Source organism: Lichenostomus cassidix, chromosome 3 (assembly GCF_008360975.1).
Source record: "Lichenostomus cassidix isolate B80296 chromosome 3, HeHo_3.0, whole genome shotgun sequence".
Lineage (NCBI taxonomy): Eukaryota > Metazoa > Chordata > Aves > Passeriformes > Meliphagidae > Lichenostomus > Lichenostomus cassidix.
Genome location: NC_139483.1, coordinates 77041864 through 77287355, shown reverse-complemented (window position 1 = coordinate 77287355; position 245492 = coordinate 77041864). Strand labels below are relative to the sequence as shown.

General features: G+C 41.8%; 5 protein-coding genes and 1 long non-coding RNA gene across 11 annotated transcripts; 4 read left to right on the top strand and 2 right to left on the bottom strand.

The window, feature by feature from the left end:
- The first annotated feature begins 7322 nt into the window (after positions 1 to 7322).
- CFAP206 (cilia and flagella associated protein 206) lies at positions 7323 to 24790 on the top strand. 2 transcript variants are annotated; one of them, XR_014851016.1, is made up of 13 exons: positions 7323 to 7556; positions 8915 to 8998; positions 9298 to 9388; positions 10479 to 10667; positions 10891 to 11049; positions 11521 to 11729; positions 12471 to 12590; positions 15069 to 15267; positions 16020 to 16157; positions 18096 to 18289; positions 19307 to 19450; positions 21018 to 21268; positions 21841 to 21976. XR_014851016.1 is itself a non-coding variant. In XM_085056374.1 (12 exons), exons 1-12 carry the CDS (start codon positions 7449 to 7451, stop codon positions 22069 to 22071), a joined length of 1866 nt encoding a protein of 621 aa, XP_084912500.1. In that variant the 5' UTR covers positions 7325 to 7448; the 3' UTR covers positions 22072 to 24790. The 2 variants fall into 2 exon arrangements, 1 of the variants encoding a protein (XP_084912500.1); XM_085056374.1 differs by lacking the exon at positions 21018 to 21268 and having other exon boundaries at positions 7325 to 7556; positions 21841 to 24790.
- Positions 24791 to 25019: 229 nt separating this feature from the next.
- Positions 25020 to 41360, top strand: SLC35A1 (solute carrier family 35 member A1). Its single transcript, XM_085056376.1, has 8 exons — positions 25020 to 25180; positions 28281 to 28458; positions 33468 to 33627; positions 33993 to 34145; positions 35470 to 35536; positions 38802 to 38978; positions 39383 to 39517; positions 40807 to 41360. The coding sequence occupies exons 1-8, from the start codon at positions 25090 to 25092 to the stop codon at positions 40935 to 40937; spliced, it is 1092 nt and encodes a 363-aa protein (XP_084912502.1). The 5' UTR covers positions 25020 to 25089; the 3' UTR covers positions 40938 to 41360.
- A 1380-nt stretch (positions 41361 to 42740) lies between these two features.
- Positions 42741 to 72496, bottom strand: RARS2 (arginyl-tRNA synthetase 2, mitochondrial). Its single transcript, XM_085056373.1, has 20 exons — positions 72290 to 72496; positions 71302 to 71375; positions 70583 to 70688; positions 68236 to 68319; positions 66874 to 66971; positions 65698 to 65753; positions 64051 to 64134; positions 60430 to 60506; positions 58740 to 58895; positions 57127 to 57233; positions 56429 to 56524; positions 54520 to 54580; positions 51073 to 51149; positions 49643 to 49767; positions 48298 to 48365; positions 48096 to 48205; positions 47012 to 47107; positions 45172 to 45246; positions 44207 to 44270; positions 42741 to 42888 (listed from the first exon to the last, which is right to left on the bottom strand). The coding sequence occupies exons 1-20, from the start codon at positions 72326 to 72328 to the stop codon at positions 42802 to 42804; spliced, it is 1740 nt and encodes a 579-aa protein (XP_084912499.1). The 5' UTR covers positions 72329 to 72496; the 3' UTR covers positions 42741 to 42801.
- Positions 72497 to 72503: 7 nt separating this feature from the next.
- Positions 72504 to 107419, top strand: ORC3 (origin recognition complex subunit 3). 3 transcript variants are annotated; one of them, XM_085056371.1, is made up of 20 exons: positions 72504 to 72680; positions 75145 to 75199; positions 77057 to 77154; positions 79747 to 79891; positions 81169 to 81273; positions 82027 to 82181; positions 83103 to 83239; positions 84885 to 85044; positions 85876 to 85989; positions 87441 to 87574; positions 88053 to 88116; positions 91067 to 91183; positions 92118 to 92197; positions 95991 to 96124; positions 98509 to 98591; positions 99066 to 99163; positions 100060 to 100201; positions 104449 to 104565; positions 105623 to 105702; positions 106852 to 107419. In XM_085056371.1, exons 1-20 carry the CDS (start codon positions 72657 to 72659, stop codon positions 106955 to 106957), a joined length of 2148 nt encoding a protein of 715 aa, XP_084912497.1. In that variant the 5' UTR covers positions 72504 to 72656; the 3' UTR covers positions 106958 to 107419. The 3 variants fall into 3 exon arrangements, with proteins under 3 accessions (XP_084912497.1, XP_084912496.1, XP_084912498.1); XM_085056370.1 differs by having other exon boundaries at positions 98506 to 98591; XM_085056372.1 differs by lacking the exon at positions 104449 to 104565 and having other exon boundaries at positions 98506 to 98591.
- A 4490-nt stretch (positions 107420 to 111909) lies between these two features.
- Positions 111910 to 129090, bottom strand: AKIRIN2 (akirin 2). 3 transcript variants are annotated; one of them, XM_085056379.1, is made up of 6 exons: positions 128407 to 129090; positions 117504 to 117647; positions 116627 to 116776; positions 113831 to 114024; positions 112906 to 112977; positions 111910 to 112592 (listed from the first exon to the last, which is right to left on the bottom strand). In XM_085056379.1, the coding sequence occupies exons 1-4, from the start codon at positions 128609 to 128611 to the stop codon at positions 113933 to 113935; spliced, it is 591 nt and encodes a 196-aa protein (XP_084912505.1). In that variant the 5' UTR covers positions 128612 to 129090; the 3' UTR covers positions 111910 to 112592; positions 112906 to 112977; positions 113831 to 113932. The 3 variants fall into 3 exon arrangements, with proteins under 3 accessions (XP_084912505.1, XP_084912504.1, XP_084912503.1); XM_085056378.1 differs by lacking the exon at positions 113831 to 114024 and having other exon boundaries at positions 116627 to 116761; positions 128407 to 129089; XM_085056377.1 differs by lacking the exon at positions 113831 to 114024 and having other exon boundaries at positions 128407 to 129085.
- A 35157-nt stretch (positions 129091 to 164247) lies between these two features.
- LOC146440035 (uncharacterized) lies at positions 164248 to 166097 on the top strand. Its single transcript, XR_014851337.1, has 3 exons — positions 164248 to 164344; positions 164854 to 164909; positions 165932 to 166097. It is a non-coding gene; the product is annotated as an uncharacterized LOC146440035 (long non-coding RNA).
- The last annotated feature ends 79395 nt before the right edge of the window (positions 166098 to 245492 follow it).

Sequence of the window (245492 nt, the reverse complement as noted above, 5' to 3'; positions counted from 1 at the left end):
CTCCTCAAGTTATTTTCTATCCAAATATTGGTTTCCATTTCTATTATCAAGATTAGCTGACATGCCAAATTGAAAAAACTATAACAGCTGGCCAGTGCTGAATATCTGAAGAAAAGTCTTAAAATTAATTTCTAAACTAAAAGGTAAGAAAGAAGTGCTAATTCAGCAATAATTCTGGTTTTCTAAAGGTTATTAGGCATCCCATGATGTTAAAACATCGGGTTTTTTCCTGTCTTTAGTGCTGCTTTTGAAGATTGCTACAAACAGGCACAGCTCTCTAAAGAGTTTTCCTGCCAAATATTCAGCACAAATTGACAGGGTCTTACGCCTTAATAGCTGCTTTAGGGGAGAGAGGCTGTATTGGGAATAGAACTGCTTTTGGGCAAAAAACCCCAGAATTTTGGAGAATGGTTGAAATCTGCACATAACTACAAGGGTACCTATTTGGTTCCCAGCTCATTTCTTGACATCAGGAAAACACTGCAGGGAGGCCTCTGGAATACTGTGGATAATAATCCTCTTGCCCTCCCTGTCTGATTCACTGATCATTCCCTTCCTTTCTGATACATGAATTAATAGCATCTTTGTACATCAGTGAGAAGCCTGTACATGGATAAAAGTAAGCAGAATGAAAAGTTTATTTGCAAACTGGAATAACCACATTCTCATTATTACTGCATTTTTTCTTCTCACACTAGTGGAGCCAGAAACAGCAGGATATTTGCTGTAAGTTTTTCTTCTTCATCTATTTATTGGATAGTTGTAGTTCCATAACTTTGGAATAAATTCCTATAGCCTAAACTGAGAAGAAAGTCTTCAGTCCTGCATCTCCTGATGAATCTCACCAGTGTGGGGTGCTGCCCAGCTGTTGATTCTTAGAATTGTTTGGCTCAAGAGAAAAATACTGCACTGTGGATTTTTTATTGTCACGTTTTGTTTGTTTGCTTTTGCTTTTGCATACTGGTGGGGTATTCTATGTGTTGCAATGACTCACCTGAACATTGTACAAGGAGGTGGTTACCTGTAAAAAAATTAATATTTCTGAATTATTGTCAGACCCAGTTACTATCTAGCTAACCCATGAAATAGCAGTATATGGTTCTGGCCAAACTACTGCTCTTTTGAAACACAACTCAGCAGAAATATATGGCAACTATTTAATATACATCAAGTCTATGATAAATCGCAAGTCTAGCTTTGAGCAGATTTTTTTAGAGGGATGATTAATGCAAAAGTCTCTTGATCAGTCTTACTTTTATAAATGCCTTTGACTGAAATGATAATGTAATGTTAATATTGTTTAGGAGCCTTAAGTGGTGATTCGTCTGAATACAGCTGAATAATGCATCTTTTGCAGGAATTTCCAGTTGAGGCACTGATGGTATGTCTGGAATCTCTCCACTCCCTCTGCACAGTGAATGCCAGAGCTCTCAAGGTTTGAAGGACAAATAATTGTGCTCTGCACCCTCTTCTGTAACCTGGCAAATACAGTGCATCTATTGTGCCTGCTAAGGGATCCAGGCTAACAATAGTGCATTTATTAACTGGGTTTCTATGCTTCTGGGTTTTTTTTTCCAGAAATGCTCAAATGAAAGGTAAACTTTTTGTGCCATGTTATCTGAGAGTGGGGTTTTTTTTCTGTTTCTGAGTTAAAAGCCAAACTTGACTTCTTTGTCCAGCAAAATCTTGCTGCCTTGGTGACAGTTTCATCCTGTGGATAACTCTTGTCTACCCTGATCTGAGTTCTCAATACAATGATTAAGTCTAAGGGTCCCTTCTAGGTAGCCTCATATTGTAGTGAAAGTCTGTGGGAATTAGGGGGAGACACAGCACTAGCATACTCAGACATCCCTTCTTTAATGCAGAAAATGATGGAGCTGGGAGAAGTAAGTACAAGAACAGTCTAACATTCCTTTAGCATGTTCCAAAAGGGAAGGTCAGACCCTAAATTACATGTTAAATAATTGCTATAAATGTCATCTAGGATTCCTTTGAATGTGAACCATTAGTCTGCACTGTGCCTCAATGAGTCTGCAGAGGTTACACACCTACCACTTATATAGCTTCCCAGGAGAGTCATGGAAGCTTAAAATAGCACTGCATGCTCTTGTGTGACTCTGTCCTTAAAGCTGAGCTGGTCATCACTGTTGGCCAGCACCACAACTTTGTGCTCCAAGCAAGGCAGCACAAGCACAGAGGTTTCCATTTGTTGATGTACAGGTTTGAGGAGGAAGAAAGAATAAAAATCCTTGCACCAAAACATTCTCAGCTTCAAAAGTCGGCTTTATTGTGAACTAATAGACAAGCTGAAAAAGGTGGCATGGCTTGTTTTTCCTCATAAAATGGATTTCTGACTGTGAGACTTATCTGTGACACTCTGGAAATAAAGCCATATAGATTGAATGTATTTTCCTCTCGAAAGAGACAGCCCTTTGTGAAAACAGGCTTTCCTTGCGCTGCTCTTTTGAAAGAACCAAGCACAATCAAGTGCACTTTAGTTTCTTCATCAACGTGCAAGGTAGTTCCAGGACTCTGAAGAGTACAAAAAAACCCCTGCTTTGTACATCTTACATTTTAACTTCAGAGATGAGGAAAGGGACAATAACTCAGCTTCTGTTTGTATCCTACACTGTCAGCTGTAAATCCCTGCACCTATGTGTATCATCTCTAAAGAGCTTTAACCAATGCCTTGGAATATTTATGGCAGCAGAAGACCTTCAGGCCAAAGGGCTGGTGCTCATTCACCAGTAGGACATCCAGTCAGAGGAGGCCTGATTGCAGAGAGAGGTTAACTGAGATGGACGGTCTCTTTCAGATGGGCCATGTGTGGGAATGTCCGTAGGGTTAGTGATTGCAGAATCCCTTGGTGAATGTGGCCGTGTTCATGGAACTCAGACAGACTCTCACTCAGCCCAGAATCTCCACTGGGCACAGAGCAATGGGTGAAGCTTCAGAAAGCAGTGCTTTTTGTCATTCTGCCTGTTGTATCTTCTGGGGTGCAAGCTCTCAGTTCACCTAATGTGACACAGGCCATGCCCTGAATTAGACTGCTGAGTCATGTAGCTGGTTCTGGGTTGTGTCCTCTGCAGCTCAGTGGTGTAAGAACACCCAGCTGCAACTTTGTCCCCACACTAGCAAAATGAGGGAATGTGCTCAGACTTAGCAACCTGTTAAGTAAATCCCATCTTCTGTATATAGCTGGATGAAGGGGTGACTTCCTAGATGTGATAACCGGTCTAATGTGATACCAAATGCATCCATAGCTGTTACACTTTCCCATTAATAAAGCACTAGGGTGTCAAACTTTACAGAGATTTAAAAACAATTGTGTTGTTTTTAATGACTCTTCAAACTAATACGGAAATTCCTCCTATTGCAATCCAGGAATCTTTTCACTGGCAATGGCTCAGATACGCCGCCAGGGGGAAGAGTTTATCTGTCTTTCAGGTATCAGGCCTCCATTCCTGGAACTGCTTAACACTTGATACTAATTCTAGAAGAGAAATTCGGCTGCTTTGGTTATGAAACCATGTTCGGCAACCTAAAGTCTTCAGTAGGTTACAAATAAGTTAGAGTAATTTTTGTAGTCTAATACAGATTACAAACCTTCCCAGAAACTATGTTTCTCTTTGGAAAAGAAATAATTAGCTCGTCTTCCTTCCTTCCTTCCTTCCTTCCTTCCTTCCTTCCTTCCTTCCTTCCTTCCTTCCTTCCTTCCTTCCTTCCTTCCTTCCTTCCTTCCTTCCTTCCTTCCTTCCTTCCTTCCTTCCTTCTTCCTTCCTTCTTTTCCTTCTTTTCCTTCTTTTCCTTCTTTTCTTTCTCTTCCTTTTCCTTCTTTCCTTCTTTCTTTCTCTTCCTCCCTCCCTCCCTCCCTCCCTCCCTCCCTCTCTTCCTCCTTCTATTCCTGCCTTTCTTTCATAAGAATATTGCTGGCAGTTTGTAACTTTAGGATTTCAGTGCTATCTGAAATACAAGTTAATACTATTGAAATGCTTAAAACAATTAAAAAATTTAAATTCTCAATATGCTAAGCTGAAAGTATATTGTTCTGTCCTTCCATCCTGCAGCCTAAAAGTGTACAGGCAGTTGGACATCTCCGACTGGGATTTATGGATGTGAGCTAGCACTGGTAGCTTTTTAGAAGCTCCATGTAATATTTTTTCAAAATAAATGTAGTAACAGTGTGATACAGTCACTCATATTTATTCCCAATATTTGTTTTTCAAATTAAGTTCTCTTTGGCATATAGGTGTCCTACTGAAAACAGCAAAATTGTATTTTTCTAGAAATGTCAGTTATTTCAATTGAAGTAAGGTATTCTTGTATCTTTTTTTTTCCCCCAGGAAATATTCAAGCAGACTAACATGACTGTGAATATTGGGGCAGGGAGAAATGGGATGTTAAGGTGCGTGGTTTTTTAATTTAAGATCAAGCACACGTTTACAGAGAGAATCTACATAGTCCTTACCTGCTGTGCTTTGGTTTGCACAGTACAGCAGGCTTTGAGCATGAGAATATTATGGGTGAAATTAAGCTTGAAGGGGAGCTCTGGCAGTGCCCCTGATGCACTTCAGCCACAAAGAAAGGACCAGTCACTGGGACCAGATTAAAGCTAGTCTGAAGTGAAATTGCTAAAGTATGTATGTTGTGGCTGTCAGGTCCTCAGCACCAAATGTTTTGCAGAGATTGTGCTAATTGCAGATGTAGACAGAGATACATATTGCAACAGTCTGTAAATCATCTTTTAAAAGTCCTTAAATTGCTACACCAAAATAGCACAAGTTTATAGGCTCTGCATACATACTAAAGACCAGGATAAATCCAACCTGCAGATTCCTGCTCTCTCTGAAAGTATTTATGTACTAAGCCTGTGAATGTGTCAGCAAAAGTCTCTCTGACTGCTATGGGATGGGAACTGACTTTCTGTATCTGCAAAGCTGCAAATTCCACCTCCATCTTTACTGCAGATAGTGTTTGGTTGAACTCTGTAAAACTGTCCCCTTTTAGTTGATAATCTTTTCAGGAGGAAGTGTAACCATTACTGCCTTGAGCACCAGGTTTTATCACTGACTTTTGAAATTTGCTTCTGCAGAGAAAAACTGGTATTAGCACCCTTTCTTTTTTCTTCTAATTCCAAGAACTACATTCTTCTTCTCCCCTTGCTCCTCCCCACCTGCAACTGCAGAAGAGCTGTTCTTGTGTGATTTACCAGGACACTTAGAGGGAAATCTCTGTGACCCTAAGTTCATTAACAGCAACACACTTCTGCTCCAGGAAGAGCCCCAAAAGCTTCTCATCCTGCAATTTGTAGAAAAAGATGTCCTGTAAATTTTTATTCTCTTGATGAAAGCCTTGCTGTAATTACTGAGCTTAAGAGTATTGAATTTTTAAAATGTCAATGCAGAGGACATATTAAGAAGCCCCATTAGCTATGCTACTAGAATGAAACCTGACTTCACAATGTCTGTTGCAGGATTGTTTTGATGCCTGTTCCACAGACCTTCCCAAAGCATTTCCCATGGGTGATGCTGGAACTCTGTGCACTGTACCTTAGTACACACACTGATAACATGGATGTAACCCTGCAGCTACTTGCCAGGTAGCACAGTATCATCTTAGTTTTACTGATAAGAGTGACTTGTCTGAGGTCACAGTGGAAAAAAATTATCATCTTGATCTCATCATGATTCTCAGTGGAGCTCCCTCCGTCTGACAGTGTAAATCAAAGGGAAAAAAACTAAATCAGTGGAAAACTGGTGTAGCTTTTCATCTGTTATCCCTGCATTCCCTGTGCCTTTTGAGCTTATTTGATTGCCTTTCAGGAACATGGCTTTTAAATTTAATTAGCATGCTGTTACTCTTTCCTCTATCTGACATGGAAAAGCTGGAATTAATTGCATATTGACTAGCTGAACCAGTTACAGCAAAGCATTGCATTCATCCAGTGGTGTGCCACTGGTGTGTGCAAGAACTTAGGGCTCACTGGGCTGTTGCTTGCAGGCACTGTAGTACTTGCAGGCACTACACACAGAAGAACTGCCACCTCCAGCAGTGAGCATGACACCTGAAAGCAAAGATGGCTCTCCAGCTCACGTTGCAGAGCAAAGTTGCCTTGTCTGCACTGCCTCTGCCTGCAGCACTTGCTGTGTACCACACACACATTTTGTTTGTACACGTATGTGTAAATATATCTTTGTATTGTACACATTTATAGGTGTGTAGATACATTTATGTGCACCAGGTCTGGCTGGGATGGAGTTAGCTTTCTTATCAGCATCCCCTGTGGTGCTGTGCTTTGGATTTGTTGTGCGCTGTTAACACACAACCTGCTCTGGCTGTGTGCTTCCTTGGCCTGAAGGTTTCCTTTTTCCCACTCTGCCCCCCTCCAGCAGGCCATTCATAGAATGGTTTGTGTTTCAAACCATTCTATGGTTTCAAATTTTTTGTTTTGGTTAAAGATTATCTAGTTCTGACCCCCCGCTGCCATGGGGGTATATATATGGTATGTGTGAGTATCTATGGATCCAGAGAAAGGCCACATAGATGATTTGGGTCTGGAACATCTCTCTTAGGAGGAGAGACTGCAGCAGCTGGGTCTGTTTAGTCTTGAAAAGACTGAGAGGGGATCTCATTAATGCACATAAGCATCTGAGAGATGGGTGGCACCAAGAGGATGGTGTCAGACTCTTTTTACTGGTGCCCAGTGACAGGATAAGGAGCAATGACCATAAACTAAACAACAAGAAATCCCACCTCAACATGAGGATGAGCTTCTTTACACTGAAGGTGGCCGAGCACTGGAACAGGCTGCCTAGGGAGGTCGTGGATATCCCTCTCTGGAGACATTCCAAACCCACTTGGACATGTTTGTGTGTAGCCTGTTCTAGGTGACCCTGCCATGGCAGCAGGGTTGGACTGGGTGATCTCCAGAGGTTCCTTCAAACCCTAGGGATCCTGTGATTCAATGATATTGAGGTACATATCCCTATATATGGTATGTACGTGTCTTTATACATCCATATGTATGTATATTTATGCACTCCTACATACAGCCACAGCCGCAGACATCCACACACACGGTTTGGTCGTGCACGGAGAGGTTCGTGTACACATGCACCTACACTCCTGTGCCTCTACAGCCACGTGTTTGGTGTATATGCAGGCGTGTATGTTTCGCACGCACACTGACCCATATATTCCGCACAAACACGCCTTTCCCTACGCGCTGTGTGTAAATTCACATTCCCGCCTCCCCTCGCCGCTGTCCCGCAGGCCGGGCCGGGCCGCGTCCCCATGGCAACGCCCGGGGCTGGCGCGGCCGCTCCCGCCCTTCGGCCGCGGCCGGGACAAGGGGACAGGGGACCGGGGAGCTTTGGGGCCGGGACAGGGCGGGCCCACAGGGACTCGTAGTGACTGTAACTCCTCTAAGGCGTGTGTGCTTGGCCAGCATGGCCGGCGAGCTGAGCCAAAATGTCATCAAGAGAGTAATCCGCCAAGTCGGCCTGGAGTGCGCTACCCGGGGACAAAGCCTCTCCGAAACCTTGGTGGCCTTCATGGTAAGCGCGGAAAGAAGCCATCAGGGGCTGGCGGAAGCTGAGGCTTTCAGGGGTGACCTGATCTTGGAAATACCTTGTTTTCCAATTGCCTACATTGAGATATTTCAAAGGAATATTCAGCGACATCCGTTATAAGGTCCTTAAAACCTGAAAAAGTATTTTATTTCTCTGAAATCTATGTGAATATAATGCCCCAAGAAGGCAGCAGGTCTTGAGTCCTGGAAAGTCCCCGAGCTTCAACTCAGAGCTCTTTCTCAGTTTTCTTCAGCAGGCAGATAAGCCATTGTTTACTTTCAAAAGTGAGAAAGAGAAGTGTTCCCAAATTTAATAACGTTTCTTCACGCTCTCATAAATGAACATGTGACGCAAATATGAATGTTTATTGCAACAGCTATATTTGTTCTTTGATGTTTACCTCCTAGCTCTGTTGGGATGGATTACTTTCTTTGTTTCCCTGCTCAGACAGGGCCAGGTAGTATAAATGGGCTGAATATTCGGAGGAGTGGGCTTGGATGCCACGTAAATTAAAAATGTAATGGAATCTGTCTCAGTATTGTCCTTGGCAGACAACTATAAGTGCCCTAAAAACATTTTACATTTTGGCATCTCTTAGGAGACACAGTGCTGCTGCAGAATACAGTCTGAACGTGCCTGCAAAGCTGCGGCTGAAGAAAGATGGAGCTAGGTTCCTTTTTTATTGATGATCAGCTCTTGACAAACTTGTACATAAATGTAAATGGTTCACAGCAGTACTCTTAATCTGCTATTTTTTTTTCCCTAAAGGTGATACTATAGCTTTAGAAAACAGATTGAGCTCAAAAGCAGTAGTAATCAATTAAGCAGGAAAATTTTAATGAGTAAAAAGTTTGTACAAGTTGGCTGGTAAGACACCCAGCATGAACACCAATTGCAAACATGCACATATTTTCCTGCATGGAAACTATGAGTTTCATAGTTTCCATAGTTCCATAGGAACACTATGGGTTTTTTATTCAAATGGCAAACATTTATACTGATGCATATAGCACCACATGAGAAGTTTATGAACAACCATGATGGATTTTCAGAAAGTGTTATTTAGGGAAATATTTTTCCAGGTCATTTTTAAAGGAGCTGTATTTAAATGTTTGTATCACAAATAGATTTTTTTTCCTTAATTTGTGCCTGAGAACTGAGATTGGAACTGGTGAGATGTGAAATGAAGTAATTTTATTTCATTCTCAAGGACTGAAATGGATAAAAAAGAATATTTCTTTACAAATACTGAATGCATCTGAGATTTTTCAGAAAATAAAAGGTGAGTTGCAAAGATGGTATTTTGAGATGTAAATTAAAAACTTTCTTTTGGTAATATCTAGGTGAAAGCTGTTGTTTTAGATCCAAGAAATGATTTTAGTATGGATCGTGTCTTCACAGAAAATGATGTACAAAATCTTACCCAGGTAATTCTGACATGATGTTGAGAGTCAGTACTTAGCTAAGACTATAGCATTATTTGCTACCTGTAGCTGTAACTAAGATGACATAAACACTTTTAAAATCTTAGTGCTACTTTATTCTCATGGTTCTATAGCTAAAGACTGGACTATGTTTCTGTAGATAAATCCTTAGAAAAGCTTTATGTGGAGAGAATGGTAATGAGGGGGCTCTACAAGTGTTGTGAAACCTGTAGTAGATCACTGACAGTTCAGATGTTTCCTCAGAGATGAGAAAGAACTCACTTCTCTGACTCTCTTTTTAGCTCTGTGTTACCAGACTGCTTGACACAACAAACCCATCCCTAAACACAATTAAGATGCAAGTTTACTTTGATATGAACTATGCAAACCGAGGTAAATTTCAAATGTGTTTTCTTAGAAGTTGCTGTGTTTAGAATTTAATAATAGTAATTACTGTTAAATGAATGCTGGCAGTAAAGCAAAATAAAAATCCCAGGAGAAATTTGCTGTACAGGAATCCGATGTTTCAGTATGGATATAGTAGGGAACAGTGTACATTAGATTTGAGAGTACACTCTTCTCATGCTGTCCAAGAGATTTACTGATTATAATGTATTAGGTTGCTTGGGGACAATTGCACTTTCTGGTTCAGTGGTTAGCTGCCTTCAGCAAGAAAAGCTTGCACTTGCCCCTGTGTGTCTGAAGGTACTCAGAACTCTGCTCATGTATCTCAAAGAAAACTCAGTGTTTTATTAATATCCCTAATTGAGAGATTTGAGTAATCTTGAACAATCAGTTACAGTTTTAACTGAGTATGTTTTTGTCTCATCAGTAGTAATTTCATATGATCTGAGAATGGGAATGTGAAAATAAAATGAGATGGGGAAAATGCCTCTTCTGTAAATGTAACTTCAGATCTCAAAGGGACAGTGGAGGCTGGCTGGGAAATAGAATACACAGAACAAGAATAGACATGAAAAAAGCATTTCTGGGTGGGGAGATAATGAAAATGTTTTCTTGATAGCATGGATTAAAATCAAAAATTAGTAGCACTGGGAGCTGCTCCTACGTCCTCTGAACTCTATAAGCAGTAATTCCAGCAAGTTTTTGAGATGCTGAGTAGCATTCAAATTTGAGCATGTAAGTTCAGGTGTGTTTGAAATACGAGTGTGTGTGTGTGTGTCTGTGTGTGTGTTAGGTCCTCCTGCAGTCAGAAGACTCTATAGAGCCAAAGACTTGCTGTTTAATTTGACCTGAATAGTTCTCAGGACTCTCTTGACTGATGTTAATCATGCTAATTATATTACTGTTTAATTCTACTGGTTTTAATTTTAACGGTGTGGTACTATGGGCATCTCTTCCACATACCTGCACTTCAGAAACCTCAAGCTGGTGCTCTGACTGTGGAAATGAATTGCACCCTCTGTATAAGCCAAATTTCAAAGAATTTAGATTGCACTTGCTAAGTGTCCTTCTTTCTTAGCTGAATTACTGAGTGAGCAGCGGCGTGTTCTGGAAGGAAAAGTGGCTCCTCTAGTCAGAGCTATCACAGAGAGTAGTCCACGTGCACAAGAAGAAATGGAGAATTTGTATCAAAGGATTGTTACCTATGTACTGCTGAGCTCTGGCCTGGGATCGCCAAGAGATTTTGAGGCTGTCAGGGAGGCAACAGGTCAGTAAACTCCCAGCTGTGAAATTGTGCTTTTCTTTTTGAAAAATAAAATTTCACCTTCTCTTTGTTGATCTTTAGATACAAATGTGGTAAACTGTGGATGCTTACTATCCAAACTGTCCCTGCTCAGCCTTGAAGTGTAAATTTCCCATGGATTTCCTACTTTTGCATTTGTTTAGGAGAGGGTATTTTTGCTTATTTAATCATTTTCTTTTCTTATTAGCTGCCTTGCAGAGTGTATTCTCCCTGACAGAGATGATTACTTTCATTTCACACAGTAAGAAGGACAAAGAACAACAGCTGAAAGATTTTGCCATGCTAGTCACAGGAATTCGTTTGTACAACAAGGAGTGCCAGAAAGGAGGAAGTGGCATTGATGACTGTAAGCAAACAACTCCATTTGAGCTGGGTATTCCCAATTCATTCTTCCTGGCCTTCTTCACTGGAGCTGCTCCAATAACTTCCCATCTCAGGGAGACCTGTTATTGTTATTAGTATTTTACAAGTTGGGAAACTGAGAATTGAGAATTGTGCAGATTGCCTGAAGTGTCTCAGAAAACCCATGTCAGCTGCGACAGAATTGCATCTACTATAAAGCAAGTTTTCTCACATTTCTTGACTTGACTGGGATATTTCCACACCTGTAATTCTAAATATTTGAAACAACCTGACTAGTAAGATAAGGTGGTTGAATCTGGCTCACACTATTTGGAAATGCATGAATATAAGGATAAAATTTGGAAATCAAAATTTTATTGGAAGACCATTTTGTTCAAATATTGCACTTTAACCATTTGATAATGATTTCATTTATTCTGTCTATATGTATCTAATATTTATTCTATGTGAATAGTGCCAGCCATCCTGAATGAAGCCATTCCATCGGCTACACAGACTGTCGATGAATATCTGATTTCCTGCCACCTGCTAGCCTACCGGTACACAGCTCTGCTGGAATCCATGCAGGGAGACCGCTACAGACACTCCCAGCTTTATGCTTTTAAATTAAAAGAAGCACTATTCAATTTCAGACAGTACGAAGCCTTCCTGTGCATCCTTCTGGTGAGATAACATCATGTTATATCCTGTCGATTTTTATTGCAGATGCAATATATTCAAGTTATCAACTTGTACCGGACAGAAATATAAGAAAAATTATTCAGAAATAAATGAAATAAAATAAAATAGATATCTAAATACAGAACCATTTGTTTAGGCTGTTTAGAACCATTTGTTTAGATTGTTTAGGCTGAAAAATACCTTTAAAATCATCAAGTCAATCCATTAGCATATTAACCTGGCACTGCCATGTCTGAGTTCACCATTGAACAGTTGTTTGCATATTGATTCTCTGCCCTAAAAAGCATGAGAGAAAAAAACCTCCTTAATCAGTCTCAGTTTTAGTCTGCAGACACCCCCAAAACATATGGAGTCATCAGTCTCTGAAGAATACATTTTAAGTTAATATTTTATTAATGAAGAGCTTTTCTTTTGTCTTTTGAGAAACTGCAGGGTTTTATTATCTTTCTTGTATAAGGCATTGAAATTTAAAAAAAAATTAATTTTTTTTTCCCTTCATTGGGAAAATATAGAGGATTTTCTATAAAAATTACTAGTTTATTTTGAGTGAAGTGCCAGAACATTTACGGAAAAATGTATTTTTTAAAAAAGTAGAGGAAATTTTGTTCCTTAAAACAGTTGTTCTGAAAATAACCGAATGAAGAGATCCAAGTAAATACTTACTAGTAAATAATAGACTTTTTGAGTGTGATACTTCTTACCTGAAGTGAGTTCTCTTTCCAGTCTGATGTAATTACAAGTGCTCGAGAAGTTGAAAGTTTGAATGTTCAGTTTGAAGCAGCAATGATGATACTGAAAAACACAATGCAGGATAAGACTTCCATAGATTCCAAAGAAGTTTTTGTAAGTATTATGAATGGAAAACCTATTACTTCTTCAGTGGAAAAAATTATTAAAGTATGATACTTTGCTGGTGTGCTTGTTTTTAAATTGTTTATGTTAAGAAAGAGGCTACATTATTTTCTCTCTATTATAATCTGTGATTTTTGAAGGGGCAATTAAAAGATTTTCTCTTAAGGTAAGAAAAAGACAAGGCAAGAAAAAGACAAGGTGCAGAAAGGGAGCAAAGGAATTAAATGGTATTTTACTTTAAGTGTCTTGAGTTACTTGTCACTGTTTGTAGTAGATTTACAGTGATATTTTTCTTTCTTGTGTGTATAAATATTCTTTCCTATTCCTTGCAGAAACTGTAAGAACACAGTGATTGCAGAAAACAGCACATCAGAGTGTGATTCTTTTAAAGTTCCCTCAGATAGCAATCCCTGTAATTACAGTATGAGTCACTGATAAGATTTTTCTAAAGAATTTGTGATGGGGGTGTCAGCCTCTTTCCTCTTCCCAATAGCTTCTAAACCTGTTGGCGTGTTTCAGTCACTTTTGTCAGAGTCCAAAGATCTCAAAATATGTCATTTTCTGCAAGTTTTGTGGGAAAAAAGAGCAAATAGAGGCACACAATTAGAGCCCTACTAAGATCAAGTCTGAAATGGTTTGTGTGCTGTCTGGCCTGTGAGCAGCCACTGAAGGTACCTCTGCAGGGCTGACGTTCTGTACTGTTGCACCCTTGACTGGGAGTTACAGGACATGGGAGGGAGGTGTTGAGGGGAGAGGGAATGAGTGCTGGGAACTACAGGTATTATGAGGGAGGGTGCTTGATGACCCTGTGAAAACCTGGGATTATTATGCTGGCATGGTAAAAAGGAAATGGGAGAGAAATATGTTAGAAACCAGCTTCATTTGATTTGCTTTCCATGTAAGAGCTCATTATTTTGTGTGACTTGATTATCATTCCAATTTCTTGTGGTTAGCTGCTGAACCAGCATGCAGTTTCTACATATGTTAGGTTATTTTTCAACATTCTTAGCTAATTATTATAAAGCAAAATAAGGACTACTGTGGAGGAAAATCATGACCCCCACCTATTCACAGTATTTTTTACACTTCCCATAGGGGCATCCAAGCTGGAAACTCATGGGAACGGCACTTAAACTGAGTGATCCAAGCTTCAGTTTATGTGTGCTTTTGATTTTATAAGCCAGCTGTTCTCATTTGGAGAACATTTTCCCCTCTTGTCCAGCTGCTCAAAGCAGTTTTTCCTCTCCTGTATCTTTGTGGGGCTAAGTGACTGATATACCTTACCCTTTTCCCTAAAAGCTGTCTGTTGTTGTTTGCTGCCTTCCTAGAATTTCTTTTTCACTTCAAGTTGGTTAGTTGTTTTGTCTTCTCTGCTGAAGACAAAATATGTAATACCATTTCAGATCCTATCTGGGTACAGATTTTTCTATTAACACACCATTTAAATAACTTCTTGTCTTTGGCTTGTTGCTGAGAAGCTGGATCCTCTACAAAGGTAGAGAAGCAGGGCATTCTGTCTTTTAAAATGCATAGGATAATGCCTATATTTGTAGTAAACATTTGGTTTAAAAAAACAATACATTTCATTAATATTTTTTGTTTGTTCCACTAAGAATGTTTTTGATCATGCTGCCTTTCCTTTAGTTTCTTTCAGTTTTGTATCCATAACATTTCCACAGCATTAGTAATGCTGATGAATTCCAGAGCTGGCTCTGTTGGCTGCTCTTATGATAATGTTCACATGCATAACATGTGTTGTTAAGTGTACATTTCAGATTGGTTGAATCTCTTCCTGTAAATGCTTTCTGTGTGTTCAGATGTAACAGGGCACATTTTATGTCACTGTCATTGAAATCAGAATTTATACTTAAACCTTATAGGCTGTTTCTTTACGTGCCTACACCTGTATGCCAGCATCACTGCTGGGAAGGGCAGCTTCCAGTTTTGTCCTGAACACTCAGAAGAGGACTGCATCCCTTTCAGTTGACACATATGGAGGGGCTGGGGACTGTGGTACCAAGTCACTCTGGAAGCAGGGCAGACAAAATAACAAAACCTGACAGTCTATACATCTAGGTGTGGGTTTACCTAATTTGGTAATTATTCAGGCATGTTACTTCTGGTCCTTATTCCTGTACACCATATTTTCAGTTATGAAACTTTATTGTCAATAAAGTTCTAAATTCAAAGCATGGTCACAGAGTACATTTATTTGGGAAAAGCTTTGGAGTAAAATATAGAAAAGTACTACTCTTGCCTGTGGGTTGACATGATGGATATACTTACCTTAGGCATATGTGATGGAAGCTCCTCTTACAGTGTCCCTGAGTTCCCCTGGAATTTCTGGTTGCTGAAGGCTTGGAGATCAGCCCTGCTTTGTTCATAGCAGAGATTGTTGTGCACAGCACTTGGGTTGTGCTGCAGGCATAAAACAAATCTGCATTTCTGATAATTTTCTTTATGTTCTAGCCTCTGTTTGTTGAACTTTCTAAGCTTTGGACCAGCTATCAGGATGAAAGACTACTGCTAAGCTTCCTCACAAATATGATTGACAATCTGCAACAATTCTCGGAAATCCAATCACAGCATCTTCCAGAGAGAATGCTAACATCTCTTCTGGAAGGTGTGACCGTGAAAAGTGATGAGGAAAGGATAAAAGAAACCATGGGTATGGAAAGTTAATACTTTTTGGTTTTCCTTAATTGTCCAAGATTTTGTAGTTTGAATTCTCTTTACAAAAGATGCTTTACAGAAGATACTATATATTGATTTTTTAATACTCAGAATTTGCACAGTAAATTAAAATAAGATTTGTAGGGTGTAGATTTACATTTTCATGTGATGTAGCTTGGGATTTTATTTTTACATATAAAATTAAAATATAGCTTCTAGATACAAGTATACCTTACAAAAATGGCAGAATGATCAGAGAATATTTATAATTTTAAAGGTTTTTGAGTGTATTTATGTCTTTTTAAACCTTTCAGAACTTTGGCAACGGAGGGACAGGGGACAAGCAAGATAATTTAACAGGGTTTCAGTTACCAGAAGTGTACAAGCAAGATAATTTAACACGGTTTCAGTTACCAGAAGTGTTTGTTTCCCTAGGAACCAAGTTTTATGCCAGTGATTTTGTAATGCATGAGTGGGTGAAAACAGAATCAAAGAATAAGATATTATCTTCCTGGTTTTGTAGCCTGTTTCCAAAAAAAAACCTGATGCTACTAAGGAAGGTTCCTGCAGGACTGATTTTTCAGTAGGTTCTGTTTCAAGACAGGACTAAAGTTTGGCTTTTGGGATCTTGGCACTGCAGGTCATCCTGTGAGAACCTGAGTAATCTGGTCATCCTAAAATATTCTTATCTTTTAGACATCTGATATTTTAGTATTGAAATCGTTCCTTTGTTTAATCTTTTCTTAGGAACCAGAGTGAATGTTTCTGATTTCAGGAACCAAGAATGGCTTTTTCCAGAGACTGCTGATAATTTTGAACAGTTGCTAATCCAGTACCATGGTTTCTGTGCACATTCAATTGGTGTGAAAGGTCTCACCCTACCAGGTATGCTTTGTACTTAAGACATTTTCCATACTATATATGTACACAAGGACTAGGGGGAATGTAAAGGCATTCTGAATGCATCCTCTTAGGTCAAAGCTGGAATACTGTTTTTCCACATTTGCAATTTTCACCCTTAGATAACTTACGTCCCTTGTTAAAGTATCTTTTTTTTTTTTAATACACAAATAAACTGCCCTTAGTAGAAGGTAGGAGAGCTTGAAGAGCAAGCAGGGGCAGAAACAAGACAGGATAGATTAATGTTTCTTCTTGCTTTATGTGCATCTGTATAACCTTCACTGCAGCTGAATACTGGTTTGTTTACTGTTGTTAATGTGCTATAATGCAGGTATAGGGAAATGGCTGTTCCTTCTGTTTTGTGTATCCGTATGTTGCAAACACAGCCATTCATACCTATATCATATGTATTTTGAAATAGTCACGATGAAGTACTAAAAGCCTTTTCTGAAAAGAATGCAAAAGTGCACATTTGATTAAGTCAGCTAATCATGGGAATTTTTGGTCTCTCTAGGCTCATTTGTCTTGAAAGTCAGCCTTATGTCAGCTACCCCAGTTCATGTTTTCTGTCTCCCTATCTTTATAGAACCAGAAGTCTGGGAAGAAAACATTGCCATTACTCGTCAGTATTAAAGAACAGATATTTTAATGGCAATGTAATTTACTTACGCTTAGTATTGCACATGAGAACATCTGTCCTGAGTTAGACTGAAGGTCTCTCTAGCCCTGTATCTGATTAGTGGACACGGACAGTCATGAACACTTTAAAATTATATGAATTCATGTCTGAATGATCATTCCTTAATTATATCCTTCCTTGTTCTAGCAGTTAGTGGTTATGGGATTTCCTCCGATTAATGTTGAGTCCATAACCTTCTGTTGAATAATCCTTCGTAGAGGTTTTTCATTAATCTAATTGATTTTTTAATCCATCTAGAATTTGTCATGGGATATCCTTATTCTCAAGAGCCCCACAATGGTAATTTTATGTGCTATGAAAAGGTACCTCTTTTTGAGATGGTTTTAAGCTCTGGCTTGATAATTTCAAAAAAGACCTGATAGTCCTTCTATTAGGAAAATTAGTAAATAGTAATTTTATATTTCACAAAATTAATGGTTTTATAACCTCCTATCATATTATTACTTCCTTCTTTTTAATGCTGAGGAGGCTTCTTTCCTTAACCTCTCCTATGAAAGTTATCACAAGCATTTGATCACTCCCTTTTACATGTTCTGTTGTGTTGGAACAAAATGTATTATTACAAATGTAGCCTACAGGTTGTTACAACATTGGTTTTCTCCTCCTGTGCTTGAATACTAATAATTCATTTTTTGACTGAATATTTTCTAGGCACTGTCTATGATGACTCTGGTCTTTCCTGGACAATGACGTCTGAAGCAAAGTCTGCCACTGTCCTTGAACTCAGTATTTGTTTTCCTATATAAGTTATTTGGCCTTTATTGACATTTTGTTTTCTCTGTTAATTTATTGTTTGGCTTTCCAGCTGCTTTATCTGCTTCTTCAGTTAACCTCAGTGTCATGCCCTTTGGTAGAAATGCACTACTGATCCGGAATCAGATATTTGCTGGAGATTGTAGGGGAAGCATTTGAGGGAAGAGACTGCTTTCTTAGGCCTTTGCTATATGTCTTTTATCTGTTGTTTTTCTGAGACATGCACTAAGGCATGCTGGATGTGAACTGATCAAAAGCAGCTTTACTGAGCTAACAAAATTGACTTAGGTGTATTTAATAAAAAGCTTGCTTTCAAGGGTTTATTCTGAATTCATAAGAAGAAGGAAGTGAAACTGACTTTAGCAAAACACAGAATCTTGATTACAATTGTCTTTTGTATTGGATATCATACTGTTCACTATTTTAATTTGTGGGGTTTATTTTGGATTGGCTTTTCTTCTAATTTTTAGGAAATCCTGCTATTGGAATTTTGAAGCACAAGCAGAAATGTTATGTTTTCAGTTCAAAAGAAGCTGCATATATCTTTGCCCAAGATCCAGATAAATTCATTCAATTGAATATAGAGAAAGCAAAAGAATATGCAGAACTAATTCAACTCCTCGAGCTCCGTCATCAGTTTGAATACCTTGTTCCTCATGCACAGGTACACACTGCCCATGCCCCTTGCTGAACAGCTGCTGGGTCACTGGTTAGTCTATCCTTTCTAAAAGAGAACAGATGGATACCCATCTTTAGGAAAGAAGATGCCTATCTGAAGGTCCGTCTTTTCCAGGTCCTTAGAGTGTTGAAGAAATGTTTCTACTTAATGTCATTCTCATGTTATCTCTTCTTAGAAGAATATGTAGATCCAAAGGATTCTGTCAGTGGTAAAAGCTGTTAGTCCATAGCCTAGGCAGGTCTTGTGTCTGATGTTTCTTTTGCTCATTTTTGCAAAAGTAGCTTAATAGAACAGTAAATAAATGCAATGGAAGATAATTCAGATATCGTGTTAACTGGAGCTTTAGCTTAGAAGTCATCCATGTGTGCTGGATGAAAGTGTAGTGATATCTGGGGACAGGAGTTATGGAACATATTACAAAATAAAAGAAGAGTCATCAATAATCAATATGATCGTGCTACTATGTGAAGTTCAAATACCTAATTTGGATTTATAGACAACATTCTCTGTGATCCACAGTGAATTTTATGTCCCTAGGAGTGGAAAGAATGTAGTTTTGAACTGGCCCTTGGTTTGAAACAGTTTGTATTCCAGCTGTAGCAGAGATGGGTGCACTTCTCCCAGTTATGATTTGTGATTTTTCGTCCATTCATAAAGACAAACTGAGATGCCTGCATCATAAAATACTGGTGGTGGTGGGACCCTTTTTTTCCAAAATCCATCGATTAAGCATTCACTAGTGCTTAGGTATGCAGGAGCCTGCAACTCAGCTGTGGCCTCTGCCTCAAGTGTTTTCTGTCAGAAATTAAATCCATCAGATACTTAATGTTTTCTTTTTAGTGGGGGCCTGGGGAACAAAAATGCTGTTGAATGTAAAAATCATTACCCATTTGTGGTTTGCAGGTCTCTCTTTGCTTTTAAAAAGTAGCATATCCATGTACTATTTCTCTGTATTCTTCTCATTAATGCCTTGCTTCGCTTTTATTGTTTCTTTTTATCCAGGCCAGCAATGCAATCCAATGTTCAATGAAACCACCCCCAAAATGTGACACTAGTACTCAAACTGATACTCATATCTTGCCTCCAACTATTGTGAGATCCTATGAATGGAATGAATGGGAACTGAGAAGAAAAGCCATAAAATTGGTTTGTACTGTTATTACCAGATTTTCATTGTTGGATAGCAAAGTTGAGAATAAATTACTCTTAACTTTTGTTCCTTGAAACGTAAATCTAGCCTTTAATTCAAAGACATACAGTTCATTACAATTGGTTCAATATTTTGTTTTCTAGGTGTTTTCTCTCCTTATTTCTAGACTTCTCTCAATTTTTCAGTTTTTTCCCTGTTTTTCAGCAGTGCTTCCACTGCAGTATCTATTAATTTTAAATTTTTCAGTTGCCTTCTTTATGTAATAAGAGTTTGTTATTTAGCATTGAATATTAAAGTTGTTCTACATTTAAATCAATTTAATGGGTTGAAGATAGTACTGTATACGTTCTTTGTAAAAAAAATCCACAGAAAATGTTTGTCATACTACCATGATGATTTTCTGGTGTTTTGGAAATCACAGCCTGTCCACAAAAGATTGACCACATATGTACATAAAAGCTTTTAAATGAACAGCATATATTTCAGATTATTCTTTCTAGGGTTTGCCAGCACATGTAGTTGTCAAGATATAGCACCTGATTTTCACAATTTAGTCAAAATGAACAACTTGTGAGTACAGAGAATATTGCAGTTAGTAATACCAACTGAACACAGAACACTGCAGGGTTCTTTTTTCTTGTGTGAACAGATGCACTCTGGAGGCTTGTGGTCTGCTGGGCAGTGTATTTCCTTTCTGTTCTTCTTTTAGCCATAAAATCTCTAACATTGCAAAAGGAAAGCAAAATTTTGAACTGAGGAGTCTTGCCAGCATTAGCTAGCTTATAAGGGATTCTAAGAAATAGCTGTTACTGAGGCATATAAAGAAGCCAATTAGGTTTACAAGCAGCCTAGCTAAAAGCCTCCTTCCCTTCTGGAAAGGACAAAAGTACATAAATAAACATAAGATGTGGTCAGTAGCTCTTTAGCATAAGCAAAAGTGGATATTTTCCAATATCTGATCATGAAAACCATTCACAAACAGATTTGTGGCTTGTTAGTTTGAAATACTTAGAGGAAGTACTTTAATGTACTAAAGGCGCTTTAGCCTCAGTTGTCCAAATGTGAGATCAGTGAGGTGGAGCCTAAATAAAAAATCCCACATGCATGAAAAAGTGCTTTGACTATGGCAATTTGTAATATGGAGGTGATAAAACATTCAATATCAAAGTGATAAAACAACAGAAATAGTTTATCCAGTGCATCAATGAATTTAATTCTTCAGGGGAGCATCATAGATATTTGTGGGTTTTGTTAGAGGATGAGCTCAGATGCCTTGGGTTTTTTTTTTTGTGGTTCATACTTAGCCAAAAAACTTGTAGTAGTGTGAAATGTTAAACTATTACTTTGTTAGAACACCTATATGCTGTTAGATGTAAAAATTTTAGGTAACATTTGTTTCTCCGTGCAAGCACAATTCCTTGTAATAGCATACATTCAGTTTTCAAGAGGGATAAAATTAGCAGAAAGACAAGACCTCATGCCCACTCTTGTTCTAAATGTCATTAAAACCCTCAGAAAAAAAAAGACTTAATATATTGTCTTTATTTTCTATTTCCATTCCAGCTGAGAGAGATCTCACCAGTGGAGTCTGTAGAATATTTTGGCTTGCCCTGATCCAAACACTGAAATTGGCCAAGTTTATGACTCTCTAGCTTCCCCTGACTCCAGTCTCCACTGACTGGACTGGACTCCAGGGACTTTCTCACTTACGTGGTGGGGTCTGAATCCCAGCACACGAGACTGTATTTTGTGTATTTTGAGGAGAACATGATGTCATAATTTACAGTGTTTTACATCATTACTGACATAGAAGGGTCAGTGGGATAAGGAACTTTTTTTTGTTTCAAGTGCTGGCTTTGTAATATTAACACTTTGTGAGAGCTGGTTTTGTTTTATTTACAGCAATTTCTGTGAATAACCAGCTTTAATCATAAATTACCCTAACTTTTACCTCTTGTCAAGGGGTTAGTGAGCAATATCATGTAAGAAGGCATTTTTCCTCTTTTATCTGATACTTTGTGATACCAACCCTTAACATCACGTTTAGCAAAAATGAGGCAAAGACTGGAAGAACTTACCATGAAAACTTTTTATTCTAACAAAACAAAGGCTTCAGCATTTAACAAAATTAACAAAATGACCGATGGAAAAGATGAAATTATTAAGGGAATCATTTTAGAATTGTGTGGGCTACCTCAAGTGCTGTTCACACATCCTGTTAGTTCAGGACTTAGCAAATCACAGTTGCAACTGTGAATTGACAGGAGGGTAAGATGGGCCACGTTCCAGGTTTGTGAAGCCCACAGATAGACAAACACTCCTAGTATATTCTCGTGCTAAAATTTTCAAACAATGTTGCTTAATCTGATTATTTTTGTGTCTTTAGGCCAATTTGCGCCGCAAGTTAACTCATGCCATGCAGACTGATCTCAGCCATATGAGAAGAGAGACCTTCACCCAAGTGTACTTTACAAAAGAGATTGGCACCCAGACTAAGCGTGACAACTCAAGCAATGTACCCAAACCCCAGATTTACTTGAAAGGTCTCCGAGGAGGATCATCTCCCACTACTCATATGGTCACAGTGGACTTAACAAGACCATTAGATGAAACCTAAGTGAAAATGAGAAACCTGATGACACGCCTTGAAAGTGTGTATAAAAATCCCTGAATATATCTGAATTTAGACACTAAAGATTTTGCTGTGTCTGTTGATTCCAGGAGCAGTTGGTTTGTTTCATTTATCTTACCTGTTGGGGCTGCTGACTGACATTAAGTGGCAGAAGTGATAAGCCTGAAGCACAGATTTTAAATATCAATTTAGAATCAAGATATTCCCAAGGACTTTCACTACTAGCATTTAAATGTGTAGTGTGTTCTGGGATTTTACTGAAGTTTTAATGCAACAATTGCTTGTTGAAACACTGTCTTTAAGTGGAATAAAACTTACCCCAGGAGAGTCACTTGAATGTCACAGCTCCAGCCTTAGAGCAGAATTTACCAAGAAGGTAAAACCAACAAAATGAAACCAGCCTGGGTCCTTGGGCCTGTCCATTTGTGCTGGTGTTAACCCAACCCAATGACTGCAGGCCAAGGCTGGGAGGTTGAGAAGAGGGAATCTATCCTGGATGGTTTTGGCACCCTTTTAGGTCTCTAGCAATTTCTGTAGTTGTTGGATAAACAGTGAGCGCACTACAAACCATAGGAACTTGACTTCAGGGGACCTTTTAGAAAGCTCTGTTTTGCTTGATTTTGAAAAATTAAAGAACAACAGAGAAAAAGTTTTTAGCTTTATGTCATTGTGGCAAATATGTGCCAGGTCTGATCAATGCAACTGCAGATAGTATTTCTGTTTGTGAAAATGCAAATTATTTGAGCTTTAGGATGAAATATCTTCTCAAATGGAAGTAGGGGTACTTTTAAACAGATATTCTTTTCATGGCAGTGAAAAGCTTCACGAGTTATTATCTGCAAAATGTCCAGGTTGTGATAAATACATATGATAATGTTGGCTTTTCGCAAATATTACAATGGATACTATGTGTATTATTTTAATTCTTTTTTTACAAAGGTAGCCTTGCTGTGAAAAATAGCTGTGTAATGATGACTAATGTCTTTCTTTTTGGTGCTAGCTAAGCTTAGACATAGTAGTGAAATAGCTGTTACAGTTTTTGAACTGCCTGCTTGATCTGGGTAACATCCACCGAACGGACCCTGCCACTGACACTCCAACTATCAGGACCTGTCATCTGCAGAAACCACAGTCTGGGAGCGATAACAGAATCGACTACAGAGGACAGCACATGCTCCGAGGAGGCGTATCCAAGGAGGAGCTAGGCTAAGCAGTTCCTGGAACATGCAAACTAGTTTGGAGAAAAGTTCGAATATGCATAATTGTTTGTGAATATGCATTAGGCTGAAGGGTATGTAAAGGGTGTCTCTGTCCATAGGAGGTATGCTTTTTGGCTGAATGCCAAGCACCCAGCACAGTCCTTCTGCTTGTATCTGTCCCCTATTGTCTTTTATTAAACTTTTAAATCCTAACAGGAGAGTGAACCTAGTTTTCACAAGGTGATTGCATAGGGAATGCTAAGGTTTCTAAATCTTGGGGTTTTGTGTGCATTGTGATGCAGTGTGGTTTCCTGGGTCATTGTTAGGCAAGGTTGTGACAATGAAATTTGAAGATTCAAGATGCTGAGTGATTTTTTGTGGCATTGTGCAGGATAGCATTCTCTTTTTCTTTTGTTTCCAAGGTATCTGGTTTCACCTTTTAAAGTTATACAACAGGGATGAATCCCTAAAGCATTATTAAAAAAAAAAAGGAGCATGAGGAGAGCACTAAGAAAGAACTTTGCTGAATGGTTTTCTGACTAGGTGATTTTCTCTGTTGGAAAAATAAACTAATCTGTAGCAGCCAGATGTGCTGCTCCTCCATGTTTTTAAATCATGAGCAGACACCAATGATCAGATTTATTAATTAAAATATCAGTGCAAATACTAGCTGCAGCTTTTTTTCTTTCCAGAGAAAAACACCCTGTTGCTTCTTTATTAAATACTTTTTTCTTGCTGTGATCGCTGTATGTTTTTGATATAATTTGCTTTGAGGCTTTTATGCTACAGTTCTTACCAACTGTTCAAAACAGGCTGTTGGATTTGGCTTTCGCAGATGATAATTAATTGGTGGGAGGGGTTGTGATCAACGTGTGGTTCCAATGGTTGTTGTTGATATTGTTCATTTGTTGAAGGATAATGGGTTTGTTGCAAATGGTTGTATTTTTGGGCACTTGATATTGTGTCAAATTAATACCTTTGTTGTAAGTTAATGACAGTTATAGCTTAGGTTCATAATATATTTTAATGATAGGGAGGATTAGAATGTTCTAGAACACTGGGGAAGTAATCGAAGGAAGAGTTTGAGTGGGATTTTTGCATAAAGGGATAAATGCAAGGAGATGATGGAGTGAAGACCGAGCCCATGGCAAGATCCCAGACAACTGGGAGCGAGCGACAAGCCGATTGAAGGGACTGACACAATCTCCAGCCTGTCACCTCGGACCTCGGGGGAGGGCTTAGGGGAGGTGATAGGGTGGGGTTTGTGGGGAAAAAAATGTAGCGACACAGCTCTCGAGGCTGTCTGGTTACAGGTTATCTGAGCCGTGCCAGCAGTGCACTTCGCTTTGTGTAAGGGCAGACAGCCATTCTAAGCCTCTTACCGTTGTTTGTACTATGAAAATGAGGGAATAAACGCTTTCAAAATGTAAACAGTGAGAGCACCTTTCTCACACCGACAAACTGGTATTTCAAGAATCCATTAAAACATTTTATTTAAAAGTAAACTGATGATTGAAATTTCATTTTATCCTACTTTGTTCTTTTCCACTGGAGGAGGTAGTGCAGTGCTGTGAAATACTGGGGAATATAACTGTAACCTCCATCTCAGTTTTGTGGCAGCAGAACCGTGTGTGTGGCACTGAAATATCCGTGTGTGAGATTTCTCGATGTTTAGTGCCAATGGAGCAGCTCCGAGAAGCGGCGGGCGGAGCCGGATGCTCTCCAGGATCTCCGGGCGGGACGGAGCTCGACTCGATGGTTCGGCGCGGGCGGCGGGGCGCTCTGGGCGGCCGCGCCGCACTCTATGGTGCGATGGGAGGAGCGGCGGGGCACGGCGGGCGGCTCCGGCCCGGCGGTCCTGGCGCCTTCGGCGAGCACCATGTCGCCTCCGAAAGGTGAGGGCGGCGGCGCGGGGTGCCCGGCGGGTCCCGCGGCTCCCGGCGAGAGGCACGGCCGGAGAACGGGAACGATTCCCACCCGCTTCCCCAAAAGGAAACGCGACCCGCGCGCCGACGGCTCCCCCCTGCCTCCCCCGCGCCTGGGGAATGGAACTGTCTTCCTCTCCGGGGGCAGCGGCGCCGGGCGCCACCACCGCGGGAGCGAAGGGGGAAGGGGCTGCGCGGGGCCGCGAGCTCGCTCTGGGGAGGGGCTCTCCCGCCTGCTTCCCGCCCTCCCGCTCTGCTCCCGCTGCTCGGGAGCTTCTCCCCGCAGTGTGGCACCGCTGTTTCCCGGCGTGCGGGCGGCGGGTGCTCCCGGTTCGGGGCTCGCCGGGGCCCCGGGATATCCGCCTTTAGGATCGGCCACAGCCGCGTCTCCCCCGCCGCCAGTTCCCCTCCGGGGGAGTCTGACCGTGGCGCAGCATCTCTGGGGCTCTTCCCGGGGCGCAGGTGGTCAGTGCACAGGGACACCCCCTGCACCCGCTCTCTCGGCGCCGCAGGTGTCCCTGGAAACGCCGCCGGAGCCGGGTGTCTGTTGGAGTGTGCTTAGGTTGGACATTAGGAGGAATTTCTCCGCAGAAAGGAATGGGCTGCCCAGGGAGGTGGTGGAGTCCCCATCCCTGGAGGTGTTTGAGGAGAAACTGGATGTGGCACTTAGTGGCACGGTCTAGTTGACATGGTGGTGTTCGGTCATAGGTCAGGCTCGATGACCCCAGAGATCTTTTCCAACCGAAGTGATTCCGTGATTCTCTGTGATTCTGTGTACAACGAGGCCGCAGCCCCCAGGGTTCCGAAGCCAGAGCCTCGGGCAAGCCAGGAGGGCTCAAAGCCGCCGGGCAGTGGCTGCCAGCCCCTCTGCCGTGTCCCCTTGGAGGGCCTTGCCCAGGGCTCCCAGCTCTGGCAGTGCCTGGCAGGGCCTGGCAGGGAGAGGGGCAGGAGGCTCCCAGCAGTGTGTGCCAGGCGCCCACCGCCCCGGGTAACCTGTCAGGCAGGGACTGTGCTCCCTGTGCCGGGCCTGGCCCAGGGCTGCCTTCCAGGAATCCTGGCGGAGCCCTTCCATGAGCTGTGGAGATGTGTGGGAGGCCCGCACTTGTATCCTGAGGCTTTTGGCCTCTTTTTGCTGGAAATCGTTTCATCCAGGTAGGATTTACTGGGAAAGAAGCAGCTTCGTCCAGCTCTTCTTTTCTTTAGGCTGGTATAAGTTCAGATTTGTCAGCAGAAGTCATGGGTGCCCCAGCTATGCTTTTCTTCTGCTCCTGTGGCTGCTCTGGTACTGATGCAGACAAGTGAGCTAGGCTGAAGAAATATCCAAGTGGAAAATAACTACAAATGTGTTTTTTTACATAATGCTGGAACTATCTAGTCTAGATACTAGATTCATTATGTCTTGCTGCATTTGGTTTACCCAAATTTCCAAACCGTTGCCAAATTGGGGCATTTATTTTTTTTAAACAAGTAGTTAATAAAGGCAAGGATTAAGTTTAGCTTTAGTTTGGTAGTGGATAGACTTAAAATCTTTATGTGTCAAAATATGGTATTAATATAATTTTTGTCAGCACTGAAACATCATTAGAAAATATGTTTTTGCAAAACCAGATGGGGTTAATTATGTTTCCTGGTTGTTTTGCCCTTGGATTCCCTCCCCACAATCCAAATTTAATTTAAAAATGGATTACAGCTTGTAAGTCTCTTCTAAGCATTGTTAGTCCAAAAACTAATTGGCTCTACCTTTTAAAAGTGGTTACTGACGTGAGTAAGATTTTTATCTATAAGGAAGTAGCTAATTTAAATGATTGCAGTGGCAGGAGGTATTAACTGTACCTCGCAGAAATGTTATGCAATTGAAGACATCTCTGGCTTAAAAGAAACATGAACCAAAGCATTGGTTGCACAGGATTCAGCAACTCATATTAAATGAGCAAAGTTATTACAGAACTACTTACCATGTATCTCATTCCCTAATCAGCAGAGGAGTACAAGCTTACACCAATTAAAGCACATTTCTTTAGGATATTCAGAACATGACAGTGGCCCAAAAGGTGCTGCTGAATGACTAACGTCCACCAGAGAGTTGCCAAACATAACAATCTAGCATTGGAAAATGGTTTTGAAGAAGCCACATATTTGCTAATGTCTCATGTTGGATAGTGCCTTTGTGCAGAGAAATCTCATTTGGAGTTGTGTTCTTTTCTCTTTGCTGGTTCAGATGCAGGCTTAGCCATTCCCTGACTTGGGAATGCACTGGAGTGGCCTAATGGGACTCTAAAGCCTTAGAGGAGTGCAGCTGTATGAAAAATTGCCTTGGGCCAGGAGACCTTGGACATATTTGGGCTAACTCCTAAATATTGCATGATACTTCTTGGTCCAGGGCAAAACTGTTGCAAGAATTGCTACTGTTGTAGAGGTATAGCAGTGGAGAAGACAGAAGGGATAATGCAGATGATACACAGTCCTTGCGCGGTGTAATTTACTGGGAGAACTTTAGCCTTAGAGATTCCTGCAGGGAATTTTTCAAGAAAAGCCTTTGTGTGAAGTCCTATCACCATTCTGAGCAAAACCTTCCTCTTTTAGTCATTTAGGTGCCAAATAGGCCCGAAGGAAATGCAGCCTTATTTATTAAGAATTGCTAGACTTCTTTGCTGATACTGAACTTTTCCTCTCTCTTTGCTTTTGCTAGTCTGCCAACACCCTTTGTGTCAGAATTCAGTATTTTACATAAAGAGGATCAGCTGCCATTCCAGAGTGAGGGCCTACTGTCAACTAAAGAGCAGGAAAGCATAGAAAGACTTTTTGATGGTTAGTTTTTTCTAGAACGGAGGATGATTGCAAGGGCAAGAGATCATCTCATTTTCAAACCCTTGGAGTTCCTATACAAGCTTCTTTGAGAAGGCTGTAAAATTTAACCAAAACTTTTTTATGGGAAGTGTTTCCTAACATTGTAATTATTGTCTGCTCACACAGTAGTGTTTGATACAGCCCTCCAGCTGGAGAACACACTGTTTCAGTTCTTAAATTAAAATGAGGGTCAGGCTGAGTTGTCTCCTCTGCTTTGTTTCAGAAAATGTCAGCTTGCTGTTCAAGCTGTACTGCCTCACGGTGATGACCCTGGTTGCTGCGACGTACACGGTGGCATTGCGGTACACCAGGACAGTGCAGACAGAACTCTACTTTTCCACCACGGCTGTGTGCATTGCTGAAGTTATCAAATTGTTCCTGAGCGTGGGCATCCTGGCTAAGTAAGTGTGGGAGTGCTGATCAGTGTTTTGAAAACCAGTCCTTGCTTCTAACCTCAGGTTCTAGGGTGATGAAGTGCAGGTACATTCGAGAGTGTGGCTGGATAATTGTGCTCTGGAAGGGTAATTTTAGAGTGGGTTGGAGCTTGTGAGTCCTCATCAACTGAAACTGCTTTGTATACAGCACAATATTCAGGTGTGTCCTTCCTGCATATTTTCTATTTTTGTATGCTTTGAAATCAGTTCAGAGTGTCAGCATGGATTATTCACGATGTTTTGGGTCTTTGAAATGTTGGTATGAATGAAAGTTGGACTTCAATCATCTGCTGTGAGCCATCATATGCTGAGTTATGTAAAATTCTAATGTTCCTACTAATAAATTTTTTGAAACCATGTTACAGACAGACATTTTGCTGTCTCTATTAATTTGCAAACCAATGCTGAAAGACTGGTAAGAAAATACTAGTTTTTATAATCCCAGACTGCTGCTAAGAACTAGAACTTCAGTCCACATGTGAGCATCTGAAGTAGGGAGGCTGTCAGTCTGTTGTAATTTCTTCCAGCTTCCCTGTGCTACATTCTTCCTGTGAAGAATCTTTGTATTCTGGGCTGTTTCAAAGCCCAGTTCTTGCTGTTGTGGTAGAATTTGTACTTTTAGGGTCTCTGCCTATCTCTTTGTGGCTTTTGGTACATCAGAAGGCTGGCTGTTATGTTATAGAGGATCATGGAGTCACAAGATGTACTTCAGATTTTCATCAGATCTTTTCCTCTAACATACAAATGGCATTTTATTTGCTTTAGAAGTGAGGCAATATTTGAATTTGGTAAGGCAGCTGTGACAAACTGCCTTTTTTTTAACCTTACATTAAATGGAGTGTATTAGAGAAGGCAAGAGTGACCAGTGGAGAATTTCTATTTTTCTTTTTATGCACCCTGGGCTTCTCACTCTGTCAGCACAAAATGCTGGCAGAAATGACTGCTGACACAAGGTTGTGCTGTGGTTCTCACTGTTGTGACCAATGAGGATCCCACTTGCCCTCTGGAGACTGTAGCAGCCCACGTTTCCCAGTAGTGAGGGACCTGTGGGGAGCCTCACCTGTGTGTAATTTGTCAAATCCTGTGCACCTGGGACTCAGGCTGTTTATAGTACGCCAGAGAGGCCTAGTTCAGCAGGGCAAGCAATCCCTTTTGTCAAGGGTCTGTAATATTGTGTTCATTAAATATCTGAATGTTCTTTTTACTTGAAATTATTAAAAATAACTCAGCAGTCTTAGTGTGTTGATGTTTTTAGAACAGCCCTGCACAGCCAGAAGGCTCTGTAGCACATCATCTTCCCTTTGTCAGCAGTCAGCAGAGGATGCTCAGAACAGAAGTGTAGCCAAGGGTGCAAGCACAGGCTGAGCTTTCCTTAGTCTGTTTTCTTGTGTTGACAGATATGATGAATAATCTTTCCTCCTTTATTTTCCTTTTCATATCTATACAGATCTGTGTTTTCTTCACCAAGTCATTTTCTAAGCTGGGAGTCCTCATTTAATATTTCTGTGATGATCATAGTACCCATCCTTACAACATTTCCAGTATTGTTACATCCCTTTTGAAACAGGGTTTGGAGCTGCATGATGTATTCAAGATATGAACATGCCATGGCATTAGGTAGAGGGGTGAAGATGCTTTCTCTCTTGGCCTTAGTTCCTTTCCTAAGGATTCCACTCATTTCTCTGAAGCTGAGCCTTGAGCTTGTGCCATACAAGAGCTACTTGCATCTTTTTGCCAGGTGCCCGTAACTAGGTTAGAGAGGGTTGCTCTATTTAGGGGTTGTCATTTCCTGTGGTTCTTTGTCATTTATTGACAACTGAGCTTTATTTACCTACTAAAATGGGAAGAATCATATTCACTGAGCTGTTTGGAGGTTATAATGTCTATTTGGATCTGGTCAGCTGGTGAGGTTTTTCTCTCCACGGCTGAGAGAGAGATGGACACCAGCAGACACCATTTATTAGGCATCCTCACCTCTGCTTGGTAGGATGTCTGGCATGCTGGTGAGTCCGAAAGTTGCCAACTTCCTAGTGGCCTCCCTTTTTGCATCACTTATGAATATTCTGAGCAGCATTATTTTCAGCATAGCTTCTTGCTGTGTCTTCATTACAACTTCCTTCAGTTTTAAATCCTAACCAATTTGTCTCACCCAAAACAAGGTGCCTTTGTAGTTCAGTAACTGGTCAGTAGATAGAGTATCATCTGTTTTTACTGTACAGCAGGATACATTTGTGTGGGTACCTTTTCCCTTTGAAAGAGACAGCATTGGTAACTGCAGTATACAGGATACTACAGTGCAACTCTTATATTGTTCAGCTGCAGAATTTATTTTCTTACACGTTATTACATGACGCTTTCACTGTTTACTCTCAAGGTGGCTCCTGGAGAGCACATTTAATGGATGAATGCCAAAGAATTGGCTTTCAAAAAGAGAAGCTTATGATAGTTTAAGCTGTGCTAATTGTTAAGTCAACTGTACTCTCAATTTCTCATACTTATTTAAAGTCCTGTTCACCATCTGGTAATAACACTTGCTACATTCTTAGCTGGTACATAACTGCTTAGCAATGGATGAAGAAAAGCAGAGCTGTTTTGCAAACTCTGGTTTTAACTTCAGCCTTTCTAACAAATATGTGTTTCTGTTGCAGATCTGATTGTTTTTAGTATCTCTCACCTCTTCATACCTAGGAATTGGCTTTATGAATGGGATAATGGATTTATGAGAGGGAAAATGGCTTTAAAGGGAAAGAGACTAGCTTTAGATTGGATATTAGGAATAAATTTTTCACTGTGAGAGTGGTGAAGCACTGGAATGGGCTACCCAGAGATGTGGTGGATGACCCATCCCTGGAAGTGTTCAAGACCAGGCTGGATGGGGCATGGAGCAACCTGGTGTAGTGGAAAGTGTCCCTGCCCATGGCAGATGGGCTGGAACAAGGTGGTCTTAGAGTCTCTTCCAACCTAAACCATTCTGCCAAGAAAATTGATTATGTTTTGAAATTCAAATCTAGATCAACATCAAGAAGGCTGAATTCAAGCTAGATAAATTCTTAATTTTCTAATTTGATTCTGCAGTGTACATCTTTGGGCACCTAGTTTTGCATTATCAGCTGTACATGGAGGTTCGCTTTAAATTATTTTCTGGCCATGTACTGGATTCAACTTACAATTAGAGACTCTTGGTAAGTGCATGCTTCAGAAAGCACGTCCAGTGCACAGATTAACTGTTAAATAGTTCATCTTCTTCTCAAAAACTAAAGTGAAGATGGTCATTTTTACACATTTGTTATTCTTTGTTGCTGAAATTTGATTCTAGAAGCCAAAGTAGAGAGAAGCTACTATTGCTGCTGTGACTTGACTTTAAATATGTGGTCAGCTAATTCACTGAGAATGGTCTGGAGCAGAAGCAGGTATAGTTTAAAGATTATTTTCTTGTTTGACAGCCCACCTTAGTATCATTAATAGAAGAAGTGCTAAATATATTTTATTTTCACTTAGACATTTGAGATAGAAGCACTTTAGCCCAGCTCTACTCAGGTATTACCCAATTTTCTTGTACATCTTATCTGCTAGTCCTGGACAGTGTAATAAATACACTGAGAAATGGAATATGCCAAGAAATTTTGCCCATAATATCAATGACTCCTAATATTTTATACATGGTGAGCTGTAGCACAAACTATTCCCCTTTCTTGTATTGCAAGAATTAAGTGCTACTTGTCCATAGATGTTTTTTTGTCATGGTTGTTCCCTGTGGCCAGACAAGTTTGGTTTTTTGTGTGTGCTCTCTGTTATGGAAAAAGACAAAAAGAATCCCTTGCAGCTGCCTGTATAAAGACTGCTCTCCCTACAGGGGGAAAAAGGCAGGAAAAAGGAATATGTGCTTGGTGCCAGGCAGGGAGGAAGGCAAGGAAGGAGAGAAACTTGGATGTAAGGATCATAAGAGACTTAAGTGTATGAATCCTTGGAGACAAAGAGCTGAGGAACCTGGAGTCCAGAGTCAGGGGTTGATCAGGAAAGGAAAGTATGCTGAAACAAGGTGGTTAAAGCTATTTATCCATACCAGTGTGCAACAGGAGCTCAAGGGTAGCTTAATTTAAGAGCAGCACAGTGTGCTAGTTGAGAGGTCTGTGGGAGGGAACAGGAGTGATTTTGGGTGTTGGTATTTGTCAGTGCCAAGCGAGAGAAGATTGAAAGTGGGGACCGTGGGACTTGGGAAGAACTGGGGAGAGGCCTGGAGCAGCAGTGACAAGTAAGCAACAAATGCCAGATGGATGTACAAGTGAAAAGGGAGAACCAGTAATGGAGAGGTCAGCTGTGAAAAGCTGAGTAGCAAACTGCAAAAGGGGGCAGCAGCAAGCAGCAACAGTCTTCCCCATTGCCTGCTCTTTCATACGTTGTAATTGCATGAAAGAGAGGTGTGAAATGCAAGGACAGGGGACAGGGAGCCACCACATGCCCACCAGACCTCTTCACTGGTGTGCTGGTGCTTTTCCAGCATCTCCCACAGCACAGGTGAGAACAGGAACCCATGGCTGAATGAGGAATGAGAGGTGTTCCCAGCCAGGTAAGTAGTGTGCAAGGGTACAATCCATTTTGGCTGTACTGTGAGGCCCAGTTTAAAGGGGATCTGAAAAATCGTGGGCATTTGACATCACACACCAACATTAATACCCAGTAAAAAAGGGGAGAGGTGTGCAACAGCCTTCTTTCCACTGCCTGTATTGACCCACTGCTACACATTAATGCATCTAAGTTCCTGGTTCCAGGATGGCTCTCTTGCCTTCAGGGCTTTCTACTTATTGAAAACCTCACTGTTTTTTTCCAGTTAACCTTTTGTTTCTTTTATGAGCAGAAAGTACATTTGATTGTGGAGAGCAAATTTTCAGCCCTCCCAAAGGATTCATTGATTTGATTTCTGTTTTAAAATACCAGTTTAAGAATGCCCTCAGTTATGCTAATATTTTATTTTGCAGAGAAACTGGAAGTCTGACAAGGTTAATAACATCTTTAAAAGAAAACGTATTTGGAAGTCCTAAAGAATTGCTAAAATTGAGTGTTCCATCTGTGGTGTATGCTCTCCAAAATAATATGGCGTTCGTGGCTCTTAGCAACTTGGATGCAGCAGTCTACCAGGTAATACATGTTTCTGTCAGTAACAGATCTGGAAAGATATTTCTCCTTCCTGGTTCACGAGGCACACATGCCAGGTATCTGCCTGCCTGGCACACAGCACTCTCTTCAGCCTCAGTGTTGAAAGCCAAATTGTGCTTTGTTACATGCAGAGCATACACTCCACTGCAGAGCTCTGGCTTTTTTGAGCTAAGCCACTCACTGCTAGGGTCACTTCAAATTCACTTTGTTGTAGTTGGCAATGGATCTGTAGGAAATGGATGAATATAAAAATGTGTCATTGTGTAGTTGAATATTCTATTTTATTTTTTTGGTTTGGAGGAGTTTATAAACCCCTGTCCTCCACACTGTATTCCCATCTTCTCTAGGTGACATACCAATTAAAGATCCCTTGTACAGCTTTATGTACAGTCCTGATGCTGAACCGTACCCTTAGTAAGTTGCAGTGGTTCTCTGTCTTCATGCTGTGTGGTGGTGTTACTCTTGTTCAGCGGGAGCCTGCTCAGGCTACAAAAGTACAGGTAAGAGTTTATATTTTGCCTTGTCAGATAAAGAATGATCATTGATCATTGACTTTCAAAACATTTATTGTGTACCAGTTCAGGCAGGCTTGTGGTATTGCTCCAGTCTCACTCGCTGGAAACTCAACTGATTGCTACAATTAGTATAAATTGTAGCAATCAGTCGAGTTTAAACTTAAACTTAGTTTAAACTTAAAATTAGTGCAAATTACTGCAGTCATCATAATCAGTCTAATACACCATCCTAGGAGTGTCATAATCAGTCTAATACACCATCCAAGGAGTGTCTGAGTAATAGATTGTTTCCAGCAGTTGGCCTTGGTAACACTGTAATTGTTGGAGCAGGGAACTTGGAAGCAAAGCACTGGGTGGAATTAGGAGTCAAACTCCCGCACAGCGTAGGTATGTCATTTAAACACACCCTTCAGAGGCACTGACCTAATCCCACTCTAGGGAGAAACAAGTGTCTTCTGTTTCTTAGGTCACAGCTGCTGCTCATGTGCATTAGTGGCAAAGGCAGGTCTTGCCTCTGGGAATACTGGCCACAGCCAAGTAGACAGTGCCTGTGAGCACTGCAAGAGTACCCACAGAAAATGAAACACTACAAAGCTACACTGAGCTGAAGGACAGCCCTGGATAAGCAAGTGCATGTTGTGCTGCAGTGAAACGCTAATAATTTTGCAGCTCTGTGTCCTGGTTTTGGCTGGGATAGAATTAAATTTCTTCCTAGTAGCTTCCAATGCTGTGTTTTGGATTTAGTATGAGAACAATGTTGGTAAAACACTCATGTTTCAGTTGTGGCTCAGTAGTGCTTACCCTGAGTCAAGGACTTTTCTGTGTCTCGTGCTCTGCCAGTGAGGAGAGGCACAAGAAACTGTGAGAGAGCATGGCAGCACAGCTGACCTGAACTGGCCAAAGGGACATTCCATACCATAGAATGTTACACCCACTATAGAAAATCAGGAAATTTGGCCAGGAGAGGCTGATTGCTGCTGCAGGATGGGCTAGGTACCTTTCAGCAGGTGGTGAGCAACTGTCTTGTGCATCAGTTGGTTTTCTTGGTTTTACATCTCTCTGTCCTTTTATTACTACTAGAATTATTAGTTAAGTCTTACTTTGATTTAATTATTAAACTGTTCTTATATCAACCCACAAAGTTTACCTTTTGTTTTAGATTCTCCTCCCCACTGTGGGGCTGGGGGAAATGAGCGAGGGGCTCGGTGGTGCTTAGTTGCCAGCTGGAGTTAAACCATGGCACTCTGAATTGATTATTTTAAATTACTGAAGTGTTGTATCCTTTCTAAAATAATGGCTGATGTTGCAGGTGGAGCAGAATCCATTGCTAGGGCTTTCAGCGATTGCTGTGGCTGTATTGTGTTCAGGATTTGCAGGTACAGTATTATTTCTGTATGTGGGTTGCATCTAAAGGACTGGAGAACTCACAGTGTTTCAAACTGAACATTCTGCATTTGTTAACTGTCTTCCTGTATTAGTTTATTCCCTCTCCCCATCATTATTGTCTGCTTTCAGTAATTATGGCAGATTAATGACATGATTACTCCCATTGTCAAGCAAATGGTAGGAGCATGTACCATTGGATGCAACATAGAAGGCTGGTTTGCAAGTGGAAGTGTCTTTCAAATGCTGTGAATAAGACTGTAGGGAGCACCATAATGACTCACTGCATACATTTAATTAATGTGCATCAATTTCATAAAGTTTGCTTTACAGTGAATGGCTCCCCTATGGTGATCACATGAAATCCCTTGCATTTTGTTTACAAGGGGAACTGAGCTTCTCGCTCAGTTCTTGCACCAGCTTAGCCCCGAAATACATATTGCCATAGTTCTGTAGGTGGAAAATCTAACTGGGATGCAGAGGGAGGATAAGGAAGGCAGAAAGGTAGATTAGTAGCAGGAAGCCTGGATAAGCTCAGTGAAGGATTTTTGGTTTTGTTTACTTTTGTTTTGTTCTACAACCAGTGTCTCCCCTCCAGGTAGTTTTTTCTCTGGTTTCTGGAGGACACCAAAACTTTAGGACAAGTGAACTGGTGCTCAGAAATAAGGAAATGTAAATTACTTCTTAATTTGAAATTTGGCTCACAGGGACTTCCCCTGGCTGTAAACTGGATTCTTCCCCCTCCTTCTGTAAAAACCAAGGTACTATCACCCATCTCTAGTACTGCAACATCCTGCAAGAATAATCTTGTGCTGTGCATAGATGTTCATTACTCATGGAAAACATTCTGGTGGGCAGAGGAGGAAAGGAGGAGAGTGTCATTCTTGTTTGGTGTCTTTTTAGTGAAATGGGGACTTGGAAGCAGAAATACTAAATAAAACTGTGTAAAGCTCAGTCAACTTTTCCTGTAAGGTTATGAATTTCCTCATTTTAATAGATGCTCCCTAGCCACAAGACAAAATACAGCCTTCAGAATCTCCTAAAACTCCTGCTTTACCCAATAATGTGAGTCAACAGCTGTGCTTCCAAAGGTCTGCAAATTCAGAGCACTGACAGACTGCTGCAGGCGGCTTGAGACACTTGGGGCTTTCTTCTCCTGAAAAAGGATTGCAGCTTGTGTTTCCCTGCTGACAGCTGAAGCTCTGGGGCAGCTGGGAGGGGCAGTGTATTTCATCTGCAGAGCTCCTCATGCCTGTGGAGCTTTACATGTTGAAAACATAAATCCTGTTCAAATTCCCTTCCTCTTCCTTCCCACGCTCATGTGAAGCAGTTATTTGGCATTAGACCTCCAGTTTCTGGACTGATCATGTTTTACAGTGTGTTTTATTATTCCAGCAAAATCAAAAAAAGTTGTGTCTTTTTGTCACTTAGAAAAGAAGCTTTTTCTTCAAATTGCTGATCCTGTGATAATTTTCAAGTATCTGGGGCCCCAACAATGCTTATAAAAGCACTGGACAAATAATTTATTGGCAGATCCTTTGTGACTTAAAACAGTTCTGAAGAGTAATTTCTCCTAAGCAGCCCCTGTTCTTTCCTTCATCTTGCATTGTGGAGTGACTTTTATGTGTATTCACAAATCCAGAAGCATAGTTTTATTGATTTGCCTACTGTTTTCTCAGTTCATAAAATTTACAAGTGGGGTTCATACTCAAGCCAAATTCCTGTTACATTCCTTACACCTAGTTGTGCTCTGTGGGTCCTCTTAGGGCAGAAACTTCAAGATAATTATTGTGGGTTCTTTTAAGGGTAGGAATCATTAACAGTACTAGTTTGTTGTTGTATACACTTCAACAATTTATATTAAAAATGTATATTCTTATGAGATAATATCATATTTCCATGATTTTATAAGTATTTGAACCCTTGAAATATAGATCTGCTTTCTCATTTATTCACCATAAATACTCACTATACTCTTTTAAAATATAAATTACATTTTTCATTAATGAAAGAGTAACAAGATCTTCCTTGAAGCTAACTTAGGGATTTTAGGGGCTTCTAACACACAGGTCTTTGTGGCACTTTTATTGATTCCATATTTTTTATTCTTTTTCTTATCTTTTATGAAGGATCTTAGGTGACATTATTCACCAATAAAATTCTAATCAATAGGGCTCTCACCAGAAGGTCATGGAAGTGGCTGATAGGAGTCCTGAAAACTCCTGTCTCTGTTTTGAAATGTGGAGGAAATTCCAGAGCTTAGCAGAGTCCTGGTGGGTGAGCAATGGTTAAAAAGGGAGGCAGTGATGGCCTTGCCAAATGTTTGCCTTTTAGTCTGACAAACACCTCCCAAGCAGAATAATGAAGAAGTATTTGGGGACTTTCAGTAATGCAAAACATAAAAATTATGCTCTTCAGTGTGGTATTGTGAACTAGAGCTTTAGATTAAAATGAATTCCACTTCCTCAAAACCCACCTGTAGTTTCAATTAGCAGAAAGCCTCGGTTTTGATTTGCTCTTGTAATCCCCTGAAGCTGTGGTTTCAGAAAGAGCTGCTCTATCAAGTGCTCTGTGAGTACAAAGCTCCCAAGGAGTTTCCAGTTTCCATACTGAGGTAATATAGAGCGCCCCTTCCACCCCTACCCTCTGACAAAAATAGGGCTAAAATCAATCAATCTAAAATGAAAATCAACATAAAATGATCTGCATGGAGGCTGTGGATTGAAAAGGTAAAGATAGGAATGGGCAAGGATAAAATGGATTGAGGGACATCTTCCCACTGGGTTAAACCAGATCCCCTTGCTAAACTTGGACTTACTAGCCCTGGACTTGACCAGTGGTTTAGTCTAAAAGTTTTAACAGCACTTAAACTTAACAGCCTAATTTAAACAATTTAACAGAAAATTCTGTAAGACAACAGTAACTTGCTTATAGGCCTAAGTTAGGAATTTGAAGTACTTGAGAAACTGAGGGGAGCATTCATAGCCCATTCGCTATAGCATATTCACACTCACATAGATGTAAAGGAGTTTGTACAGAGCTAAAAATGCTCCTTGAGTTCAGTGAAGTACTGCCATGGGATACCTTTTCATCTTCTCAGTGGGCCAAGGGTTGAGCCTCAGGGAGTGGGGGCTAAGAGGTATCCCACTCAGAGGGAGGTTGTCTGGTTTTAAAATGCAATTAACCATGGTTCATTCTCCCTGAAATGTGTTTGGTTTTCTGTTTGGTTTTTTTTTTTTTTGTTTGTTTTTTTTGCAGGAGTTTATTTTGAAAAGGTGTTAAAGAGTTCAGATACTTCCTTGTGGGTGAGGAACATTCAGCTGTACTTATCTGGGATTGTGGTGAATTTATTTGTTGTGTACATGTCAGACGGAGCCCAAGTTCTTGAGAAAGGGTTTTTCTATGGCTACACATACTACGTCTGGTTTGTCATCTGTAAGTATCTTGTGGTTTTAGTTTTTTGACATTGCTTTTCTTCTTTAACAATGATATGACTGATTGCAGGAAGCTACAAATTCAGTCTGGTGCTCTCCTTCTACTGTGTTTTGAGGGATTCTATTTCAAAATATAATTTTCTTGGAAATTACTCACTTAGTTTAAAATTGTGCTGAAACAGCAGCCTAAATAATTGATTCACAAGTAGATAATCTTTAAATGAGTCATATCTTATTTACTGGATGCCACGTAGACATCCCATTCCTATTCTGCTGAATGATATATTAAATCACTAGTTAGGACAGTGTAGCCCAAACTAAGAGCACACCAGTGGAGTGGAATGCATAATTTCAGAAGTAACCTACTGCACCTGTACTAATGGTAACACCTCACCTGCTTCCCAGTTCTTTCCAGCGTAGGTGGCATCTACACCTCAGTGGTTGTTAAGTACACAGATAACATCATGAAAGGCTTTTCTGCAGCGGCGGCCATTGTTCTCTCTACTGTGGCATCAGTCATCCTCTTTGGCCTCCAGATAAGTAAGTGCCTTTTTGCCTTTGATTTGATGGCTGTGCATGTTTCCTGCCTGCCCAGCCTGCTGTACACAGCTCATATGGAAGCCATCAGTTATGCCCCCTCTCAGTTTTTCTAGTTTTAGCTTCAAGTCTTCTCCAGGATTCCTGTGCACAAAGTGCCTGATGGCTGTGCTTTCAAAGGCATCAGTGGTTTGTTATTTCAGAGGCATCTACTACTTCAAGCAGAAAGGTTCCTTCTGGTTTAAACAGCTTTATTTTCATGCATCAACTTTCTGATGCAGTTTAGTGTGTGATAGCAGCCATTTACCTGGGACTGATAGGTTATTATTTCTTGTTGGGTTTAGTACAGCCAGTGCCAGATTAATTCCTCAGCTATTTCTTCATGTGTAAAGCCCATCCCTGTTGAGTTACACCCAATACTGCATTAACTTTTACCTTCCCCATCTGCTGTGGACACAACCATGTGAGAAAGTCAAAGAGCAGCTGGGGTTGTGACTGACTGATGTGGTGAATATTTTTGAGAGGAAACAGCAGATTGCTCTGGGCTGATCTGCAGTTACAAAGGATTTTCTCCTCGATCAAGTCTGTGTCTGATACTGTGCCCAGGACTCCTGCTCAGTCCTTCACTGTTTAGTTGTGGGTAGTTTCCTACCTTAATCCAAAGACAGTGTGGCAAAATGGTGGGAAAACTAGCTTTTTGATGTAGTATTAGTGAGACAAAACTTAAGGAAAGTTTGCATAAGGAGAAAATAATCAGTGTTTGGCTGAAAAAGAGCACCATAAAGCAAGGGATGAAAAAAAAATTTAAAAAACTTACTTGGGCAGAGTGTTTTCTTGACAGTTGACACAAAGCAAACCTGGACTAATGAGCTTTCTGTGAAAACCTCATTAATAGAGTTGTCCAGTTGCCTTTCCATGTCCAGACATGGAAAGGCAAAAAAAAATGTGTTATCACAGGCTACTTTATTACATCCACTGGCTTTTTATCATTTTTATTGTAATGTAAGCCTGTCCAGATGGCACCTGGAACTGCAGGAGATGCTTCGCTCTTGCTTTTATGACCACCACCACATTCTTGCTGAGGAGACTAATTGTAATGGTGTGGGGATTGTAAACACTCAAGAGTTCCCAGTGGCAGAGTATCAAGCTAAATGCTGTGACTTACCAATAGCTTGCTGTCCTGTTTCATTTTGGGTAACTTCAATACTCTCATTCAGATATGACCAAAACTTACACAGCTTGCTGAAGGTTTCTTCTTATATGTTTATTTAAACTATTTTGTTTCCTTTCAGCTGTTACCTTCTCCCTGGGTGCTCTCCTGGTCTGTATTTCTATTTACCTCTATGGATTACCTCGACAAGACACCACAAAAATCCAGCCCTCAGAGACTATGAGCTCAAAAGAGAGACTTGCTACTGTGTGATGTTGTCCATAAAAATGGACAGATGGACAGAAATAGACTTTAAAAAAAACTGCATTTTCTTTTTCAAAATTAGCCTTAAGCTAGTCATGAATGGTTTAAGTGGGATAGACTAAAAGCAGAAGTTAGTTCTGTTTTACATGTGGCGTTTCCAGTGGCTGCCACTGAGGCTACACTGCAGCTGAGGAGCTGACTGGGTGTTTTACAGAAGGTATTCTTCATTCACATCGACAATGAAGAGTCTCATTTACAAGGAAAAGCCAATGAAGGAACTCATCACTCAACTGTATATAATGTATATAATGAGGGAAATTGGTTCTTTGTGTATTTGATAAATGTCTTGCTCTTTGAGGGCAGAAATGCCTGAAAGCTTCATAAAAAAAACTATTAAAAAAAAGCAACTACTGCCAGCATTTTCTCTTAAAATACTTGGCAATTGCAGTTTGATTAATGACAGGAAAAGTTTCTCTTCTAGGTGATAAGTATGAGATGATGCAACTCTACCAGGAATACCCCTGCTCTGAGCATCACCCGCCTCAGAGTGATTAGAGGTAGCCCCTGCTGTTTGGTTTAAGAAGTCAGTTGAAAGACTCTGAAGTTGTGGATTTCCTTTTACTCTTCAAATGTTTTTTATCCCTGCTGTAGGTGGTAGAGGGATCTTCTATGTGTAACACAGGGGAAAGTTTGTATTTGTTCCTGTACCTCTGGCTTAAGTATGATGAGTCAATGCAAAGTGTCTGACTAGGAGTTTTTTTTCTCTAAACCTCTCTGTGCATACAGTGATGCTTGAAAAGTGATCCTGTAATGGATATTAGCCTTTAATTTATTAGTGCCAACTGTGATTTCAGCCTCCTTCCTCATCTTCTGAGGCCTTCCAGAAATTTCAACTCCTACATTGAGGGAAAACCGACCCTGGTGCATTTGGGTAGCTTGCTGACATTCACAGTGGAATTGAAATGTGACCAAGTTCATACTTTTGGCTACATTCCTTCAAACATGAATTAAGCAGCTGGGTTTTATTTGCAAGTGGGGCATGTTAAACACAGCAGTTACAAAAATACTTAAATTCTCTTCCAGTGGGAGAGGATGTTCCCCTCTGCCTTTCGCTGACTGTTCCATGTATCAGAGCAGCCACCACAGTGCCACTAGTGGGAGTTGAGGCTTCTGTGGTGGAGGGTATTCCAGCCACCTGCAGGACCTCTCAGGTGCTGCTCCACCTCCCTCCAGCAGCGTGAAGCTCAGGGGTGCCAAGCAACACCTGCCACGTCTGTCTGTGTGTACAGTGCTGAGGGAACACTGTGCTTCCTGTTCCAGCTGGCCATCATGTCAGTGGGACAGAGGAAGGGCTGAGGAACAGGGTGTGACAGCTGGTAGTTGGGCTTGGCTAAGGTTTCTGAAGGGGGAATGCAGCACAACACAGGAAAACGTCTCTGCATGGTCTAACTCTGTTACAATAGGTAACTCCTGGAGCCATTGTGCCATTAAGCCTTGGTACACAGTGGCAACTGCAGAAGAGGAGAAGTTTGCTTAGGGCAGCACAGTTAACACCACTTCCTCTACCAAAAGGATGTTATATTTACATGGCAAACACACAGCAGTTCTCTTTTATGGGAAATACCAGGTAGAGTAGTGTCCTAAGTACACTGCTGCCACCAAATGCCTGAAGAAAGTGATTGTGACAGCCTGGCCCCCTGCAAATGGCTGTGCCACACGTGCTCTTCTACAGTTGGTACAATGGAGAACATGTCCCAGCACAGATGGGGTTTCCAGCCTGCAGCAGCAGTGACACACAGGAGTGGATTCATATTATAGTGGAAAAAATCATTTTACTAAGAGGTGTGACATTTACACTTTGCATATGGCCTTGTTACATTCGAGTTACAGGTGTAATGCCAAGAAGTTTCATTCCATTGGCTAGAACTGAGCGTGCAGCTTGGAAGAGACAGAGCCGTGCCTGGAAAACAAGTAAAAAAGTCATTTTAGGGTAGTGCTACAGAATAGGGTGTGGTTTTTGGGACAGCAGTTAGAAGCAGAGTTGAGAACACCATGTGCAGCCTGTCCCTGTGCAGGCTTGTCCCTCGCACTGGGATTCGAACCTACTCATAACCTGAGTACTAGGAAACATGCCAATGCTGCCAGAATTGCACTGTCAAAGGAGGCTGGAGAGGAACGTCCAGCCCAGCCCAGCCCTCAGGGCAGAGCAAGCAGAGCTGCCTAAAGAAGAGCTCAAAATGATTTAAAACCAAAAGTCTTCCATGCACTACAGGGTAGTACAGCCTGAGGATACCGCTGGAATCCCTCCCTTCACTGTGCCTGGGTGACAGGCTGTCAAGCAACTATGGGCTGCTTTGAAAATTTCACTTTCCCTTGTCAATGTCTTGGCTGTTACAAAGCTGATTGTTTTGGAAGGGCTTTATCAACCTAGCTCCAAAAATCAGTTATTGAAAGCTATCACATTGCAAGATATTTAGAAATACTTTTATTTACAGAATAAGGAACTGAAGTTTTCCTTGAAGTTTGATGTAGCTATCTCCAAAGGCACGAATGCCTACAGTATCTAAGCTCAAATACAGACTGCAGCTCCACCAATTCCACTGCATGTTTTTCCGTCATAGCACAGCTCAACACTTAAATGTGATTTCCTACCAAAAATCAAATAGGTAATTCCTTTTGAAATAGATGAAAGAAAATAAGAGAAGCAGTGTGATTAATATATCATTTACTGAGTAGTTAGGGGGTCAAACATTGCCTGGGAGATCAGTAAAAAGAATTTGCATTTATTTGGAATGGCACGTTCACAGTTGTCAGCCTCTGTGCTTTAGCTAGAAAGGCAATACCGACAACTTGGGATATGTAGGTGGCAAAAGGGAGGAGACAGATTCAGTTCTCTCCCAATTCTCTATCTTCCCACATAACCACTAAAGGAAACCATCAAAAAATCAACCAGCAAGTTAAATGCTCAAATGTTTACTCTTAATACATTAAGCAGGAAAGGTGATGAGAAGGTGTTTGACTGCGTCTGGAGCAGCTGTCCTTAGGGAGCATTGTGTTTTGGGAGGATCAAGCAGAGCAGCCCTTTCCAGAACACAGCTGTGAACAGCAATCCCTGCTTTCCCAAAGCAGTGCCGCCCACGGGAGAGCCTGGCTGTTGGCTCCTCTGCCTGCGGGTGCACATTCCCCCAAGTGGTGACACAGCTGGGTGGCAAAGCCCTGATGGATCCTTCCTCGGGGCCTCCCTCCAGGCTCCAGCCACCAACCCCACCGTGCCCTACCTGTGCCACCTCGGGGGTGCTGCCTTTCACAGGGAGGGTTTTGTGTGCCACGGCTGCCAGGTGGCTGGAAGGGAAAACAGGGAAGAATGGTGAGAATGAGCAAGTCGCTTGACAAGAGCAGTGCTGTGGGCTACACAAAGCAGCAGAACTGGAAGAGCCACCCACAACTGCAGCATGCCAGAGGCTGATTTCCAACAGCCTCTTCACCTGGCTAAAGGAGGGTGTGGTTTTCTGTAGCCTGCATGGTGTCAGGGCATGCCATCAACAACTTAATGGTCCTAAAATAACCCCAAAATAATGTCTCTGCTGCACAAATACCCTCCCACTCCCTGCCCCCCATCGCCCAAAAAACCCCCGAACTATCTCAAGAGTGCTCTGGGAAGATCCTTGAGTGCCTACCCTATCATTCCCAAGATGCATGATTCTTTATACAATATTCCTTGTTAAAGCCTTCCCTGGACAAAGGCTCTACAGCTTCCTCCACCAAGCCTACTCCAGCATTTCACGGTGCTGTCCAATGGGAATCAGATATACAGTATGACTTACACTAGTAACAACCTTTGTTCATGGGCTGAGATAGTGGTTAAAAGTGGTTTGGATAAAATCTCCTAGCTGAAATGTTGATATTGAGAGGATGTTATCGGCTCAAATCTGCTCTTTAAGACATCATTAGTCCAGTATGATTTTAAGTTCAGACACTGGGTTACAGCCAAGTGATTCTTTTTTCTTAAAAGCTCTTAGTTTCTGATGGGGCTCCTGGCTCCAGCCTTGATCACTACTATTTATTACATTATTTTCTATCCTACTTTACTTGATATATTTCCTACTTCAGGGAAACTGTCCCACAAATTTGCATCTTCCCACTATTTTTATCCTTCAAAGCAGTGCAGATGTGAGGGCTGCAGAGCTAGCTCAGGAAGACCTGTCCTCACTGGAGACTCTGCCAGTATCAGCAAACACCTTACCTCAGTGTGAGGAGGTAGCTGACAATGTGCTTGGGTTGCAGATCCTGAGAAGATCTATACAGGACCTCGTCATACCTGTGAAGGAAGAAAATGATTGTTTGGTGTTGAAGTGGTACAAAGTGTACTCAGAAGGTTCATCAGACTTGCTTAAGTCAGAACAAGCACACAACCACAGCTGTAGAATTAGCAAAACTGATCTTCTGAAGCAGGTCTAAGCTATGTCATTAGCACACAACTGATTACTCCTTCCTTGTTTACTTATTGTCAAAGGAAATTGCTTCTGCTCCTCTTCATGTGAACACCTCAGAGAGGCAGGCTATAGCAAAGAGAACACAAGAGCTATATTTGCTCCTGGAACATTATGTCTGGTTTTACATCACAACACTAATTGTAAGTTTCTGGGAGCAAAAAATATGTGTTAAATAACCAAGGAAGTCAAAACAGTCCCTTAGAGGACATTGCCTTGAGTAAAAGCAGCTTAAAATTCTAGGTAGCTAAAAGGAATCTTGCAGCATTAGAAAAAGACAAATCCTGGAATACAGAATGGGTTAAGCTGGAAGGGACCACTGTGATCTGGGTGATCTGGTCCACCCTCCCTGCTCAAGCAGGGTCACCCTACAAAACTTACACAATACAGTTGACTTAGTAAGGCAATATTAAACTGGGTAGTACAAGCAGAGTCATCAGATCTATGTTTTTTCATGTGTTTTGCTGTCCTTTTTCACAGCCTGCAAGAAGGTACCAACACCTCCACAGCTGAAGAGATTTCAAATTCAAACTGGGGAGTGAACTTCCTCATCTCTGCTCAGCTCCCAGGCCCATCCCTACCAGCACATCCAAACTGATCTGCCATGGTATCTTCCTCTCCTTAAGACAAGCTGCGGAGTGCACTCTGATAACAATGGCTCCGCAGTCATGTAAGAGTCTGAGTATAAAAAAATCCCAAGAAACAGCTCACATGCTTTCTGTTAAATACCATGGCACTGGATAAATAAGACACTGCTGGTCTTACTGAGCTGGCTGGTCCTGCTGCTGCTCAAGAGAGCATGCGGCAAATGATGGACTGCAGGCAGACCTCTGGAGGCAATTACAGTTAGTGGTAGGGCTCTGCAGCCTACATGTGCAGGTCAAAGGAGCCACCTGGTGCACTGGCATGACTTTTGGAAGTCCTAATTTTAAACAGATGACCCCAGGAAGGTCTTAGTATGGAGTTAGCTTGCTGGCACTGCACAGTGTGCAATGCAGTATATATGAACTCTCACTAGGAATTCTGAAAGCTTCAGTCAGTTTCAACTCCATCACAGGCTGCGCAACATGGACAACTCCCTTGTCTCCATAGTTTAATTACACATCTATGAAATAATGAAAACAGCAACTGCTCAACTTTAAGACTGAATTAATGAAGAACATTACTGCTATTAACAGGTACCAGTTGTGCATGTTCAGTACCTCTGAAGGATGCTGAGCTACTGAACGTGCATGCACATACTCCATTTACTTCACCTCCTCTCTCTTCTCACATGACAAAAACAGAACATGAGGGACCAAGCAAATCTGCAGCTAATATTTATACAGAGCTTAGCACACGTTTGTAAAGACAATAATTAGGAGGCTCATGTACACAGGATGTCCCAAATACTGCTTTTTCCATCATATGGCTTCTAAAGCCACAAAAATGTCAAGTGAGGGCTACTGTTGGAATCCATGTGGCACAACAGACAAGTCATTGCCTCAAACAGCCATTTTTTGATCATGCAGCCTGTGCCCTCTCAACAGGTTAGTGGCATATCCAGATACTTATTTTAAGGGAACTGGTATTTGGAAAAAAAGCTAGACAAACCTGAGAAGATGCTGAAGAACAGAGATGGCATCGGGCTCCTGCAAGCATGCCACGTTAACATCAGTTAGCTCTGCATTCCCATGCATCTCTTCTAAACTAAAATGTGAGCATGGAAAACAAATGTCAGATGAAAACCTCTTAGCAATGCTGAACAAAAGAACCAGTAATTTGTGTTTTTAAGAAAACAGTTCCTTCAGCTCAAGCTGAATGGAACAATGAGACAGCTTATTTCAACCTAAGATTACCAAAAAAAAAAAAAAAAAAAAAAGTGCAGGCCATTCAGTATCAACAGGATTGGAGATATGCATGGACAAAGGTCCAGAAGCAAAAAAGACTAGGAAGGTAGTCAATCCCCCACTAATGGTACTCTGGCACCACCAATACCTACATGATAAAGGACTACAAGGGGAACAGACCAGAGAAAGGGATCAGCCTTGCACATTCTCCCTGAACACCATGTCCTGCTGCCATTGCCTCAGAACATCAGACTGCTATGCACCTTTGGCCTGACCCAGGAAGGAATCTTACATGAAAATAGATACTGAGGTCTGCTCTGGCAGTTCAATAAAGTGGATAAAACTGTCCAAACTGGACTCCTCTAAAACTCTTTAAAAAAATAATTAAACACATCAGGTGTTTGATCGGAGTCAACAGGAAGGGATCTCTTTAATCTCGGCTGTCAACAGTGGGAAATAACAGTATTAAAAATAATCCACTAGTTACTGTGGTAGCTAAAACATCCAAGTTCTGTGATGTAGTATATTTTATGAGTATGGGCATTTTGGTTTTTACATCAGTTTCCTTAGTTCTAGGCTACCATTCCTCACCACTGACACCAACCACAGAGAGGCTGTTTCTACAACTGAGAAAGTAAGTGAACAGTTAGCTCAGTTCCATGGAAATGAGGTAGAAAATTAACTTTAATAGGCCTGCTCTTCTGGAAAGTCTGTCTTTAACTCACACCTCTGCTGAAAAAGTGAACATGTGTCATATTTAAGGAGTTAACGCTACTACTTAGCAAAGCAGTAAGTTAATAAGGTTAAAATTCATGTCAAACCATACTGTGCAGAAATGCTTCTCTTACCTATGGAGTCTGGCATGGGTGTACTGCAAGAACACACCTGTATCTCCCCGGCTTTGGAGAGCTCGATCCCAGCTAAACTGATAATCAGATGACAAAAGGCCTCGGAAGTCCTGGAACAGTAAATTGATGCCACCCAGACATGGCTCTTCATCTCAGCTTCTCACAGACAATGCAAACACCTCGTGAGGCAGTTTGGACTCACCTGAATTATGAGTGCTGCAAGACCAACCTTCTCTGCTGTCTCCACAGGATCTTTTATCTCTTTGGTTGCTGAAGAGAAACAGAAAGAGAAATCATTAAGTCTGCAGTACCATAATGACTCTCTTGCTCAAACTTGGAGATGCCAGTAAAAGAGCAGATCTTCCACAACTGTTAAATAGCAAAGTGGAAATTGTCAGGATGCATGCAACAAGGAGTCTAGGATATAAATCTCTCTTAAAAGCTGAGATACACCTGTTTCACACAGGCTTTTTCCCACTTCCCCTAGTATGTGTAGCACAGATTTTGAGGTGAGAAGGGTTCATTATAACAGGCTATACTGAATTCCTTTTCACAATTCTGAAGCCAATCTCCAAGATCAGGGAAATGCAGATTTTGTTAAAAAACTGATAAAAACCTCCAAGTGATACAAGATGCACAAAGAAAAAAAATGTTGTCCAATGGCTAGTGGAGCATTTGGATGTACATTTAGGGAATACTCACACCATCCACTCTAGGTATCTAAACTGACTATGCTCAGAGAATCTGAACTGAGAATCATAGAATGCTTTGGTTTGGAAGGGACCTTTAAAGATCATCTAGTCCAAACCCCCTGCCACCTGCAGGGACACCACCTCCTCATCCATTTTACATGGAAAATCATCTGTTTTAATAAAACTGAGGAGGCAGAGCAAGGAAGATGCACACTACTTAAACTGATCAGATCAACTGATTCAATCCAGCACCTTACTCCAGAGAGCACAAGAGGGGGCAGCATTTCACTGGAAACTGCTTGAATCCATGCTGCATCAGGAGGAAACAATCCTGGAGCCACAGCCCAAGGGAGCTGCAGGCAACCCTCCCCTTCAGCACAATCTGGGGCAGAGCAGTGACCTCCTGGGTACTCGGGAACAGCCATGAGACTGGCAGGGTGACAAGGCAGTAGTGGCAGGCAAGCCAGGGTCACTCTTGCCAGAGAAAATTGTCAGAGCTATAAATCCTTTGGATGAAATCTGACTGACCCCTGAACTCCAGCCCCAATGCCACTATTGACTAGTTTGTTCTTTCTGAAAAAAGCGATTGCTGTCCCCCAAAGGCAGGTACTTCTTTCCCAGTTCATGATGAAATAGTTTCACTGAATGTTAGAATTTGCAAATCTGCAATCTAGGGGAGTTCACAGAATTGCAAAGAATTATTAACAATGTTTATATTATGGGAAGTACAAAAAGACAGAAAGAGGGCATATCACTGTGATTAGTGAGATGCAGGGAAAAGCGAAGAGTGGAAAAGATGACACAATTTGGTCAACACAGAACAAGAAGAAACTAGTAAGACCTGAAATACCTAACTTTTTGTGGAAGTCATGTTTTGTAACATCCTTGAGCGAACCTCATTTAAAACATCTTCCAGAAAAATTACTTCTCCTCTCCGAGTCTTCATCCCTTGAATTAGACCAAAAGACACATGCTGGCACCTGTGTTGAGAAGCAGCAGGACCAAAACTACATTTCAATAGAGAGAAATGTTTGCAGTGCTTGTTCAGAGCTGGATTCTCTATCAGGAAACAGCAGTAACAGCTGAATAAATAACACTCCAACGTGGGAAGCCTGGTGATACAATCAGTAACTCTCGTTTCAGCAACCAAGCTCCATACTTATTATATAATGGGAAAATTATGATCAGAATTATGATAGCCTGGTCATTTGTGTGCTCTCAGGAACCTCTCTTGCTACTAGCTTTAGTACAGAGGCCTCAATGCAATAATCTGCAACAAATTGAGGAGAGGCAGGATGTAGACAGATCAAATTACTGTGGCAGCAGAGATCTGTTAATATAATTAGAAAAGGAGTCATAATAATTCTATTGTGGCCACATTAAACTAAAAGTATAATTAATCATTGCTAATAATAAAGTATTCATTGCTTCTGCTCATAATAATCCCAGGCATTATTCGTGATAGAGAATGTAAGGTAATTTTAGCACAACTTTAAGCACTGTGAAAGGAGGCAGGTCAGTATTCCTGAAGGCTAAAACCCTATATTTAACCACAAAAGACATGCAGTCTGGCAGAGAGGAATATGATTTAGTCTGCAGATCCATTACTGACCTTTGCTCAGATTGCTAACAAGATTGGTAATTACAATGAATAACAGCAGGGATACACTTCCCTGCAATAGATACTTCAAGCCTGAAGCATGATTCAAACTCAGATTGAGATCTCTGCTAAAAGAAAATACTTCAAGAAGTAATAATTTAGTATGTGACCACACAATATACCAGAAGCTATGCCACAAAGTCTCTTAAAAATTGTTTCCCTTTTTCACATCAAGCAGTTATGAAAAATCTGTTAAATGAAAGACAGGGCCGTTTTTCACAACCTAAACATATGGCAATGACTCCATTCACAAATAAATCAGACCAGCAGGAGAGTGGACACAATGAAAAGGTTGCTATTGAGGACCTGAGGCCCACATTGCACATAATTCTGAGGGTTTGTTTCTCCGTTGGATTAGTATTAGTTGGATCCTACAGGCCATATGTCTGCTTGCACTCTGGAGTTCCTTACTTGCACACCAGCATCATATCTTGTAGCTTAGTTTCATCCAAAATGCCTATGTGATGTATGATACAGCATGGTGCTGGATGGACGCCATCAGGAAATTCTCCTCAAAAGAGCACCCACTGAAATTCCAATGTACATATTATACATTCATGGCGGGGGGGGGGGGGGGACATTAACCAGCAAAACCAGTAAATATTTAGGATTTGTAAGTACATACCTCTTTGCCCAGTCATAACCCATGAGCTCCAGTATTTGGAATAAATGTTGGAAGTGATTACTTTGACTTTTATCTGTCTAAGGAATAGAATTGATGCATATCAGAAAACACAAATCAGATAAGGAGTAGCTTTTAATACACAAACACATAGTACCACAGTGCCAGTAAGTCACTGCAAGCAAAATTAAGACCTAAGAAGACAAGCAAGACTTGAAATTTGTGACAGCTGGAATCTATGGCAATGGGATTTTGAGTCATATTAGCAAAAGAAATCCACCTTTTCAGAAATTATTTCTCTCAGATCATGAAGGCAAAGACATGAAGTGAAAGGCAACCTTGATGTTCTTTAGCTTCCCATGATATGTGAGCTGCTCATCAAACAAAACATCTCAATTTTCACTTCAGAACCTTGCTGCTACATCATCAAACTCCCAGAGTCCTTTGGCTTAGAAACCATACACTTCTTTAAGCTGTCTGCCTCCAGAACCCACCAGTTTCTATTGTCTCCAGTGTGATTTCTACTCCTACATCATAAGGCAGATACATAGTTTAAAAAAAAGGGTACAAATTATCACATTTCATAACAATGATGCATCTTGTGCTCTCATCCATTTTCAGTAACATTCTCCTACGAAGTAGTTTCTGACTGTATGTTATGTCTAACAACAACCTTCATGTGTGTTTCTAGCTACAGCTGCTGCTATGAGGTTCATTTTCCTACCTAGCTGTTTTGACTGCCTCGCTCAGACTCCTTTTTATCCTGCCTTAAAAAACATTGCAGAGATAACCAAATAATCACTATTTCCTCATTTGTTTGATGTTCTGGGACAGGGAGTGACCAGTGCTTATCTTGTGTTCCTTCTCAGCTCTACAACTATCTCAAGTACCTGCCTCCTCTCTCCTAGCTCCTCATAACCTGCTCTGCTCCTGGGAATCACCTCTCTGTGCCAACCCACAAGCAAGGCTGATGAATGGACAGCAGTGGCCAGTGCTTTCAAACAAGGCCTTCCAAGCCCTTTTCCATGCACCTTACATAATGAGGAGTATCTCTGCACAAAGCTAGACCTCTCTCACTAAATGGCTGGCTTTAAGAGAGAAGTCTGCAGTCTGACAGCATGGATTATATTTAATTCTTCATATATAAAAGAATTTTTATCTCCTTTTTGAGTGCAACATTCAATGGAATCTTAGTACCTCTTTAATAATACGTCACACGTTTTAAAATGTTTTGAATATTTTGCTCTTATCACTGCCTTTTTATGAAATAAGTAAGATTTTTTAATATCTAAATTGGGGAATGCACTGATTTCCAGCATTACAACTAGTAACCAACTTAACGTTCTTTTTAAACAAGTTGATCTGATGAAAGTAAGATGATATTACAAAGGAAGACTCAAGAGTCTCTAAATAATTTTCTTGTAACAAGATTAGGATTCTGAAATATATTTGTATTTAATTATTAAAGACTAAAATCATTAGCATTCTCCTTTAAACCCATGAAGTCCTCCTGCCTCTGGTAACACTGAGTAAAGTCCTAACTCAATACAAAGCAGTGCCACAAAAGAGCAGCAAAGCTCAGCAAGGCTAGCAGTTCTCTCATCAGGCTGTCTGTCTCACAAGAGTCTCCTAAGAGTTTGTTTTGCCCTTTTATTGTATGACCCACTTTCTCAGCCCTCAGATAGTCAGAAATTATAAAAATACTAACCATGTCCTCTGGAAACTATTCAAGCTGAGCAAGGCTGAGAGGACAGGACAGGCTAATCTGTCATTTCCACCTTGAATGAGACATTTGCAATAAAGGACACATCAATCACATCACAGTCTGGCTGTGCTGTTTATCTCTTTGAACTTGAAGGAGACCAGGGAGGCCCAGGTAAGGAATTAAACAGTGACTGGAGTTCAGCTACAGCAGCAGTCAGCTCAAGACTATTGCCCCTATGCTTGCTCACTCCGTGAGCTGAGCATTCAAGCTGACATCCTGATTAGTGCAAAGTGGACACACAACTATTCTAACTACTTCTTCTCTTTTGGTCCCTGCTATCTCCTGGTATATAAAACACAAATAATTATCTACCCACATGAACTAGACAGGAAACATTCTGCCCTCTGACATTCACAGCCACACGGCCCTTTGATGCCAATGAACCCACTGTTCTAGCCAGCAGGGGGAGAAAAACTCCTACCAAAACCAAACAATTTTCCCCCAAAATAATCAAAAGGTCCCTGTTCTATGACAACGTGCAGGAATGGCAAGCTATGGGAAACTTCCTGAAGACTGAAGCCAAAACAAGGAATGTGGTTTAACTAGAAGTTGCATTTTAAACTGTGTATTTAATGTTTTGCTTACTGATCTTTCCCCTTTCATCTTATGTGTCATGTTATATTGACTTTTGAAAAAGCTGCACCAGAGAAGGTAAAAGGACATTACCAAACACATCATGACCACACACACATTTTTATCACATGTTACTAATTTTGGACTTCATATAAAAGAACATGGATTTCCTTTTTTTTTCCTTAAACCTGAGAAAAAGATTTAAAAACATCACATGATATCTCCTTGTTAATATGAGACCAAAAAACAGTTTCAGACAAGTGAGGAGATAATCCTGCTATTCATATCCATGAGTGATACTGCTGGAATTGTTAAGAACAAAATAATGAAACCAATAAATATAAAAAGATTCCCTGTCTACTACTGTTTTATTCGGATTGATTAAATAGTACTTTATGTGCAATTTCTACATAATTAAACTAAGGCATTGTTCAAAGCCATAAAATGTACATTTCAGATAAGATATCAGGACTTCAGAGTAGACTTGGATTCATTTTAGACCATCAATTTCTAAATTAACACTTTAAAACCTTTTATAATACCAATGGCTTTTCCTGGTTTGTTTAATTATCAATTACAATACTCATATAGAAAATACAATGTCAAGTAAAAGTTCCTTTTGAATTAATTACAATTAATTTTTATAATGGAGAATAACTCCAGAGCTAATTTTCATAAAATCATAGAAAGGCTTGGGTTGGAATGGACCTTAAAGATCATCTTGTTCCAACCCCTCTGCCATGGGAAAGGACATCTTTCACCAGACCAGGTTGCTCAGAGCACCATTCAACCTGGCCTTGAACCCTTCCAGGGATGGGCATCCAACTGGGTAGTCTTTTCCTGTGCCTTAGCATCCCCACATTGAAGAATTTTTTCCTCATATCTAATCTAAACCTACTCTCAGTTTAAAGCCGTTTTTCAACCATTCTGGGGGTCATGCACTGAAACAGAACCAAGAAACACTGCCACACAGAGACACAGCTGCTGGGCAGTAAGGGCATCTATTTTACTGTCAAAAACACTGTGTGTCAAAGTCATATTGCAAGCCAGAGGCCCCTGGGTTACTGGAGAGAATCAGCACAAAAGTGTGTGCTGAATCTAGAATTACTTACCACATAAATCATGGTATCACAGCTGTGCTTATTCATTCTGTCTATAGCAGCTGCAAGATCTCTGAAAGAGATAATGAGAAACTATTTGGACTTTCACTCAAACATACCTCACTATTTGCCTCTGAGAAAACTAACCTGCTTTTTATGGAGGGGAGAGGACTTCCTGAGCAGCAGGATCCATGTATGCCTTACACATAAAAAGGACATGTATACTTTGCTGATGACACGTTTGAAATGTTTTTTAAACCACTAGCTAAGAAAATTACTGAGGAAACAGTTCTTTGGTGCAGAGTAAGTCTGGTCTCTGTCTGTCTACTGGGACATGAGAGAAACAACCCTTTCCTGGAAAACTAGCCCAGTGTTCAGCATTAAGTTAAATGGTACAAAGCTTATTTTCACACACACACACAGAACAGTGGTGCCAGAGCCTGAAGGGACTGGGCGTAAGTGAAATGAAGTAATAACAACTGGAGTCTGACCATGGGTCACAAGGTGTCTCTGCTGCCAGCAGCTGGAGTGAGGGCACACACATCCCCATATGACTGACAGCAAATATCAAGCTGAATAGCCAAGCAAGGAAGTGAAGTATGCTAGGAAGTCTCCAGGTGTGCCTTCAAAGATGAGGCACCCAGAGGAGTCTGTATTGCTGGCATCAGAGGGTCCAGGCCCAGTGCTGCAGAGACCACAGGGACTGGGAGCTGACTGGGAGACCTGTCTATACATCTGTCATCTGTGTACATCTGTCTCTATGTAGGAGGCAAAAGGGCAGAGCAAGGATTCAGGGCCAGTGGTCACATGTCTGAGCTCAGTTACTGGGGGGATCCAATGTGTCTGAGCCAACAATCTGAGTGGGGCTGTGGGCCTTGGGGGCTCACATGCCCAGCTGCCAGCAACAGGGGAGACCTGGGGATGCAAGGACAGCTAGGGAGCCGACTGAGTATTGAAGCTCAGCTACTTACTGAGGCACAAATACTGTGCATGTAATACATATGTATATTACTTATTAAATAATACATATATCACATACATAATACAAGTATAGATATCACAACATGTATTACATACACATATGTATCTATACACATACAGACATACAAGTCTATTTTTTCACAGTAACACATACTCATCCTAATCAGCCAGAGGGGAACAAAATGCCCCATGTGCTGAGTGGTTTTGGCTCTGTGTGTGGGCCTGCTGAGAACAGGTGCTCAGCCTTACTCCTGGCTGACCTGTTGGCATGGAGCTGTGGTATCTTTGTCTCTATCTGGCTACAGGATTCAGCAGCTCCCTAATGCAGGATTGACTCTAATACCCTTGCCCCAAAAAGCTGCACAGAGTTTACCCTGAGGGCTAGACACTAGATTTATTTATATTCCTGGCACAAAGGAACTGTTAAGGCTCCCGTATTAAAATACCCCAGAGGAATTTTAGGATACTGATGAGATGGCAGGAAAATAGCAATAAAATCAATGTTACAGCGCTGGTGGTCCACTGAGTCAATGAAGACATGGCTGAACAAGCAATTTTTTTCTGCATCACACTATCAATAAACATTGTAAGCAAAGGTCTTTCTAAAACCTTAATTATTTGGCAAATATTTATTTGATCCAGAGATCCCAGCTTTGTTTGCAAAGTTAGTAGCTGGAGAAAGTATTATGATTTATGCAAAGAAAAGATTTACTAACAGATTGATTAAAGGGACGAAAAGTATTTAAAAGCCATGGTTTTTCCAGCCATTTTAATCCCATTGTTGTTATACTGCTTGTTTCACTTACAACTATTTGATGGTGAAGGTATTCCATCCCAGAAATAATGCACTTCAAAATCCATGCTATCAATTATAAATGAGCTCATGTTCAGAAGTTCCCTGGCAAAATAACTGGCAATGAACACAGATGGGCTTACTTGCCTTGTTATATAAAGAGATGTCCCATCACTGCGCATGACGGTGGAAAACGCTGAGAGGTCTTTCTTCTCCGAGAGATCCACAATTCCTGTCCCTTTTCTGTAAGTTGAGGGAAAATACTGATGTCACTGCAAGCTAATACACAGGTAAGTTTATGTAAGACTGAGGTCAGAGCCAAAACAAAGGCCTCTTATCACAAATGCCCCTCACTCTAGACAGTCATTCTTTTTCTGTGAATGACCATCTCCTTTAAGTCTTTTTAAAGACTGTTCCCCTAAGTTACCATTGCTGATGTCAGAGAGCAGCCTGCCCACATTCTGGTGCATTCCATGATTACAGCTTCCATCCCAGTTCAGCCAGGCACCTCTTTCATCAAGGCAAGGATCTCATCTAATTTTGCTCATTAAATGGCACAGGCAGCTACCAAATTAATCAACAGCCTCAAACACCATTAGGAATCAAACACTGTCATTGTACCCAATTTGTCATGGCTAGGCTTCTGTGCTAGTCACAGAAAAGGAAAATGTAATTTTTAGCTGTGACTGCACAAAGCCTGATGATCTTCTTCCAGAACAGCTACCAAAACCAACTAAAGAAAACTCTTCCCCTTAGATTATGTACAAACCTCACTCATCGTATCTTGTTTGAAGTGGAACTGAGATATCAAATAAACTACACCAATAGATTGAATGAATTCATACGTTGTTTTCTGAAGGAGTCCTTTATCTTCCAACATCTTTAGAACTTTCTGGGCCTTCTCTTGGTAAAATGATTCTCCAGAATATTCATCAAAGTGCACTCCTAGACGCTGAAAAGTTCCAAGAATATCAAAGAAGGGTAACATTGTTAAGCTAGAAGCTAATAATTTTTCTTCAAATTCAATCAGATGATAGGTCTGTGTCACAGGTCACATACAGTGCAAAGATTAATTTCATTCCAGGAAATGTCACTTCATTGTTAAAAGGCAAGGATGCTTGGATTTTGATTTAATCGATTTCTGCATTAGAATGAATCTCTTCCTGAGCTGAATATCGTGTTGGGTATAACATTCATGAGAAATCAGGCATAAAGTGGTTAGAGCAATTCATACACAAACTCTGAGGCAGGTCTCTCACTTGCTGTGCTGGAGGTGAAACCAGTGGGCTGCAGAGAAGTTACCTGAACATGAAACCAACCCTATTTTAAAAGGATGCCAAAAGGAATTTAAAAAGGTAAAAGATGCTCAAAAACATTGCTGAGCAGACAGAAATCATCATTACCATGAAGGCTGAGGGTATATGTAGGAGAGACAGGATGACCTTAACTGCCAAACCTAGTCAGTTCATCAGTTCAATACGTTTTAGTTTGAACAAAATTGGGAGAGAAAGACCGAGGTACACCAGTCATCATGCGATCAATGATGGGTGACCTTCAAGATCATGCTGCATACACAATCCAGTACCTATTTATCCTTACAGGCCAGCTTTCCACCAGAATTATCAAGTGTCTCACTCAGGAGAGCTTAACTTAAGAGTTTTTTCTTGGCTCCAGTGATATGTTTCATGGAAGAAGTTAAAGTACAGCCAGGTTATCTTGATTATAAACTCCTGTTTCCCACATTTCTAAGATTAATTTTGTGGTCAGTGGCACAAACGTCCTGTGAAACAGTGGACACTGGCTCCACTTGTGAGATCACAGTGTGCAACAGATGGCTGTACATTAGCTCAAGCCCACTAGCAAGTAACTCCTGCTGCTGCAATTTCTTACACCCAATTTAATATGCAACACATATAGCTCTGCATTATGACATTAGATCAGAAATGTGAAAACACAAGTATCTTCTAATAACATTTATTACATGGAAACTGTGAAATGTGGTGGGTCATTGCTGACTTCAAAGATAAAGCAAAACTGAGCAATATTTATCCAACACTGATTTACCTTGCTGCTTAGCACCACACTGTGAGCTTCAGGACTTCTGAGAAGGGAGAATTAGTCTAAAGGTAATTACCTGGACACCATTAAATAATATGTATCTAGGATGTCAACAACTGAAGTGACAGCCTGGTTGGATGAGAAATCAACTGCTGTGCTTTTTCCAAGCAGAACGGGGCTTTAACTTACTGAGAAAGAGCTCCCCCACAACATTCTGAAGTTTATGGGAAAAGCAATGAATTGATAACATTAGAGCAATCTCTGATCCTAAATGAGGTCACTGCTTGGCAGTCTCCTGGATGAAAAGGTGCTGTGCACTGTCGATTATATTGATGAAGCAATAGAGAAAAGGAGACCCTTTTACCAACAACACAGAAAAAAACATTAGGATGATTTGTACCTTATAAATCCGGATGTATTCCTCAATACTGAGGTCTCTAAACTGCTTCCAAATTGACAATGTCTGCTCATCATGTTCCTCCAGTTTTCTAAAGAAATCCTTAGCCAGCTTTTTTGTGTTTTCATCTTCTGCTGCTTTGTTAATCTGCACATACACCTAAAATATAATGACACTGAAAATGCTGAAGTGGTATAATCCTCTCCTCCAATAAAAACAGTACAAAATGTACAAGAACAAAAAAAAATTATACAAGAACAATACAAGCACGTTTGAAGATGACATTTTTAATGTCAAAATTTTAAAGATGCGTTAAAGCAACACATTTCCCATTTAAAGAATAAATGAATAGCCCAAAGCCCAATAGGAAAATGTGCAGCTTATCTTGGAAGAAGACTAATGCCCTAATTCCTTACTGCTGTCACTGTCACCCTCTTCATAACCTTGAAACAACTGCAGCAGCAAAATATGGAAGAACTAATTTATGCATAAAATGGAACCTATCATGGACTTTTAAGCCACAGACTTGTCTTCAGAGGACCACAAAATTGACATTTACAGCAACTGCACTGCCTAAAATTGACAAAGCAGTTGAAGCAGCAAAATCCTTGATAGACTCAGTATTTTACAAGCTCATGTTCATATGAAAGATTGAGTTCACTCAACAGCAGAAAAAGCACCACTTTGAAACACAGCTCAGGTTTTGATATAGCTAGGGATACAGCTGAACAAACACTTAAAACTGGTAGTAATTGAGAAACTAATTTGGTCTCAAACAACTACTGTTTTAGAATCTTTGGCATCTTGACTGAATACTGTTCTCTACACTTAAAAGTATTTTTTTTAAGGTCACAAAGCTTACATGCTACAGCAACAGATGAATTGTGCAGTAAAGCTTTAAAATACTAAGTATTAAAAATTTAAATTCTAAGAATGGACTGAAATTATACATAAAATTAAGTAATACACAGTGATGCACAACCACAAAAATATGACTGCTTCTTGTTTTCTCCTTAAATCAGTCCTACAGCTCTAAAACACCTCAGTGTTGAGAACCTATCAATTTAAATCCTCAGGGCTCAGGACGAGGGAACAAACAAACAAAATTTACCTGTGTCAAAGAAGCTGGCAAGTTCAGGAACTACCCTGCCACATAAACAATCTGGCTAACGTCATTCAGCTGTTGAGTTATCCAAATACTCAAAAACAGTTTGTTCCTTTGCCAGGAAACATATTTGTAGAGAAGAGCTATCCTGTGACACGCCACCTGAACACCAACATTATCCATATTTCCCACATCCAGCTCCGACGGCGAAGCACAGCTCAGCTTTGTGATAAGAAAACACCTGACAGTGCCACACAAGAACCTTGACTGACAAAGCCCCATTAACATCTGAGATCATTCTTTTAGAGGAATGAGGGCTTGAACACTGGCCATTCAGGAAATCTTGCCTACCTCTTCTCATGGTTATGTGCAGGATCTGTGCAGGTGAGTACATAAAACCCTTATGTGTATTGCATGCATGTTACACCCAGATGGTTGTCACACAAAGAACACTTAGAAGTACCAAAAGATCAACAAAAAGTAAATACTAACTCAGATGGTATTAGGCATACTTGAATGAAGCAAGTCAACAAACAAAATCCTATTAATCCTGGAAAGACAAATCTAGTTGGTCTTCTCTGAACTCACCTCAAAAAGGTGTTGTAAAGGACTGGATTTTAGTTTTTCTTCGCTGCCAAAGGATTGGAAACCAACACCCAATAAGCCTTGAACAACAGTTAAATATATAGTTAGACAACAGACCAGAGTACATTAATAAGTTATTTTTGTAAGTCTTGTCTTAACACTTCAACCAAAGCTTTACATTTTAAACCAATATAATTTGCATTTCTGGACTTGTATAGAAAATTACCTTTTACACAGCAACAAGCTATAAGTGAGAAGCCGCAGAATGGAAACTGTCCAGTATATGCTCAAAACTCCTTGGTTTGCTTCCTCCCTTATTAGTATTATCATTTCAAGAACAGTAAGAACTGGGACACAATGTGGAATTCCTCATACCACTCATGCAATGTTTTCAAGGGAAATTTTTGCTGCCTGCTGAGAATATGCAGCTTTTTTTGAGCATTGAATTTGGCTTCAGGGCTTTCCAAAAGACATCTAAAAGGGCAAGAAATCCAAATCCCAATATTTTTGTCTAAATGAAAAGACTCCTTTAACTCCTTCAGTAATGTAGCAATATTAACCCATCAGTCTCTTAGATTATCTGAAGCTAACTTTAAGGTCAGCTTATTCCTCTGAGCTGGCAAGGACCAGGACTGATGTAGGAACGGATACGCAGGTACCCCTTTGGAAAACTCTCTGCAACTAAACAAATAGCACTGTCTCAAGAACTTCCTTCTTGGAAACACTGAGTGCAGAAGAAACATGGCAGACTTAAAGGAGAACAGGTTAGGTTTCAGGAAATAAAATTAATACCATTCTAATCCTACTGAAAGGGAGTTTAGTTAAGGACATCTTGTTCTATAAGCAATCTGAGCATAGTTTCCTAATGATCTCTTAAGACACTGGTGTACCTAAACATTCCACCATTCAATGTTGACTTCACACTCCAATCTCCAGCACAACTGTCAGTCTTTATTCAACCCAAACACAACCTTCCACATGTTTTCTGTCTTTCCCAAATTATCTCCAGACCTTGTTACAGTCACCAGTTAATGGCAAGATGCAGCACATGCTGAGACTGATTCTGACTTAAAGGTGCTGACTGGTTAGCCAGCAGGCTAAACACGAAATTTAACTTTCTCTCCCAGAGGTCATTACATTGTGCTCAGCTGCCAACTGTCGTAATTCCAAAAGAAATTCATTCTCTTGGAGATATTTTTCTTTGTCAGATCTGGCTAAAGTTGCCCAATGGGCTCAAAATTTATTAGGAGTAGAGTGACAGGAAGACAGATGGACAGATAGTGTGACTCCATAAGCTTTGTTACCTTAAGAAACCTGCCCCAAAACTGCCTAAAGGCTGAGCGTTTCTCTGCTGCGTTTCAGCAAAATATGTTTTCAATTATTACATTTTAAAGCCTCTGACAATAGCAGTTGTAAACACAGCTGACAGATCATTAATTACAGCACTGCTTCTGAGAAAGGACCATTACAATAATACTGCTATGCTCTAATTCTGTGAAGCATGACTATTATTTATTACAATACCTGCCATATATTTAAGCTGAGCCAGCCCAAATAAAGAGGGGAGTACCTATCTTGAAAAACAACCAGCTGGAACTACTAAGTCAAAAGCATGATTCTAAGAGCTGTGTGCTGCACAAATGGCACACGTGTAAATAACAGGAAGCTTTGTATTAAAATGCATAAAATTCCTGATATTCAGACTTCAGAGTCCTATTTAATGTCTTCAAAGGCGGACTGAATGAGGTCAGCTGAGAAGCCTTTTATCCACACAGCATGTCAGTGCTTAACTGTCATTGCCACATTCATTATACAATAGTATAGTGATAAAATTATGTCTAAGGGGCAAAAATAAATGAAACATGCAATGATGAAATTTACTTAATTTTTGGTGAACTCATTCTGTATTCAATTCTTATGAAATAAATTGTAAGTGAAGCAAAACTCTCCTATAAGCTACTATTTCATCAGAAACAAGATCAGGAAAGACAAGCTGCAGGGGAAATAATTTAATAAAGGAAAGAATGTTCTATTACTGCTCTCACAGTCCTAAGAATGTTATACTGTGCTGACTAAAATCCAGGAATTTAGTCCTTCTAGACTAGACTTCTAGAACTGAACATATTTTACTGAACATATTTGTAAGATACACTTACAAATCTGAATATAAAATGGAGTGAAAGTAGGGTATTTATTTTAAATTTTTAACCCAGTTCTGTTCATAATATCAATTCCTTGACATCCCCATGAACAGCAGTATCACTGAAACTGGAGGGGGCAGTATAAGGCCTGGGATAAGCAAAAGTACCACTTAACAGACATTCCATTTTGTGTTTGCCATTTAAACATAAATAAATGGACAGTTTCCAAAGTCTACTGCAAAAGAAGTGGGGATTTTTATAGTTTTCAGATGTACCAGCTTTCAATAATTAGGAAGTGGGCTTGATTGCCTTTATTTAAATGCCTGAAAGTATGCCAAAACCAACTTCTTGGGGGAAATTAGAAGAGGGGAGAATATTGATCAATTTTAAAATGCAAGATTAACAATGGAAGTTAACAAAGTTGTGAATGCTGTGGATGAGTCACAGCTGCCATAATAGAGGGATAGCTACAGAGCCAGCAATGGGACATAAATGATCTCTGGTCAGGGAATAAATATCAAGCCATGCATCGTCAGGCTGCACTTGAGAGGACTTTTCAGTCCCCACTGATCTGATGGACGTTTCAGAAGAGGTAGGGGTGTCTGGTGTGTGCATACAGGACTGATAGTCTTCCAGGAGCTAGTCACTTGCACATCTTCTATCTACACAACTCTCTTTTGCTACATTTTAAGGGGAAACTGAGTGTTTTGGAGAGACTGTAGGGGTATCTCTGAAGATACAAACTCTCCAGGTCCCAATATGCCAAAATGTGGTTGTTGTGGAAATTAATTATGTTCCATGAGAAAAGGAACAACAACAACAAAAAAAAAAAAAAAAAAACCAAAAAAAAAACTCCAAACAAAACAACCAAAGAAACAATATCCAAAACCAAACACAAACAAAAAAAACCCCAAATCCTGAAACTGTATGTGTAATCTGAGAGAAAAACTACTGAGGGGCAGAGGGACAGTCAGGTAAATTTCCTCCTGTCATTCCTTGTACATCAGTACAAGTCATACTGCTGCTGATGAATCAGTCTGGATTTTTTGTTCAGATTTCTTAAGCAAATGAACTATACATTACATGCATGGGAACATGATCTCATTCCTTATAAGCACAGAGTGAATCCAATGGGCCTACAAAAACTGAAGCTGGGAACCTGTCGCTGTTGAGCAGCTAGCAGAGTAATGAATGCATCGGTTCTCAGTGGCAAGAAGGAATGACCTTTATTGTTTTGATTTCATCACATTTATAGAGTTCTCAAAAGTCACCCAGATTGGTCAGTCAGAAGCCTTCCCCCAGGCCTGATTGGCCAGGCCTGCACTGTCCAAGTTCTGGGACACTGTTCCAAAACATCCAAACTTTATCTTTATTTACAAAAACACAAGAAAACTTCCCATGGGAAAAACTGTGCTAGCCACAGGAACCTAGGCCATATTATACATTAGAAAAGGGCACAGAATAAAAAAATATTGAAACATACCAAACTGCATGCCCCAGTCACCAAGGTAGTTTATTCTTACTACTTCATGTCCCAGTGCAACTTTGAGATTTGCTATAAAATTCCCTGGTAATGAAACAAAAATGATATTATTCAGTTGTAGGCAGTCTCTCATCCCTATAGAACAGTTTTCTGGTTTTGCATGAGCTGTATTCAAAATGAAGAGAAAAAGCAGTCAGATAGAATACTCCACAGAAATTGCTAAAATACCTGACAACTGAAAGCAGTAGTAGCAGTAATAGTAAAAAGCAAGCTCCTTTCTGAGCAGGAAAAGATAGGCTGTGCATTTGAAAAGTGCCACGAAGTGTCTCACACAACAGGGATAAAAACATACATAAGTGAATGCACATGCATAAACTGCAAAATGTAAGACTGTGAAAAACCTTTTAAAGTCTTCTTATATTCTCACAAATATGTGGCATTATACATAATTCCATCACAGTCGGGCAACCTCATACCAGGTTAGGCAAGCACTCAAAATTCACAGACTGCTGTTAACTGCGATGTTAAAAGGGGAACATCAAGTCCTGAATCTCTATAGATTCCTGCAGCAGTTCTCAGCTCTGCACTTAAAACATTATGCTCCAAACTTGTCATATCACATAAGGATATCTTGTTCCAGCTGCTATTACAACAAAAACCCTTCATCTCTCTCCTGAGCTTAGTTACAACTTTAGATTTACAAAGAAGAAATACCCACATCCCCTCCTCTATTTTCCTGGGCTTCAATGGTACCTTTTAATTACAGTATTGTTGTAAAGGATGCAGAAAGCTCTGTCTTCTTTTGTTGTTTTAACACCATATTATAGCTTGCAATTACTTTCAATTCCATTCTCTGTAGTTAATTCTCTTATTATGGGACAAACATTGATCTACAGAACTATTTTTGAAAGTGGTTTTTTTTCTGTAACTAAGGATCCAGAAATGGAACATAAAAAAGCCCAAAATACGTAATTTCACTCAACTATCTCTCTCAGCTATCTCTCAATTACAGAGAGGCAATTACTTTATGTAATTAATAACTATACATGATACACTAAATATAACTAAAAATGAATACATTATTAGAGGCACAGATTTTGTAGGATCTTCTGCTATAACCTACCTTTTTTTATTATGAGATCAAGAAATGAGAGAGAAATAAAGTTTTCCATATACCGTTAGAGCACTGCACAAGTAAGTTATTAATTATCCTATTAGAAATTACAGCAACTGTGTCAGTAACACTGGCATAAAGTAATTAGCATATAAAAGCAGACTTTTTGCAGGACAGCCACCAAGACACAACCACCTGAACTGCTCTGCAGACCAGTGCAAATTGAGAATTTAAAATTCAAAGGACTCTCATAACACCTCAATGAAAACTGCCTTGGGTGTCTTTGAAGACCAATTTTAAACTACTTTATTTAATATTCACAGTCGTAAAACTATTACGTGTGACTTAATAAATCTGCCAGCAACGCACCACGTTCTTTTCTTCACTGCATAATGAGCAGAAGGGTTTTAATTAGCAAGTTAGCCTGTCACAGCCACTCACACCAGAGGAGTGAAATGTTAGCAGTGCTCCCTTGTCAAGTGAAGCAGGAAGACAAAGCAGCCCCCTCAGGAGGCAGTGAAATGCACACTCACCTATGATGGTGGAACGCAGATGTCCTATGTGAAACTTCTTGGCAATATTAGGGGAGCTGGAATAGATTTTCACAAATAACGTTTGTTCGGTGTACAAAACTGCCAGACAACCAAGTTAAAAGACTTCAGTTCATGTATCTAGCAGAACTGAAATTAAACTTCCATTTTCAATTTTCCTGTAAGATTCCCTGATAACTTCTGTCTCAGAGAGCAAGTTTTCCTATCCAACCAGCTTTCCTTCCAGTATCAGCTCAAAGTGTTGGAGTTAAACCACCCCACCAACCACCCCAACAACAGCAAAGAAATCTAACCAAAGCCTAGCTGTACTAGTGATAAAGAACTGAAAATATCTTCTCATTTTTTACACATTTTGGACATATGGATCATTCTCCTCATGTCTTTATTAGAGATAAATCTGACACCAGGAGGGAAGACCTTGTATACAAAGATCAGTAACCAAAATCACATCTTGTCCAGCAATGCCCACCCCCACAAAGAAAAACAACAAAAAAACCAACTCTGTACACAATTGTTTGCCCAGATAAAAAAAGAAAGTTCAGCTGTGAAATTTCAACCTCCAAATTAAAGCCAAGTTCTTACTTTCCATGGCTATGGAAGCCTGCAGAGGGAATATTACTCAACAAAAACATTCATACACAAAAAATCTGAGTCAGACACTTTTCATTCCATGAGTAGGTGACTGTCAACAAAATTGCTGGAAAGAACTGGAAAGAAATTTTGGGGGCAGCAATTGAGAAGATTTAGCCAGACAAATACCTGCCTGTTTTAACAAGTCAGGGAAGAAGTTATTAATATGAAAAAAATGGATTAGGGGCTGGAAATTCAGATTTTGTTTCTTGATAATAAAATAAAAAGAAACTTACTTAAAAGTCGGATGCTATTATGCATTAAATGAGAATACTCTTAATGGAGGGAGTTGTCAGGCAAGAACTCCTTAAATATCAAAAACACATTCTGTGAAAAAGCCTCAAATCCCGGAATATAATTTATATTTTACTTGGTGAATATATCAGAGTGTCAAATACACTGAATATAATACTATAAAAATATGGTTTAACTTCACTGGTATCACACTTTACAGCAATGAATATCAGCCAGAAAATATCAATCAGCAGAAAAGGTAATTCTCTCAAAGGACTCCTCACATATGCTTACCTGAACTCAATCACCGCCTTTTCTCTGGGAACTGTAGAAAAAAGTTCACTTTTTACTCCATACTCTGAGCCATCTTTCCACACCTGCTGCAACACAGTCTAAAGCACAAGGAAAATTGAAACAAAAACAAAACACCAAAACACACACAGGAGACTGATCCCACATTTTTTATTCACATTAGCAATTAGATGGCTGGTTTGCCAAGCAAACAAGGTCTCATATGCAGATGAAAATGCCACTAACTTTTGAAAGCTGTATCTGATCCAATAAAAAAATTTAAGAGAAATTGTGGGCAGAGTTTTGGTGAAAATTAAGGCTGAAGTTTGTGAAAACCTTCTATTCTTTTAGTGCCAAAGAAAGCCAACTATTCAGTCCTCATACATCCAAACACCCCTTCTTTCCCACCTGCCAGTCTGTGAGACCACTGTGAATGGTCTGTACGAAAATGTGCCTCATTTGAAAGTCTGGAGATTCTGTAAAATGCCTCAAAATATTCCTCAAGACAGTTTGTGGGAAGAGGAATCCTATGCTGAGCATTATCAGTAATGTGCTCATAGCACCAAGTCAGTCCCTACATAAAGCAAAATGTGTAAGATCACACTGGCCAATGCACTGCAAACCTGATCTATGAAGCTGTATGCACTGGACAAGCTCCCTGAAGGTTAAAGAAGCCTTTAACAAAGTGAAATAAAGTGGAAAACTCACTTCATTCAGTGGAAATTTTTCTTATTTTTCCCACTCAAAAAATCACTTAAATTTTTTTCTGCAACAGCTATGGATTTTTTTAAAGGAGCAGCATCTGTAAAAAAACCCTTTATTTTGTTCTTGTTATGACACCTAAGAAGGCAAGCTAGACACATACACAAAATTTACTTAGAAACTTATTCTCTAATAGCCACTAGGCCAGTTACAAGGTATATGTATATTTCAGTCAGGATATTGAGGAATACATCTTCCCTTTGGGTTTTTTTTTCCCCAGCAAAGAGTGTAATGAAAGATCTGCTATCAAATACTTCTGTTTCAGGTGAAACCAAGAGTATTTATAAGATCAAAACTTTTGAGTTGTACACAGTAAAAACTCAAAGTAGATGCAACCAAGCTTGCCTTTTAAAGCAGAGAGAGAGAGGAAAAAAGAGGAGTTATGATTATCAGTGAATGGTAGATTGTTTCCTCACAAGAAGAAACTTTCTTGAGCCTCATTCCAAATTCTAGGTCCACATAACAAATCAGCAACAGGGATCCCCAGGGAAAACTTGTGAAAGACAGTTTCACATAGAAAATACCTTCCTAAGACAATAGTAGGTATTCTATAGTTTTGAGAAATTTATACTTACTTTGAAGCACTTGAAAGACACTACTCACCTTTGTTAATAATTCCCTGTTTATTGTAAAATTCACTGTTCCTGGACCAGCGCTGATTTCACTCACTACAGAATCACATTTTAGCTAAGAGAATAAAACAAAACAGAAACTCTAAATGAAAACAGGTAAACTAGAAGACTGTAATTCAATCCACTGTAAATATTAATTTAATCCACTGTAAACATTAAATGTTATTTACTGGTTTGAAGCAATCATAAATGGATCATTTCATCCATGCTGTTGGAAAAGGGACAATTTTATTATTTCCCATCCAGGCTTAATAGCTTTGAATGTAACTCAGCTTGAAATGTCACACATATGTTCTACTTCAGACCCTGCCTGTGCACAGCGTGTGTTTTCTTTTGATTGGGAGCAGTAGTTGAACTCTTTGTACAGACAAAAGCTGAGATACATTTGACAACTTACACAGTAGCTGCCAGCACTTAACAAAAAAAGAAAAAAATTAGTGACGACGTTCTGCAGTGCCCAGTGTCACAAAATAAAGATATTAAAGGCCAATTTATTAAAAATTTCATTTACAATTTCCATAAGGCACATGTCTTGAAAATTCTGAACCCATAAGGTGTATTTGGCAAACCAACACCTAATGTCAACACAAGTTAGGGTCTCTTCACAGGCTGAGAGCTTTGGATCTCAACCTGTCAGGTTTGAGAGTTTCTTATTAAACTAGCTGTCTTTCACAGTCAAGAAATTATCTAAAAAAAATGAAATAGAGGGATGGAAAGCATATAAAAAATGACATAATCACCTTATCATTCAGTTAATATCTTTGAGAGAGGCAAACTACACATTCCTACTGAAGCTCATCAGCATGAACAGGAAATTGTAACCCCATGCTCAGTCTCCAGTTTAAAACAGTGACCTAATCAGGAAAAATCATAGCTAACCTTTAAGTTCTTTAATTTTCACAAGCTCAATTCCAATGTTAACTCATAAACTGTATGAAAAAAAACATTTATTGTGTTAACACTGAACTTCCCACCTTACTGTTTTACAAACAGTCCTTTCTACTTATGGGGCAGAGAGAAAACAGAAACACTCACTGGACTTTCTCCATAACATTTGTTCTGATGAGGGTTTTCTACATAATCTGTTATTTGTCATATCAGTATTTATCTCTGAGTGCTCATAGACATGGCCAGTCTAAACAAGTTAAGCTAAATGCTTCTCCTCTATTCACTACCCAACAAAAAACCATTCCTAAGAGATTATGGCTTTTTTTTAACTTTGTCTAGCTAGCATGGTCAGCTCAGCTTGAGAACTTATTGGATGGTCTGTTCTTCTTTACTGTTACAACTGCTCCTCCATGTAAAGTTGTAGGGCTAAATCTCTCAGGATTATTGAATAAGCCACAAACAATAAGGGAGGGAGGCAACTTGCAAATTTCTAAACATTGGGAATAGCAGCTGTTTATAAAATGACACACAAGGAAAAAAACTTGTTAATGTGATGATACAGTCATTGAAACAGATTGAGAGGGAGACTGTTAAATCCTTGGAGGCTTTTAACACCTTATTGGACTTCAAAAGTCCTCAGCAACCTCATCCAAAACCCCTGCACTGGGGAGGCATACAGGAAGAGGTAACTTCCTGAGGTCCTTTCCAACCTCAATTATTTTACGGTTCTAGATAATCTTAAAGTTGTTTCAGAACTTTCAGTTGTGTATCTGTGCATCATCAGTTGTTCTTTCACCTGAGTCAGAGTATTTATCTTTCTACAATGGGTCCAAGATGTGGACAACTTCAACACCTCGGCAGCGAAGAATGACATGAGAAATAGTTTAGCTTCTCAGTAGTATTACAGCTGGTTTTAATTGTCTTTTTTTTTAGTCTTAACACCTCAGCTACTGCCATTTCCCAAGCTAACACACCTAGAAAAACTGCTGTTCCAGGAAAACTCAATTTCAAGCAGTTAAGGATTTGAAAGTTTGGCCTGTTTGTCCCACAGGCTAACTTTATCCATTGCCTTTCTAGAGCTGGGTTTTGCAGTCTTTGGTTATCCAAGCCACCACACACTCAATTTCTTCCTCAAGTGCAGGGCAACAGCACAGACCATGGCACATCCTTTACAGACCCTCCTAACTTCACCAGCACTATTTACCTCAAACTGTTTGAAAACAGCAATTTCACAAGAACCTTAACCAAAGCTGCTTCTCCAATTCCCTGTGAAGATTCCGTGTACAATTACAGTAAGTACAGTCATCAAACTACTTTGACCCAAACAGATGCCTGGAGAAGCAATACTTTTTACCTTATGATACCCCTTACACCTCTAGTCTGTAAGTTCACTATCCCATAAATATATGATGAATGCATTATTAGCATACCCTTTCAGCAAGCTGCTGAGCTTGAAGATGCAAGTCTTGTGCTAAACAATCACTAGAACTGTTTTCTATTACAGAAGCAATAGAGAGCTGGAAATCAGCAACATGCCTGAAAAAAAGAACATAGAAAAATCAGGGAAAAAAAACCCATTGAAATGCTGGCAAGATTTGGCAGATCCAAGCTGACTGCATATGACAAGTCTAATTGCTAAGCATAACTCAGTCACAGAGATCTGAAGGTTCACTATGTTTAGAAAGTTGCTCTAGAAGGCCAAATATCACCTTTGCTCTAATACAATCAGAAAGTAGATATGGTGAGAACACCATCTCAGAATAAACAAAAACTGCGCTCATGAATAAGTAAAATTTACTTGCTAACATTATTGCAACTCTTGAGCAGGACACTGAAAAAATCCCTTCTAACTTCACATTGGCTCTAAGCAGTTTCACATTCAGATCACCAATGTTGAAGCATCTGTCATTCAGGCACTGCCTATAATTTATACAGGCTTTTAAGCAATTATACTTATTTTGAGCTTGCTTGAAAAAAACCAAAGTGATTAAATTAGATTGAACTATCTTCTTATAATTGGATTGGTATATAAGGTTTGGGCTTTTTCTGTATTTTTCCCCCTAAAGTCCTGTTAAGCTTTTGCAATAATAGGCATGACATAAAATAATAAAACATGACCAATATTGTAACATAAAATGCAAACAACTACCGTTTCTTGGAGACGGGAACTGCAGATATGGACTTTATTAAGTTTTCTGGTGGCAAATCCAGAACTTTTGAAAGCTAAATTGAAAATAAAGAACAAACTGGCTTAAGCATAAGGACAAAAATCCAGAGAAAAATACTGTTCCCCATTTAAATACCCACGGGGGATGCACCTTTTATACCTGAAATCAAATTTCAGCCCAGGTAAAAAGCAGCAGACTTCGCAACTATTATGAACAATACAACAATATACAAGCCTAAGAGATGTTAAAGAAGCCTTAGTAAAAAAGGCAAGGCAAATCCCCACAGAGGGTTGATTATTTTCCCCTACGAAGGATCCCATCGAACTCTCGTCTGGACTGAAGCAGTCATGGAATGACAGAATGGGTGGGATTGCTAGGGACCTTAAGGATCATCTCGTTCCACCCCCTTGCCATGTGCAGGGCCACTTTCTACACCAGGCCGGGCTGCTCAGAGCCCCATCCATCCCGGCCGGGAACACTCGCAGGGATGGTCGCTACAGCTGCCGCACTCCATCCCAGTCCCTGCGGGAGCCCTCAGCCCCCCGGGAGCCCTCTCAGCCCCCCGGGAGCCCTCTCAGCCCCCCGGGAGCCCTCTCAGCCCCCGCAGGGAGCCCTCTCAGCCCCCGCAGGGAGCCCTCTCAGCCCCCGCAGGGAGCCCTCAGCCCCCCGGGAGCCCTCTCAGCCCCCGCAGGGAGCCCTCTCAGCCCCTCGGGAGCCCTCTCAGCCCCCGCAGGGAGCCCTCAGCCCCCCGGGAGCCCTCTCAGCCCCCGCAGGGAGCCCTCAGCCCCCCGGGAGTCCTCTCAGCCCCAGGGCGGGGCGGGGCCGGGAAGCGCGCCGAGCCCGCGGCTGCGGGTCGCGCCCACTGTGAGGAGCCCGTGCAGGGGGAACCCGCTGGGAGGGCACGGACGGGACGTCTAGCCCAGGGCGCACTCGCACTCGGCGCCAGCCGCGGGAAGGAGCGGTGCGTACCTGGGAAGCAATGCTCCTCCGGAAGGAACCCGCTGCCATAGCCGCACCGCCCGGCGGAAGCTCCACGGCCGACCCTTACCCCCCCATCCCACCCCGCTGCTTTCCGCCCGCCCAGGGGCGGGCTGGGCCGTACTATTCTCAGGTTACAGGGGGAGGAGGAGGCCAGTGGTTGCCCGGGAACCGGAGGAATCGCACAGCGCAGCTCAGCGCAGAGCAGAGAGGGCTGTACCACTGCACAGGGAAAGGGCGGCGATCAGCGGCGCGGGAACGCGCAGGGAGGCGGGCGGCGCGCCGGGACCGCGCGTGCGCGATTCCTCCTCCTCCTCCTCCTCCTGCTGCTCTCCGGTAGCGGCGGGCGCGGGGCGACATGAGCACGTGTTCCGTGTCCAAGGTGAGGAGCGGGACAGCGGGAGGGCTCAGGGCTCCCCGGCTCCCCAGGGAACAGCGCGGCCCGTGCGGGTGCTGGAGGCGCTGGGCCCGCGGCATCGCCCGCCGCGTCCTGCGCCTGCTCCTCTTCCCGCCTCCTCCCGCCGCTGCCTTTCCCGCCTCCCTGGTGCCCAGCCTCCCCGTTACCCTGTTCCGCTGCCCGCCCCTTCCCGCAGCCTTGCGGCTCTTCATCCGTACCCGGTCTGGCCTTGCCCAAAGCGCTGTTTGTCCTCACCGCAGCCCCACAGAATCACGGAATGTCCTGGGCTGGAATGGATCCACAAGTGCCATCGAGTCCAGCCCTTAACCTTGCACAGGGCAGTCCTGCAGTCAGTCACAGCGAGTGCTGACTGAGCCCGCAGTGTCACCTGTCCTCTGCCCTCCTGGGACAGCAAAAGCCATTCCTGCTTGCAGTAAATCTCACCCAGGACAGAGCTAAGGGTGTTGTGGCTGTAGGTTTTGTCACTTCAGCTGAAGTCTGGTGGCATTACTTGCTGCCACACTCATTGCTTCCCTTCCCCCCAAAACTAATTTAACAAAGAAATAGAAATTAAAGTGCTGCCACCCACACGTAATGTTAAATACCTGTTATTGCCTTGATATTTCCGAATTGAAAGCTTAGGTGTGGGCTGTGGTCAGGGCTGGCAGTAGGGACGATGCATTCATCAGAGCGTCAATGCATAGCGAGACTTAAAATGTTGCATTGAAACATCTAACTTATTCCATCTCTTGCTTGATCATACAGTGAACAGCAGCAGTGGTTCACAGCGTGTGTTTTATCATCACAGGAAGACTCCTGCCCCTTCTATTGTTTTTCACTGAGTTGTGATGTGCAGCTGCATCCTTTGGTGTGGAAGGTGCTGTGCAGGTTATTACTTCCAGGAGTAAACTGCTTCCTAACAAACTTTAAACTTAATCAGAAACAGCTGCATTTCAGTTTTCACAATGGCTATTGTCTGACAGATTGGTAGTCAATCATGTCTCCTCACCTTGCCTCCCACATCTTACATGTAATTCTTCTGTGCAGTTTTATACTCTGATCTCAGCTACATTCAGTGGTGTAGGAAAAACCAGTGCTTGCAAAGCATTCAATAGTATTTTTGTTTGGTTTGATCATGCATACATTCTTCTTTTGTGTATGTGATTTATAGTTACTGTGGCCAATTCCATTCATGCATGCAGCAGCACTAATAAATCTGTAGGATAGCTTTTTGCAGTGGAATTGTTCCAGAATGTTTAGCACCTGTAATGTAGTACAGCTTTTGTCCAGCTGGTTTTAAATGGTCCTTAATATACATGGTAAAATGGAATGTGGCTGGAGGCATCTCCAGTTCATGAGGCTGTTTTTCAGAGAAGGTCAATATAAATGTTGGTGTTTTACTGCAGTTTCTTATTTGCATAAGAAAGGAAATTACATGTCTGAAGTCACTCAACAGACTGGTGACTGATCAAAAGAGAACATACCTCTGATGTTTGATTTTCACATCATCATTCTTACTCTAGTGGCTGAACTATCCTAGGTTGAGTTCAGTAATCCTTGCTGGTATAAGCATCTCCGTTGAGAAAGAGAGGATTGAATCAGTCTGCTTATCTATTTCCAACACTTAGGTGTTTCCTTCCCCCTTGCTTCAGCACAAGAACCCGCAGTGAGAGTTTGGCAGTGCAAGGATTTCTGATCTATAGGAAATCTTTATAACTCTGTGAAAGAGATGAGCTTATACAGAGAGGATGGGGGAAGAAATTTCAGCTTTTCCAGAAAAGAAAAACTTCAAGAATTCAAAGCTTAATATTTGTGGGATGAAATAGGTCTAACTGGGAGATGACTTTTCTCTACAGAAATTCCTTGGAACAGGGGGTTTGATATGAACCCTGTTCAGATCCCAACCATTTATCATTCTGCTTCTAACCAGCTGCTTGTTTTTGAGTTGGGATGCAGTTCACTGTAGCATGTGCATGTCATTTGCTTTTATAAGTGACTTAATAATACTTATTGCATTATTCTGGATTGTGTTTTCCAGTCATCTCAGCCTCTTGCCTTTTGTTTTGTTTTTAACTGAAACTGTACTGAGAAAACAGTACTGATGTGTCCCCAGGGAATAATTTGCTTTTAATTCTAAACCTGTTGGAAGTTTCAAGGCATTTAAAGAATCTGCTGCTTTTCCAGTTGATGGCTGAATTGCAAAACATTGTGGAAAGATGAAAAAATCCCTAACAAGTGTGCTGGGTTACTGTTTCCACTAGTGTTCCAGCTTGAAACTGGAAAATAAAGGGACAATATGTAACTTGATATTCTTAAGAGGATGGCAATTCAGTTCAAATTACTGCTTTAATGGAGCACTGCAATAAAAGGATAATAAAGTGGCCTCAGGAGCCAGTGGGATTGATGCTCATATTGAAGTCTGTTTGGGTTTTTTTTTGCTATTCTCTAGGGCTGCTTTGTTTTTAAACCAAATACCAAGAAGAGAAGATTGTCTGAGAAAACAGGTTAGTGCATTTTAATACATGTTTCTGTGTTTGAGAAGGGTTAATCCTGAAAGGTTCATCACATCTGATTGAGTTCATACGATGAGTTCTGTCATAGCTGCATGAGGTTTTCTCTTGCTCCTTAATTGCTGAAAACTCATTTCTTTGGAGGAATGCAAGCAAATTATTGGCTAGAGTAAATGCTGGGCTTTTTCATCTCCAGCAATCCAGATTGTATAGCCATCTTTGTCTTTGCACCTTTTTTTACAAGAGAACCCCTCACCGTGCTACCGTAAGTTCTTTACTAACTGACAAACAATTCTTCTGAAGAGTCTGAATGAGCCACTTTTAAGCTGTGGGAGTCAGGAGTTACATCCCATCCTTGAGACTCACATTCTGGGTAGTTTGCCTAAGTTTCTTGTGGAAAAGAAGGAAGAGCTATTTGTGGCTTCCGTCCACTGGCATTTGCTATATACATTTCCTCTAGTTGTGTATGCAGATCAGTTGTCGTTTGACTCTTATTAGAACCACAGATAATCCCTCTTGAATAATTGCTGTTTGAGTCTCAGTTGGGAAACTTACTGTTCTTATTCCCAGGTTAAACTACTTTTATCATCTCTAAAGCAGTCAAAAGGTATGACAATTTATATGGAAAAAGTGGAGGGGAAATTAATGAGGCCAGATTTTTGCCATTGCAAGTTATGGCAACAACCAAGGCCTGTGCACTTAAACCACATTGAAATTTTACCCCTTACTGGATATTATGCTTTTGTTTTTGCAAGATTAGAAATGCTTGGATAAACTACTCAGCATGTTGTTCTTGTTAGCAAATGCTTTGAGGCAGAAAAATAAATTTGACTGGACTAGCCCTAAAAGAGAGAGGCAGAGGTGAGCTGGTTTGGCTTTTCACAGCAGTTGGTTAGTGTTCTAAAACAATACTTTAATGTGCATCTGTCCAGTCTGGAAGCCCTGTCCTGTCCAATGTGAAGTTTTAGTTGTGAAACTCCACAGCATCAATAGTTCATAATGCTGTCACACCCCACAAAAGGTCTTCTGAGGACATTTGCACCTATAATTTGTGTTTTGGTGGTGAAAAAAGGATATCATGCCTTGGTATGTTACCAATAATGTGGTGGGTGGATTTTCTTCAACTAAAAGTCTAAGACCTGTGTAATCAGAGTTGGTTATGTATTCTAAGTGGTTTTTCTTAGGTATACAAATGAGGTGATAGGGGAGACAATGAAAATGGAGACAGAGGGATGTCTCTCATTTGTCATTTACAGACCTGTTTTAGGTGGTTTAGTGCTTGTCAGCACTTTGCACTGCGGTGCTGCTGACAGGAGAGATCAGTCCCATCTGCTTCAGTAGTAACCCCACTCTGCACCTGAGCTCCACAGGCACTTCCTACAGTTTGCAAGTTCGTTGGGATAACCTGAGATGGAGGTTAGTGTGAGAGACCACGTTCAGATAATGCTCATTGACTGGCTCTTTTCTAGAGATCAAACCACTGCTGGTTCTCCATTGAATGACAACCAAGTAGACTCACAAAACTTTCTGAAACAAGAGAAAGATGTTTTTTGTTATTGGTGTTTATTATATTTTAAAAAGGCTGTTTGCTCTGATTCAGTCTTTCTTTAGCTTACCTGGGACTTGAGATAGAAGCCTCTTCTTTACCTATTGTTGGCATACTTGTATAATAGATTCTGCTGGTCCCTTGCTTATTCTACCAAATACCAGCAATTAATTAATTGCTTAAGAGAAAGGTAATCTGTCTGAAATATATATATACAGTTGGGTCCTTTGTTTTATTCTTGAAGAAAAAAAAAGTTTCGTTTTCATGAGCTTGTTTGTGCTTTCCTTTACTTTCTGTGTTTCCAGCTCATGATTTCAGAAGCAGAAGCGATGATTCAGAGGACACTGAGTTGCGGTTTGTCACTTGTCAGTCTTTATGGAGCCAGATCAAATCAGAAACAGAGGTGAGTCTTGTGCCTCATACTAAAGTGGTGTTTTGCATTCATAACAATGCTGCTTGCTTCTTCATTTCTGGGGATCTTTTTGACATACTCAAAATGCTTGGCAGTTAGTTAAAGCAATAAGAGGACTAGAAATATTGACTGTCCAGAAAATAAAGTAGTAATAGTAAATCCATCAAGTACCCATTAGTTGTAACCACAGAACTACACACTTTTGATGCTTCAAGCTGCTGCTTCTAAGCTTTTCTTCTTACTAATTGCCTTTTTTATCAACTCTTGGCATACTGCTGTTTTCTGCCTTAAGTTCAGTTAATGCTTGCTAGCCCTCGAAAGATTTAGGCTGGTCTTGACCTCAGCATTCCAGAGTTCATACACAGCAGCCCAAGATTCACAGTGGATTTATGTGAACACAACTGCATGGATGTCAAATACAGAATGACACTGCTGCAAATATGGTCTTTTGAATTAGTGTGGATGGTGTGAATTGAGTTGTCTGCTGGGGGTCAGAGTTAATTTCATACTGAACTGTGGCCTCCTGACTGTTGTGTTTTACATGGCATGCTGTTGTTGTGTCCCTATAGCCAGCTGGCTTGCATTATAGTATGAATAATTGCTTCCATACAGCAGGAGTTTCCTCCTCTATTCAGTGTCATGGATTCTGGGCAAGTATTCCATATTCCTCTGCTTGCTCTTGGGCTCTAGACATTATGAGAATTTTTTTCCCAAAGTTTGTTTTAAGATGTGCAGTACAAGCCAGATGGATGTAGCTTAAAATCTGGATCCTTGGGCTAAGCCCATAAATTCCTCTAATTCTGTTCCTACCCTTGTTTTCTTTTAGGCTGTTAGGAATTTGCCATATACTTTCTTCTGGTCTTACTCCTGCTGATGGAAGACCTCTTATACTGACAGATTGATATAGGCATTTCCTTAGAGTTTGAATTGCCCGAGGGCAGATTACCTGCAGTTATTTCTGCTGTTGCACAGACATTTTCTTCATACTGCTTCTGGAGTATCTGTGATATTTTTCCTACTGAGTTTTGAATCATCATCCTTTTATCCCACTGTTGGCAAACATGGCACTGATGGTGGTTCTTACATGTAAAATAGTGTGATAACTCAGGTTAGAGTCTTTTGACAAGAAAAGACTGATGGATTTCAGGAAAGCTGAGTAAATATGTAATGCTATGGCAGACTGAATTCCACTGTCACAAGTGCACAATGGAAGAAATAATATATAATGCACTCATGCAAAGTAAGAATTGAGGTTCTTGTTAGGTCAGTTGAGCAAAAACAATAGTGATCAGAGGAAGCTCAAGGTCTGATGGATTCTGAAACAGAAGCTCAGGATTGTTACAGGATCACTGGTAATACTGGAGTTGTTACAATGGGGTTACCGTGCTGATGGTGTAAATCCTTATTAAAATGTTATGTTACGATTTCTTCTGAGTTGCATAGAATTTATCAGGTGGGAGTTCAGAGGTCCACAATCAACATCAGAAAGGCCAGAAGAATATTCTTTAATAAGTAGAGGATAAAAAGACTAAAATTACTTTGTGTACAGTTTTATCAGTTGTTTAAGAGAGCAACAGAAGCTCTTCTGTATTATGGAAATGGAGTTTAGGCTATTGAGCAGGCATCACGTGCAATCTCCTGGAGATGTGACCTCTTTAGTAGCCTCTTCAATGCTGCTGGAGATGGCCTTTGCCACTTTGCTTAAACTCAAGTTCACAACTGTGTGTGTCGCTTCTTGTTCCTTATAAATCTTGATGATGATTTTGTTTGGGACAGGAGTTTAATCTTGTTTCTAACATTGTGTTCTAGAGTGTATATTGATTTCCTGAACTTCAGAGTACAGGAGGGATTTTTTGTCTGTTTTAGCAGAAGTCATATCTTGGTTTAGGGACAGATCTTCAAAGGCACACGGATAATAAACGAAATACAGAATGCTGCTGACATATATTTGCCTGTAAAAGTTTCATCTCCTTCTGCTTTCTCTCACCTTTTTATATGTACCTGCTTATACAAATTCTTGAATGAAAATTGTCCTGAAGGTCAAAAGACAGTGTAGCAAACATGACAGTCAAGTGGTTTAGTATTCTTTCCTCTAAAGCTTACTTAATTATTTCCTTTATTTCTATTTTTACTTCTTTCATCCTGTTTTAGATTTGGAGAAATTGAATATTTTTCTCTTATTTAGATCTCTCAGGAAAATGTTTACAGGTGTTTTGTAAGCTGAGAAGGAAGGATAGGAATTTCCATGAACATTGTTCCAGAAATTAATTATATTGTTTTATTCTGCCTGTGTCCCTTAGGTTTTGTCAGTATGTTGGTTTTTTCTCCTTTAAATCCTGTGGTGTGACAACACAGTTAAGCTCATAATTATTGTTGAGGCACTTGACCTGAAGTTCCAAGGTGGGAAATGTCTCTGTTTGCTACATAATGAATAAGTGAGCGTGATTTATAGTTCACAGGAAAACTTAAAGTTTTAGCCTGGAGTTTTAAGGGTTAAAAATTATGCAGGAAGGGAGTGTAAAAGGAAGATACTGTGGTGTTTTCACATTTTTATAGATAAAATATCTCTGTGTATGTTTACAGCAAATACAGGAAGACTTGAATAAGCAGTTGCTTGATAACCTGGTGAGTTTTTTGAATCGGTCTCATTCTGAGTTTCAAGAGAAGACAACAGAATGGACTTGCAGGATGAAGTTCAGAGAAATACCTACTGCAGCTCTTGTCTTAGGTAATTTTTTAAAGGTATTTTTTGTTATGTTCATCTGTTTAAACCTGACAGGTCAAAGAAACTTAAATTGCTGACTCCCAGCAATTACTGTGAGCAATGTCAGCTTCAAACATGTCAACAGAAAAGACTGGTCTGAGAGAAGGAAGCCAGATAAAACCTCTTTTCTCTTTTGTCTATGTGCATAGTAGTCCAGTAAGTCAACATCTTTGTAAAGTAACATCTTAAGTAGCCGGTAGTGATTTGAGGGTTTGTTTTTTTTTTTATTGAAGCACTGGAGATACTTTGATTCTTCCCTGTTTCTGCCACCAGCATGCTTGGTGGTTTGTATGACTTAACCATGGCATTATATAGCTTCTGTATTTCTGATACGTGTTCTTGCAGTGCATCTTTACGTGTAGGAAAGTATTGTCTGTATCTTGGAAAAAGTGCAGAAGGAGAAGAAAATAGTGACGTTCTGAAGGGGTTTTTTTTTTCTTTCCTTCTTCTGTCTTTCAGAGATTTGTAACTATAAATTCTAAACCTGATTCAAGGCAAGTTGATTACATTTTCAGTGGATTATCTCAGGGAAATGAAAATCAGGCCTGTGCTTCAAACTTACCATGTAGGCACTAACAAAGAGTGGAAGGTACTCTACTTTTGTAGGTGTTAAAAAGTGAAAAAGTACTGCTTCAAATATTTCTGGGGAAGAAGCTCTGAATTGCTTTCTGGAGGGGCTTGTTCTTTTTTTCTTTTTGGTTGATTAGCGATGTTAAGGGAAGTAAATACTGAGTTATTGATAGTTAATTCAGACTGAGGTTCACTGTAATTTACAGTAATTTTCCTCTTTACATGAGCCATGTGAGGATCCAGTTATGGATTCTTTGGATTACAGTATTGGATTATGGATTACAGTATTCTTGTTCTAGAGAAGGTGTATTTAATTTGTCTGCAGGCCTGACGTGGCTGTGGATTGCTTCTAAGACATGTTAGAAAACCAGTCCTGCTTCTTGCAGGTTTGCACCCTTGAGAAAACTTTCTTTAAAAAAGCTCCATCAAAGTATATGATGAAGGGTCTTAACAGTGACTCCCTGTTTTTCTTAATCAGGGAGTGTCAACATATCTGTCTAATCTTGTGCTGCTTTTTCATCTTTCCTCACAGCTAATGTGATACTTTTCATTATTTCCTTAAATATTTCAGGTATCTTCTGGTTTTTGTCTAGTATTCAGTTTATTTGTTCAGTCATTGTGCTCATGAGTCATGGGAAAAATGCCCTTAAAATTTTGTCCTTTTTGTCTAGGTGTAAATGTTACAGATCATGATTTGACTTTCAGAGGTGTCTCAGATGTCCTTCAGGATAACATTACTCCTTATATAGCCTTGCTGGAAGCCAAAGATTGCCCAGGTAAATACTGCAATAGTGTTGCTGCTTCTTTTGAACAAGATGTCAATTTACTAGGAGTTCTAGCTTTTGCTCCTAAGTGTAAGAATAATGGACCTAGAGGGATCTTGAAGACTTTCCAAATATTTGTTCAAACATATGTCACCAGATCAGTAATGCCTACTGTATTTTGAGAGGTATCCAGTTCTATTTAAAACTGTGAAGATTGAAATGCTACTTCGCTGTAGCATAAATGTTAAGAAAATGCTGCTTAGTGTATTGCATGTTGATATTGTAGGTTGGTTTTCTTCTTGTTTAATTGGACAGTGTGTGTATGCATTCCACATTTTAAATGCTTACAGTTACATTATTTGGTGAGAGAATGGGTAGAATAAATTGTTCCACCCTCCTTGCTCCTTTTTTTGTCTTTTAAGTAAAAAGATTAAAATAGCTTATGGCAGCATCCTCAGTTCTGTGGATTGGCTGCCTTGCTTAGTTTTAGGTTACTCTTAATAGCATATGGCTGGAGTTCAGGAAAGGTGGAAGACCAACATCTTAACCTCAATTGTTTCTATTTAGGCAAATTGCATTGGCAGCATGGATATCAGCAATGCTTTCAGGAGCATGAGGTGTGCATTCTGGAGAGAGAAGGAGAGCAATTAGAAATGTGGAAAATAATGAGTAATAACTTTAGGGTAGTTTTTTATAGTATGAGACAGAGAAATGTTGCCAAATAAGCAAATGTCTTTACCACATGTCTGAAAATGTTTTGTGAAGGCATAAAAAATCTGATGCAGAAGCTGATGGGGCAGCTGATGAACTGTGATATAGAAGTGGACTCGCTGGAAGATGAGGACTGTGTGCAGGTTTCACAGAATAGAATACGTTGTTCAATGTCTTCTCTTATCAGCTGGTATAAGAGTGTAACAAAGGTATGTTGTTGGTGGTTTTTTTATCCCCAGTTTATGAAAATGCCTGACCTCCAGATGTGTTTAAAATGGAAATTTAATAACTCAACTTTCTGTGAGAAATTGCCAAAGGTTAATTTTTAATGTAATACTACAAAATAACATGATATTGACGTGATTTGAATATAGTATGTGACATGTGGAGTTAGTTACTGATGTATGAATGTGAGAATACTGAAACACAAGTGAAAAGTACTATTTTGTCATATGTTTAATTGGGAATTGGAAGCTTGAAATGTAGTATCAGCTTCATGCCAGATGCTTTTCTCCCAGGAGTGCTGAGATATTTTGTTTATTAAAACAAAACTTTACAGAAGAACAGCCATCCAGGGCAGAGGTACTGTATTAGTGCTAATGAGCTATGATGTCATTTGCAGCCCACACTATGTTGGCAAGCAGTAAGGAAATAACCTTCAAAATGTTTTTGTATATTTGTGTTTGCTAAAGCTATTGAAGTTTTAAGTTTTGTTTCTGTCACGAATACAAGTTACAGTTGATTTTCTGATGACTTAATCAGAGCAGTGTGATAAGCCAAAGTGTACTGAGTACATGCTCTTTTTATTATTGGGTAAATATACAGAAAGTAAGTGATGTCTGTGTACACAACTCAAATCTTCTCCCTCAGTCCAAACAGAACTCCACCAGTTCTGTCTCTCAGAGCTATTCTCGTAACTGTTGGAATGTGTGTTTAAAATCTGTTTATTCGTTGTACTTCATGCTGTGCCAAACAGAAGGAAGAAAAATGGCAGTTCTAGTTGCTAATAATAAATACAGCTGACAAAAAGTCAGTCATGTCACTTTGGAGTACTATAATATCATAGATATGATTCAGTCTCTTTATTTTGCTGGCTTCTGTGTATCAATGTTTAATTAACGGCTTTAAAGAAAACAGATTCTGAAACTCCAAGCAAAAAAAGAAATTCCTCTACTAGACATTGGCACTCTCCTCCAGTTGTAGTCATATTCAAAGACATGGAAAGTTTCACCACAAAAGTTCTTCAGGACTTCATAGTCATCAGCAGGTAATATGACTGGAACTTTAGTTCTTCCACTCCTTTACCCATTTTCTATTTGCAGCTGTTTTGAAATGTAACAGTGAGGCCAGTGGAGTGCTGGAATCAAATACTGGTGCTGCTTCTTTGCAGCAGTGATTGAGCAAAAAACTACTTGCTAGGTGTTAGGGATAAATTACCCCAAAGCTGATGTGGGACTGTGAACCAGAGTGCCTAAGGGCTAGGTTGAGATAAGGGGTGGCTGATTTAATTCTTCACATAATAGTATTTATTGGTACTAGTTGTTACAGAATTTGTGAATGTGAAACTAAATTTTTAAGATGCATGGATCTTTTAAGATTGTTTTCAGAGTATATGTTTGTCTGACTACTGATGTAATGCTGCTTGAAGGTCAGTAGCTTACTAACAGGAGTGCTTATGAAACTTCCCCAGTTGACCAGGATCTGTAATCAGCAGCTGACTACTTCAGGTCCTCCTGTTCTTTAGCCTATCTTCCTTAATATAATCTCAGGCATCTAATAAAAAACTCATGCCATTGTTCTAAAGGAGCATCTTGCACTTAAGTCCCAGGGTGGAGCTACAGTTGTGTTAGAATTGGGGCTGCAGTTGTACAATTAATTCAGCTGCAGTATGTGCACCTGATACTACCTCCAAACAAGGCCTAGGCAATTCATTTGCTACACCAGCAAGAAATTGTATAGCTTTTGTTATTATCTTCATCTCAGTCTTAAACATGTTTAATAATAAAGGTGAAGTGGGTAAATGTGAGAGGTTCTTCTGATTTGTTAAGCACAAGTTGTGATTCCTTTGTAAGATCTTCTAAGGTTATCAACAGTGGACAGTAATATATGAAGTTTATTGGTTTTATGTTTATGTCTTCAGAAACTTATTTTGAGGAGTTAGAGAAACCTGGTAATTGTGGGATAACAATTAAAATCAAAAGTCAGAAGGTTGGCATGATGGAAAAAAAGGGAAGGAATAAATTGACAGTTTTAACCTAGAAGGTATTTAAGATAGCAGAATTTGTATTTCCTTGAAACCATTAAAAATGGAAAATAATTATGAAATTATACTGAAAATGCTGTATTTTGTATAAATTGTATGCTCCCCCCAAGGAATGCACATTCAGTATTGGTTTTCAGTTCTCAAAGCAAATACTAAAAATTATCTGAAGAAGACAGTTAATCTGGAGAAGTCAGATTTTTTTTTTTAAGTGTGATTGGAACATAGGATGTTGGAGATGTTGCATATTTATTAAATGGTGTAAATATTGTGAATTTTCTTGGCTGCTACCTATTTAATGTATCTTCTTTTTTTTTCTCTGTATCTTTGATTAAAACCTATTATAAGATTCAATTCTCTGAGTACAACTTTTTGGGAAGGTAGGATCAGTGTAAGACTCTAACTGAAGTGATGTTTTTTGTGCCACTTTCTGAAGGAATTTAATCTTCTTACCTACTTCAGAGCTTTAAATAGCATCCTTTCTTTTTAATTTTATTCCACACCAAAACACTTTTGATTTACTGGTAACAAAGCTTTTCATTTACCCCTCTCTGCATGTCAGCTCAGTGCTGTAGTAGGAACGTAATGCATTTGTTACACAAGCTTGTGTAATGTAACTATTACTTTTTTCCCCCCTTCCCTCATTATCTAGTCAACATATCCATGAATTACCTCTAGTGCTGATTTTTGGAATCGCTACATCACCAATGATTATCCACAGATTACTTCCTCACTCAGTTTCCTCTCTACTGTGCATAGAGCTTTTCCAGTCCCTTTCCTGTAAAGAGCACCTGTCTACTATAATTGACAAGGTAAGTCCCTTTCTAAATAGCAAGAGGAGAGAGAGAGAGTGTGTATGTGTGTCTGTGTGTGTTTTGAAGTACAGTTTACATGTGTGGCCTTTAAAGGCAGGTTTGTCTTAAGGTTTTGAAAAGCACTTTGTTTCTGAGAGCTGTGGATTTTGAATATTTCTACTTGCAGCTGCAGAGTATTGTAATACCGAGAGCTTCCTTCTCATACTGAGACAGACACACACCTGCTTTCATCTTTCGTTTGCATTGAGTTGTGCAATTACACTTTGACATTCACACCTCTTCTAGCTGTGATTTCAGTTTTACTTTGTTCCAGAAAAAGATAGCTTTGAAACTTAGCTTAAACTTTGAAAAATAAAGTTCAGCCTGAGTTTTGCCACCTGTGAAACATTAGCTGAGTTATCCAAATGTTCAAGCCATATAAATGTTGTTCTGTGGATTCTTGGTAGACTGCTTGGCTCAGGATTTCCAAAATCTGTTACACAAGCTGAAAGTAGTGATATCGCTGTTTATTACAGGAGTCTTTGTTTTGGTTATAATTTTACAAATAAAATACAAAAATAGCAATAAGCAAAACTAACTTAAAATACTAACTTGTATTAGTGAAAGATATTTATGAAAATGTGGTAAAATAGTAAACTTAAAATCAATCTTTGCATGGATATTTTAGTAGAAATATTGTTTAGGAGTTGGCAGTGTATTTAGAATCTCATTTAGTTGAATGCTAACACATACTAAGAGTTGTATCAAATTGTATACGTAAGTATTGCTGATTTGAATTCAGGAGAAAATGTCTGCTATGGCTACTTTTTCTTTTTGTCTCTGTCTTAGCTGCTTCTGACATCACGGTTTCCCTTTAAACTGGGTGAGAAGGTTCTGCAGGTTCTCATCAACATATTCCTGTACCATGATTTTTCTGTCCAGAATTTTATTAAAGGATTTCAGGTAGGCAGTGGTAATAAAAATTCAGATTATGGTTGTGAAAACAAATGGTAATTACTAGGCACTGAAAGGTTTCTTAGGTCCTAATATTGCTGAATTGTAGGAAAAAATATCCTTTGGAAACAGTTTGGATCTCTGGACAGATGGGTGTTTTAAAACCTTGACTGATAAGGGTTTAAGAGCAAACTTGTAGGACAGGTATAAAGAAGCACATAAAAGCTTACTCTGCCACAAACCCCACAATATTTTAGGGTTACATTTAAAAGAGTGACTTGGCTTAGTGGGTAGAAAGAGCTGTATTGTGCTATAGATTAATTTATAGCTTTCTAGCACCCCTGGCGGAGCTCTCCAGTTCTGATCACCCGTACCAGGTCCTTGGACTCTGGTTTGTCTTGGTGTCAATAGGCTGCAGCTGTGTCTCTTCCCCACCTGAACTCTTCTGGCAGTTTCTGCATGCACATTTCCTACCATTTCAGGGAAATAGGAGCTGTGGGATCATTTACTTGGTGCCTCAGAGTAGGTAGTACTTGTGCTCCAAACAGTTGTGTAGCCATTTGGGAGTTGCATTTACCTTCTCTCAAGAAACAAAGTGGAAGAGCTCAGGGTTTCCAAAAAGAGTCCCTACAGAGATCAATAGTTAAATTTTTATTGGTATAATAATAATATTGGTATAATAATATTGGTATAATATTGGTATAATAGATATTATTCATATCTAGATGTATTTCTGTGTCTAGATCTCCTTGTAGCTTTTGTGGATTGCAGATGAGTTCTCTGAATAATTTGTAGTTCATCACCTGGTTTAATGCAGGATTGTGAAATTCTTTCTTTCTTGCCTAGTTTCATGTATGAACCTGCTAGTAAAATATGCCCTTTTAATGTCATCTACATTTAGAATTTCTCCAGTTTTTTTGATATATAGGATTCAATGATTACACGTGGCCAGAAAGAGTATCCTGGCCATAGTAGCTCTTCCTGAAGACAGACCTATGTGGTCTTTCATAGATTTCAACTTGTCTTGTTTGAAAGAGGCATCAAAATTTAATACATCTCCATTGGCCTGACATGCAAGTTTAAGTTTTAGATCTGACAGTGTATGGCTGTGTCCATGTATGTTAAAAGCATTCAAGGATGAAGCAATTTCAGATTTTCTAAGTGATAAATACAAGAGATCCCCACCATGTCATTATATCTGGGTGTGATGTTGCATAAGAGGGAGGAAAAGCTGAGGTACTGACAACAAATAGGACATACAGCAAAGAAGGTGATTATGTATAATCAATGTCCTGTAGTGACTCATGGACTATCTATGAATTGTAATTAATTTTTTTTTAAGGAATACCATTACAACCATTGTAGTATATGCTGTGTAGTAGTAAGAAAGAATTAAAAGGTAGATATAGCAGAGTGTTTAAATTTTATTAACATCCCTAGTTCTTCTTTTTGCTTTTCAGCTCTCTATTGTGGAGCACTTCTATTCCCAGCCTCTAAGTGTACTATGTTGCCAACTGGTAGATGTTAAGGAGAGAGTTAATTCTTTATCACATGATCAGTGTGAAAACATACGGAGACTGCCCTCTTTTAGAAGGTAAAGGTGGAAATACATTTTTTGGACAATTTTATATCGAGTCAGCTTTAAAAAGTACTAAAAGAATCTGTACATGTAATTCTGTGAAAACTAGTGCGTTTGTGCACGTTTCCATAGCAAAAGTAAATTGATCAAACAGAGGACAGTTCTAAATAATTTCAGGAAGCCTTAAGTTAAGAGAGTACAGCTTCTGTGATGTGTAATCATTGAATTTTTTTTTCCCTTCTTTTTAATACAGAAACAAGCTATTATGACAAATAATTGTAAAACACTTTTGAACTTGTTAAGCTGATATGGAGCATAATCTCTAGGGTTTTGGAGTGGCCTTTCAATTTATTGGATTTGACTGTGCTTTTTGAATATTTCCAAAGAAAGATACATATTTCTTACAGCAGCATGAATGTTTTAAAATTTTTTAACCCTAGAATCTGTCTTTAAATTATAATTTTATGTTGTTTTTTTTTTAACTTGCCATAAGGTATGTGGAAATGCAAGAGTCCGGGAAACAGGTCGCACTGCTGACAAATGACACCTTCTTAAAGGTAAAATTTTAAGAATGTCTTTGGAGAACAGAAATAACACGCCAGATATATTACTTCACAGAGCATAATAAAATACAAGACTGAGATGTATAGATGTGTATCACATCTTTAATACAGAAAGCACATACTGTGCTTCATGACCAGTAATGAGAAATTAGGATTGGCAGGTCAGAATTCCAAAACTGTAGGGTTGCCAGGTCTGCCTTTATGCAAAGCTGCACAACTTTCTTACACCAACTTTTAGTTATGTCTAGAAATATAACTGCTTAAAAAGAAGGATACAAGGTTTATTTATGGCCAGGTCTTTTCATGTTTACTCAGACTGACTTTCTTGGAAGGTCAGTTAAGTGTTTGGAGAATGTGTAAGTAATCTTGGAGGTTATTTCATAAGCTCTTAATCCTGTATAGCCTCTGCATAGTTTCTGATTGAACTCGGTAGGGCAGAGTCTGTGTCCCAAGGCACACATTCACACTAGACCTCATAGAGGATTAAAACTAATTTGTTACATGTTTATCTGAAGTTTTGCCAACTGATTGAAGTCAGCCTGTTACTACTGTGAGCTGTTTAGGAATTCACCAGCAAAATCTGTTGGTTATTTTCACCATCTGAGCTGCTTCCAGTAGAATCATTGCTGAAGGTAAAGGGTTTCTCCTGACTCTTCGAGTCTAGGTACCTGTCAGGCAAATGGTGCTTGCCTGGTGTGTGAGGCTTTTTCCAGTGTGAAGAACAATGGTAATAGCTGGAGGGGAGGTTAGGAGCAGGCAAGTTTTCAAGTGCAGTTACAGTAGTCAAAGCATGATTTTACATCATTTTGTGATCCATAATCTTCATTGGCAAAAATAGCTTAAGCTGCTACTGCTCCCTTGTCCTTTATTCACACCTACTTTGAAAGTTGAATACTCAGCTTAAACTTTATATGTTTCCAACCTTACATGTTTAATAATATACCCTTTATTTCACAAGCCTCGTCCTGTAAGTTTGGGAAGGAGGCTGGAATTCTCATGCTTAGGTGCATATGATGCTTCTCACAAATTTTAATTGAACACACTTAATCTCACCTCCACAATAGGGGTAGGACCATTTCTGCTTTGCCAGGCTGGCAGTGTATTCTGCTTGAGAAGTAAAGGTCCTACTGCTGCATTAGTGAGGTGCTGTTTATGCTGATGTCATACTAATCTAGAGTGTCATGCCCAACTTTGCAAACACTTTCAAACTCACTATAGTACTCCTTCATATAAATTTACTGTTTGTGTTTCAGCACCAGGTAAATTTAATCTTCCATCTTAGCTCCTAAACCTCCAGTACACTTTATCAGCTGCATTTATATTCCATGTTGTTGCCACTGTTTTTAATAACTATGGGAAGAGTTTCACCTATTTAAAATAATCATTTTTGAAAGCAGTTTTACATCCTAATCATTAACAAATCTGAAAGTTTTGATGGCAGATTAATTTGAAAGTTAATTTGAAAGAAATGTGGCAATCTATGTGTTTTATCACTATTTATGGAAATAATACTTCATAGTCTTCTAATAACGTTTTCAAACTCTTCTAAAATGGATTGTGCCTTTTCACTTCATTATTTGGCAAACTAGTGCTATTTGTTTATGTTAACTGTATCTGTCTTGAGCTAGGACCAAGATGAGGGAAGTATAGATGTGTTAATAATGCTTGGGGTTTGGGGAAATAAGATTGATTTAGCAGCATTAGAGAGAACTTGTTTTCATTTCTTATCTTATTTTGTGGTGGGGATAATTTTTTTCTTAATGATCCTACTTAGAATTAAAATAAAAACTTGTGAGTGTCTACTCTAAGATTTTGGAAGTTGCCTTAACAGTTTTTATATCAATGACTCTTAGATTTTAGTATATAAAAAGTCTGTGAGGAGAAATATCATTAATTTTTTAAATAATTTAAAACTTTTTTTAACATCAGAAAGCTGTCTGCAGCACTGTCTTTATGACTTTCAGCCTTTGCAGTATGATACCTTTTCTTTCCATTCATCAGTGCTTCCTTATATTGCCTGCAGACAAAGTTTTGCTTTTCTTTCATCTTTGATACCCTTTGTTTCAGTTTAAGTCTAGATAACTTCAGTGGCTTATTTTATTTTTCTCTTTCCATTTGGAGTAGTTTTCTCACAGTTAAGCAAAAGGGCAATAAAATATGTAGAGGTTCCTGTGGTTTTTCCTCTTTATTTTTGATTGAAGACAGGGGAGAGAAGATCTTTTGATTCACAAACTTAAATGGAGGACCCCAAAGCACTGTAGTAAAGTTACCAGAATTTTTGAGTGTGGCTTTCTACAAGTGTTAATATATGCTTCCATGGGAGGTCAGTGATAATTTCTGCCATCCAGAAAATTCAGTAGCAGCCATCAATAATTTCTTTTTCCTAAATGTGATTTTTTTATTTCTGCAGTTCTCAACCCATGAATAAACAAAAATCAAATCAAGAACACATAGGAGCAGCAACTGAATATTGCTTTCTTTTTGTGAACCTGTTCTAAGTGCACATAACTAATAAAAACAGCAGCCACCCACAATATAAGAAACAAATTTTAAAATGCATTTGTATTACAAAAATGAAGGTTTTCAAGTAGAAATAGCTGCATAACTTCTCATTGTCTGCTAAAGGGACAGTGTATACTTTCATTATTGTGAGATGAAATTTCAAATCTAAAGGCCTAAATACAGCTGAAAATGCTAAAATAATAATGCTAATCAATAACAAATCTCTACTGGGATGGAGGAAGAAAGTGAAGATAACAATATGTGAATGTGTGAATGTAGTGAACTGTTGAAATGCACCACTTTTGCTCAGTGGTCTCAATTTAAGATTGGTGATTTAAATCATAGCACACTACAATATCAAAAATTTAGAGTAATTTTAAGTGCTTTATGAGAGGTTTAAATGGATGTCAGAATTACTTAAAAAGTTACTTTATCACTACAGGAAGAAACACAGAAGTTGCTGGAGGACTTACATGTTTACCATGAAAATTATGTTTCAATTCTGAGATGTCTTCATGTTTTCACATCTTCTCTTCCAAAGTATCCTTTGGGCAAGCAGGTGATGTACAGTTTATGTGGATCTGTTGAGATTTTGTTGTTGTTGTTGTGGTTTTTGGTTTGGGTTTGATTTTATTTTGCCTCAAGGTATGACATCTAAATAAATATTTACTCTTCATTTATTAATGTGCTGTTTTTCCCTCTGCTTCTCAAAATGGAGACAGATGCTTTCTTGCTATGGGTGGAGGACAGCAGCATGTGGTTTCTTGTACTGGCATGGATAATACCTTGTCAGTTAACAGGAAGGAGTTTCCAGGAGGAGGCAGATGCCCAGATCAGCAAAAGAATCCACACACTGACTTTCCCACATCTGGGATTACCTGAATGCATTACAGACAATGTATATATACTCTTCTACCACCTATTAGATCACTAGTCAAATTCAGATGAAGAGACTGAGTTTTTAGCAGTCTTCTGTACAGAAAAAAGTAATAGTAGGGGAACAGTGATAATTGCTCTTAGTAGTCCTGTTGCTCTCATGTCATTAAATCCACCTGCTCATGCCAAGCAATTTCTTCCAGTAGAAGAGCAATTATATATTCTGTGCATGTGCACTTGTCTCTCAGTTCTCAATGTATTCCATACTGTTACGAGAATCTGTCACTGACTACAAAAGCAGCATGAACTGTCCCAGTGTTTGAGAACAGAAGGATGTTTTAGCTGGGGCATTTGATTGGAGTTCCTTTCTGTTCACTGCAGTTACCTTCACCTGAATGTTAGTTGTTTGGAACCTGGTGCAGAGCAACAGGCTCCAGTAGTCTCCAGCAGAAGCTTAGTTCTGGAAGATACTAAGTGTGCTCATTTCTTTTGCAATCACTCTGCATCTTTGGAAAACAAGCTCTAAAGGAATTGCATATTGCTTTGAACAGCTTGTTGTAAGATTTCCACATTACTTTGTAAAACACTTTATCCTTTCTTCACCTTCTGCATAACAGATCAGGGAGTTGCACTGTGCGTGTTTGGAAAACCGAGTGTGGGAGACAGAGGAATATGAGTCATCTCTTCAGCTAGCAAGGTGATTTTTTTTTCCCCCCCCATTTTGTTTTTATACCACCATGCACATGGAAAATATCAGTCATCAGTTATTCTGGAACTTAAAACTGAGGATAGTACCTGTTCACAGCTAGTTTTAGGGTTGTTTGCAAGTGTAGTTGACTGCTGTTTTCAGTTTGGTTTTCTACTGATTTCTGTGAAATTCAACCAGGTTCTAATATCTCATATGCCCTGAGTAATTATGCTAAAACCACTGAGATTATTTTGTGTGAAAGGGAACAGGAGTTGGGTTTTGTCTTTTAAAGAATGATTGTGGTATATATTATTGATTAAATTATTAGTTGTAGTTGACTTAAATTTTAATCTGTTCTGAAAATTAGAATCTGTTCCAAATGAATAGTAGCTGAGGCCTTTCTTTATTATTTTACTGCTTTCCTTCTGTTCCTCTTTTTTCTTAGCAGTTTGTACAGGGACTGAGTTAATTTTTTGTGAGTGGGGGACTTTAGGAGAGCCTATATTTGTGTTGTCTGTCAGTGTTTAAAAAGGAAAAGTTGTCAAAGCCGATTTTCTTGATAGAGACCCCTTCAATTGCAGTGTTGCAGCTACAGACTTCTAAATGTGCTTTAAACAGCCCCATGGCAGGTGTTTGTCTCCTGATAGTTGCACTCATTCAAAGGATCCATGGGCTCTGTGGCACAAGGAGCCAGTGCAGCCCTGTTACCATAACTGCCTCTTCCAGACCCCTTGAGCTGGTCAGGTTTTGACAGTAAAACCATGTCACTGGTGGATGTAAATTTCTGGGCTGATTTACACACAAGGAAACACACTCTTCAAACTGTACCTTTGCCATACTGAGTGGTTCTTATGCGTAGCCACTTTCCTGTGTTTTTCACCCTCATCCCTTTGAAAGGATTACATGCTTGACTTGTCATTTCTGCAGTCTTTCCTTTGTGTTCTTTCTCTGACTCTCCTGAATCTTGACAGCACTCAATCACCTCTCAGCTCTTGCCCACAAATGTGTCATTCTGCTTTCCTCTACTGGCTGTAATCTCTTAATAACTCTTGGCCATTTTCCCCTCTACTTTTCTTCTGTGTTTGCTTTTACTCCTTCTAAATTCATCAATCTCTTCTCCTGTCTCAAAGTTGATGCTGCCATCAGATTCTGGCTTGCTCCCCTTTTATTCTTATCTGTTCATCTCCCTCCTGCTGTTCTTTGGGTCCTGACTGTCACTGTGGGACCCTCTGATAGAAATACAGTGATCATGGTAGCTGCTTTCATAGATGATGATTCTGTAATTCTTTTTTTTTTTAAATCCAGAAATTCTGTCATTTTCCTAACAAAACTCCCCCTATACAATTCCTGTAAATACTTGGAATTCTAACTGTGATTATCATTTTTTCATCTTTTAACTTCTGTTTCCCTTTTTACAAATAATTCCTCTTGTCTCTGTTTTTGGGTTTTTTTTTGGTTTTTTTTTTTTTTTACATAGAATCTTGCTGCTCTCTTTTAGAAGGAAATGAAAAAGTGTGGTCTTTACCCTTTTACCCACAATCTTTATTTTTTTTTTTTATCCCTTTTGCTCAGGTTTAAAAGTTACTCACTGTTCCTTAATATCTCTGCCTTCCCAAGAGCCACATCACCTGTTGATATCCTCATGTTCACCCTTCCCCATCCCTTATTCCTTTCCAGTGTTTTTCTGGAATTCATCTTTTCCCTTGTATTTCGAAAATAAAACACAGAGAAGCTTTAGGTCAGGTTATTTCTCATTTTCTAACAAAGTATCTCTCTTGCCTTTCATGAATTATGTTTGAATGTTGGGTTTTAAGTTGCTGAACTGCATTTCTTTTGTGATTGGTTTCTCTACTTCAGCCTTTCCCTGGAGAGGCATTTATCCCTTCTGCTAGAAGTGCTCTCCCCAAATATCTTGTTTCAGGTGGTCAAACTTGAGCACTCTAGAGAGTAGTTACTCTACCTGAGTTTTCCAGAGTCTAAAAGATACCATGGGGTGACAGGGAGAATATGGGAGCTTCAGTTGATTTTGCATTAATTCCATCAGAAGAAAGAGATCCAGAAGACTGGAGAGTGTCTCACTTGACTGATTATTTGGAGCTGACTGGCTGGGACATCTCATCAACCTTTTGCATGGCAAAACTTCAAGGCAGTCTGCCCTATTGTCTTCTGTCTAGATATTGTACTCTGGTTTTTTGTCTGCTAATTATGGATGGCTTTTCATCACATGCTGCTTATCACAGCCCTGCCCTCCTGTGACTGGTCATTTTGGTGCTGACCAACCTGGTATCGTTTCTTCAGGTGATTACCCACTTCAGCATTCAGAAGGAATTTCTGTGGACTTCATTCTAACTGTCTTTCTTCTCTTTCATAAATCCATCAATGATTATTCAGACAAAAGTTATTTACTGCTTTTTGGTAATCTGGGATCTTCCTTTCAGCTTTAAGCCTGACTCTTCACCAGATTAAAATCTTTAAAATCTTAATCCTTCTGATACTTGGCATACCTTGCAGTAATCTCAAGCCTAAAAGGTTGAAAAGGATTCTTTACTGTTTTCTTATATGTGATAACTGTCTCCTTCCCTGTTCTTTGGGCCCTGTAATCCCATTGTTGTAGTAAATAAGTTTTTCTGGAACTTGGTTTCCTTTTGAGTAAGATTACAAAAATGAATTTGTTCTTTCCCATTCACAGATCTCCAGATGTGCTTATCTTCTCTCCATCTTGGGTGTTTAATGGCAGTGTTTTGTCTGGCCTGGTACAAGGCTATCTTGTTTACCCATTATATTATACAAGACAGTTTCAAAGTGTTTTCTAGCCTTTTGTGTGGTCAGAGTCACTGTTTCTGTTAACTCCTGATGCTTTTCTGTACAAAACAAATGTATCTGAAGGCAATACCTGACTTGAAAAAAATCATAATCCTGAAGAAGATAAACGGAAGTTTTAAATTCTAAACTTTATAAGCATTTAGTGTCAATTGCCAGTTAGAAACTAGAGCTCAAATTGCAATTGTCCCTCTAGATATCCACAGAGCCTCCCCAGCCAATTTTGAATTCTTCCTTAAATTTCTTAGTCAGCCTTTAGGTAACATATATGGAAAGGCACTACCTGAGGCACTGACCATCATCATTGCTTTGGTATCTTCTAAATTAAGGTTTTGAGACTAGGCAGTGCTTGGTGACATTTGGGAAAGGTCTTAATAGCTAAATAGTAAGTAAATGCTGGTCTGGAGGTTGGATGAGACGATCTCAAGAGGTCCCTTCCAGCTTGAATGGGACTGGGATTCTAGTGATGGTTAGATTTACAGCAATTAAATACAGAAAACAGCATACAGATTTCATTTGAGAGTCATTCTGAGCCACAGAGAATAATTTTGTGGACATGTTTACATAGTGATTTTTTTTTTCCTATTTCATTTACTGTTCTTGGGAATGAGTTATGAGCCCTACCATAATTGGTTTTTAGGTGCTGGGATTTTTTTTTTTTGGTTTGGTTTCTGACTCACAGTTTCAAAAATTGCAACTCCTGTGTCCAGCAAGTGTTTTTAGATAATCAGAAAAACTACTGTACTGGAAGAAAATGTAAAGGACATCATCATCAAACCAAATTTGTTTGTTTCTTTCTGTTAATGACAGCAGGGGAAAAAAAATGACTTTGCTACAAGATTGGGTGCTTGAAAGCCTGGAGATTTTTTCTTTTAAAAGGAGTTTTTCAATTTTATTTTTTTCAACTTTTTTTCAACTAAGAACATTGAAAGCTATTTCATCATTTTGCATTTCAACTTCAGCCAACAATTGTGTCTTTTAGGATGTTGAATAAGACTGATTTGGTAACCATGCTCCAACAGTGTGTGGAAATTTTGATGTCATCTTCTGGAAAGGAGTTTGATAAGACAATAGAAAAGTTGAAGGAGTTCTTGACCCAGTTTCAGAATCTAGAAGGTGGGTGTGTACAGTCATGTATTCCATTACAAATTATATAAAAGCTGTTTTGTAATCTGACCAATGAGTTTCATTTTCCCTGAGATAGCCTGTCAAGTATTAAACAATCATATTTGCACGATTTAAAAAAAGAAATACATGCACAAAATTAGGAAGTGTTTATATTCTTTACCAGGATGTGGTTGATGTTTTTTATAATACTGAAGGGTGATGTACGATAAGAAATTGGACAGATCAGCAAACATTATCCACTAAATCTCTCATCCATGTATTTTGAGCATTTTAGCAGATGTTGCAGTCGTTAAATCAAACTATTTTTAAAAACAAATAGCAGCAGACTTCTTTATGACATGGTATTTAACCCAAATATATGTAAGGCTCTTTCCCCTGCACGTTCAGAGCTCAGACCCTGAGTGCCAATGGTCAGGGCTCTGCTGACAGGCTGTAACTTGGCAAGCCCATAGGTTTGATTGTTCATGGTAGAGGACATATTTCAAAGGTTAGCAAGGCAAATGAGTAGCAGCATTCTGTCTTTCAGAGGCAGGTTAACAAACGGCTGCATTCTTTCCGAAATATGAGTATGATACATTCCAGCATTCTTCTGGAATAGAAATTTCATTGCTTCCCCTGAATTATGGAGAAGCACTCCCCAGTGATTCGCTTTTGAAGATGAATTGGTTATCATCTGGTCTGGTTTATGCATATTAATTAATCTCATTATCAGTGTGGTTGCTACCCAGCATTTGGTCAAGTAGGCAACAAGCCCCCAAATGCAGTCAGTATTAATTAAAGTAGTCGTGTAACACTGTAGGGTTTACTGAGGGTTGTCTAAAAGAATTGTCTCTTGTCTGTACTATGTATTTTTTAATAGAAGTAGTAAAAGCAGAGCTGTGGTAAAGAAAATAGGTCATCACTTTGAAAAAGCTGTGTATGTCACTGATGGTACCAGCACTGAAGGTTCCTCTGGTTTGGAAAAAAAGAATTAAAGCAAAAGGCTTTTAAGTAGTTGGATTTTTACCTTGAGGAAATAAGGAAGAACAACTCTGGAGATTCAGAACTTGCAGAACTATAAAGCAAAACAGACAGTATTTATTTTCACCTAGGACTCGAAGATGGTTTTAAAGCAGACAAAGTCTGCTGAATCCATGAATGATCTTAGTTTGTTTTCAAAGTGGATTTAAGCTCCAAAGGAAAGTGAGAAGGGGAAGTTAAAATAAGACAATCTGGATGTGAATAGGTTGCTGAGCTAAATAACTTCTTACTTTATATTTATGTGATGGTATTGATCTTTAGTGGGAGTTCTCAGAAGTCTGCCCAAAATGTGATGTACCCAAATCACCCACGGAGCCCTCAGAGTGAAAGGATAATCCAAAATATTATTTTTTTATAACAACAACAAAGTCCATTGTCCTGACTTCCTAATGAACTGAAAAATGTAAAATGATGAAGCTTGGGCAAACGAAGTATGTTCACATTCAGTCTATTTTGAGCTGAAGGATTTGGAAAATAAAAAATCAAAATATATTGGTGTACTAGTGGAAAGGAAGTTTTCTGATTTGAAGTCTTCAATACTCAGACAAATGTCTGCAGGACCCTGGAAGATACCAAATCATTGTATGCAGGTCACCAAAATGCTTTTAAATATCATGATTGTCGCTGCTGATAGAGCTTTACCTGTGATGTGTGGGTGGAATCTCCATCTGCCATCTTAAGTAAGGCAAGAAATCTGAATATCTTTTGTTTTGATTATCACTCATCCTAGCATTGATTGTGCTTTGGGAGGTTTTGCTTCTTTGTTTTTACCTAAAGATTAGTAATAATTGGTGCAATTGATCAACAAACTACATGTCCATGAAGATGAAATTTTGTTATGAATTAATGTGAGAATAAAACTAGGCAATGAAATGCCTTAGCACGCTTCTCTTTGCTGCTCTGGTTGCAGTTTCTGGGTTACCTAGGGAAAACTCATTTCTTACGCAGTATTTTTATGCATGTGAGAAAGGAAAAAAAAATGCAGCATGTGGCTTTTTGAATACTCCAAAAGCATCAGTTGTACCTAGTACTAACCTGTCCAATTTACAAGTGTTGAGAGTGTGACGTAGGATGGCCTAAACTGATGGATGGAATTATAGTGATGTGTAAGGCTTGTGCTGGTCCCTTGCTTGGGGCTGAATTGCTTCTGTGACTTAATCACTGTTGGTAAGCTGCACTGCAGACTCCTTTTTTAACAATCTTTTACCAGATGCAAGACCCAAAAGCTGGCTGTGATTGGGTCTGTGACAATAAGTAACTGCTAAGTACGTCTCAGATTGCTTGGGTTAGGGGGTTTATGTAGGGAAAATGTTTGATACCCCACATATCAAACATTAGTTTTGTTCTAGTAGCAGAAGCTTCCCAAGAACGAGATGTGTCCGTATCGTCACAAAAGGAGCTCCAGAAGAAGACAGACCTTTATCACCTTCAGAAGGTTAGGCCTGTGTAGGCTTTACTGACTGGTTCCTTAAATTAATGTTTTAAAATGTCCATGGTTAGTTCTTCCCAGCTTGCTGGAGCTCTGAGTAAAGGTTGTGTGTGAGTGTCTCATCTTAAAAATGAATGAATAAGTGCCAACTATGTATTTCAGGCCTTCCTGACACATAGAAAATTATAGAAAATATCTATAATAAACCAGGATTTTAAAATGCAAATTAGATGTTTTCTTTTTATTTAACTTGTAATTTAGACATTCTGCCTAACACATATTTCTTTGAATTTCTCGAACTCCTACGGGTTTGAGAACTGAATACATTGGCCTAAATAAAAATAACTGCATGATTACATTTCAGACATCATCAGTGAGAACATGCCAGCAAGAATTAATTATACATGTTAAACATATAGATTGTGTTCTCCAGAGAATATTTGCCTTCCATGTAGTCTTATGCACCACTTTTTTTTAAAGACTTTGTTGGAGTTGAAGGAATCAAGGAGGTCTAAGAAACTGACAAAGTTTGAAATGCTTCGTTTTGAAGTTGTTGACTATATAGACAGTCTTGTAAGGTGAGCTTTCCTGTTTTATATTCCTGCAGTAGTTTGCACGGTAAGTTGCAAATGAAATTTTACTAACATGTTAATCTTGTCAAAATTGTGTCTTGATCCCTGTGGCACACTTTTTTTTGGCCTTTCCTATTCTTTCTTTGAGGGGTCTAAAAATAATAACTAAAAAAAAAACAACCACACCTCTTTTCCAGTAGGTCAGTTGAAATAATTGGGATATGAATTGACCAAATTACTTTGGCTACTGAAACAATGTTGAAGGTGGAGTGGATATAAGTGGCAAAATAAAGTCAAGAGTCTTTAGCCTAATCTTTGCTGATCTGTTCTACTTATGAAACTGTACAGATGTCAAGTGTGATATCCTGTCCATTTTGGGAACTGTTTTGGTGAGCAAGCCGTAGCAGATACAGTTTTGGAGGCAGCTCTGTAGTGGAAAATGTGAAAGGCTTGTGGTGGGGGAAGAGATGAAGGCATTTGTTAATTATAGAGGGTTGGGGGGGAAAGCAGAGAAGCTAACAGAAGTATGACTGTGCCAAGAAAAAAGCTTCAGATAGGAAGACAAAGATGAGCAGAGGCTTATGGTGAGGCCTCAAGATGGATAAGCAAGATCTGTGGAGTACTTGAATGGTGTTAGCACTGTTGCTGCTGCCTTTATTTTTGAATTTCTCAGTGTCCCAGCTAGAGTTCTATGCTAAAGCTATTAGATGTAGAATTCATAGTAACAGACTTCTCTGCTTAGAAGTTTTCTTTCAGTGCTGTTCATCTTGTTTTTCAGAGATTTTTCAGTATTGGTTGGGAAACATGCATTTTTGTAGTCTGACTGCAGCAGATATGTGTTGTTTCCCTTAAGCTGAAGCTCATGTCTCCCCCACTCCCCCCATACCTCCTGTTTTTTCCAGAAAATACCTTGTTCCTGCAGACACCAGGACCCTGCATGAGACTGTGTATTTCAATGCAGCCACTGTTCTTCGAGGGCACTTGAATGCTGCCCCCAGGACTGCCCTGCACACAGCTTTGAATAACCCACACTGGTACCTGAAGGTAAGAAACAAGTGGGCTGTTTGTGGTGCTGGAGTAGTTCCTGAAGTGTGTGAGGCTGGTGTGCAAGGCTGAGTTTTGCTGTTTCATGAAGCTTGGCACATATTCAGCTGTTTTGCAGAGAACTAGCAAGTGCTGATAAGCAACTGGGGACTTTGTTCAAAGAGCTGGGGAATCTGTAGAAATAAAGAAGGTAATTCTGGAAGGAGTTCTGTAGGAGGAATCCATTTTCCAGAGCATGTTTTATCCACGATACTTTCTTTCTTCTGTAGATGTAGCAGAAAAGTAATTTTGCTGTCCACTGTAATTGGGATGACTGTCCATGGGGGAAAAATAGAGTGTTCTGTCACTCTGTCCAAAGACTTTCTTTATAGGGCTGGTGCTCAGTCCTACTCACTGTGTAGATTAGCTGTAAGGTAAAGGCTGTTCAGGTGGAGTGGTAACAATAAAATAGCTTAAGTACAGTGTATTTAAATGAGTCCTTTGTTTTTCTCTGTAAGTTTATTTTAATATTTGTTGTGTATTGATATGCTATGTTTTCTGAGTCCAAGAAAAGTCCAATCAGTCTAACCCTGCCCTTTTCTAGAAGAGAAAAACAGACTGTTTTCAAAACCAGACTGTTTTCCACATCTTTCATAAGTCAAACTGACAGGATGACCAAAATAAAGAAATATAGAGCAGGATTTGGAAAAGGAGTGAACATACATTTCTTCTTGTCCTTGATTATAGATGGTACTTGAAATTGTTCTTTTGCCCTAACATTTTTCTTAAAAAACTGATTATAGTTTTGAAGAAAACATTGGTTGTAGCTGTATCTGAGTAATGTGCTACTTGAGTCAAATCCAACACTTACCAGGAATCATACTTGATAAAGATCAGCCTTTGAAATCCACAACCTGATTTGTATTGGCACTGTCCTCAGTTTGAATGAGGCTTATCAGTTTTGCTGTGGGCAGGAGTTATTACTAAAACCACTTACAGAACTTATTTGTGAAAGCAGTAGTTAGCAAGTTACCATTAAAGAAACCTAATATGAACCTCAGTAATTTCTATTTTTAGAAAACCTGTAAAAATATAGATTAGGACAGCTAAGAAAATCTAACACTGTGATGTGTTTAATAAGTATTCTCTTCTCTTTGATGAGTTGACAGGATTTAAAGCTCTCTGTCATCCTGTACTTTGTACTTGGACATGCTTTAACATATTTCCAATGTTTTCTGAGAAGATTGTGATGTTTTGGCATAGTTTCTAATGGTAGCAGTGGCTGAGTACCTTGCCTAGCATTTTAATCCATGTGAGTCAAATATTTTTAGTCTATGACTTTTGCATGGCTTGTGTTTTTCGGCACTGTGACCAGAGCAAAGTTCTCCAGAACTGTTTCTTCCAGAAACCCAGGACAGAAGAGTGCTTCAGTAGACTACCAGTGAATGATTAATATGTGATGCACTGCTTACAGGAGTCCATTCCAGTTATTTATTTAGTAAGACCTGAACCAAGGGTCATATTTATCGGGGGGGTGGGAGGGGGAAGAATAGAACCCCAAAAAACTGCAGCAAACCCGGTGTATTTTCACTGATCCCTTGAAAATTGAATGAGCTGAAACTTGTTCCTCTATCAGGGAAAGAGGTTTTGGTCCTTGGGATAACAGCATCGATTCCAGGGCAAGGTATGAGTGACTCTTCTGTCTAGCCTTGTGGACAGCATCAGGCAAAAGAAATTGCTCCTCATCAGCAGTGTTCTGTGTTGCTCCCACTCCTATTCTGTCCTTCTGGGAGCAGCACCTCTGTGCTGTACAGATGATTTCACAACTGGTTGCTAGTTCTCAGGCAGCTTTCTGCTTGTCAGCCTTGTCAGAGATTATTTCCTCTTGGGGACCACGGTGTGCTGCAGCCTCAGGAAGCCGAGGTTTCCCCACTGGCAGCTGCAGCTCCCTCTGGCTGCGCTGCAGAGGCTTGGCCCAGTTATCACAAGGGAGCCTGGGTTGTCTCAGGTGCTGGTAGAGACCCCGCAGTGCCCATCAGGAGTATTTTGTTGGGTGTGGCCCAGCTAGATGCTAATTTCTACAGATGAACCTGTTCCAGGGGTGTGCATTCGCTCTGGAAGTTGCATCCTCTCTTGGTTGGGATAAGTGTCCTGACATTAAAATTAGAAAAGCAATGCAAAGTGTCCAGCATTGGCAGGTTGGCACATGGCTGAGTAGTAGGAAACCACAGAGCAGGGTGCAGCAGGAGAGGGGAAAAGAGAAGGGTGTAGTATTATCCTTCTGGGCTGTGGTGAGCCACTAGATCTAGATCAGCCAGAATTGTAACCTCATGTGTGCCAGGTACTAACACAGGAGTATTTGAAACTACTATGGAACACTCCTGAGTTACAGTCTGATAAAATAATGTCTGTATTGTAACATTATGGAGGGTTAGCCATGTTTTTCTGTATTGTTCTGGAAACCATCTTGGAATGAAATGACTGTTAACCTAAGGTCTGCAGCTTTTGTGTTCCATGTAGAAAGTAAATAAACTTGAAAATTGCTAGCTGCTCTGGAAATTGTGAAATGTCTCATAAGTGCCAGAATCCAAACTGGAGCTGAGTCTCACAAATTGCAGGAATTGAGATATGTGAAAGGTAAACTAGAGATTCTTGAACAAAGTTATATTCTTTGCTTGGCCTTCTTTCCTATCTTGAAAAGCATTTTTTAATGAAGGTATCTGTCATTGCTACAGCTTTGTAACTTCCCAGAAGTAGCTTGTATATTTTACTAGCATATGAAAGCATTTTAGAAAGAACTTCTATGACCTGAAAGGAATGATCAGTAGTTGTTTCCATGTTAAGACAGCTGATTTTTTAGAGTTCATGAAACTGAAATGAAATGCTGTAAATTTCTGCAGCTGTACAGAGACTTTTGTCTCTGGCTCATGTGGCTTTTTAACTTCCCAAGCAAATGGTTCAGTGCTGATGACCTGAATCCAAGAGGCTGGAAAGCTGCCCAGCAGACAAGGACCTGGGGGTGCTGGTTGACAGTGGCTGAACAAGAGCCAGTGTGTGCTCAGGTGGTCAAGAAGGCCAATGGCACCTGGCCTGTATTGACAGTAGTGTGGCCAGCAGTGATTGTCCCCCTGTGCTCAGCATTGGTGAGACTGCATCTTCAGTGCTGTGTCCAGTTCTGGGCCCCTCACTGCAGGAAGGACATTGAGGGGCAGGAGTGAGTCCAGAGAAGAGCAGTGGAGCTGGTGAAGGGTCTGGAGTACAAGTTCTGTGAGAAGTGGCTGAGGGAGTTGGGGGTGTTTAACCTGGACACGAGGAGGCTCAGGGGAGACCTTCCCACTCTCTACCACTCCCTGAAAGGAGGGTGTAGCCAGGTGGGGTTAGCCTCTTCTCCCGGGGAATCAGTGACACAACAGGAAGAAATGGCCTTAAGTTGCACCAAGGGAAGTTTAGGTTGGATATTTGGAAAAATTTCTTCCTGGAAAGAAGCAGCATTGGAATAGATGCCCAGGGAAGTTGTGGACTCACCATACCTGGAGAGATTTAAAAGACATGTAGATGTGGCAGTAAAGAACATGGTTTAGTGGTGGCCTTGGCAGTGCTGGGTTAACCACCAGACCCAGATGATTTTAGAGGGCTTTTCCAACCTTAATGATGCTATGAATTTCCTGAATATTGAATACTTGGTAAGAAATTAGACTTTTGCCTTTGTGGATGCTGAGTTTCAAACCAGAGATAAATGAATGTTATATTTCAAAGATGAAACTCTGAGATGAGAGAAGCAATTGTGGTTTTTAGTACATATGACAGATTTATACTAAGTCTTCCTTTCAAGGGGGTAGAGGGAAAAGGATACTTTCCTGTTTTCTACATGGCAGATCATAACTAGTTTCTTCTCCTGAGTCCATAAAACTGAGTATTTCTCTTTCACATGTAAATAGAAGTAGCAAAAAAATTGTATAGAAGCATAATCAGATAATCACTCATTAAGTAGATACTTCATAAGTTTACAAAGTTATAGAAGGAATGCCAGGAGTGAAGTAGCTGTGTTTGGGGTTTGTTGGTTTTTTTTAATGGTATGCTTTCTTATTTTCCTATTTGTTTTTTGTTTGTTTTTTTTTTCTTTGTACCATCAACTTGCCAGCAAACACTAAACATTTGTTTAAAATAACTACCGTCTGAATTACCTGAAATGATGTTTTATCTAGCCCTTAAAATTGCTCAAGATTAAACACTGATCAAAGTTACTGCCTTCAATTTTTTTTCATCAGAATCAAGCTTTGAAATGTGACGGAGGAGGCATTTCTAATAAAGCCCCTGACATATGCATAGTGTATAAGCTTCATTTGGAGTGTGGCAGACTGATTAATCTCGTTGATTGGTTAGAGGTATGTGATGATGCAAATAGTACCTTTACCTGCTTTCACTATTCTGATTTGTCTTTTTGCTGCATGCCTGCTTTTCTTTAGTGTCCCTTTTGACAGCTAAAATCATTGCATACCGTGGTCCACAAGAACTCACAGTAACTCCAATAAGTCTTTCTCTGTTGTGAATAATTTCTTTCCAGCCCTGTTACTCTGTGATGAAACTATTTTGCTTCTGCTTCTGTTTTATGCTCAGCACAGATCAGATTTTGTGCTTAACAAAATTGCCTTTTTTCTGTTTGCTGTTATGTACTCTGACACATTTCTCTGGAAACAGGCAAGTGGGGCTCTTGGAGAGAATGCTTGTGCCAGGGAAGAGCACAGGTCCTTCTAGCTTGATAACCTGTCTCATACTATGGCCAGGAGCAGAGAGTACAGCAAGAGAAAATACATTAATTTGATAGTCTCCCTAGCTAACAATAATATTTTAGTTCTAAAGTTTCCTAAACTTGAATGGTTCTTCTGTATTTTGTAAACCCACCTGGATGTCATTTCCCATATATTTTAGCAACCATATCGTTTGACAAGAAACTCTGTGGCTTAACTAGCTGCAGTTGAGAGGATACTCCTTTTACTTGTTTCAAGTGTGTTGTGTTTGCTGCTGCCGTGTTTGTGTATTGTATATTCCTACCCAGACTCTTGCTGTCCCTCAATTTTATAGATTTCTTCACAGCCAGCTTACCTCTGTCACTTCCCCGGAGTATTTAAACAGTCTCACTTTGAGAGTATTTTTGCAGTTCTGTAGTTTCTCTGAGAATGGGTAAGGACCCAGAACTGTTTGAGATTTAAAATGCAGGCACACGAGTTCACAGAAAGATGTCTCACATTCTGTATTCCTGCCATGGTAATATGTAACCTTGCTTGCTCTTTGATTGCTGCTGAACTGACACGCTTATGAGTGTTCTCATTCCAAGATCTTACTCCCCCTGAGTGATAGCCTTCAGCTCAGAGCTCACTGTTTTGTATGCAGATCTGTCTGTCTATGAACTGGAATAAATCTTTGCTGCTTTTCCCTTTCTAGGCTTTCTCAACTGTGGTGATGGCAGCTGAGGAACCAAATGTAGATGCAGCTTCCTCAGACCAGGTGGATGATGTTATCCAGTATCCTTTCTCATTTTTCTCAAGCTTGACATTGAAATGCTTACAGGATTTATGAACCAGGCGTTTTAAATACAGTTTCATGTGCACTGATTAACTAATCTCAGAAAAATGATTTTAAACAACTTTAATGTACTGCAAATGTCTAAGAAATAGATCACTTGAAATGGTTGAGCTGGGAGTGGTGAGGTCAGAGAGCAGCTTTTGTCTACAGGACCCAGTTGTTTGGGTCTGAAACAGAAACAAAAATCCATGAAACAAGTTGACACAGTTTGACTAAATCATCAAAGAGTTGGTATAGCTGCTGGATAGGGGTAGAGCATTACTGGGGAGCAGATGGTAGGAGGGCTGTGACCTAGAGAGCAGAAGGGGAAATAGAAGCAGTAGTTCATTATGTTCTAGTACCTCAGAGCTGAGATTGAGAACTTATTTTCCATAGGACACCCATTCTGCTTCTTACTTTGTCCTGATCCTAGACTGAGGTCTAAAAAGTATTTGCTAGTTGAGCATTAGAACCAAAACTCATGGCTACAGCAGTAGTGCTGCCACAGAGAAGAAATGAATAGTTGTTCAAAAAAAGGCTTAACTAAAGGAAGGATAATTATATGCTCTAATACCATACCTGGCTTCCCTTCAGTATAAGGCCTTTCCTTTTTTACAAGCTCCACTGTTAATTGTCACAATAAATTAAATTTTCTAACTCAGGAATATAAACCTGTATGTCAGGCAGGCAGCAAGAAAGGCAGAGTGAATAAAAAGTAAGGAGAAGATGGTGCCACAAAGCCTCAAAAATCTCTATAATTATCTACCCTTTTTTTGTCAAGGGACATAAAAGTATAAATTCTTCTGAGATACTACAAAATTAGTGTCTTTGTAGGCTCTGAGCTTCTCTTAGCAGTGCAAAAAGGAACTCTACCTTTGTTGTCAGGTTGTATGCATGTGGCAGGAGTACTGGTTAGATTGAAGGTTTGTGCGATTTGTGGTTCTGTAGGCAACTTGTGCTCTGCCCTTATTTCCAACAATTTTATTGTGCAATACCTTGTGTAATTTGTGCTTACCATGACTTAGATATTTTCCCCTCTTAGAAGAGAACAGTGTCTCTGTCACTGTGTCATAAGAAGTGTGCTTGGTTTCCTTCACTGACATGTCCAGCGCTCGCTTTATTCGAGCTGTGTCTGAACTGGAGCTCCTGGGCTTCATAAAGCCCAGCAAGCAGAAAACTGACCACGTGGCAAGGCTGACATGGGGAGGCTGTTAATGTGCCACCACAGTGCCAATAAACCTTCCCAACACTGCAAGGGCTGTGTTCCCACTAAACTGCTCCTCGCTAACTTTGCATACTGAGTCAAAGTCAGCGGTGTCTGAATGTTGTGAGATACATTCTGAGTGCCTGGGCAGGCATGAATAGAGATGTTGTTTTTTAATGCTCATCTTCCCTGTGTAATGTACTGCTCTATAAATGCTCATGTTCCAAATACTGTATTGTGCCAGTTTCAGTCTTCTTTGATGTGTGGTATTTAACAGTCCACTGATATAAATCAAGCTAGCAAGCCAAAAGGACAACACTGACTGTGTAAGCCACAGAAGTGATGAAGCAGTATTATTAACATCCTTATAAGCTGATAGGATTTGAGTCATTATTGTAAAATGCTTCCTAGATCCTTTAACTAGATTTAAAAATAAATATAACAAATGTGCTAAAGATGACAATGAACTTCCACGTTCAGCCTCTGCTGTGTGTTATTCCAAACTGGTCCCAACTCCCTAAAAACTCTGTGAGAAGTGGACAGAATAAAGAAGATACAAAGTTTTGCTCTCTGATGAGCAAATGTGAATTGTGTAAATCATGCCCTCTTGATTGATGGGTACTAGCTGACTTTTGCTGTTAGGGAAACTTGTGTCAGAACATGGCACTTGTGCAGTCAGGTGGAAGTAGGAAAATCCCTCCCTAAAGTACCTGTTGTAACCTCCCTTTGCCGAGGGTTTGTGCTGTATGCAGGTAAAGGAGACAGCTGTGTGAAAGGATGTGTCGGCTGAGCATGGAAAAGCATGCTCAGCTGATGATCCATCTTCAAAAAGCCTTAGACCAACCTTTTTTCCCTGACTCCTTTGGAGGAGCAAATGTGTTAATGCTGATGTCAGTGTCCTGTGTTTTTCAACCGTGTGAAAAGCCTTAAGAGACCAAAGGGGAAGGTTGCACTGCCCTCCAGACCATTGTCTGCTGTGCTTTGATAAACCCTCCTAAGGGCTGTGAGAGGCACATTGCATGCAGCACTTGGTGTGGGCAGGGACTTCAGGGCAGCCTTAGCACCTAGAAAGGAGTGCAGTTCCGAGGTGTTCAGCCTTTGTCCCTCCCAGACAGCTGCAATGTTGAGTGGTAATTACTTCATTGTAGAGGACTATGTACCTCCAAAAAACTTCAGACATCCTCAGTTGACTGAGAAAAGATTACAGTTCTCTTTCCTTCTGAGGCATTGAAGTGCTGCCTTGTGTTTAGCCATCGCTAGACTCCAGCTGCTCCTACTTAGTTGCACTGGCACTTCAGCCTACTCAAAACTGGACAGGATAGCTGGGAGCTCAGGACAGAATCACTTCATAAACCAGATCTGTACTGGGGAGGGGAAGTCTTACAAGAACCAGTAACTTACCAAGCCGTTTGCGCAGGAATGTATATAACAGATGTCAGGCTTGTTTTAAATACCCTGAGAGGGTAGGAGTCCTGCATTATCCAACTGCAGTAATTGCAGAGTCACAGCAACAGATCCTGCTGTCCTTAAATGAAGGTCTAGTTCTAAATGCTGCCAGGCAGTTGGGGAGGAGGAGCTTATCAGACTCCACTGCCTGAACATTCAACTTGGGAAACAATGACAAAACCTCAAGAGCATGAACTTTTAGGATCTCAGTGGAGCACCTGCAAAAGTTCCAAGACACAGGTGAAAATTTCCTGTTCTTCCCTGGTGACTAACCTCAGGGACCTACCCACTCAGTAGCATATACAGGCAGCTTTACAGCAGCAGAGAAAAAAGGCATTTCAACGGGGGAACGCTGAACAACCCCCATCCTGAACCTCACCCCGTTTATCTTGCAACTACACTTGACAAATGAAAGGGAGCAGTGCCAAATGTGTCTGTGATGTGCAAGAGGACAGGGAGCTAAGTGCTTGCTGTGCAGCTGTCCCCTGCCACCCGCCTCTGCTAACCTCACCCCAGCTAGCTTTACACACCCCCAGAGGGTAAACCATTCAGAAATAAAGAGAAACCAGCCTCAACAGTGTGTGGCCTTTAATCCCCAAATGTGCAGGCAACATAACATTAAAACAGTAAAATTAATAGTTAATGGCTGTTTCTTCCCTTTAACTAATAACATAAATTTGTAAGGTTAAATTCACATTTGCTGTGCTACATACGGTCTCTCAGGATCAAACCTTAAATTCTGTACTTAGTACTTCATCTTCTTCAGCAAGGAGGATAGGAAGGTTGAACAGTTAAAACACAAACTAAACTGGTCATAAATTAAGTTTGCCTTTCTTTCTTCAGAGGCTGGACTTAGCAATCAGTCCTACCTTCCTGGAAAGAGCTTAACATCACTGAATCCAGAACCAACATCAGTAACAACTGAGACACCCTCACATACCTCAGCCGAAATACAGATTTCAACTGGAAAATTAAAGATTAGTTTCTACGACTGTCTGCATAGTAGTAACGTGTTTTGCAGATACTCCAGGAAAACTTTCACTGTCTGCAATGTTCACCTAAAGAAAACAGGACAAAAAAACCCCGAAGTGCCAACGTCTGTAGTGGCTCTGAAACGCTTTAAAAGTGTAAAGCCTCACCTCTAAACTGCAAACTATCACAGGTAGCCACATCTTTCAACAGAACTACTGCCAAAAATCAGGCCTGAATGCAAGTTAACCCTAACTTTCAAACCCTTCTCTGTTGTTACAGATGCTGTTCTTTGACACCTCTTTACACTACTGCACTACTGATTTCAAACAAAAAGTCTGTAATTTTATCTTGAAGCCCACAACAGCAATAAACTATAAGAATAGGCCAGATACCTGTAAAAGCTATCAATTCTCACATTTTTCATCACTGGTTAACAAGAGAATAAACTCTTTACCAGCCTCGATTTTTTTCTCCCCACTGTGTAATCAGAAACCTTAAATCCTTCCCAGTTCCCAACTTGGGAATGAAGGCAGTTCTCACAAAACAGTTTCTGCAGTTCTGTATCTGGTCATACTGCTCAAGAGTACACAAGACTGCTTGAATCTCCTTCCTTTGCAACCTTGAAAAATGCTGAATTTTCCTACAGTTATATGCTCTCATACCTAGACACAAAAATCAGACAGGATGTACATGCTGCTTTCCAAGTACAGAGTAACTGAGAGCTGCTTGGAAAGAAATACACACATCACTACCTTAAAAACAGGTTAACCAAGATCTTTGGTTTCACTCTGTTAAGTTCCAATTAACTGTTCTCAGCTTGCCTGACTTTTGGGTAAGACTGCAGTTACATACCAATTGCAAAAATATTCTCTATGTGACCACCACAAAGTGTAGTGCCAAGAATTGAGTAGTTACTGAATTGTACCCATTTTTACTTGACTCAAAAGCCTTTGAAAAGGCTCTGCAAAGCAGGTTTGTTTTCAAGTACCAGCCAGCTCCTCACAGCACCCCAATTTTCCTAATTTTTTCAACAGCCGTTAAGCTGCCAACCATTTTCCTACTGAAGAGTATGTCACTTGTTAGAACAAGCCTTTCATGTGTGATTCATCACACAAGATACTGGCACTAAGATTAGGAAAAGGAGCCAGTTTAAAGTCCAAGACAGAACAAGCAGCAGGTTAAAAACTGAAAAAATTTAAAGGATGCAACTTTGTTTCCAAAACAGGCACAAATTAAGCATACCACAGCTGTGATGCATCAGCACCCACAGTGCCATGCTTTTCATCTGCCACAAGACTGCTTATTATGCATCAATTTGGAGCAGTGCAGGAGTGGCTGGGTGCTAACATGACATCACTGTTTATTTATAAACCTTAATATCACAAAGGAAAAGATAAGAACACAGGAAACACAGAAGATGTACCAGGATGCTAATATTTGCATGGTGGTCCACCTAGAAACAGTGGTTTTCCCTGCCTGGGCAACTTAATAAAAGGTCAAAGTGAAGAGCAGGAAGGAGAGGGACAGAGGACTCGAAGGCAGACAAAAGAAATTACAGCCCTTGATAGTTTTATCTTCAGTGACAGAAGACCTGAGAGCGGAATCTAGCAGAGATTTCTTATTTCTAGGATTCTGAAAACAAAGTAGAAATAATCCAAATATTTAGGTAAGATAGATTTCAGGAAAGTGAGCGGAATATACTCCGATACTGTGGGCAATGTGTCCAATTCTGAACCTTCAATCTAAGTGAGAGTTCACCAAGTACCAGAGCTCATAACGAGGCCTCTCTGATACCATAAGCATCAGCATGAGCCAATTACCGAGGAAATCTACCAGCTTCAACTAAAACTCCTTAATTTGAAATGGGACAGAGGTCCATCACAAAGCAGACTTCCATTTAACCAGCAGCTGACTAAGTTTCAGAAGACAGCAGTTTATAATCAAAGGATTACTTTGAAACTGCTTCATTGTCCCCAAAGCAGGTAACACAAGTCCTTTAGTAGCAATACTTCTACCCCACAACACACAGATCTGGACTTGCTATGTAGGGACTCTACAGAGACTCAGCAGTGTCCAGACAGAAGCAGCCAGCACTGATACAGCAGTCTGTCAACAGCTGAATGCATCCAACAAGGCCCTCAACCCTGAGCAGACATTACACACCTTCAGCTCCTGCAATACCTATCCTGTTCCAGCTTGCAGTACATGCACCTGCTCTACTCATGAACAGATTTCCTTTATTGTGTCACTGAAATCTGAAGGAAGGCAAGGGCAGCTGCTGTTTGAGTCAGCTGCAGCAAGTTACATCACCAGTTTCATGTCAGTTCTGTACCAAACATGCTTCCACAACAAGAAACAATACAGCCAATCTAAGGAAGATTTCTCTGCCTCTGAACAATGACCTGAGATTTTAATCCACTTCCTTCTCCTTATCTAAAACTCACCCACCCGCTATTGCTAGTGAATAAAGTTTTCATTTAAACACTCAGATTTAAGTTTATTCATACACAACAAAAATTCCACCTGCATATTAAAAACAAACAGATTAGAAGTAAATGTTTTATTCTTCCAACTAAATTCCAGTACTACAAGGGCAGTAAAACAATGATACACTGAAAAATTGCAGCAATAAACATTTGTTAAAGACTGATAGAATAAATAAAAACTACAAAAATGAGAAATCATATAAACCCATTCTTAACCCCCAAAAAAGTCATGGAATACAGAAATGCCCTCCTTCACTATTTCACAGGCAGTACTGTGGGCTATTTGCTTAAAATTGTCCTGGGATTACATTCTAACTTAACTGTGATTACAGCTTTGTTGTAGTGCACAGTTATGAAAACCACACTAACTTCAGTCAGAAGTGTCATTCTACATTTTTATTTACACAACCAGTGAAGGGCAACTTCTAGAACACCAGCTTTAATCCTTTACTTTTTCAAACTTATTAACATAAGAAGCCAAATCGTAATGATACAGCAAATGAGGCCACTGGTATTATTACAGGTAGCAAAGGTCCACATCCAGGTGGTACTGACATCAGGGAGCACTCCAAAACCAGTTGCTGCATAAGAGTGGTTGCCACTGACAAAAGCTTGAAATAACCTGTGTTCACAGGGGGGAAAAATATGGCATTGCTGCAAGTCTTTACTGGGATAGCTTGCAACAATAAAACAGGGTGTATAGGGCAGCCCACATATGCAGAAAGTGTGATTCATGAAACATCTGGAAAGACAAAAAAAACCATGAGTTAATGACAGAGGTAACAAATGTCAGCTCTATGCAAACCTGCTATGGCAGTATCAAAACTAGTTTCAAAACTAAAACCCCAGCATGCTACAGGAAACAGTTCTATATGTTTTAAACACAAGCTGCATTTTCTCTCACACCTTCCTTTCAGCCTCAACATTACATATTATCAATTTTGAGTATTTTTACCTTGGGGCCTAGCAGCTTAACAGCAAACAATGGCGATTTAAATTATTGAATATTTGGTAATTCAATGCTGCTACAGGGACCAGAAGAAATAGATACTCACAACTGGCAGGCTGTTCTCCATATCGTCGCATGATCTGATCATGCGTGAACTTCACAAATGCGTCATATTGTTCTGCAAGGACGAAGCAATAAAAGTATGAATATTCAGTTTAACTCAAGCTGAAAAATACTCAGGGCTAATTTTTATACACAGAAATCATACAAGTTAAACACAACAACTAGTAGTAGTTTTAAGTAATGTTATACAGTTCATAGCTGCCTTTTTTTTTTTTATCCTCCAAAACAATTCAGCAAATGTCCCCTTAAGTAAAAGGCTTTCCCTTACAAAATTCTGTAAATGAGAAAGATGGCAATAAACTCAAAGACAGTTCTGCTGCACATAACAAAGACCTCAATATACCTCACACCTGCTAAGCATCACACACACCGTATTCTGAAGAAATGAAGTGTGCCCATTTTACAGATCCATAATGGGGGCAGAGCAGTTAAGGAAAACATGGCATAAAAGTTAGTGCTAGGGCTGGAAACATAATTTCTCTGCTCCTCTCACTACCATATGTAAGAAAATTTAATGAAATGGAAACACATAAGTACAGGAAAGGGATTTGCTACACAGAAATTCTTTTTTGCTGACTGCCAGAAAATCAAAAGCAAAGAAACTGAAAGGATGAAATGCTAAGTGATTAACATTTGAGTAATTCCAATTACAAAAGTAGCTACTATGGGAGACATATAGTTGACTGTGGGCTGTATGAAAACGGCTACTGTATCATCTGAAATGAAATTTTGATATGAAACATATTTGGCTTTGAACTAAGCACTGTTATTTCCCAGAAAGGTTACTCTTTCTATACACACATACATACAAATACATTCACAATATTTTACTCAGTTTTAATACTGCACTCATCAGCAGGATATCACCTTTCAGAATTAGGAAATTGAACAAGGAGAGTAATATCTACCAGATGCCGCTCCTCTCCATTCCCCTTCCTCCCTTGTGGAAAAATACATGTGCAGCAATGTGGGGTGCTCTGAGAAAAGGGCAAGGTCAAAGAAGGCAATCTTCAACCAAAAATGCAGTTAGATTTGTAGTGGTTCCTAGTCCCACAGGTTTGCCCCATTAAAGTCCCCATCCTCTTGCAGGGATGAGCTTCACCTTTGAAGTAAACAGGGTATCAGTAATCAGCAAGTAGTGCAGCAGCAGCCCAAAGTATGGACCGGACCCGAAGATCTAAGGACATTCATCCCTGCCACTAAGGGGGCCCAGGGTCATGGCAGCCAGCTCCCCTCTGCCCACAAGCAGGACCTCTTTCACAGCAGCTCTGACCTATGGCTTTTCAGCAGCCATGCAAGGACTTTAGCCAAATAACAAAATAACACAAGAAGCAGATTGAAGGATCTAGTGCCCAGAAACCATTTCAAAAAATAACAGCAACTAGAACTTTTCCTGAAAGTATGTATTAAAGGCCAAAATCAAATTTACATATGTTCTTCTTTAAAGTGGAAGTCAACATACACGGCTGCTTTGTAACATCATCTTTGTTAGAACTAAAAATCCAGTTACTAAAAAGCCCCTTTCTTGTAGCATTCAGATTCAGAAGTCAAGCAATCCAAAGGTAGGAGCAGCTTACAGTAAACGACTTGGAAATTTAAGAGAACACTGCAAAGATATTTCCATCACCTAAACATACACATCCTAACTATTTTAAGTCAGGTGGCTAAATGACCTGAACACAAATACAATTACAGTATTATAAAAGGCTGTTTTTCACAGATTCTTTAAAACCTTTCAAGTTAGTGTTTCACTAAAGCCCTTGCAAACCCAAGTTTGTGCTAACACAGCAGTTTCAGGTAACAGAAGCAGGAAGAGAAATCAGGGCATTACAATGATCTGAGTTTTCCATTTACTAAACATTTATTCTGAATGAAAAGCAACTCTGCTTGCAAAGAACACAGAAAAACAAAGAAACAGGCAGTACCTGGCTAACTACCTACAAGACAACTCTGATTTTGAAAATATCCAAGATGCAAAAATTCAGTTGAAAGAAGCTATTCAATTGAGATTTATGATGGAATTTCCAGTTACATTTCCTTTTACTTCACTTTTGTAAGCAAGCCTATCACCTTACAGCACAAAGTTTAGAGAAGGATATAACCACTCTCTCAGCAGACAACCATAACTGGCCTTCTATGTAAGGAATTTCTAAATTCTTTTGTCAATCTCTAAATTCCCATATAATGTTAAAAATGCATTACTGGCTTAATATATGTGATGCAGTAATGTGATCTTCCTAATTGCTCTTTTGGTGAGCACCATGGCAAGAAATGTAAACCTAAATCATCTCACTAAACCACAACTCCCCAGATAGAATTCAATTCCCTCCCTTTCTCACAAACAAACCCAACAATGCTCCCTTAGGGACTGAAAGATGGAGCACATGTACAGAACTTGACTGAGGGGCTTCCTGTTTGTAAAGAACTACAAGCTTGTACTCCAAGTGTCTGGAACACATATAAATCCACGTGGTCTTCAAATGACTATGATCCCTGCTAAATGAAATGCATTAAATAGAATACAAGAAATTACCCAATTCCTGACATACATAAATTAGGAGAACAAAGTGTTGTGGAGTCCTAATTCATTAGGCTGAAGCAAGCTGAAAAGAAAAACACTTTCCTAGAAATGGAACACTAGGCCTAAAGCAACAGAAATATTCATGGCTCTAGTTATAGTTGTAAATAGATGAAGATTTAAGAGGGACTACAGCAATTTCTTACACAGAAATGGCAGATCAGCAAGTGCAGAACATGAACAGGATCTCGGGTACAGAGATAATACTCTCAACAGGCAACCCACATGCCTGGTGACTTTCTGCATGTGGATGCCTGCAAAAGGTTTTATTCCCACACCTGAAGAGAGCTGCCAACTTTAATTCTGATGTGTGTTCAGGTGGGAAGCAGAACAGCTGTAGGTATTCAAAAGCAAGTCTGCTGAATAGTGTGCTCAGATTCTCATTATCATCATACTAAATACTAAATTAGACTCCAAATCATACTGTGAAAGCACCTACCTCTGAATGCACAAGAATTTAGGTGCTCAAATGCTAGCAAGAGGCTTAGAAGTAGAGGACCTCAAAAACTGAAGAAAGGTCGTATTTACAATGCTGACATTAGCATGATCCTTATGGAAAGATAAGTTGGCATCAGGTGCCAAGAATTTCAGCTGAATTGTGAAATACAAGAATTCAACGTAGAGCATCAGAAAAACAGCTGAACTGACTCTCAAGCAGATACCAAACACTGCTGGCAGCAGTGTAATGGTAAGTACTGGGAAGAGAAAGGGAAATCTTAGGTACTGTCATCTTGCCAAATTCCAGAAAAAGGAAGTCAGTTCCCAAGCACAAAAAAAGCCAAAACAAAAAACAGTCCTTCAAAAAGAGTTTTAAAGGCATTCTTTCTGGAAGGGGAAAAAAATAAAAGAGGAAACTATCAATTCAGACATGATAGCAAGAGAAAGTTCTAAGTGAAATAAAACCACTGTCTTCCACTGATTAGCAATAACTAAGAGTCATAGTTTCTATCCAAAGCAGCATATAAGAAAAAACCTATCAAAGGGAGTTAACATCATTTTTTCTGTCATGTATGCAAAACCATTCCTTCATAAGATTAGGTTAGAAAAAACACACACTGTAACAAAAATAAGGGAAGTTTTCCGTTTTCAAACTCACTCTGACACTTCATTCTGAATTCTAAGATACCTGCAAGTTTTGTGGTCAAAATTTCTTCATACTCTTCACGGATTTTCTCTTCACGTTCTTTCAGCAAACGTTCACAGATCATTCCAACTTGTCTGAGAGTAAACAGGGGCTGTTCTTTTTTCAATGGTGATGATGCTGCAGATGAAGTACCTAAGATTAAATATTTGGGCATACCAATTTACAATTACAAGTAGATCAGAACCATTTTTTAATCATCAGGTTTTTTTCACAGCTTTTACATTGAAGGAACTTTACAAAACATTTGAAGAAGACTTTCTCTGCTATTTGATACTCCTAATTACTACTGAAGTAAAAGTGGATGCCTAAAAGGAAGGCATCTCTAATGGACAACACACAGAGCTATCAAAACCCCAACAGTGTTACACAAACACTGTGAATACCATTTACATGGCAGTTGCCATGTGCAAATAAAGGCTTCTATTTTACATTAAAACTACAGTACAGTATATTGGTGCAAACACAGCTTAGCAAAAGCCTATTACAGCATCAGTGATGGAGCAGGCAGGATGGTCTCCTGAAAACTATGCCAGCTTTGTGTCCTACCAATTCTTGAAATGAAAAGCTACCATCTTCAAGATCAATGCTATTATTGCCCCAAAAAGCAGCAGTAACTAGTGGGAATGTGCCTTAACACACCAAATAAAGGAGAAAATTATTTACTCAAATGGAATCTGACAGAATAACAGAATATAGCAGAATTACACATGGTTTATGGCAAAAAAACCCACCAATGGTAACTGGCGGTTAGAGTGTGTCATAAAAGGTGTCATAAACCACCAAGTAACTAGGAAAGATTCTTTACACAAGCAAGAGTCTAAGGAAAACATAGCAACATTACACAAAATTATCTGGGTACCTGGCAAAGCTGGTCCAGTAAGGAGAAATGCATGTGGCTGTGCATCAGTAGAACAACAAGGATCTGTCTGCTGGAAGCTATTTTCTAAATGTCTTCTCTTCTGCATGCGTTTGTACTCCTGTTTTATGTTGTACAGAATTTGTTCTAAAAAAAAAAGAAACCCAACAAGACCATAAAATAATTATCTTTACATTTTACCACTTTGCTTGGTTTCCAATCACCAAATGCTGTAGATAAATAATGGATGATGGAAAATAGACAGACTCTCAAATCATGGCCTCCAAAACCCCCAATGTTTTAGCTAAGACATAAAACAATTAAATGAATTAAAAGAAATGTAACCCAGACTGTTTTCACCAGGAGAACACTAGCAAAAATGTTCTTAATTAAGGTCAAGTACTGGCATGAAAATACTGCTAATAAAAATGAACAGCATCCTAAAATTTAGAAATGATACAATACACATGGATAAAAATTAGACTATAAAACTTATACTGGTATTAATCATATTCCCTTCATACATTTAGTCTGCAATGATCTTTCTCCCCCACATATCGTTTATCACTCATACAGTTAAGAGTAACAAGAGACTCAAGAATAAAACATCCACATGAATTACCATCGCTCTCTGTAGGTTTAGTGGCCTACAGGCAGCACAGTGAAGAGGAAAACACAATTCAGACAATATGCATTAAGCACCTACTGCTTAAAATATCAAAGAATTGGAAGCCAACAGGCAAAATACAAAAGCTTTCCACAACATTTTTGACAGTCTCAAATCTATCCAAATAAATACAATGGATTTTACTCCTTTTAAAGGAGTATGGCAATACGGTTGCTTTGTTCAGCTTTTAATTGCACTGTATAAAATACAGCAAATTATTTTAATAATCTCATCTCGACTGTAGAATCATAAGGGGAAAACTAATCTTTGCAACAGAACTACCAATCCTGTGTGCCTTCTCTCTGAAATTCCATATACCGAATGGCTCTCAGGTACCTCAGTGGCCTAACTGCATATCCTCTGGCAATGTAAAATATTAAAGAAAAAAAAGTAATTTTCTATTTTTTACATGAGACATTCCCATAAAAAAATTTTCAAAGACTTTCATCCTTTTTGAGAACTCTTACTTTTAAATGCTCACATGCATTAGAAAAAAAAAATTACTTGCAGGATTGGCTTCCACTGAGACTTTCAGACTTTTTAGCAAACAGCTTTCCAAAACTCAGGCGCATACAAATCCACATGATCATGTCAGAGTTGCAAAGGACTGCACTCAGAACCTTCCTATTTCTGTTCCACATTTTGCAGACTCAATACCGTGAAAACTTAAAAACCAATTTTCATGTTTGTAATTCCTATTCTGAGGTTCCATATCTGAACATTTTCTAGTAAGGAACCATGTAATGCAGATAACTTCAGCTATCACCTTCTTTAGTCAGTGGCTGAAGCTTCTGCCAGACCAAGTGGAAGCAAACACTTACCATTTCTCAGTTTAGATATTTTAATACTGTCATGGTTCAATTCTATGAGCCAGTCTAGAGATTTTCAATTTACAAAAATAGAGAAAACTGTTTCTAGTCAACAGGAATGTCAATAAAGGAGCTTCTTGGATTTTGTCAATAAATTAAGGACTTCATACATTTTCAGCCCCAAGCTTGCAGTTGTACAACATTTAGCTCTCTAATGGGAGATAAATTATATGGTTCAAAGAAGCAGCAAATGCAGAAGACATAATAAAAAAAACCACAGCAGGTAAATTAAGAGAAGGAACTATAGTGTGTGTAGGGGAAGTAGTCAAGGGGGGGAGAGGATTCATACTTTTTGTAGGACGAGATACACTCCGAGCATGGCACAAAATTACATAAATCATGTTAAACCATGATGGAGTCAAGCTTCCAAAATTAAACAGACTCCGATGTAGAGTTTGTCTTGTGCATACACACATCAGTCAGAGAACAGCCCAAAAATATTTTTACTCAATGGCATTATGGTGGTAAAATAATACTTCTCCTCAAAATCAAGTGTTGTTCTGGCTGCAGTGATACTGCATAATTTTGAATGGGAACCAAATTAGCTCATAGGATCACATCCGTCCTAAAGCATGTTTACACTTTGAAAAACATGACTGCACATATTCACACTACATTTGTAATAACTGAAGAATATAATAGACCACGACCATACTTCACTATGACTACTTCATTTTGGCCATACTCTCCAAATTCTGTATGAACTGCAAAAACATCAGCCAAATTTCAGGTGTAGCAACTTGGATGAAAATCTTCTCTACAGCTCTCCTCTCTATTATCTTTTTGCAGAAACATTCTCAAACCACATTAACCACCAAAATCATTAAGGACAAAAAAAGTAAACAGACTCTGGTCAACTGATAAAACTGCAAGAGTTAAATCAACAATCATATGCAACGTTTCCTCCAGTCCTAACAACCCCTGGAAATTAAACAAGCAATAATTTAGACAAAACATAAAAATACTAGCCAGAATTGAAGGACCAAAAGTCGCAAGGTGTGTGTATGGGAAACAGGGAGAGGAGGCACAGAGATCAGGTATGGACTTCGGGAATACAGTAACAACTAGGACAGAAAATTAAGATTTGTGCACCAAAGACATGCAATTCTATTCCAAATTGTAATTAATTGTGGACAAGGAAGTCTCAACAATATCACAGCAATTTCATCTGCTTCTCATTTGGCAACACTTTTTTAACTGTCACCTTCAAATCTTGCTGTGAAAATCAAAAATCTCAAGAACACCAATAACAGACACATTGGGAGATGCCCATCCTGATAAATCACTTTGACAGTTTGCATTACTATGACTTCAGCTAAAAGTATAGAACTAAGTAAAGTGAGCTAACGGAAAGGACTATTTAAACATGACATTACCTACACTGCAAACAGCAACCAAGAGAACAAAGCCAGAAACGTTAAGCACGTCCATAACCTGGTTTGGTAAATGGTATTCCTCTACTGAGACTAACTTAGAAGATTTAAGGCATTATTGGCTCAGCACAGAGGACTGGACTATAAGCTGTACTCAGTACCTTGCTGATAGCAGGCAAGGAGACTGTGAGAATGACTCATCTCATACTTCCCGATTTCTACCACTTACAAAATGGAGATTAACAGTCAAGAAATACAAGTTTAACATAGCACCAAACTTTCAATGACTTCTCACATGAATGATCAGACCAGGAATGCTCCAAATAAAGTAGGCACATTTTTGTATCAGCAAAGACTGAGTAGACATCCTTATTAACTTACACTGACATAAAATCTTTGACTTAAAACAAAACTACTTCACTGTGAAGTGAAATGTAAGCCTGAAAATATTTATTACTCATTTTAAATGAAAATCTGGATGCCAAATTAAAAAAAATCTAGTACAGCAAGAAAAATTGTTCAAATGCACCAAGTTACTTCTAGCATTTACGGTTTTGTTTCATAACCCCATAAAAATATATTAAAAACATTTTTATAGCATCTCAGCACTTGCAGGAAGCCATGAAATATTAAGACAGTGCAAACCAGACAACTTCTGAACACCATCTATATGGCAGACATATAACAGTAAAGACCTTTAAAACTCTGGCCCAGTTAAACAAAGCTTAGAATTAGTAGATCCAGCCTAGTTTTGCTTCCAGAAAACTTTCCTGCTTTTTCAAGTTCAGTTTTTTAACTTCTCTTGCTTCCAATTAGTTCTGACTATTCTCTCTGCAGTGCATAACTGAATTAAAACGTGCATTTAACTCATGTCAAACACAGGACAGTTTTTTCATGTGCTCCTCAGTGTGGAGACCCAAACTGTCCTTTGCAACAATGACAAGCATTTTAATTAACGAATTATTTTATAAGTAAAAACCTAGAATCTAAAAGTACACTCATTAAAGAAAATCTAGTCTTAGTGAGCTTCTCTAAGACTATAAAATTTAAGTGAGAACTTGAATCACATATATTACAACTTATTAGCTATTTTAAATAAAAGCTTTTATCCATCTTGAACATATTCTGAAGTTCAAATCAGATATTGTACATCAAACGATGATTTGACCTGAGATGACAAAAGCAATACATTAATATGATGAAACACATATCACTGTGGCCTATCCTCAGTTTCTTTGTAATTTCACTCTATCCCCTGTGCTCAGTGTTTCTTACTAGTTAGAGATGCCTCTGAAAGCACAGCACTATTTAACAGGAAAGACCAGGCAGAGGTGCTGAAAATCAGAATCTGGTGCGGCAGCAAGAAAAAGCCACACTGCTAACACACCTAAATGAATCAGTACTTCTAAAAGGCATTTCAAATCCAACAGAACTATGAATCTCTACCAGTTCCACAAGAGTTTGTTTTATGCTCCCTTCTCCTTCAGGTTCAAGGCTAAGATAAAGAATGACAAACAAAAACTACTATTGTCTCACCGTAACCATCAAACGCATGAGGCCTTAATTAAATATACCTGAATATAATGAAATGCATGGATACTTTTTTTTTATCCAGAGGTGTGTACTGAGAGCATAAAGTTGAATATACAGGTTCATTACATTTTGCATTAAGGACAATATTTACACCAGCTGTCTTTCAGAACCTGAGATGTGATTTGGAGAAGGAAGATTTCCAAACGAAGAGAATGAAATGTGAAGTGGGCAAATTAGAGTTCAAGTTTGACATCTGAAATACGATTGTCTCACTAATGGATTACAAAGCCAAATATTCATTTCCAAGGAGTGGTGCAGTCTTCCTACTTCCTTTAATTCATGATCAAAAGTCAAGTTAGTATTTTTCAAAATTCTAATCTAATCTAATTACTTCATCCTGACCTATAATTACCTAGAAATTATGTACAAAGGAAACAGCAGTTCAACTTAAAAAGTAACAAGGCAAACAATTATTTTCTCCATTTTAATAACTGCTTATCAACTATGAAGGTGGCTGATTGTTTCACCTGAAGGATTTTCTTCTTTGGGCTTGATTTTTAAACTATCAATCTCTCATCACAGCTCCTGGCTTCTCTCATTTAGCTAAAGGAAAATTTAGCAAAACACACAGGAAGGTGACTCAATGCGCCAAAATCAGACTAGCAGTCTTTCTGGCCTGAAATGGAACCTTTAGCTCAGGTTTCAATTTGCACTGTCACCATTCAACATATGCATTCAAACTTGAACCATGCCTGAGATTTCTTCTAAGTAATCAATCAAATGCTATCCTCATGTCAGTGGCATGCATCTCCAGGGATTTCAGCTTCTCTTAAAGAAAAACTGCTCCACTGTCCTAGTTCAAATTAACATGTAACATTTCCATTAGGCCTTCACCCTTATTCAACACCTAGTTGATGTTACCACATATTCCTACTTTTGGTCTCCCCACCAGACTACTAACAAACTACGTTAATTTTAAGACGCCAGCTTCCCCTGAAGGCAGCACTGCAGCAGAGCAATGGGTAAAGGTATTCCTCAGGTTTTTTTCTACTTTACCAGGGAACCCTGGCAGAGACATACATTAAAACAACCCAGATATTCCCCTCTTGCTTTCTTACTCTTGCTCACAGTTATCAACCACTCCACTTACACTTCTTAATTAGGTATGTTAGGACGTCAGTAGCAGAATGTATACTTTTGGAGACCATGCTCCCCCCTCAGAAGAGCATGCTCTAAGCCCGAGAGAATACTGACAAGAGGTACACGTTGACACCTCACAGCCACTGGCTGTAGCTACAGAACAGACAGAAACAGCTTGCCATGGACTGTGGCACAGAGCAGGCCACCTCATGAGATTCCATCACTCAGGGTTTCAGGCTGACAAAAGTTCTGGTTCTCCCACGACAAGCTGTATGCTCACATATGCATTAGCTCATTCTGCAAATGTGTTATTTCAGGAAGTCCCAGTTCTCCTGATCAAGGGATTGAGGAATGAAAAATAAATCAAGCAATGCAAAATGTATTAGACACAGCAATTAGATCTTTCCCTTCACATAAAAAATTGTCACATTGCATTTATCAGACTTGCCACTGAAAAAAAAAAAAGCTTCAACATTTTAGGACATCTACGACCAAGGATATTTAACATTTACAGTCACCACAGGCATCTATACAGAAATTTCTCATATAAATGAAATTATGAGGTCCAGATGCAGCCATTACGTGACTTTTTTTAAGGGGTGGGAATGTTTTGCTTTTTAAAATCCCAATGATTTCTGCAATACTGGAGCACAATGAGAATCTTGGCATCTCACCAAGACAATTTAGCAATAAATACACATGTGGATAAATGTTAACAAAACAGAAATTAGGCAGAAAGAGACGTAGCACTACTAATATGTCACATTTCAAAGCCACTGGATCTGTTCATTTAGAAGCCAAACCTATGCTCGGCCACTGCCTGACCAAGTTTCAGACAGAAGTAGTTCAGTTTGCTCAAGAGGGCAACTCAAAGGTCATAGGAGGACAGCCCATAGGGAAGACTAACTTCTTTCCTATTCAAAAAGGTCAAAGCCATTTTCCTGCATTAACTTTGAAAAACTGTGTCAATTAGATCAACCTTTTTCCAGACTATTCTGTGAAAGAAAAAGGACAAATTAAAGGCAAATTAATCTACCTTCTGTTTGTAAAAAGTCCCTCATGAAAAGGACTCTTACAACCAACTCCATTTGCCATCCTTAACTGGGGACATTTGCCATGTAACTGCCCTTAAAGCTGTAAATTTAAATTAGGCATAGTCATTACTAAATACTGCATAAATTCCATAGTTTCCACATTCTGTCAAACTTTTGACATTATCTCTGCTTGGATTTCAACCAGTGACCTGAGTTGAAGGCCTGTTCTCAATAGCTCCACCCACTACAGTTTTTGGTTTGCAACACTAATTAGTTGCTGGGGAAATGTTGAGGCAGATGAGTGTTTCAGATGGAGGAAAAACTGCATGTGCAAATATCTGTGGATTTTTAAGTTATTTAATTAACTGTTTTTAAATACAACATCCTTTTTGATTGCATAAATTTCTTGCAAGTCAACCTCTGATTTTGGATGGTGTGAAAAAAAAAGCCCTGAATTCAGTTTGTCTTCAGAGTTTCTATGTACCGGGAATTCAGAGATCTAAATCCCTAAAATCAACATTATTTCTCCTGTCAGTCCTCCCATTTCTCTGAACTGTATTTCCCACTGTAGCTTCAATCTCAGAAATACTGACCTGACTCTGAATTTAAAATAATTTAGGTGTAATTGTTTCTTTTTTTCTCCACACTCCCAAACAATCTGTCATCAGTGTAAAACTGCAAACAATGGATCCAAAACATCCAGCAAAGAACAGAGAAACAATATTGCCACTGCTTTCTCCTTTCACCCTTGAATTAATTTAACAGCTTCGAAACAGAAAAGCACCCTTTGGACTTCAGAGGAAACCCAACAACTGTAATGCATAACACATAGGTAGCATCCAGACCCAGGTGCACTTACTCTGATTACACAGAACAGTCTCATCTATAGGTAGAACCTACATGAAACTAAAACTCATCTGTGGTGTTCAAACAGTAGAAAAATTAAGAGCCACTCTTTCAAACCTGAAGCAGTTTTACGCCAGGCAGGTACATATGTTCTGTACTGCTTATCATGAACAGAGTTTTAAAAACACCATTCTATATGCAAATAATGCTATTCAAAAACTAGCAAACATACCCAAGAGTATGATCAAGCCAGTAAGCACAATTCTACAGAAAGTAGACTGTAAAGCCACAATTACAGTTTGGCTGCCAAATGCACCGAGAAACTGGAAGTGACCTAACAGCTGTTCAAATAACCCCAAAATATTAAAACACTCTTGTGAGAGATAAATTTCATCTTGAATAAGCCTACCCTCTCTCAAAGAGACATTGGTTATTTGTCTATGACCACTCTATACAGACAGCTGTTTTCTCATCTGACTACCACACTGTATTCTCAGTTCTCAGCACACCCCTCAATCAATCTGTATTCTGCTTCCAGATAATTCATTTTTGAAATGATGAACGATGTGGTAAGAAGTCCTGGTGCTGATATGGTCTCCACTGGGTGAAGTTAAACACCACCAGGTCACAGATTCAGATAGAAGAAAAATATTGAAGCATGAACTTAAAGTCTAAGCATCTGGTCCTTTATATCCAGAACTCTGATTCCATGTGACCATTAATCTTCATTACACAAAATTCAGACCCTTTTTAAGGGCTGGAAACCTAAGCACTACAGTAAAGGCTGAGAAGAGCCTAAGTCAAGTCAACTGAATTCTGGCTTTTGTTAATAAATTTCCCAACACAAAAACTAACACAAAATGGAGACTCAGTTGGAAAAACTTTTTAAATCGGACTGGAATTCTTTTCATGCCCACAGCAAGATTTATCTGACCCTAATGCAGACAACTGCATCAGAAATGGTAATGTAAACTCACTTAAGAGTCAATGGAAAGCAATGTATATTTCTGCAGCACACTAGACCTCAACCTAAGTCAGAGCTCTAGAATAAATCATTTCATTCTTCCAAGTGACTACCAGGAAAACTACAAACTATTAGATCAGATGTACATTTACAAAATTAGATGAATCACATACAATCTTTCAACAAGCTTTTACAATTTAAAACTTTTTCATTTTAAAAATTATGAGTTTAATTTTGCTCAGTGAGGGTTGAAATGAAATACACACAATGTCATAATACCCCCAAATTCAACTGAAAGTAAAAGCCAGGCAAGCTGATAAACAGATACATTTATACCAGCACAGTAAAAAGATTTTTTTTTTCTCTAACAGAAACCACAGAGGGAGCTTTTAAGCAAAACCCATGTAAACGTGCACAACTTAAAAATGCCTCAAGTTCTGCTTAGGAGCATTCAAGTGCTGTAAGACATTTTGATTTACTGTCCTTCACTCTTCATTATATTATACAGAATTTTTATACATACAGTACATCCTTGTCTGATGTACAGAAATCACCTTTTTGCTTGGATAACCACCTACACCTCTGATTTTCTCGGGAGATAAACAGGCCTATAATTCCTCAACTTCAGTTACATTTCAGTTTTTAAAACCTTCAGAGTGGTTAGGACAGCAGCTTAGGTATTACCTCAAATATTGCTGTAGGTTGTCTGCTGAAAATTTTATTGATGTCTCCTTTCAGCAATACATATTTACTAGCCAGACAATACTTACATTAAATATTCATAACCTAAGCTCTCCAAATCCCAAAGAAACCAAAAGAAATCACTGCAAAGAAGTAACACTTATCCTCTAAAAGAACCAAATTAATTCTGACTTTAAATATCTATTTCAAAGTACATGTAATGCCTCACTGTACCAGGGAGTGCCATCCATCACAACTCTCATCCCAGACCGCTGACTCATTCAAGATCCTTTCCTAGAGGTTAAAAAAAATATCAACGCACTGATGCCAATTTTAACTCTGTATGCCCTCTGTATTTCCTCCATGGCATTTTTTTTATTATTTGATTAAAACCTGTAACAAATGCATTCTACGATACAGTTTTCCAAACTAAAAATGTTGAAACAAGGCACTGTCCTACAAGGAAATGGCAATTTGAACATTCAAACTTAGTGCTCGGTAACCGGGAACCAACTTTTGTTATAAAAGGGAGTACCAAACACAACAGCGGAAGGAATTCTGCTGCAACAACTGCAGAGGGCTTTTTTTCCCCTGCACACAAAGGACACGGATGCATCCATACGTCGGCGCTACAGCCGCTCATGGCCGCGAGCTGCACCGTCCCTGAGTGCAATGCTGGAAGCTGCCCACCGGACTAAGCATGGCACAGGCCAATCAACCCTGCGTGCCCACCCAAGATTCGTTCCTTTCTTCTCTCCCTACTCGCTGCTAAAAAGAACGATTGATTTTTAATTAACAACCATTACACAAGCAGACCTCGAGCTCTGAGGGCCGCCGGTTGACTCACCTCTCGCACCTTAAGAATGTAAAAGGGTTTCGCTCTCGCCCCGCGTCTCCCATACGAGGAGACCGCCCGGTTCCATTTTATCTGCCCTAAAGGCAACTCTCACCCTTGCACACAACCGCCTTTAACGCTCGGTTTTCCTACGGATCTTTTAAGGATACCACACAATGGGTTATCCGGGACGACGGCCCCTATTAAGGTGCTGGGAAGTGGAATTACCCCTTTGTTTTATCCGCTTTTGCCCTTTCCCACTGGCGTTTTGTGGGTGATGGATGACAGGCCGGCCTCCCCGCCCTGCCCCCCTCGCCCTCCCCCGATGCCTGAGCAACGGGAGGAGGTGCCGCCGCCTCGACCCACCGATAATGGCTGCGAGGAAGGGATCGACTGGGGCCCGGCCGACTCCCCCACTCCCGACCCCAGCCCCACCTCGGTCACACCCCCGGCCCCTGCCGCCCCCAGCGTTTCCGCAGCTCGACTCGCCCCGGCGGCTCTCCTTGCCATATCCAGGCACCCGTGGAACAGGAGGGAAAAAAAAAAGCCGGCCCCCCCTTTGCTAGGATCGAGCTTCCCCCCACCAGCACACACCCCCCTTCCGCCGCTCGGGTCCCTTTCTCAAGTCTCAACTCCCCCGCCTTCACCGACCCCTTTCCTATGGCCACCCGCCCGCATCGGCTCAACCCGCCCCCCCTTCTTCCTCCCCGTCCCTCCTCCTCCTCCCCCTCCTCTCCTGCTGCAAACGGCCATTTCTATTGTGTCTCTCGGTGCCAAGCCGAACAGGGATCGCCCCGGCCGCTGCCAGCCGCACAGCCCGGCAGAAAATGGCTGGAGGGGGACGCCAGACCCACCCAACCCTCCCCTCTTCCTCCTCCCCGCTTCCCGGCCGCCTTCCCAGCCCCCTCCCTGCCGAAGTGCCCCCGGGGGGGCTGCCGGGCACAGGGGGTGCCCCGTCCCTCACCTGTGGTGAGCCGGGACGACACCTCTCCGAAGGGCGAGGGCTCCATGCGCAGGTATTTCTGCGGGGAGGAGGCAGCGGCGGCGAAGGAGGAGGAGGCGGCTGAGGCCGGGGCTGACAATGGCGCACATCGCCTTCGCTTCGGGGACGCCGGGCTCAGCAGCGGGTCGAAATCCAGAGTCCTTTTCAAAGTGGCGCCGCAAGCCATGGCGCGGAGCGGCCAAGGGGGCTCGGAGCGAGGGGCAGCGGTGGAGGGAGCAGCAGCCGGCCCTGCCCAGAGGCGTCTTCCCCGCTGTCTGGAGCGGGCTGGGGGGGAGGGAAGGGAAAGGAGGGGGCGGCTGCGTCAGGGCCGCCTCCGCCGCCTCCCCGCCGGCCTCTCTCTAGGGAGCGGCCCCGGCAGCGGCAGCAGCAGCCCCGGCTCAGTCCGGCTGGATCTCCGCTCTCCCCACCCGCTCCGCCCTGCCCGGCCGGGACAAATTCCGCCCGCGACCGGTGGCGAGGAGCAAGCAGTGCCGAGAGGTGCGATGCCGGTCCCAGGTGCGCGCTGCGGGGCGGCCGATGCGGGGTGATGGCGATGGCGGGGCCCGGGCGGCGGCGATGGCGGCGGCGATGGCGCTCCCGGCCGTAACCCCCGCACCAGCAATATGGCGTCAACAACAACGCCGCCGGTTCAAACGCCAGCCCCCCCCCGCCGCGGAGGCTCACGGGACTCGTGGTTTCCCCGCCCCGGCCCCCGCCGCTCAAAGGCCGGATGACTCGTGGGGAGCTGGGACTACAACTCCCGGCGTGCTACGCGCCGGCAGGACCGGCTTCCGGGTTCTGGTTTAAATCCCCGCTGGGAGGGTGCGGGCTGGGGTGTGGATGGAGGACGCGGCGGGACCCTGGGGAAGGGCTGGCGGGCTCCCCTTGGAGCGCGGGGACACAGAGGGGCCGATAGTCCTGCTCGGCCTCCTGTTATCGCAGGTGTCGAGAGGGTCCGGCGGCGGATGTACGTCCGCGTGGCGCTTGTCTGCATGTGAAATCGGGGGCAAAGTGCATTGAGTGGCCCCCTGGGGAGGGCAGAGCTGGGAGCGTGCAAGAGTCCGAGGTGACAGCTAAGGACACGCATGGAAAGGCCTCACGATGTCAGGATCTGTGTCTCGGCGTAACCGACTGGTTTCCTTGCAGTTGCATAAAGCATATTCTTGCTTAAGGAGGGTGGTGAGGGAAGAGGTTCAAAGAATTATAAAGCTGTTGCTGGGAAGAGCGCAGCTCTTTCCTGTGCAGCTTCCTGATTGAAATAAACTGTGTTACAGTTCACCAGAGTGGGAAAGCTAACAGAGGTTGATAGACCCCAAAATGTATGTAACTTCCACGTTTCTGATCTTGTTAATTTAACAATGAACACAAAGAGAGGCTGTCTTTGAAAGATAAAATGATGAATATGCCCTCATAAAATTTTAACACTTGGGTGTTTTTTGACTGTGTTCTGAACTATAAGCAAAGCTTTCTCTAATGGCATAAAGCCCCCCGCAAACCTTACCATCCTTTGAAAGCAGGATTTGCTGCACACGTTCGGTGTGTGGCATATATTGTTAATTAAGCCATCGCGGCACCCAGCCAGTCTAAACACCGATCTGATCGTGCTGCCACTGTGGTTGTGCTGCTCTTGGAATAGCTGAGGCTCCAGGTGGTGGAGTGATGTAGCAAAGCCTTCCTTCTCAACAAATAATTTGTTTTCTGTGACAGATAGCTTGTGACAATGTTGGAGCAATTAGGTGAAATTTACTTTATGCTTGCCTGAGCTGCCTTGGCCTAAAATTAATCGTGGAAAATCTCAAAGTGAATCCTCTGCTGTGGGCTTTTCCTCTGAAGAGGAAGTACTTAGAGTATTTCCTTGGAAATGAGGATGTTGACAAGCCTTTCTAAAACTAAGACAAGTTCTGCTTCTCTGCAACAGGACTCAGGAAATGTACTGATCTTATTACAGTGTTATAATTGTACTACTATTACTGTACTGGTATAACTACTTTCATGGACACTCTTCTTTGGAGTAATGCTGGCTAGATTTCCATTTGTTTAATTCTTCCTTTTCATTACATTTCCCTAAGCATATAGGTTTCCCTGTGTTTGGACACTGGTGTTAAATATTCTTAGCTAGCACTTCACCCAGCAAGGCTAAGGTGAAATTGCTCTTGCAGGCTTTGAATTAGGGAAACTCCTAGTGTCTCTCAGTGAGTGTATGATGCACCTGTTCAGTTTGGAGTGCCCTGTGCCCTGCTTCTGCCATCATCTGTATGCTGAAAAGTGCCTGTGTTTGGGTGTGGTAGTGGAAAAGAAAAATAAATTTCAGAGTAACCAGCACTTTCCCACTGAAATTACTATTTTAGATATATATTCTGCATTCAGCAGCAGCAAAGATTTGGTTACATTAACCATGTGGCACTAGATCCTGAGGACCATTCAGGCACAATTTAAGTCAATTAAGACAGTCTGAAAAATCAGGTGAAACTTCATCAAGATAAGCTACTGGAAAGTCAGCTTCTGCCAGCACAGGCAGTACTATAATTGTAAGCAATTGATCAGAACTGTGATTGTCCTAATCAACAGAGTAACTTGGCTTTTATCTGACCTTTAATTTGTTGAACTAAACTGAAGCAAGTCTGATTTAGGTCAAAATAAGAATTCACACAGCCTTTTGCAGCAAATTAAACCCAGCCAAACCAATGTAGCTTTGCATGCAGACAAGCCCTAAGGCAGCGAAATGTCCAACAGCAGTGACAAAGTGCTTGATGGTTGTCAGGGAACATGTGTTTTTACTTTCATTGTGGCAGGAAACACCATAGGGTCAAGGTTGCAAACCACTGTTTATATTGTTCTTTCTTCTACTTGCTTATTATATAACCAATTTGCAGTGCCCCATTATGTGCTACATGGGGTGCCTCTAAAATTATATATTATAAGCATATTTTTTAGATAAATAGTATCCACAAATTTTATTAATACTGGGAATGGGAGAGTCTATTCGTAACTGGCATTGTGCTAGATTTTATTGAATCTGTACTTCAAACATGACACCTGTTAAAAAAACAAGTCCTGACACAGGACAATATTTTCATCTCTGTACAGCCCTGACTGAGGTGGGAAAGTAACCATTTCAGTGTATTGCTTTGGGGTGGTTTTGGAAATGTCGTAGTGGACCAAATGTTAGGCTTTATGCATTCTCTTTTCTTCCCCTTTCTTTTGCCCATGCTCCATTTCCCCATTGCTTTTTGGGGTGTTTTTTTTTTTGTTTGTTGGTGTTTGGTTGGTGGGTTTGGGTTTTTTTTTGGGGGGGGGGGTGGATTTGGTGTCTTCCTCTTATTCTCTTTTTATACCATCTTCACTTTGCTTCCTCTTCCTTTTCCTTAAGACATCCTATTCTTTTGATGCAGGGTCCACATCACAATCCCTATCTTTTCTTCTGTGCCATCTAATCATATTTTTCCCACTTCACACATGGCTCACTTCTCATTAGCCAGTCGTGCTTGCCAGCACAGGCCCACTGATTAGCTGAACAGTTTTGTAGGGCTTCTTCGTTTCACCCCGAGTGAACAAAACTCACTTTCAGTGGTGTCAGCCACTTGAATTTGGACATGCATACCAAAGGTTTCTTACTTATGTATTAGGCACACACTGTGGTTGCAGGTTTTGTGGACAAAATGCAGTGGTGGTGATCTGCCATGAGGTCAGTGAAGTGTTTGTATGGTGCCAAGTGAGAATGAATTATTTAAGATGAAAAAAATGGAGATTAGTACAGGAATTGTACAGTGGAAAAAACAGCCAAAAGAAAACTGGAAAAAATGTCTCAGTCTGCTTTGCTATATAGTAATGTAGACAGTGCTGGCCAAAGGGAAAGGCTGCACGGGAACAGGAATGAAAGACAGAGGTCAGTGAAGGTCAGCTCTGCCTGTTTAGATGCTGACTTATGCTGATAAACTGTACCAAAAATTATGATCTGAAGCTGCAACATGCACTGACTTTCAGTAGGACAAATCTGTTTCTTAGGCCTGAGGTACTAAGGTATTTCTAGCAGAAGTAAAGAAGTGTACTTCCCGATATAAACAACATTCAAAACACCTATTTCCTCTAAAATGCTGTATAAACTTCCATATATTCAGGAAAAATTAATTAAAACAAAAAAGACTGTGTAGGAAAAGGTAACTGAGCTGATTAGAATAATATAAATGGAAAAATTAGCCCCAGGAAATTAATATGTTGGTATTTAAATGTTATTACTCGTGTTCATTGTTGAAGTCTGTAATTTTTCTCTAAAAGCACAAGGAAGAAATAAGTTCAGGAGATCTATTTTAGTGATGAAGACTCTATTGATACAGGAGCTGTCAGTTACCTCACCCAAACTGGAAATAAGAGGAGGATTTATAAGTGCCAGAAGAATGAGTTTCCGGAACACTCTCCCAGTAGCACTAGTATGGGTGAAAATAAACCCCAGTCTTTAGTTGCAGGTTAGGTGGGCCTTAGGTAAGGCTAAGTATTTTTACAGAAAGGGATTGTATGGTATTGATGCATGAGACTATTGAGAACAACCCAGGAAGTTTTGTAATAAAAAGTGACAACAACAAAGTCACAGTGGAATTAAACATTTTACAAGTGTGCTGTTTTTGGGTGGGATGGAGTTGATTTTCTTTGCAGTAGCTGATGTGGGATAGGTTTTGGATTTGTGACCAAACCAGTGTTGAAAATATATGGATGTTTTCATTTTTGCTGGGCAGTGCTCGCACAGCATCAAGGTCTTTTCTGCTTCTAATCCCACCAATGAGGAGACTGGGGTTGCATAGGGAGTTTGGAGAGGACACAGCCAGGACAGCTGACCCCAGCTGACAAAAGGGACATTCCATATCATATGGCATCATGCTCAGCGTATAAAGCTGGGGAAGAAGAAGGGAGGGCACTGTTAGGTGTGATGGGGCCCTGCTTTCCTGGAGATGTCTGAACACCTGCCTGCCTGTAGGAAATGATGAATTACTTCGTTTTTAGGTTTCCTAGTTACTTCCTTCCTTACTTCCTAGTTTTGCATTGCTTGCCTGCACAGCTTTTGCTTTCCTTATTAAAATGTCTTTATCTCAACCCGTGAGTTTTCTCGCTTTTACCTTTCCAATTCTCTCCCCCATCCCACCAGGGGAGGGTGAGTGAGTGACTGTGTGTTGCTTAGTTGCTGGCTGAAGTTAAAATGTGACAACTTCAAGGATATACTTATATATACAGGAATAACCCATTTGATTCAGCTCACCTATATGCAGAATAATATATTGAAGCTATAAAAAGAAAATTACTAAACTCACTGGTGTATACGCATGAATTGTGCTAACAGACCTGGATATAGAATAATTAGGAAGCACTGAATAAAATTTTGCACTCTGACTACTGCAATTATTTCAGCAATTCCAGGAAAGCATCAACTGGCAAAGCATGGATCAGTATTCTTTTCTATCTGTTGTCAGTCACAACCTTGTGTAGGATCACCAAAAAAAGTAATGGTTTATAAGGAGGACAGTGTCATGAGGTACTGAAAATGCTATTGCAAGCTAAAGAAAGATTGCCTTACATCACCATGTCCTGAATACCCTTACCCCACAATGTCAAACATTTTTATACAAAACATTTAGATTGTGCCTATCAGTTTTCTTCCTCCTTTTTACTATTGTTAAGAATTCACATTTTTTAATTTCACATATAATTTTCCCTGCCTGGATTTTGGAGAAGCACTGCACTTTGCTAAACTCTGCTTTGCTCTTGATCTTAAAAAAAACCTGACATGGTGCTTTAACAGAAAGGAAAACTGTACTTCTTATGAAAAGATTTTTTTTTTCCAAAATGTCCTCTTACATCTTTGTAAAAGAACTTCTCATAATTGATTCTAAGAGTAAAGAAGCCCCATGGTATTGCATATTAATTGGAGAGTAGAACTGAGTCAACTAAAATATATTGAGCTGGAATGGTGAAAAAAATTACAGGCCAAATATTAATAATGTGAGTAATGCTGAACATGTAAATTAAGAGCTATTGAAGTCAAATATGCTGAGCTGTGAACATCTCTCCACTTTTGCAGTAGACTGGAGCCTGGATCCTCTGTGAGCTTACACAGGTGTGTTGGGCTGAGGTACAGTAAAGGTCAGGCTTTTCTTCTGTGCTAGTATGTTAGTGAAGCCAGCATAACACAGAGTGACAACCAAGATGTATTAGCTATCTCCTACTGACTTCCTCAGGTCTAGGAGGAGGTTTGAGACACTTTTCATTCTGTTCACTCGCAACACATAAGGGATGGGCACATACTTTCCATTGCAGACCTTTTGCCTCGTTGGAAACTTTGCATGGAAGCTCAGTGGAAGCCAGTTGAAAATTTTGCTTTTATTAAGCTCAATTTTCTTCATAGAACAATGAAGAACTGGGGATTTGAGTTAAAACTCCTATTTTTCCAGATCATTTACTAAGGGTTCAACTTCTCTGTCACTATCTTACCTGTCTTACCCATCTTTCTGTTCTTTTCAGATAGTACCTGGCTACATTTTGTTCTCAAAAACTTCCTCCCTGCTTCTGCAGCTGACATCCAGGGTGCTCCCTGGTTTCCCAGGCAGGTGCTACTTGTGTGTGCTGAACCATCTATGCAAGCTATGGCTTAACCTACTTCACCGCCTCCGATCAATCACCACTCTGCTTGTCCATCTCTGCTCCCCTGTGCCAATCCTGTACAGTACTTCTCACTTAGCATACCTTTTCCATTCATAAAACAAAAGACAGCACCCATCTGCTGCTGGCAAATCCACTCCTTGTGCTTTCTCCACTACCGCTGCTAATTCTGTCATCCTTCAAGCTGATCTGCTTCTTTTTCTCTCTCATATGGAAGCTAGTTTTAGGTCATGGTTGTTCTTCTGTGAAGTATTTCCAATGACCAGTTTCCCCACCTCAGACCTTGTTTCCAAAATTCTTCCCCAGACTTAGGTCACCTCTAACCTGAAGATGCTCATAAATTACCAGTTTTCTAGAACTCTCTCCCAGGGAATCTTTAGTTTCTCTTTTCTACCCATAGTTCAGGGTCTCTCTGTTCACCATTTCAGGAGACAAAGTTTTCACTGCCCTCCTCACCCTTTTTCCTTATAAAGCAGCAGCATCTTATCACCTCTATGCCCCTCCTTGGACATTCTTGGGTTGTTCATCCCTTTGGTTTCAGGCCTCACCTTTGGAGCTTGGCATGCTTCTGCTGATGCATTAATTTGGGGTTTGTGTCAATCCCGCACATTCTGGTTCAGTCCAGCTTTCCTCTAATAACTTCCCTCCCTCCTTCCTTCCCTCCTCCTGCTTTCCTTAGAGGACTTTTACTCATGCTGCCCTTTTTCTTTCAGCCTGGAACAACTGCACCCATCTTGTGAACCAAATCCACACTACCTTCATTCAAATCTCCCCATAAAATGTACTTTTGCCATAACACCTTATCAGCTCAGATTCTTCTCCTGAAACATATCCTGTTCCTCTATAATAAAAACAAATACTGTTTCATAACAAAACAAAAAGAACTGAGCAAGAGACTGACTATACAATTAATTTTTGCCAGTTGCTTTCTGCCAAGAGCAACATGCTTGTTCTTATCCCACTCCTTAGGATTGTCCTCCCTATGTGCCTCCTGTTTGTCCTTTTGTTTTGTTATCGGCTTTTGATTCCTTCCTGAGGGCTCCTGGCCTGATCCTGTGCTCACAATGGTGTGAAGCGAGGAGTAGCTCCATTGCAGCAAACTGAGCTTTGCCAAGGTGAAATTTCTGTGGAAGGCCATCAACCCTTTGTTTTAATATTAGCTAATAAAGCCTGTGCACAGCTCCAACATAGCACTCTGGTTTTAATTAATAAGAATTAGCATATACAGCTACATACGCTCTTCTTTTTCCCTCAGTTACTTTGAAGAAAACCTCTTTGTATGTCTTCCTGGTTGTTCTATGTCTTGACATTAAAAAAACCCCAAACAAATAAAACCCCAAAACCAGAGTAACATCAAACTCCCACGCAAACAAAAGGCTTTGCTGCTGCTGGTGGCAGGGAGTGCTGGGAGCAGTCCTTCCCTCCTGCCAGAGGATCCTCCTGCCAGCTCCCAGCCCCTGCTCCTCGCTGCTGGGGAGCCGTCCAAGCCTGCTGTCCCTTCCTCTGCCTTTGCACAATCCCACTGCAGTGACTTCCCAGTCTTAATTGGAGCCTCTGGGCATTATTGTAGTATTATTATTTAATAAACAACCACATAAAACACTGGTTGACATTTAAATAAAAGTAAAGAAAGGAAAGCTCTGACTCCTAGACTGTTTTGTTTTCTTGTTGACTTGGGTGGAAGCAGAAGCAGGTTTTCTATACAATACCCATGGCTCACACAACACATACTTACATTTAATGTTACAGGAAAGGCACTACTAATGTGGGCCCACTGTGGATGAGCAGGCCAGACCTACTGCAGCTGTCAATCCCCGTTGCAACATAAGCTGTAAATAGAGAGTCATAACCTGAACATTCCTGAATGAAAGGCACAGCTTTTCTTGCCTGAGCTACAATTTGCAAGGGTTCAGCCTCATTTTCTGCATTGTGACTCCTAGGATGTCCTTATGAGTGATTATCTGAAACTCATAGCCATTGGGATGCTATTAAAAATAACAAATGGAAAAGATAGCTTTATTTTTGCATTTGATTGTAAGTTTGAGGCATTCCAGTGTGAGAGTTATCATGACAAAAGAAAACGTGGTGTCCTTGAAGTGAACGCAGAGGAGCACAACTCGTTCAATAAGGTTTTGAAAGAAAAACAAAGAGCTGAAGGCCAGATCTGACTCCTTTAGAAACAAGTCTAAAACAAGACAGGATTCAAAGTGCTTAAAATACTTTGGTGACAAGCAACAAAGAAGCGTCTGTTACTAGAATCGATTGAATTAAGGAAAGGGAGAGAAAATCTTGAGAACTTTTTAAGAAGTAGAGTTTTAATGTGTGGGGAGTATAAGGACAGAATTCTCCCGGGCCACAGCTGGAGCCCTGAATCAGCATAACTCTTTTTCTTGAAGAAAGGGAAAACTAGACAAGGGCGAGTATGTACACCCTTATTATCCTTTTTCATTGTGGATCAAAGAGGCGGAATTCAAAGGGCTGCCAGCTCTCCACTTTCCTGCAGTGAGTCTGGAGTGTGGGCTCAGTTTATTTCCTTCGGTTAGGCAATGCTTCTCTATTACTCTGAGTGATCATGTCCTGAAATGGACTTCTTGTGAGATCTGAATCCTGTTTACTGGTTTGTGTTTTTAAAGTATTCAGTAGGAGTGAAACATTCCTGCTGTTTATAAAAATTATGTATATATATGCTTTAATTCTAGGGAGTTCACCCCTCATTCTTCCCACCATTTCATTACACGTTTGCTTTCCTGTATTATATATTAAAAACTTCATGCAGTGGCTCACTTGCATTTACATATGTGGACTGTAATAATTCTGTGATGTTGCTTGGAACTTATGTATGAACATGTTATATAGAGTCAACGTGGGCCTGACAAATGTATTGCAGATTTTCTGTAGATAAACAGTCAGTTAATGCAAATATGAGAGAATTTGTGTGCAAGTTTTAATATCTAAGCAGAGCTAATAAGTGCATGACACCTGTAACCACAACTGCCAGTGAGAAAAACGAAACTAGTTTTAAGGCATCTGCACTGTTTTAAAAGTGCTGGACTTTAAAATATTTCAGTTGTAATGGTAGAGAAGTGTTCATCCTCCAGCAGGTATTTAAGTGTGTGGACTCTGTTGTTAAAGAATACTGACTTCGTTAGCAGCTGATATGCCAAAGTCCTTGTGAAAACAAGTACCAGAATGGTGAGGACTGCCGTATGAAGCAATCTGTGGCTTTTAAAGACATTATGGAAATCGTACTGTGAAATGGATTAAAAAGTGCTGGTTGATAGTCTTAGGGAGATTCGTGTTAAGCATGGAGAATGTTTTGAAAAGCAAAATAGGAACTTACTGAAGGGTTGTATTTCTATGAGTGGCTGTATAGCCATTAGTAGCTTTGGTCTAGAAGCAGGGAACTTCCTTAGGAAAGGCACTGCAGGGACATATAATGTAAGGAGAAAAAGTAATGTGTTTGAATATGGGGTGTAGTAATACTCTAGAGGGTGATGGAGTGTCTGCTTTTTGTGAGAATACTGAGGCAAAATATATTAAATTATTACCAAAGTTGTAGAGAAGTGTGTTCTGTAAAGCTTTCTAGTGCATTTTATCAAAACCTTTTTATCAAGGGCAGGTTGGATGGGGTCTAGTGGATTTGTAAATAGGTGATCTTTAAGGTCCTTTCTGACCCAAACCATTCTATGGTTCTATAAATTTGTTCATGTAACAAAAAAGAGATACATGAAGTCCAAGACTTTAATCAACACAAAGGCAAAATGAACCTCTTTCGTCTCTTTCTTTATTCATGAACACAAATATTTGCTTGCTTCTGTATTTGGTGAAGGTAAAGTTGTCCTTAATTGGCCTGCAAAATATTTCCTAGAGGTGTAGTTCAGATTTAACATGTGAAGCAAATTGTTTTAAATTCACTGGAAGTCCACCAGCTCTTTTTAAATAAAACCATATTAGTGTAGATGTTGAACTGCTACGAGAAAAGTTATGTTTCTCAGAGAAAGGAAATTAAATTGTGTTTGTATTTACATTTCTTTAGAGCTCAGAGTGATTTACTGATGGAAAATCAGAGGGATACAGTCTTCAAAATGGCCAGTCAACTGAAGAAGCTGGGCTCAGAACATCTGTATCTTTCTGTTTGAAAATGCACCTGTTGCTTGCTCCTAGAGAGTACCTGGAAACACTGGTAAAAAACAAATTGCATTAGTATTGTTGTATTTTAGCTACTCTTCTTTCTGTATAGCATTAGAATGATGTCAGAGGTTGATGATATGTTAGGTTGTTCCAGTGAGAACAATTAATTTGGGGGCAAAACCCAGTGAGGACCCTGTCAGACACTGAACAATGTTTTTGGTTTTCATGTACTGATTCATCAGTGTTTATAGGCCTCCAACATGTAAATCACCCTGAGGTAATCTGGAAGGGAAGGATATGAATAAGCCAATTAAATTGGCAAAGAGCCTAAGGAACACCCTGTTTAGGGATAAAATCACGCCTGTCCTAGTGCCAGTAGTTTGGAGAAAGAAATAGACTTAAAATCTTTGCAGTTAAATTTCTTTGTAGAGGGAACTAAGTTAGAAGACTTTGATCTTCTTCTTTTGTATGTGTGAACTTGGGTAACTGAGATAAGGTAGTAAGTGATGTGTTTTCTACAAGTAACTTTTATTTTGATGACACAGAAGGATGTCATCCAGGTTGCAGAGGGTGTAGGAACTAGTTGCCTCATTTATGGTAATTATTTCATATTCAGTTTTATGATATGAGCATTCAAAGGACTGAATTGCCCTTTATCTTTCCAAGTACCTCCTTTTTTTTTTTTGTTTTTTGGAAGGGAGGTACAATTTTCCATCCGGAAGCTTCTCCACCCAACTCAGCAGTTACTAGCATACATTCAGGTGCTCTATATCTAAATAATAACAAAAGCAACTACTCTTTTCTTGCCATCTGCCAGATCTGTGCCTTCAAAGTGGGATGTAACGGAAAAAAGAGGCAGAGGTGAAGAAAAGTTTTCATTGAAAGTTGTACAGAGGGAAAAGTATTTCCATTCTCAGTTTACTTCCTTATAGTTTAAATGGATTCTCTTTGAGTTTTCAAGAGGCTTGCTGCTTGTTGGAAGACTGACTATGTTTTGTTGCCATTCCACTTAGGTCTTTTAACTCTTGGAAGACTGACTATGTTTTGTTGCCATTCCACTCAGGTCTTTTAACTCATAGGTCAATTCCAATCAGGAAAGTAGCTGTCTCTCTAGAAGAGACATATCCTGTATATGCCTTCACTGGAGGAAAAGCCCAGACAGAACTCAGGTATGACATCAGACACTTCACGTGGGAGTGGATCATTATGACCTCTCCAAGTGCCAGAGAAGCTGTAATTGGCATTTGTACATTATTAAGCACCAAAGAATTTAACTGTAAACAGAAATCCATAGGAAATCAGGAGTCACCGGTTACATTGCTCACAGAGCTACTCATTTAAGAGCAGCTTTTGGACATTTTTCAGACGCCATTAAGAGTGCGGGAGAGGTAACCACCCCTTTTTTCCTCCATCATCTTTGGAATTTTAGAATCACGTTCATGGTTGAAGGGAGCTAACTTCCTGAAAACAAAAACAGCTAGAGAAAAACAGAAACATGAGATCACTAGAGACACCACTATCAGCCCTCTGAATGCCTTGGAACTGACAGCATCAGGAGATCCTAGATATGAATGCACAGATGGACAAAAGACCCAGATAAACATAGCTGTTAAGATGATTTCGGTGCCTCTCACCCAACCCCAGCCTGATAGCTCAATACCAGTCTTAGCCCATACCAGTCTTCACACCCTATGGAGACAAAGAGACACCTTTCAGGAAAAATTTGTACCTGCCCAAAACAGGTATAAAAGAGATGTGATGAACCCTCTTTGTCTGTCTGTCTGCATTGTGTGCTGAGGAGGCCTAGATGACCATGAGTTTTTTAGACAGCAGCTGTTCAGTGAGATGAATCCCAAGTTTACTGTTCAGATCCTGCACAGTCTGATCATGCGTTGCTGGCAGCAGATCAAACACTTGCTACTAGATGAGGACGAGAAATTTTGCACCAGAGGCTTAGTTCAAGGATCCCTTTTGTTTTAAACTAGAGCTAGAGATTAATGCAGCCTCTTGGAGGTGTCTCTGGCTCTTACTCACTTTCAAGCATTCAGGAACTGCTCAGAGCAGTCGAAAGAAACAGAAATAGCTGATTTCACTTCTCTTGTTGGTTTATGTGCCCTGAAGAAACAGGAACCAAATTAAGGTTAAGCTGGGTTTAAAGGAACAAGATAATGTTTGGTAGAGGAAGGGAAAAGTGCATAAGCTGGCCATGTGTCTAACTTCAGTGTACACAAGCTGTTGCCATGTTCCCAGGAAAACAAGAGATTCGGGAAATAGTCTAAAACTATGCTTCATGAAATACAGAGCACACGACACAAGCCTGAGTCCCTTTGTCTCAATAGACAGCTTTTTAGAATTGGTATGACCTTACTTCTGCCCTTGTTAGTCTGAAATATGTAGCACAGCTGTAGGACGTAGTTCATCATTTATCAAGGGAAAATACAGTTCTGGATGGGAACGTGGAGGTGAAAAGTGTTCTGCACACCACGTTCGCTTGCATGTTGTAACTTGCTGGAAAAAAACAGAACGCTTTGTGTTCTTGTAACATTGGTGAGCAATTCCTTATCATAACCTTGTAAGAGGTTTCAAGTACATTCATGAATAGGAAGATGATTAAGATGACACATCAAGGTTTTCTGAATATTTTTTTCTATTCAGAGGCATCCTCATATTTTTCTTAGTTTTCCTTCCAAAACAAGGTGTTTCTAATCTCTGGTGTGATTGGTAGATCACATCCTTTCACTCTAGTTGGCCCAGCTTGTGGTGAAACTCAAACCAAGCCATAGGAAAGTGAATTTACATGAGGGGCTGTCAGACCTAAAGCAGCTAATTTAGCTGAAAGGCCCTGCAATGACCTTTGCTAAGGAGGCCAGTATTGCTCTGAGCAGTGTGACAAAACCCAAGGATAAAAATCTGGCAGCCTGACTAAAATGTTTAATGGGAAAGAAGTTAAATGGGGGATTTAAAGGATTTAATTTGTAGGGTAGAAAGAGGACGATATCTATGTAGCTGGGGAACAATTGAAAGTCTTGCTCTGAACACATCCATAAATCATCATGCCAGGTAGGGTATTTTCTCTTTCTTAAAATATTTCCCAGGCTGGGGTTCTGCTCTGGCCACAGCTGCATCTCTTCAACAGTCCATTAGAGCCCTGAGACTGGGTTTTGCACAGGCTGTGTAGGAAGGCTGTAATACTTCTCAGTTTGCAGCTGAAGAGTAAGGTATGTAGCCTGACTGATGTGCTTTTTTGAGGAGAGGACTCATATTAATTACCCTACATCTAAGGAAATCTAATTTCAGAGCACAAGGACACAGAGGAAAAAAGCAAACCTGATTTTTCCAGGGTTCAAATGATCACATTAGTGCAGAGATTTGTGTCACAGGGAGTGCCTCTGGGCCTTCTTGCCACTGGGGTTGTTAACAGAGGGCAGGAAAGCAACTGAGACCAAAGACTTCAGTGACAGATACCAGGGGAGTACAGATGGTATCTTTGGTATTAGGCTGAGGGGGCTGCAATTGGTGGTGCAATGGCTGAAAGGTTTACCCTGTGTCTTGTTTCTTCTAGGGGTGTAAATAAGTGCTCACCATACCACACTTGCAAAGTTAAAAGGCTCTAGTGGTTCCCTCTTCTCCAAAGTGTCTTGCGAAGTCCTGTTGGGAGTATGAATGGTATGGACACGTCCAGTTCAGTGGAGGCAGAGTTAGTAGAGGGGAAGGTTGAACTTAAGTTGTAGTCTCATTTTCTTGATCTGACAAAGTAAAGAGAGAAATCCCAGAAGCCATGTATTTTGAGATTTACTCCAGGTCAGTTACAGAGAGCGAATGGAAAAAGTAGATAAGCTTCCTGAGATCACCACTCTGACCCTCATGATGTATGGCCCCTTCTGTCTATATTTCCAACTCAGCCCCCTGTTCCTACCCCTTTAGCTCTGTAGCCCCAAGGACCTAGTTAACAACTGCTCCTTGCAGTCTGGTGCCCTCTGGTGCTGCAAATACTTTTCCCCGCTGCAGCCTGGAAGTGGCAAGGGCACTCTACTATGCCTTGGAGCAAGTGGGACAGGCCCAAGAAGTAGGAAGAAGCTTCTCTAGCCCTGTTTCAGTCCTTGAAGGAGGAGAGTGGGAAGTGGACAGGCTCTCACTGGTCCCCCCTCCAAGTATATCTCCCTTGCTTTACTCCCTTTCCCTTGTTTTAGCCTCTAACTTCTATCATCCATACTCTTTTATTACTGTTACCTTCACATAGTTTCCTGGTCTCACTGCTGTATCTTCCTCCTCCAAGATACAGCTATTCTCTTCCCCTAGGATGCTATTCCTACCACACACTGATGCCACTCCAGACACCTTATACTGCAGTGCCCATGGCTCAGTAATGATTGGAGCTTACACATGCTCAGTTTTATTGTTCAGAAAACAGGATTACAGTATCTTTGCTGTCATTCTTCTTCCATTTAATTAATCAACTGATTAATTGATTGATTGATGGTGGCTCTCTGGTTTAACAGTCTCCCAAGCCGAAGCAGCAGCCACAGGCCTATCATTCCCACATATTTACCTGGAGCATACATAACGTATTAACCTCTAGAAATTACTTAGAACCTCTTCTAAATTAGTTTGTACAAACTGGCAGGGCTCATTTCACTGGACTAAAAGAAGACTGATGACAAAGGCAGATAGGAACAACAGGGTCTTAGGTTGTTTTCTAGATTTTGGTCCAAGTACTTTTTACCTTTACAGGGAATGAGTGGATCACTCAGTGACCACAACTGCACACTGATGGTAGGTTCTTCCCTGCAAGCCTGCTTCCCCATGCCTGATACTTGTGCCCTGTTCAGTTTAGTTCTCCCTTCTCGAGATGGTCAAATGCTGTTCATTATGATGTTGTCAAAGTGTGGCACAGTCAGTTGCTCTATTGAAAGAACGAGCTTCACCTACTGCATGGGCTGCAACATGACGTTTGCAGTCTGATTAGCTGAAACTTCATTTAGTGTGGACTTTCCTGGCAGATTCATGACCTGAGGACCATCTGCCTGAAAAATTTCAGTTCTCTGCCACAAGGAGCAATTATAGGAAGAAATCCACAACATTTTTTTCTGTTGTTTTTGTGTCTTTCTTTGTTTCTTTGTTTTTGATAAATCTCTCTTTCAAACAGCTAAACTGATTAAAGAGAAAATAAGATATCTGCTCCAAACTCAACCAAACCAAACCCCCAAACCCAACTAACAGACAAAGAGCTGTTGGCAGGCACTAACCTTGAAACATGTGAGCTGGAACTGATAAAGGGTTGGCAGAGATGTAAGGAAACAGAAAATGTGACCTTATAAAGAGAAGTTGGGCAATCTTCAAAAAAGTGGTGTTACCAGTCCTGTCAATGAATACTTAGATATGGCCCTTGCAGATTGCAGGTCCTTTGATGCAATGCTCACTGGTGAGTCATTTGGAAGATCACTAATTGAAGGATAGAAAATGGCCTGCTGCGGCCTGCAGCCATTATGAGCTGTGCATTTTTTTAAGGGATGTTTGTTGCAATACCCTCAATTTTCTGCAGATGGGGTGTGGCTTTCCCATTCCTGGCAAAGTGGCTGGTGCAGCCTTTGGTTGGGAAAATATGGGTGCTGTTGCATGACAAGCTGGACTTCCTCTAGGGGGTAAGTCACTTTCTTCCTCTCCAGTACAGCATCAGGGGTGTGACAACTCCTTAAAGCACAATGGAACCGCAGAGAAATCTGGCAGCTTTACCCAATTTATAGTTATATGGGTCTGCCTCATAAAAACATCTGAATCACATTTCTCACTACCTACCTAGCTGCATAAACACAATCCCATCCTGTTCTTAGGATCTGAGCCTCATATTCTCAGAGTATGCCTCCGTTTCCTTTTTTCATCAGAAGTCTTATGACTCTCACTCCTTACATAATAATTTGGGCTTTAATGAAAACAGCTGTGTTTTAGCCTGCAATCAAAAGTGACACTGTCACTCTTTGTTCATGTTAAATACAGGCACATGAAGTTTCTTTGACTGTGATGCAATAGAGAACTAATTCTTTGTGCAGGATGAGAGGGACACCACACTGAGCATCGCAGAGGACAGAGCATGGATAAGCAGCAATCCTGCAGCATGTGTCCATGTCCCTTCACCTCCTTGACTTCTTTTCATATTTCCACCACTCCACTTTTTCATACCACTCATTTTGCCAGTTGAAGACTGCCCAGCCAACTCTGTGGGAAGCCTGGGATCACAGAGAAGGAGACAGACTGTAGCATTGTGCTGCAAGAATGGGAAGCATGGAATTAGTTTTGTGGATGCTGCAAGGAGGGAGCAGTCTGGTGAGTATTCACATGGACACTGCATCCAGTCTGGTAGGCAGAGGCTGAAATGCACTTTCCATGTTTATGGGAACATGGAGGTTGCTGTACAAGGCCAAGATGATTAAGTCTGGTATTGTGCTTCAAACAATGAACACTGACTGCCAGAGGAGATGCAAGAAATGCTGTAGTGAAACAAAGATTATTCCAAGCAGCATGGACATTTCTTGTCATCCTACAATATCTAGGTCACTAGTCAATCACATCAACAACTAGCCACCAGCACAAGTTGGGAAGGGTAAAGGCTTAATGCTGAACTATTCCAATCATTGCCCTACATGATTCCTCTCACTTAGCTGAAACAATGAGCTAAGAATGATACCTTCCTGATCTTGTTCCTTCTGAAATATATGACAAACCTCATATTGTTATCAAAGGTGTAGGTTCAAGCCTGTCATTATCTCACACCGAGCACAGTAAGTGTCATGACTAAGAGTTAACAGTGTGTCAACAATGATAATGTGGAAGTCTTGTTGGAACACTTTGTGTGAACTGAATCAGGTTGTCAGGTACCTTCTCCAATGACAATGCAGCAACTGCTCTGAATAGCCATCTTCCATCACTGCATGCTACAGGTGAAAAATGCAGGTGAACAATATTTTACACACACAGATATGTAACTGATTATATTACAAAGAACTGAAGAACAAGTAGTTTATTTTTTACTTTTAGCAATTTGAATGAGGAGATCTCATTACCCAGAATCAGGATGCATCTTGCTTGGTGAATACAATAAAAAATGGGTTCTTCAAATCACTAATCCACAAGCATTTTGGAAAGAGAGAGAGCTCAGCAGCACAAAAAAGATGTATTATTCCTAGAAATATCCTGACTCAACTGCTGTCCTGTATCTGTCAGTGATTCAGTAGCATGGCAGTTATAATTGAGCAAAAACATACCTCTGTGAGTAAACAGGAAGAAGCTGGGCAGCAGCACCAAGACGGCTTTGGGCTGCGTGAGTACCAAGGTGGGTGGTTACACCTGGTCAAGGCTGTGACATTGCTGATACAGGTAAGGTGGTCAGGGTTGCAGAGGGAAAATCTGAATTGCCTGTCACTGTGTGGTGATAAGAAAAGAGGATGTGCAAGGAGGATGGTAAGCTTGATGGGCACCTAACAAGGCAAAAATGAGAGAAAACAGTGCTTCACTTCTGTTTCTTTAACTAGTAATTTGCTTACCTTTTCCTTTAGATTGAATGCTTTGTGTAAGAGAAAGCACTGACAGCAGCATTGAAACATAGTGTGTTTACACTATGTTAGTGTACCATTATAGACATTGTATGACATGGTTGGAGAGAGGATGGATTATCAACAGGTAGCCAGAAGCCTGGGGAGAGTTTCTTAAGATTTGTGTGTTTCCATATGCATCTCCTCAAATCCAACCCAGTCTGCTTGGGAAAAAAAAAACTATGACTGTGCTGCATTTATGAAAGAAATAGTTAAATAAGGACATAAATGTAAGATCTGTGTAGTTCCTGAAGATAGGAATAACTCACAGGATGTTGCTAGGGCATCAGATAAAAATTTTAACAAATGGTTGTAAAATTTTTATCATGAGCCTGTGTGTAGGAACCCTTGGAACTGCTTTTATGTCAAAATGCTTTCTGAACTCTTGCACGCCTGGTATTCTGATCACTTCCCTGGGAAGCCTGTTCCAGTGCCCAACCACCCTCTGGGTGAAGAACCTTTTCCTAATATCCAACCTAAACCTCCCCTGACACAACTTCCACAGGCCATTCCCTCGGGTCCTGTCGCTGGTCACCACAGAGGAGAACATGCATAAGAGACCATAAGATGAATCAGCTAGTTTTCCTGTCTTTTATTTTAAGTTCTTTAAAATTACCAAATCTCTGCAGATGCATAAAATGTCAAAGTATAAATAAATGAGAATAAAAATTTTCTGTTAAATGTCTTTTCTCTCTCCATTCCAACTTCCTGGTTGGAGGTTCCTTCCTATCAGTCAGATCCCTGCACCAATCAGTGTGTGGTCACGTCCCTCCTGCCTCCCAATGGCTCCTTGGGGAGAGAAAAATCTGGCCAAATAATCCTAAACAGAGACTATGTCTTCACTGATTAAACTTCCTGAGGTAGTGATGTGTTCAACTGGACTTATGACTGCAAATGATGATTAGCTTCAAGCGTAAGTCCCAAGGGCAAAAAAAGCTTCACGTGACAAATTTGGTTAGTTTTCCAGTTGAAATGTTTGTTGATGACTTGCATCTTGTTGATGAGCTATCTTCTCAAACATCTCAGTTACATTTGTCTTATTGCCACCTTCTATTGACAGGCTTTTGGAAGGAGGAGAGAACATCATGAATGCAGAAGAGCATCTTCATTAGTTAGGTAATTTTCTTTTTCCCAGCACATGGATCTAAAATGGCCCTGCTGTCTTGTTGCTGTTGTTTAATTGCATGGATCAGAATTTAGTTAGCAGTAATTTTCTGGCCCTAAATATTTGAAGTCTAGACCTATTCCAGAGAATAATTCTATTTCGTAACACCCTTACTGTCATGAATGTATCTTGATCATCTCTATTTCAGCCACGCAGATATCCATGTCTGAGCTATTCTTGGTTAGTAAATGGTTTCTGACAACTGGTGCATGAAGACTTTCGGAGTAAGATCATTTGTAGCAGAGAAGCATTAGGAAAGTTGTGAGCCCATCAGGGACCTGATTGCAAGACAGTATTGTCCTGATTGTTCCATTTTGTAATGTGGGGAGACCCAGCTGTTTGACAACCCCAAGTCACACTAGAAGCCTTGGGCAATATAACTGATTTCCCAGTGTGCTGATGGTGATCAGTGCTCTAGACCAGACAATCCAGGATGTGGCTTTTCTCTGTCTATGCTTTGTAGGGGTGTGAGCTTCAGGGAGCTCCTTCCCTCCTGCTGGAAGAATCAACTTCATATTCAATGAGTTCAAAAGAGGACCTTGGCTTCCAGACAGATGTTCTGATATGTGGGGCATGTCTGGGTGTATGTGGCATGGCCACTGAGCAGAGGCTGTCACTTATAAGCCTGTGTTTGGAAAAGAGTAGGAGTGTTACCAACAAGCAGCTCTTGGGGCCAGCCATGTCTGTGTGGTGCTCTTGGGGGTACATCCACTCTCTCTTTAACAACTGAGCAAGTGCTCAGAAAGTCAGATGGATGCTGTGCCCCATACATCACTTCCTAAACATTGCTCTGCCTCTAATCCACAGCTGCTGTGGACTTTCAGCATAATGTCTCTTTGTCTGAATAAGCGGCAACAGCATCTAAAGAAGCGATAGATTTTTGAGACAACTGGAGCAATCATTCTTTGATCCCTGGCAAAGCTCAGGGGCTTGATTATTATCCAATGGAAAGAGCTGAGATAAATGGGTTTTCAAGAGTAGGGAACTCAAAAGAGGTCAGGCTGGAGGAGGATTAGAGTGAAGGTTGAGAGGGTGCGCCCTGCTCCCAGGATAATGAGGTCAATCAGGAGGAAGCCACAGGGTCCTCTCAGAGCCCGGTGCTTTTACAGGGCTCACATGCATTATCTAGGAGCAGGTAGGAATGCTTCTTTCCATAGACCTCTGTCACTTCCTTGGAAGCTGATCAAACACATTTTGATAAAAACCACCATTTGACTCCTAATGTTTTTATACTGATTAAGAACATTGACTTGGCTGACTGAACAAGGGAAGCCATTGCAGCTCAGCCGCTTTATGTTGGAAAAGCTTTGATCGGGCTGAGTGGGAGTTTAAGGTACTCTATAAAATGAATTTTGGTGATAAGCTTATAAACTGAATTTGAACCTTGCACAGGCTCCAGAGAGAAGGAATAAACAGCTCAATTTATATTCTCTAAAGATACACACCAAGATGTCCCTTTAACCTTTAGTTATATTGCATTGGGGGTCAAACTGTTTCTTAAACTGTTTGAAATTATTTGTCCAGATTAGCTGTCCATACTGAAGATGGAGAGGTTTGAGGGTAGTTCCCAAGAGCCCTGAAGTCAAGTATAATGAATGAGTTTGGTGCTTTACTCAGAGGAAAAAAAGCTGAATGAGTTATGGAGTTGCTAAATAGCCCCAGTTCGTTCACACAAAGTTGAGGACAATGTGCTTATCTTAATCCCAACATGGTGTCGTTAGAATAGCTTATTTTGAGGGTATTCCTGTTTGACATCTTCCCTCCCTCATTACTTATCAGCCTCTGTGGTAATATACAGAGAATTAGAAGATGCTGCTATCTGACAGAAAACCCTGGGAAGCATGTAGGATTTATCTCCCCTCTCTGCTGAAGCTGATGGCCAAACTCTCAGTGGATCAAGTTGAAGCAAGCTCAGGTGGTAATCCTGTGAAATCCTCTGGTCCAATACATCTGAGGAGGGTGTAAGTGCACAGGAGACAGTCTGAAGGGTCTGGTAACTGGTCAAGTAATTGTTCACCAGCAGTGGTGCGTGCAGCACTGATCCTAGCACAGCCATTATGGAGAGTCCAAGGCTGCTGCAAACCCCAGGAACAAAGGAATTGCACATCGTGGCAGCAACGTGGTCTTTGCCCAGAAGAAATTTTCTTTAGAAGGTGAGATTGTGATCTGTTTGAACATATGCCTAAATACTTTATCAGAGGAGTTACCCTGCTGGTGTGTAAGTCTCACAACAATAGGGAAAGAGACTTCTGTTTTCATTTTTTCAAGGTGGAGGGTGCAAAAGAAAAACCTGAGATCTGGCTCTGTGATGGCCTTCTGCATTATCTGTAGGCAAGTCACTTCCACTGTCACGCTGCTCCTGAAGTCTCTCCATATCTACTCCAAGAGATAATTCCTGAGACCCAGCAGCACCCTGAGCTTCTGCAGTAATTTTTCCTTCCCAGCTTCAAAACAAGTGCGCTCCATTTATCATAATAAAAGGAATATTTTTTAAACCTAGATTACATTTTGTGCCCTGTTTATGTGCATATGAGTTTTCATCCCTCCCCCTGACTTCTACCCTAATACCCAACTTCAGCTCAGTATACAGACTTCAGTAGTATCAAAGTTACATTAAATTACCGTGAAACTGGGAGAGTAAATAATTCAAATGTCACTTCTCTTGAGAGAGAAGTCTTACCAGATGTTAGAGGGGAAAAGGGATAGAGAGACAGAGAGAAAGACATGAGAAAGACATAAGGCTTCATTTGCTCATTCTGTTTATTTTATTTACAGTACTTTTATTTTGGGTTATCTGTTTGTTTTCTCATGACCTATCATTCTCTAAACCTTACTTGTGGTTTGAAGTGTAAGTAGCATATTAGCAATCAAATGTCCCTCCCATTTGCCCTCAGTTCCTCTCAGCAGTGTATCTGGAAAGGTTTAATGCTCCCCTGGTGTTGACTCTCCACCCATGACAGGAGTAGAAATTAAGCAGGGACAGTGGATATGTGAAGGGAACAAGTTTTCTAGGAGCTGGAGAAGGCCCATTCATTGACCAGTTTCACCATATATTAAGGGAACACAATAATGCATGTCTAAATTGGAGACAAATTGCAAAAACTGATTTGTGAACTGGGGCCACATTCCTTGGAGTAAAAATCTTTTGCCTCCACTATCTTTGCCCATATAGAAATAACTCTGGAAAAATGCATCACAAACCGTCAGCCTTCTGGGGGCATTATTAACTTCTTCACATACTCACATTCAGGAATCATAGACTTCTGAACACTCAGTTTTGAACTAACTGGCTTTACCCTCAGCCTGCTGTCTTCATCACACATTATTTTATTCATCTGCCCTAAAATAACAAGGTTTAATTGGTAATCTGGTTCTGATTTACTAATATCTCCTTGTGCATGGAAGGAGACCTCAAATACTATGTACTCATTCTCAATCAATGTCAGCTTGGTATTAACTCAGTGTTATTACATTATTGATTTTATTCATCCCAGGAGCTACATCAATTTATCATGGAATTTACACTTCTTTAACAACCACACAAATCAGGACCATTTGTTAGGCTTGCAGTGTAGTGTAGAAGGTTTTTGGAATCTGATCCACATTTTCCTTTACATTTGTTTAGATTTCCAGTTAATCTGAATTCCTATCTTTCCTCTTTGAACTCTCAACCAACTGTAAATGCTTTTGATAAATTTCCATGCTAAAACCCTATTGCAACATAGTTCTTTAAAAAAAAAAAAAGCCAACTGCAAAATATCCATTGCCTTATGGTGTATTGATGTAACTAGTTCAGGGAAATAAACAGTCAGCTGCTTTAGGTTGCACAGTGGCCAATGTAAACAAAAAATCTGTTTGTAACCTCAATCATGCATTTGATTCTGCTATACAGTATAACCATTTGCAGTTTTAACTCATGTCTTGAAGGTGTGTAGCAAATTTAAAACATAGCAATGTCCTTTCCCATTGCATTTTACTGCTTAACTAACTTGGAACAGATTAAGAGATTCTGGGAAAGTGGGAAAGTTCATTGCCTGCTTCTGCATTTGTTCAGTCTTCCTCTCTGGCTGGGCTCTGTGATGGCTAGAGAGATACTGAAAAGATGATGTCACAAGAATGGGAAGTGAAAGCTGAAGGGAGTTTTAGCCAGATGATTTGAACTGTTGGTTTAAAAAAAAAAGTTAATGACTGCATAGCTGAAATGCTGATTTTGTATTTGGGAGAAAGGATGTGGGACACCAGAGAAGTCATAGCACTGACTGATGTTAACAGAAGTACGTCTTAGAGGGCTAAAGCACTTTTACTATCTTTCTTCACATCACAGGAAAATCCATCACTGTCTGGAGTGTGAGGAACAATTGTAAACTTTGCTAGGCCCGATAGTAATTTTATCACCCTGCTGTATATTAATCCTGTTCTTGCATCTGTTATCTGAACATAATAAAACTAAAACTTTCAGGACATACTGTTGCTTAGTAGTAAGAGACTTTAATTAAAATAAAAGGACCAGTTTGGCTGCATTTAAGTTAAAGTACATGAGTAATCTAGAAAAGGGAGGTTTGCAAAATCTGTGTGTTCACAGCATTGCCAACATTCAGTGTTACCTAACACGGCTGGGATTACATCATCAGAACAGACTTTCATCAGTTCATCACGGTTTGCTTATGTCACACTATTTTGAGCTTAGCACAGAAGTGATGCTTTCATGTAAATTTGTCCCTTCCTGAGTATTGCAAAAACTGTCAGAAACTCCATTCTGTATTGCTATAGGTTTGTCACAAAGTGCTTAGGGAGGGAAAGCTGCTCCACCCAAAAAATATAAAATAAAAAATTCAGGAGCTAGAGGATTTGTGCAGACTTTCTTTTTGAAGTCACCAAAGCAGGATTTTCTTGGCCTTGTTGCTCAGAGGAGTTTCAGGAACATATATTACCAGTAGTTTCCACATTAATATGCTGGTTTGGGTCTCAATATTTCCCATGGAGAAAGGTGAATACCTGGGTACCTGACTGCTTGGGAGGTTTGAAATAGAAACATGCAAGAGACAAGGAAGAGAAGACCAAGAACTTCTTTTGGATTGCCTGGGTAGACAAATGGGGGGGGTTTATGTTTTTACTGCTCCGATAGCACAGCCAGCTTGCTCCTGTGTGCCAGAAACCTTTATGTGTTGTCTGCTTGCCTGGTGGTAGCTGAGATGCTCAAAGGCTTGTAGTGAGACGTTACATCTCTTCTCAGGCTAAGCAGTGGAGCAGGAAATCTCCTCCAGGTCAGACCTGGAGTCACCAAAATGCTACAGAAGGCCCAAACCAGAGCAGCTCTCTGGTACTGGGGGCAGCAGGAGGAAGTGGAGCAACTGCAAAAGGCATGATATTCTCCTGCTGTAATGTGCTCCACCAGTCAGGGGCTGAGTGAGAAGCTGCTGTGCAGCTGTAACAAAAGACTCAGCACTCTTCCATAGAGACTGGCGAATGCATGGGATTTGACAAGAGTTGAGATGGTTGCCCCAGCAGCTGCTTCAAGGGGTGTAGAGGGGCTGCAGTTTACCCCGCTTTCTTTGTCACCATCCAGGTGCACAGGTAAGCAGGCTCTGGCCTTCGCCAGCCTCTCAGATCAAGCCTCAGGAAGCCCTAAGCACTTTTATAAACCCATGCTGCAATTCCACAGGTGCTGGGCAAGAGCAGGCACGCGACTGCTATCAGATTAGCTACTGACTATGTGGTGCCTTTACACGGCTCCGTGGAGGATGGATGCAGCACAGAGGCAGAGCAGCATAGAGGCAGAGCAGCACAGAGGCAGAGCAGCACAAGCAGTCAGCACCTCATCCAGCACCCAGCACTCTTGGACAAGGTTAACCCACCAACAATTTTAAACAAGCGTGAGTAGCCAGAGCTGATTTATCAAAGCTTTCCAACATGTGGCATTTGGCTTGGCACTAGGCATTCTGGGGCTGGTTTCAGTGTATTGCTGGATCAAAGCTCTGCTCTGTGGCTTAGCCAGGGTGTTAGGATAGGTTGGTAGTGGTGCTTGGCTGTGTTGTGGAGGTTTTGGCATATTCACCTTTGCTGCCAGTGCTGCAGCATCATGTAGATTCCCACTGCTTCAGCTACAAATCACAGAGCCCTTAGGCTCTGCAGGGGGTGTGACCTTCAGCAGCTGCACTCTACCACTTTGAACATTAAAATATCTTCACTTGTTGCTCAGACTCCCTTGTTTTCCTCTCCCTGGCTCTGCACAGCTTAGTGCTGTCTCAGGAGTCTGTCTCAACAAAGGTCACCCAAGTCATGTTTCCACACACAGGGAACTTTTCTCACCCTACACAGTAACCATGGTGATTTGTTTTCTTTTAAATTCCTTTCCTTTAAGTTCAATGCTATCTTTAGATGTCATCCTGTTTTGACAAATGTCCATGTCACTATCAGGGAACTGTGGCATGACAAGGACTGGCTTAAGTAACAGCTGCATAACTCTGTCAGGAATGAATGATGCAGTCCATTCCCTTTTTGGAAACACTCCCATTTTCAGTGATTCTTGCTCTGACACAGCATCCGGCAGCCAGCCATGGCCCAGCTTGCCTAAGTTTTGATCTTTTCTGTTGCCCTGACCCTCTGCAAGCATGTCATTGCTGCAGAGCTTGGCTCACTCTCTGGGATTTACAGCCTGAGAGACTGGAGAGCTGGGATGTACAAGTGTGTCATGTGTCATGTATGTGTCATGAGGACCTGTGCAAATGTCCCCCAGAGAGATGTTTTGCCAGCTAGAGGATATGCACAGAGCAGCAAAGGGGCAGCAAGGCTGTGAGCCTCTCCTCTGGCATCTCCGGCTTTTTAAACACCTTATGCTTAAGAAGGCTCAGAAGTCTGACCGTTCAAGTTTGTACTTCAGAGTCATCAAATCAAAATATTATTGGAAATCTGACCTAAATTATAGACCATACAGTCTGACATCACCTTCAGCTAAATCACAAGATGACATTTCCGTCCTATAATGGACTGTACAAACCTCAGCTTAAAATGGTGAACAAAATTATCCCATCATTACCCAACTGATATAACGCCAGTGTGCATTCAGAGACACAGAGGTGATCTTTAGCATTGCATGTGAACTTTATGTTTCTTTAATTACCGCATGTTGGCAAGAAGCCGCAATGATACTTCATCCTTGCATCGACCGAATATCAGAAAGTTGCTGTGATAATACTGTCAAGAGACAGAGTAAGTCTTGATTTAAGAACTACTCTAAGTACCACAAAACAAAATCCCTTTTAATAGTTCAATATTATACGCTCAAAATGCTTATGCTGTAGTGAGTTCCTTAGTATAAGGAACTGGGACCAAAATCAGTGTTATAGCTGGGTCAAACTCAGCTTTACAAACAGTGTTTTGGATCCAAATAGCTAAGAGCCTTGAGTCTTGTACCGGTAGTTGTAGGTAGGAGGTGCAATGTATGATAAAGTTAGGTCAATTGTGTTTACTTATGAGAAAATATTTGGCTTTGCCTAAGACACAGTGAGGGTTCAGGATGTGTCGGGCTTCCTCTCCAGGGATTGCCCACATGATGATTCTCAGCTTTTTTTCTGTCTGGCAATGTTTGGTACATGCCTGGGTCCAGTTCTGGTCCCCAGCCCTCCTCCTACCTTGGTTTTGCTGCCTTTCACTCAACCCCAGGAGCCCTGCTGCTCTCTGCCTGTGTATCTCCTGATGCTGGCTTGATGCTAGGCCAGGTTCGGGATCCCAGCCTGGCCTTAAGCCTGTAGACATCTGTGGAGGCACTTCCCTGGGGTCCAGCAAGGCAGTGCTGAGCAGCTCAGGCTGGCATACCTCCATGCCTCATTCCCTGCTTACATTTCAGGATGTGAGACTGAGATGTAACCCACATTCCAGGAGACAAGTACTTCTGGTCTGCCTTCAGGTACTGGGCATTAAGCACAGGTGATGTGGTGGCAGTGCAGCTGAGGGCTCCAAAAGCAGTGTCTGTGCTGTCAGCCATGATCTTCTTCAAAATAAGATGAAATTGCTGAGTCCTATCCCTGTTTTGCCCCAGGTGGCTTCATGGACTGAGAAACAGGATTCTTTTGTCACCCTGAGCCAGCGCAGCTGTACAGGCTGTTACATTTTCTGATCTGAATCTAACAGATCTGCCTCCATGTCTTGCCTCCCTGCTCCTTCCGCTTGTGCTGCCTGTACTCAAGGTGAGGTGCAGGGTTCAGCGCCCTGCATGTTTCCCTTCAAGGAAGTCAGTACCAGAAATTCCTTTGCCACCCCTGCCCCTGGCAGCTCATTCCCTGTGCAAAGCCCCAGGCTGATGCCACAGGGGCAACCATCACCAGCCAGGGGCATGGGGAGGGACTCTCATCCTCCCAGAAAATTCATAGGTAACTCCACCCTCAGCCCATCTTCTCTGTCCAGGCTTCATGTGTTTGCTTTTGTTATGGGTTTAAATATGTACTTAGCTATCTCTCAGAGCTATCTCAAATGCAGGGGTGTGGTGAGGCTGCATAATTTAATCTGGCCTGTGACATCCCACAGATGGATAGTCTGTCTCCATAAATCCTGTACCTCCTTCATTTAGGTTGGTTTAATAGCTGTTCATTTTAATCCCGCATTGCCACTCTTCTTTTAGCTTAATGAGACGGAGTCTCAAGTATGCTGGTAATTGAGACGAAGGAAGTAAACCCTCTCAGAAACAGAAAAGACTCCTGCAAAAGAGAACCAGTCTTTCAGAACACCCCTTCAGTTGTCTTCCCAGGAGGAAGGATGTTCTGGGTGCTCATACGAAGGTTCAGTTCCTACCCAGACTTTCATCACATACACTCCCTTTGTCATTTCCTGTCCCCAGGGTCCTGCAAAACCCATTGGCCAGGCACAGTGCCTGCTGTGCCTGTCACCTCCTTCACATACATGTCAAGTGGAAATGCTCAGGCACTGAACTTGAGGAGCTTCATCCCTGCACTCCATTGGAGTCACTGGAAGAATGAAAGCCTCTGGCTTTCACAAGGTAGGATTTTAGCCTAACCCGCACTCTCCAGTTGAAAAGCTAGGGGCCAAACACACCCACAGGATCCACAACGTACACCTCTAGCAACATGCTCCAGTTTCAATGTATTTGCATATAATCTTATCAATGAGGGTTTTTCCACTAAACTCTTGCTCTGACATGATGAGGAATGTTTAAGACAGCAAAATGGAAAACACAGCAGGGAGATATGAAGACCTGAACAAAGAGGGCAACCTTTTTCTCCTCCTTGCTTTATCTCCTGCTGGCCTTGTCACCATGAGTTTTGGCTTCCAGGATTGCCCCATGGTGGTCCTAAGGAGTATGTGTCACAAGTATGGGCAACAGCATTCTGGTCCTCATGCTTCTTTCTCATTGTACATTGTGATGTGCTGCATGTCAGACACCAGCCCATCAAGTTGGCGTGGAGCTTGCATTCAAATCACTGACCAAGGTATTTTTTTAATCCAGGTCAAGGTGGATCTCCAGATCTCCATAAAGGGGTATCCCATTCGAGAGAGTTGCTTCCTGCCAAGGATATACAAAGTGCAAAGTGATGTGTTGTCTGTTAGGGACAGAAGGCAAGAGGGTAATTACAGTGCTGTCATTTTTGATAGCATAGGGCAATATGCCACTAAAGGTGTGGTTTTAGTCTTCAAGAAGATGGTATTTCCTTGTCTCTGTCTTTTATGTTTTTAATTCTTTGTGAGATAGGTAAGTGCTATTACCCACTTCTCATGGGCTGAAGTCACAGAGGATGTGAAAAGTGAGAAACTGAGCTCTAGGATCTAACCATCCCCCTTCAGTATTGGACTCCTTCTTGGTAAAAGGGAAGAAGATGAGCATCCTTTCTCAAGGGCAGCCAATCTCACCAAGCCAATGGCATAATATCCTCATGGTAAACTAGGGAAGTGGAGACTAGATGAGTGAATTGTGAGGTGGATTTAGAGCTGGCTGAACACCAGATCCTAGAAGGTTGTGATCAGTGGCACAGGGTCTAGTTGGAGGCCTGTCACTAGTGGTGTCCCCCAGGGTTCAGTAGTAGGCTCAGTATTGTTCACATTATTCCTCCATGATTTGGATGGAGGGCCAGAGGCCTCCTCAGCAAATTCACTGATGTCACAAAGCTGGGAGGAGTGGCTGATACCCCAGAGGGCTGTGTAGCCTTCAGAAGAACCTTGCCAGGTTGGAGAGATGGGCAGAGAGGAACCTTCTGAAATTCAACAAAGGCAAATGCAGGTTCCTGCACCTGGGGAGGAATAACCCTGTGCACCAGTACAGGCTGGGGGATGAGCTGCTGGAAAGCAGCTCTGCAGAGAAGGACCTGGGGGTTCCGGTGGACAACAAGCTGTCCATGAGCCAGCAGTGTGTCCTTGTGGCCAAGAAGGCCAATGGGATCCTGGAGTGTATTGTCAGCGAGTGAAGAGAGGTGATCTTGTCCTTCTACTCAGCCTTAGTGAGGCCACATCTGGAGAGCTGCATCCAGTTCTGGGCTCCTCAGGACAAGAGAGACATGGAGCTCCTGGAGCAGGTCCAGTGGAGGACAGTGAGGATAGGACAAGAGGTAATGGGCAGAAACTGATGCACAGGAAGTTCCACCTGAATATGATGATCTTTACTGTGCAGGTGACGGAGCACTGGAGTAGATTTCCCAGAGGAGTTGTGAAATCTCCCTCACTGGAGATATTCCAGAACCATCTGGACACAATCCCATGCCATGTGCTCTAGGATGACCCTACTTGTGCAGGGAGGTTGGACCAGGTGATCCACTGTGATCCCTTCCAACCTTACCTATTCTGTGATTCTGTGACTCTGTGAATGACAGCTGCACACATTTCTTCCAATCTCTGTTGTTTTTCTAAGAGTGTGTTCAGTTCACTTCCGAGGAACAAGGATCCTGGCCACATTATGTCACGACAGAGAGTTGTGTTTTGGGTCCTGTATTGTGGGTCCTGCAGTGTGTTCCATGAACACCTCAAGTGCTTCTGAGGGCCCACCATGAGTGCCTCTCCTTACTCACAGGATTGCAAAGGCCCTGCAATGCTTTCCGGCTGTGCGTCAAGTCTCATCTGAAGAACCCAGCTTTAGGTGGGAATATACTTCAAGGGGCAGCTGCACACAATACTGACAAATGCCTTTTTTCCCCCCCAGATACCACCCTGTCCAAGACGGGCTAAACACTGACCGCCAGTCATACAGACTATCCCTTCATTGTATCATTTTTTACCCCCAGAACCTCTTAATTTGGGATGTATTTCAGCTAGTGACCTTGACTGGAAAAGTACCAGATCCCATGCTGTGTATCTTGGGGATACCCTGTCTCATTAATAAGTACCTTCATTTCAGAGTATTGTCTGTTTATTTTGCAAGTTTTACCTCTCCTTGTTGAAAAAACAGAGATGAATTGGGATAAATACAGGCAGGAAATGGTTTCCCTGGCAACACCAAGAGTACATAAGAACAACCTCATCATTCACTTTTATTCCTTAGATACACTTTTAAAAGAAGTTTGAGCTACATTAAAAGACATCTCCTGTTCACAGCACAGCACCCAAGTCAGCAGAAATAATCAGCCCTGATTTCACTTTCAGTGAGACGGGAACTAAGTTCCTTTAAAAAGCAGGGACGAAAGGTCTTAGTTTCCAGGGAATGAAAGCTCAGTCAAAAGAGGAGTTCATTCAGATTCAATGCTGGTCAAAAAAAAAGCTGCTTTATGCGACATTCAGCTTTGCTGAAGTGCAACTCGCACTAACAAACTCCCAATGTATTCTGCACAGTCTTAGATTTTGATGAAGCCTGGGTCAGATTGACTGTAAGCAAAATCTAATCTAGTTGTGTGACAGTAGTGGGAAGGAAATCTGTAAAACTCTGTCTGAGAGCTTATTAGTGGAGACATCAAAGCTTGGTGCGATTTAATTTCTACTCCTGTCACGTTGCACTACTACATTCCCCCCTCCCTCCTGATCTGCTTGCCATTTCTGCCAGCCTCCCCACATGCTGTAAGGTGTAGAAGGGATATTTCAACAACTTGGATGACTTTACCTTCCATCTGGAATGGCGTGTCCAGCCTCAGAAGCCAAGGGAGACCACACTGGGCACATCCTCCTCACTGGGCACATCCTCCTCACCCATGTTGGTCTACAGTCTGTAGGCAGGAGGGTCCTGAGGGAAAGCTGCTTGGGAAGCAGGTTTCAGGCTTAGCCCTGAAAGATTTCTACCTCCAGAGTAAGCAAGATCTTCCCTTTCTCATCATTAAAGAGTGATCAGATGGGCCAGCAAAGGTCACAGCATCCCAAGGACCTACTGTTTAACCTGCTTCCTTGTCTCATGTCTTTTTTTGGGATCACTGATTCCAAACAAAACCCCTCATACTGTATGTAAGACCTATTTTCTTGGTTCTGATCTGCCTAAGCAGCATTAGATTTTCCTTCAGTAATGCTGGCGATTAATCCATAAGCACAGGTACACATCATTATCCACAAGATGGGATTTTACTGAACATGTTATTGGTGCTATGGGAGGAGGACCCATTGCTAATCACGTGTGGAGATGATGGCAGAGAATGTTTGTGGTCATAGAAGAGCAGTGGTTTAGCTGGATGTAAACAAACAACATGTGCTTCAACGTGTGTCAAACATGAAGTCACAGATCTAGGAACAGAAGTGGCAGAATGTGAGAAGCTCTCCAGGGCCTGTCTGGCTCATTGGAAAGAAGGCTAAGATGAGGGCTGATCACTGCTTTCCATTGTCTGGATGAAGACAGATACTTGATGACCGAATGCTTTTTGTTCTGGCAGATGAACAGAAACTGCCTGGAAGCTGAAAGTAAGGAAATTCAGACAAAAATAATATGCTTATTTTTATTGTGAGTGTAATAGTAATGGACTTCAATGACTTCAAACAAGGTTGAAGTATTTTTTCCTTCATAAGAAACTTAAAATTCATGGTGTTTTTCTTAAAGGTAGATCACTTCCAGGAGGTCCACTGAACCAGGTCATGTGGGAGATCAGAAAAGATAGTTGCAGTGGTACCTTTCTGGTGCTAGAGCCTATTGCATGAAGAGCAGAGCAGTGGAGAAAGTAGTCTGATATCATGGCCAAGCTGGGTAGGCTCAGTGTCTTGAAAGGACTGATGGGAAGAAAGGGGAATATATCGTAGATCCACATCCTTTAAGGGCTCTGATATTTGCAGGAGATTGCTGATACACATCTTCCTTTTCCCCGGGCCTCTTTGGAGACCCCCAAGAGGGGGAGTATCTTGTTTTACCAGTCGCAGTTTATTTGGTCTTGTCAACAAGTGAACTCCACTACTGCCTTATATTAGAGGGAGGGGTTGATAGTTTCTTCTGAGGCGGATTAATGGTGTCTTTCTCTGAAGTAGCCCAGTGTGGCCCAGCTGATGGTGCACAGACAGCACACCATGGCAGGCGGTGCTGGAGGAGCTTTGAAGAGGATGATGGTGTGGGAGACTGAAGTGTTAAGGATTAATGCCTCAAACAATCAGCCAGTTGCAAAAGCAGCAGGGTGCTTTGCTGAGGCCAGGTTTGCAACTCTGAAGCTGAAGGGGAGAAGGAGAGTTTTTGTATGTATGGTGGGAAACCCCTGATCTGCATGAGAACAGCCCAGGTGCGGAGGGGGTGTGCTCCCACCATCAGAGGATGACCAAGACAAACCGACCTTTGTTTAGCAAAGAGCTGGGTTTTGAGCCCCATGGGGGGAAGGCCGATAAACAGATCCTGCAGAAGTGAGATAATGCTTTTTATCATGACAATGTCCTCCGATGCACAAGTGGTTCAGGTGCAAAACTCTCCTGCCAGGAGGCATGGAAACAGTCACATTCACATAGGCCCGAAGGTTTCCATCCCTTCTGATGGGGCATAAACAGTGTAAAACTCCCCTGCCAGGGGAGGTATCTGGGCATTTCACCTGAAGCTGAGAGGTTATTATCTTTGAACTTTATGTTCCTTGGGCTTTCTCCACATCCTGATGGATCAAGACTGCTACCATCACTCAGACCAATGGACATCGAAATTGCAACAGCCAAGTCCTGTCACTTGATCCACTGATGTTTCCTGTCCACTATCTATTCTTATCCTTTTTTTCTTGTTTTCTTTCCCATAAAAATTTTCTCAAGTGATATCTTTATACTTTTATATTACTGCATTTTTACAGTTAATAACAAAACAGCTACATACCTTCCTTCCATTGAAACCAAATTTTTCTAGAATAAACCTGCCAAATTATAGATATATATGAACATTGGTCATTGTGTCATTTAACTCTAATCAGACCCAAGGGATCTATTAACAAGAGCCTTAGTTACCCATGCCTCCAGGGCTGGGTTGTAATATATGGTTACTGGGGAGGTTAGGGATTTGCAAAGAGCCCCAAAAATGAAATCTGGTTCCCACTGATGTTGTGCCACTCCGGATTAGCTCATAATAGGAAATGATGCTGCTGCGAAAGACAGCCCTAGAAACTAATTTAGTCACTTCCTTATCTCCAAGGGTCTGATTAAACTCAGAAATTATTTCTAAACCTGCTTCTGCATTTTCCATCTAGAATATTACTAACTCAAAATGAAGAAAAGAATCCGAAATGCTGCAATACAGTAGTGATGAAATATGACTGAGGTGTGGTGGTTTTGTTCTGTAAATGAGTATGCATTATTTGTTTCAAGATCAAAATACAACAATTGTCTATGGAATTTCTGCTCTGTGGGGTGAGATTGTACCATCCACGCCGCCATGTGCTTGGCATCAAGGATGGACTTTCCTTATCATGTTGCACTTCTTAAACAAGATACTTCTCAAAGATTTACCTTTGTTCAAGAAGGACTCAGTGCTGGGAGGCCAAATGAACTCAGTGCTTTTGGAGACCAGACTGGATAACCACAGCAGTCCCTTTCTGGTTTAAGCCGCAAAAGAGGATTTCCTGAGCATGAGGAACAGGACAGTTAAGAGAGGTAGTCTGGCATTGTGGCCAAAGACCAAGACTCATCTTCTGAGAAGGAGCAACAAGAAGAAAAGAGAAGGACTCCTCAATGGAGAACTTTATAAGATCTGTGCTCTGTAAAGGGCTTCTTAAGGCAGCGTGCAAGCCAGGCAGTGGGCCAGGAGCCAGAGCAGCAGAAGCCATGGAGCATGGCCCAGACTTGCATGATCCATGGTGACAAAACATATGGAGCTCCTCTTTTGGGAATGAGATCCCTAAGGGCCTGGCTGTGCCCCTGCCTGCCCTGGGTGTGTGGAAGGAGGAGGAGGTGTACACACTCTCCTGGGCCAAGATACAGCAGGGTTTGGCTGGAGGATTGCTAATACCTCTACACCTGCCCTAGCTCTGCTCCTGCCCAGGATTAGCTCTGTGCAAAAACCCTCACTGATTTCAGCAATTGTTGCCTAAGCCCCTCTCTCCATGCGTCTGTGCTTCTCTGCCATGTCTATCAATTAAGCAAAAGCCCCAGACATCCCTTTGCTCATACAATGCTTTAATTATAAAGTAGTTTGCTTCTGATTGGCAATTACTCTGCCTGGGAATGGGCCTCACAAGTGGGTGGGCTGTCGAGACCTGGCTGTCACTTATCTGCCTTGTCCCCTTCTCCATCTGGCTGCTGAAACATGAGGTCTTGCAGACTTTTCTGTGAAATAAGAGCACTAATTAAGAAGTGGATTGGATTGGCCCACACTGAGGCTGCATCTTTGGTTTGTTTCTTTGATTTTTTTCCCTTTCCCTCCCTTGTGAATAGGAAATGTCTGGTAATCATTGCAGTTCCTAGGCTAAACCCATCACACTCTGGCACCCGGCTCCTGCCAGACGTGCCGTATACATCTTCTGCTAAAGGCTGTGGGACTACCCTGGGAAAAACACTTCTCTGGAGCACCATCCTAATCCCAGATGCTGGGATCTACATGAGGTCTTAGGGGTCATGATGTGGGTCTCTATGAAGGGAAACCAGAGAGCAGGGCTGGATGCAAGGAGCAGACTGGACCTTCTTGCTCTGAAATCCCTGAGACAAAAGACCAGGGACAGAAATGCAAATGTGAAGAAACTGGAAGTCCCTTCTGTATCCTGACTCAACTGCGCAGCTTTGCAAGCTACCCTGGGGTCGCAGATGGGTGCAGGAGCCTGGGCACTGTCTGGGGTCCTCCTCTTGGCCTGGGGACAGCCCCTGCCCTCTTGACCTCATCTGCCAGCAGTCCTGCACTCTTCCATCCTATGACATCTTGGCTGCTGGCACAAGCCAGTCCCAGCTCAAAATCAGCATAATAAATGGAAGTGTCATAGTGCAGGGTTGGCCTGATATGGCCAAAGGCAACCTACCACCAGTAGGAGTCAGCCAATGTTGTAGTGGTCTTACAAACTTTCTATGGCCAGTGACATCTGGATAGTAAAGCAGATTCTCCTACGTCAGTTGACCCTTCAGACCCTATCCTAGACCTTTCCCACATCAGGAAGCATCTAGAGACAGAACCTTTTCCTTTTGCAGCTAGAAACTCCACAAGATTGGATCTTAATACTTAATACACTTTGGTTTTGCTTATTAGAATCAGACCAGTCATAGTAGTTCAACAGTGAATATTGACAAAGATCAAATATTTAGTGGCACAAAGATTAGCAGCTAAGCACATTTTCAGAGAAACTCTCCCTTTCTTCAGCAGCCTGTGGTTTTTTGAGCTATTTAGATTCAGCCACTAGAGAGCAAACTTCTTCTTTTTATCAAATGGCAATTTATATATCCTTTAAAAAAGAATTGTACAGTTCTTCAAGCTAAAACCCATGAAAATTGAAAACAGCTCTAAGTTTACAGAAGGGAAAAGAAGCTTGCTTGCTCCCATTTTTTCTCTGTCTCTCTCTCTTTCCCTCTTCACAAGCTGTGTTTTAGGAAGAGAGAATAGACGAGTGTGTTTTGTTGCAGTGAAGGCCTCTGTTAATGACTGCTGAAGCTCTCTTCCTTCGTGTCAATCACCAGAGGTAATTGTTCATCCTGACATTTGGCAGGCTGTGTGAGTAGAATCTCAAAAGGAGGCCTTGGGATGCCAATAGGCATGACAGCAACATGTGTGCCATTGTGCCAGAGTTAGGGAAGAGGGGAATCTGCAAACCATCGGGATTATAACCATTAATATAGGAGGCTGCCTCTTTCTGGGGTAGTGCTGAGCAGCTGGGCTCCTTAGACCATGTGGTTTAAATGCCCTTGAGATGTGAATGCAAACAGGTTGGAGAAGGCAAATCTTTCCAGGAGGGAGCTTTGAGCCATGGGCTTTCATTTGTCCCTTGGTCTTTCACAGCTGGGACATAGCTGCCCCACTCTGATGGTGAGGACAGGTATGGAGATAAGTGGTTTAACAGGAGACAAGTCCTAGATGTGGACTGGGACTGTGCTGTGTGTCCTGGGCTTGCCAGCCCAGGTAGCAGCAGCAGGAAGGAACTGGCCCTTCTGGGAACCACCCCCATATGGCCCAGAGCACAAGTGAAGCAAAGCTGGTTCTGTCAAGATCTGGAAATCCACATCAGCTCCTCGTGAAAATCAGCTCTTCACAGCAAAATGGAAGGTGCTTTTGTGAAATACTTTGTGTTGTCATTAGTGTGTACACAGTGAACTTTCTTTGTGAACCGATCAGCTCCAGGTATGTGCTGTTGCCTGATATTCAATGAGGTGGGCCCTTCTGGTGACTCACAGGCATGATATTAGGTCCTGACATGAAACTTTACAAAAGGGTCCTCCAATAGGCTGTGGGAGATATGTTATTTGACTGCTAAGAGGACAAGTCCTGCTGTTTAATGTCTTATTGACATTATGAATTGTCCCATGCGGTGATGTGGCCCAGATTTAATCAATTTAATCCATTTGTACTGACCTGGGAGCTAGTGTTTTAGACTGAAACTGCTTTATTATCTTTGTGCTACATTCAGCAAGATGAAGTGGCTATGAAATGATTTAGTTGTACCTACCACATGCTGTGAGAGACTCTACAAGCCAGATGTTTTGCCAGGCCCCCAGGGACCTTAGGATTTTGGACTCAGTCAGAGCAGCTACGAGAGTCACAGTTGGAAAATCTCACCAGGTCATTCTATTGCTATGTAAGTTTTTATATTTTCCTGTGAAGCTGCTGGTCTTGGGACCAACTACATTGTGGGCAAGTGCTGTGCAAATGCAGGCAGCAGGTAATAAAATCCTTTTACTTGTATCTTGGGAACATCAAGGTGTTGGGGAGTTGATAAGTCAGTTTGGAGAATGTGGTACCTCCATCCGGCTTTTTGATGCAACTTAGGTATCACAATGGCTTCAAGGATTCATCACTTCAGGGGCTTGGATGTGAACAACTTCTCTTTAAGGTCACAGAAATCACAGCGATACAAACTGAGAAGTCAGGACAGAAGCAGGATTTGAGTGTCCCATGTTGCCAGGCATCCAGACCATCACAAAGGGTTGGTTATTGACCTAGCTGAGCAGTGGTCAGAGCAGGTGTGATATCTCTGATCCTCTACTAATCTCTGCTTTGGTCTCCTCTGTAAATAACTAATAACCCTTTGTGAAGGGTGGCTTTGGGCAAGCTTGCTTCACCAGAGAAGCTCCCATCTGAAGCTCAGATTAAAAACAGCCACCGGACAAAGTAAACAGCTCCCAGGACACATTGGCAGCAGCTGCATAGCTCATGTCTTTGCTTTGTGTTTGACAGCCCAGTGCAGTGTCAGTATAAATTCAGCCCTTGGCACATTCAAACCTCTTGTACACTCTCACCTGCCCAGCCAGCTTTTAAAACTGTGTCAGAAGCAAAAGCTGATTATCAGCTTAAGTAGTTCTGTTTCTCCTCTTTGACTGTAAACACTGGCCACAAGCAGGGGCAAAACCAGCACCTTGAACTTTCTCTAGAAGGGATCTCTGGAAAGGAACTGTTTAGGCACAGGGCATCTACTTCATTGATGGGTACATCAGTAGCTTTAACAGCGTACTTTTAAGAGTGCTCTGGGCAGCTTCCATGTAGGGACAAGGATCTCTGTCTTCTTAAAAAAATAGAGCCATGATGATTTTTATTCTGTGTCTGAAAACCCATCTTCTGCAAATGTTTATGTGTCTACAATTAGATCCCATGAACTCTCAATGGTATGGCTTGCATATTTTTCCCGAGGAACTCTTCTAAATGCCCCTCATAAGTGATTGTTTTCAAAAGTACTTCATACTTTTGAGTATCTGCTTGTATTTTCCATGTCCCTTTGGAACAGGCTGCATTGCTATTACCATGCTGCTGTTCCTGAGGTCTCCATTGGCAGCACGTGTTGGTGCTGGACCACCCTGGCACCTTATTTTTGTCCCTCCCATGCATGAAAACCTGTGTGCAGGGATGGGAAGGAGGTGTTTGTCTGGCACTATGGAGGAAGGACCATGCTTGTAAGTTGTGGTGGGAATGCAGCTTCCTGTTGACTCTGCATGACTTTAAACTATGGCTTCCCTATTCCAGGCCCTGAGCTAAAGCACTTGTCTGTATTTTGTTGCAGCAGTATTTCACTTGGGTTTTTTGGCTTGGAAATTCTTTGTATGGGGAATTTTTTAACTGGATAAATTAAGGACACTTCTTCCTAAATACAATGGAAAATATTTTGCCAAGCAAATAACTGTGTTGTGCTTACCAGAATTTCAGTCTTGGATTCTGTTCAATCTAAAGAAGTCTTTTTACCTTCCATCTTTATACCTCCCTTCTTTTCATAGAAGAAATGTATCAATTTTCATAACTTTTCTATCTTTCTCTCTGCCTAAAATTAGACAGCCACTTTCCTTATCTCTAACCATCTCCATAGTGTTAGGCTTTTCCATTTTTTTTCCTTTTTTTTTTTCTATTTTTGATTTCCCTCTGGAAGACATGGCTTGCAGTGAAAGTTTACTAATGCTGGAAAAGAAGACAGAACAAAACAAAAACCGGACTCTGTCTTGCTTTCTTTACTCTTCACATTCCAGGAATGCTCAGTTATTTGTCCTTCAGCCAGACCTGTGAATCTCTTACAAGACCTTATCTTTGTTTCTTGTCCCCAAATGAGAATTAGCATCTCTGGTTAGAGGAGACTAAAACCAACATGCCCCTGTTGTCTGATGTGCTCAGGTCAGTCTGGGGTCTGCTGCAGAGTCCTCTGTGTGGGGTAGTCTAATGACATTTGTGTCGTTCCCTGTTTGAGGGGGGTAAGGCTGGTTGTGCGTGACCTCGAGCCTTGCTTAGCAATTCCCTTGTGCGGTTTTAGGCTTAAGCTGGCAATTAGAGCTGTTCTCCTTTCAGTGCGTCAGCACGCTTGTCATGCAGAGAGCACTGCTGTCTTGGAGTGGTCCCAGACCTAGCCTGGGGGGAGCAGAGTGGGGAAAGGAAATGGGGTGCAGAGGGTGGGAGGGAGAGGCCAATCACCTCTGGCATTATGAAACTTATGCCCTATAAAATACTGCAATTATATTGTTTTCTAAATCCAGTGGGAACTGTTGTTTTTCAAGCAATAAATATCCTCCTGCAGTGTTGGCAGCCATAATATGGCAGCTCTGACAAGCCGATAGTGAAACTCATTCTGGTAACATGAAACAAGACCCACGTTAGTGACTTTCTATTACCTAAGCTGAGAGAAACAGTCAGAAAAGGAAAATAAATTGAATGTTCAAATTTGTTTTCCTTTTCCCTTTTAATAATCTCTGTACAAGGAATAAATTCAAGACCTTCACTAGCAATATGCTTTTGATAACATTTTGACAACAGACCCTTGAAAGATGCAGAAGGAACCACTAATGACTGATGGACCAAACCCAGTAATTTTTGTTAAGAATGATGCTCATTCTTTTTTGTGCTTCAAACATTTCAAGGCAAGATGATGTAGGCAATCACTCATTCTTTGAACACCGGCAATATTTTCTTTTCCCATCTCTCAGCTGTTTTGGTCTGGGATACACAATACATTCTATTGATATTCCTGTAGCAGAAATTCAAATGAATAGCAAATACATAATAATGAAAAAACCAGAATGACATGATTAAACTGAGGTTCTAATGCAGCAAACTGTACTCAGCTTTCTGCAGCACTAGAGTTAGGTGCTTCTTGGGACAAATAGGAATGAATGCGCAGAGAATTTCGCTGTTAATGCTGTATCTAAGCCACATGCACTAAGGTGCTATAATAATTGAATCACTTTGTTATGGAAACATATTTACAGCTTGATTTGTCATTGGTTGAATGACAGGTTTTCACATTTATGGAGAACTGTCCTTGTGCAAAATATCCCTGCTTCAATGCAACCTTGGACCTTCAGGTAAATTAGTTGGGTCTGTGTGTACAAACAAGCCCATTAACATATGTTAGACCAGATTATAAAATTGCAATAAAAATGTATCAGGCTCCCTAATATAATGGTGTTGACTTGTAGTATTCCCTGGGGAAACCCTTACAATAGTGCAGATGTTGCAAGCCCAGGTGGATCCCACATGCCCCATTTTTCTTATGGGCTGTGAGTTGTAAACAGTCGCATCTCTTGGCCATCATCACTGCAGATCCCAGCCTGTGCTCTGACACCAAAGACAAGGGTAAACTTAAAGGAATATAATCTTATATTATCTAGTTAAACAGGATGTATTTTGCTCTCCAAACCATTTTTCTATAGGCTTGAACACTGAGTGCCATTGTTACCCAGACATTTGTGAAATACATCCATAGTTCTCCCACTAAATCTTAGTCGACAGGCTATGTGGTGAAGCAGTTGATCCTAAATTAAACCTTTGGGTTTTGTTCCTCTGTGTCCTACAATTTAGAGGCCACAACGCACTTCAAGATGTGCTTAAATGAAAATAAAGTTTGCAGCAAAACCTTCCCTATTGCAAGAACCTTGCATATACATTTGTAATTATTAGTGCATTACCAGAGATGGTAGCATAGACATAATAAAATGATTTGTTTTATTTTCCTGCCAGTGCATGTGTGTGTCTTAATTGTGTATTGAAGATACTCTTAGAATCCTCTCTGTCATGTAAATATGCTCATTGGCTAGTAAATATTAATGCTGCACTCTGGCTCCAGCTGTGAGAAGATTTTATTGTTGTGTTAGTGGTTTTGATTAGCCTCCAAAAGGTTTTGCAGCATCTACTCTATTTATTTGAAACATACAGAACTGCTGCAAGCAAGGGCTGCTACAAAGAAAATAATGCATTTTCTTTTGTTGTTTTTAATTTAGTTTGTGCCTGTTTAATACTTCGGAGTCATTCTCTATGAAATTCCAGAGACAGGGAAGGAGCTGCCTGGTACTTTTTAGTTCCAGTTTTCAGCAGACAGTGCTGAAGTAAAAGAAACATATGTCACGTCTTCCCATTATTCTCCCTAATTGTCACGGCCGTTTACCCACAAGCTGACATGATAGCCATGGAGGGAAATGGAGCAAAACCTTTTACATAACTCTGGACTCCAGAAAACCATGGAGGCAGATGAAAAGGGGAGGTTCAGTGTCTGCTGGGCTGCACTGCAGGGGCTCTCCCTCTTGAGATCAGCTGATCAAGGTCGATGGCCTGTCTTGACCTTCCTTCATCCAGCTGACGGAACAAAATCCTCCTCAGCTGTCCCTGCCATATCCCTTACAGCAGGGCACAACGCTCTGCAGAATTACCCAAGCTGCTGATGCTAAACATCTCCCTGACTGCTGGTGTCCGTGGGACTGGTGTCCACCCTGTGCAAGGAGCTGGGTACTGTTGTGTCCATGCCAACGTGGCTCTTGATGGTGAGAGGCATGTTCTGTGGCTCCCAGATTTTGCAGTGAGAAGGTTGTCCTGAATTCCCGCATCATAAAGAGTGGGGAAACTTGTGCTTTATCTCTCCTGGCTCTGAAGGGGCTTTCTGGAGAAATGAACAGCAATGATGTAATGACTGTATCCATTCCCTTGCACAGGCCACCACAGTCAAAATACTTTGGTAGTGTGAGCTCTGGTCTGTGCTACTTCACAGACAACCTCAGAGGAAAGGGTTTTGTGAGGAGGTAAATCTTTGAGCTGGGGAAATTGCTTGTTGGGACAAGCCCAGTTAAGTCTTGCAGGGACGATATTTCTTTTGCTCTGTGATTTGACTTGGAAACTTGAATTAATTGTGCCCAACAGGCATTGACTTCTGAGCTGGGAAACTAGGCACTCTCTTCTGTCAGTGAAACATCTGGAACCATTAGCAGTGTCTGCTCCACAGTGAGGTCGACCCAGGTCAGCTGAGATGCACACATAATCTCCATCTTCTCCTGAGACTTCCGTCCATGAGAAATCCAAACCATGGCACCCTGGTGGGTAGGCTGTTGGGACATGACTACTTTTATTTATGGTGACTAGATCTGGATTTGAGCCAGTTTCTTGGAGGTGAATTGCCAGTCCCCAGTGTTGCGTAGTCCTCTCTAACCTTATGGATGTTACTTTTCAGCCCACAGGCCTTTTTTCTGGGGGCACTTTTCAAAACTTTATGCATTAGTGGGGCTGAGCTCTGTTAGTAAGTCAGTTCTCACATGGAGGTCACCAGCATCTCTAACCTCCTTTACATAAACTTTAAATATAAACCCACAATAGATTTGCATGCTGAAGAATAAGTCTTGTTTCTATTATTCAGAAACCCCTGCATTTTCAGCTGATCTTTTAAGTGGTTCCTAATAAAATTGTTAGGACTGGAAAATCTTCAATAACGTTTTTAAATACAGCCCAGCTTCACAGTAATAAACCCAGCTTTTAACAGTCCTCATTTATAACAATCCCAACAGCAAGAACTAATTTTCTCTTTGATAATGAGGCCTATTAGCAGGACCGTTCACACAGAGCTGACCTGGATTCAACAGTCATATGATTTTTTTTTTTTGTTATTTTCAAGGCACATTGTGTTTAGCAAGTAAACATACAGCTTTCCCTCTTGTTCTTGTCTCTTTAACGATTGTTTGAAGGTTGCTAAATAGAAAGCACAAAAGTAAAATGCAGTGATGTTCTATGCAAATAGCAGCTTTCTTCGTTATTCTGAAGCAGCTAATTGCTGAACTCCTGCTACAATGTGTACTTTCACAATGGGAACATTTATCCTGTTCCCACTGGGGTTTGTTATGGTGAGAATACAACACTTCAGCTTTTAGTATGGGCAAAGAACACGATTATTTTAATGCATTGACAGCATTTATAATTCCACACAACTGCTTGCTGTAGGTGGCAGAGCTGGAAGATGTTGTCTCTTAAAAGCAGTGGTTCAACTCTCATTGCTTCCCGCAGAGCAGAGTGGGTGAGCAGCTCCCACTAAGTTTCCCACACCAGAACAGGCAGTGATTCCCTCCTTTCTGGGCTCCATAAGGACCACGGGAGCAGAAGAGCACAAGGGCTCTGCCTGCGACATCCTCCTGAGTGAGGCCGACTTGGCTTGAGGCTGCAGGACAAAACTGATGGTCCTGCTCCAGGCATCTCCCTGACACCAGGCAGCTCTGCCTACACACGTGTCCTTCACTGAGCACCCAGCATCTTGCAGGGATTAGCATTGCACATACCTACTTCTGAAAGGGACAGCTCATCCAGGAGAAGTTAGGTTTGGTCCTATTGCCCTCTTGTGGCTGCCCAAAAGAGGCCACAACTCTGTGTCTCACATTTGCACAAGTGGTCCCTGCCCATTCAAGCTGACGTAACTTTCCTATAACTTAAAGACAACGTTGGTTCCCTAGGAACTGCCCCTTAAGGTAAGGTGGAGCACCAGCCAGGAAATCGTGACATTTCTGAAAGGGACCTGGGTGTGCCATTGCAGGAGACCAGGCACAAGGGTGTCTCAGGCCAAACCTTCTGTCCCTCCTCCTCTCTCACTGTCACAGTTGCCTTGTGGCTATTTTTCAGCTGAATGACAATGGGAAAAATGGTTTGGCAGAATTCTCTAGGGCACTCGTACCCAAATAGGACCATGAAAAATGCTCTAGTAATGCTGGCAAGACACCCTTTCCATACTGTATGACCTGAAATGAACCCCATGCATTATCAATAAAACATATAGTGGTGTCACTTCTGTTCCTGTAGGACATGATGTGCACAAGGTGGGGAGATCATTGTTGAAGGGTTTCACAAAAAAACAACGGTTAGAATAATAACTAAAAAGAGAAATCTAGCAGGAAAGATAGCAGAAAAAAAAATGAACACTGTAACTCTCCCAAAGTCTTAATATCTTTCCGTCCATGCATGTGGATATCCCGGATTCAGCTGCACCTGAGCTGCTTTCTCTTTCCTGCTTCTCCTGTCAGGCTGGCAGCAAGTGAGCAGCCTGCACACCTCACTGGTCCTGCAGCTGGTGTTTATGCCTACAAGCAGCTTGAAAATTTACTCTGAGATACCTAAAAGGACCAACAATAAAAATCAAAGCCAAGCTTGTATGCAAGTTAAATCTTCTGATAACAAGAGGTAATGTTATTTGGTTTTGGGCAAAGAGGGCAATAAAAGCCAAGATGTTAAATGAAAATCTGCTTGCTGTTTATTGGCCTTGACACAGTGTTTTACTCAATATAGCCTGCACTTAATGGAAAATCTTGGCAAACAGTTAGAGCCATGACTATAATATTCATAAACTAGCTGTTGCTTTCAGTATGATTTTCCCCAGTGAAAGTCATGCAAGAATAAAAAAGGAGGATTCAGTAGCAGTATAATTTTGTCACATAAAGACCACCTCTGGGAAGCCATTTGAAGTTTTAATGTTTTAAAAGGAATACAGAACTCACTTATCCTTGATAAAGCATGTAGTTCCTTTTTCTGCTCCCAGGTGCAGATTTGCTAGCACACAGAAGGGCCAGAACAAACACCATTTGCAATTCAAGTGCCTTTAGACCCCAGATGAGACTGTCTTGTAACCAGTTCCCTGCTATTATGTAGTTTGATTAAGGATAAAAATTGTCATTCCAGTCTGATGTTTGCCAGTGACTAGGAAAGGTGTGACTCTAAGCTCTCCGTAATGAAAACGTCAGCCCTCCTCAAGGCAGCAGAGGTACACATTGACATCAAACCACTGAAATGACACCAAATCAGACTGAACTCTTGGAGTTGGCCATCACATAGTCGTGGTCTCATCTGATAAAGTAAGGCACTAAAACATCTGGGGTTTGCTTATAAAATTGCCACTTCACAGAGTCAAGAAAACCTCTTCCCCCCTGGTGGCCACCAGCCACATTGTGCTGTCTGTATGTGAAGAATGGGCTACCAACAGGGACACACATGATGCATGGGAGCTGCTAGGTTGTGCTTTGCATGCAGCAGATTTTCAGGCAGGTTTGTTTCTTTTGCAGGACCGAGCTCCCAAGCTTGTCCCTGGGTTAGGCTCCCCTGATGGGCCCTGATGGTCAGCAGCACCCCCATCCACGTCATGCTTTTTGGGCTTTTAGTCCTTTTCAACTGGACATTTGATAATTAACAACAGCAGGCAGTACAGGACATACCCTATATTTGGTTTCTGGAGAAATTAACTGTTTTACATCCATAGTTCTACCATCCTCTTGCTCTGTTGCCTGTCACTGCAATTCCCTTGGATCTCCAGACACTGGTCCCCCTTCTGCTTGGTTCTGATGTCTGTCTGCACCCAGTCCCATGCAGCATATCAACTTTTAACTATTTGACCTCAACACCCCCTTTCTGAAGCCACAGGATCAGTTAAGTTCTTTGAATCACACCTTAGAACATTTATTTCCAGTTCATTATCAGGGAACAGGAAGAGGGTTGTTATAAAAATGAGTTGCATTCATTGTCTGTCCGCAGCTGAGGATCTTTGATATTTATGTACTGGTGAAGCTCAGACATAAACAGCCAAAGGGTTGCCAGGATCAGATGAGGCAAGTTGCCATCTGAGAAATCCCTTGCCATGAGACAAGAAGTTTTCTTTTTACACCCACAAGTTTCAAAAGCAGCAGGAATAGGTTGAGCTTGTTGCCTTTCTCAAAGACAGACATTTTTTCTTTGCCATCCAAAACAAGAATTGCAAAGGTTTTAACATGAATTTAAGAAAAACAGCATTGAATTGCTGAAGTTAAAAATTACCAAAAATAACTGCGCATTTCTTTTCAAGGGAAAGTTCTGTAATATTGAACTTACTTATAAAAGGATAATATCAAACTTATAAAAGGGAGTCCAGGGCTTCTTCAGCCATGCCTGGAGCATCAGATGATGTGAAGGGGAAACAACTGGTGCTTTCTGCAGGAGTAGCTAATGCCTGTGCATGATTTAGTAGCATAGTTTTGAATATGAGATGTGCATGACACACAAAGTATTTAATAATGATTCAGAGACCACCACAGACCTAAAGGTAACTGATAAGTAATACAAATTCCCATAAATATTTTATAATCCCTGCTCTGCCCTATCACTCTGCTCTAGCAGAGTGACTGTCTTGTTTGGATTTGTACAGTCGCTAACACAATGGGTGGGGTCTTGTTCCTCTCTGTTGCACTTTTTGTTGTTTCTGTTTCAGTCCTGTTGTTTCTGACTGGTATTTTTTCAATATTATCCCTAAATAACCACAGAAAATGCAAACACCTGATAAAAAAGTGACCTTTCTTGTGATTTCAACCTGTACATGGGGACTTTCTGCAGTGCATGACATCCTCTGTGGGTGGAGTTTGATGAGAGTTCTGATGGTTTCACAAGGGGCAAAGGAAGGCCATTCAGTCAGCCCCAAAGTTTGGCCTTTCCAAATTGTACGGGAACTGAGGGACCTGCATTTGACAACAGAACATGTCCTCCCCAGAAGACTCCACCAGGCCCTGGCTCTGTCACTGACCTTGTATGTACACATACGAGGGAGGGGACTGCACATTAGGTCAGCCCCTGCTCCTGTGCTTTCTTCATGCTCCTGATATGTGGGAAAAAGCAAAGGCATCTCCTGCTCTCTAACCTCTAGGTGTGTTTTTTTGCTTCGTCATCTCGGGAACAGACTCGTGAGATGAACAGGGAATGACCCCAACCTCATGTTTGGGCAAATATGATGTTGGAGATGGATTTTGCAACCTCAGTGACCTGGTAGCCCAACCAAGCTCAGGATAGCCCAAGCTGGTACTAATCAATACCAAACAGTGTGTCCAAGGCACAGTTACAGTTCAGAATGCTGGGAACTCTGAGCCAGCCATGCTGCACATGTTGCATGCTCATGCTTCTCCTGGTCCTGCTGCAGAGCCAGCCTGTGCCCCTGTGGCTCCAACCCAAAGAAGGCAAGAAGTGTGCTTCCCTGCCTGGTTGTCACTGGGGGATTCCTGCGTTGGCCTGTGTTGGCAGCCTTATGATTTTTTTTGTAAGAGTGCTGGGAGCTTTTTAGGGAAGGTTAACCTAATCTATCAGCTTGCTTTGGCTGGGTCGCTTTAGAGTGTTAATGTGATTGTTAAGGTCAGAATATTAATATTGTCAGCTATGCAAGTGTGCTGCTTGTAATTCATGATAAATATACTGAAGAACAGCACAATTTCAGGGCCATGGCAGAGCTGTTTTCTACTGGAAATATTTAATTTTCTGGCTATATTACTTTGACATGGAGTGGGAAGTTTCTCATGACTGGAAATGTGTACTGTCCTTCCCTGCTCATGAAGGGCACATGAGCAATGAAAATCTCTGAATTGTTTGCATTTCATAGTACCAATAAACTTTCAAATCAAATAACATCTACTTTTTTTTTCCTCTAAGAATAAAAAGAGTGTTTTAGTTAATGTGGGCATGAATAATAGCTTTTTCACAGCTATATTTGCTGCTTCTGTTTAATTTCTCTGAGATGACTAATTGTTTTAAGAGCTGTATTCCCAGAGCAAAACAAACAGACAAACAAACAGCTTCCCTCAGTTTCACTCCTCAAAGCTTAAACTAGCCCAAATAAGGACAAAATAGATTTTGCCATCTGTAACTGTAAGTTTCCTCTTCCGTCAGGCTTTTGCTTGAAACAGATAAGGTTTTCTTTGCATTAGCAATTAGGGCACTATCTCTTTTTGGACTGATCTGAATCAGCCATCCTGCTAAGCCAAGATCAGAGACATAGGTAGTGAGACTGAATGCAAGTTCAACAAAGTAAAAATTCAAGTTCAATGAGCTGTTTATGAATTCATACCTTCTTTATTAAAGTAGAAAGAAAATTTCTCTCAGGATCCTGCAGTCTCCAGTGAAAATGTGTTCAAATAATTTTGTTGTCTACAAATTCTCTCTCTCTTTGGCATTACTACAAGCAAATCAGATTAAAAAATACTTTGTTTTATAAGGATGCATAAGTTGTTCCATAGGTGTCTGCTTTGGTAGCAGGATGCATACTCTTTATTTATGATACAAAAGGCTGTCTCCCTGAAGGATTTCTCTTTAGTCCATAAAGCCTAGAATTTCCTTCCTTCTGGTGTTGGTCCAGCTTCCTTGAATTTGTTTTCTGTTCTCTGCTGTGTTTTTCAGACACTGCAGCTCAGAAAGATGCCATTGCAACGTGATCAGTCTCCAGCAGGTACTGGGGTCCCAGGGAGATGACAGGTGATGGAGCAGGCCATTTTCCCAGGGCAGGCAGAAGGGCTACCAGCCTGCCTGGCATAATCCTCACACGCCAATAACTCACAGGTGTTGTGGTGGAAATGTTGGCACACAGACCAAACAAAGTCCCACTCAAAGTTCTTTCTCTCTGTTGTGTTCCTGCATGAGAAGTTGTGCCACATGGAAAACCAGTGGCAGTGCATTCAAGGTGGGTGGCATTTACCCCACAGAACTCACTGTTATTACTTATAAAAGGGTTATCCTGTTGTTGGAGGGAGGCAAGGATCTCTAGAGGAGGATCTGAATCATCAGGCTTGAGCCCCTTACCTGTGTCACAACTTATTGAATTACCTAGCACTCTGCTGTTTAAAGAGGAGCCAGAGACAGTGAGACACCTGAATTTCAGATAGATAGACTTCAGGAAATGAGTCCTTACAGGGTGATAAACTGCTTTCATTTTAACCATGCTGCTATTTTGGAATAAAACCTTCAGATTTCTGTGACTTTTATGCACTATTCAGCAGCAATATTAAGGAGTTTGCAGCCCAGTTAAATAATCCGCATCATTCTCTTTGTTTTATTCCATTTCCCTCTGGTTTTTCTGATAGTCAGTGACAGCCATTTCCCAAGTGCTTTCAGTGTGGAAGTACACTGATGCTGAACCTCATCAGCATGCTGCAAATACATTGGTATTCACACAGTGACTTCAGAGCCACATGCCTGATGAGAGTAAGATGAAAACAAGCAGACACTTCTCCAAGAGTTGTTTCTGCAGCAGCCCGTGTAGGCACCCATCTTGGGAGCTGGGACAAGCTAAAAAATATATATGCAGAAAACACTGTCATGGAAAGCTTTGGTTTATGCAGTTGGGTTGTGCTCTCTTACTGGGGGAGATCTGTGTGCCCCTTCTTTTTGTGCCCTGGAAGGATTTGGACTTTCTCAAAAGAAAAAGTATTTCACAGTGATGCTGCAAGGTGAACTAACAATGTTGGGGTGAATTAACTAATGTGAATGTTACTGAAAAATCACTGTCAGTAGGGTATTAGCTACTTTCTGAAATGGGCAGTGCAACTTCTGTATTCATGGACTTCAGTTCTGTTCCATTGCTCTGCTCATTATGAGTATCCCATTTACACTTCTAGTTAATTGAATTGAGAAGGAATATGGATCCCTTTCACCATGCTCTCAGTAGCTGAATGACCAGAAGAAAAGGTAAATGGAGGATAATGAGGATTATCAGCAGGTTCCTGTGTGTTTTACAATCTAAAAGCAAGGAGTGAGGGTCCTTTGCCAAAGCATAGAGAAGGCCTGGGGGGGGAAAATGTGTCTAGGATATACTTCCTGGTCTAAAAGCACCATGTCCCTAGTCAGAAGCCAATGTCAGCTAGCTTCTCTACTGGTTTTATGTTTAAATGCAAATCATCATAACTTCCCATAAACTAGTGTACAACGGCAACAGCATGAAGCCCAACACATACTTTGTGGAAGATTGTGTTAGGTTGAATTAATCATCCTTAATTGTTTGATGAACAGAACTATGAGGACAACATTAGTTAATTTCTGGTATGTAGAACTAAATATGTAAAATTTAAATGTGTGAGAAGTAAAAATATCGGAAAAACCCAGAGCTAGGCAAAGCTAAAAAGGTAATTAAGGTGGGCATTTGCATAGAAAGTCTGCTGTGCTTTTTGTCTTCAAGACCTTTCTCAGTGCTAGGGAAGGGAGTGGCTCCACCCTTGCCATATGCTGTTGTTTGAGTTAATGTGGTTTCCTCATTTTTGAGGAAGGGTTATTCTCCAGTGGTATGCACAGCCTATAAGAACCCTCGATTGTTATTTTCTTCATGAAGGATATGTCCAAGGCTGCAGCAGTACCAGAGACAAGGAGGTTCACTTGTGGGTTGTAGGAGGGTCATGAGGAAGCTGCGCTAACCTCTTCACAACCCAACCAGAACATCTTACTGTTTCAGTGCCTTGGCTCTGAAAATGTGAACTTTGGTTTTCCAAGAGACCCACTTGTACCCTGGCTAGGATTCAGGGGAATCCTGAAAATTTCTGCATGTAAGAAATTTTGCTGTCTCCAGAGGGGAAAAGTCTCTTGGTTTTCATCAGGGAAACAAGCAACAAGACTAGAGTCCCTGGGGCTTTTCAGACAGGAGCCATGGCAAGGGTCTAGCTCTGCTCTACCTGTGGCACAGGGAGCATACAAGACAGTTAAAAAACCCCAAAGCCTAGAACAACACAGTGCAGTGATGATGAGGCTGTGTGATGTCTGCCACTGGCATAGCCCTGTGTGAAAGCAGAAGGAAGTCACAGCAGGTGCAGCAGCTGTTTCTCAAGGATATTCATCCGTTTCTAGCATGCATGAAGATGCACTATCCCTGTATCTCAATAAAGTTGTTTGCAGATTAAAGAACTGTAAAAAGGAAGGCGATTTTTGAAAAAAAGCAATGAACAAATACCAGTCTAAAATGATAGACCACATATCACCCTGCAACAGATAATCGGTGTAGGCAAGCCTTAGGTCAAAGATAGGGAGCAGAGAAGCACTGCAACTATCCAAGCAGGAGTGATAACAGAGGCCAGAGTTTTCACATATGGAAATCTCCAGAAATACTAAATGAGGAGCCTTGAAAAATCTACAGATTTATGAATATTATTATCTGTGAACTTTAATTATACTGACATTTAAAATGAACAGAAATGGCACTTTAATTGCACTGTAGCCACACTTCTATTGCATACATTTAAATACATTAGAAAGTAGTTAAGATCTGTACTGTGCTGTATGGGACCAGTTCAGGCAGTTAGACATTAAAAATATGGAAAATAAATAAAATTTCAGAGCTGCACCTCAGGTAAGGAAAACTGGTTCAGTAGTTCTCTCTCAGTATCATAGAGAGGCAAAAAGAAGTCTTCTCCCAGCTTTTTGAAGTTCTCCAAGGAGCTCCAGACACTGGATTCTAAAGTCTGCTTGGATGAAACTGCTTGTGGGCTTTAAATAGATGGTCTTCTCTGCAATGTTGTTTTCAAAACAGACAGAGTTTTTCAAATAAATCTTTGCTTAATCCTGCCCAATCATGGCCATTGGCATAGGAAGGTCTCACACCAGCCACCAAAGTATCTGAGACAGCTAGCCTTGCAGCTTGATGAGATGGGTGGCACTTCATATCCAGTTTGGGAAGACTGTTTTGAATTTACAGGTTTGAGATCTGACATTGTCTGTCTGTGAGGCTATGCTAGAAACCAGACTCCTCCTGCACTTGCATTTTTTGCTTGAGAATGCTGATATATGGAGGTTTGACATTGCACTTCTTCCTTGCAAACCTTCTTCCTGTTTGTGGAAAGTTGTAGCAAGGAATTGAAAAAAATGTTCTGCTCTTTGATGAGTCCCTAGAAGATATGTTCTGTTCTGTTCTGTTCAGGCACTGAAGAACTTTATTCTTTAGTTTCTAACTGTCTTTGGGCGAATGACTCCATCTCAGTAGTCTCCACTCAGCTGTGCAGCATTAATGATTTCAGAATAGAGCTCTCAGCCTCAGCTATTCAGCTGTAAAGCCATACTAGTCCTTAATTCATAAGCATTATTTGTGATCAGACATAGTGGCAAGATGGACTACATAAGAAGACTTCCCTGCTTCAAACTTTCAGAAATAGAAACCACAGTTTTGTGCAGTTTCTGTGCTACAGGCTAAGACTTTGAAAGTTTGAAATGGATTATTGCAGACTCCTCTGGGGATTGCAGCATTTTGTTCCTTGTCCAAAACATCTGTCTGGTGCCTTGAATACATAAACTTTAATTCTGCCCTTCTGTCTGACAGTAGTACAAACATCACTGCTCCTTTCATTGAGTAAGCAATCAAGCTGATAGTGCAGATCTTAGGTGCTGATATGTGTATATCATATGATGAGCAGGTGGGAAAGTATCTGAAAGAATTGCATTGCTGGCCTCCTAGAAAAACGACCTGTCAATTTAATTTTAACTTGGGAAATATTTATCTAGGAGAAATTCTGACCCTTTAAAAGATCCCTTCCTTGGATTTTTTTTCTGTTTTGTGATTCACTGCTTACTTATGAGAGTATTGTTGCTATGCCCTGCTGTGGTTTTGCTTCAAGATCCCTTTTCAGTGGGTTAAGTTTGAGAGTCCCCATTTCAAAAACACGCTTCCTCATCCCACAGGGGTGACCTGCATTCTTAATTTCCAAAGACGCTTGTGATTTGCGTTTTGACATTAAAACTTATACTTCTCAGATGAATCTATTTTACAAAATTATCTGGATCTCTTTGTATCATTGGCTTGTCATTATTTAGTATGTCACTTTTTGTACCACCTGTAAATGTTACTGTTCATGGCTTTAGATGTTCTTATAAATTAAAATACTGGCAACTATTACATGCTCTTAAGAGATGCCATAATTGTGCTATAATTTGGTTCTGTGTTCCCACTGATGACTTGGATGATGTATATGAACCTGTGATGAACTGCTAACATGCTGAAAGAAAAGACTAGAAATTCGTAACAGTCTTCCCAAATGGCAGGCATGGTCTGAAAATAAAGAGGGTGAGTTTCAAGAAGTAAAAATTAAGGTAGCACACTCGGGTAGAAGTACCCATGTAGAGGAATATCTAATGGAGAATACTTGGTTTTCAGCATATCTGCAGAAAAGACTGAAGTTTCCAATGGATTGCAGGTTCAACATGAGTCAACTTTGTCTATAGGATGAAAAAAGAAAGGTGTTACAGTGGGGAACATAGACAGCTGTTTAGCCTGCAGCACAAATTGAATATTCCTCCTGCTCTGGTCAGCCCTGGAAGGGCCTCTGCTGCAGCTCTAAGATTGATTTTAGATGCTGCACTTCAAAGCAAATGGAATCAGCTGGAGGGAATCCACAGAGGAACACTGCTGCTGACACATCCCAAAAAATTGGGCTCCACAGGAGGACTAAACTAACCGGGTCAGCAAAGTGTACAGAATGAAAGACTGATAACAGCCTTCAAATTTGTTAAAAGTCTCTCTAAAGAAAAAACTTCCTTGCCATGTCTGTAGGACAGGAAGTGCACAGCTTAACTTGCAGTTACTGGAGGCTTTTTAATATGGGTTAAACAAGCCCTTGTAGGGCTGGTAAATGTGTCATTGACTCTTCCTTGGGATGAGGGTGAGTTGGATAACCTCTCAAGTTCCTTCTGGTCCTCTTTTGCAAGAGTGCAGCTACTGACCGTTCTATTGTTGATCAATTTTGCTATATTTGCCATATAACTGAGTTTTGGAATGACAAATGCCTTTGAAAATTGTCATTGGAATGTGGCCCTATAGTTACTACTGCTTTTCAAATCCATCAGTACATCCAGTGTGTGCTACTCTAACTTACACTCACGTAGACTCTATACCACATACTATGGTTGGGTGGAAGTACAGTAAGTTCCTTTGGTTTTGAGGCCACTGTTCCAGGGCCAGCAGGTTTTAGAGATGTACATTTCATTTTTCTCATGATCTAGCATTGACCCCAAGCTTCTACTGAGCAAGGTGCTAATGTGTGCTAATGTATGCTAATGTACACCTGCACCTCTAAACACCTTGAATAAAACCAGTACTTCCTGAACTACTTTGTACTAGGTCATTTTTTTTTTTTAATTGACTTAATTTGCTATATTTACATGGTAAATTATGTGGTATGTGGATTTCATGAGGCAGAGGCCAAGTTCACTTTTCTTTGACACATTTGAGTCTGCTTTTTCAAAGTAGCAATTGCATACGGCTTACTCTTGCTACATCATTCTTCGACCTGTGAAATCCTGTGTACATATTTCCATAGCTGGAGGCAGCTGGGCATAGGGGAAGAGGGAAGGTGGGATACCCCAGCTGAAAAAACACCCAGAGAGTCTCAGTCCTGAGATGGTTTGTTGGGCTTTCCAGGGCAGCTGCTTCCCAGAGGACTAATTTGCTCTGCAAATGCCTGGCTCAGGAAGCACTGAAGCTATATTGCTTTGGCCACATGCACTAGGTGCCAATGGCCACCAAACATGATGTGATATCTCTGTTCCTATGACATAATTTGCCCATATCCAAGATGGACCACGGCCTGTGGTTTGCTCCCACACTGGCTGTGCTTTACCAGTCACTGTTGCTCCTGAGGTGCAATGGCATGAAGCATCAGGTAGGATGGGAGCATGTTGGGGGCTCCTGTATCAATTTTTCTTGTTTGCTCCCCTCTGATGTTTCCCAGCTCTGCAGGAGCAAGTTGTTTCAGGCGTGTCTGTTAAATTGGCAGTGACTGACACTTATTGCCAGCACCCAGGGATTCCCTGTCATTTGAGAACTACTGGGACCTGTCTAATAATCACACTTTTCACATGCACCTTCTCATCCAACCCTTCCTTCAGCTGCTGTTGTCTAATGTGATCAAAGCCTTTACCCATCACATACTCCTTCTCCACTTTGTCGCTGGTGAGGTCTGATGAATCACCCTCGTTATTATTCTGAGCCTGCAGGTCACCCAGACACAACACAGTGCCCACACAATGGTGACAACTGAATTATAACAACTTCTCAGTTTCCTTTGCAGCACAGATGCAATATTTATGACACTATTAATGCAGTGCTGTCAAGATTTTTAAAATGAGAGTAACTCACCTGCCCCTGTCACACACACATGTCCTCCATGTTTCAGAAGTGTCAGGAGAATCCTTATCAATTTTTCTCTCTTAATAGTCTTCTGCCATGAAGCCTGAGTCAAAAATGGCAGGCTGTACCACAGCAAATCCTGATGGATCTTTCTGTGGAGACAGCATAAAACTTTCGGCTGTGTTGCTTAAGCAAGTGACTTTGCTTTCAGGCCATGGGGATGTATAAGCACTATTTCCCCCTTATCTCCTCATTTTCAGCTGAATTTAAGTCCCAAATATCTTCATCGATTTATCCCATAACCTTACAGGGCACTTGATACTTGACAAAGCCAATATGTGACAAAAAATCCACTCTCCCAGATCAGAAGGACCAAATTGCATTGTGGTCTTTGTGCTAGGCTGGATGTCAGTTGTCTCCCTAGGGTCAGGCATGGAGCTGACATCAACACTGCAGTTTTGTGCTCTGGATGTATTAGCAGAAATATGATTGACCTTGACTGTGGGTGATCTGGAACATATTTGTACTGCCAAGGGATGGGAAAACACATGCATTTGGAATGAATGTATATAGTACCTCAATTATTAAGCTCCCACTCTACGTGGCTGTGAAGGTAAGAACTTGTACCTACAGTGAGAGACTCTCAGAGTAACTTTGTGAAAAATACACTCAACTATTTCCGGCCATCATCGATCTTGCAGCAGAAGTTATGGCCACCAGTGACTTGCCTGTGGACTTGTAAGTTATTTTGGTACTTCTGGATTGCTCTTTTTTAACCTTCTTTAGCTGTGAGTTCATATACAACTCTAGGAAGGAGCCTGGAGAAAGCTGCAGAGGGAGGGGAGCAAATGTACAACTGGCCTTTCTCATAATTTCTCCTAAGAACTTTTATTTTTCTTCTTGAAAAGTTGATTATTAAATTTCCTTCATGTCTTTGCACTGACCTGCACAACTGAGCTCTATTATGGTCACTAAATAAATTTGGTCTGAGGGACCCCCATGCTACTGACAAAGGACATTTCATGGCACAGCCTTTCACTAGCCTCCTCAGCCCATCTCTTTTAAAATGACAAACCTGCATTTAGAAAAAGGAAATTTACTGTGGCTTTTCTGTGCAGATGGTGATAAGCGTGAGTTAGCATTTGTAAGCTTATAAGCACATATGGTTTTGTACATATCAATTAAGGCAGTTGGCTAATCACTCTAATATCATTACTGATTCATCTGTATTCCTTCAAATAGACATTTATGCTCAGCCTGCTGGTTTTTATACGTATGGACTGGATTGTGCAATTCTCCCTGCCACCATTTGTAGTCAATAACATTTCCTTGGCACCAAAGGGAGGAAAAGGGTACATTTTAGAACTGTGTGGGCAAGTCATTTGGCCCATGCCTTATGTATAAGGCATGCACATAAAATATTTGTGCGTGTGTGGTTTCTTTTTAAAGGATCTGCTAGTCATGCTGTGGGCTGAGTGACAACAGCATTATGTCTGTGCACATGGGACATACATGCAGATTCATGCATGCACTCATCCTGCTGTTAGAAAACCTGTTGTGCATGCTTGGCCCTAACCAGCCTCACCTCACAGCCCTGCTTTGGCTCATCACAGTACCTCCAAGGTACCCGAGTCTCTGTTTGGACTTTGGGAGGTGTTTGGGATCAAAAAAAACTATGTGAGCTGTAGCTGTTGGAAGGTTTTAGGAATTGGATTTCTTTTCCAGTGTTTGTGATGAAATGTCCTGGGTCATCCCCTGGTACAGGAAAGCTGGAGGACTGGAGGGTGGTGGACCTGCAAGGCCATCCATTGACCAGAACAGGTTCACTCCATCTGCCCTGATCTACTCCATATGTTCTCAGAGCTCATCATCCTGCCAAAAATATGGTGCATGCAGGCTGTAAAATGACCACTCTAGACAAAGATTTTCAAAAGGAGACTTGGGGATTTTCCCAAGTTTTAGGTTCAGACCAAAGGTAATACTCACATTAACACTCTTCATGTTTTTCTTCTTCCTTTTACTTTTCAAAACGTGCCCACTTTTATTTAATTTCCAAGTGAATGATGCATAGTCTTGCCAGAGAAATGGTGGGTTCCCCAGCAGTGGACAATTAAGATTCAGTGGAACAGGGTGCTGGCTATCTTGTCTTGAACATGCTTTTGCCAAGAAAGGTTGGACCAGATGATCCTTGAGATCCCTTCTGACCCATAATGCCAGTTCAGGGCCAGGAACTGTTGCATTTTAGAGAACATAAGGTTTTTGGGAGTGCCTTTGCTTCTGTCTTCAAATAATTTTCAAAACTCAACAGTATTTTTAGTTGAGGGTTTTTTTAAAAAAGAAACTGTTTTTCTTCAAAAATTATTTCTAGTTTTGAACAGTTCTCACTATCTAGAAAAAACCCCCCCATAAATTTTTAGAAGAAAAAACCCCTAAAAAGTAAACAAAACGAATGAGATGTTTACTCTCCCAGCTGTGGTCCAAAAGAAAATTTCTGTGTTAGCCCCTCACAGGAATTTATTTATAGATTTTTGCAAGCCACAGTGTTAAAGCTGCTATGGAGAGGTGGCAGGATGGTATTTTCAGAACCCTACCTAGAACCTGGAGGTGTGATTTCCCCATAATCCTCTGGCAATTGCATAATGGAAACGTCAGTTTAGCTATAGCAAACTGAAGATGAAACTGATAGTCCTGCAAACGTCCAGCATGGAGCTCTGCTTTTGGGTGGTTGTGGGTGAATTTGCCTACAATGGAGCCCTCTTAGAGAGCCAGCTGTGTGATGGATGAACTTCCAGCTCTCCTCATCTCCCTCAGTATGCCATCCTTAGTTAACAGTGCAATTAACTAGACCTTTGTTGACCTAGAGGGACCTGTGTCCCCTTGGTGCCACACATTCCCAGTTCCTCCTGGTGTTAATTGAAACTGGAGGCTGAGTCTAGTGAAAGCCTAGGCCAGTTTTCCATCTGCACATTTGCCTTTGGACAGACTAGCCCTGGGTACAAAGCAGATCTTGCCAGCAAAAGGGTCTTTTCCAATGACATTTTTCAAAGAAAGGGGCAAAATTTTTCAGTAGAAAACACTTTTGTTTTTGAGAAAAAACTCTAAATACTTCAGGTCTGCCCTCTCCCCCACTTTGGGTCTGTGGTGTGTTCCTGTCTTCTGAGGTGGACCATGGTGTCTCCATGGGGGTGTCATGCAGCACCTCTCAAAAGAGGTGTTTTGGCTGCTGGCTTTGCTGTCACTGAAATACAGGAACATGAGGAAACTGGACTGTGTACAGAACATCACTTCTTAATCAAAATACCTTAGTTGTCAATATGTAAGAACAGTGTACTTGCTCATAATAGTTTTTGCAACACCAAAATAAAATCTCTGTAGAAATCAGACAGTGATGAAATATTTAATAGAAATTTAACTCCAAGGGTTTTTCATCAGAAAATTGATTTAATTTCATCCCAGAGCTAATCTTGCTGCCTTGATTAAATGAGGCAGAGAGAATGTTTGCTGGTTGCACACATCTCTCTGGTCCCTTATTTAGTAGTGTGTTTTTGGATGGAGGGGACTTCTTGTGTAACATTTTTGCAGCTTTTGGTCACCCTATCTGCTTTGTGACACACAGCTGAGGCCAGCTGAGGCTGTTTATCTTCTTCTAGAAGTCCATGTCCTTCCTCACTGGAGTGTTTTGGAAAAGACATTTAAAAATCACAGCCTTGACAGTTCCCCAAGGCCACCAACTCCTGGCTTCCTCTTATGTAAGCGTAGCTACTGAAACATTGGGCACTTCATCCAAGGTAAATAACTTGACCTCCTCTCCAGCCAAACAGAGATGGGCACATCTCAGAGAGCTGCTTCACTCATCTTTTTAGGAGGGGATAACTGGAAGTGTCTCTCTTCATTGCCAAGAGGGAGAGGCTGACTTATACATGGGTGAAAACAAGTGAGATAAATCAGACCCAAATTGGTCTGAATTTTGAGCTCATGCTTTATTCTCACTATGGCCCCTCACCAACTTCTTAGACCCATAGGTTGATTGTATTACCCTGGGGGTGGAGGCATTTTTGTAGACACATGAAAGAGGTCTGAGAAATGCAAATTCCTTAATAATAGCAATAACTTAACTTCCCTCACCCCATTAAAAGCTGTACCATCTTCAGTGGGGGCTGATGCATTAGCCACAATTTTGGCATTGCCAGATATTAAGAGTTTCAATCTTGAAATGGAACATTTTCTTGACAGGTAATTTGTACAGAGCACTGTACTGAAAAAAGACCTGCTCGCTTGAAACTGAGTCTTACCCATGCTTTGCTTTGCTTTGAGTAAAATTAGTCTGCAGGAGAAACCCTGCAGTCAGGGAATGGAGATCAAGAGGGTGTGTGACCTCTATTGCAGTTTAATTTTCAAAGGTGCATCTCGTACAGTTATAAAATGCTTTTTGGTGTGCCAGGGGATCCAGTCAGCCTCCAAGCTTCCCCTTTTGGTCCAGCTCATTGCAGCAACATTTCTCTGCCGCCATCTCTGGTCCAATGCCCATCCCATGGCCCCATGGGACAAGGGTAGCAGCGGCTGAAGGCTGGAGAAGCATTTCCCACCTTCCCAGGACTTCTCTCCAACATCTGCAGTCCCAGTGGGAAGGGTGAGTCTCCACCCCCATCCTCCATTCAGCCAGGCCAGTCCATGAGGAAATGTGGTGCCCAGTGCTCTGCCCTCTGTCACTGAATTTTCAGGTAAGATTTCTCACATTGGGCAGCTCTGGCCTCCTGAAATCCAGACTTTTGAAAGGCTCCAAAACAGCTATGAATTTTCATGAAAAGCCTTCAGAGAGATGCTGTCTACTGACCTGCTATCATGGGTAATGTATATTTCATTTTAGGGTTGCTACATCTCAGGTATCCACAGAAAACCCCTGAGCTTTGTTCTCATGGTTACCAATGTGTCCACTGAATCCCTCAATAAAGTACATTATGGGGGTGCCTACTGGAAATATTATACCTAAACTTTAGGAGACCAGGCCATTATCATGCTCTGATTTCAATGACTTCCTCACTCTACTCACAGGAAAAACAATTTCTTCTGAGCTGAAACCTGGCTCAGAGGACTGAATTTGATAATATTCACTGCAGACATTTTTGACTTAGAGAAATACAATATGAAATGGAGCTTGGCAGGTTTGAATTTCTTGGGGGATGATTTCATACGCTTACAACTCTTTTGTCTTGGAAAATTAGTTCTTTTGAAGAATTGGATCATTGATGTACATCTTTTATTAGATAAAGAACCAAAGACATTAATAAGAAAATAATGACACTATTATATTTTAATCTATTTTAATTATTTATACTTTATATATGACATTTTATTACATACAATACATTATATATATGTTGTGTTATATAATTAAATTACTTTTATTTTTCTGGAAAACAAAAGCTGGGTTTGTGTATCTTGCTGCATTTAAGTAATGAAAAGTACTATTTTGGATGACTCTCAAACCATATGACTGCCATAAACCATATTGCTCACGTAAGTAATTTGCCTCAAAAGCTGATTTTTCTTTCATGAACATAATGCCTTAAAAATGCATATTTTAAATTCTTATCAGAAGAAAGGTCAGTCATACAGTGATGTGATTTTACTTTTAGAGATTTCACTTAGTGTAATGTCTGAGGAAAGACTTCCAGTTTAACTTTTTGAATAACTCTGGAAGCCTAAAGAAATATCATGGTACTTTCCTTTAGGTGCTGCCATCTTCAGACTCCCATAACCTATCTCAGTTGCTTCATCTCCCTATCACAGTTGCATATAAGAAATATGCCAGCTTTCCTTCACACCTAACGCAGTGGGTTGAGGAGGGGTGGAACAGGCCTCTGCATTTACCGAAAGTGTCTCTGAGGCTATTGAGAGATCACTCCAGCCAGCACTGCTCTGGTGCTGTACAGAAAGACACTTCTCACACCCGAGCCGGTGTAAGGCACAGATTCTCACTCACCCAGAGAGCTGGATAGCTCATGTGTTACCAGAGACAAAGAATCCAGAGGCTCAATCAGCTGGATATTCCAGATGTTTATTCCAGAGGGTTCCAGGGTGAAAGAGGAAGAAGAACCCCAGGTGTCCCTAGATATAGGGATCACCTGGGGTCAGGGGAGAGGAGGCGGGGGGAACACCACAACCAATGGGGAGAAGGGAGGGATGGAGTCAGGGGTTAGGTTACAGCCAGGGGGATTTACATAATTTGGGGAGGGACTTATCATGTTACTTGGACTGGGAAGTTTCCCACCAGTGAAACCCTGCTGTACTGGAACCACTTGGCTCCCCAACAGTTCCCGAGATGGTATCATCCACCACTACACACACCCTGTTGGCATTTAAAATATATATTGAGCTTTATGAAGTTCTTGCTTCTGTTTATCACAGAACCACAAATCACAGAATGGTTGGGGTTGCAAGGGATCTCTGGGGGTCATCTAGTCCACCCCTTTCCCTCCCCCTAAAGCAGGTTCACCTGGAGCATGTTGCACAGGATTGCAGGCAGGTGTTAAATATCTCTGTGTTTTGGCCAGCTTTGCTTATAACTCATCCACTTCTCTTTCTCCCCTGTGATGTGTGATGGCCATGTAGTTTTTGGTAGAGAGACAGCACAAAACTGCAAGGAGAATGGGGGTACAAAGAAAAGAAATTGGCTTTCAAGAAAGCCTTCCACTTCTCCAGGTAATTACACTCCCTGTTGCCTGTAGGTTTTGCAGCTTGACATTTTAATATGTCTCTGTTCACATTTTGTTCACTGTTCAAGGTTTATAACAGGTCATGCCACTAGAGCAAATGTTATCGGAGATTGAGTAGCCCCTCTTCTAGTCTTTTCTAGAAACTATATTGTTGCAGTCACTAATCAAGCAGAACTTTTCCTTTTTCCTGTTTACCAAAGAGGATTTTTCATTGGCGTAGTCCGCACAGGAACTGCAGTGCTGTCTGCTAAAAGTCTCTAATTTTCTGTGAAAACTTTCTGCTTACCAAAAGCATCAGTAGGGACTTTAACAGCTAAATAAATGGACTGTAAAGTCCAAATTGTCTTGACAACATATACTGATTTGTAGCAGCCAGGCATTTCTCTCTTCAGCAGCTTATCACAAGGGTACCAGACAGCCTCACTGCTCCAAGCAATGGAAAACAGGCCATTGCTGCATCCCCCTGTGCCCCTGAGGCAGCTCCCCGTGGCTTCAGTGGCTCTGAAAGTGGCCTCTCAAGTGGCATTTTTTTCCTTTCTAATAGCTACAGTGATAGGCCAGCAATGTTTAGCCCATGGCCAGAGATCCCTGAGGGGGCTGTGGAATACTTCAACAGGTACCTTAAAGCCAAACAAGAAAACTACAATTTGCAGTTGACAAACACCTGACTTCTGGGCTTATGTATTTTCCTGGAAATCACGTACAGGCATGAAATGAATAAAATCACAGGCTGGAAACCACTGGCCCACAGCTAGCTGGCAGAGCACCTCGCTTCCCCAGCCCTGCCACCGCTTTTTTAATGCTTCCAGCATTCTGGTGTATTAGTGACATATTTCTTCCTTTGTGCATGGGTAAAAAGTAAACCCTGGGAGTAGGGAAAATGAAATCCACCAAGTCATTTCAGACTCTGTCAGCTGGAAACAAAATGAGCTAGACACTTTCCAAGGTCTGGCAGAGCTGCCTGACTGCTCCTCTTTGCAGGATGGGGTGCTCTGGTTTATTCTGAATTTACAAGTCCTGAAGTGCCACTGAATGACCAGGGATTTCAGTGTGTCTCCAGAGTTGGTCTGCTGAAACCCTTGAGCTCCTGGAGGAGTAAACACCAGTGACTCCTGCCCAACACTGCCCACAACAGTCCTCCATAAGGTAGCTTCACCTGCATGCCCGTGGAGTTGTACATTCCCTGGGGCCTGGGGAGGAAGGCAGGAAGGGGAAAATTGTGTGGGAACGGAAAGCACTTTTCCACTGAGATTGTCCAAGAGAAAAATGCATCAGCCCACTGATTCCTGCCTCAGTGCCTGACCATTCCCATGCAAGGAAGCTGTGGCTCTTCAGATTTTGGGAAAGGCTTCCTCCCCAGGCCCTTTTGTGGTTCCCTTTTTGGTTTCCTACATCCTACCCTTGTGCTCAAAGAGCAGGGACACTATGCAAAACTTTGACTACACTTGGGGCCATTTCCTTCAAATACTCTAAGCACTAAATTGCATATTGCTCCTGCAGATAGGGGATGAGTGGTACTGCTGAAAGTATGGCTGACGTCTGAATTTGGCCCGCAGACTTCCAAGAAAATTTTGTCTGCCTACTCCCAGCTACATTTAGCCAAAGCCAGTCATTTGTGACTGTAGCTTATAAATACTCTTAACTTCTGGCATATACAATGGGAAATAAAATACATGTTATCTAAAGGCCAAATGTTCATTATTTATTACAGTCATTATTCATTTCCACTGTCATTACTAATGAGGCTTTAACGCTTGCTGGGCCATTAGCCCAGCTAAGGGTCCCAGATTTCCTTGGCATTGCTATCATCTCTTTTATCTGGTATGTGGTTCCTGGCTGGTACATAAGGGGAACTGGGCATCAAAACAGGAAATTCACACTTATTACTACATCCCACAGTTCATTATAATGCTATAGTTAACTTTTTTCTGTTTCCGTCATTGAGTTCCTTGTAGCCAGGTGAGGATTATTCTGAAATGAAATATTTTTATTAAACTGATCTGTGCTGTGTCTCCTGACTCTTCAGATAGCATTGCCAAATTAAGAACAATCGCTTCTGTATTTGTGTTTAATAAATATTTCAGTGCTGCTCAATAAGGCTGACACTACTGCATTAAGGACACTTGGAACCATGTCCCACTGACTCATGGCTCTGTTTCTTCCCTTCAGAAGGTGGCGTGTGAGACTGAATCACACCACTCATGCTGTGTGTACAGAGGGCTGAGCAGGGAGACTGTCAGCATGACAGGCATATCCCTTGTTAATCTGATGGAGTGAAAAAGTGAGTGATAATTAATCATCTTCATTCACTGCTTCCAAAACCACCCAGTTGTATCCTGCCTATGAAAGGACAATTGCTGTGAGCTTAGCTTCTCTTGTCCTCTCTGAAAGCTCAAAAGATAAAGGAAATGCTTTTTGGCAAGAATGTAATGGGAAATGGGTCAACCTCAAACCGAGATATGTTCTCCAGTGGCTGGACTGGTGTTAGCAGCTCCTGCCTACTTTATTCCTAGGCAGGGGTTCATGAAAGCTCATTGCCTCCTGAGGTCTGCTGCTTTGTCTGCCTGCCTGCCTGTGTGTGGAACAGGCACAGAGGTGGATCTGGCTAAAAAATCAAATGGAAAGAGCAGAGAACTATTCTCCTTCTCTGCAGGCTTGCAAATAATCACTCCAGAAGAAACGTGGGAGAGCAGCAGAGTTGGGGTGGAGTGGTTGGGTTGAATCTGAAATGCTTACAGGTTGTTGCAGCCATCCTTGAAGGTATGATTCCTTCATTCCCTGGCTGTACAGAACCATTTCTAGCTGACATCCAGACACCTGGATCTGTCAGCATCTTTAACTCATTTTGCACAGTAGCAGAGTGCTGGGGTGAGTTTAAAATGATGGGGGACAGGCCTTCACTTCCAACCACAGAGCAGTTAGGTCCCATTTAATTCAGGGATGGTGACCAAGTTAGAATCAGGTCATGGCCAGAACATGAATGGGACAAGACAGCAATGGGCAGAAGCCTGAAGACAATAATGAAATATTGAAGTGTTTTCAAGCCCAAGTGCAGGCATGACTGATATCACCTATCTATGGGGTCCAAGCCAGTTACTCATCTTTTGCATGCCTCTGAGATCTTTCTTCAGCTGAACCCCTGAAATATCCACACATCTTGAAAAGAGCCCAAAAAAAGTCTGGTGGAGTACCTTGCTGAACACAGACAACAGGAGTCTCACTGAGGCACTTGTTACTTCATGTGTGTCCCTGCAGTGCATTGGAAAGTCTCTCACTGCTGTCATTCCAGGTAAAAGGGAGAAGGAGCACCTGCTTTGGCAAGCAGTGCTGGTGCAGCTGCGCTGAGCTGAACGATCATCATGCACCCATCTCTCAGTCATGCTTGATGGTGGGCACGCTCAATTTTACCCATTCTGTCAACACTAGTGTTTCCCAAGTGCTGCCATTGTGCACAGAGGCACAGGCCATGGAGGCAGGTGCCATATATTCGCTAAGGACTTCAAATCCTTATGCCATGATGCCCCTATGGAAGCCAAAGAACCATTTCTAACTGTCGCCAGAGGGAGTAGAATTAAGGACATGCAATCACAAAAAAGAAAGTGACTTCACAGATTATCAAATCCAGTCATCTGCAATCATAAGCAACTACATCCCTTAAGTGATGTCAGACTCCACTCTGAAACCAGACACGTTTCTTTACCATCTGTTCCACAAACCAGAACCAGTTTAATTAGAAGAGAAAGTCTTTAGCTACTAAATGATCATTTTGTACCTTTACTTAATCATCCTTGCAATTCTCCCCACAGACTGGAAGTTCAGGTATCTTGCTGCTGACATTTCCACTCAAAACTTGTTTGCCGTGCAATAATGCAGGCATGGTTTCTCATCAGCACTTGTAGAAATGGAGGCTTGATTAATTCTTACTTGAAAGTTAGGTCCTGAGGTCTTAATCCACAAGTTGGCATGTAGCAGGGGTGGAAACTTGTTTACTGGCTCTCTGAAATGCCTCTTCACATTGACATTTGCTTACTGTCTTTGTCACCCTGACTATGAATTTTTTTTTCTTTCTCCAGTGAATCATTTATGCACTTTCCTGCTATCAAAGAAAAGTCTTCCTTTTCAGCATGCTGTCAGGAGAAATTCCTTTGAAGAAAGTCTTACTTAGGCAAGCCTTTCAAATGAAAGAAAAAAATGCATAACATTCTGAGTTTTATAAAAAAGAAAGATCTTTTTATGTAATTTTTTCCATCTTTCTGCTTACACAGGACTATCTATTAGTATTATCTCCAGGGTCAATTTAATAGTTTTTCATGGTGATCTTTACGGCTGGATTCCTCTGGTGGGAAAATTACTCCATAGGCTGTGGTGGGCTGTTCTCTCTCTGCACAGGGCAGTGACAGTTACAATGTCTCCTGCCTAGGTAATATCCATTGTGTACTTTACTCCTCTTTAGTTTTTGTCATCTAGCAGCTGCCTATTTAACTTCACTAACCTTCCCACAGGAGTCAGTGCGTGCTATGAACAGGCTGTCATAACCATATGCAAGACTGGGAAGTAACAATATTGGCCTGGTTTCAATGGATTTCTCGCTGCTTTTCTTTAAACTCCCAACTACTTATCAAAATCTATTATTTTCAGAGAAGAAGTGATCTTAGCTAAAGAGCGATTGCATTAAGAGCATCACTCTGCTGGAGCAATTACACATGGTAATTTTCTGTCTGGAGAGGTCGTATGAGACAGAGCAGGTCCATTACCATGAAAGAGAGAAAATATCCTGTCTTACAACATAACATTCCCACTGAAGAAGACCAAAATGGTATTAATCTTTATTTGTCTCTACACTTCATTGTCAGTTAATATGCCCTGAGCATTGTCACTGCTTGGTCTCTTGGTATTGCTGCCATTTCACCGACTGCTCCTTTTGGTGGGATGTTCTTATTATGCATAACTGAACCTCACTACATAATTGTATTCTGCTTGTGACTCAGTTCCACTTGATTAGTGAAGAAAGAGGATTGGAAAGGACCGTGTGGGTCACTGAGTGCAATCCTTAGCAGTTTCAGGTGATTGTGCTGTAGATGTAAATGCAGAGTACTGAATGGTCCCAGAACTTGTGTCTTTCCATACATGTCTTCCAAACATCCTCAAGCTACCTGGAAAAGGAATGTTTAACCTTAAAGATGGCTGTCAATGTGACTGAGGCCTGGCTATAAAAAATGTGGTGTTGGACACTATGACAAAAGCAGTGCTGGGCAACTACTCTGCCTTCCAAAACACTAAGCCTAAAAGTTCATGGGGGCTCATGGAGTGAATGCTCCAAACAAAGGGCATCACAGGGTGCTTATGGTGAAACAGGAGAGGCAACAGTTTTCAGTGATTGCTGGTCATTCCAGCCTATGCATTCATCATGACTGTGGGGTTGAGGGGATATTAAGAATGGGAAGTAAAAAGCTGAACTGGATTAATTCTTCCCAAAACACACAAGGACTCCAGTGGCTCACCAAAGGTCTTCTAGGACTCAGGGTCCTGTGATATCAAAAACCCTAGGCTCACTGTGACTTGCAAAAGGCTTTTCAGGTACTCATGCTGTGGCATTGCTGCTTTCTTCAGCAAATGAGGAAATCTAGCCATGGGAAAATAAGTGGTATTGCTATGAAATAATTACCTACAGTCATGCTTTAAAAATGCTCTTGACTTGCTGTGTTATAAAAGGCAAAATATGAATATGTTTCAGACTTAATGAGCCTTCTCTGTGCAGAAGAGTCTAGGATGCAGAACAAGGTTAACAGAGGTAAAATTAGACTTCGACTTTGGTCTGTGAGCTCCCCCTGGTTTTTAGCTTGGCTAGAGAGGAGGTCAAGCACAAAATGTTGTCATTGCTTTGGATTAACCTGGACCAGTTATTTACAAAAGGTGCACAAAGCCCCATTGCTCTGAATATTGCTGGTGCAGATGAAGGTGAGAAGAGTGTTTCTTTGCTGACAGCTCATGGTCTTTATCCCATTTTTATCCCAAAATCTTTTTGGTCATGATGACTCTGGAAACCCTTCTCAATAGGTCTGTGCCTTTCTCTGACTGCTTCAGTGACATGTATCCTTCTCATGTATCTCTGTCCTCTTCTGGGTTGGTGGGATGAAGTTTGCTTGGAGGTGATGGGCAGTGTCTCCTCTGCCTACACAGTGTGCTCATGGAGTAGGCTGAAAACCATGCTATCCATCTGCTCAGCTTTCTCCTGCCTCCTTCATCATTTCCCTGCCTTGGTGCTAGAACGGGCTCCTGAGCCTTGTTCCTTTGCTCTCTGCTTGCATTTGACCATATGGAGACCCTCCTGCTCATACCACCAGGTCCTGGCTTTGCCTTGCTGGGTGTTTTGAGCAGCTTTTCAGCTATCTCAGCTCATGCAGGAACATTTCAGCCATTGCAAAACACTCAAACAAAGCATGGCTCTTGCATCCACCAGCTTACACAGTTGCTGGTAAAATAATAGCTTTGGTTTGTGGTTCATTTTATTGCCCTCCTATAACAAAAGTTGTGGTTTAAGCCCAGCCAACAACTAAGTATCACTCCCCACACCTCGGTGGGATGGGGAGAAAATGGTAATACCCATGAGTTAAGAACAGTTTACTAATGGAAATAAAGTAAAATGTAATGATGATAATAATAATAATAATAATAATAATAATAATAATAATAATAATAAAGAAAAGGAGAGTGAGAGAGAGGAATAAAACCCAAAAAAGCCAAGTGATGCACAAGACAATTTCCTACAACCTGCTGACATATATCCAGTCTGGTCACCCAGCAGTGATCAGCCCCCCCAAGGCAAGCCCTTCCAGCTTTTACACTGGGCATGATGTTCTATAGTGTGGAATATCCCTTTGGCTAGTTCAGGTCAGCTGTGCAGGCCATGCTCTCTCACAGTTTCTTGTGTCTCTCCTCTCTGGCAGAGTACAGGACAATAAAAGTCCTTGAGTCAGAGTACACACTACTGAGCCACAACTAAAACATCTGTGTGTTACAAATATGATTCTCATACAAAATCCAAAACACAGCACTGAACCAGATACTAAGAATAAAATTTGCTCTATCCCAGCCAAACCCAGGAAAAATGTAAAACTTAGTTGTGGATATTTTATTAAACTTTGAGGGAAGTCACAGGGTGACAGCATATCAGAGTGCTTGCAGTGGACTTTTTAGCTTCTGCAGTTTCTTAAATAAATTAATTTAGTGCTTTGTCCTGTAACATGCCTCATTGCCAGTGAAAGCCTCTTTTCAGAAAAAAAAAATCCCTTTATTAATATCTTTCTGACTTACTGAGAACACAAAGTAACTTGTGTTGTGGTCTTGTCCTGCACATCCCAAATCTGACCTAAATACAGGAACACAGTGTCTGGGTAAATCAAGAAAAAAACCAAGTAACACTAAGTAATCAGTCTCTTTCCTGCAGCTAAGTGCTCTGACTCTTAGAGAAGGGTCAACAGGATGTGCTCCTTTTAGTTCTGGAGATGCTCTTCCACCTCGTTGCAAAGCCAGGCAGCAAGAGAGGGAGCAAAATGGAGTTTTTGACTGAGTTCAAGTAATTTGGGAGGACAGGAAACAGAACCTTGGAAAACAGAAGTATCCTATAATGACATAAAACTTTGTGAACATCTGGCATCCTTCAGAAGGGCAGACCTTCCAAACTGAAAACCAAATCCTAGACATTTGGGGCCTGCTGATGATGCTTTCTTAGCCCCACTCCATGAAGATTAAACAATTATGGATTGGAAATAGTTTACTTACTATGACTTTTTAATGATAATGTTTGTAAACTTGTTTGGTTTAAAATGTTATTTCATTTGGCTGATTACATTGTTCTAAGCCTGTGATATCCTAAGGTTTAGCAACCACACCATGTTGTCACACTTTTATATCCATAATGAATTTTTGCATGCTAATAAAATACCAGTGCTTCAGCTTCCAGAAACCTTGGAGGCAAATATTTTATTACATCATGAAATTAATTTTTATTGCCCTTCTGTTCTGTGAAGCAGAAATACAGAGCAATATGAAAAGAAAATCAACCAAAATGTCCTTTTCAGCAGCTTTGCAGCCAGAATTTCTTTGTTAATCTCCAAGGTGATATGCTCTTCAGACTGACGATCAAAGCTGAGGGGGTAATGACACATTGTACAGACTGAGTCTACTGAAAATCTCCCTGGTCAGGAAGCATTAGCCATTGTGGGACCTCACAGACCATGATGCTGACTTGCTCAGAATTACAATGGTGTTTTTGCCTCAGAAGATAGTTGGAGACATAGATGTTAGTGCCTGCTTTTGTGCCTGGTACAGTGAGAGCTGACCAGATACCGCATTACTTTTTGGAGCAGTGGAGTTGGAGCCCTGCTGTAACACCTGCTGCAGTTTTGTGATCTGGCAGCTGCAGTGTAAATACTGAATTTTTTGATTTAAAAGAGCTGTGTGTGGTTTATCCTCTTGTTTGCAGAACACAGGAGGTATCAGACAGAGAAATGCACTCACCAGTACTGGGGCAGTGCTGGCATTTCACAGACAGCGGTCAGGGGATGCTGTAGCTCTTGAGGACATCCAACAGCTGCAGCCAGGATGTGGCATGGACAGAAGGCTCAGACCACCAGCTGAATGCTGCCAGGAGGTGATGTCCCACGGCTGTGGCAGACTGGGAGCTGCCTCACTCCCAGATGCCCAGACTGGGAGCTGCTGCACTCCCAGATGTGAGTGTGTGCTGCCAGGTGAACTGCTTGTTTAGGTAGCTATATGTCCCTATTTCTGTATCCATCTACTGTGGCTCGGCAGGCAGTATGGAAAAGGGAGTGTGTATGTGCAGCATGTGAACAATTAAATGTCTTTGGACGCAAATGGGAGCTCTGTGCATCCTGCGCTGTAAACACAGCGATTTGTGTGTGCTCATGCATGTCCTGTCAATGTTTGTTTAATGCTTCAGTTGCACTCACTTTTTCACGTTTAGTTTGTATTTTAATGTGCAGGCACTTGCTGAAATGTATCCACTTAACGAACATCTGGCCTTGCCAGGTTTTTAAAATGAACACACATTCTAACAACATCTGATTTCTCAGTCAGCACAGAGAAAATGGATAGATCAAATAACCTTTCCTCCTGTGCAAGGCTGGCTGGTGCTTCTTCCCTAGCAGACCCTATTTTGTGTGTCCCACCTGGGTGTGGGGGTTGCATCAGACAATCCCAGCCAGCACCTTGCTCTTCAGAAACTCTGCTCTCCTTCATAAACCCTGCAAGAGTCCTGAAGCTCGCTTGTGGCCTTTGGACATTATGAGCTTCTAAGGTCAATTGACTGAGCATGGGAAGCCTGACTGTTCCTTGATAGAAGGTACTTTTATTTGTTCAGTGCACCTTCAAAGGCTCACCTCAAATTAAGGATTTAGTTAAGGATTTAAATTAAGTGAAGATTTAATCAGCACAATTATGCATTATCAGACAAGTAAGAGAGTTGAGGCAATTTGCTTTGTTGGGTTAGTGTTTGAACTGGTTATTGTGGAGTAAAGTGACATTAATGAACAAACACAAGATCCAGTGAAAGTCAATCAGGGAGCCTTCATTAGAATTGAAACCTCCCTCTCTTTGCTCGTTGTGATGCACCACAACCTGGCCTTCAGCTCATTCTTTACAGATTCCTAAAGGTTTAAATAACTGAAACTTGCACAGCTTTCTGCTCATCTTCATGAGCTTATATGCCAGACGTGACCTTGATACCCTGTCTTCACACACTGAGACAGGGTAAGCAACATAAGAGCAAACTCCTGCATCCTAAGCCAGTGCTCTCAACAGGAGCTCCCAGCTATCCAGAATGGTTCAACATGCCCATTTCCAGGTCTGTTAGTTTTTTTCCAAGCTAGTGGTTTCTTTTCAAAAGACTCTGGGGGAGGATTTTCTGCTTCTCACTCCAGCAGCACTGCCCATATGGGGGATCAGGCCATGGGTGTTCGCCACACAAGTGGGGACTTAGAGACTTTGAGCTCCAACACCTACATAGCCCAGTTTCAAACTCTGCTTCCTGGGAATGCTCATGTGTGCAGCCTGGACACACTGCCTTTATGCAAGGCATATTTATGAATATGCAAGGCAGCAAGTACCAAGAGAGGTTTCTGGCCAAATTCATTAAAATCTGTGAGTGACTCTGGGAACATTCTGGCAGAGCTCATCCAGCTCTCCAACTCATTAATCCTGCCAGCACAGCTATTAGATGTGGGGTCAGGGAGGTGCTGATGATTTGTTTTATCACTGTTTAACAGTGAGATGAACTTTGGCAATTTTACACTGATCTAAAGACTCATCATGCAGTTTAAGGGGCACAGCTGAAGGTCTTCAGCTGGAAACATGGTCTGGCTACCCCCAAGAGACAGAGAAGACATCTAACTTTGCCTGCTGCTAGAGATGTCTTCTTTACTCTTCTGTGTTGCTGGAGAGGAAGCCCCTGCCCTGCATTTGCTGTTAGCTGAGAAGATTTTGAAACAAACTGAGCATTATCAGCTGCATTGTCACTATCTGAAGTGCAGCTTAAAGAAAGGGTAAAGGAATGAAAATCTTGGTCACCTGCAGCCCATGATGGCTACTATGCAGGAATGATACAGGAGTCTTTATAGACATGGTGCAGAACAGTATTTGGAGGGCTCTGGAGGAGACTGAGCTCTGGGAAATTGATAGGCTCTGGGTACAAAAGTCAGTTGCCTTGATAAGATGCATTAACTGGTTCTGCAGACATCTCTAGGATGTGAGAGCTTTTTGAGTGTAAGACAGACATTTGCAGTTCACCTGTATGAAGGCCTTTCCAGCATCAGCAAGGGAGATGAGGAAGATACTTTTGATTCACATACAAGATGAGGGACTTTAATGAGGATTTGCAGGAGGAAGACGTGCATATGTAAATAAGAGAGTAGAGCAAACAGACCTCCAGGTACTAGAGGTCTGTGAAACTCTTGATAATTTTATACTTACCATTTTCACACGTAGGTCATAGAGAGTTGCTGATGGGGTCAGCTTCCAGCTTGGTATAACTCAATATAATTGATTCTAATGGGTTTGTTAGGTCATAAAAGGTGATTTCCTTTAGGACTTCATCCTAAAGGCAGTATTTCCAAAACCCTGGATGAGTAAAAAATGCATACTGAAGTGATTTCTAATACTCAGGACTTTAGTGAGACTGCTTTCAATCATTTTTACAAGATGATAATGAACAAGTGCTTCAATTCCCTCTACTTCTTTTCCCTAGCACAGGGAAGTAAAGGCACATATCATTATAGCTATGAAGTATCAGAATAGAAACACAGGAAGGCTAGAAGTTTCTAGAGTATGCATTTCTTCAGATATAAAGGTAGATAGTCTGCAAGGGAGCTATCTCTGCTGACAGCTCAGGCCAGTGTAGACCCACTTTTACCATGCAAGTACAGTCATGTAAAGACCTTTCCTTAGCCTGAGGTGCAGAGCTGACAGGTGAGAGGACACCGAGCCTCTCCAGTGTATCAGCACTGGACTCCTGCCTGTCAAGGGCTTCTGTAGGAATGGGGCATGGATAAGACCAACTTCTGCAGTACCCTCCGCTGTCAGTGTCCTGCTTCTAACTCTCCCTAGACCAGTTTGGACTATTTGGTTAAGTGTGAGATGCTCAAAGGGTAATCTTTCATCTTTAGTCAGATGCTCTGTCAAGGGAGGGAAAGGGCAAACTAACATGGAGAACAAGTTAAGGAGAGATGTCACATCTCAGAGACTAGGACATCTGTAGAGGAAGAGGGATGCTGGTGGGGTTGTAAGGCCAGTGGGATAAGGACAAGATTTCTTTAACAGCTATTACCACTTTGAAGGGAGCATGAATTAGTGCCTCAAGGAGGGACATCCCTGATGCAAGCCCAGATAATCAACACTGGAATCACAGCCTTGAGGGGTTCTGGACCTTGTATTCCCTTGAAGAGCAAAGTCAAAGACTAGCCTGGCAAGGGAACAGCATCCTACAAGCACTAAGTGCTACCTCAGCATGACCAACCCCTGAGGTTTAATCAGTGTCATGCAGCAGTCCTCTTGGAGTATCAAGGGATTACTTTAAAAGCCATGAGTTATTTTCCAAGGAGGTTATGACATTTATTACACGCTATCTCTCTGTCCATTAGGCTGATCCACAGGTGGTGAAAGAGAGAAGTAAATCTAAAAGTAGTACTTGGTCCACAGGCTGCACAGAAATGCAGCTCTGCTTTGCTCCCTTTGGAGCTAGAAGTCCTCTCCCAGTGCTCTCCCATAGTGCTCAACAACTCCCTGGAAGCAGCAGTGCTGCCCATCTGCTCAGTCTGCTTAAGGATATGAACTATGCCTCACTGCATTATGGAGACCCCTTTCATAGTTAACACCCTCCAAGGTCAGAGCAGCCTCACAGAAGTTCCCATATGGTTTCAGCCTGTCTCTGATGGCCCTCTCCATGCCCAGCCAGAAACGTGCAGGTACACCACAGCCCATCCTCTCATCATCTCCTCACTGCTGAGCTCTGTCTCTGTGTGCGTGCATGCAGCTCTTACTGTCCTCACGGGCTGCTGACACCAGCTTTCCCACCATTCCTTTTACTACCCCTATTCCAAGGTACAAAGAATTTCCCTCTAATTCTGCTCTATAAGGCAGCATGAGGAATGGTGTTGACTGAGCAAAACTCTTCCTTTTATAAAAGTCCTTAGACTTAGGGGAATATCCCTGTGAATCTTTCCTTCTCTGAGTATGCAAACCTGTGAATACAGAAGTATACACTTGGGGACACACACGGTTTCCTGCTACAGGAAAGGAGTGGCAGTACAGGGTGGGCGTGCTGAGTGTGAGGGAACAGAGGTGACAGCTACACCTCCCCAAACAGCCACTTTGCAGTTAGTCCTCTCCTGTCTTCCCACAAGCATCCCACATCCACAGCAGGAGGTACACCAGGGGGAAGAGCCACGTGGTGAGGAAGAGACATGTCTATCCCGAATGGCAAGCTGATGTTTCCAACAATGCTGTGTTGTTGGGATGCAGCAGTCTCCAACAGGGAAAGCAGAGTTTAACCATGAATAGCAACGCCACGTGCTCCCAGGGCAAATTTTCCAGGTCATTAAATGCAAATAGGCAAAAACCCACAGTGAAGTTAAAGGCAGCCCATAGCCTAGCCACAGCTATGAAGGCAGTAGGTTTAGGAATTGGCTTGCTTCCAGAGATCCTATAGGTTTGGAGAAATTAACTGCAGTATATTGATGTGAAGATTTATGAGAGGATCAAGGAGATATGAAAATGAAAGAGTCAACAATATCAGAGCATGACATGAGATAGTGAAGTATTTTATTTCCATTGCTTTCAATATTATCTCTTGGTTAGCAGGAAATAATCTGTGCAGGGAGACTGCATAGCAGAGGTATGGAAAATAGATGTGATCATTTTCCACAGACGCAATGAGCACCACTCTAGATATTTTATAACTTGCTAGTGTTTTATGTCATTTCTTCAGACATCTGCGCATTAGAGTGACTGAGAACTGCAAATGATGTATAGTTAAGATATCCCCCTATAATTAAGCTGAAATAATGCTGAATTATTCTAGCATAATTATAGTGGGCTATTTTAACTATTAGCTCATTAAAAAGCTATGATGCAAATCTCATTCTGAAAGAGACGAAAAAATGAGGGTATATGAGCAAAATGTCAGTGGTTCTCTGCTGAGGCCAGATGGAGAGGTATAACTATATTCAATTTATCAGTCAATATATTTAATTATAGCCAGGCTTGGATGGAGCCTACAATGGCCTTTTATTATATTTAGTGTTTGCAGATGGATGTGGTGATTCAGAAATGCTTTGGAAGGGAATGTGGTACCTATGCAAAAGGGCAGACTTTAGCTGAATTTGGTCTGGGTTTCACATGAAGTCCTGTCACATGCCCCTCTCCAGATGGGAGCTGTCCTTTTGCCCACCTTGCCCTTCAGGTGTGGCACACAGGAGTACAGAATCGCATGTGCAAGGCGGTGCAGCGGTGTTGGAGCCCCGTGACGAGGCTGGCCCCAAGGAGTGTGCAGACGGTCGCAGCCGCCACATGCCCCGCCAGAGCACAAGGCACTCGCCTGTGTCTAATCTGCTGGGGGTCAGAGTTGGTCAAGTGTTATGGAGCAGCAATGTTTGGGTAACAAAAGGGAGGCAGTATGCTTGGCTGGTCGGGTTTCTGACAAAGGGCATCCTGGAAAGGGAGCTGGCTGCCCTCGTGTGCTCCCTTCCAGCTGACAGAAAGTTATTCTCCATTTTGTTAACTTCCTCTCTCCCCTCTCCCAAGGGGGCCAGGGCACCCCGAACAGCTATTGCTCTGCCCCCTGCACTTGTTTGAACCCCAGCTTAGCTGTGCTAACCAGTGAAAAACTGTTCTGCTGTGCTTGTAAAAACAAGGGTCTCTCTTTCCTGGTCCTGCATATAGGGTGGAATACAGCTGGGGTACAGTTAAACCAAACATTGAAACTCCATGTTTTGGACTTTCTGAGACCTCCAGGATCCTTCCCTCTGGAGAAGGTGATCTATGTATGCTAGTATCAATCCCTGACCTGTCACTAGGGCATCACTTTGTAAGAGTCAGGTTTTCCCTCCCAGTTCAGCCACTGATGCTGCCTTGCTCAGAGTGATTTGCTTTGCAAATACAGTTGGGTGTGCCTGCTCTGCCCAAAGGGGCATCTCATCTCTGGCATCCGACAGCAAGCGTCAGGGTGAAATAATAGACCAGAGGCTAAATAAGAAAAATGACTTCTTGCCCTCAAGCATTATGGCAACAAATGGTGAAGAACATGCCCTCAGGGAACTGTGAAATGAATGAGATGAATGCCTAATGTCCAATAACTACATGTCAAATCAAAGACCAGACTCTTAAAGCACGAAGTTGGCAGAGTCTGGTGAATGCAAGAAGTAGAGAGTCAGCAGGGAAATTTATTGTTGTGCAGGATGGCACAGTATGTAAATCTTGCTGGAGAGCTATTTGTGCTTGTTGCTGGCTTTTGAAGAGGTAGATAAAGAGTGTAAGACTTTATTTTATAGCAAAATAATGAAGGAGAAAAACAAACCAAAAAAAAAAAAAGGCAGGAATGGCAGCTCAGGTAAAACTGAGGCCCCATTCAAGTCTCTTTTTGGTCTAGGACTCAGCTGTATGTTGTTATTTCTTTTTCTCCCCTCAGCTTGCCCCATAGCTGGCTGCTCAGCTCAGGAACAGCAGCGCAAGGCAACATGAACAGGAAGACCCGGGAAGAGGTCAGGGACATAGCACAGACTACTTTTATGCTTGACTGAAGGACTCATGGGTAGAGGTGATTGGGAACGAATGTTCCAGATTTTCGCCCAAGAATGTATCTTTCAGTGTTTTAATTTGACTAAAGGCTGGCTGAAAACTAAGAACATGACCGTGAGCCCAAGTGACATGGCAGAAAGCATTCATGTTTGAGTGTTGGACATGAGCAACTGCAAAGGGTGCACATGAAGTGCCCTATTGGCTTGTGCTACACTTGACAGCACAGTGCTGCACCCTGAGACTGCAGAACAAGGGATGTTACATGAGTGAGCAAGTGATGTGGTTACCTTCACCAAGGTCTGCAAAGAGCTTCAGAGGATGTTGCTGCCTCAGCCACCGGGAGCATGGCTCTCTGCTGCTTGTGCCCTTGTCGCTGGGAAGATGTTTCATGGGAAAGTGAGTTTGGGGACCTGGAAGCATTGCCACTGGTGAGATCCTCACCCAACGCCTCGGGAGCCACTGGGTGGCGTATGAACGCTGGCATACATAAAGGAGCAAGATCCACGGGAAAGAAAAAACAAAACCATCAAGGCAGAAATATACATAGATAATTACGTGGGCTCTCTTTGGACCGGGGCGAGAGCAAGTGAAACCAACCTGGCGTACATTAGGAAAGTGGTTGCACGTCATGCTTCCTTTAGCACATAAAAGTCCAGATGATCAAGTATCAAAGAGTAAAGTTCAGAGGCTGCAAAAGCAATCAGCTAATGAAAAATCACAACACAGCTTTGCCTTTGCCGTGCAGGCTATGAACAGGGGACTGCAGGGGTAACTGCAGTTGCAAAGCCCTTTGACAAACAGCTACCCAAAATCGTCCCTGGTGCTTAAATACCTGCTGACAATGGTCAGTTGTTTGTGCCTTACTCAGCTGGGCACTGGTCGTGCCACGGCTACACTTACTTCAGCTGTGCAGTGCCCCCAGGTGCTGATGTGGCAGGAGCACCGCGGGTCCCCAGGCACAGCCCTGCTCAGCTCCTGCTCAGTGTTTTCATTTCCTATAGGAACAGCCGCTCCCAGGACATTGCCTTCGCTCACGGAGGCTGAGGACAGCTGGCTCGCCAGCAGTTGGCATTACAAGCCGGCTAAAGGCAGGAGAGTTTTCAGCAGGAGTCAGCAGCTAGTAATACTTCAACATAGCACCCCACCCTCTGGACTCCTCACATTTTTCTCCCCCATCTGGTTTGTCCCTGCCTGATCTGTAACCCTTGCTGCATTTCTTAGGCTCCTTTCCCTCTGTTTGTTTAATGTGATTAAGAAAATATTCATAATGTTTCTATCCCAGTTTTGCTTGCTGCTTGTAATTCTCCCCGCAGAAAAGCAAGCTCTCCCAGCCTTGTGCAGCTGGACCTGTGAATATTGCAACAGAGAGATGCTTGGAGGAGTTACTTGTTTCCAGCAGGGTAAAGCCACGGAGTGATAGAGAATAGGAGACACTCCAAGCAGTGATGAGAGTTTTGAGACGCATTTTATCTGTTTTTACCAATGAACAAGAATGAACAAGAGGCCTGCCCCAAGAAGGGCTTTTATGTGATGCTGGGGCTGGAACAGGAAAGTGGGGGGAACAGCACTAAGATAAATGTTACTATTTCCAACAAATTAAGATAAGCATTTGTTCTGAACACAGCAGCATCACTATGAATGCTCTTCAGCATCTCTGAGAACCCCATATTATAAACCTGAGGCACCAACAGGCTTTCAAGCTGTTCAGGCACCACACAAGTGGCAAAAGGCAGGAAAGTAGAATTATCAGCCAGGCTGGGGCTATGCTGGCTTGCCATGCTGTTGTCCACCTTCCCTCCTTTGTGTGAGGTGGGATCATGAGGTATATATGTGCTCAGCTGCCACTGGTTCATCACTGCCAGCCGCCACCAAGTCACTCACAGGCAGTGGCTGTTCCCTGCCTGCAGATGTCACAGGGGCAAGAAGGGGACGTTGGTGTGCAGGGGAAAGAAGTGGTTAAGCAGAGCAGCGTGATGATAGCCTCAAAGCACACTGACTCCCCTCTACCAGCTAAGGGAATAGTTTTTTATCCAGCCTGGGAAAAAGAAGGAAAATGGAGGTGAACAGTCCTCTGCAGTTTGTCCATTCCCCAGAAAACCATGGCTAGGGTGTCCTGCCCAGCTGTGGGAAGTTCACGTCCCACATCCATGACTCAGTGTCTCTCTATGAGAGGGAAATCATTCCCCCAAGGGCTGAAGTTCTCACTGCCTGTGACTGGTTTGTGCAACCTAAAGGGAAGGTGCTCTGTGACTTTTGTGAGTATTGATAGAGCAGTAGGTTGGTGCTGTGGCTGCTCTTTTTGCCTGGGAAGAGACAAAGTTGCTGGGAGATAGCTGCCCTTACAGAGTAATGGACTATCATGCAAGCCCTGATGGAAAAACAATGCTCTTGCTGTGCAGGTAAAATCTCTCATCCCTGGGAAAAGGGCTGGGATTGCATCTGCACTGTTGTTGCCTTCCTTCAGAGGCACAAAGCTGCTGTCTTCCCTGTCCTGCAGATGGGAAGCTGAGGCAGAGAACAAAACATAATTGATTTTCACCCATGGCAGAGGAAGCCCTTGGTAGAAGGAAGGCAGGGACCTGCATCTGAGGTTAATGCCCTCAGTATCTCCTCTTCACTACAGGCTCTCATGGAGACTCCTGTGGTTTTGGGGAAAGTCACTTGATCTGAATCAGGCTCAGGAAGTGTCATGATGGATTTTGAGTAATAAATGGCAGCAAAATAGGAAAGGAGAAAGCAAAGCCTGGCCCCTGAGTTCCTAAGCAGAGAGGCATTTGCACACGTCCTGTGAAGGTTTCCTTTAGCATTTAGCATTGATGTAAACTTTTCCCTCTGAACAGCACCCAAAATGCGAGCTGGCTCCAGCAGACTGCAGGAGGCACACAAGTGAAGTCTAATGAAAGGCCCAGGCACAGCATCCCAAAAGTGACAGTCACCCCAGTCTCATGTAGGATTGTGAGCTGCTCTTTCCTCCCAGGTTAGCAGAGGGCAGTGAGATTTCAGGGGTTTTATCTGGCATTGGGGTGTCACAGTTTAGCTAAGCATCCCCTCCAATTGACTGCAGCTTGCCTGTGGCTGCAGGGTTGATCACTCTCTATGGATCTTGAGTCAGCCAGAGAAGAAAAGATCATTATTTCTTCAATTTTTTATTCCTTTCAGGATAATAGAGTTCTCCCCTCTCCAGTTTTGTAATTCCCACAAGATCTCACATTTGAGGATACTCTGTCCATAAAGACAAAATACAAAAATAAGCAGAAACAATGATTTAAGTCAGAGAACATTACAGTTAATCAGCAGGTCTGCCTGACTGGCCTCCCTCTGCAGTGCCCAAGAAAGTGCTGATAAAACTAGATAGACGTGACTTGATCCTGGTGCCTGAATACATTAGTCAATTTTAATCTTTTTATTTTGCAATAATTAAGGCATCAACTGTGCCCTTTCTGTCTGAGAGAAAGTTTATAATGCTTGGAAGCACCTGGGTATGAAAAATATTTCTTATTGATGTCTTTTCAGATTATGCTGTGACAGAACGTTGTCCATTAGGGCCCCAGTGCTCCCAGAGGAGGCATTCCCACCCAGCACCAGCCCTGGGCTCCTGGCACCTCACAGCTGGGTTTATGGGAGAGCAGGGCTGGCCTGGCTATAGTGCTCACACAAAACTGGATCCTCTCTTCCTTTGCACCATGAGCTCATGGCCTAGCTTTTCCTGGGCATTTGAATGCCTCTTCACTCCCATTTAGGGGGCACTGCAAGCATGCTGAATGTAGCCTGAGGGTTGGATGCTCTCCAAAGATCTTAGGGATCAAAAATGGCCATCATTTTAGGTGAACAAGTGGGAAATCTGAGTGGCTTTGCATGCACCCTGCGTGGCTCTGAGCTGGGCAGCATGCCAGTTTACCTGCATTTCTCCACTGCCATAGAGCACCAGCCCTCCACCTTTGAAATCTGAGATCTACAGCTCTGGGACTGTAAGAGAAGATGACGGTGACACCAGGATTTCTATTTGCATGTATCATGAAACATGTAGCAGAGCCTCCTATTTAAACAGCAAACTTTTGGCAAACCACAAATGCCTCCCACAAGGCTTGGGGTGCCCTCAGCTTGCACCTAAGTGACTCACTGCCAAGGGCACTTGGCACCTCCCAGGAGGGGCTGAGCAGTGGGTAGGATGACACCAGGAAAACAAGGTTGGGGCAACAGAGGCAGAGCTGGTCTATGCTGGAGGGTGTTGTCAGTGCTGCAAGCTGGAAGTGTGGTATTGCACCTGTTTCACAAGGTCTGGCTGAAATCGATGCTATTAATCCTCTGCTCTCATGGGTACTAAATGCACCCACACAATGAGAAAGTAGCATCTCACTGATCAAAGTCAGCTCTGTCGCTTTTGCATCCACTTTGCTATTATTCACACCTCACAGCTGGAGCGGTGTGTGACATATTGCAGTCCTTCATTTGTCTTGCTCTGGATTACAAGTATTTTTAATGTTTACCTGCTTGGAGAAATACCACATTTTACCTAGTGATAAATCTATTTTTTATTTGTTCAGAAGGCCAGTTTAGATTACTAATTCAAAGATGATGAATGAATTAACTATATGATGAATCAAAGTAGAGCAATATATTTTGGATGTTTGTTACACCAGGGAGGATGCATAACAGGTCAGTCCATCAAAGATGTATTTATTTTATTTTAACATTTTAAAATTTCAAAACAATAAAATGCTGCTCATGGATAAACTTCCAAAACAAAGGATATTGCCAATGGGCCTGACAACGTTTCCTTGGTAACATTTCTTAGCTTTTACCCCAGTGATTGATATCCAGGGATAGCCATTTGCTTTCTGCAGAGGAGCGGGAGAATATGGCTCAATGATTCTCTTCCTGGCTCCTGAAAGCAGAGAGAGGAGAAGCAACCCACTACAACTGATGTGGCTTTACTCATTATTAAAAAAATAAATAAATAAAAAGGAAAAGAGAAAAAGAAAAATGAAAAAACCCAATAATAATGACATAGGAAAAAAAAAGGAGACAGACGAATTGCCCTTGGAACCTGATCCAAAAATCTCACTGTACTTGATAGAAAAACTCTGACTTCAGAGGTCTTCAAACTAGATCCCTGAAGTGTGATTAAAACTGACCTGAGTCTGAATACGTTTCTTTGCTGTGGTCTTTGTTCTCTTTGATTAAAAACCTTTTGTGCAAAGTTTCCTTTTTCTGTTTGTGCTGCCAGCCCCACCATTCGTGGGGATCCCTCAATACCACCTAACTTGAGAAACAGGTAGCCACAGGAGGTGGGGTCCTGTTTTGATTTTACAGTAAGATATTCCCAAATTTAATGCAACAGAGGAAAACTGCATTTGCAAGCCCAGTCAGAGCTAGTCAAAAAGTGGGTTTAGGTGTGTGAGGAAGATAGAAAATGCTCAAATGGTGCCAGTCGTGCCAAAGCCCTTTGCAGTCACCCAGGTGACATTTGTGCAGTGATTGTGACTGCGAACAAAGATGCTTGGCTGCCAGTGGTCCAGAGGCACTGCCAGCTTCAGTCAATGACAACTCCACATCAAAGACCACAATGAGCATCAAATGATTTCTGAAGACCCAGGAAACAGCTTTCCCTCTACAGCACAATCAGGGCACTCCACTGTGGCTTGGGCTGAGCAGATTAAGAGGACTTGGGTGACTTTGCAGGTCCTCAACACAATCCAAGGATCTGGAGAGAGATCTGGGAGGGCAGTGATGCTCAGGGGCAATGATGTTTTGGCTCCATTTGCTTCTCCTTGCCTATACCCCCAACACAGCTCCATTTGCAGGGGGCTTGAAGCTGTTACTATGGCTCTGCACTGTTTGTCATGTCCTCCCCAGCTTTCTCTTCCTTGCTAAGCATTTTTCCTCATCTTTTCCTTTTTTAGGGTTTGAAATGAAGATAGTTGCAATTCTTCCCCTTAAAAGAGGGGCTGTCAGCTTGAGCAGGGCAGCAGCAATATGCTTCTCCCACAAGGCTGTGGGAAGAAATGGGATATGGCTGTCTGGACACCTCAGAAATCATTGCAGCCAGGCAGATCCATGTAGGAATACATTTGGGTTTTGGATGGCTGGATATCTGAGTGGTTCATCCTTCCTTTCTTTCTTGCAATTTATCCTTTGTGCTTCTATACCCCAATTCTGGCTGATTCCAAGCTTCCCCCAACCAAATGGCCCTTTCCACTCATGTCTCCTAAACCTTTCACAGTACATACAGCCCTTCTCTTCTGCTACAGCACCCCTCACTCCTTTCTGGCCCTCCAAATGCCACCATCGACTGTGAGACCTTTGGTTGACAGCAGGAGAGAAGCAGAGGCTGGTGTGGCCAGCTAATGAACTTTTCCCTCAGCTCAGACAGCGACACTCACAGAGGATGTGGACCCTTGCTGCTTCCACAGCTGCTGCAGTCAGAGGCTGAGGGAAGGACTGATGGACACGTGAAGGACAAGCAATGGGATCACAGCATGCCTCACTTCTGTCAGGGAAGGGGCTAAATTGATGAACACACAACAAATCAATGCTGTTGCATTTTTTTTGATAATGTGATCTTTTCCATTAGGATGCTCACCAATGCTCCATTAATAGCTCATTCAACTGCCAGTGCTGGGTGGTACCCAAGGCCTGAGGAAATGCAAAATTGAAAAAGAAAATGGATAGCAATTGATCCAGAAAATTGTATAATCATATGATACAAGTGGTAGATTTTATTTTTGTTAGCTAAGTACCTTATTTCCTGAAGCCTGAGATACATTCACACACTGCAGAAGCATTATATTACTTATAAAATTATCCAGTCCTTTTTATAATCCAGCGTCAGTACAGCCTGCCCCAAATAACTCTTTTTAAGATGCACTCCACAGGCATATTGTGTACCTAATTATTTCTCTTTGTTTTTCTCCACTATTTATTTCATCCAGTGTCTGCCTCTTTCCAGTGACAAATTGTCTGTACTTGAAAACATAAATAAAGCCGATTAATCCTTTAAGGACACCCTCCATGTCCCAGCTTCAGCATTCCTGTTTCTCTTTCCGGAATAACATACATTTCAGTGGATGGCTTTTGAGGGCTTGGGGTACAAGACTGTGCCCATGGAGGGAGGGAGGGAGGGAGGGAGGGAGGGAGGGAGGGAGGAAGGAAGGAAGGAAGGAAGGAAGGAAGGAAGGAAGGAAGGAAGGAAGGAAGGAAGGAAGGAAGGAAGGGGTAATCTGTGGACCCCCTCTTCCATTGTGCAGGAGAGAGGCAGATGAGGAGTTCCACACTGTGGGAGGTAAGGAAGCAACAGGATACCAGAGGTTTGTGCACAAATCCCCACTCCAGGGAGAGGGGCTTCTTTCTGCTCAGACAGAAGATATATTTTTCCTGAGATCTGGGCAAAGAATGACTTGGTGGGCTGAGCTGGGACATGCTGCTGGGCATCCCACCTGGCACCAAGGTGAGAAATCTCGCTGGGGTGACAGAGGAGCTTTTGGATCATCTCCTTCCCCTTTCCATCACCAAGCATCCTAGCAGCAGAGGCTGGATCTCCAAAGTGGAGCTTTGTGGTAATCTGGCAATTCCCAAAACAGGGAAGCCCAGGCCCTGGGGAGGGCAAAACAAAAAGGAACACAGTGGAAATCACTGTCTCCCCTTCCTGGCAAGCCAATCCTTCCCTGGCCTGATGTATGGCCAGCAGGTTTTAGTAGACTCATGGGTCTCACCTCTACAGGTCAAGCATCTACCTACTTGCCTTCATCCTCTCTGAAATCCACCCATGCTCTGCACCCTGCCCAGGGTCCCACTCAGTCCCTGGTGGCATTGTCATCTCCCATGGCCAGATCTCTCCCATGTGCCTACTCTCACCTCTCACTACAACTGTAGTGACCAGAAGAAAGCTGGGCAGCCTTCTGCTCTGCCACCCAGTACCCCTTTCAGCATAGGAGCATAACATATACACAGTCAAGTGCAGACAAAGGCATTGCAAAAGCTACATCACCTGCTCCAAATAGTATCAATCCACTTACAGCACCAAAATGAATCTTTGCCCATGTGCCACAGAAAAGCAGGAGGTTGCCAAAAAGCTGCAGATCCAGGCAAGCATCCTTGCATCATTTGGTCCATGCTTCACAGCTTTATCTGCTCTCAATACAGATGGAAGGCCTCTAGAAAAATTAGCCTCTAGGAGCAAAGTACCATCTTCTGAGAAGGTGTTGAATATAACTGGCTTGCTCCAAACCCAGCTAGAACTGATGTGGGCTTGTCCCAGGGGTTTATAAATTACTGCTACCACTGGTTTTTATGGCAATGGGCAGCCACTCTCCTGAGAAGGCAACTCCGTCTTCAGTGACCTGGTCCCAAATGTTGCACAGCAGAGAAAAACTACCTCGAGAAAAGGTAATATCCCAGGAAGGAGACTCCTCATTGCATTTGGACTATTTTTGAGGGCTTTGCTGACCTGGAAGGTGGGGTCAGGACTGTCTAGCCTACACAGAAGGTCAGACTGACTTTTAAGAGAGAGGAAACTAAGGCAGACTCTATTCATATCTGAGAAAAAGGATATGTGCTCTCAGCCTAGTGTATACAGCCTGAATTAGTGAAGTAATTATTCTGTAAATCATCCCCTTCCTTACAGCTCTGTTTTCCTCCAAACAATGGAAAGGAGAAACTGGAAACATGCTGATATGATAAGCAGGGGGGTGGAGGACAGGCAAGGTCAGAGGTACTCTTATTACTGTCTTCCTGAATGTAGACATTCATTCCTCACTTCTCTAAAAGCCAAGGAAGGACTCAGTTTAAAGAACTGTCTTAGCTGTGTCAGACCCTTGTCCTTTATACCTGGATGCATGTGGCATGTAACTAAGGAAACTAAACACACTGCAGATGCCTTAGTTTGAAATGTCTCTGCCGAGAGCTGGTTGAAACACAGGACTTCCATTCCGCAAGAAATCCTGACATTTGCAAAAGTTTGGTTCGACAGAAAAAATGAGTCATTTTCCCCCTGAAAATGAAAATCTGTGGGGAGGGAAGAAAACGGAAAAAGAATTGCTTGGAAAAATCAAACCATTCTTATTTTTTTTATTTTAATTTTTCCCCCAATGCAGAACAGAGGAACAGCTGCCTCTGTCTCCTGAGAATCCCTCCAGCCACGAGCTGAGCAGATTCAAATCCCGGTGAGCTTCTGCCTGCGCCAGAGCTCCCGTGGCTTTGGGCTTCCCACAGCAGAGCTCAGCCAGCTGCGGCTGGGAGAGACTGTCCTCACAGCAGCATCACCTCGAGCTGACAGGGAACCAACGCTGCTGCAGCCAACCTGCTTCTGCCACCTGATTTTGGTTCTATCTACCTCTTGGATTTGGGGCAAAAGTTTGTTTGCAGGAAAGTTCCTTACTGGCCTTTCTTGCCATGTTATGTGTTATACAGTTATTCCCATGGCTGCTACCTGAAAGAAAAACAGTATTACTTATCTGAAGGGAGGAAATAAACTCCATCAGTGCAAACTGTCACATGGTTGTGTCAGAGCCCTGAGCCTCAATCCTCATCTGTCAAAAAAGGCTGCAGTGATGGCACTCTTGTATGCTGAAAGGGATTGTACTGAGACGCTGGAAAAAACAACCTGTTAAGATGACTGGCTCAGTGCTCTGCCCAAAATGGTAACATTTGAACACACAATACGCTCAAAGATGATTAAGCCAGGGAAGTGTAATGATATGTGAAACCAATTTTTATTAATACCAGACTGAAACGCAGTCTTGTACAAAGAAGAGAAATTTCCATGCTCCTAGTAATGGGGATCAGAGCCTTAATGATCATTACATTAGTAAAACTGTACACTAATACCACAGCAGGTCATGGGGCTAAGAGCATATGCTTCTTTCTTTGTATTACATGCTTTTATGTCTTCATTTACTCCACCAATTCTCTCATTATTTCCTCCTCATCTGCTATTCACAGGCGTAATTTCTTTGGCTGACATTCCCCTCCTCTCTCACTAAGAAACAATCGATATTACATCATCTGCCTCGCCACAATGCCTCATACGCCACAAGATACATTGGAGCAGGTTCCTCTGGGACTTGTTTCCAGCCCTGCTCCATCTGAATCAGTAAGGAAAGGAGGATGCTATGCAAAACCCCGAGGTACAGCTGGAGCAGAGCTCAGGCAGCACGGTGGCTGCCACTTCAACCTTGCTGCCTGCCTGAGAGAAATCCATATGCTGCCATTTGCTCTTGTAGCCTGCCTTAATAAGCCATTAATGAGGAAAACAATGTAACAAATTAATTGAGTCCACCCATGAATTAAAAAGGTTGATGATGTTACCCAGGATTTGCCCCAAGGTAACAAAGCAGAATCTTTATTTTTTTGACCCCCAGAAAAAAAAAAACAACTGATGAACATGTATTACTCCTTACAGCCTCAGTAAAAGAGCAGCAAAACCTGTCCTTCTCCACTCAAAAAATATGTATCATTGGAGTGGCATGACTGTTCTCATGGCTCAGTCCTCTTGGCTGTGTCACCATAAATTGCTGGGTGATTAAAGCCAGCTCATTTCTTACACTGCTGTTTGGCTTTGAGGTGTTGTCTTCTCTGCTCTTTCATGCACTGCTGTCTTGTAACAGGGTCATATGAAACAGGGACCTTGTATAATTTCAAAACATATTGTCAGCAGGTTCAGGAGGGAGAACTCTGCATTTTTTTCCTTATGTATGTTTTTTCTTTTCATTTTATTTCCTGATTCAATACTGCCTGTCTTCCCTTGCTCTATCTAGCTAGCATTTCCTACTCCTGGGCTGTCTGCAAAGGAAAGCTATCTAACTCTGAAATTTAATAAAAGCCTCTTAAGTGATTTGGGAGTGCGTAGGAGAAAGAGAGATCTTTAAAAGCAAACATTACTTCTAGGATGTACATGTAGCTTAATAGGATTTTCTTCTTTGAAAAGAATATGAGCTCTTAATAAGAATCTTCTGTGAATCTGATTTCTTAATAAAACAATCTGACATTAAGGAAGAGTGGGAAGATTTTATTTATTAAGGTATACATCTAAACATGCTTTGGGTGTTTTCAGTGAAAGCAATGTCAAAAGATATCTCACAACTTAACAACTGGAATTGTAATTGTAATTTTTCAGAAATTTGTTTCTGAATACCATTTCCTCATCCTGTCTGCTGTTTTGTCTGTAATTTGCTTTTGTCTTTACCCAGTCTCTCCAAATTTATTTCATCCTTCTGCCATTTCTTTTCTTTTTTTTTTTCTTTTTATTCTCTAAGGCCAGGCTCCTTCTTTCTGCAGGATGACTGAGAGGAGTGTGAAAATGAGTTGCACAAGCCTTACTCACAGTTTCCTCTGTGTTTGCCCTGCATTACTGGGACAGACCAAAGCTGTAGAGATAAAAAGAAACCCACAAGCTACTCTGAGTAAGCTCCTGTTTAGGATCCTTTAGTGCTGTACATGTTTTTTTTCCTAAAACAGGATGCTCTAAACCAGCAGCCCCTGTAAAAGATAAGCAATGTAATTATAGCAACGAGATAAAAGCAGAAATGTCTCTCAGACAAAACCTCTGACGATTAGATCAGAAGTGATGTGAAAGGACACCCACTGAGGAAAAAGGAACTCGGCACTGATAACATGAGGTACTACCACAGAGACCTCGGAATATAATTTCTTATTTTTTTTCAAAAATAAAAAGCCCAGAATCTCATATCAAAAGGGCTCATGGCTCTTTACGGCAGGTGTTTCTTCCCTTTTTAGGTCTTCCTTGAATCCAGGCCTGATCATGTTCTGATATTGTGTAGACGAAGCATAAGAGAATAGTGAAAAATGCCATATTTTAAAATACAATTACTGCAGCATGTCAAAACCAGAAAGAATGGCAAGGAACATCAGAAGGGTCTTGACACAGCGAGATAACTGGGCAACATTACGGCAAACGAAATGGAGTGTAAAATCTCCAGGAGGCAATGCAGAATGGAAGAAATAATTGACTGTAGTCACTCTGAGGAAAGAATATATTGGAATCATCAAGGGAAGCGAAATGAAAGTGGCTGGTGAGTGCTGGTCCAAAAAGTAGTTGGAGACTTGCTAAATGGTAAATGTAAAGTGTTACAGGATAATGCTGACACAATGATGTAAATAAATGATACGATTGACCTTTAGATGTCCACATACATGTGGTCTTTGCAAATAATGTAGCAGGAAACAGAAGAGAGTAAAACAAGGCTGGAGGAAATGAAGAAGCATGAACAGATTTCCAAAGAGAGTGAAAACATCAAATCACTGGTCCCAGAGTGAATATAACAATGAGAGAAAAGGGAGAGGAGGCATAGGAAAGCTCTTATTTATTTGTCCTCGAGCCTAAATACACTAAGAGTGAGCACTCAAAGAAGTTAAAACTAAGTTGAAAAATGAACCTAACCCATCACACAGCTCATCTTGAGAAACCATCTGCCTTGTGGGTATCCCAGAGCTTTCTTGCTGAGAGCCAGGTGGTCCCTGTGCCAAAGTCAGTGAGGAAGTTGTTGTGTAGGGGTTTAGAGCTGCCGCCTGTGTTCGTTTTGCTTAGCCCAGAGCATCAGCAGGGTATCTTTGGCATCTGAGAGAAATTTGAACCCTTCAGGGGCCGCTGTGGTGGGCCTGGGGAAGTGGTTGGGGGTTGGGAGAGGGCATGCCCCTGTGTTCATGAGTTGGTTTTGCTTGGCCCAGTTTTTGCTGGTGGGTGGGGAGGGGCACAGGGATGGCTCCTGTGTGTCCTGTGTGAAGGTTCTGGAAATTTTTCACCATGTCCAGGAGAGCCAATCTCTGATGGCTCTGAAGATGATGGACATGCTGCTGGCCAAGCCTGGGCCAATTAGAGCTGTTAGTTATGCCCCTGTGAAAACATAAGAAGAAATCAAAACAAAGTAGTCACACACGTCTTTTTAGCTAGAGGAGGAGGAGGAGGAGGTGAGAATATGTGAGGGAAAACAACATGGAGACACCAAGGTCAGTGGAGAAGGTGGGGGAGGAGGTGCTCCAGGCGCCAGAGCTGAAAACCCTCTGCTAGCCGTGGTGAAGACCATGGTGGAGCAAGTAGTCCCCCTGCAGCCCATGGAGTCCACAGGAGTGCAGAAATCCACCCACAGCCCACACCAGAGGAGCAGGTGGATGCCTGGAGGAAGCTGTGATCCAGTGGGAGTCCCATGTGGAGAGTTAAAGTTGCAAAGGCCTTGCAAGAGGGAGAAAGGCCTTGTTCCTGGCATGGAAGCAACCTGGCAGCTTCCTGGCATGGAAGCAGCTTGGAAGTCTGCCCCCTATGGATAAGGACTCATGAGAGAGCAGATTCAGGCAGGCTGCTGCTCGTGAGATTGGCCCCACACCAAAGAAGTTCCCAGAGGACTGTCTCTTGTGGGAGGGACCCCGTGGCTAAGTAGCGGAACCCTCTCCCTGATGGACTGACCAGAGAAAAACCCCCTTACCCTGCCCCCTGCCTGTGTTGTTGGTTTGGAAAGAGGGAGTGGGGTAAGCAGAGAAACTGTCTTAAGAGGGAGAGAGGTGAGTGATGAAATGGCATCTTAAGAGCTTAGCTTTACCTCTCATTTATCCTCTGACTCTGTTTAGGTTAATAAATTACTGTGCAACTTTAAGTTTTCACCCTGTTTTGCCCTTTCTCAGTGAGTCCTCCCACCAATTGCTTATCTCAGCTCATGAGTCCTGTGTGTGTTAATTTTTTCCTCTCTTCTGCATAGCTGTGGCAGGAGAGAGCAGAGACAGCAGATGTTGTAGGTGCCTGGCATTTGGCCAGGGTCAAGCCACGACACCACCTCACCTGTGTGACAACAACCATCCCGGTCCTGCATCACTGCAGGCCAGGGAATATTTGTCCTGTTGCAGTCCAGGGTGCAGTGCTGACCCTCTCCTGGAGGAGCCATACTCAGGGCAGCCTTTGCCTGCAGGAACTCAGCATACTGCTGGTTTGAACCTGGATGCACAGGCACACAGGGCCACAAACCCTTTGGCTACTAGAGCCTGAAGAAAAGTCAGACTGTGAGTGCTGTGGGTTCTCTTGCAGTGGGGTACAGCCTCTGGTCTATGTCCTGAGTCTCCAATGCCTCTGAGGTGGCTTCGGTGCAGGTGACACTACTGAAGTCACATTGAGTGGCAGCCAGCAAGTCTTGGTCCTCAATGAATGCAGCAAGGCTGGTTACCTCTCCAACAACTGCCAGCAGTATCACACCGGTAGTAAATTTTGTAGCTCATTTTTTGATGAGCAACATAAGCCCATGGTGTAACCTGCCAGCAGGGATGAGCCAGGCTGTGACCTCCTCAGATCAGAGGGGTTGCAGGAGTGCAGTAAGGTGGAGACACTCAATACTCTGGTGAAGCTCCAGCACTGGTTATTTCTTGTTAGCACTGAAATGAGCACCTCTTTTTCTCAGCTGACATTTCAAGATGTGCAACTGCATTATGAAATAGGTCTTTACAAAAGGAAAGGGAAAGGAGGGGAGGAGAGGGGAGGTGAGGTGAGGAGAGGGGAGGAAGCTTATATCCTGGACTCCACTGTAAAAAAAAGAAATGGATCAAGGGGATGCTTCAGTGTCAGCACAGGGCTTAGCAGAAGGAAGTTGTTTTCCCAAACTTCCAGCAATATCTAAGACGCATGCCAGTTCCTACTAGAATTTGTTTGAAAACCACAAACTGCATTTTAAGGTGTGATTGTGAGCCACTTTAGGCCCATGCCACCAACCTGGATATTCTACTTTGCACTGGCCCCAGTCTCCCAGTTTCCCAGTCACACAGTTTTCAAAGCAAGGGTGGCAGGATAATCTATGCAGAGTTCCAATCTGCCTTTTCAAGTTTAATAGACATGGGAGCCACCCTTGTCCCCCAAGGCTGTCCCAGCAGACCTGTAGCACAGTCTGTTGAAGCTTGGGACGGGATAGCACTTGCAATGTGGCCTGTGCTGGATGCTGCCTGCTGTAGTTGCACTCAAATTTCCTCAAAGCAGCCAAATCCTCAGCAGTGTGACCCAATGAGCATGCAAAGCACCACACAGGGGAACAATGCAGAGTGTGCTCCACCACAGCAGCCACTGCCACCGAGGGCACCATCCCTGCTCCTGGACACCTACTGCATCTCAGAGGTGCTGCTGGAGCTCTCAGAGCTGCACCACTGCACAGGATGCTACAGAGAGAAACACAGTGAGGTGTCAGATGTTGAAACACAGCTTCTGTCTGAGGAGCAAGGCCAGGGAGAGTTACCACAGTGATGGGCAAACTTGCAAAGGCCAGGTGTTACACCAGACACATGTCCCAAGGCATGCACCATACTGGGGCAAGGTGTTGCTGTGGGAGGAAGAAGGACAAAATCTATGCTACTTGATGCTTCGCAGATCTGCCATCACACAGTTTTCTAGCCACAGTTGTGCTATCTGCCTCTCTCTTGATAACTCACCTCCCTGCCTGCCTCCTCCATCACAGATATTCAACTCCCTGATGCAATTAACTTGCTGGGCTCCATTTCACAGGCTTCAGAAGCACTTAAGCCTTAGAGTAGTTGCCTTAATATCAGTGAAAACATTTCCACAAGTGAGAACTATTCAAGTAAAAAAGAGTTTACCTATAATTTGCAGCAATTGCTCACATTTCAACTCTGGACTGTGCAGCTTTTTGAGTAAAAAAGATTTAGATGCTTTATATGCAAGATTGTTGCATTCTCCTAAAGCAATGAATGATTCATTCCAGTCGTGACTGATAAGCTTAGGACTTGCCTACAGTTGGAAATTTACCAAAATAGTTATTCTGGAAGACGTCTTGGGGTAGCGGCTCTTCTGGAATTAAAATGCCCACACAGTGTTTGATAACACTGTTGTCATTCTAGAAGAGCTGTTCTGCTACATTTGCAAGTGTTGACCCTGGTGTCAGAGGCTGCCAAGCAGGTTATCCTTGCTGTGGGATTTAAGATGAGAAAGTAAGAAAGGGTTCATTTTGGTGTCTGAGATCTCTTTTGCAAGTGTGTCTCTGAGAGACCCATAAAACTCAATGGGTGGGAACAACATAGCAGATTATTAGCACCAATGTTCTCCACCAAACTGGAGGCGTAGAAGTGCAGTAGAACTTATTTTATGACCTAATTTCTAGTTTAAGTTTTTAATCAGAGATTGCCTGGGACATAAGGACACGTTGCTATATTTTAGTAATATTTCTTCCTTGTTTCTAGCAAAGAGAAGGTTTTGGTTTGGCCCTTGCTACTTCTTAGAGTCCTCATTTCACCACATTCCCAGCCAAACTGATGCAGTGCAGGGTCAAAATACCAAGAGGCCAACGTGCTGCCTGGGAATGTGAAATCTGGCAAGTCCTTCAGATGCTTTATTTTTCCACAGTGCTATTGAGGGATGGAGTCCAAACCTATCCGGGCTTGCGTTCCTTGCAGGTGTAAGGTCCACTTGTGCTGATGTGAATCTAGAGGTCTGCCCAGCTGCACCCTGTACTACATGATGTTGCTCTTCAGAAGCACCAGATTTCTCATGCTGACAATTCCATGGGGCTAGATGAGGACCACACACACAAAAAGTTGCTCCAGGAAAAAATCAGTACAACAACCACATACCTGCGGGTACTGCCTCCAGTCCCCTGCCTCCCAGCTATGTGCAAGGCTCCTGGTGTTCCACATGCCAAAACAGGAGGCATTAAACTCAGTGGGAAGTAGTTTTGACCAAATATTTAGGTTTGAGGCACGTGTGCGTAATAGTAATTTGTGGTTTTGTTAATGCCTGAAGATGCAGCTGGCAGGCAGCCCCTGCAGTTAAAAGGGGTCTTGCCCCTGATACGGATCTTGCCCTGTGGAAGAAAAGCCTCCAGCACAACAAAGAAAGAGAGGCGCAGCATTCCTGGTATTTCTACATTTAAAATAATCAATAACTAATAAAACAAAATAAAGATTTTAGGTCCTCAAGATATAGAAATAAAAGTGCCAGAAGGCACAATTCCTGCCTTTTGCAGCCCCTTGCATTTACTTCTAAAAGCTAACTGCCAGCAGTGTCATGGCCAAACTGCCTCCAAGTGACCTCCCTTTCCATTTGGTGGACACACCAGAGCTGACACTGATGGGAGAAGGAATCTGAAAGAAATAAACCACTTTACTACCTGTGCCATAGCCTTTACTGCCTGGTTCTTAAAATATCCCCATGGCCTAATATATGCCATAAAACATAACATAAACAAATATAAACAGCAAATGCATAGGCAGGATTTAAGACCACCCACAAACAGTTCATTTTCAGGCATCGTAAACTGGCAGAAACACATTAAAATCTATGCATATTGCTGGAGAAAGTATAACTGGGAAAGGTGCCTAGAACATCTCACATGTTTCTGCCCCAAGACAAATGTATTCTGGGCAAAGATTACCAAAGTAATGACTAAGGATTACATCCATGCTTGGAAGAACTGTTATCCATTCTCCAGGGTGGCAACAGGGAAAGAAAATCTCCGTGAAGAAAGAAAGGGGTGCTCTGACATTTTCTTCTCCAAACATACCACATGAGAGACATGAAGAGCAGAAAAAGACTCCAAGCACAGACTTGAAGAATCATAGACTATGCTGAGTTGGAAGGGGCCTGTCAGGATAATCAGGCCTAACTCCTGGCCTTGTACAGGACACCCCAAGACTTGCATCAAGTTCCTGAGACCATTGTCCAAATGGTTTTGAGCTCCATCAAGCTTGGTGCTGTGATCACTGCCCACCTCTTTGATTTCTCAAGGTCTCTCTGCAGGGCCTCTCTGTCCTTGAGAAGGTCGACAGCTCCTCCCAGTTTAGTGCCAATGGCAAACTTAGTCTTTCTTTGAGTTCCATGTTCAAGTTGTTAATGAAGATATTGAAGAGAGCTGGGCCAAGGATGGAGCCCTGCAGAACTCCAGTAGTGACTGGTTGCCAGCCTGATGTCACCCCATTCACTATAACCCTTTGTACCTGACCTGTGAGCCAGTTGCTCACCCACCACATAACTTGGTTATCCAGCTGTGTGCTGGATATTTTGTGAGAGACTGTATCAAGAGTTTTGCTGAAATCCAAAAAGATTACATCAACTGGCTTTCCTAGATCAGCTAGGTGAGCTATCCTGTCATAGAAGGAAATTAGATTTGACAGGCAGGGCTTCCTCTTCATGAAGTTGTGCTGGCTGTAGCTAATGACTGCATTGTCCTCCAGGTGTTTTTCCATGCGTCCCAGAAAATTCTTCTCCATGATTTCACCAGGTACTGAAGTGACACTGATAGGCCTTTAGTTTCCAGGTTTCTTCTTCTTGTCCTTCGTGAAAATTGAGACAACATTTGTCAGCTTTTAGTCAGCTGGGACCTCTCCAGATTCCCAAGACTGCCCAAAAATCACCGAGAGGCTTTGTGATGACATCAGCTAGCTCTTTGAGGACTCTTGGATTAATCCCTTCAGGGCCCATAGACTTGTAGGCATCCAGCTGGAGCAGCAGCTCTTTCACAGTTTCAGTTTCTGCTGGGAGTTGATCATTCTTGCAGTCATGGTGCTCTAGCTCAGGGCACTGAGACCCCCTTGGTCTGTCATCTATGTTGAGGACAGGGGCAAAGAATGTTTTAAGCACCTCTGCCTTGTCCTTGTCCCTGTTTGTGAGGTGACCATCCTCATCCTGTAGTGGGCTGATGTTATTTTTAAACTGCCTATTACTATTAATATATTTGAAAAAACTCTTTCTATTGTCCCCCACAGTTCTGGCCCAGTTCAACTCCAGTGGAGCTTTGGCCACACAAATTTTCTCTCTGCAGTGTCAAGCAGCATGTCTGCATTCTCCCCATGTCACCTGACATTGCTATCACTGGGCATACATTTTTCTTTTTTGTCTTTTTTCAAAGAGAAGATTCTGTTCAGCCAATCTGGCCTTCTGCCTCACCTGCTTGACATCTGACATTTAGGATTTGCTGCTTGTGTGCCCCTAGGAGATGGTGTTTAAAAAGTGACCAGCACTGATGGACCCCAGCATCTGCAAAAACATTTTCCCAGGAGTCTTTGCTCACTAGTTTCCTGAGCAGCCTGAAGTCTGCTCTGCTCATGCCCAGAGTTGAGGTTTTGCTGGCAGTTTTCCTCCTGTCAACAGAGATTTTAAATTTGATCTCTTTGTGGTCACTGTGGCCAAGTGGCCACCAATCTCCACTTTGCTTACAAGATCCACTCTGTTGACAAGCAGTAGATCAAGGAGGGCCTCTTTCTAAGTCATCTTGCTTAGGACCTGTTGCATAAAGTTGTCATCCAGGTTTTTTAGGAATCTTCTGGCCCAGGTTGTAGCAGCTGTGTGATGCTCCCAGCTGCAAGATGAAATCTCCCATAAGGACAAGGGCAATTGACTTGGAAGTGTCCCTTAATTCCTCAAAGAATAATTCATTGGTGTTATCACCCTGGCTAGGAGGTCTGTAGTAAGCTCCCATGATGATAAACACATTATTTGTTTGCCCCTTGATTCTTACCCAGAGGCTGTCATTGTCAACTGTGCCATTGTCAACTGTGAGCTCTATCCATTCTAGCCCTTCTGTTACTCACAATGCCACCCCTCCAGCTCTTCTGCCCTGCCCATCCCTTCTGAAGAGCCTGTAACCACCCAACAGCGTATTCCAGACACAGGACTCATCCTACCAGATTTCACTTGTACCAGTGATGTCAAATCTCAGGGTCTGGGCCAAAGCCTCAAGCCGTTGTTTGTTCCTCATGCCAGGTGCATTAATACTGTGGTACATTGCAGTCAACACCTGGTGAAGCAGATTGAGACATGCTATTAGTGCTCCTTTCCTCAAGTTTTGAGGGTGGCACACCATCCCACTGCTCATCATGGGCAAGCCTGGTTTTGTCCCTTTCCCCATTCCAAGCTAGTTTCAAGCTCTATCAACAAGTCCTGTTGGCTCCAGTGGTAGAAATCTCTTTTCCCTCTGAGAAAGGCGCAGGCTTGTGGCTCCATACTGCATGGGAGGAATTCTCTGGGGCAGAGAGTGGGGCTGAGAGTCAGATCAGCTCCATCTTCCTCTGGGCACCCACAGCAGCAGCAGCGGCAGCGGCAGCGGCAGTGGCAGCGGCAGCGGCAGTGGCAGCGGCAGCGGCAGTGGCAGCAGCAGCAGCAGTGCTATTGCAGTACATGCAAGGTTTGCACAAAGCATGCCATGATATTCAATGCCACAGCAGCAGGAGAACTCTGTACCTGCAACCTAGAAGTTCAGGTAAAATCAAAATTCTGCTTTTCGCAGAGCCTTCTGGCAGCACTGCATCCCCAGGTGCTGAGCATGGCAGGCTGCTTCATAGCAGCTCAAAGTAGTCCCAATATTCAGCAGGCTTTTCTGCAAAGTGTAATTACTTTCTGTCCCCTCTGTCCTGTGAGGGTTGACAGCACAACTGCAGCATTTAAAATATAGAACTGTGCCTGGCCTGCAAACAGAAGGCCTAATGCAGTTCTGGAGTACTCAGGGAAAACTGTGTCAGTCTTAATGAGACATTAGAGTTAGCTTCAATCGTGGGACTCTTTAACAGCCGTACTGCAGAGACCACTTTTAGTCCTGCACTGCTCTAGGGTCCCAGGAATCACTACTGCATGTCGTGAGGAAAATACGCCTTCCCAGTACATGAAGGATGGGAGGGTTTATTTTCAAGATATATTTCAGCTGATTGGACCTGTCTGTAAGTCAGATACAAGCATGATGAGACAGGATTTGTGAGAGTAAATGAGATGCAATTCACCTGTAGATTGTAAAAATGGAGATTTAACTTTCATGCAAGTGTTCATTCCAGGAACTGAGTATTGGAGCTAGTATTTTCCTAATCACCACTGTTCTCTGTATACTCTCCTTCAGAGCATTGCATTCCCTGGAAAACCATGCCGGCTCATGAATAGGCAATTTTTACCTCCTTGTTGTCCTTCTGCCTGAAGAGAAGAAAGGCAGAAGGTGCCCTAAGGATGCCTTTTCACTTCTGCAAAATAGTAGCCTGCAAATGCAAATGATGATTTTTTTTTTTGTTTTGTTTTTATCCTTCAGGAGACTCCAGGTAAAAAAACTTGAAAAAGCAACCTAGTACAGGCTTGCTTTTAGAGGTTAGGAGTGAGATATATACAGATTGATACAAGGGGTTTTAGCAACAGTCAGGGATTCATCAGGTCTCAAGAGAAGACCATGGGATCAGAAGGACATCTCTGGCAGTAGGGAGAGGGAGACCAACCATGCTTTACCAGAAGAGTGGGATGGAGAATTAAAAGTTGATGATGCTCTGAAGGGTAGCCTATGACATCAGCATCAAAAGACAGGTCAGTCAACACAGTGAGGGGGAGCAGAGTCAGCATTCCTGGAGGGGAATGGCCAAATCCTGGGGACTGCACGGGGGCCCCATGTCATGCTTTCTGGTGATAGAGGCACAGCACTGGGGCTTACCCCACTTTCAAGTGTCAGGAGAGGAGCATCACTGCTCCTTGCCAGCAGCAAGGATAAATGGCCACTGTTTCCAACCTGTTGCAAACCACTTTGCCCTGGGAGTTATTATTTACCTCTAATGCATGCTTTTATTTGCATTTTCTGCAGAGCTAGCTAGTTAATGTGTGGGAAGAATATTTTTTTTTTATTTGCAGCTGGTATACCTGGAGGTTTGACTCCAACTTGCTTTGGCAGTCCAGTAGCAAAATATTAAAGCTTTTATGTTTGTTATGTTAACAAGCTGTGGTGTTTGTTTTAGTTTAAGGCTTACATTTTCTAGAATTCAGCATGAAACTCACTGCACTTTATGAAAAATTTAAAAAAAGCCATTGGCTCTCAGTGTTCTGTTTATGTATTTCTCTTTCAGTCTTTTATTAAAGTGCTATTAGAAAATAGGAAGTTGCATAAAAGAACTTTGATCTCTTTATTGTAAATGTGCTGAATGGGATTAAGAACTCAATGAACCTTTAAAATACATTTATTAACTTGTTTACCTTTCTGAAATTTATGTGGGCTTTATATGCAAGCTTTAACTTAATTTTCACATTAAAACTGTTATCTGTAAATACAAAGGGCATAAAATCTCCTTCTAAGATTTATTCTCTAAAGAGAGAGAGTAACAGATCAAGTTCCATGAAATGGTAGCAGATGTTATTTTTCTCAAAGAAATTAATTTAAATAAATTGCATGGAAACCTGCAGAAAGAATTGGGGAACTGAACCTGTGCTTATTCTAGAAAAATATTTGTGGCAGCTGTGTTCTGAAAACATGATCTATTATAAAATAATTGAAAACTCCAGTTTCTGTAGTAAGAGGCCCATTTTTAAATACGATAGAATTACTGGTGATGTACACAACAAACTGAAGAACAGTTGAAAGCAAAGTCATTTTCCCAACCTTCGGAGACTCCTGCCTGAATCTCAGAGTTATCAGCAGGTTGAAGACTGCATTTCCATAGCAGAACTTTTCTCACTGGACAACTGATATATCTTTCAATGGCATCTATGCAGATACATCCTGTGGTGGCCTTGCCAAGGTGTCACCTCTGCTCAGGTGAATATTTATCACGGTCCAATTTTTTTATGCTTGTCTGGTCTCAAAGTGCAATGATTGCTTTTTTTTAATGTCTAAAATGCATTTTCACAATGTCGTGTGCTACCTGGAAGAGTGGCAGCTCTTTGTACAGTCAGCTCTTCACTTTCCCATCCCATGGCTGCCAAGAATCTCAAACACAACTGCACCTCTAGTGCAACAAAAAATAAAAAAAAAGAATGACATGGTCTGTGGGTCATTTAAGAGGGGAGCAAGGGCAGCAAGTGAAAACAGTGAAGGTATAAGTTGATTATTTTTACCTTTCCACCATTGCTCCTATAATTTAACCTGACATCCAACCTGTCAAGAAGGAAAAAAGCAGAATTGTTGTGTGGTTGAGAAAAAAGCAGATAGAGAATTCTCTCCATTCATGAGCGATCTAATAACTCATCTAAACAGCAAAAAGGGAAAAGATCCCATCATCCCAGTGGACTGCTTCTGGTCTGGGCTCTGGCCCTTGCTGCCTGGCACATCTCTGTTTATTCACTTTAAAAGTCTCATCACATTAAACAGAAGCAGAGTGCACTCCAGGAATATCCTCTCTGTTACTGCTAAATCAGACTGATGAGAAATTCAGCTCTTCTCACGTAAGATTGCTTTCCTATCCTCTTATCTTTATGGGCAGATCCAGTCCGTAAGCTCAGCTATGTCAGCTTAGCGGCTCCTTCTTAACATCAGCACTTGGCAGGGAAATAGAAACTGCAGATTTCCTGGTGCTTAGCACAGGAGAGAATCCTCTGGTAACTCACTGAGGTCCCTCAGAGGACTCTCAAGGTCACCTCCACGGTCACCACCAATGGATTTTCCTATTGCGACTGGGGGAGGATTTCTCATTCCTACCTCTGAGATTTGCAAATTATTGAGAGCTCACTATAGGGGGAAAGCAACCAAAAACCTGCTAATCAAGCATCCACTAAATTCAGCTCCCAGTCTTCTTGTCTCAGCTACGCAGGAATAGAGGACTACAAGGAGCATCACTTAGGTCCCACGAAGGGCACAGCTGGCGGGAAATATCTTGTTAACTCTGATACTATGAAAGTGCAGTGGATTAGCTTGGGACACTTCAGGCCTCTGGAGCATGTAAAGCCCTGGTGGACTCAGTTTATTTTACAGTAGCAGCAGTTCCATACAAGAGGGCAGGAAGTTAGGGATGCAGAAAGGTGATATACTTAACAACTCTGTCCAGAAATATGTGGGGTTGCATGAAATTGTGAATTGTCATTTATTTTTCCAACGTATTTTGAACATAGACCACCAACAGCTTTGCATTTTGGCAGAAGTTTAAAAGCGTTTTATTATATGTGATAATAAATAGATATCTTTAGCATCTTGTCACATATTCAGAGAAGATAGCCTCAACCTTGACTTTCCTTCCAGCAGCACTTTCTTCCCTAATGGCATATTCTCTTTATTCACATTTTAAAACTGAAGTGCTTAGCAGCGGTCAGAGACCAACAGAAGCAGCCTCAGTCATAAGCAGAAAGCAATAAAGAGGCTCAAGGATTTGGATAGAGAGAAAGAGACCAAAAGGAAAAAAAATCTCTTAGTATAATTGAAAATAGGTTTACTGCTTTCTTCTCCTTGAAACTGGACTATCACATTTCAGATGCAACGTTTTCAGACCCATTTCTCAGAGTATTTTTCAGTATTCTGGGTAGGAAATATGCCTCAACTTCAAGGTAAAGTCTTGGAGACAATATGTATCTCATGCAATACAAGTTAATTTATTTTGTTCTCTGGTTCCTGAAGCTCAGGCTTGTTAAAAGGGAGGAAGTATTCCCAACTAAATCTGGATGCCTAGTATCTGATTTTCATAAGCTTGTCAGTCCCTCAAAATCTCAGCTCAAACGACCTCCTCCAGCAAATTCTAGCTTTAAAAATGTGAGTGGTCCCAGTGAGGTCAGCAGAAGCCCCATAAGCTTCCTCAGCAATTTCTATGAGTTGTGGGATTAAGGCCTTCATGTGCTTACAGACTTCAATGCCACTACATGCTCCTGAAACTTATGAATTGCACTGTTTTCAAGCAGAGACATGAGGAATAAGTAACTGGCCAGACCTGTCATGCAGGAACACAATGGTCTCAAGGTCAGTGGTGCTGTACAGACTCATCAGACTTTTCCAGCTGCGGGTTGTTCTGCACCTGCACAACAATGAATTAGCTCTTAGCTCTAAAAAATGCAGTGAAAAAAACCCCAAAAAACCACACAAAATAATCTCAAGATTTCTGGAAGTATGTCTAAGCCTGCAGGGCTGTTGGGTGCAAGACCATGGTAGTCACATCATGTGGCTTTGCTGATGTTCCATGGGCGGTGGGATGAGAGCTGGCTTGGTGCTAAAGAGAGAGCACAGCATGGAAATTATGGCAACCTAATCTGTATCTCTTTGGAAATACGCAAAGGGAGTGCCCTGAGCTGAGTGCCTGCCTTGCTGCCTGCCCCACAGGCTTCTCCTGCTACAGGCAGAGCTGGGCAGGTGGAGTGGAGGGGGCAGCAATTCGTACAGCAATACTCACAGCCCACATCTCTTGGAACAGGAGCAGGGAGTCTGCTACACTGGTTTCCCTGTAGTCCCTGTCCCAGCCTAACCCTTCCTGCTTCTTCTCCTAAGAGGCCTGGCCTACTAGTCCCTAGGAGGAGACGGCATTGATCAAAGGTGTGGGAGATAGGAGAAATAGTGCCTCTTTGCATATTCAGTTCTCTGAGCACTTAAAATTCATTTTATCATCTTATCACTACAATGGTCCCCCTGAAACACCTTGCACACATGTGCCTTTCCCTTTCCCACAATCTCTCTGACCCCCTCTTGCCCCAGGCATCACCACACAGAGGCCACTGACTCTTCTCCAGGTCTTCTACTACCCTTCCCATTATTCCTTGTTTCCCCTGTTTCATTTCAGCACGGGCATCAAACTGCATTTTATTACTCTGTGAAGAGCTGTGTCTGGTTAGGTAAAATCAGTTATTTGCACTGCCTGAGAAGAAATACTCTGCAAATAATTAGTTCTTCACAGTTTTCACCCCAGATGATTCTGCACTGAGTTTAGGGCTTAGTGCTCACTATGGTTCTCAGTCAAAGGCAATTTTTGCTTCAGACTGGAAAGTGGAAATTCAGTACAGCCTCCATGTGAATTTATAAATCACCCCAGGTTTAGAGAGGAGCCTTATGGACCATTAAATCCACCAGGCTGCTGATCTAGATAAATGTATAATTTTATAGCAGTTTCAAACAAGATGAGGTTCATCTGTTTTGCCTACGATCCTCTTCCACAGCTTCAGCAGTAACATAAAGTCCCAAACTTGTGAAAGCTGTTGTTGAAGGAATGGCCTTATGCCAGTTTATACCATCTGAGATGAGCTCTGTCCAGTATATATAATAGCAATTAGAGTGCGGGGTGTGCTGTACATCTGACAAACTGAGCTGTGGCATAATCAATAAACTTAATTACCTATCACAGCCTGCCCACAGAGTATACAATTTTAATTCAATTATAACTTCCAAAAAATGATACATAGCAGAGCAGATATATTTATCACTGGGGTCTAAATCAGCTGTGCGTGTCAAGGCTGACACTTAAAAATGAAGACGTTTATAGTTTCTGGAGCCCAAAGAAACCCACATAAAAAAGCTCATTCTTTTCTTCTCAAAATAACTAAAAATGATGTGTCACTGATGGAGGATTCTTTGCCCAGAAAATGAGTCCAGAACCACAGTAAGCAGAACATTGCCTCCCCAGAGCCCCGAGCATAAAAATCAGAGAGGGAAGGAATCACAGGATCAACTCCAATGAACCAGCCAACAGACTCATCTCTGCCTCCACTGCCCTGGCATCCAGGATGCAGCAAGTCAGGAAGATGTCTCCTAATCCAATGGGGTCAGAAACAATCCCCAGCCTGCCTAACAAAATGTTGCAACCAAGAAAGCTAGGTCACAGCTATACCAAGTGCAAAATCTTTCCATATGTGTTCTCATATATGAGTTTCTGAGTTTCACCTTTAGGGATTTCATTCATTTGTAAATATTGCCCTGCAGATAAAAAAGTTTCAACAACTGTTCCAGTTTTTAATGTTGGTGTAGCCTTTTCTGTGAGGTGTGATTTAGGCCGTTCCTTCTCTTTTCTTTCCCTGTCTTTCTCTCACCAACATCAGGAACAGCTTTTGCCACCTTCCATGTGACTCAGGATGTGAGCAGGGGGTTGGGGTAGGTACTCTTGCTCCCAATATGTCTTTCCTGTGACAAATTCACCAGGATGTTACACCCTGAGGAGTTAAAAATTACTAACTGGCTAGAAGCATAAAGCAAATATCAGAAAAATTAATCAGGACCAACATCCAGGGGATTTGCTGCGCAGCTTAAAACCAATGGGGTGTCCTGGACACCAAAACAAATCCTTTGGTATTGTAGGCACCATGTCCCGTAATCATATTCACAAATGTATTCATGACCTGTTCATACCCTTTTGTTCTTGTGCAAGTGCTGTCCTTCAGCATAACAGCTGTTTTCCTTCCCTGGTGTCTACCCCCAATATGTATACAGGCAGCAATCAAATCCTTTGTTTTGCTGGATTTAACAAGGCAAGATCCTCCTTCTTCTAAGTGAGGCTGCCTGTTTCCTGTAGCATGTTCCTGGGTCTGTTTGAATTGATTTTGTCTTTTATGTATGTGCAATACCAGGCTGGCATGGATGGATTGAGGTCTGCCTTCTACACTAGTGTGGATCTTTCCCTTTCTCTTGTGTGAATTATCTGGTGTCCGAATTACTTTGATTTTCTGGTTTCTTGGAACAGAAGTAGGTGGTTACAATCACCATTAAGTCCAGTTTGACAGAAATTAGCCCATGTCATGTCTCCAGACACTTTCCATCCCATTCTCTGCTTAGGTCCTTCCAGAAGCTGTTTGTCTGAGATTTAGTCTTGCAAGGATGAGCTAATTCCCAAACTAAAAATGTCACCTCACTTCTTTCTTCACCCTTAGGAAAAGCTTATTTTAAAATCTATTTTGCGTCTCTGTCCTGGAATTGGATATAATTTGCTAGTCTCAATTTTTGTTGTTTAGTGCCAGTGACTGTAATGTTGGATGCACAGGAACCTCCAGCTGCCCTGGAAGGAGCCATGGCTGCCCCACAGCAGAGGGAGTCCAGCAGGACCTCTCTGACTGCCATTGTCTTCTGTTCCTAGTGTCTTAAGCCAAAGCCAATCTTCATCCATGTTCTACTCCCATAGGCCTGGTAAGGCTCATGCAACAATATTGCTGCATCTCTCCTTGTGGAAAACTGCCTTTTCTGCATGGGACAGATGTATCTGCTTTTTCCCTGCTCCCACTTTTGATTTGATTGTGGGAACAGAGGAAGCTGAGAAGCTGTTTCAGCTGGAGGCCCCTGGGTAGGACTTCTGAGAAACTCTGTCCAATGTGCCAGGAGGTGGGAGAGCCAAAAGGCCCCTGAGAAGACAAAGGTGAGAGAGGCTTGTTCCCTACAGTCTCCATTTCTTCGGGACAGAGGTGCCAAACACCTGCCCTGTTGGCTCACTGTGTAATTAAGTTTATTTGCCTTTATAAATACACCTTCACCAATGGAAAAGACTGTACTCCTGTTATGTATCAGTGGTGAATGAGGCTATCAAGATAGTTTGTGGAATTAAAACAAACCACTGGGGTAAGATGTAATTTTCTCCTTCCCCATTCTGTTAATTTTGAGATGTAAAGAGGTGTGAAAGCTACAGATTGGCTTGTCTTCACTCAGATGAAGCCCTCAGCAGCACTAGAAGACACGGCTGGTGCAAGCAAATTGCACACCTTTCTTTCCCTTGAAAATCTCAGAATATTCTGTGATTCTGTGTAATCCTCTGCTTCCACAGAATCTGAACAGTCATTAAAAGAAAAAAAAAAAGGAAAAGAAAAAGGAATTTACAGCCTTTTTGATTACAAATTAACCCCCAAATGTGAGCAGAGCGTAACTGATGCTGTGCAGGCTTCCTACTGCTCCTGGCAGCCTGAAACAATGGCTTGGACTTGCACAAAATCTGCTGCCCTTGTAAGGCACCGGCAGTGCTGTCAGGAATGCTCAGTGATAACCCTGAGCTTGCCACCATTATAGTGTCACATTATCAGGAGGGGTGTGAGTCGAAGAGGAACCAGAGTCCTGTGGCAGAGAGGAAGTCCTTGCAGGGAAGGGATGGCAAAAGGAAGAAGATGAATTGCGTAGGTGTCTGAAGGATTGGCATTGCCACCTCCTCTCTTGCCTGGCTCCCTTGGGGCTGTGTGGAGGTGGTCTTCTGTGTGGTCACACTTGGTCACTGGAGGGGACCTAGTGCTAACCATCAGTAACTATGTGGGTACCCTGTTACTCTGCCTGTTCCTGCTCCCCCATTTCTCTGACACCAGCAGGACATGCTTGCACCTCCAAGATTAGGACAAAGTCTTATATTTATCAAATAACCTGCAGACAGGGTTCCAAAGATGATCTGGAAGTGCACCTGGTGCTCATACTTAGGGTCTTCCCCATTGTTGCTGTTGAGCAGCTAGCAGAGTAATGAATGCATCGATTCTCAGTAGCAAGAAAGAATGACCTTTATTGTTTTGATTTCATCACATTTATAGAGTTCTCAAAAGTCACCCAAATTGGTCAGTCAGAAGCCTTCCCCCAGGCCTGATTGGCCAGGCCTGCACTGTTCAAGTTCTGAGACACTGTTCTAAAACATCTAAACTTTATCTTTATTTACAAAAACACAAAAAAACTTCCCATAGGAAAAACTGTGCTAGCCACACCCCATTCTTTGTTACTCAGAACAAATATGCTGGATGCAGCCTAAGATCTGGAGATAATCACAGTCCTTTTTAGTTACTGTTGAAAGAGATAAAGACAGAGCACACAGGGGAACCCAAAAAAGGGTTCTACATTGCCATTGCTTTCATTTATTCATCTTTCATCTGTGGCAAATGTGAGGAAGGAGATGAAATAAGGGGGAAGATCTCACTGGTGAGAGTTGAAGCACACGTGTGTAAGTCCTTCCTGGGACCACATGCTGTCCCAAGAGAGTGACAAGGAAAGGAAATGAAAGGCACAAGAGTTACTTTGAGCAATCTGTAGGAATTGGAGGAAAGTTAGGAAAAGGGATATGATTACTCTTATGTTTGGAAAGATTTTGTGCTTGGACAGTAGCAGAAAGACTTTTAAATAGAGAATTAGAGAAGATGACAGTCTAGGAAATGGATTTTGTTCAGAAGGATTTTGGATAGCAGGTTATGTGGCAGAGAGGCTGAAGAATAAAAGAGCAGTGGTGTGGAGCCTGGGACGGCTACTCTGTGATGCTCTCAAACGAGAAGTGGTGGGAGGTGTCTCTCAGGTGACCTTGGGCATGAAGATTCAAAAGATGTGCAACTGCAGAAAAATAAATATGCTGGATGTGCAATGGGAGAGAGAAGAGACAGATCTACCCAGAGGCTACCAATCTGCCAGCAGATGAAGTGGCTGGGAGACATTAGCCAGGTTCAAAAGAATTGATGTGAAGAGACCTGCAAATAAAGCTAACCTGGGACTTCTGCTCTCAGATACAACTATATATTCATGGTGATTACAGTGGATGAGCAATGAATGTTCAGTTTTTAAATTTTCTCTCTTGACATCTATTCTGATTTGCAAATGATAGACCAACACTCTGCTGATTAGAGGATTATATGACTAACTTTCAGCAGGCAAAGAGAAATCTGTCTTTTTTTTTTCTGCTTGAGATGGAAGAAAAGTCATCAGCACTGAAGATTTGGCATCAGGGCTCTAGTTTATTTTCAGATGAATATTGAGAACTCTGCGCAATCTCAGCACAGTCCGTCACATGCAGATTTTTTCATGTTAGACTTAGCAAGTTTTATGGCACTGATGGAATGGAGGAGAATGCAGGAATTATTATTGTCAGCAGGACGATGTAGTGTTTGTTACCTACCTTCCGGGAATACCAGGAAACATTGCTGACACACAGTACAGTTTTATTTATTTTTCACTACTCAGTCTGTTTCTAAATTGCATGAATCTCACTTGCTAAGGCTGAGATGTGAGGCAGGATGATCTAGGGAGTGAAAGGGAAGAATCTGTGCACAGATATTTTGTGTAAGATGTACCTCACTGTGATGTCCTGTGTGAGTTGTCATCCCAGGTGGGACTAGCACCTGCTGCTTTATTTATCTGCATCATGTTCCAGAAGCATCCTTTGGAAATCCCCTGAAGGGTCTGAGGATAGCTTTACCTCTGCTCCGGCCCCTGCATGGCCATTACCTAGCCAGTAGTCATTAGTTTTCCTTTTACTTTTCCATAAAATTACTCTTTGTGACATTTTGACTATGCTGCGAGGATAAGCTTGATAATATTGGGAGTATGTGCTGTGATCATATGACATAAAAAACACACTGGGTGTGCCATGGGCATTGGACTGTCAGAGAGAAAAGTCCCTGCCTGTGCATAACACCTACAGTCCCAAGAGTGTGGTGTGAAGGAACTGGGGACAAGTGAAAGTGTCCCTGTGGGAATGTAAGACAGAGACTGGGGGGCAGAGCAGAAGGGGGAGCTGTCATCCTTTCCAGTCCTGATAAATCAGCGCCAAATATTCAGCTCCTTCCAAACCCAGTGTGGTGATCAGGGTTTGTGCTGTTCCTGGAGAACTAAATGTTCCAGGTAAGTGCTATTATTAGGTGTCCTACAAGCAGAGGAGCAGAGCAAGCAAGCAGCCAGCTTTGTAACCTACAGATACTGAATTAAAAGTCAGGAAGGACAGAAATGGGCGAGACTGGGAAAAGGCAATGCTCTTTCTGCAAATGCAGAAGCTGCACTGACGAAGATGTGCTTATAAAGTTGGCAGAGAGACAGGGTAGCAGCAAGGTTTGAGCTTCAGCTTAAGTGGTCCCACTTCTGGATCTGCAGAGAGCAGCACTGCAGAAAGAGAAATGCCTTGGGATGAGTATCTTTTCCAGTTAGGGAGAGAGTCACACCTAGAAAATCAGAAAAAATGCATGGGCAGCAGTGAACATGGAGTACTTCTTCACTGTTTCTGGTAACACAGGCTGGTGTTTCCCCTGAAACAAGCAGGCAGTGATCTAATTCTCATGGTGCGTATGTGGGTTTTTTCCATCCAGTGCACCACTAACTCACTGAACAGGCTTTAATGGCCATCATATTTAATATGTGATGAACCAGGTACAATCTGCTGTGGAAGCAGATGGAGCAGTTTCTTGGAGCCTGTTTTCAGCCTTTGTTCTCTCTGAGTGTGCTCTGTTTTGTATTTGTGTTCATCCCAAGTGTGTCTGCATGAGAACAGACAAGGATGGTGAGGCAGAGCAAGCATTTCTGCTGAGCCTTTGGGAGTGGTGCTTGGGCTGTGCTTTGGAGCAATTCCTCTGATATCCTATGCTCATTTCAGAATCTGGCACAGCTGAACCTAATCCAGAGCCAGCTCCTCCCATGCTGCCTGTCCATCCTCAGCCTGCACGTGTCACTGCTGGGAAACTGGCCTCTGGCTGGACCGTTTGGGGTCATACTGATCAAAGCTGCTTGGGAAAAATCAGACCAAGTTAAGGTTCTAGACATCCTCTGCCTAATGTCTCCCTCACATGCAGTAGGAAGCTCAATTCTAAGTTTGGTCCTGACTTTGGACTCAAGTTTGGTCCTGAGTGGTCCCTAGATATGCTCTAGACCCTGAGCTGACTGACAGAGAGCACAGCTCCCAGGTAAGCCTCTGATGAATCGAGGAGAACAATTTGGCCCTGGAGGCGAACAGCCTGGCAGGTGTGCTGCAAACAGGGATAGCACAAAAGGATCTGGAGAAATTAAAGAAAGGATCCTTTCCCCCAGCAAGCCTTACAGCTGCTGCTGGCTGCTCAGCTGCTGCCCGGGCAGCAGGCAACAAGCCTGCAGGAGCTGGGGATAAGGAGGGGAGGCTCCGGGGATGGCTCACATGGCTCACGAGTGTGGAGTCCAGCATGCAGGGCTGCTAAGGCTGGGGAGCAGAGGTGTGAGATTGCCCTATGGCTTATGAGCTCACCTGCTGGCCTGAAAGTGCTGCTGACCACCTGGCAGGTGCTGACCCTAGGGAGCCTGCCCCTGCCACCTCCCCAGGCTGGGGTCAGGGGGTGCCCCAAAGAGCTGCTGTGGGAGCACAGAGCAAAGTAAAAATGGCCCCTTCTCACCTGTAACTTCAAAGTGTAATGCTCCCTGGTCCCCAAGCTGAGGACTGTGCACACACAGACCCAAAGCAGAATCCCTGCACTGGAAAGCAGAGATCCCCATTTTCTTCCCGCTGTCACAAAGCTTCCCTGGTGACTGACTAAGCCTAATAGCAGGAGCAATAATTACTACTGCTTAATCAGGACGGTTTTAGGAAAAAATCTGTCTAATGAGAATCCATTTTGCATGTAGCAGGTAATTAAAGTATGCTTGAACAGAAAAAAGAGATGTGAGCCTCTGAAATGTCTTTCTGGAGGGACGGTTCAAAACAAAGGCAAAGGCGTATATTGTGCCAGCTGTTTCCACCAGAACCTGGAAGGATGAAAAATGAGCCCCTTCACAACCCACACCACTTCACCTTCCCGAAATGGTGATCTCTGCGTGAGTGTGCTCACATATGTGTTTACAGCCACGACAGAGAACTACAGCAGAGATCAGCAGGAGACCTCATGCCTCACTTGGCACTGAGAAGCAAAAGGCAGTGCAGTGACCAGGAAAATCTGCAGCCCACCATTTGCATACTCCAAGGACCCCTGCATGAATCCAAGAGGGATGAAATAACTGTGAATTGAGGGATTATCTCACATACAGGACAAAATTAAGGGAAGAAAAAAGAATCCATTTCCAGTTTTATTGTCCTTAATGTCCCATTCATTGTTGCACCTTCCAATGCCCCTTTTCTTCTTTTTTTTTCCCTTTTCTTCTTTTTTTTCCCCTTTTCTTTTTTTCCTTTCCATTTTCTCCCAGTGTAGAGTGTGGGAGTGGTCAAGCAATGTTCTGACTTTGGGAGAGGAAGGCAAACTGGCTTTGGCACAGGTCTCCAATCCTTTTGTGCACAAAAGAGCATCTCTGAAGAAAAAACGCCCTTCCTCACCAACATCAATAGTGGTAGCTACTGACAGAGGAAGAGGAAAATTTTAGGGAAGGCAGTGGTTTCATGATACATACATAAAAATCCAAATCAGATTGTACTAGTCTTTGAAGCCCCCTGCTCCTCTCTGATACTGTCCTTCTCAGCCTTCCATATCTCTGGAGACAACATTTTAAATCCACAAAAATAGACATGGGAATGAGGAATGGCTGAAATAATTTTGATTCGTCTCAGCTCACACTCCTCAGCAATCCCAGAGGCATCCACCCCCTGGCAGCAAATACCTCTGGAAGGCAACTCATACCAGCTCTGTAAGGTGTTTGTAGCTCAGGGAGATGGCCAAGATGATCAAGACTTCTTGAATTGACTGCTTCTCTCTGCCAATATGACAAGGGAACAGGAATGACCAGTTTAGATCAGACACCAAGAGAGAGATTCATCTCGCCAAACTTTAAAAGCCTGTGTCATAATGATAACAGTCTGGATTCCCTTTATAGTTGATGGAGAAAAAGCCATTTCTACATGTGATTCGCTGGATCTCTTTTAGACATTTTTTTTAGGATGAGATGTGCTTATGCATCAGAAGTGCCTGCTTCTCTTCATTGCCTATAAAGGAGTCAGTATGACTCGCTCAGCTGTTGACGTTTGCACTGTAGGAATCTAAATTTGGGCAGATGAATGCCATTTCTAACTTTCAGTCTGCTGAAGTTAGGTAACATGAATTCTACTGTGGGCAAGTGCTAAATATTTGAATAGATGCTATTTTTTAATTCACCCTCTGCTTGCAAGACAACCACATCAGTAGGGTTATCTGTGGGAAGAGGAAACAGTGTGTGTCATTAAACCAGAAGACATCCAAATTCTGTACTTTTTTTTCTGGCACAGATTACCATGTGAGCTGCAGCAGATTTCTTAATCCTTCTGCTTTTCAAGCTTTACCACTATTCAATTTTCAAATGTTAGCTTACAATTTAATTCCTGAATGTGCAGACAATATTTTTTAGCACTTCACTGTTCTTGTTTTTCCTCATAACATTTTAATGTGAAATATAATTTTGTGTCCAGATTCATTACATTTCAAGCATTTTGCCTTTCCCTCCCTCCTGTGGGAAGTGCTATGCATTTCTTTCATAAATCTGAACTCTCAAGCCTGAAGAATGGCACTAGTATTTAATATCAGAGCATTGCCCCTTCACATTTGTTGGCTCTGAGAGGAGTATTTCGTATTTTCTCTCCCTTCTGATTTTCTTACTTTTTTTGAGTCTTCAGTTCTTCGATGATGTGTAGGGCAGTATGTTCTGTTCTAGAAGACGACTCAGGAACAAATGCCTGCCAGAGAATAGGCTTTTCTAATCTATTGTGTGTGGGCCATTGTGCTAGTTTGACACCTATTTCTGCTTGGCTCACAGTTTCATCTAGGAAAGATTCTTTCCCTTTGGAAATTTGGGAGAGAACCATGGAGGGCAGCTCCTTCTTTCATAGATACAAACACTCACTCCTTACCCTGCATGGCAAAAAAGTGACAGAAATTGTTGATGCCAAACACTGATTAAAAAAACTGATGACTGAGGCTTAAAATCCACCAGAAAAAAATGCTTGTCACAACATTCAGATCATTCTAAGAATTTATACATTTCAAAGGGGGCAAACATCATTGCAAGCAGCAGCAGGATGTTCACCACCTCCGAACAAAGGAGCAGGGAAGCACTAGTGGTTCCCCAAGGAGCTCACAGCTTGGAGTGCAGCCCAAGGAGCAGCAGTGGCTGTTGCACAGCTGGGAAGGTGATGCCTTTTTCTCTGGTCCTAGAATGATGAGCTAGACATGGTTAAAGGGATAAAAGGGTTGTACCTTGGTATTTAATAGGATCCTATGGTGAACAGCTTGTCAAGATGGAAAATGCATTTACAATTTTCATAGACCTTGCAAATTAGTATATCTGACAAGGTGTCCTAGGTTGCAATATTGATGTAGTTAAGTATTCTATTACCACCAGCTGTGGGCCATTAGCTGCTATCACCCACTCTGGATGACAGGCAATGGGCCATCCGTTAGCTATTATCAGCTGTTAACGACCCACCCCGCATGACAGGCAATGGGCCATCAGGGACCCACCGTGTGACTCATGGACTTATCTCATCCCATAGTGAGATGCTCTGCTGAGGAGGGAGGAGCCAGGTGTTCCCACCTGGATATAACCTGGCCTTGGAACTGCCTGAGCTAGCCCTGTCTACTGGGTTCCCAGAGGACCAGAGCTACTACTGGATCTTCAGCTGGAGACTAGACCTTCACAGGATCACCGCTTCAACTGGACTACTTCAGTTGGACTGCTACTACCACCCTAACAGGGTGTTAGGTTGTATCTGACTTTGTCAGTGCTTTTCCTTGTATTATTTCACTTATTTTTTTTTATTTCAGTCTTGACTTGTGATCTCTCATTGGTTTGTTTTCAAACCAAGACATATTTTGGCGCCCAACGTGGGGCACGACCAGGGGAAACTCAGAAATCCTATCACCATGATGCTCAGCTTATCTATATGGGTACTGTATCTCGCTCTCTATATTTTTCCTCAAATGGGATACTATCTGCCCATTGTATTGCTCCTGTTGCGACCAGGGAACGGCATGAGAATTGCTCTATTGGTTTATTATGCCTATGGCATGGTTACCTGTGAGGCGATGAACACCATTCGTTATATATACTCGACTTTGTCTGCCTGGCCTAACCTGAGCTGCTTCGTCTGGGACCTCCTCAGCAATCGCACCCAGCCTCTGGGGTTAGGAGGAGAGAGCGGTTTCTTCCAACATTTCAGGTCAGGCACAGCCGTCCTTGACAATATTGAGTTCTCTCTGGATGCTAGGGATGGCATAATGTTTTTGTCAGTTCTGTTCTCTTTGACCAGCACCGTGTACCTCATGCTGAAGATCAGAACATTATTTTGTCTTCTTGAGGAGAAACAAAGCAAATCAGAACAGCCGAAGCCTGTAGCAGTTGCCCCCGTCCAGAAAAAGAAATCAAAGAGCAAATCAGTCCGCACAGCGACTGATGAGGATGCGGCAGGACCATCTCACCCAGCAGAAGAGACAGAGCCGGAGATCATCACTCGCTCTCTATCCCTGGGGGAGCTGCGTGACCTACGGAGGGAATTCACCCGGCAGGCGAATGAGTCCATCTTAACCTGGCTGCTCCGCATCTGGGACGCCGCAGCTAATGACACCATTCTGGATGGAAGTGAGGCCAGGCAACTGGGATCCCTGTCCCAGGATGTGGTCATTGACCAGGGAATTGGGAAAACCCAGGAAACTCTCAGCCTCTGGCGGCGATTGCTGGCAAGTGTACGGGACAGATACCTCTGCAAAGAAGACCTCCAGATGCACCAAAGAAAATGGAACACAATAGAACAAGGTATCCGATGCCTGAGGGAATTGGCCGTGCTAGAGATCATTTTCTCGGACAACGAAAGATTCCCCAAGAGCCCAGATAATGTCCAGTGCACTTCACAAATGTGGCTAAGATTCGCGCGGCTCGGACCAGAGATATACTCTCGTTACCTGGCAACACTGCAGTGGAGGGAAGGCGAAGACCAGGTGGGCGTGTTAGCAAACAAACTGAGAATTTATGAGGACACTGTCACCGCCCCACTACGCACCCAGGTCTCATCAGTGGAAACAAACCTGGCCGAGCAAGTCCGGAGCTTGATTGAAGAGAATCAGAAACTAAGGAAAGAGCTCAAAGAAGGATTTTTCCATGTCACACCGAAACCAACCCAAGTCTCTGCCATCAGGAGCAGACGTCCCCCAGCCAAGGAAAGAAGACAAACTCCACGACGTGACCTCTGGTTTTTCCTGCAGGAGCATGGGGAAGACATGAGAAAGTGGGATAGGAAACCCACCTCCACCTTAGCAGCCCGGGTACGTGAATTGAAAAAAGAAACATCCACTTCAGGAGGCTCATCTAGGTACAACACTGCCCCAGTCTCTTGTGGACAGAACTCCAGACAGAACGGAAGTGATAATATGACTGATCCTCTTGAAGGGACCTCAGGAACACATTTACAGGAGAAGAACATCGTGCACCAAAAACAGGATTAGAGGAGCCCTGCCTCTAGCCAGGTAGAGGAAAGGGATAACCGGATCTATTGGACTGTGTGGATCCGATGGCCTGGCACGTCTGACCCACAAAGATACACGGCTTTGGTTGACACCGGCGCTCAGTGCACCCTGATGCCATCCAGGTATGTGGGGACCGAATCCATTTCCATTTCTGGGGTGACAGGAGGATCCCAGCAGCTGACTGTCCTGGAAGCTGAAGTGAGTTTAACTGGGAATGAGTGGCAGAAACACCCCATTGTGACTGGTCCAGACGCCCCATGCATCCTCGGCATAGATTATCTCAGGAGTGGATATTTCAAAGACCCAAAGGGACATCGCTGGGCTTTTGGGATTGCAGCCGTAGAGACGGAAGACATAAGACAACTGAATAGCCTGCCTGGTCTCTCAGATAACCCGTCTGCTGTAGGACTGCTGAGAATTGAAGAACAGCAGGTACCAATTGCTACAGCAACAGTGCACCGCCGGCAATACCGCACTGACAGAGACTCTGTGGCCCCCATCCATAAGATGATTCGGGATCTGGAGAGCCAAGGGGTGGTCAGCAAGGCTCACTCACCCTTTAACAGCCCTATATGGCCGGTGCGTAAGTCCAGTAAAGAATGGAGACTGACGGTGGATTACCGTGGCCTGAATGAAGTCACACCACCACTGAGTGCTGCTGTACCGGACATGTTGGAACTTCAGTACGAGCTGGAATCCAAGGCAGCGAAGTGGTATGCGACCATCGACATTGCCAATGCCTTTTTCTCCATTCCTCTGGCAGCAGAGTGCAAGCCTCAGTTTGCTTTTACCTGGAGAGGTGTGCAGTACACATGGAACCGACTGCCCCAGGGGTGGAAGCACAGTCCCACCATCTGCCATGGACTAATCCAGGCTGCACTGGAAAAGGGTGAGGCTCCAGAACATCTGCAGTATATTGATGACATCATTGTGTGGGGGGACACAGCAACGGAAGTATTTGGGAAAGGAGAGAAAATCATCAGAATTCTCCTGGAAGCCGGTTTTGCCATCAAGAAGAGTAAAGTCAAGGGACCTGCCCGAGAGATCCAGTTCCTGGGGGTAAAGTGGCAAGACGGACGGCGTCAGATTCCTTCTGAGGTCATCAATAAGATCATCGCGATGTCTCCACCAACCAACAAGAAGGAGACGCAAGCTTTCCTAGGCGCCATAGGCTTTTGGAGAATGCACATCCCTGAGTACAGCCAGATCGTGAGTCCTCTCTACCTCATAACCCGCAAGAAGAACGATTTCCACTGGGGCCCTGAACAGCAGCAAGCCTTCACCCAGATCAAACAGGAGATCGCTCATGCGGTAGCCCTTGGCCCAGTCAGGACAGGACCAGAGGTAAAGAATGTGCTCTACTCTGCAGCCGGGAGCCATGGTCTGTCCTGGAGCCTTTGGCAGAAGGTGCCTGGTGAGACCCGAGGTCGACCACTGGGATTCTGGAGTCGAAGTTACAGAGGGTCTGAAGTCAACTACACTCCCACCGAGAAAGAAATCTTGGCAGCTTACGAAGGAGTCCAAGCTGCCTCAGAGGTGATCGGCACAGAAACACAACTTCTCCTTGCACCCCGACTGCCAGTGCTGGGGTGGATGTTCAAGGGAAGGGTTCCCTCTACCCACCATGCCACTGATGCCACGTGGAGCAAATGGATTGCCCTCATCACACAGCGCGCCCGTATTGGAAACCCGAATCGCCCCGGGATTCTGGAAATCATAACAAACTGGCCTGAAGGTGAG

Coding starts and splice junctions, on each gene's coding strand:
- CFAP206 (XM_085056374.1), top strand. CDS start 7,449: ATGGCCGGCGAGCTGAGCCAAAATGTCATCAAGAGAGTAATCCGCCAA. Junction 12,591..15,068: donor TAGATTCCAAAGAAGTTTTT/GTAAGTATTATG, acceptor TTTATGTTCTAG/CCTCTGTTTGTTGAACTTTC. Junction 15,268..16,019: donor AAGGATAAAAGAAACCATGG/GTATGGAAAGTT, acceptor ATCTTTTCTTAG/GAACCAGAGTGAATGTTTCT.
- SLC35A1 (XM_085056376.1), top strand. CDS start 25,090: ATGGTGCGATGGGAGGAGCGGCGGGGCACGGCGGGCGGCTCCGGCCCG. Junction 25,181..28,280: donor CACCATGTCGCCTCCGAAAG/GTGAGGGCGGCG, acceptor GCTTTGTTTCAG/AAAATGTCAGCTTGCTGTTC. Junction 39,518..40,806: donor CCTCTTTGGCCTCCAGATAA/GTAAGTGCCTTT, acceptor GTTTCCTTTCAG/CTGTTACCTTCTCCCTGGGT.
- RARS2 (XM_085056373.1), bottom strand. CDS start 72,328: ATGGCAGCGGGTTCCTTCCGGAGGAGCATTGCTTCCCAG. Junction 66,972..68,235: donor ACAGGGAATTATTAACAAAG/GTGAGTAGTGTC, acceptor CTTGTGCTTTAG/ACTGTGTTGCAGCAGGTGTG. Junction 65,754..66,873: donor AAGGCGGTGATTGAGTTCAG/GTAAGCATATGT, acceptor AATCTATTCCAG/CTCCCCTAATATTGCCAAGA.
- ORC3 (XM_085056370.1), top strand. CDS start 72,657: ATGAGCACGTGTTCCGTGTCCAAG. Junction 100,202..104,448: donor ACCCACACTGGTACCTGAAG/GTAAGAAACAAG, acceptor TTTTTTCATCAG/AATCAAGCTTTGAAATGTGA. Junction 104,566..105,622: donor ATCTCGTTGATTGGTTAGAG/GTATGTGATGAT, acceptor TTCCCTTTCTAG/GCTTTCTCAACTGTGGTGAT.
- AKIRIN2 (XM_085056379.1), bottom strand. CDS start 128,611: ATGGCTTGCGGCGCCACTTTGAAAAGGACTCTGGATTTCGACCCGCTG. Junction 116,777..117,503: donor TACTGGACCAGCTTTGCCAG/GTACCCAGATAA, acceptor ATTTAATCTTAG/GTACTTCATCTGCAGCATCA. Junction 114,025..116,626: donor TTTGACCACAAAACTTGCAG/GTATCTTAGAAT, acceptor TTTACTTCAAAG/GTGAAGCTCATCCCTGCAAG.